This window comes from Canis lupus, chromosome 24 (assembly GCF_003254725.2).
Source record: "Canis lupus dingo isolate Sandy chromosome 24, ASM325472v2, whole genome shotgun sequence".
NCBI classification, from domain to species: Eukaryota; Metazoa; Chordata; class Mammalia; order Carnivora; family Canidae; genus Canis; species Canis lupus.
In genome coordinates this window covers 18,545,727-18,824,976 of record NC_064266.1, presented here as the reverse complement: position 1 = coordinate 18,824,976, position 279,250 = coordinate 18,545,727, and the positions used below count along the sequence as shown (strand labels likewise).

The 279,250-nt window shown below is 47.2% G+C and overlaps 11 protein-coding genes, 3 long non-coding RNA genes, 5 other non-coding genes and 2 pseudogenes across 43 annotated transcripts in view; 12 read left to right on the top strand and 9 right to left on the bottom strand.

Moving 5' to 3' along the window:
• SNRPB (small nuclear ribonucleoprotein polypeptides B and B1) overlaps positions 1 to 5,147 on the bottom strand; it is a 9,342-nt gene extending 4,195 nt beyond the window's left edge. The window contains exons 1-3 of the mRNA XM_025469519.3: positions 4,995 to 5,147; positions 2,418 to 2,569; positions 179 to 290 (exon numbers count right to left, since the gene is read on the bottom strand). Coding sequence (XP_025325304.1) covers positions 179 to 290; positions 2,418 to 2,569; positions 4,995 to 4,997 — 267 coding nt within the window. The 5' untranslated portion in view covers positions 4,998 to 5,147. The remainder of the gene's footprint in view (positions 1 to 178; positions 291 to 2,417; positions 2,570 to 4,994) is intronic.
• A 30-nt stretch (positions 5,148 to 5,177) lies between these two features.
• Positions 5,178 to 7,036, top strand: LOC112673695 (uncharacterized). Of its 3 annotated transcripts, none has more exons than XR_003144978.3 (3): positions 5,178 to 5,448; positions 6,035 to 6,231; positions 6,879 to 7,033. It is a non-coding gene; the product is annotated as an uncharacterized LOC112673695 (long non-coding RNA). The 3 variants fall into 3 exon arrangements; XR_003144979.3 differs by having other exon boundaries at positions 5,180 to 5,401; positions 6,928 to 7,036; XR_003144977.3 differs by having other exon boundaries at positions 5,183 to 5,401.
• Positions 7,037 to 13,160: 6,124 nt separating this feature from the next.
• On the bottom strand, positions 13,161 to 24,798 carry ZNF343 (zinc finger protein 343). Of its 2 annotated transcripts, none has more exons than XM_025469062.3 (3): positions 17,705 to 24,451; positions 17,481 to 17,539; positions 13,161 to 13,354 (listed from the first exon to the last, which is right to left on the bottom strand). In XM_025469062.3, the coding sequence occupies exons 1-3, from the start codon at positions 17,736 to 17,738 to the stop codon at positions 13,193 to 13,195; spliced, it is 255 nt and encodes an 84-aa protein (XP_025324847.3). In that variant the 5' UTR covers positions 17,739 to 24,451; the 3' UTR covers positions 13,161 to 13,192. The 2 variants fall into 2 exon arrangements, with proteins under 2 accessions (XP_025324847.3, XP_048956724.1); XM_049100767.1 differs by lacking the exon at positions 17,705 to 24,451 and adding an exon at positions 24,543 to 24,798 and having other exon boundaries at positions 13,277 to 13,354.
• An 11,785-nt stretch (positions 24,799 to 36,583) lies between these two features.
• On the top strand, positions 36,584 to 102,704 carry TMC2 (transmembrane channel like 2). Its single transcript, XM_025469061.3, has 19 exons — positions 36,584 to 36,623; positions 47,255 to 47,576; positions 50,989 to 51,141; positions 62,966 to 63,056; positions 66,289 to 66,370; positions 66,733 to 66,839; positions 68,219 to 68,317; positions 71,525 to 71,667; positions 73,384 to 73,531; positions 76,708 to 76,896; positions 79,639 to 79,818; positions 81,298 to 81,447; positions 83,483 to 83,611; positions 86,123 to 86,190; positions 87,028 to 87,267; positions 93,726 to 93,851; positions 95,708 to 95,786; positions 96,867 to 96,984; positions 100,477 to 102,704. The coding sequence occupies exons 1-19, from the start codon at positions 36,584 to 36,586 to the stop codon at positions 100,692 to 100,694; spliced, it is 2,682 nt and encodes an 893-aa protein (XP_025324846.1). The 3' UTR covers positions 100,695 to 102,704.
• An 8,836-nt stretch (positions 102,705 to 111,540) lies between these two features.
• On the top strand, positions 111,541 to 117,437 carry NOP56 (NOP56 ribonucleoprotein). Of its 4 annotated transcripts, none has more exons than XM_049100765.1 (12): positions 111,541 to 112,017; positions 112,308 to 112,397; positions 112,727 to 112,841; positions 113,534 to 113,695; positions 113,869 to 114,067; positions 114,415 to 114,602; positions 114,680 to 114,831; positions 115,002 to 115,102; positions 115,473 to 115,621; positions 115,851 to 115,972; positions 116,167 to 116,301; positions 116,980 to 117,437. In XM_049100765.1, exons 1-12 carry the CDS (start codon positions 111,556 to 111,558, stop codon positions 117,355 to 117,357), a joined length of 2,253 nt encoding a protein of 750 aa, XP_048956722.1. In that variant the 5' UTR covers positions 111,541 to 111,555; the 3' UTR covers positions 117,358 to 117,437. The 4 variants fall into 4 exon arrangements, with proteins under 4 accessions (XP_048956722.1, XP_048956720.1, XP_048956723.1 ...); XM_049100763.1 differs by having other exon boundaries at positions 111,541 to 112,133; positions 112,727 to 112,860; XM_049100766.1 differs by lacking the exon at positions 116,980 to 117,437 and adding an exon at positions 116,460 to 116,530.
• Positions 113,328 to 113,395, top strand: LOC112674347 (small nucleolar RNA SNORD110). Its single transcript, XR_003145394.1, has one exon. It is a non-coding gene; the product is annotated as a small nucleolar RNA SNORD110 (small nucleolar RNA).
• Positions 114,167 to 114,297, top strand: LOC112674339 (small nucleolar RNA SNORA51). The gene has a single exon (XR_003145387.1). It is a non-coding gene; the product is annotated as a small nucleolar RNA SNORA51 (small nucleolar RNA).
• On the top strand, positions 115,165 to 115,250 carry LOC112674345 (small nucleolar RNA SNORD86). The gene has a single exon (XR_003145392.1). It is a non-coding gene; the product is annotated as a small nucleolar RNA SNORD86 (small nucleolar RNA).
• Positions 115,688 to 115,758, top strand: LOC112674333 (small nucleolar RNA SNORD56). The gene has a single exon (XR_003145382.1). It is a non-coding gene; the product is annotated as a small nucleolar RNA SNORD56 (small nucleolar RNA).
• On the top strand, positions 116,026 to 116,096 carry LOC112674332 (small nucleolar RNA SNORD57). Its single transcript, XR_003145381.1, has one exon. It is a non-coding gene; the product is annotated as a small nucleolar RNA SNORD57 (small nucleolar RNA).
• A 9-nt stretch (positions 117,438 to 117,446) lies between the features above and the next one.
• On the bottom strand, positions 117,447 to 122,453 carry IDH3B (isocitrate dehydrogenase (NAD(+)) 3 non-catalytic subunit beta). Of its 4 annotated transcripts, none has more exons than XM_025469518.3 (12): positions 122,279 to 122,453; positions 122,072 to 122,152; positions 121,862 to 121,960; positions 121,640 to 121,760; positions 119,952 to 120,012; positions 119,743 to 119,875; positions 119,505 to 119,638; positions 119,310 to 119,412; positions 119,068 to 119,214; positions 118,768 to 118,862; positions 118,595 to 118,655; positions 117,447 to 117,588 (listed from the first exon to the last, which is right to left on the bottom strand). In XM_025469518.3, the coding sequence occupies exons 1-12, from the start codon at positions 122,312 to 122,314 to the stop codon at positions 117,508 to 117,510; spliced, it is 1,152 nt and encodes a 383-aa protein (XP_025325303.1). In that variant the 5' UTR covers positions 122,315 to 122,453; the 3' UTR covers positions 117,447 to 117,507. The 4 variants fall into 4 exon arrangements, with proteins under 4 accessions (XP_025325303.1, XP_025325302.1, XP_025325301.1 ...); XM_025469517.3 differs by having other exon boundaries at positions 117,447 to 117,904; positions 122,279 to 122,368; XM_025469516.3 differs by having other exon boundaries at positions 122,267 to 122,340.
• Positions 122,454 to 125,979: 3,526 nt separating this feature from the next.
• On the bottom strand, positions 125,980 to 131,825 carry LOC112673374 (isoleucine--tRNA ligase, cytoplasmic-like; annotated as a pseudogene).
• A 522-nt stretch (positions 131,826 to 132,347) lies between these two features.
• LOC125752096 (isoleucine--tRNA ligase, cytoplasmic-like) lies at positions 132,348 to 134,078 on the bottom strand (annotated as a pseudogene).
• Positions 134,079 to 149,885: 15,807 nt separating this feature from the next.
• Positions 149,886 to 209,350, top strand: EBF4 (EBF family member 4). Of its 3 annotated transcripts, XM_049100762.1 has the most exons (18): positions 149,886 to 149,937; positions 150,453 to 150,574; positions 161,284 to 161,440; positions 161,590 to 161,653; positions 161,822 to 161,877; positions 163,318 to 163,391; positions 164,795 to 164,863; positions 199,805 to 199,886; positions 200,949 to 201,066; positions 201,163 to 201,296; positions 201,394 to 201,520; positions 203,288 to 203,376; positions 203,523 to 203,588; positions 203,689 to 203,866; positions 203,940 to 204,128; positions 206,697 to 206,894; positions 208,184 to 208,259; positions 208,522 to 209,350. In XM_049100762.1, exons 1-17 carry the CDS (start codon positions 149,935 to 149,937, stop codon positions 208,252 to 208,254), a joined length of 1,797 nt encoding a protein of 598 aa, XP_048956719.1. In that variant the 5' UTR covers positions 149,886 to 149,934; the 3' UTR covers positions 208,255 to 208,259; positions 208,522 to 209,350. The 3 variants fall into 3 exon arrangements, 2 of the variants coding, with proteins under 2 accessions (XP_048956719.1, XP_025325295.1); XR_007405715.1 differs by lacking the exon at positions 149,886 to 149,937 and having other exon boundaries at positions 150,438 to 150,574; positions 206,813 to 206,894; XM_025469510.1 differs by lacking the exon at positions 149,886 to 149,937 and having other exon boundaries at positions 150,438 to 150,574.
• Positions 192,561 to 204,487, bottom strand: LOC112673691 (uncharacterized). The gene is made up of 3 exons (XR_003144976.2): positions 204,356 to 204,487; positions 194,091 to 194,161; positions 192,561 to 192,885 (listed from the first exon to the last, which is right to left on the bottom strand). It is a non-coding gene; the product is annotated as an uncharacterized LOC112673691 (long non-coding RNA).
• Positions 209,351 to 218,771: 9,421 nt separating the features above from the next.
• CPXM1 (carboxypeptidase X, M14 family member 1) lies at positions 218,772 to 233,468 on the bottom strand. Of its 6 annotated transcripts, none has more exons than XM_049100759.1 (16): positions 233,271 to 233,290; positions 232,556 to 232,664; positions 231,962 to 232,018; positions 223,329 to 223,490; positions 223,032 to 223,141; positions 222,767 to 222,906; positions 222,576 to 222,666; positions 221,855 to 222,005; positions 221,682 to 221,770; positions 221,240 to 221,363; positions 220,960 to 221,156; positions 220,700 to 220,879; positions 220,319 to 220,616; positions 220,006 to 220,145; positions 219,230 to 219,332; positions 218,773 to 219,123 (listed from the first exon to the last, which is right to left on the bottom strand). In XM_049100759.1, the coding sequence occupies exons 4-16, from the start codon at positions 223,435 to 223,437 to the stop codon at positions 218,882 to 218,884; spliced, it is 1,974 nt and encodes a 657-aa protein (XP_048956716.1). In that variant the 5' UTR covers positions 223,438 to 223,490; positions 231,962 to 232,018; positions 232,556 to 232,664; positions 233,271 to 233,290; the 3' UTR covers positions 218,773 to 218,881. The 6 variants fall into 6 exon arrangements, with proteins under 6 accessions (XP_025325291.1, XP_048956716.1, XP_048956714.1 ...); XM_049100757.1 differs by lacking the exon at positions 233,271 to 233,290 and adding an exon at positions 232,774 to 232,801; XM_049100758.1 differs by lacking the exon at positions 232,556 to 232,664 and having other exon boundaries at positions 232,959 to 233,468.
• On the top strand, positions 232,214 to 234,905 carry C24H20orf141 (chromosome 24 C20orf141 homolog). The gene is made up of 3 exons (XM_025469509.3): positions 232,214 to 232,648; positions 232,742 to 233,149; positions 234,619 to 234,905. Exons 1-2 carry the CDS (start codon positions 232,377 to 232,379, stop codon positions 232,974 to 232,976), a joined length of 507 nt encoding a protein of 168 aa, XP_025325294.1. The 5' UTR covers positions 232,214 to 232,376; the 3' UTR covers positions 232,977 to 233,149; positions 234,619 to 234,905.
• TMEM239 (transmembrane protein 239) lies at positions 233,013 to 234,215 on the top strand. Of its 3 annotated transcripts, none has more exons than XM_049100761.1 (2): positions 233,013 to 233,149; positions 233,733 to 234,215. In XM_049100761.1, the coding sequence occupies exon 2, from the start codon at positions 233,747 to 233,749 to the stop codon at positions 234,200 to 234,202; it is 456 nt and encodes a 151-aa protein (XP_048956718.1). In that variant the 5' UTR covers positions 233,013 to 233,149; positions 233,733 to 233,746; the 3' UTR covers positions 234,203 to 234,215. The 3 variants fall into 3 exon arrangements, with proteins under 3 accessions (XP_048956718.1, XP_025325292.1, XP_025325293.1); XM_025469507.3 differs by having other exon boundaries at positions 233,148 to 233,416; XM_025469508.3 differs by lacking the exon at positions 233,013 to 233,149 and adding an exon at positions 233,451 to 233,594.
• A 708-nt stretch (positions 234,906 to 235,613) lies between the features above and the next one.
• On the bottom strand, positions 235,614 to 236,340 carry LOC112673689 (uncharacterized). The gene is made up of 3 exons (XR_003144974.3): positions 236,215 to 236,340; positions 235,865 to 236,022; positions 235,614 to 235,761 (listed from the first exon to the last, which is right to left on the bottom strand). It is a non-coding gene; the product is annotated as an uncharacterized LOC112673689 (long non-coding RNA).
• A 13,411-nt stretch (positions 236,341 to 249,751) lies between these two features.
• Positions 249,752 to 255,288, bottom strand: PCED1A (PC-esterase domain containing 1A). 5 transcript variants are annotated; one of them, XM_049100753.1, is made up of 8 exons: positions 255,031 to 255,288; positions 253,925 to 254,069; positions 253,337 to 253,416; positions 252,989 to 253,227; positions 252,739 to 252,889; positions 252,375 to 252,642; positions 250,442 to 250,717; positions 249,752 to 250,120 (listed from the first exon to the last, which is right to left on the bottom strand). In XM_049100753.1, exons 2-8 carry the CDS (start codon positions 254,046 to 254,048, stop codon positions 249,873 to 249,875), a joined length of 1,386 nt encoding a protein of 461 aa, XP_048956710.1. In that variant the 5' UTR covers positions 254,049 to 254,069; positions 255,031 to 255,288; the 3' UTR covers positions 249,752 to 249,872. The 5 variants fall into 5 exon arrangements, with proteins under 5 accessions (XP_048956710.1, XP_048956709.1, XP_048956712.1 ...); XM_049100752.1 differs by lacking the exon at positions 255,031 to 255,288 and adding an exon at positions 254,364 to 254,801; XM_049100755.1 differs by lacking the exon at positions 255,031 to 255,288 and adding an exon at positions 254,364 to 254,801 and having other exon boundaries at positions 250,442 to 250,513.
• Positions 254,838 to 277,791, top strand: VPS16 (VPS16 core subunit of CORVET and HOPS complexes). 3 transcript variants are annotated; one of them, XM_049100751.1, is made up of 25 exons: positions 254,871 to 254,992; positions 257,760 to 257,814; positions 271,273 to 271,361; positions 271,589 to 271,686; positions 271,768 to 271,896; positions 271,974 to 272,118; positions 272,244 to 272,359; positions 272,455 to 272,577; positions 272,707 to 272,762; positions 273,108 to 273,197; positions 273,301 to 273,395; positions 273,500 to 273,576; positions 274,038 to 274,169; positions 274,291 to 274,418; positions 274,561 to 274,596; positions 274,786 to 274,894; positions 275,028 to 275,162; positions 275,256 to 275,364; positions 275,456 to 275,553; positions 275,639 to 275,746; positions 276,055 to 276,132; positions 276,244 to 276,413; positions 276,497 to 276,593; positions 277,283 to 277,386; positions 277,502 to 277,791. In XM_049100751.1, the coding sequence occupies exons 3-25, from the start codon at positions 271,292 to 271,294 to the stop codon at positions 277,644 to 277,646; spliced, it is 2,448 nt and encodes an 815-aa protein (XP_048956708.1). In that variant the 5' UTR covers positions 254,871 to 254,992; positions 257,760 to 257,814; positions 271,273 to 271,291; the 3' UTR covers positions 277,647 to 277,791. The 3 variants fall into 3 exon arrangements, with proteins under 3 accessions (XP_025325285.1, XP_048956708.1, XP_048956707.1); XM_025469500.3 differs by lacking the exon at positions 257,760 to 257,814 and having other exon boundaries at positions 254,838 to 254,992; XM_049100750.1 differs by lacking the exons at positions 254,871 to 254,992; positions 257,760 to 257,814 and adding an exon at positions 268,254 to 268,410.
• The last annotated feature ends 1,459 nt before the right edge of the window (positions 277,792 to 279,250 follow it).

Sequence of the window (279,250 nt, the reverse complement as noted above, 5' to 3'; positions counted from 1 at the left end):
CCATTTCTACTTCCTACTTGTGGGGTAACCTCTTTGAGACTGCATTATATGTAAAAGCAGGAGAAAAACCAGAGGATGCCTGTGAGTAATGCAGTGAAATAAATGCAGAGAATCTAACACAGAGTCTGGCTCACAGTAGGGCTTCCCCACCTTAAAGTGGCCCTCGAGGCAGACTTACATCTTTGGGAGGAGGTCCCTCTACCGTCATTGAGACCAGGTTCTCCCCTCGAAGCAGCACCAGACCAAGGACTCGCTTCTCTTCTCTTTCTGCTTGTTTTGAGTTCTTTGGCCTGAGAATGGGTTTAGGAAAACAAATAAAAAAGCAAGCATTAGGAAAAGGGTAAAGCTCCATTCACCTGTCTAGGGGCCTCCAAGATCTGTTTTACACTGTTATCTCCCAACAAATGGTACAAAAACTTTCTCTAAGACAGTCTTCACAGGCTGAACTCACCACCCCTTTAAGTGGCTGTCTCCTACGGCAAGGGGATGCACTGACCAAGAGACAGGATACGAGTTAAAGCCCAGCCCTGGCTCAAATGTTAGTCCATAACTATCAGGAAGGCCTTTCCGCAGTCCAACCTTCTTTGACATTACCCTACTCCCTCCCTCCAGCTTAAGGCCTTGTCAGTGTGAGGAGGCAGCCGGAACAACTCAAGTCCACTGAACCCCACTCAGCCCTTTGCACACAACACCCTTCCACTACCAAGTCAGCCCCACAGAATGAGTCACTACAGCCCTCATCTCACCTCAGAAATAGAAACAATAAAAGAATTAACTATATAGAAATTACACCTCTGTCCTCAAAGCACAAAAACAGACATTCCCAATGTAACTACCAGAGCAGGAGAACAAATTATATAGGTGACCCTTGAACAACATGGGTTTGAACTGTGTGGGGCCACTTGTATGTGAATTTTTTTTTGATACAGTACTGCAAATATATTTTCCTTATGATTTTAATAACTTTTCTCTATCTTACTTTATTGTAAGAAAACAGTATATAATACATATAACATACAAAATATACGTTAATCTGTTTAGGTCATTGGCAAGGCCTCTGGACAACAGGAGGCTATTAGTAGTTCAGTTTGGGGCAGGGAATCAAAAGTTATACGTGGATTTTCAACTGTATGGGGTCAGTGCCCCAACCCCTGGGTTGTTCAAGTGTCAACTGTAAATGTAAACTGAGAAATAAACTGTAGCAAGATAGGGGAAGTAAAGAAAAAGCCAAAACTAATATCCTAAAAATAAAGCAAAGACAAAATGCTCTGATCTTTAAAAACTTATAGGTTTCCTTTAATATTTTTTATATTAAATTAACAGCAGTTTTCTGTGGGTGAACATTTCTTCCTTTTTCCTTATCTAAATTTTCTTTTTAAATAAAAGCATGTATTTTTCTTCCATAAAAATCAAAACACCATATAAAACAAAAAAACTACAAAAAAAACCCCACCATTCTGGGTATTTAAATCTTCATACACTTTTATGTATTTTTAAAATATGTTTTCCAATAAACATTTTTTAATTATCAGAATAGTTTCATTAAAACAACAACAGGAGGGAACCATTTAGAATAGTTCTACGCTGACCTGCTGGCCCTTCTCTAATGTGTACCTGGCACTCAGCCATCCCTACCACACTGTCTCTTGTACTTCTTGACCTCTTGCCACAAAAAGAAAACAAGAGCCCTAAAGGGAATCAAAAGGAATTCATAGCTACCAACAACATAACATGGACCACTGCACGTGGCCAAAGAGAGCTGAATGATGACAGAAGTCACATAACCTCTTTGGGCCTCAGGATGCCTTGAATGTAATATGCACAAAAAGCTAGCCCACATTTTTTCATAGGCCAGAAGCTTAAAATCTGTGAGTCTTAAGACAAGGGAATTATCCAATTACATATAGAAGAGTAGAAAATATCTCTAATTGTGTCTATAAATGCCAACAAAAATCACTGGCCCCAAACCCACACGGGAAGCTGAGCACTTACCCTGAAGAGGGTCAGAGGCTTCTTAAAGCAGTTTCAGACCAGGCTGCATTGGGAGAGCCCTTTAGGCTACAGCTTTACAAATAGGCAATGAGGCCAGAAAATCAAGCTCTCCCCCCTTACACACCTGTGGGGAGAACATGAGAGCCCTTTACCCCAGTACCCAGGGGCACACAAAGTCAGAGAAACAAAAAGCCTAGCAGCCCTCCTTACAACTTTTATTCAGCTACGACTAGAGAGCAAGGCTTGCCGGGCTAATAACGAAGGAGATTTCTTAAGAGTCCAGCGTCCCCATTTAAATCTGCCCTCTAACACAGGAGAGCAAACCAAGGAACCAGCTGGCTACATCACTACCTGTTGCTTGGCCCACCCACCCAGTCCATTTCCCTCACAATTTAAATCCCACCCCCATGCAGCCCACTTCTCACTTGATTTTCCTGAACTCATCACAGTCACAGAGAATCAAATTCATATGCTTGTCAAAAGCCTTGAAGGTGCCAATGAAGATCCGGCCGTCTTGTAGGATGCACCTCATCCTATAGTCGATGTGCTGCAGCATCTTGCTGCTCTTGCCCACAGTCTGCAAGGAGAAATCAGCAGGATCAGAGTCAAGCTCTTTTGAACCTATATATCCCTGGTCCTTCCTAAAAACCAGCTCTGGCCTACTTTTCCACATGGCTATCTCTCTCAACAACTTCTCAGCTCTGTCTTCCTTTCCCGGGGAATTCTCCCACACCCAGTGTTCAGCCCAGACCTCTGCCCACAACTCTCTTACTCTCCCTTAAAATCAGTCTTTTTCATATCACAATTGCCTGTGTGTCTGCTGTGTCAGTTTCAGGGGTGAGGAGTAAGGTATCTCCAAACTAATCCAATCCCCCCATACCAGATTAGCCATCTGCCACTATGCAGGTTACAGGTGTGTGACTCCAGTGCTGTGGAACACCCACAGCCCAGTTAAAGGACCGAGTAAAACAGCTGGAATGATTGGCACTAAGGATCCAATCAGCAAGAATCTATTATCAGAAAGGAGCTGATGAGCTTGGAGGCAAGGCAAATGGAATCCCTAAACGAAAAATGTTTATGTGCCTCCAAAACTGTCTTTGGGAGGGAAACTTTCTGGTGGCCAGGGTGCTCATCAGTTTGAACACATAATGGTCTTTAAACTTCTTTATCAATCCAACAACCTTTTCTGGTTTGTAGCCTGGCTTCCAAGGTAGCTTTGGTAAAAGACAGACTAAATAGAACTCACAACGCAAATTGCCAGGTGCCTTTGGCAGTTATACCTCTCTAGAAATAACCTGGCATTTGATTTGTGTATCAGCCTTCCAAGTGTCGTCTTCTTGCCAGTTACTGTGCTTGCTGTTCATCTCTGTAAGCTTGGACAAGAACAGGTTTTTCAACCCACCAATGTGTGGATCAGAGCCTTGCCTAGAGACACAAGTTATGTGGCTCACTCTCCCTCAAATGACTGTTAACCAGCTACAAGCTGGTTAACTTGAGTCCAGTGTCCCCATTTAAATCTGCCCTCTAGATTCTAGCCACACAGATCTGAAGCCTTATGGCAACATTTACTGGTCTGTCCACCTTATAATAGGTAAGTCTTCCTGGTCGTTCACTGCGTACCAGGCACTGTGACAAGCACTAAATATCTTTTATTTTTTTAAACATTTTATTTATTTATTCATGAGAGACACAGAAAGGCAGAGACACAGGCAGAGGGAGAAGCAGGCTCCATGCAAGGAGCCTGATGTGGGACTAAATCCCGGGTCTCCAGGATCACACCTTGGGCCCAAGGCAGATGTTTAACTACTGAGCCACCCAGCAGTCTCTAAATATCTCATTTAATTCTAAAAACCAGGCTAATTATTATTCCTATTTTACAGATGCAGCCACTGAGGTCAGGAGAGGTTAAGTAGCTTGCCCCGTCTCACAGCCAGGAAGCTGGTCTGGAACCTAGACAGACTGAATCCAGTGCCTACTCTTCCAAACCAATCCTACAAACAATCCCCGGCTTTCGGTTCACCCAACACGCAACAGCCACAGAACAGAGCGCTCTTTCTAAACACAACTGCGTCCACGTCATTTCGCTGGCTACATCCTTCCACGGCATCCCTCATCACCAACGGGATCAGGCAGCATAGAAAGCCTTTAGTAGCCAGGTTCCTGCCAATTCCTCCCATCTCTTCTTCCATCCCTTCCCCCTCGACCCCTCCAGGAACCCTCAACAGTGCGGCCCTTCACGCCCTGCTCTTGGAGCCCTCCCAATCTACAATACTCCCTTCCATCGAGGCTGGGGAGACTCCTGTAACAACCTGTTAGGACTCTGCTCAGGAACCATCTACTCCAGGAAAACGTTCTTATCCCGCCCCCCCCCCCCGCCCCGTTACTTTTACGCAGCGCTTAATTACCACTCTGGATCATATTACCTGCGTCCGCAACTAGAAAGCGAAAGGAGTGGAGTAGCCCCAGTGCCTGAGAAGCCAGACACGCTCACACAGACCTGCCCCACAAAGGAGTTGAACCCTTCCTCCATCTTCGGTTTCCCTCCCATTCCCTCCTCCCATCTGCTAGACCCAAGCACGCTCTCTAGTTTCGGCCAGAAGTCCTCCCCGCTTTCCGCAAGTCCCCCTCAGACCCTCACCCCGTTTCACGAGTCCTCCTGAGGCTCTTATGTCTGCTCCGAAACCCCAAACGCGCATTTATTGCGCAAAAGTTTACTTCGTGCCTGCAGGATCCCAAGCACCGTGGCTACAGCGGCGTGGACAGCCGCGGGCCCATCCTCGCCACCACCTAGCGGCCCCGGCCTCCGTCCCTCGGCCCCAGCCCTCCCTTCCCCCAACCCGTCCAAAGGCCACGGTCCGAGTCTCCCCCGCCCAGACGCGGCGGCTGCGGCCCCGGCCTTCGCCGCCATGAGCCGCCAACCCACGACCTCCTCCCGACCGGCCGCGGTGCCCACTCCACGACAGACTCGGAAGTTCCCGCGCAGCCGGCCTGCCCGTCCTCACCATGGTGGCGGTTCTGATGGCTCCGATTCCCGCCGGATTGCCCTCAGCAGAGGCCTAGACGCCCGCTACTACACCGCTTCCCGCCGCCGCTACCGGAAGTGCGGCCGCGGATAAAATGGGGTCGGGTAAAAACTACTTCCGGCCCGGCGTCGGCTCTTGAGTTCCGGCCAAAACGCCGACCTGGGAGCCTAGACGCCCGCGGGAGTTTGGGGCGGGGCTAACGTCAAACAACATTTCCGGGGATGTTAGGTCACCTCCCTAGCTTCAATCGGTTCCGGAGCTGCCCGCACGCCCCTCCCCATTACCTCTGGGTCTCCAGGTCCCACCGCTCTTCCCTGGCCTGTCCTTTTCTGTGAACTTGCTGGACGAGCTCCTGCCTTAGCACCTTTGCAATGCTAGTCGTCCAGGTACCTGCACGACTCCTGCCCGAACATCCTTCAGGACTTCAGCTCAAGTAACATTTTCCCACTGAGGACTTCCCTGGCCATCCTTATTTAAACTGCAGCCTTCCCGCCCTTACCTGCTTTATCTTCCTCCTTAATGGTGATCCCTAATATACCGTGTTTCTGTTGTTATTCCTCCCCATTAGGATGGAAGTTCTGAGGGTATAGATTTTCCTTTGTGTATTTTTCGTTACCGCAATGCCTAGCTCTAAACATATTTCCATGAACAAATGAGTCAATCAACCAATCCCATCCAGTCCTATGACTTGTGAATACTACCTAAATGCTCAGGAATTTCAGATTTATTCCTCTAACCCTGGGTGCTTTATTTAACTAGTGGCCAAAATCTCCAGCCACCTGCTTGACCTGGAGGTCTAATATACTAAATATAACATGGTGAGGGACGCCTGGGTGGCTGACTGGTTGAGCATCTGCCTTTGGCTTAGGTCATGATCCTGGGATCCTGGGATCGAGTCCCGCATCACGATCCCCGCAGGGAACCTGCTTTTCCCTCTGCCTATGTCTCTGCCCCTTCCTCTCTCTCTCTCTCTCTCTCTCTCATGAATAAATAAAATCTTCTTTTTTTCTTTTTTTAAGATTTGCATGGGCCAGAGCTGGTCTACAGTCATCAGGCAAGCCAAAGATGGGAGCAGGGTCACCGAGGGACTTGGATGTGCATGGGGAGCCAGGGTGACATTGACACAAAGCATATACTGCATAGTGTCTGCACCTGAAGGGCTGCAGCAAACAGATATATCATGCATATTGGGAGAAAATAAAAACAGCATAGCATGGTATTATATTCCATTTCCACTGGGGAAAAGATTATGCTAGGAATCCCATTGCTGACAAACTAGGGCAGGTGTACAGCTAGGTTGTCTTCGAGGGATGATGGGGGGTGTCACTAGCAAGGTTGGACTCCAGGGATGAAGGGCTGAGGGGGCATGGTATCAGGGCTGTGTTTAGGGGTCTTTAGACCTATGAATTGACACAGGGAATAGCTAAGAAGCCTAAAGCAGTAATTTGGGGGCTAGAGAACAGTTGGGGGACAGTTAAAGGACCTGACCCTGGAATCTGGAAGACTGCAGTGGGAGTGTGGTTAAAGGGTCCCTGGATCCAGAGGACATGAACAGACCACTGAGGAACAGCAGTACTTCCAGAGGGTAGAGAAAGATTCAACAGAGACCTGAAGAGACAGGAAGGAAGGGAGGGAGGGACGCAGGGAGGGAGGGAGGGAGGGAGGACCCACCCTGGGAAAAGAGCTTTCCCAGAAGTCAAAGGGAGCTCGGTAGGAGAGGTGATAGCCCTCCAGTGCCCAGAGACTTGGGAAGGCCCTCCCTTCAGTTGGCATGTCTCCAGAACCTAGGTCATCCCGCCCATGCAGAGACTCAGATTCCCCTATAAACCTATTAGATTGATTTGGGACTTCTTGTTTCTCAAGGGTTGGATTCACATGGGAAATCCAGGCTGGGATTTGAATTCCTTTCCAGACAGGGGAGAGACTGAGGTACATAGCCTGAGCTGATCAAAGAGGATTTTACTGGAACAAAAGGCCAAGAGAAATGGGAAAGACTTTATGTATGAAAATTAAACAACTAGACCATTCCTAGATTACTTAAGTAAAGCCTTCTATGTTTTTACTCCATCTTATTACATAAAGGGGAAAGCCCATGTCTCCATTGGCCACACTCTCCACACAAGGAAGGCTTATTCCCCAAATGTGTCCAGTCATATATGCCGAGGGCTGCCCCCCCCCCCCAACGACCCCCTCCTCCAGCCCTTGCACCACTTCCCACCTAAGTGCATCTTTCTTGGGCAGTGAGGCTTGACTTAGGGCTACTGAGTGGCCCACATTCTGCACAAATGGGAAAACCCATCTTCCCTCTCCTCAAGACTTCTGAAAGCCCCTCAGAGGTGAATGAGGTAGTGGTCTACAGCCGGCAAGTCCTCTGTCCCCTGAAGTCTGTCACGAAGAGACAGCAGGCTAGGGGCACCTGGGTGGCTCAGTGGTTGAGCATCTGCCTTTGGCTCAGGTTGTGATCCTGGGGTGCTGGGATCAAGTCCCACATCAGGTTCCCCACGGGGAGCCTGCTTCTCCCTCTGCCTGTGTCTCTGCCTCTCTCCATGTGTCTCTCATGAGTAAATAAATAAAATCTTAGAGAGAGAGAGAGAGAGAGAGAGAGACAGCAGGCTAAAACTCCACCCACGGGCCCTCCCTGAGCATGTCCTCTGATACAAGATGAGGTTTCACATCCTGCTCCCAGCCTCCCTCCTGGCCCTTGGAAAGCTTCTCCCAAGAAAGCTATTTCCTGATGGATACTGAGGTGTACCTTTCCTAAGCCCTGGCCTATCCTCCCCGTACATGCAGAGCTTCTGTTCTGTATACTCTGGGCTTTGTTGAGGGGCAACTTCTGGCCAAAGTCCTGTTCACACTCCCTGCACACTTAAGGTGTCTCAGGATGGATTCCCCAGAGAGACAACAAAATGGAGGGTTGAGTGGTTTCTCAGAGAATGAGGGCAGAAGCAGACCTGCAATGTGTGGCCAAGAAGTCATTCTGTTTGATGGGGACCTCTGGATCTCGGGTGACCCTGTGGAGGTGTCCCAGCTGAGTCAGGCATGGAGGTGTTGTCTCCCCATATCAACTGGCCACAAGCCAGAGCTACCAGTGGGGAGGGCGCAGTTCCCTGTGGCTTCAAGCAAGTCCCAGCAAGGAACTCCTCTGCGCAGCCCCAGGAACAGTAATGTGGAGCGGCAGGGGTGCTGGCCCGAAGAGGTTATCTGGGCAGAGCTCCCCAGGGTGTCCACATACAGATTATCCTTACCCTATGTGACAAAGGCTGACCAAGTCTCGTCTCCACTCCCTATAAGCACACAGCTCCTCCCTGAGCACACCACCTTATCCTGTCTGTCTGCCTGCCTCTTCTTTTGCTGAGGTCTACCAGCACTCCCTGAACACATGACACTGCTTCCCAGGATGGCCACAGGATGTTGGGTGAATGTGGATTTACTGCTAAAGCCTCCCCTGCAGCCCCTGCACACACTTCCCACCTAAGTGCATCCTTCCCGGGTGGTGAGGCTTGACTTGGGGCTACCAAGTGGCCCACATTCCGCACAGATAGGCTCCTCTCCTGAATGTTCCTGAAGCCTGGTGAGGACCAGCATGTCTCTGAAGCTCTTCTCACACTCCATGCACAGATAGGGACTACTGCTCACCTGGCACTTGGGTCCCAGTCTGATAGATTGCCAAAGTCTTGCCCAAGATCCCTGCCCAAAGAAGGCTTCTCACCTTACTGCATCCCCTGGGTTCTGATAAGATTTGATTTACAGCTAAAGCCTCGCCCACACTCCCTGAAAATATCATGCTTCTCGCCTGAGTACATCTTCTGGTGAATGAGGAAGAGTCATTTTTGGCTAAAGCCTTGGCCACACTCACTGCACGAGGAAGGCTTCTCTCCCAAGTGTGTCCAGTCGTGTATGCTGAGACCTGGCATACTACAAAAGCCTTGGTCACACTCCCCACAAACAAGACTTCTCCCCTGACTGCATCCTCTGGGGTTTTCTGAGGGTTGACTTATCACTAAAACCTTGTCCACATTCCAGGAACACATAGGGTTTCTTCCCTGAATGTGTCCTCTGATGTCTGATGAAGGATGACTTCTCACTGAAGCCTCGGCCACACTCACCGCACATATAAGGCTTCTCCATTGAGTGTATCCAATGGCATCTGATGTGGGTCAACTTAACTTTAAAGCCTCGCCCATACTCCCTGCAATCATAGGGTTTCCCTTATAAGTGGGTCCTCTACCTTGTAATTAAGTATGATTTCAGGCTACAATCTGGTTCACAGTCCATACTGCTGACTGCTCCAGATTTTGAGGCTTCTTCCGCTCCTCAGTCTGTTTGGACAAGGTTTCACCTTTGAGCTGAGGTGGGCTCTATTTCTACCACCATTATGCCTTCTCTAGTTCTTGCTGACTGTCCCAGGGGCAGGCTAGGGAATACACCTAAGGTCTCTGTCTCCTCTGTCCTCGCACACAAGGGTTGGGAGCCACCTTCCCTCTGTTGACCTTCTGTATTTCCACTCCAGCAGTTCTGAGCAAGATACTGCTGCTCCTGATGCCAGGGAACAGAGTCTGCTGGATTGAACTGATTCTCTACATATAAGCCCAGAAAGATCTAGTGCACATGTTGGCTTAGGAATTGCTGACAGGAGAAGGCCAAAAGGCAGGAGGCAAATTATGGGTAGATTTCTGGCTTTGGTTGTGCTGGAGAGAGAGAGAGTTTTCAGTTAGAGAAGCCCTACATAGGGCCGCCGGGCAGCTCTGTCTTGTCCTAGGACAGAGCGTCTTATGCCACATCTGTAATTAATAATACATATACAACACAATTTGTTCCTCACCAATATTTCCTTTATATTCATTTCTGCACATTCCATTTTCTATTGCACTCCACAAAATCCATAACAAAACACGTGAGACAGGAACCTTTCAAGTAAGCACTGTATGCTGTAAACAGCTTCAGTTACCTTCACCTTCCCTTTCTACTAAATAATCTAAGCCATCGATACTGACATCAACACGTAACTGTCCATTACTCAGTTCTACTTGGGCCTAACCGTCTCTGTGACCTATATGAAATCACCTCCATGACTTTTCTTATTACAAAACAAGACTGATCCACGTAAAAAGTCACTTGGTCTGAAGAGCTTCCAAATGTAGGAAACGGTGTATGAATCAGTGGTTACAGAGATTATATATGAAACAAATTGTGGGGGTACCTGAGTGCTCAATCCATTAAGCATCCACCTTTGGCTTAGGTCATGATCTCAGGATCCTGGGATGTTAGGCTCCCTGCTCAGTGGGGAGTCTGCCTCTCCCTCTGCCCCTCTCCCCACCTTCTCCAATTGTGCTCTCTGCTCTCTCTCATGCTGACTCACTCTCAAATAAATAAATAAATTAATTAAATATTTTTAAAAAGAAATAAATCTGAATTTCAGGTTTCCCATCCCACACAAATACTTACTAGAAGTTTCTAAGTGCTAGGTTCTCTATTAAGCTCTGTAGATTCAGTATTAGACAAGAAAAACATGGCCCATGATTTCAGGATTCCAGCGCCTTATGTCCAAACCAATTCCATCACAAGCACATCAGACTTAGCTATGGGATTTGCTTTGGCCAATGATGACTGAATAGCTAGTGCCACTTCCAAACAAGTTTTAAGAGGTACTATGTGGGTGCCTGGGTGGCTAAGTTGGCTAACTGGCTGACTTCAGCTCAGGTCATGATCTCAGGGTAGTGGGATCAAGCCCTGCATCAGGCTCTGAACTCAACAGGGAGCCTGCTTCTCCCTCTTCCTCTCCCCCGCCTGTCCCCTGGCTTGTGCTCATTCAATCTCTCTCTCAAATAAATAAATAAAATCTTTAAAATAAAGAAAAGATGCACTATGTGATCCCATCATTGCTCCTTTCCCCTCTTTCTTAACAACCTCAGGACTCAGATGAGTCTGTTCTTTTTGTCTGAATTCCAGAACCAACAGAGCTGAACTACATCTGAACTTAGACAAAAGGCAATATAAGTGAGAAAGGAACATTTGCTATGACAAGCCACCAAAGTTTGAGGGGGTTTGTTATCACAGAATTATCTAGTCTAAGCTAACTCAAAAATTCCCTCTAGGAAAGCTTTAAAGATTATTTCAGTGGAAATTGGCCCACTTATTTCTAGCTGTAGAGAAGAAGAGACATCATAACATGAGTATGTAAAGAATTAGAGAAAAAAAGAAAAGCTTATTTTGGAAGAAAAACACTATGATCTCAATTTTTGACAAGTCTAAGAATAAACTTGTGCTGTCTTATAACCTAATAGAAATATAAAGGTAAAGCACAAGTGACAGAGAAAATGGGTTTATCGTAATATGTGATGGGCAAAATCATTAAAGTTCACAAATTCCTTAAGGATATGAATAGAGACACAGAAAAACAACAACAACAAAAAAGTATGTGACACTAGTCCTCTGGATCAGCCTAAGAAAAGAGAAAGAAATAAGAGAAAAGCCCAAAAGAGCCCATGAGAGACCGGAGAACTGTAGAATATTATGTGTTGAGCAAAATAAAGGAATCAAGGCTTCCAGTATCAAGAATAATATGAACTAGGTCATTTTAACATTTTCCTTTGAACCTATTAAACGTACTAACAGAAAAGAAGAGAATAATAGGACAAGAGAAAACTAAAAATAAAAACAAAATCTAGTTAGGCTGACCAGCTAAGGCTAAATCAAAATCCACAGAACCAGACCAAAATGGATGAACCCAAAATTGATGGATCAGATCAAAACACAAGGGACAAGATGGAAATGGAAGAAAATGTGATTAATTCATATCGGGGAAATAGCTATGCCATTTGAAGGAAACTGCTGAAGAAATTTCTGCCTGAAACTAGTTTGTGTCTCCAAAAATGTGACTCCTCTCTACATGTTTTATCTAGATAAAATATCTAGAACGGCATGATCTAATGTGGTAGCCATGAGTCACACGGGTTTACTGAGCACTTGAAAGGTGGCTAGTCTGAATTAAGATGTGCTCTCACTGGAAAATACACACCAGAGTTTGAAGGTTTAGTAACAAAAAAATCTAACTTTTCTATATTGATTACATGTTAAAATGGTAAGATTTTTAATATACTGGGTTAAAGAAAATGTTATTAAAATTAATTTCACTCATTTGTTTTTGCTTTTTAGAATGCAGTTACTAAGAAATTTAAAATAGCCCACCTGACTCATATATTTCTACTGGGCAGCACTAAGCTAGAACAAGCAGTGGGACAACTCAACTCACAAGCTAAACCTGGCTGTCTCCTTCTGTATAGTCCACAACCAAGAATTTTTAAATAGTTGGGAAAAAAAGTCAAAAGAATAATCATATTTCACGATACATAACAATTATATGGAATTCAAAATTCAGGGTTCACAAATCAAGTCTTATCGGAACATAGCCCCCACTCATTCGCTTACATGTTGTCTGTGGCAATTTTACTCTCCAAGGGCCAACCCCGGAGCAGTTACAGAGAGACCATATAGCCTACAAGCCTAAATTTATGTGGCCCTTTACAGAAAAAGCTGGCCACCTCTTGATCCAGAGTAATGTCCTAATTGAAAGTGTTTACCAATCCAGGTTTAAACAACCAATGTAAGTTTTTTTAAGTAAATGAAAAAAAATATGACTTACGAAACCCAAAAGCCATACAAACTCTGACATGTACCTGTGCCTTTTGCAGCAGAAGACATGTTCACTACTCTCTCCGTTGCCAACTGTCCCCCTCTCTCCCACCTCACTGGCCACCTTACAGTTCTTTATGCCCAACAGGTACATCCCTTCTGGAACATTTTAGCACAACAAGTCCCTGCACCAGAAATGCTCTTAACCCAGACACCCAGAGTTCCAACTCCCTTAGCACATTCTATCTTTGGTCACATGGTCCCTCCTCATTGATTTCAAATCCCCAGTTGAAAAATTTAGTCAGGCACCTCTCACACTCAATACTCCCTTATCCTGCTCTATTCTATCCTGATGTTATACTCTGTAGCGTTTATCACTTTCTAACATACCGTGTTATGAGATCCCTGCATCTAAAGCTTTTGGTTTGTCGTCTGTCACCACGTACTAGAAAGTAAGCCCTAATGGACAGGGGTTACTATTTTATTACTAATGTGTTCTAAGTGTCTAAAATGTTTTCTGGCACAAGTATATAGCCAATACATCTCTACTGAATTAATGAAGGAAAGAACACATCCTTACCCAACGAGAGCAGATTCCTATAATTCTCTAGCAACACTTCTTTGTAGAGGTTCCTCTGTTCAGAGCTTAGTCCCTTCCATTCTGCATCCGTGAAGACCACAGCCACATCCCGGAGTGTAACCGGTACCTAAAAACAAGCAGTAGGTTAATAGACAGCAAACCACCATCCATTTTCCCAGTGTGAGGAGTCGATCCTTTCTGATGGCCCTGGAGAGCCTGGATATGTGAGAAGTTGACCTAGTTCTTTTCAGAGTACACAGTTCTCTGTATCAAGTTCTTTGGGCCCCTACAGGCTTTGTGTTAAAATCTAAGGGGCACACAGCTGACACATAAAAACACATTCCTGGCCCTTGGGATTTCGCTGGCAAAGAGATCTGCGAATCAATCTGCAAGCCCCAAGCAATGCTCAGGAAAGTGACCTTGAGGATTCATTTTATTTATTTTAAACTCTGAGATGGAAGAGGAGAGGATGGGCTGGAGAAGGAGAGCACAGGTACATGGGGGCTTGTGCTGGGCATCAGGGGACGGTGAAGAGTTAGAGGAAAAAAATGGAACAATCTTCAACTGCAAAGAAAAGATGGGGTCAGTGATGTGCATCTGTAAGAGAGGCAGGTTACTAAAATCTGTCTTTGTAGGGACACCTGGGTGGCTCAGCGGTTGAACATCTGCGTTTGGCTCAGGGTGTAATCCCCGTCCTGGGATCGAGTCCCACATCGGGTTCCATGTGAGGAGCCTGTTTCTCTCTCTACCTGTGTCTCTGCCTCTCTGTGTATCTCTCATGAATGAATAAATAAAAAATCATTTAAAAAAATAAAATCTCTCTTCCCTGCCCTAATGCTAAAAATAAAGCCCCTAATGCTTCACTTGTCACATAGCGAAGAATGTCACGTGTGCAAAACAGTTGGCAGGGGAATGGCAGTAATGTTCAAGGGAAGGGGCATTTACAGATAATTTAATCTTCTTTTAAAACCTGACACTTTATCAAGGTATAATTTAAAATTCACTGCTTTAGAAGATTCACCCATTTTAAGTACAGGCATTCCTTGTGCAAATCTCAGTTGCCATAGTTTAGTTAAATAACACCAAACCCCGACCAAAATGGTTCAAATGTCAGTTACTGTGGCATATTAACTGCAAGTAACCGCCTCAAGCAGACTCTGAGGCCAGCTCTCCAGTCCGCCAATCACTATGTAAATGACAGGTGCACATCATGGCCAGTAACCAATTATGTCACTTCTTTTGAAGTCTACCTCCACACACTGCAGTCCTTTTACTATGAGTAAGGTCACTATTCTATGTATGGGCCTATTTCTGGACTCTTCTGCTCCACCGGCTCACCTGTCTATCCTTATACCAATATCCCTGTCTTAATGACCCTGGCATCATGAGAGATCCTGATAGCTGATAATCCAATTTTCCAACTTTGTTCTTCTTCAAGAATACCTTGCCTATTGGGGGGCATATAAAAACATATAAAACATATAAAAACAAACCATGAAGAAAAATGAAGCACAAATACTACCATAAATGAATCCCAGGTACAATGTTGAACAAACACAAAAAGGTACAGACTATGTGATGACATTCATTAAAAAACAACAACAAAAAAAAAACGCAAAAAGTAGGAAAGGAATCTGTGATGTTAGAAGGCAGGAGAGGACTATCCTCGGGGGAGTATCGTCTGGAAGATTAGAAGGCTTACAGGAGTGTAATGCTCACGAGTGGCAGTGTTCTGCGCCTTGATCTGGGCACTGGTTACATGGCTGTGTTCACTTCCTGAGAGTCTGGGTACATTTCTGAACTGCATACTTTGCTATATGTCTATTACAACTCAATCAAATATAAAACAAACAAAAACGTTAACCTGGTCGGGTTAAAGTGCTTCTTTTCCTCAGAAAACTGCTGATGATCTACAATGTCTGCCCATAGCAGTGGTGCACAATGAGGACACTTCTTAGCTTACACACCTGATCTTCAGAATTTGCGGCAGCAGGTGAAAGTGCCAAAAAAAAAAAAAGTGATGTGATCCACATACTTTTAATACTCTGTGAACTAAGTGCTCACAATTTAGATTTTTAAAAAAGATTTTATTTATTTATTCACGAGAGACACAGGAAGAGAGAGGCAGAGACATAGGCAGAGGGAGAAGCAGGCTCCCTGCAGGAGCCTGATTCAGGACTTGGTGATCCTGGACCCCAGGATCACAACCTGAGTCAAAGGCAGATGCTCAACCACTGAGCAACCCAGGTGCCCCTAGATTTTTTTTTAACAAGGAATTTAATAGGTATTTAACTTGAAAATACTGGAGACACATTTGATGATAATGCTTTTCACACCAAACGCTCCAGGCATAGGGTCTGATGGTGATAGCGACCCTTGAGGACCACACATAGCATATTACCCCTGACCACAGATATTACAGACGGAAGCAGGCATAAAAGGAATGAAAGGTTCGCAATGTGCATCCCTCCTGAAACTCAGAACAGTACAAAGACTCTACAACTCTAATTCTCTGATTCCTATGAAGTTACTTCTTATAACCTAAGCAGTGGTGCTTTGTGATCACACATTTACCTGGGCTCCCTCAACTGCAAGTGTACTTTAACTGTCATCACTAGGGCAACTGGCCTTTCTACTGGGTATTTTAATTTCCTGAAAAAGAGAAAGCATATAGCCTGTTGGCCTCATGGAACTGCAGCTTCCCCTTAACTGTTCACCACCCAAATCCCCATTGTTTTCAGCAGCACTGCTGAGACTTCAACCTCCTATGCTAGTTCCAAATAAAGCCAGTCACCTGAGGGAGCACACTGCTGGTTCAGTTCTTAGACCTGCCTCTCCCCCAGGGGAGGATGTTGGCGCCTCTTGGCAATTCTTGGGAGCTGGAGCAAGGAACAAGATCAGCTCTCAGTAACACTCCTGCTTGAAAAGAGGGCCACTAAACAGCATGTTTTTTTTCTCAGCTTGCCCCTCCTGGCTCAGGATCCTTGCCCTATGAGCAAACTGGAGAAAAGGCAACAGGTCTCTCGTGATTCGTATGATTTTACTCATATGTGGAATTTATGAAACAAAACAGATGAACATGGGGTGGGAGAAAGAAAAGAGAGAAACAAACCATGAGAGATTCTTAACTATATGGGGCACCTGGTGGCTCAGTCCATTAAGCAGCTGTCTTTGGCTCAGATCGTGATTCCAGGGTCCTGGGATGGAGCCCCTCTCTCTCTCAAATAAATATATAAATTAAATCTTTAAAAAAAGAAAGACTCAGGATGCCTGAATTGCTCAACGGTTAAGCTCTGCTTTTGGCTCAGGGTGTGATCCTGGAGTTCAGGAATCGAGTCCCACATTGGGCTCCCTGAGAGGAGTCTGCTTCTCCCTCTGCCTGTGTCTCTGCTTCTCTCTGTGTGTGTCTCTCATGAATAAATAAATAAAATCTTTAAAAAAGAGAGAGAAAGAGAGAGAGACTCTTTAACTATAGAGAACAGACTAAGGACTGATGGAGGAGAATGGGTGGGGGATGTGCTAAATGGGTGATGGGCATTAAGCAGGGCATTTGTATGTAACTGATGAATCACTGAATTCTACTACTGGAACCAATATTGCACTGTATGATAACTAGAATTTAGATAACAATTTTTTTTAAAATTCAGCAATACAAAAGTAAAAAGATGTCCAGTGTGCAGTTTTCTTAGGGCAGATATGGAGTAAAACTTAAAAGTACACTTAAAATTTTAATGATCTGTTTTTCAAAAATACCACTTACATTGAAACGCTTCCTGGACTCTTAATATATACTCTGGGTATATTTTGCAACAAAGAAAAACACACAAATGACTAAGACAGTCTCTGACACACAGGCATGAGCCAATGCCTTTCCTCTTTCCAAGAAATAAAACATTCGGCTCAGGTCGTGATCCCGAGATCCTAGGATCAAGTCCCACATCGGGCTTCTCGCAGGGAGCCTGCTTCTCCCTCTGCCTATGTCTCTGCCTCTCTCTCTGTCTCTCATGAATAAATAAATAAATAAATAAATGGAATCAGGGAGAAAGAAAAAGAACGAAAGAAAAAAAGAACAAAGAAAGAAAGAAAGAAAGAAAGAAAGAAAGAAAGAAAGAAAGAAAGAAAGAAAGAAAGAAAGAAAAAGAAAAAGGGAGAGAGAAAGAAAGAGAGAGAGAGAAAGAGAATATGCATTCATTCTCCGGGAAATAAGCCAGCATTTCAGGGGGAAAAAAAAAAAAAAAACTAACCCGACTCACCAGCATTTGGGGCTTGCCTTCCTTTTCTTGGAGCCCGTCAGTAGCTGGAGAAGGCAAACCTGGGGGAAGAAACAGCAGCTCTGAGGGGTCGGCGCCTATGACGCCCCCAGAGCAGCTCCTCTGGGCCGGAGGGGCAGGAAGGAGCCCCTGGCACTGAATCATCCTCCCCAAACCCCAGCTCGCTGTCCCCGCCCCGGTGCCTCTGCAGGCCCACCAGCTCTCACCTTCCACTGTGTGATTTTGAGTCCGTTCCTTCATGGTCTCTGTGTCGCCCCTCTCTTTCAGAGGCAACACCCATCCCCTGGCCCTGCTCTCAGTGGGCAGAAGGGCCAGGCAACATCATGGCCCCAGAGTCAGCCTGGCATCTGCCGTGAAATTCTGCCCAAGGGCCAGTGGAAGTTACCTCATCTCCAGATCAACTTGTGCTGCCTGTGCTGCCTGGGCTGACTTCTCGGTGTCTGACATGTAAAAGCCCATCCTGCTTCCATGAAGCCAGGACCTGTGCTACGGAGATGCCATTCGACAATGCAGTGAGCTTGACTGTGGGCCGGAGCCCAGGCCTCCTCCACAGGGGCCCTGTCCTCTCATACCTCCTCATTTGACGTGGCGCCTCAGGCTCCAGGGCTTCCTCGGACTTCACTTCTTCATCCCTTTCCAGCCTGTATACCCTCAAGTCTGGCCCCTGCCACTCTTCCTTATCTGTCAAAATGCACAATTCCAGGGCACCTGGGTGGCTCCATGGTTGAGCGTCTGGCTTTGGCTCAAGGGTATGATTCGGGGGTCCTGGGATCGAGTCCCACATCGGGCTCCCCACTGGGAGTCTGCTGCTCCCTTTGCCTAGGTCTCTGCCTCTCTCTCTCTGTATCTCTCATGAATAAATAAATAAAATCTTAAAAAAGAGAGAGAGAAAGAAAACCAGTAGTCAATTCTACTTATAAAACTAGATGCAAAAATCCTAAATAAAACATTAGGAAACTAAATCCAGCTGTACCTTAAAGAAATAATAAAACATCATCACCAAGTAGACTTTATCCCAGAAATGGCCAAGACAGTTTAATGTCAGAAAACCTACCATGAGAGGACAACTTCCAGTTGTCTTTTAGTAAACTGATTAGGTGTGTAAGTGTTTGGATATATATATGTGTGGATACGTGTGTATAAATCTAAGGTAAAATATTTCTACCTGAGAATCTCCTTGTTAACATGTGACCCAACTGTTCACATTTTTGCTGTACTGGCGTCGTCACATCTATCCATCCACACAGGTGGGTACACGGACATTCAGTGTAGCAAACCCTTCAGGTTTTCTGCATGCATGTAGATTGTCATAAGAAAATATAGGAAAGATGGGATCTAAGGGACTTAAATATTTACAAAATATATAAATGAGTGTAAAAAACCAACTTCAATCTGGATATTGTTATTTCCCAGAGAAATCAATTTAATTATCTTATTTTTAAAAAAAATATATCTTATTTTCACTGTCTCATCTTCCCAATGGTGAATAAATATCTCTCTTACTCCATTACAAGAGACCTCAGGAATGAGAATCTATCTATGGCTATACAGAAAGTATAATTCATATTATACATCTGCAGAAAACAAAAATTGTCAGCACACTGTGTCACAAAATTCCACATCTCAACAGTCCCTCATGGACAGGATCTTCTGGCAGTGCACTGACTGTAACAGGTGTCTCAGACACGGCAAGTTATACAATTTATATACAGTACATCCAGATTCATTTCACTGTCCTTTTCTGTTTGCCAAGTCCACTGTGACAAATCTATTTCCTTATAAAAATACAATCATTTGGAGGTATCAGTGGCTCAGTCGGTTAAGCATCTAACTCTTGGTTTCAACTCAAGTCATGATCTCAGGGTCCTAGGATGGAGCCCCATGTCAGGTTCCCTGCTCAGTGGGAAGTCTACTTCTCTCCCTCCACCCCTCTCCCTGCTGGTGCTCTCTCGCTTTCTCTCTCAAATAAATAAATAAAATATTTTAAAAAAATAAATAAAAGACACTTTGAAAAAAATCGTAATTAGGGGGCACCTGAGTGGCCCAGTCTGTTAAGCATCTGCCTTTAGCTCAGATCACTGATCCTGGGGTCCTAGGATCAAGCCCCAGGTTGGGCTCCCTGCTCAGTGGGGAGCCTGCTTCTCCCTCTCCCTCTGACTCTCTCCCCTGCTCATGCTCTCTTTCTCTCTCTCCCTCTCAAATAAATAAAGTCTTTTTAAAAAATCATAATTAGGTTTTTTAAGATAAAAAAGCTAAACTATAAAAAAAAAAGCTAATCTATAAGGTTTAGAGATGCATATTTAGGTGACTGGCCTTAGTGAAACTGAGGGAAAGGTTACTTTTGGAAGGGAGGGACGAAGTTGTGATCAGAATGAAACAAATGGAGGGACATCTAAGGGGAGACCAACAAAGTTCTCCTTTTTGACCTCGGTGTTCACTTCCTTCTCATTCTACATACCCCTTTTGTGTGGCTTTGTTTCCTGTGTTGTATTTTATCATAAAAGGGAAAATATATAATGACACAAAAAATAAAACTGTGGTGTTAGGGCAGGAACAGACAGTAAATGGAAGAGAATAGACTCCATGAATATTTGGGGTTTTAGTGTATGGTAGATACAGCATCTCAATACAGCCAGGAAGGATGGCCTCTTTTCATAAAGGATTGAGGCAAGCTGCTATCTGATTGGAAATGAGATTCTTAGCTCACATCTTACATAAAAATAAGTTCCAAGCAGTTTAAGAGTTAAAGATTAGAAACAAAAAAAATATAAACATTTTAGAAACATATAGAAGAATATATAGAGGACTGTGGGGAAAGACAGATCTCTAAAATAGAAAAAAAAAAAATAACACTATAAAATCCAGAACCCATTAAGGAAGAAGTGGATAAGTCTTACTACATATTGATTAAAGACTTCAGTTTAACCAAAGACATCTTTAGGAAAAGGTGGGGTGGCATAAACATGTATGTGTGTGTTTAATCTTTGTCTTTTCATAAAAACAAAATACTGGAAGGATACATAGAAAATTAGTAAAACTGATGATCTACGGGAAACAAACCTGTCTTTATTTACATTCACATTTATTTATATCAATGTGTCCTGGGATGCAAAATATCAAAACAAAATCTTAAGTAAATGAATTTAAATTTAGCAAAGTGGCAGGATATAAAGAGTCAATATGCAAACATTAACTGTGCTTATAAATATTGGTAGAAACAACTGGAAACTTACATTTATTTTATTTTTTTAAGATTTTTAAAATTTGAGAGTGTGTGTGCACACGAGTGGAGGGAACGACAAAGGGAAAGTGAGAGAAAAGTTATTTATTTGAGAGAGAGGGTGTGTGTGCGCGCATGAGTGGGGGGAACAGCAGAGGAAAAGTGAGAAAATCTCAAGCAGACTCTGGGCTAAGCGTTGGAACCTGATGCGGAGCTCAATCTTACGCCCCCAGGGATCATGACCTGAGCCAAAATCAAGAGTCAGATAAGCTTAACCAACTGAGCCATCCAGGTGCCCCTAGAAACTTACATTTATTTTTTTTATAAATTTTTATTTATTTATGATAGTCACACAGAGAGAGAGAGGCAGAGACACAGGCAGAGGGAGAAGCAGGCTCCATGCACCGGGAGCCCGACGTGGGATTTGATCCCCAGTCTCCAGGATCGCGCCCTGAGCCAAAGGCAGGCGCCAAACCGCTGCGCCACCCAGGGATCCCGAAACTTACATTTAAAAAAGCATTTCCAAAAGCATCAAGAACACAGATGTATAGGAATAAACTTATAGAGAAAAGTTGCTGGGGGAAGGATGGTGGCAACCTGGTCTGGAGTAATATTCTCTGTAAAGGCCCCTGACCTTAATCTGCCCTGGGATCCTAGAGAAATAAACAAGGTCTCTGTGTCTCAAATAGGACACAAGATGTCAGAAAAAGCAAAGGAACTTCGTCCATGGTTTGGAACTCAGAAAGCACTGTAGGAATGCACAAGGTCAGTGGTCCACACCCAAAAGTGGGCTCCAGGAGTCCAGAAGTCTTCTCTTTCTCCACCCACTCCTCTCTGGGCAAGCAGGGATATAAGCAGGTGGTGAGGATGAAAGAGGTACTGTGAGCTTCAGGACTATCTCCTGGCCCCCAGATACCAGGCTAGAAATCCCCAAGTTTAAAGGAGGGGTGCTCCCCTTCCTTTGAAGGAAAAAGAAAAAGAAAGCTTCAGATCCCTCAAAGAAGAATGTAGACAGCTTCTAACGGACAAAATCAGGTGTGGGCATTAGAGTACAACCTACCCTGACATGTTCCTATTAAATAGGGAATTGAGGGACACCTGGGTGGTTCAGCGGTTGCGCATCTGCGTTTGGCTCAGGGCGTGATCCTGGAGTCCTGGAATCAAGTCTCACGTCAGGCTCCCTGCATGGAACCTGCTTCTCTCTCTGCCTGTGTCTCTGCCTCTCTCTGTGTGTCTCTCATGAATAAATAAATAAAATCTAAAAAAAAAAAAATTAAATAGAGAATTGATCGTTTTTAATGCCTCTGGGCTTCAAGTTGTAATATTATTAGGAACAGTTAACATTTACTAAACTCTTACTGTATGCCAGACACAATTCCAGGCACTGTACAAATTTTACCTCTTGAAGACCCCATAGGCTAGGTCTTATGATAAACTGAGGCAGTTATAAATCTTGCTCAAGCTGACAAAGCTAGAAAGTTCCTAGATTTGAACTCTAGCTGTACAGTGCCAAGCCATTTGCAACAGTGGTAATGTCAGTAGTGGTCAAGCCCTGTAACAACTAAGTGTATCCACACATAGCATTGAGGGGATGTATATGGAACAAGATTGGCTGCCCATTTATTAATGTTGAATATAGGGGCTCCTGCGTGGCTCAGTGGTTGATCTTGGCTCAGGTCGTGATCCCAGGGTCCTGGGACTCTAGTCCTGCATTGGGCTCCCCACAGGGAGCCTGTTTCTCCCTCTGCCTAGGTCTCTGCCTCTCTGTGTCTCTCATGAATAAACAAAATCTTTAAAAATAAATAAATAAATGTTGAATATATGATAGGTCCATGGGGGTTCATTGTACTACTCTACTGGTAGGCTTACAATTTGTCCTTACAAAAAACTAAAACTAAAAGTAAAGCCCTGATTCCTGGACCCAATCAGATGCCAGAAATGAATCCAAGAGTCAGCAAAGTCAAAGTCAAAGGTCCCCGTCCTACTGAACTCCACTAAGTCCCAGGCCAGAGGTTTGACCCACAACACACAAAGGAAAATCAGAAAAGGGGGAATAAGCCAAACTGGCCACTCACATGACAACCAAACTCCAAAATCTTTGCCACAAAGCAAAATGCCAAGACAAACCTGAGACAACAGGTCCCAGAGAAGCAGACCTACCCCCACTCAAAAAACTGCTTAGATGCAAGCCCCACTAGTTCAGTCCACCATCACTATAGGATGTTTGTCCCAGGCCAAAACTTCTCCTACTCCCCCAAAACCCCCAGGGACTCCAAACACTGACCCCCAAACCAAGTATATTTCAAACACAGCAAGCTCATCTCCACCCACCCAACCCCAACAAATCAATGCGTGTTGGATGTTCCACATGTTGGGGCCAGGCGGGAAGGGAAACTCCTCAAGATGGCGGATACGCCAAAATGGCTGAGGTTCCTGTCACCACCTCCACTTGGGACGCCAATGGACCAATGACCTGCTGACAGCTTGAGCAGACCCTTACACCTCTCCTTTGGACTTCCCCAACCGAACCCAATGCCCTTCAAACCCCAGAGGAGGAAGTCACCTTTGACTGGTCGAATTGCAATCCTTCCTTTGCATAGTGAGGATCACTCTGACTGGTTGGATTGCAATCCTTCCTTTGCATATGAGCCAACCAATAGGAAACCGTTCTGCCTTACAACGTTATGTAAACCCCCTACCACCTTGTCTTGGCGCGACTTCCTCGACTCACTCTCTTTCCCCCGTGAGTCGTGGAACCTCGCCCGAGGGTGCCTGCAATAAAATCTGTTCTTGGACCCTCGCTTGCCTTGGCGGTCTCATTTCCACCTAGTTACTAAAAAACTTAACACCACACACTCCAAATGATGGGCCCCAAAGAGTAAGTCCCACCAAAAGCAACAACCCAAAACCTGACATTCACAATCAGTCCTGGGTTTCCACAACCAGGCCTAGTTGCAGGACCCAAGTAAATACCTCCTGAGCCAAATGTGGAGGTCGAGAAAGATTAAGGCCATCCCACCTAAAGTTTAGCATTAGCACAAGTACGGCCATCTTAGGTCCCTGTGAATAAGACTGAACTTTATGGGAAAAACTGCAGAATGTCCTCAATGTCCTCGGCAGGGCAGGTAATCCCATATCAGAAAGACAACAGAGCTCAGAATTGCCCTCGGCAGAGAATCCCATATCAGAAAGACAACAGAGCCCACCCCGGTAGAAAGTCCCATATTAGAATGAGAACAGAGCTCAATGCTCTTAAGCCCCATACCAGAATGTAAACAGAACTTGAGAAATTCCTCCACCCCTTCTGAAAATCCCCTAGACCAGCCTATAAAAAACCCAGCTGTAACCCACTTCGGGCTCCAAGTCTCTGCTCCGCTGTGTCGGGTACACTTGGACCCAAGCTCGAGCTTGTAAATAAACCCTCGTGTGTTTGCATCGGTGTCGGCTCCTTGGCGGTTTCTCAGATCCGCAATCTTGGGCACAACACCAAACGCACGAGGGCTCCACCGAACAGCGGGGGTGTTTGTTATTTGACCCTGGCTGAACTCAGCCCCACACTCAAACCCCGCGGACGCACACTGGAGCTGTCCCCATTCGGGGACTGTATGGCCCAGGATATGTCCACTCCCTTCAAAAATAAAAGTTATGCAGGCTCAAGTCACTCGGCCTAGCCAGGGAAGGGAGGTCGGCGCAGCACCCCCAGCTCAGGGATGCAGGGCGGGCTGAGTGTCACCCTGCTCCCCCGCCCGTGCGCGCCCCCTCCTCCCCACAGGTGACCCCTACCCCCCACTCCACTCGCCGGCCTGAGCCGCCGCACTCCCCACCTGCCGCACTCTAGCTGGGTCCCTGACCCCAGGCCGGCCCTCTGCCCACCCTTCTAGCCCCCCTGGAAAGACCCCGAGGGGCCGAGGACCGGAGGAGGACTCGCTCCTCGCCGCGGGCGGGATCCGGCCGGTCGGCCCTTGGCCCGGGCGGGTCCTCGCCAGAACTACACTTCCCAGAATCCCCGCGGGCACCGCCTCCCGCTGCGGCCAAGGCGGCCGCTCCTCGTTCGCGGGTCTCATTTACTAGGACGATGACTTTGGCGATGACAGCCGCCCCGTAAAACAAGTCGTGGTTTCTGTATAAAATCACAGCTCCCTCTGCGGGTTCTCCGGAAAGACTACACTCCCCAGAAGCCTCTGCGGCAGCTCCCTGCACAGCTTCGGGATCCAGATCCTCCCTGGGAGGCTGGGGTCTGGCGTCCCAAAGCATTTGTGGTTTGGCTTCTGGCCTGAGTTTTTGCATTTCAGCTTTGTTTGCTTTCCTCCCGTGACAGAGCTAAATTTCCATAGGCCTAGGCTCTATGATATACACACAGCCCTCTGCGTGTGCCATGTGTGCAACAAATGGTACGGCCAGTTTGGAAGACAGCTTGCCAGTTACAAAACTAAACATACTCTTACCAAGTGATGCAGCAGTTGTGGTCCTTGGTGATGTGATGTGGTCCAGGAGGGAATTGTCTAGAAAGATTTCTTGAGAGGTCTTCGGTGAAAAAAGGTGCTTTTATGATAGCACAGGGACAGGACCATGGGCAGAAAGACCTGCACTGTGAAATTGTGAGGAGTGATTGATTATATACCTTAAGTTGGGGGGAGGGTGATATTAGAGATAAAGTAAGTCTCTAAGGAGATTTCTCTCTCTCTTTTTTTTTTTAAATCTTCTTTATTTATTCATGAGAGACACACAGAGAGAGGCAGAGGCATAGGCAGAGGGAGAAGCAGGCTCCCTGCAGGAAGCCTGATACAGGAGTTGATCCCAGGACCCCAGGATCACAACCTGAGCCAAAGGCGGTTGTGCCAACTGCTGAGGCTCAACCACTGAGCCACCCAGGTGCCCCTCCAAGGAGATTTTCATATGTTAAAAGAGGTTTACAGAATCCTGGAGATCTGGATTTAGTCAAGCCAAGGTTGCTTTTTGCCTCTAGCAAAGCATTAACATTAAAGCAGCTGTGAATTCCTTGAGAAATACCGTCTTACTCTACCTGTCTCAGGTATTTATCAATGGGCTGCAAGTTGTAAGGAAATTTAATTTTATCTACATTTTTTTTGCCTTTGTTCTCCTCATCAGTTATGACACTGATAGAAATGAGCTCAGAATCACATATTGCTTTTAATGTTTTCAAATGTAGTCAAAAGCACTCAAAAGATTTCTTAATGTGACATGGAAGAACTACAATGAACCAAAGCAAGATTTGTATTAACAACTCCAAAATCACACACTATTTTTAAAAATCCTTTTTGTTGAGAGTAAAAGTGAACTAAGAATCTAAGAGTATCTGTGAAATCAGCTCAGAATCCCTTGTTATTCTCCAAAGAACATTCAAAAGTATTCCAAAACACCAAAGTATTCAAAAGCACTGAATTTTTTCTTGTTAAAATCACTACTGCTAACTATATAACTAGATAAAGAGGGATAACCTCAGACATGTGTATCTTCTGGAGCTTCTTTTACATTCTCTATTCTAATAATAGCTAATTATCTAGTTCTGGATTATCTTGTTATCTCTACTAGTATTACAAGTACAAGAGAGAATACAAGTTCTCACTAGTTATATTAACAAGGAATGAATTATACTTAAGAGGACTTTTTGATTCAGAGGTTCTGGGCTGAACCTTTGGCCTTGACTTTGACCATGGACATGGACATCAACTTTAGATTTGTGAGGGTCAATAAGAGAGTGAGAAATAGGGTCAGGGTGGTAGGATCAGGAGTGAACATTTCTCAGTCAGGAAGTCTATATAGGTCATGATGCGGATCAGTAAGGATAAGTGTCAGGGTCAGTGATTGTCAGGGGACAAGGGGAGTCAGACTTAGGGTGATTTGAGGATCAAGGTCAGAGTCAGAATGAGGGCAAGTATAGAAGTGTGAAGGTGATGGCGTGAGGATGTGGGTCAGGGTGAGAGTGAAGTTGAGAGTTACAGGGAGGGTCAGGGCTGGTGTTTGGGAAAGAGTCAGATTGAGTGTTTGGTTCAGGTCAGAATCAAGATGAGATGAAGGTCAGGGTCATGGAGAGGTTAAGAGTATGGTTTAGGGTAAAGGTTATCAAGATGAGGCCCATGGTCACTCTTAGAGTCAGGCAGTGTTTGACTTAAGATAGGGTAGATCACAAGGAGGGTCAGTGTCGGAGTGAGAACAGCAGCAGAGTGTGAGGGTCAGCATGAGAATGAGGTCAAGGTCAGTGTCAGGATAACTACCTGTTTGAGGAACAAGCTCAAAATGAGGATGAGTGAGAGGGGGAGGGGAGGGTCTGGTTTAGAGTCAAGGACAAAGCCAAGATGAAGCTGAGGGTCAGGGCGAAAATGAGTGTGACAGTGAAAGTCAAGTGTGATTCAACTGTGAGCTTTAGGGTCAGTTTCAGATGAGAGTCAGGATGGGGATCATAGTGATGATGTTTAGTCAAAGTGTTAGGGTAAAGTTGAATATGAGATTCAGGGTCAGGATGAATATCGTAGTGAGACTGAGCTTGAGGGTATCATTCATGGTCAGTGTCAGTGCCATGGTGAAGGTCATAGGGTGACAGAGTGATGTCAGGGTCAAAGTGAGAGTCAGGTTTAGTGTGCAAGTCAGGGTCAGGGTCAGGGTCAGGGTCTGGGTCTAAACATGCTCTCACCCACAATAAGACATTTTATTTGAAATGTTCCTGGACCTGAACCTGGACCTTAATTGAAAGTGTGGTTTTCTGCCTGTTTTCAATTATTCTGATTATTTTCATATGGATTGTATCTCAGTCACCATAGGAAGTTACCCTAGATATGAATGAACTCAAGTTCAGGAAGGGGGATGTAGCCTCTGGGGCAACGGGTAACCGCTAAAGTCAAAAGTGAGACTCAGACTCTGTAGGGGGAAGTGTGGATCTAGCCAGCAGGGCATACGGTAGGGACTTTGCTTCTGTTTGGAAAAGTATGGTCTTAACTTCTGATGTGGGAAGTAGAATCTTTGCTCTTCAAATAGGAGATGGGGACTTAGCTTCTGGAGCTGAAATCTAGACGTACTGGGGGTGGGGGTGGGGAGCAGGGACATAGGTCCTGGTGGTCTCACTCAAAACTACTTCTGTCTGGGGAAAAGAGGGGCCTTTATGCCAGACCTGAAAAGCTCCCCCTAAAGAGTAAGAGAAGCAGGAAATTTTGAGATGAAGCTTCTGAGCTTGTATGCACACGTAAAGTTTACAAAGCACTTATGATGCTTATGAGATTTGTTTGAAATGAATGAGTGGTTTTGAGCTTGATTTCTCATAAACTCTTAGATACACTCCAAGTTACTCTATGAATGTCCTTTCGAGAATGCTTGAGTGGGGCTTGTGTTACATATGAATTATCTTTAAGAGGCAATAAGAAGTTTCATTTGAAATGAATGAGTGGTTTGGAACTTGATTTCACCAAAAGTGCTTAGTATTGACTCTATTTACTCTAATTCCTCCATACAAGGTAGATTAAGGAATAATGACATCTTCTCTAATACTGCTTAGATTTATCTAAATTGGTTTTAACTCATTTTTATTTGCTTTCACCATTAGAAATTTCCTTAGAGGGGAATGTCTGATTCTTAGCTTGTTTACAGACATGTTGCTCATTTGTACACATAGTTTAGTTTCAGTTTATTTTCACTAACTCAACATATTACTTTTGATTTACTTTACATATGAAGGTGTGATTGATACTCTTTTTACTTAACCTACTTAATTTGCACTAAGAACTTTTAAGGGGACGGTGTGTTTCTGAGCTTATTTGCACATAAAGAAATTTCCACATAGCACTTTAAAGCTCATACATTTTATCGCAAATGTGTGCTTTCGAGCTTGATTTCACAGAGATGCAATTTGTTCTAATTTCCCATAGGAAGTTAGGTTTAGGAATACTACTTATATTTATTTTAATTTGCTCTAACTTGCAATGAGATATTTAGTTTGAGATGTGTCTTTCTGAGCTAATTTGTTAATTTGGGGATCCCTGGGTGGCTCAGTGGTTTAGTGCCTGCCTTTGGCCCAGGGCGTGATCCTGGAGTCCTGGGATCCAGTCCCACATCAGGCTCCTGGCATGGAGCCTGCTTCTCCCTCTGCCTGTGTCTCTGGCTCTCTCTCTGTCTATCATGAATAAATAAATAAAATATTTTTAAAAAAAATAATAATAATAATTTGTTAATTTGCCTTTCTGAGCTAATGTGCTATAGCCCTGACAAGAAATCAACATAGCTTAGTCTTCAGTTTAACATTAACTGCTTAATTACATTTATATTTGCCTTAACTAATAAGTCACTAATAAGAAGGGACTTTTACCACAAAACCAAAATGTAGTTCTGCCTCTCTGCATCAGACTTCCAACTTCCTAGTGAAAGCCTGTTCTGTGTCCTATGTCACAACCAAAGCTATAGTAAGATGTTGGTTTTATTTTATTTATTTTTTTAAGTAGGCTCCACTCCCAGCGTGGAGCCCAACATGGATCTTGAACTTACTTCCTTGAAACCAAGAGTCAGACACTTAACCACAATGAACCACACAGGTGCCCCTAGAGAGTTGATTTTAGTCATCCACATAATTTGTTACTGTTTTGGGTTCTTTTGTTTTCTTATGAATTGTAAGGAAAATACATTTGGGAAACTGGATTTCTTTGAGAATACCTATTAACCTAGCCCAGAAATCATCAGCTGAAATAAATAATCATTGACTACAGAGCCAACATTAATTTCAATCTCTACTAATGTCAGTTATCCTCTTGAGAAATTCTTTTTTTTTTTAAGATTTTATTTATTTATTCATGAGAGACACAGAGAGAAGCAGAAACATAGGCAGAGGGAGAAACAGGCTCCCTCCCAGGAGCCAATGCAGGTCTCGATCCCAGGACCCCAGAATCAAGACCTGAGCCAAAGGCAGACACTCAACCACTGAGCCACCAGGTGTCCCATCTTGAGAAATTCTAATGTTAAGAATAAAAAATAGGGATGCCTGGCTGTGACTAAAGATAAAGAGCATGCAACTCTTTATCTCAGGGTCATGAGTGTGAGCCCCACGTTGGGTATAGAGATTGATGTGGGAAACAAAGGCAGAAGAGAAATTATGAAATTTCCTTACTCCCTACCACCCATTGACAAGTCCTTAAAACAGGCAGAGTGACCTTCCTCTAGGGACTCTACTGCCTCCATGTTGATACTTTGCTAAAGGCAAAAGGCAGTCATAGTCCAATTCCCAGGATCCTCTAAGTCTACTTTAACATATAAAAATTCCTCTAGGGCAGCCCGGGTGCCTCAGCGGTTTAGCGCCGCCTTCAGCCCAGGGTGTGATCCTGGAGTCCCAGGATAGAGTCCCACCTCGGGCTTCCTGCATGGAGCCTGCTTCCCCCTCTGCCTGTGTCTCTGCCACTCTCTCTCTCTCCTCTCTGTGTATTCTCATGAATAAATAAATACAATCTTAAAAAAAAAATAAAAATAAAAATTCCTTTAGAAAAAAAAATCCTTTAGAAATTTCCTTTATCTCTAAACCACCCAAGACACGTGTTGGCAATCATCCCCCAAGCATACGGCCCACAGATACATATCGGAAGGGTCTCATATGACTCAGGTTTTATTAGGTGGTAATAAGTGACGTTTCCCAACAATAGCTAGCCCTCTCACTGTCCTGGAAACCTTGCTTCCAAAATTCTTTAGAGAGTTACGGTATCCCTAACCCTCGCCCATATTGAAAGTATATAATGGGTCATTCCTCATGACCCCTGGGCAGCTCTTTCTGCCTGTAGTCCTATCCCCAGGCTTTAATAAAATCACCTTTTTGCACCAAAGACATCTCAATAATTCTTTCCTGGCTGTTGGCTTCAAACTCTAATGTCTTTCCTACATCAGAGATTACTTAATAAAAACTTTAAAATAAATAAAAATAGAAAAATGAAAATATATTAAATAAAAAATGCTTTTGAGATCAAAGATCTGAGCCTCTTTTGAATCATACTGCTTAGATTCATCTCAAGTTGCTCTGACAAGAAAGGCTGACCTTGGCAAAGAATTGTGTGATTTTGAGACTTTTCACGTGTGTCGGTTAGGATCTGTATGACACGCGGTGCTGCGGCTCGCCCAGTGTCCCCTGGCCTCTGCGGAGGCCGGCTCTGCTCCTGGCTCCAGGGTCTGTCCCCCTGCGCGCTGGGTGGCCCAGCCCTCTGCTCGGCTCAATCGTCGCGGCCTGGCTTGGGCGACAGGGGGCGCCCGATGGACCAGCCAGGACTCAGGCTGGCAAAGAGCTCCCCGCCCATTTCTCTGGTCTGGGCGGCCGGGTGGGCGGGAGGCCCCAGGTACCCCGCTTCCCCAACTGCCCGCCACCTGGTCTTTCCCTGGCCCGAGGTTAAGGCGGGGAGGCTGGGGGTCTTATGGGGCATGGCGGAGCGCGGGGGCCTTTTAGGGGGGACCTTCCTTACAGCTGGCCCTGGAGGCCAGTTTCCAGAACATTGTCCGTTCAGAAGTTGAGTCCCTCGCTCCAAGTCTACCTGAATCCTTCGCGACCACTCCTGGTGCTTAGTCTCCCCTCTCCCTCCGGGGGCTAAGACCCCACTGTTTCCTCAAGAGTCCCTAATTGTTCACCCCAGGAGCTGAATCTGGATTTTATTTTATTTTTTTATTCATGAGAGATACAGAGAAAGGCAGAGACACAGGCAGATCCAGAAGCAGGCTCCCCACGGGGAGCCCCATAGGAGATTCCATCCCAGGACCCAGGGATCATAACCCGAGCCAAAGGAAGACACTCAACCATGGAGCCACCCAGGTGCCCCCTGAATCCAGAATTTTTGACTCAAGGTCAAAATCCCAACCTTCGGCTCCAGAGACTAAGATCGAGGACCTAGAGACAATAAAAGACAAACATCAGAAAAATGGGGACTTACACGAGCACTTACCCAAGTGACCAAAAGAGAGAAATAATGTCCCTGACAAACATGCATGCATCTCAAGTGAAGTGTCCCTGGGTCATTCCCAGCTTTCTTTGCCATGGTCCATGCTTACCAGGAGCATTTTAACCACTGGTCTAATGGCTTTCTAAAGACCTTAAAAGGGGGAATTTCCTGCCCACTGTAAGGACATTTTCTCCGCCCAGAACTGTGCATAATTACCCTGACCTTCTAGTTTATCGGATGAGCCCTGTCTCCCTAGGAAGAGGGGGCTCTGGAAACAAAGTGGCAGAAGAAAACATCTGCGGGATGGGGGGATTCCCATGGCGGAAGTGGCCAAGGATCTTCAAGCTGTTAAAAAGTCCTGATTTAAGGTTTCCTGCTCTGAGCTCTGCTATACCCTCAACCGGTGATCAGCAGGCTGTGGATGAAGAGGATGGCACACCACAGCCTGGGCTTAGTGCTGCTGTGTGGAATGGAGTAGAAACTGTTCCCCCACAGAGCCCAACAAGCTGGAGGGAACGCAGCGAGGGCCAGAGAGAGATGGGGGCAGTAATAGGGTGAGTTTGACCCTTCTGCCACTGTGGCCACACCTCTGTGAAGCGTAATGGGCTTTGCGGCAGGTGCACAGAGGAACAGAGGAAGAAGAGCTGGTCTCTGGGGCCCTCCATGCACAAGTCCACGCACTGCAGCTGTGAGCCAAGTGGTGGTGAGCAGGCGCTCCAGAGACCCCTCTGAACTCCTCAGGACTTCCAGGTGTTCTGTTTATAGCCATGCTGTCTCCCTCTATGCCCAAAGGACCCTTGCAGGAGTTGTAGCAGAATCACCTCTACCCAACAGATGAAGAAAAGGAGGGTATAGAAATCTTCAGTATCTTGCTTATGATCTCCACATAGTGGAGGGCTGAAGAAGGATCTGTCCCTGTCTGTAAATGGGGTTTGACTTTTCTCATTTAACGCATTTGCTTGTGAGAGTTTTCCAGTTGTTAATTGTTCTTACTCCTATAGGCAGAAATAACAGAGCCTTGGAATCCCAGCTCCAAGCTCTCTTTCCCTGACTCTGCCTCCTGGGATGGAGGCAGGAAGAAGCAAATACATAAAATCCATGGCCAGAGACACCACCTGGCTGCAGTTTTCCTCATGAGCTGTGTAGGACATGCCTATCTAGGTCCCTTACTCTGTCTGGCTTTAATCTGACAGGAATTGCCCCTGCTGTGGGACTAATATCCCTCAGGTTACAAACACCTGGGTGTGAATCTCCCTTCCAGACTAAGAGCCTGAAATAAGCAGAGACAACTCAGGTAGTTCCTTGCAAACAAGACCCCATCTTCATTCTAATTGAAAGAAGTCAAGAAACTAAGAAACCCTCTGTTTATAATACACATCCCCAAATCTTGTGGGGGGGACATATAGCCCCTGGCCAGATCCTCGATGGCTTCTCTGCTCCCTGGTGCCACGAGCAACCCCAGCAGTGGGTCTTTGCTTTGGGTTAGCAGGTGGAGGGCTGTGCCCGGCTGCAGTGTCCAGCTAGGGCATTACCACCCACCACTGGAACCTTTGCATTGTGCTGGTTTACAGCGTTCCATGAGCAACACTGGATATTTTGTAGGCAGATATATATATATATATATATATATATATATATATATATATATAATTAGAAATCAACAAGATGACACAAGAAGCTTCCCCAATAACAAAGGTTTTTGAGACAAAAGCACCACTGGATTTAGATGCCCTGCAACTTTTAGTTGAAATCATACATTATTTTTATTGTTGTCATCCTGGATTTTAGGGTTTTATTTCTCCGATCAAGCCACACCCAATGAAAGAGAACTACTATAGAGCTTACCATCCTTGACCCTAGCAAGAGAAATGTTCACCATCCTGGTGAAATATTAAGAGGACACCACTCCAATATTACTACTGTTCAGAACAATATTCATCTATGTTGAATGTCCAATAAATGTAACTCAAGTAGCTAACGCCAGAGAACTCTGTTGGAAAACGTCATTCCAAGCCATATGTGTTTTTTTTCCCAAATTATATTTTTAAATGTCGCATGGCCAGTGTGCCCAAGGCCCTGCCACCAGTCCTTAGAGCAACAGCTTTTGGAGTTGAGCCCCAGGCAGAAATGATAGTAGAAGCAAAAGCAAAGGAAAATCATAGTCCTGGATGGAGAGCAAGGTGCATTAGTAGGGTTGGAACGGGACTGAAATGCAAAGACAGAGGGGAGCTGGAGAGACCCCGAGTTCTCAGGGGCTTTAACTGGCACAATAGGGAATCTGGATTTTATCCTGAGGCCGTGAGGCTTCAGGACAGGTTTTAAAGCAGGGTCAAAGCCAGTCAGACTTCTGCATTAGGGGCTTCCCTGACTGCCATGCAGGAGAGAGACTGATAAGATAGGGCAGGACCAGAAGCCAGGTGCCCAGGGGGGAGGCAAATGCAGGGAAGGAAGGATATGGTATGATCCAGACTTTTCCTGAGAGGTGAAGCGTGTGGAGGTAAAAGTCTGGTCCAGGATCGAGAGCAGCCACCTGTGCTAGTCTCTGTTCCTGGGGACTGTGGGGACACATTATTTATCTTAACCTCAGGTTTCTCATCTATTAGAAGGAGGAGGAGGAGGAGGAGGAGGAGGAGGAGGAGAGAATGAGACTTATCTGCCACAGATGGTTGGGGCAATACATAAGTCATTTAAAGAGCCTGGCAAGTGGCTGGCAGAAAGGAAAAGAGAGATCTTTCAGAGAGCTCCCGGCCAGGACAGAGCACGCAGCACCATACAACACACGTGCAATGTGAGTACGTGTTATAAAATATTAATGTCATCTTTTTTGTAACTCCCTGAGCAAGTGGCTCAAACCCAGGTCCCTGTGCCTTACAAACCCTGTTGGCTTCCCCCGCCCCCTGCTCCAGCCCAGAAGCCCTGTGGGTGGGCCCATTGGAGATAAGGACAACCCCCCACCCCTTCTTCCCTTCCTCCCTTCCTCAGGGCAGGTGACACCTGAGGGTGAGTTTATCTCAAGAGTATTGATGTGAGTGGTGTGTAACCACCCAATGAAGCAAAAATACTCTGGTGCTCAGTTTGACTCCCAAACTTGGACTTGGAATTCTCCAGCAATAGTTGTCATACATAGGCTTTGTTGAAAGAAGACATTTCTAAACTTCCGGCTGTCCCCTTGAGACGCCGAGGCCTCACCCACCCACCTGGAATGGCAGAAACAGCCCCCAAAGGCGGGACCTCTGCCTTATTCACTGTGACTCACCCCCCACCACCACCACCCTGTGCCTAGAACTGGGTCTAGCCCTAGGGGGTGCTTGTCATTCTCTGTGAGAAGCAGAGAAGTGGTGTGTTCCCTGGTATACACAGGCCAGGTGCTGGCCTGTGAGGGGATTTCCCTCCAGTGACAAAGGCGATGTAGAAAGCCTTTCTCCTCAGGCAGCCCTTCCCCTGAGAAGGGCTGGGAGGTCCTCACCTCCCAGGGGAGGCAAGGGAGATGGGAGTGCCCTCTGCTGACGGCGGGTTGCTGCAGTGGGCACAGGGGTGGCCTTGGCTGCAGGCACACTGTCCCCCCCCACCACCAGAGTTATAACATGGAGGCCACAGAATGCAACAGAGCCCCCTCACTGCCCTGGAACCCTGGGCCTGGGGAAGTGCTGCAGGTACCTCCGGATCAGAGAGGCGAGGTGACAAAAAGAAAGTTTTAGAGCCTGGGCTGAACCATGTGCATTCAGACACTACCATGTGTGATGGTTCTTTTGCCCCTTCCCCTCAGCAAAGTGGCCAGGCGACAGGTCCTCTTGATAAGCAAATAACAAGATCGAGTAAGAGGTTTATAACTATCATACTTTCAAAGTAGCGGTGTAAGCATAAAGGATACTTTGAGATACCTCCAAAGCTTAATGTGCTGAGAAAATGTCTATGATTTCTACAGGCGACGACATCACACATTTTTGAGGGAAATGCTGAATTTCAGTTCAAAGACTAAGAAAAATGAAATTGGGGACAGCTGGGTGGCTCAGTGGTTGATCATCTGTCTGCCTTTGGCTCGGGCGCGTGATCCCTGGGATTGAGTCCCTCATGGGGCTCCCCGCAAGGAGCCTGCTTCTCCCTCTGCCTATGTCTCTGCCTCTCTCTGTGTCTCTCATGAATAAATAAAGAAAATCTTTTAAAAAAATAATGAAATTGTTACATCCTCCCTCCTTTTGCTTGCAAGGACCCCAAGTTAGGAACCCCATACCCTAGGGCCTGTGACTACCACCCAGAGAATCAACTCTGAACCTCTAGTTTCCAAAGCGGCCAAATTTGCTCTTTGGGAAGACAGGCAGCAGTGGGAAGAGCTGCAGAATAAGTGACAGGTGGCAGGAGGGGGAACAGCTCATCATCAGAGGGGACCCAGGACTCAGCATCAGGATTCCCAGTGCAGATTCCTCAGGCTCTGCCCAGACCTACTGATTCCAATGTCCGATGTTAGTCCTGGGGATCTGCATTTTAAACAAAACTCCTGGTGGCTGATTTTCTCAAACATCCTAGGACTTCACTGGTGCCTTGTCCCAGCCAGGGACCCAAGGTAGGGAGAAAGGGCCCTGGAATGCTCCCTACATCCCCCATGGCCAGAGAGCAGGTGGCATCATGGCTGGGAGGGGAGCTGACAGCTCCTGGCCCCTCTAGGGCCCCTCCGTGTGTAAGTGATGCCTGAAACGTGAGGCTACACCGCCTCTTTGCTGGGGAACCTGAGCGGAGGAGTGTGTGGCCGGATTGAAGGGCTGGGAGCTCCCACCTCCTTCCCACCTCTCTGCCAACCTTTCCCCACCTCCAGCTCAATCTCAAACAAGCCAAGGAGCCCTGGCTGCCGTCAGGGCTCAGAAAGAGATCCTGGGGGCCATGAGGGCAGGAGAGCATCCCCAGCTGAAGGTGTGTGTGGACCAGCAAGTGGTGTGAGTCAGCCCGGGCGCTGAGGAGCCCCGATGACCATGAGCTGCCAGCTAAAGGGCCGGGAGGAGAAAGGTGAGTGGTCCTTACCTCTGAGAGGTCCACCCACAGGGTTCCTGAGCAGCAGCAGGGGACCAGGCAGGCAGAGGGGTCTCAAGGCACAGGGACCAGGCTTGAGTCCAGGGCCTGCCACTTGCTCGCTTGGGTGACCCCAGTCTGCTTATCCAGCCTCCCCTGGCCTCTCCCAGGAGATGAAGGCACGTTGTTTCCTGGCAGGGCCATTAAAATGCCATGTACAGCCTCTGTGCTAGTGTTGAGTGGCAGAGGCCTTCAGAGTCCACCAGGGGCTTCAGACTCCTGCTATCTTGGTTAAAATCACCTTTCCTCAGCAATGGCCTCAGCAGACTTCTCTGTCTGTCTTTCTATCTGTCTGGGGGGTGTGGGATGTTCTGACCTCATGTCTGCTCCAGGGTGCCAGAGATATGTCAGGACTGGAGATGCTTGTTAGTAAAATAATCAGAGCCCAGTCCCAGTCTGAGACAGCAGTAACGAGCAGAGGGTTCCCACAGTGAGGTGGGAGTGGTCCAGGGAGGGGGACCCCCCAGAGGTCAGCCGTCCATCACCCTCTATCTCTTCCAGCAGGCAGTGGCGTGAGAGGGCGGGCGAGGAGCAGCTCTCCGGGCACAGGTGAGGTAGGGTATGCATGAGATGGGGCGATGTATTCCTGGTCTAACCACCATCCAGAGTTCTCTTCCATCCTCCTTCCTCTCTCTCTTCTTCTATCCTTCCCTCCCTCTCCTGTAAGGAGCCCTGGGGGTCGGGGGTTTAACTTGGGGAGGTGGGGAGACAGAGGGCTGCATAGAAAGGGCCTGCCTGCAGCCCAGAGTTAGCAGTTGAGCCTAGGAAGCAGTGAGCATTCATCAGCCTGCAAGGCAGGGGAGCACAGCCAGGCCACTGGACTCCAGATGGCACACTCGTAACAAAGTACCAGCAGTGGTGGGGCGAGGCTACCTTCCCAGTAGGAGTGGGGCCACAGCTTTTCTGTGAGCCTGGAAGGGCTTTACCTGGAGTGGGGTTCCCCCCCCCCCCATTCCCCTGAGGAGCCAGAGGAAGTCTTAGGCAGGAGAGAAGACCTTCCCTGGAGCCACACCCACAGGTCAGGCATCCTGCACTTCAGGTCATGAGACGCATTGGAAATATGATGACATTTTCTCCTTGAATCCCAGTAAGTGAGGAAGCAGAATCTCAGACTGTTCTTCTGGGGGTGGAGGTGGAAGAGATTCCCCTTGGCCAATTCCAAGGGGGAGAGACTTGTCTGGGCCCCCACCTAGGCACACTGTAGGTGCGCCAGGATCCACCTCACCTTTCTCCTCTGCCAAGCCCTTCCCTCCTGTCATCCACCTGCCCCCCCACTGCTGGGGGTCCCGAGTCCTTGCTGAAGCAGCTCCATGACACAGGGGGAGACCCAGGAGCAAGACTTGTGGAAAAGCCAGGATCCCAAGCAGAAGGGAGGGGCCGGGAAGGTAGCACTGGCATCTCAACACTCCTCCTGCCCTGAAAGCTGTCCCTTGGCCACTGTCTGTCCCCCCTACCCCACCCACCATCCTGTCATTACTTCCCTCCAGACATGGGGACAAGCATTAGCAGGTGTGCCCAAGTGTGGCTGGATGAGAAACCCCGTTCTCATGGGGGTGGAGGGGGTAGTGCTCTTGGTCACAGTTGTCTAGATGTCAGGATGCTGGGATCTGGTTCTCCACATTTCATTCTCCTTATAGTCCTCCAGATGTTGTCCTTCTGCATCCAACCTGGCTCCCTCTGCCCCAGCCGAAGGGATTGGTCTTGGGGTCACCTGCGGGCACATGGTCCTGAAGCATGATTGAAATGGAAAGTCATCTTGCCTAAAATGCAAACCTTTTCCTACTGAAAAATGCCATTCATACCCCACCCCTCTTGCCCTTTTTCCTTCCTCCATAAAAAAAAAAAAAAAGAAAGTTCAGAATTTTCATTTCAGGGGTCCAAATGGTCAAGAATACAGTGAAGTTAAATATTGAGAATCCATTAAATTAACTGAAACCCAAATACATCAAGAGCTTCATTTTAAATCTCCTCTGGAGTCACCTCTGAGGGGACCTGGTAGCCTATTCCTTTATCTTATAGTCTACAAGGAGAAAAAAAATGAGAACACAGTTATTTTCTCAAAATAATGACAATTTGTAATTTCACTAGTTGACAAGGAGGGTCAGAACTCTCCCTCCTTCCAGATCATTTTCTAAATGTACTTAACACTTAAAATCACCAAGTTGGAGGGTGAGCCAGACCCACTGGGCCTTCCAGAGTCTCCTCAGCCTCTTTTCACCTTGGGTCAGGTGCATACACACGAGGAGGCCTGTTATGGGTGAGGGAGTGCGTGCTGGGCTTGGAGGTCTTCCTAATGTAGCAGCTGCTCTTCAGACTCCTAAATTATTCATCATGTGGAGTCCATGGAAAGCTGGCTATAAAGAAAAACTAAAAGGGTATCTCATATTCTGTGTGGAAGAGGCTTGGGGAAGATTGAAGAGCAAATTCTGGCTTGCTTTCCACATTCCATATGAATTTCGTTCAGTTGGGAAATAAGATTACAACAGGAATTACAGCCTGTAAAAAAATGCGTGAAGCCCCGCAGCTTCTATCTAAGGTGTTTGAAAGAATGCTCGGTACAGCTCATTACCAAAAAGAAGACCATTTGGTAGCTGATTGAGGACACACGGAGCTCAGAAGAAGATGCAGACACATACTGACATTTTTACGCTGTTCTTTTAAACAATATGGAGCAAGTATTAGATGGGGGCTCAGGAGACCCTTCTCCTTCACCCTTTGTACACACTCTCTGCTCTTCTGTCCACTCTGAGAGCATAGCTCAGTTCTGGAACTCTCCTAGGAGTCCCAGCTGCAATGACACATACTTTCTCACACTCATTCCCAGGTCTTTGGAGGGAGTGGATTTGTTTCTGGCTCCAGCCCTCCTCCAAATGGGGGCTGAAGCCTTCTGGAGCCATGAGGAAGGACATCTCTCACTGGGACAGACGCATCTCTCACTGGCTGATACTAACCAGCTTCCTAACTTGGATGAGTTCTCATTACACTTAGACAATCTTGCTTTATATGGTTCTGACCGAAGCCTTTTTCCCATAGGAGGTAATATAGAGAAGAAAGATTAGGGCAGGGGGTGCCTTCGGGGTGTACGTTCAAGCCCCACATTGGATATAGAAACTACTTAAAAAGGGACACCTCGGGGGATCCCTGGGTGGCTCAGTGGTTTAGCGCCTGCCTTCAGCTCGTGGCATGATCCTGGAGTCCCGGGATCATGTCCCGCGCCGGGCTCCTTGCGTGGCGCCTGCTTCTCCCTCTGCCTGTGTCTCTGCCTCTGTCTCTCTCTCTCTCTCTGCATCTCACATCTTTTTTTTTTTTTAAAGGGATGCCTGGGTGACTCAGTGGTTGAGCGTCTGCCTTCTGCTCAGAATATGATCCTGGGGTCCCGGGATTGAGTCCCACATCGGGCTCCCCACAGGGAGCCTGCTTTTCCTTCTGCCTATGTCTCTGCCTCTCTCTGTGTATCTTTCATGAATAAATAAATAAAATCTAAAAAAAAAGATCAGGGCAGGAGTGGGCTGAGAAAACCTGTCCAGCCGTACATACAATCACTTATCTTTCCATCTGTAAACAGCACTCACCACCTTTCAGTATACTTATACGACTTAGCTCATGCAGTAATTGCCCCAATTAGAAGCCAAGTCCCAAAGAGTGTTAATATGGAGTCAGATCTTTGCTTGGTGCCTTTTCTTGCATTCACTGAGGGTGAAGCAGCCACAGCAAACATGCTCACGGGGCCTGCCCTGCGGTAATGGGAGCCCGTGTCCATATTTCACAAAAGCCTCTGCAGTGCTGCTAGCATGAACCTTGGATGCAGACTACATCCTGCAAAAAGACTCCAGTATCACACCCTTACCCTCAAGATTTCAACCCAGCTACTGTATGGATACAGCTCTCTCGGCAACCTCCTTTTAGCACACTCCCATCCCCAGCAACCAGACCCCACTCAAGACTCAGCTCTGCCTTGGTCACCTCTACCATCTCTTGTGTTTCCACTGGGGCCCCTCACCCCCTGTTTCCTCTGCCTAGAACCCCCTCACCTTGCTAGCACCATCCCCCTCCCCTTCTTCTCTTGGCAAATTCCCGTTCATCCTTCAAGACTCAGAGTAAACATCAGTCCTTTACGAAGCATTTCTAATCATCCCAATTATACTTTGTCACACTCTCTCTGTATTTCCATGGCGTTTTTTTTATCATCCACCATTTGTTCCTTCTCTTTAAAAGCAAAAATTTGTTTGAGTTATTGTCAAAAACTGGCTTCCTAAATATCACCAACTCAAACTATCCATAAGACAAAGCTGCTTTATTGCTTACAGCAGGCAAAGCTTTGGCAGTGTCTCAGAAAGGGAAAGGTACGGTCAGAATTTATTGAGAATTGAAAGTTTGGTTTAAGGCAGGATTTCCAAAGTGGAGAGCTTTATTGGAATTGGGTAAGAATTACGACTGTCCACAATAAGGGGCAAGGCCAGGATTTTGAGGCAAAGCATCCCAAGAAACTTCGGGTGCAAATTGTCTGTGATGCTTTCCATTGAAGAGTTGATGAGTCTTTGGGGAAATCTGCAAAGACCAATCAAGCCATTTGCCTGGGTGGGAGGCTCCTGGAAAAATAGTCATGCTGGGCAGCCTGCGTGGCTCAGCAGTTTAGCGCCACCTTCAGCCCAGGGCATGATCCTGGAGACCCGGAATCAAGTCCCACGTCGAGCTCCCTGCATGGAGCCTGCTTCTCCCTCTGCCTGTGTCTCTGCCTCTCTGCCTCTCTCTCTCTCTCTCTATCCCTCATGAATAAATAAATAAAATCTTTAAATAAATAAATAAAGTCATGCTAATGAAGACAGAGGTATAGCACAAAATCATCTTAGTGCAGACACTCAGGTGTAGTTTGGGTTCTCTGTGTCTGGGCTGAGTGTGGGGTAGATGGTTTCAGTTCTCAGTTGGCCTTTGTGATCAGTATCAGCCCAAACTGAAAAAAGTCAATTCAGATCTTCACCAGTGTTTGAGGAATCCTAATCGCATGTCAATTATCTGTGGATAGTTGTTTCAACTTCCAAATTTCTGGGGGTAATTGTTTCAACCTGTGTCAGGTGTTCTAGTTCTTTCTTCTGGATGACCCTTTGCTGAATCATCTGACACACAGCAGCTATACAACAGCGTTTAAAACTCTGGAGATGAGGGGCGCCTGGCTGGTTCAGTCAGTTAAGATCTGTCTTTGGCTCAAGTCATGATCTCAGGGTCCTGGGATGGAGCTCTGCATTGAGGCCAGCATTGGGCTCCCTGCTCAGCGGGGAGTCTGCTTCTCCCTTTCCCGTCTGCCCCTCCCCCCACTCATTTTTTTTTCTCTGTCTCAAATAAATAAATAAAATCTTAAAAAAAAAAACCCAACTCATCCATCTAAACACTGGTACACAGACAAATACAAAGAGAAGAATTGTGGCCAGAGTTTGTATAGTCCACTTTCCAGGCAGGAGCCAGGAATGCCCAGACTAAATAAAAGAACAAATCTCATGCGCAGTCGGAAAAGTCCATAGAACCAAATATAGGATCATTAATCCAAGTTCCCAGTCTCCTGATATCTTTGTTTACTTCCTGGATCCTTTTAGTAATATTAAAGATCTCTGAGAGGTCTTCAGGAATTCAGGAACACCAAGTACAAATCCCTCCCCTGAAACATTGCACATTACCCTAGAAAGCCCAAAATATATTTAAAGCAATTCTGTTCTAGGAATGCCTGGCTGGCTGAGTTTGTAGAGGAAGTGACTCTTGATCTTGGGGTCATGAGTTCAAGCCCCACACTGGGTGTAGAGATTAAATAAATAAAACTTAAAAAAATAAATAATTAGGCAGCTCTGTTCTAAATCATCAGCTGCCTCTTTTCATAAACCTCTCAAGAGGTATGTTCTTGGGCAGCCCGGGTGTTTCAGTGGTTTAGCGCTGCCTTCAGTCCAGGGCCTGATCCTGGGGACCCGGGATCGAGTCGCACGTTGGGCTCCCTGTATGGAGCCTGCTTCTCCCTCTGCCTGTGTCTCTGCCTCTCTCTCTGTGTGTGTCTCTCATGAATAAATAAATAAAATCTTTAAAAAAAAAAAAAAGGTATGTTCTTGGTGGCATTGTCTGATCACCTGTGATTCTCTCAATCATAACATGTAAGATTCACTTTACTCTCCAGACCTCTCATAAAATATGGAAATAAAAGTCCTGAATTTCACAATTTCCCTAGAGTAATTAGGGTTTGGTTCTTGAATCAGGGGCAAAATTTTCTCCTTCTTTAGTGAAACTGTCTACTACTCTTATTTTCCTAGAAGATAAACTAAACCCATAGAGCATACAATTGCTGAAATATTTAAACATTTGACCTATACCAATTTAGCCTAGAAAAGGCTAAGCACCTCTTCTGACTTGACAACTCTTCCCATGAAACTCCAACAGTAACATATAAAATAATCCTAGTTGTTTTTGGCACCTCTCTTTTTCATTACATGGAAGAATAAGTTTTTGTGATTTTCCAGGACTTTCTGGGAAATTGCAGAGATAGTTTTAGATACGAAAGATATTCTGAAAGTTATTTTACTTCACTTAGGAGTCAATCTTAGGGGAAAAAAAAGAAATCAAAACCTGTCAGATTTAAACACTTAAGATAGGATCGTGGGTGCCTTAGAAACAATATTTGGTTACTCATATATTTTACAGGTCAGAATGTAGTCTATCTTGGTGAATGTTCAATGTGGGCTCAAGAAGAATGTGTATTTTCCTGTTGTTGGAGTAAGTGTTCTATGAACATCAATTAGATCCACTTGATTGATGATTCTATTCAGTTTAACTATGTCCTTATTGATTTTGTGCCCCCTGGACCTCTTGATTACTGACAGAGGGGCTAGACTCTCCAAGTATAATAGTGGATTTGCCTATTTCTCCTTGGAGTTCTATGAGTTTTTGGTGATCTGTCGTTAGGTGCATACATATTAAGAATTATTATGACTTTTTGGAGTGCTGATTTCCTTAATGTTATGTAATGTAATGCCCTACTTTTTTCCCTGACAATTTTCCCTGCTCTAAGATCTGCTTTGTCTGAAATTAGTATGGTTACTCTAGCTTTGTTTTGGTTAGTGTTAGCATGGCATATTTTCCTCCATCCTTTTCTTTGTAATCTGTATTTGTTGTTATATTTAAAGTGGATTTCTTGTAGACAATTCCTTGGTGGGCCTTTTTTACTATCAACTCTGATGATCTCTTTCTTTAACTGATATATTTAAACCATTGCTTAAAGTGATTATTGATATAGTTGGATTAATATTTGCTATAGTTGTTGCTGTTCATCTATTCATTGCCCTTGTTCCTTTATTTTTGTTTTTGTCTTCCGCTTTTCTTCTACCTTTTGTGATTTTTGACTGAGCATTTTATATAATTCCAGTTTCTCTCCTTTTTAAAAAAGCATATTAGTTATATTTCCTTTTTTTCAGTTATACTTCCTTTTTTTTAACTTTCCTTAGTTGTTTCACTAGAGTTTGCAATATCCATTTATAATTAATACAAGTCCACTTCCAAATAACACCATACCACTTCCTGGGTAGTGCAGGCCCCTTATAACAGAGTTTCCAGTTCCTTCTTCCTGTCCCTTGAACTCTGCTGCCATTCATTTCACTTATCCAAAAGCTACAGTCATCCAACACATCATTGCTAGTATTATTTTAAACAAACTCTTATTATTGGATAAGTAAAGAATAAGATCTCAGATCTCAGCTTAGAAGTTTCTTCTTTCTGGGACACCTGGGTGGCTCAGTTGGTCAAACATCTGACTCTTGATTTCAGCTCAGATCATGGTCCCAGAGTCGTGGGATCAAGTCCTGCCACATTGGTCGTGGATCCTGCTTAAGATTTTCTCTCTCCTTCTCCCTCCCCTTCTGCTCCTCCCCCTGCCTTACAAGAGTTTGCTCTCTCACTCCCTCTCTCTCTCAAAAAAAAAAAGTTTATTCTTTCAGAAGCTCTTCCTGAAGTCTGGGTGAAGCCCACCCCCATGCTTCTTGAATCATAGAACCAATCACACTGTCTCTTCACTAACTCAAAACATGTTGAAGGACAGAATCTTGTGAGTCTCATTTGCTGCTGTAGCCTGTGTAGTATCTCGTCAATATTGATAAGTGTTTTGGTATGGGTGAATGAATTAGTGAATAAAAGGACAAATACATCTCCTTTGAGTTCTTGGCCCACCCAGTTGGCCAAACCGGCAGGCACCTTATCCATTTGAATATGCCACCAATATCCTAGTTTGAAACCCAGAGAGAGAACTTGGAGCAGTTTCTCTTTGAACCTCAATGCAAATTCCATTCACAAATATAGCATGCTCCAGCTTTCATCACACTTGTACAAATGTTTGTCTCAGTTGGATTTCCCTGCCACACTTTGAGATAGGTGCGTATAGATCATCGGTCATATTCCCTGGAAACAGAGCCTGAGATGGGGATTCCTGAGCATGCAATTTATCAAGGGTGGCTCTCAGGAGACAAGGAATGAGGGAAACAGGATAGGCAGGGCAAGAGAAGGAACTGAGCAAGGATGTGTGATCAGATGGAGTCTAACCAATGCCTGAACCTTGTAGGAAGCTCTGGAGTATGAATAAGCCACAGATTTGCCCAGGCCTGAAGCAGAGGACTGGACTTTTGTAACTCCATATAAGTTAGTAACTGGCTATGGGCTGATTCAAGGAGAGGAAAGGGATGTAAATTTCCAGGCATTTCCCAGCAACATGGTTCCCATCAACCAAGAAGGGAGAACCTGTGAGCTGTTAGAGTCACCATGCACAACAGCTAGGGATGATGCAGTGGTCATGTAATGCAGATCTGGGTAGAACACCACCGACGCTTACTGGAGTACCTACAAGAAAGCTGACTCAGAAAGCATAAGAAACTTGCCCAGAGTTACTCAGATAACAAGCCTAGTCCTCCAGACTCTGAATCCCCAGCTCAGTCTGCCCAAATCCAGCCCCACCTACCATGGACTGGTTCTGGTTGCTGTTTGACAGGGTGGCTTGCTTCTCAAGGGTCAGGGAAGCAGAGAGGAAAGCTCTCTGGGGCCACCACATCGCATGCCCAAACTTGAGAGGCTGGATGAGGAGGACGGTAGGGGTGAGAATTTGGGAACCTTAGACCCCACATCCCAGACTCTATCACAGTTGCTGGGAATGGCAAGTGGCGAACTTCTATTCTGCTTTGTCCAAAGCTGGGGCTTTTGCAGTGCAGCTGGGGAAATCTGCCTAGCCATGGCAGAAAAGTCTGGATTGGGGGCCCCTGTGGACAATGAGAACAGGTGCCCTACAGAAGATTGTTTCCAGGCACTTCTCGCTCAGATGTGGGGCCTCAGAGTGCAAAAGTGACAAGGCAAGCTGGAGACGAAAGGGGAAGGGGACTTTGTTGAGTACTTCCCACAGGCCAGAACATTTACTCCTGCTTTTAATTAACCCCCCAACCACGTAGATCCACGAGGATCTACTAGAGCCATTTTTACAGGCGAGGAAGCTGAGGTGCAGAAAAGTGAAGTAATTTATCTGTGGTCACAGAGATAAAAAGTGACAGAAATTGGGATGCTTGAGTGGCTCAGCGGTTTAGCATCTGCCTTTGGCTTGGGGCATGATCCTGGAGTCCCGGGATCGAGTCCCGCATCGGGCTCCCTGCATGGAGCCTGCTTCTCCCTCTGCCTGTGTCTCTGCCTCTCTCTCTCTGTGTCTCTCATGAATAAGTAAATAAAATCTTTAGAAAAAAAAAGTGACAGAAATGATCATTTCGTGCAAACCAGCTTAGCTAAGCAAAAGACATCTTATTTCTGGTTAAAAGTATCAGGGTAGCATCATTTATTCTCAGATGTCAGTCACTGTTCTGTGTTCATTAACAAGCTAATGGAGTAAGACTGAGCATCCCCATGTTAGAGATGAGCTGAGACTCAGAGTGGCCAAGTGACTTGCTCAAAGACACCCAGCTAGTAAGCTGTGGAGAGGTTGGTAATTAATATCAGAACTTCATGAAAATTTCCCTGCATTTAATTTGTAAATGCCTATATGAATAGTTGTACTTAGTGTAGCTGTTGGGCAAACTTTTGAGGGAATTTCATACCGTAGATTGTGTTCAACCAGGCCATTTGCCAATGCCACAAAGTCATGGTTCACACACACACACACACACACACACACACACACACACATACACACAAAGGTGGGGGCAGGTGAGGTAGCAGCTCCTGGAGAAAGAAGCCTGCCCAGCCCTTCCTATGTCAGGGTCCAGACTTGCCAGAGACCCATGCTTGGCCTGGCCCTGGAGGTCAGGAGAATGACTCAGCTCTGACCCCAAGGAACTGCACACCCAAGAAGCGAAAAGACATGTGCCTAGATTTCTACCTGAGGTTTTGGCAAGAGTGTGGGGATGCCGACCGGTCAGAGGAGGGGACATTAAATCTCATCCCAAACCAGAGGCTCCAGAGGAGGTGGCCTTTGAGCCAACAAGCTCCAGGAAGCATCGTGGACCTCTGATTCCCGGGGGCACTTTCCTGGGGTGGAGGCCAGTGAGGTCAGAACTGTCCATTTCCTGCCCCTGCAGGTGACAGGTCCAGGAGGAGACCCTCACGGAAGCAGCCTCCCAGAGCCGAGCGTGTGGCAGGCAGGCGTGGAGCTCAGCCTAGCCAGAAGGAGCGGGCCGAGGGGAGCCCAAGGCCAGGGTCCCCCCGGAGGAAGCAGGCAGAGCACCAGAGACTCAGAGAGGATCTGGGGAAGCCTGGGCGGAGCTCCACAAAGAGGACCTGTGAGGGGAGGAGGAAGAGAGATGGGAGGGCTTCCCTCAAGGAGCAGAGACAGAGAGCTCCCCCAAAGAAGGAAAAGGAGGCACTGAGGAAGGAGACACGGAAGCGACCAAAGAAACACAGGTATGTTGTAATTCTGATTCTGGTGCATCTTTTTTTAAAGATTTATTTATTTGAGAGAGAGAGGGAGGGAAAGATCGAGCACAAGCAGGGGGAGGGGCAGGGGAGAGGGAGAAGGAGACTCCCGCTGAGCAGGGAGCCAGATAGGAGCTCCATCCCAGGACCCTAGGATGGACCTGAGCTAAAGGCAGACGCTTAACCTACTGAGCCACCCAGGCACCCCCAAGTGCATTTTCTTGATTGCCAGTCTCCTCTCCTTCGGCCCTTCCGCCTCCCCTGATGAAGGGCTAAGGTCTCGTCCCCTGGTTTGGTGACCCCTGCTCTCATCTGCTTCTGTTTGTCCCTGCCTTTTCCACTGCCCTGCCCTCCCCATCTGGGGCAGAAATGGGAGGAGGATCTTGGCCATCCCAGGCAGACTGGCCACTCTCAAAGCCAATGCCTCCTGTCCAGCAAGTGCAAATGGGAGCACTGAGTGGGGGAGGTGACATGGCAGCAGGATGGGACAAGATCCCAAGTCTCCTGGATTTCAGCTGGTGACTCACCACAGCTCTGGAAGAGGTGCTGAGAGAAATGAGCAGAATTGGATTTAGCAGTCATCGTAGGACTTAAGCACACCACTTCCGCAGTCTGGACCTGTGTCCTCTTCTGTGAAATGTTGCATTGGTCTAGAGGACTTTCAGTGGTTCCACCAGCCCTGAAAATTAGGATATGGGGGGTTTTATTTGTTTTGTTTTCTCTGTTGCATGAGCACTGGCACTGTGGGTTCAGGGACAGAGCCAGATCATGGAATCAGCAAGTCGGGAGTTTAGTTCTTTGCTACTAGTTTTGAGGGGACATCTTCTCTTTGCCTCCCTTTTTGGCTTTACTCACTTCTTGGGATGTTTAAGAATCCCTGTTGAGGGATCCCTGGGTGGCGCAGCGGTTTAGCGCCTGCCTTTGGCCCAGGGCGCGATCCTGGAGGCCCGGGATCGAATCCCACGTCGGGCTCCCGGTGCATGGAGCCAGCTTCTCCCTCTCCCTATGTCTCTGCCTCTCTCTCTCTCTTTCTCTCTGTGACTATCATAAATAAATAAAAATTTAAAAAAAATAAAAAATAAAAAGAATCCCTGTTGATGGGGCACTTGGGTGGCTCAACAGTTGAGCATCTGCCTGGGGCTCAGGTCGTGATCCCTGGGTCAGGGATCAAGGCCCACATCTGGCTCCCTGCGAGGAGCCTGCTTCTCTCTCTGCCTCTCTCTGTGTGTCTCTCATGAATAAATAAATAAAGTCTTTTTAAAAATCCCAGTCGATGATGATGGCTAGGGAGGTTTTTGAAATAATTGAAGGAATCAGGGTTATGGTGAAGAATATGTTCCCTCCCATGGGGCTCTAGGGTGTTTAGAAAAGACAGTCCTGATCCCAAGATGCTGAGAGTCTAGCAGGGGAGATAGGATACAGGCAACAGTCTTTACAAGACAAGGCAGAAAGTAGTATGTGTCTGAGAAAGGATTTATTGAAATGCCTTCTTGGTGGGGCACTGGGGCATCAGGGTTCCTGCACAGGGCAGGTAAGCATTTCGGCCTGTCATTGAAGCACAGATGTCATTTGAACAAGCAATGACTGAATGCCACCCACACCCAGACTGAGGGATCCCCCATAGAAAGACTCAAGGCAACTATCACGGGGTGCCCATGAGGCATGCCAAGACACTCCTGTGCCCTAGGCTTTCCAGAGGTGAAGTGTTGGGGCCCCTCCTCTCACCTATGTCTCATCACTTCTCCTCTGCTCTTTGAGTTCTTCAGAAATTAAAACTCACCAAGGCTTGGGGATCCCTGGATGGCTCAGCGGTTTAGTGCCTGCTTTCGGCCCAGGGCAGGTCCTGGAGTCCCGGGATCGAGTCCCACATCGGGCTCCCTGTATGGAGCCTGCTTCTCCCTCTGCCTGTGTCTCTGCCTCTCTCTCTCTGTGTCTCTCATGAATAAATAAATAAAATTAAAAAAAAAAAAAAAAAACTTGCCGGGGCTGCTGTGAATTGTTCTCTAAAACCTGCAGTAACCCAAGCCCACATCCTGGTGTTTCTGTTTATGGAACTTGCTAAGAAGGCAGCTGGAGCGTGGTCTTCTCCACGCCTCCACCTCACCCCATTGGCTACTGCTCCACCTGGAGTCACTGTTTCCAAGAACTAGGATTTTGTGGCAGCCGAACACATGGTCAGTCTTGTGTGTGAGATGCTGAGGCTCCTCACATGGGGGAAGGGTTCCTGCTGGAAGTTCCCTCCCCCTGTGCTGTCCAGCACCATCACCGCAGCCACATGCTGAGTGAGCCCTTGACATGCAGCCAACATGACCAAGGAATTGAATTTTTAATCTCCTTTCTTTTTTTTAAATCTCCTTTCATTTTAATTCAAGGTGAATACTATTGAGTTGACACAAGAGTTAGTGAATTTACTTAACTTAGGACAGACAGCTGTATTTTTAAAATCAATTTAAATTTGAAGATGATGCATTTCTTCTTAAAAATAAAAGGCAAACTGCTTTTGTCAATGCAGATGCAAATGTCAAAGGAAAATGACATTCTGCTACTTGGTTAATTTGTTAGGAGACTTTTAAGTATGTTTAAAACAACTTGAGTGTGTGGATCTACCCTTTCAACTGTAAATTTTGTGAAATCCAGGTACAGATCAAATATGTTCAATGAAAATTTAATGTCTGAATTGACATGCACAGTGGTTGTGGGATGAACACCAGATTTTGAAGACAGCACAAGAAGAATATAAAATACTTCATTAAGGGCAGCCCCGGTAGCGCAGCTGTTTAGTGCCACCTACAGCCCAGGGTGTGATCCTGGAGTCCCGGGATCGAGTCCCACGTCAGGCTCTCTGCATGGAGCCTGCTTCTCCCTTTGCCTGTGTCTCTGCCTCTCTCTGTCTCTGTCTCTAATAAATAAATAAAAATCTTTTTTAAAAGTTTTAAAAATACCTCATTAATAATTTTTATATTGGTTACATGTTAAAATTACAATTTTTGACATGTTGGATTCAATAAAATGTATTATTAAAATTAACTAGGCAGACCAAAAAAATAATAATAAAATAAAATTACCCATCTCTTCTTGACATTTTAATATGGTTACTAGAAAATTTTAAATTACAACACATGGCTTGGGTTACAGTTCTATTGAGCAGCATTATGCTAGAACATGGTGGGTAGCGAGCACGCAGAGAAAGAGTTGGGGGAGGCAACTCTCCTGGTGTTTTGGGCTACAGGACAGAGTTGTGGCCTCTTCTGATGGGTGGTGGGAGTCACTGAGGGCTTCTGAGCAGGAGCGGACCTCTGAGGGGTGGTCAGGGTTGGGAGGGCCATGGGCTCCTATACATTCCACAGAGCACTTGCCAACCTTTCACTCTCCCCCTGCTCTGCCCTGGCTCTGCCTGCAGATCACCCTCCCTGGCCTCCAGCACCTCTGGTGGGGAATCTCTGTCAGAGGAGGAGCTGGCCCGGATCCTGGAGCAGTTAGAAGACAAGAAGAAGCTCATTGCCAACATGCGGAACAAGCCCTGGCCCATGGCAAAAAAGCTTAGGGAGCTCAGGTGAGCAGGGGGTGGTCCACCGGGGCCTCTTGATGTGCAAAAGGCTTGGGTCTTTCTGATGGACCCAGAACACCTTCCATCTTGACTTGGAGAGGACTTGACAGGAAGGCGGGATTGACCCTCCCACTCTGCTTTGGTCCCTCTCTCCCCAGCACAAGCACAGCACCTGAGTAGGGGGCTGTTAGAGCCAAGACAAGAGTGAGTGGTGACCGTTGACAGAGGCCCTGCTGTTGGCCAGCACAGAGCAGGTTCTGGTGGGAGAGACAGAGATCATGGTGCCCTGGCCTAGGGCCAACCCTTCTGCTGCCTGACAACCTTTCTGTCCCCCACCCCTTCCCCTTCTGTGCCTTCCTCACAATCCAACACAGACAAGCCTTCCTTGGAGGGCTTTTGGTGACAGCCCCCACCTCAACAAGTTCAGAACTCCCCTGTGTTCTTTAGGAACCAAGAACCTCTCCATGTGTATGTAGCACACCCACACTTGTGTGTGGGGAGCAGGGAGTGCGTCTGCCCGACCCAGGGCCAGGCTGCGATGGTGCTCCATGAATATAGTTCAGGCCTCCTCCTATTCAAGCCCCTGACTCCTGTTTCCAGCTCAGCCCTTCTCTGGCTTCCTTGGAAAGGCCAGCACTTTGAGCATTTTGTGAGTCTTCCCTCTCTGCCTCGGGAGAAAAGAGTGGGAGTCACATTTCTGGTTTTCTACTTTAAAAAAAGAAAGAAACTGTCAGTTGGCTAAGCATCTGCCTTCAGCTCAGGTCATGATCCCAGGGTCCTGGGGTTGAGCCCCAAGCCCCCCCAAGTAGGGTCAAGCTCCCTGCTCAGGGGGGAGCCTGCTTCTCCCTCTCCCTCTGCCCGTCACCCCAGCTTGTGAACCTGCAAATCATCTCTCTGTCAAATGAATAAATTAAATCTTAAAAAAAAAAAAAATCCAGCATTACCATTTCCCCCCAGGCTCCTCCTTGGCTTTTCTGCCACAGGGCTGCAGGGACACTCCTTTTCCCCTTCCCCCTTTATAAAGCCATTTCCCTGGCTCTGCTCACACATGAGTTTCCCATCCTCTCAAGCCAAGCGCCTCACCCTCTATTATGTAGAACAGTTTGGCAGCTGTTTTGACCTATTGAGCCTCACTGGTTACCCCCAAGAGACGCAGCAAAGATGCTGGGCTGCACAAACCCAAGGCGAACCCCAACAGGTTCTGGAAGACAGAGCTTACTCCATGCCAGGAAATTACCGCATTTGTATCCTACACAGCTACAGGAAAAAATGTGTCCCTCTGGCGCCGCCAGCCCAGTACTGACCAACAGAACTTTGGGGGATGATGGGAATGCTCTAAATCTGCACTAATAGTGCCCTATGTGGCTAGTAAGCACTCGAAAAGTGGTGAGTGTGACTAAGAAACTAAATTTTTTTGTTTTATTTTATTGTATTTAAATTAAATCATCGCTTGTGGCTGGTGGCTATAGTTTGGTGGCAGGTACAGCTTTAGGCAGTGGCTGTCTTCCTTCCTAGGCCCTTCTTCTGAAACTCCTATCTCCAGGCCAGGTTCTTCTTCCTGACAGGGGCGTGCAGAACAGCCACCTGTCACTCTAACAGAACCTCACCCCCCCACTCGGGTGTCACCTGAACACATCTTTTATTAACAGTGGAAAAAGAGCAACTGAGGTGCTTATGGAAATGAGATCTCCAGCCGGCTGGAAATCTCAAGGACTAGGAAGATTCCCCAGGGCTGTCTAGCTGTCCAGAGGAGAGAAGTCTGATATCTCCTCCAGCTGCAGGGGCAGGGGTCCTGCTCTTGGTGTGAGTGGGAAGCCTTAAAAGCCTGAGAAGTTGAACAGACCCACGTTTCTGTCCCTGGGTCCCTGGGGCAGAGCTCCTCAGCCAACACCGGCCTCTTCCCTCCAGGCCTCCCCCCTCCCTCCTCCCTCTCTGGAGCCTCCTTATCCCAGACTCCCGTCTTAGGCGGGAGAGCTTCAGCAGCTCCAAGCAAGCTGGTGCCTCTGCCTAGATCTCTGCTTTCTGCCAGCCCACCTGGCTGATTCCCACAGACCCTGTAAGACTCAGGCCAAGTGCTCCCCTGCAGGGAAGCCCCATGGCCCTCCTCACATTCAGACCGAGCTATTTACTGCCCCTCTGATCCCCCTGGCACTGAATGCTCCAATTGAGCATCCCCCTCGACTGGACACTCTTGTCTGCAGAGCTGTGTCTAATTCATCTTTTACTATTCTTTTTATTATTTCTCTTTTAGTATTGCCACCACTTACTGAGCACTCCCTGTGTGCCAGACACTGTTCTGAGTGCTGGTGTGTCACAGCCCATTTAATCCTACAGCCACTCTGTGATATAGGGACTATTACTGTTGTCCCAAATTTACTAAAGAGCAAATTGAGACACAGAGCAATTAAGTAATTTGCTCCAGGTTTGCAAGGTGAGTTAAGTGGCCTGGTTGGCATTTGGACTCAGGGATTCTGGCTCCAGTACCTGTGCTTTTCATTTGTAATTCTTTCTCTAGAGTTACTAAACATTCTAGAATGAATCCCTTTGCATCCTCTATGATTTCCCTCTCTGGCAGTGAGGTTTTTCATTGCAGATAGCATTCCCAGAGTACATCTTCCTTTTTTATTTTTAAGATTTTATTTATTTATTTTTCAGGGGTGGGTGGGTACAGAGGGAGAGAGAGAAAGAATCTCAAGCCAACTCACTGAGCTCGGTCGGAGCCTGATGTGGGGCTCAATCTCATGACCCTGAGAACATGACCTGAGCCAAAATTAAGAGTTGGACATTTAACCAACTGAGCCACCCAGGCACCGATAAATCCTTTTTCAGAATCAATAGTGTGGAGACCTCAGCCTCCGGCCCATTTGGGCAGCTGGCTGACCAGGGCATGGTTGTTGTGACAACCGAAGAAGGAATAGTAACGCATAAAGAACAAAACAGTGGTGAACTGACCCAAGCCTGTGCTCATGCCTCTGCCACCTCTGGGCAGCTTTGGCACTAGTCAGTCTCTGCCTTTTAGGACCCATGCATCAGGGATATTTGCTTTTATTTTTTTTTTAAGATTTTATTTATTTATTTATGAGAGACACACAGAGAGAGAGCCAGAGACACAGGCAGAAGGAGAAGCAGGCCCTATGCAGGGAGCCCGATGTAGGACTTGATCCTGGGACCATGGGATCATGCCTTGAGCCAAAAGCAGACACCCAACTGCTGAGCCACCAGGCGTCCCACGTTTGCTTCAACCATAGAATTAATCAGATGTGTCCCTCAGCTTTATCAGATGATATCTTAGAAAATTACCCAAATTGCCTGTTTTCTTCAGAGAAATCTGAAGAATTCCACTTCCAGAAAAAGGCAGTAGACCTGCTTCTGCCAATTCTTCCCACTAACTACAACTAAAACCCTGGACATTACCTGTAAAGCAAACATAAGAAGACTCAGAAAGGTGGAAAGAAGAAAATGGTCTGGTTAAAGACCTCATGACAGAGAATTGATAGGGCACTGAGTTATGGGGTTTTCTTCTTGCCCTATATTTCTGGCCACCCAGAAACATGGATAGAAACAGACTAAAAAATACCTCAAGAAAAATCAGCTCTCTCTAGCCAAAGGCCCAGGAAAGGGATAGTCTGTCGAGATGGCAAAGTCATAGGCAACAGCAATCTTACTCTAGCCAAGCCCCACAAACAGAAAGCAGTCCCATCCCCATCCCTGGCAGCAAAAGCAAAGTGAGGAAGCCTAGATTACCTCCCTTGCCAGGTTATAACTGGTGCCCCTGATGCCCCCACAAGGGTAGTATCAGAGGAGGCTGAGTGGGTAGTATGGACTTTCATCCCCACCAGGCAGTCATGAGCCCTCCCTCTCCTTTGGGTGTCTATGGAGGCCACATGGGGAGTCTAGACTTTCACCACCACCTGACAGAAGCAAGGCATCCCTCCTAGCCAGGAAGATATGAGAAGAACCTGGTTGGAAGCCTGAACTCCCATCCCTGCTCAGCAGTAAGGAAGAGTTCCTACCCAGCCTCAGGTGCCAAAGAGGGCCAAGTAAAGAACATGGACTTCCACCTGGAAGTAACCAGACAGCATCCCTTTCACCCACTGAAGCCATGTCAGAGGCGGCCTGCTAAAGCAGAAGATTTACACAAGATCCATTTAAACAAGATTTAAACAACCATTTAAATAATAATCCATTTAAACATAATACCCAAAGTGTCCAATATTCAACTGAAAGTCACTCATCCTACCAAGAACCAGGAAGATCTTAAGCTGAATGATAAAAGACAACTAAAGATGCTAACACCAAGATGACATAGAGGATAGAATTACCTGGCAAAGATTTTAAAGAAACTATCATAAAAGTGCTTCACTGAGCAATTATGAACACATGAAACTAATGAAGAAATAGAAAGTCCAGGGCAGCCCCGGTGGCTCAGCGGTTTAGTGCCGCCTTTGGTCCAGGGTGGGATCCTGGAGACCCAGGATCAAGTCCCACGTTGGGCTTCCTGCATGGAGCCTGCTTCTCCCTCTGCCTGTGTCTCTTCCTCTCTCTATATATATATGTATCTCATGAATAAATAAATAAAATCTTAAAAAAAAAGTCTAACAAAAGAAATAGAAGATCTAAAAAAAGAACAACTAGAAATTTTAGAAGTTGGAATCCCTGGGTGGCTCAGTGGTTTAGCGCCCGCCTTCAGCCCAGGGAGTGATCCTAGAGTCCTGGGATTGAATCCCACATCAGGCTCCCTTTATGGAGCCTGCTTCTTCCTCTGCCTGTGTCTCTACCTCTTCCTCTCTGTGTGTCCCTCAAGAATAAATACATAAAAATCTAGAAAGAAGAAAGAAAGAAAGAAAGAAAGAAAGAAAGAAAGAAAGAAAGAAAGAAAGAAAGAAAGAAGAAAGAAAGAAAGAAAGAAAGAAAGAAAGAAAGAAAGAAAGAAGAAAGAAAGAAAATTTAGAAGTAAAAAATACAACTAAAATTTAAAAAACTGAATGAGTGATCTCAACAGCAGCATGGAGAGAGCAAAGAATCAATGAAACTGAAAATAGACCAAGAGAAATTAACCAATTTGAACAAGAGAGAAAACAACCTGGGAGAAAAATGAATGGGACATGTGGGACTATAATAAATGCTCTAATGTTAATGTCTCTTCCACATCCCTTGCCCTGGATATGAGAGGATAGGGGGAAGAGTCCCAGAAAAGAGAAGAAAGCAGATGGGGCTGAAAAGGTCTTCCAAGAAATAATGCCTAATAATGAGCACCTGGGTGGCTCAGTGATTGAGTGTCTGCCCTTGGCTCGGTCATGATCTCAGGGTCCTGGGATCCCACACTAGGTTCCCCATGAGCTCTCCCTCTGCCTGTGTCTCTGCCTCTCTGTCTGTCTCTCATGAATAAATAAATAAAATCTTAGAAAATAAAAGAAAGAATGACTAAAAATTTCTCAAATTTGGCAAAACTTACAGATTTGAGAAAACTAAATAAACCCTATACAGGATGAACCAAAGTAATTCATGTCAAGACACCATAGTCACATTTCTTACCAGCAGTCAGAGAGAAACCTGTAAGGGAAAACAATTAGAATGACAGCAAATTTCTTGCTAGGAGCCCTGGAGGACAGAAGGTGGCACAACAATTTTTCAAGTGCTAAATAAGAGAATTGTCAGCCCAGAATTCTATAGCCCCAAAAATATCCTTTAAGAATAAGAAGAAATCAGGGAGCCTGAGTGGCTCCAATCATGATCTCAGGGTTCTGGGATCAAACCCCATGCAACCTGCTCCATGCTCAGTGAGGAGTCTGCTTGTCCCTCTGCCCCTCTCCCTATTCATGCTCTCTCTCTGTCTCTCTCTCAAATAAATAAATAAAATCTTTAAAAAGAAGAAGAAATCAAGACATTCTCAGATGAAGGAAACCTAAAAGAATTGTTACCAGCAAACCTACCCTAAAAGAATGACTAAGGTAAATTCTTTTAACAAAAAAGGAAATGATAAAAGAAAGACTCTTGGAACATCAGGAAGGAAGAACAGGGTAAGAGCAAAAATATTGGAAACTGTCATAGATTTTCCTTCTCCTCTTGAGTATTTAAAATTATGTTTGACAGTTGAAGAAGAAATTATAACACCATCTAATGTGGTTCTCAATGAGTGAAGGGAAAATATTTAAGACAATTATAAATGGGAGGTTAAAAGGATGTAAAAGGAGGTAACACTTCTACACTTTACCTAGTAAAATGTCAGCACCAGTAGACTTTGAATACACACACACATGCACACACACACACACATCTTACATTGCATATTTCATGATATGGTAATATATAGTAATACTTAGAGCAACTACTGAAAAGGTCATACAAAGAGATAACACTAAAAAGCATCATAGACAAACCAAAGTGGAATCCTAAAAAATATTCAAGTAACCTGTAGGAAAAAGGAAAACAGAAATGAAAAACATAGAGGACAAACATAAAACAAAAAAGATGAAATTGTAGGTTTAAATTGTAATATATTAATAATTACATTAAATGTAAATGGTCTAAATATACCAATTTTAAAAACAGACTGGCAAAGTAATTTTTTAAATGACTTAATTGCATATGGTCCACAAGAAATCCAATTTAAATATAATGATATATATAGGTTGGGAGTACAAAAATGACAAAAATACACATATATCATGCAAACATTAACCAAAATAACAGTAGAAGAGGCTACATAAATATCAGATAAAGTTGATTTCAGAGTAAAGGAAATTAACAGGGACAGAAAGGAACATTATAGAATGATAAAAGTATCAATCCATCAAGAGAAAGACATAATAAACCTAAATGTATAAGCACTGTTTTGGGTTCTACAGTATATTATCTTGGGATGTGTAATAAATTAACCCAAACTTAGTAATTTAAAACTGTAATGAAAATTTACTCTCTCCTATGGGTCAGAAAATCAGGAGCAACTTAGTTGGGCAGTTCTGACTTAGAGTCTCTGATAAGGTTGAGTCAAGATGTTGGACAGGGCTGCAGTCATCTGAAGGCTTGACTGGGGCTGGTGAATCCACTTCCAAGGTGCCTCACTCACATGGATGACAAGTTGATGTTGGTGGTTAGATAGCAGCCTCAGGGGGGATCCCTGGGTGGCTCAGTGGTTTGGCGCCTGCCTTTGGCCCAGGGCATGATCCTGGTGTCCCGGGATTGAGTCCCATGTCGGGCTCCCTGCATGGAGCCTGCTTCTCCCTCTGCCTGTGTCTCTGCCTCTCTCTCTCTCTGTCTCTCATGGATAAGTAAAATCTTTAAAAAAAACAAGGAGGCCTCAGTTTCTCTCCATTGGCTGCTTGAGTATCCTCACGACATAGCAGCTGGCTTAAGAGGATGTATTCAAGTAGAAAGTCACAATACCTTTTATGTCCTAGTCTCAGAAGTCATAAAATGTCCCTTCTACCACTTTCTATTCATTGGAAACAAGTCACTAAGTCTGGCCCACATGCAAGGGGAGGAGAATTTGGTTCTCCATTTTTTTTTTTAAGATTTTATTTATTTATTTATTTATTTATTTATTTGAGAAAGAGAGAGAGCAAGAGAGAAGTGGAGGGACAAGGACAAGCAAACTCCATGCTGAGCAAGGAGCCTGATGCAGTCAGGCTTTGACTCTGTCAAGAGTCAGACAGTTAACCAACTGAGCCACCCGAGTACCCAGTTCTCCATTTTAAAGGGAAGAATAATAATTTGCTAATGTATTTTAAACTACAACCTACGCTTGGTTAGCCTCCACTGCCCTTGGGTTGATTCAGTGAGGTCTCTAGAGCAGATGCCTCACCTGGCTGATCTGAATTTCTATTTAGTGTGAACTCAGCATTTATTTGGCCATTGTCTCCACAACTAAAAGTGGAAATTGCCTGGGGACAAAGGGAGATGCCAAACCAGCATGGCCCAGACCACCTTCAACCTCTGGCCACCTCCAGCCCCTAGCCACCTCCTTTTAGCAATCAATGCTTCCTTCCCCCTTCCATGTGTCTTCTAGATTTCAGGCTGGCTACGATTCTCTCTCAGTGTCCTGCATGGGACAGCAACATTCTGTGAGGATGCCATCACATACAGAGCTACCCTGTGTCTATTTTTACCTCAAATCTCTAAATTAAGTGTGATTTGAATCTGAATGCCTTCACCAGGGAGGAGTTTTTGGAAGCATATAATGTTTCTGAGAGATGCCACGGGCCAACTTCAGAGCATTCCTGTTGTGAAAGATCATGTTACCAAGCCCCTTGTCCAGGCACCTGGGGAGGCAGAGGCCTCCTCACACTAAGCCCCTGAACTAGCAGAGTCTTACCAGCTGCCCACGCTAAGAGCTACTGCTTCCTCAGAAGGGGAAGGGGTGACTGGCTGTCAAATGAAGTCGCTATACTCACGGTGCATGCATTCAGACACTTGATTCTCATATCACCCTCATTTCTAGATGAAAACTGCCACAGAATCCTGCTTGGGCTCTGGCACTAAAAGCCATACAATATACCTCCTTCCCTCCCAGCAGCCATAGCCACCCTGATTCGTGTTTTCCAAACTGGTTTGGGCCACTTTATTCACAAGAAGGATCTTCCAGGAAGCAAATGTGGGGGGATTCTGAAGTGCTGTCTGTGGTGTGCCTACACATGAAAGCCCTTTCTTCAATAACTTCTTCCTCTGCTGAGTGCTGGAGGGACCTAAGGGGTTAATCGTCACCTACCAAAAGGGAACTTGAGATCCACACCCCTAAAAGCTTCCTCAAAACAACAGATCCTTCCTCTTTTGCTATTTCACTGCATTTATCACACACCATCTGGTAGGAGGAAAAAAGAGAGGCAAGTTTACAGGAAGTTCCCTTTTCAAAGGACACTTGGTGACAAGGGGGGAACAGAAGCACCTGACAGAAGTAAGATTTACATCAGGAAATACAGGGCAGGGCAGCCCCAGTGGCTCAGCGGTTTTGCATCTCCTGCAGCCCCGGGGTGTGATCCTGGAGACCTGGGATCGAGTCCCACGTGGGACTTCCTGTATGGAGCCTGCTTCTCCCTCTGCCTGTGTCTCTGCCTCTCTCTCTCTCTCTTTCTCTCTCTCTCTCTCTGTGTCTCTATGAATAAATAAAATCTTAAAAAAAAAAAAAAAGAAAGTACAGGGCAGGAGCCAGGGTTTCCATAAACCAAATACTCTCTGGATTATAGGCAACATGTTTAAAAAGGAGCTTGCTGCAAGAATCACAACCTGAGGCAAAGGCAGACGTTCAACCACTGAGCCACCCAGGAGCCCCACCAAAATTCTTAAACCAGGGGGGATTTTCATAGTGAATGGTCCTCGAGATTTGCATCCAGTAGTGGGCACAGCACTCTGTTCTCCTGAGGGATCTGGGCATCTAGACACAGAATCTGGACATCAAGAAAAGAAGCATTTGCTGTCCAGCCCAATGGCTCAGAAACAAGAGCTGGCTCTTACTTTCAAGAATTCTCATTTGAAGTCCCCAAATCTTAAAAGCTGGCACATTTAAAGATTTGTTTCTTTATTCTAGAGAGAGAGACCGGGGTGAGGGACAGAGGAAGAGAATCTCCAAGCAGACTCCCCATTGAGCACAGAGCCCGATGAGGTGGGGTTCCATCTCTGAGATCACTGCCTGAGCCAAAACCAAGAGTCAGACTCTTAACTGACTGAGCCACTCAGGTGCCCCAAAACCTGGCACATTTACACCCACAAACTCTAAGTGCTTATGAGCCTCTGCTCACATGTAAAATACAGGAAAAGAACAAAAATACAAATTTCATGAAAACATTTTTTTGTGTGATGGCTAAGTTGGTAGCCACAGATAACTAACTGCCAGGACATGTCCTGCCTCGGGGGGAACAGGGAGCTGATCTCATTAAGGAGCCTTAATCCCATACAGACCAGTTTTTCACCCCAGGCTCAAGAGCTAGACAGTCAGCCTGATTAACCTGGAGACATCCGAATAAAACCAGCTTCAGACAGTCAGCCTTATTAATATGGAGATATCCGAATAAAACCAGCTTCAAGATTCACCTGAGGTTAGAATGTGACTTTGACTCTTGTCGTCTGCCTGCACTTGCACTTTGGAGGTGAGATAGGTATTGTACAGCAAATGGCGGGGCGCAGCAACATCAGCTAGACACACAACACAGCTCCACAACGCCGCCTTCCGGCCACGCTGAGATGGACTTCGTTCCTCATCCATTTGTGTGGCTCTATCCAGTGCTGAAAAACTGGCTGTCTGGGGGCTGGGATGGAAAGGCCCAGATTTGCAGCATTTGCTGATTTCCACGGTCTAAATACTCCCACCGTGGCCAATTTCAAGCTACCAACAGTTTAACAGCTGGATGGCCAAGTTCCTGAATATTTAACACTGGGTTCTCAGGAGCCAGTTCTCACCAGCCCCAGCACACTCCCCAGAATACTTAATAGACAAACTGATCCGTGGATTTCTCATCCAACCTTCCGTGGAGATTCACTCCCTCATTCAACATTCATGCAGTCCACAAATGTCTACTGAATGCTATATTCATTTTCTTTTTTTTTTTTTTTTTTACTGAAGTAGAGTTGACATACTATATTATATTCGTTTCAGGTGTACAACAGCATGATTCGATGTGTATATACATGACACAGTGCTCACCACGATAAGTCTAGCTACCATCTGTCACCATACAACGTTATTACAATATTATTGACTATATTCCCTAGACTGTACTTTACATCTCTGTGACTTATTTATTTTATAACTGAAATTTTTTACCACTTAATCCCCTTCATCTGTTTTGCTGTGTTTGTTTCTATTGCTGCTGCAACAAATTGCCACAAAGGTAACTATTTAAGGCGATACTTCTCGGGCCACCTGGGTGGCTCAGGGGTTAAGCATCTGCCTTCCACTCAGGGTGTGATCCTGGGGTCCTGGGATGGAGTCCCACATCCGGCTCCCCGCCAGGAGCCTGCTTCTCCCTCTGCCTCTCTCTCTCTCTCTCTATCATGAATAATAAATAAAATCTTAAAAAAAAAAAACAGATAATACTTCTCCGTTCACAGTGCTGCTGGTCAGAAGTCTGGGGTGGCCTGGCTGGATTCTCTGCTCAGGGTCTCACTCAGCTAAAATCAAGATATTCGCAAGGCTGAGGCTCCCATGTGGGGCTAGAGGTCTTCTTCCAAGTTTGCTGGATTTTGGCAGAATTCACTTCCTTCTGTTGGTTTCCTCCTGAGGGCCCCCAGCAACAGAGGGTCAAGAAATCTCTTGCTTTTAATTTCTCTGACTTCCCTTTCTGCCCTTTTTTCTTTCTTTCTTTCTTTCTTCCTTTTCTTTCTTTTCTTTTCTTCTTCTTCTTCTTCTTCTTCTTCTTTCTTCTTCTCCTTCTTTCTTCTTCTTCTTCTTCTTTTCTTCTTCTTCTTCTTCTTCTTCTTCTTCTTCTTCTTCTTCTTCTGTGTTTAAGGGCTCATGTGATCATGTGATTACTCTGGGCCCTTCCAGAAAATCCAGGATAATCTCCCTATTTTAAATTCTGGAATCTTAAAAAAAAAAAATTCTGGAATCTTAATTGTATCTGCAAAGTCCCTTTTGCCATTCAGGGGCATGTCACCAGAGGTGCCTGCCATGTACTAAGCACCATTCTTAGAATTTAGGAAACTTCAATGAACAAAACAGACAAAATGCCCTACCTTCTTGGAGCTTATATTCTAACTAGGGGTATGAAAACACTTAAGACTTTTAGAGAGAAAAAAAAGACTTTTAGCAACATATATGCTCTCATAGTTCAGATTTCTTTTGGTCTGGTGTTAATTGAAGTTCTCCCTCTAACTCTCTTTTTTTTTTCCTAACCAGGGAGGCCCAAGAATTTGTGGAGAAGTATGAAGGAGCCTTGGGAAAGGGGAAAGGCAAGCGACTCTATGCCTATAGGATGCTGGTGGCTAAGGTGGGTGGTAGAGAGGCAGCAATCCCTCAGGAGGGCTTGTTCACCCTCTGAACCCGGGTGACCATCACAGGCACCTGCCCAGCCTCTGCATCAGTGTCCAGCTCCCCCAGAATCCTCAGTGTGAGGTCTGGCTGAGCAACTGATTTGTCTAGGAATGCAAACCAACTGTCTCCTGTCAATTTCTCTACATTTATCTGTGAGAGCATCAGTGTATTTGAGACTCACTTCCTCTCTGGTGAAGAACTATAAACTAACAAAACTGATGAGATTAAAGCACTGAGATCTTATTTCCCAAGCCCTAAATCAGGACACATGGTTTGATAAATCATCCATTTTTTATATAACACTTGGAAGTTTTTTCATGGATTCCATGTTCATTGGTTCATTTGAGTTTTAACTTTTTCTTGGGGCCATTTGGATATTTCATATTCTTGCCAAAACTCAATCATTTCATTAAGATCATATGTATCATCAAAAAGTTGCAGATGGTGCTCCCATAATTTGAGGAATTACTTTCTGTACATGTTGGATTTGAGTCTTTTTTATTCCCAATACCTTTTTTTCAGGTTGACTTGCCTGACAGCAATCTATGTGTCATTTTATTAATTTTATCTAGAAACTACAACCGAACTGCACACTTAGGTTTTTTTTTTTTGTTTTTTTTTTTTTTGCTCCAAATGAGGAATGTGCTCTTCAAATATATCTTTAATAAATGATTCTGTTTAGCAAATAGTTCTAGCTTCTTCCTTAGGAGAAGGATGGCTGTCGATCCTCTTCTGAGTTTATCTTCCTTCATTATTTAAAATTCTTTGTTTTCTCTCTTTGCATTCTCAGAAATTTCTCAGGTTTATTCCCAATATCATTGAATCCATTCTCTTCTGTTTCAATTATAATCTTTATTACCTATAATGCTTATTTTCCTTTGATGTTGCTGAGTTTTTAGCTACCTTGAACCCTTCCATGCTCTACTTATATTCTTTTTAAAATCCCAAAATGTTATCTTTTACCTAGAAACCATATTTCTTGTATCCTATTAAGAATGCTGAATAATTTCTCAAAACATGAGTTATGAAGACCTAAATGCTTGTCAAAAATTTCAAAGAGTCATATCCCTTTTTCCTTGTTCTGTAATACTATTTCTCAGACCTCAGTGGCTGTCTTAGTCATTCAGATCTGGATTTCATCCACAGAATGTGTAGCTTGTCCATGTCTTGTTCATCCACTATTTGAAATTCTTTTTCTGTATCCAGCTGGAGAACAAGACAACATTCTCATATAATATCCCAGTCCTTGGACCACAGCTACCATCTCATGTGGCTCTGAGGAAGGGTTGTGGGAGGGGGTGTCTTCTCCTGGCCACATCCGATCCCAGTCTTCTGATTCTCTAAACTAATGAAATATAAGAGCTACAATATGGAGCTTCACCATGGCCTTCTTGTCCTCTGCCCCACCTCCAGGGCATCACTTTTCAGGCCAAGATGCCCACAGCCTTGAGGAGCTATCAGATGGTTGCCAAGTGATCGACTAAGTTAACTTGGAGACTGTCCCCGGGGGCCTCCCTTAGCAATGATCATTACCCGTCTTGCCCCTCAGCCTTGCAAGTGTATATTCTGTACTGATTTTATCAGCACCCTGACAGGGGATCCATCTCTCCGGGGATGATTCATATTAATAAAGCTTCTGGGACTGATAGGTAAAACCAGATGCTGGATTATTAATTTACAAGGAGAAATAACTGATAAGAGAACTGGAAATGTGAAGACTTCACATTAGCAGTGCCTTTTCCTTCTGATAGTAGAGTTACTTATGTGGGTAGCTAAACCACAATCCCATTTCCGATCTATCAACTTGCAACCACAAATCACTGTCATAGAAACCAAAATACTGACAGCCCAGGTGATGGGCAATGCTTTCCTTATAGACAGTCTTACACAGAAAGCCAAATATGCCAAAAATAAATTTTGAGCATGGGATCAGAGCTAGGGAAGGTAGACAAAGCAGTGGGACTGGAATGCCCAATGACCACCACCTGCTATTCTCCACATCCCTTCCTGTTTTAGGGATACCTTTGCCATTATTATCAACCAGGCATTGGCTTATGGGCTCCTCCTCTCTGTCGCATCTGTGACCACCACCCTCTTCAACAGCTAACTTCCTCTTTGTGCAGCAATCATCCCATCAGGATACATTCAAAGCCTGCAGGTCTGGAAACACATCAGATTCCTTCAGATAAATTTTCCTTTTGATTCTTTCGTGAATTTAAACATGGGAAAACTCCTTTCATGAATAAGTTCTTAGGTGATCTTTGTAATAATAGAAACTGACCTTAGTATCTCCTCTCTACTATCTCTTTGTCCACTGTTTTTATCCAACCAAATGAGTTTTTTATTTTTTAATTACAAATGGATTTATTTCTAGAGAGTGAGGTTGTTGGAGAGCAGCCCCTTAGGAATTGACAGATTTTCATCCAATCAGCAGGCAGACAGCTACTCAGGCTTCTGAATGATATAAACTCTAAGTGTTGGAGCTGGGAACAGACCATGGGAAGGAGCAAAATGCCTTCCTATTTACAGAAAAAAATAAAAACAACACAACAACTACAAAAAAAACAAGCTGTTGTTTCACTAGGAGAATGGAAACCATGGGTTGAGGTTCTTCCAATTCCACCATCACTGCGGTTGAATACAATTCCTATCAGATTTGGGCACTTGGCTGTATGCCAAACGTGGATGTAAAGTCGTGAGATTTCTTTTTCCCCTTGAATTTTTGGTTTTTTAAAGATTTTATTTATTTATTCATGAGAGACAGAGAGAGAGAGGCAGAGACCTAGGCAGAGAGAGAAGCAGACTCCCTGTGGGGAGCCCAGTGTAGGACTCGATCCCAAGACCCTGGGATCACGACCTTAGCCAAAGGCAGACGCTCAACCACTGAGCCACCCAGGTGCCTGAATTTTTGTTTTAAGATAAAAAAAAATGTTGTATCAGAGGTTGCTAACCTAATTTGATCCCCCAACATAAATTATATATACAATTCCTAAGTTCATATATAAACTATCTAAACGTGAATTTTTATCAGCACCGCAGACAAAGACAAGGCATTATGCTGCACTGGCTTCTCTCTCACTCTGCTCCTGACTTTGGTGTTGACAGCATTAACATGTTCCTCCAATGTGTTCCTCCAGGCCCCAAAGCAGGATGTTAATAAACTGAGTGTATTATCTGTTTAATTTCAGAAGTGGGTCAAGTTTAAGAGAGACTTTGATAATTTCAAGACTCAGTGTATACCCTGGGAAATGAAGATCAAGGACATTGAAAGTGAGTGTTTTGGTGTCACCATTTTTAACTGGTTTATAAAAGAGTTTCCAAGGGCTTGCATTGTGTTCCTGACCAACTGATCAGGTTATTTCATAGGTCCTGTTGTATTAGAAAACAGAATGGACTTTGAACTATTGAAATATTGCATTTAGTCAGACCAAGATTTAAATTGTGTTTCTTCATTTCCTGATTGTGAGAGCATAGATAGACTGGTTAACACCACAGAGCCTCAGGTTATTTATCTGAAATATCCATTCCACAGATTGTTGCGAAAACTGAATCCATCACATACATAAAGTAGTCAGTACTGCTACCTTCGTCTTTCCATAACGTTTAAATCCTGCCATCTTTTCTTATGCCAGGTCATTTTGGTTCTTCAGTGGCATCATATTTCATCTTTCTCCGATGGATGTATGGAGTTAACCTTGTCCTTTTTGGCTTAATATTTGGTCTAGTTATCATCCCAGAGGTAAGCCAAGAGCTTCCTATATCTTTAGATAGTGTTAAGGCTTATCATGACCACCATCCTCATTTATATTAATCAAATGCACTCCATTTTACAAAGAATCAGTCATTTATTTTAAATTCTATACTCCCATCCTTTGCCCAAATAGTTCAGGACAAAGAATGGAACCAATGGAACCAAAATACTTGTGTTTTTTTTTTTTTTTTCCTTTTTTCTGAGTGTTCGGCTTTACTGAGAGCATGGGAGGCCCAGGTGCCTGGGGATAAGGCCGGGAATCAGCCAGAAGGGCAGTGATCCAATGGGCAGCCAGGGATATTGTTTCCAGAACCTGGGTTTCCCTGAAAGTGTGACTCTCAACTCCACCCCAGCCAAAGCCTTTGGGTCAAACATGGTGGCAGAGCAGGGATGATTGCAGTAGGGCTTGCCTTCATGCTCAATATGGCTCCCTAAAGTCAGCATCTTTTCACATTTCTCACACTTCAGGCAAGGACAATGCCAATTCTTCCCCAGAGAGGTCATCTGCTCAGCCACACACACCTGGTGGTCCACCAGGATTTCAGCTAGCCCCTGCACCCCATGGGTGGGGAGGGGCATCTCCAGTCCCCTAGGCCAATCCAGCCAAACACACAGGACAGGGGCACTCAAAATACTTGTGTTTCTTTTTTCTTCTTCTTCTTCTTTTTTTTAATACTCGTGTTTCTAAATTAAGAAGTGAACCCTACATTTTTCTATCTTTTGTTTTACTTTAAGATCATTGGAGATTGGGGCTCCTGGATGGCTCAGTTGGTTAAAAATCTGCCTTCAGTTCAGGTCATGATCCCAGGGTCCTGAGATCAAACCCTACATTTGGCTCCTTGCTTAGTTAGAAGCCTGCTTCTCCTTCTCCTTCTGCCTGCTGCTTCTCGTTTGTGCTCTCTGTCCAATAAGTAAATAAAATCTTTTTAAAAATCAGTGGAGAATTAATATCTTAGTATGTTTTTTTTCTTTACCCTGAAAAAAAAGAGAGAATGCATTGTATCATAATATACTTTTTTTTTTAATCTTCCACTTAAATAGTACTCCTCACTATTCTCCCAGATATAATTTTATTACAGATGTAGGTGCATTCCTGTCTATAGATGATAATTGAGAGACAAAAGAGGAATAAGCAACTTGTGTGAAGTCACACAGTAAGTTTGTAGTGAATGAGATCCCAAGTCTCCAGAGTATTGGCCTGGGATATTTTCCAAGGAAAATATAACAAATTAGAAGATTTCTGTGAGGAACATCATAAGCATTACAGGAAAAAATACAACTGAATAAACAGCAGGACACGTTCTTCGAAGGAAAGAAGTGTTTGTATCTTCTCCACGCATCATCCTATCTTTCTGTCCCTACACAAGGTTCTGATGGGTGTGCCCTATGGGAGTATTCCCAGAAAGACGGTGCCTCGGGCTGAGGAAGAAAAAGCCATGGATTTTTCTGTCCTTTGGGATTTTGAGGTACCATCACCAATATGCCAATGCATTCCTATTATGTGATTGTAAGGCCCAACATTTGTGTGGATAAATGTGAAATATTGCATTTAGACATTGGAAAACCAGTGCTTAACTCACATTCCCCACTATGCAAAATGAGCTAGCCAACCATGTCCTCCTAAGTCCCTTTCATGGGTCCTTTCTGCAGCCACACACACTGCTCCCTTCTCTCTACCAGATCCATGTAAGTTATCCTACAGGATGGTTTTCTCTGCCATACCCACATTAAGACTCCAGGGCTATTGAGAGTTCAGCCATTCCCAAGCTTTGCATGGCATCCTCAACTGAATATCCTAACTGTTCCTCAAATTCAACATCTACCCAGCCAAATCCACATTGTTTTCTCCCATCTTCTTTATTGGAACCACCATTCACCCAATCATTCAAATGTGAAACCTGAAAGTCATTCTACACTTCTCCCTCTCCTCACTACCACCCTCCCTCCCACAACAACCAGTCAACCACTAACTCTGTCTTGACTAGGTGCCCATTTCTCTACCTCTCTTGCCTCTTCTTTGAATAATGTCCCCACCATGCCAGGACATGTTAGAATCTTCTGCTTTCTGCTTTGGCTTGGCTCCTAAAAAATCTCCATTCCTTCTGCTGCCAGAGTGATCTTTCTGAAATGCAAACTGGACCCTGTCACTTTCCTACTTTGGTATTCATTTATTCCCATTCCCAACAGAATAAAATTCAGTGTTTTGAGTCAGGTTTATGAAAGAACTGTTTGCCACGTGGTTGCTCCCTCCCTCTCCCACTCCATTTCTATCTCAGACTTTATGTTCTAATATTTATCAAGTTTGGGGGAAGTCCCTGAGTGAATCACATACCAGTGCCTTCCTGCTTTTGTTCAGAACACAGCCTGGGACACCCCTCCCTCTTTTGAGTCCCCTGACCCCCATGCCTTTATGGGGCTTGGTCCATAGCTCCAAGGAGTTCCTTTGGCTGGGAGGCCAGCCTGTGATGGTTCAGACAACAAATCATTGCTGCTGTCATCCATTACACTCATAGTCAAGTTCAAGACTTTTCAGGTATGTGTGGAAGTGAGTGGGAATATTTTTCCAAGTCATTTGGAATAAGGATGTTCCAAATAGCTACTACACTTCTAAGTAGTATATACTACTACTACTACTATGGACTACCTCTAAGGAATTTTTATTCTTTATTTTCGCTCAAGGGCCCCTTTGAAAATACATCCTACCTGCCCAAAGCAAACTGAATTTATTCAACAATAATCCTCTGTTTTGTTGTTGATGTTGTTGCTGCTGTCACCAATGATAAATATTTCTCTCTTTCTTTTTTTTACGTGTTTTTTAAGTCATCTCTACACCCAAAGAGGGCACGAACTCACAACTACGAGATCGAGAGTTGTGTGCTCCACCAACTGAACCAGCCAGGCACCCTTAGTGTTTGTTTTTTTTAAAGTAATCTCTACACTCAGTGTGGTGCTTGAACTCATGACCCCAAGATCAAGAGTCATATGCTACACTGACTGAGCCAACCTGGTGCCTCTAAAATTTAATTTTTTCAGCTAAAATAAAAGCTTTGGAAAACTTACATCCATCACGACAGTGGTAGTTTCTCAATGGTTAAATGCTTTTCTGATGAAATCAATGAAGATATTAACAAATGTGATTTTTAAATAATGGCATAAGAAGTGTATCAACATTTGGCAGATTTTTATAACTCACAGAACCATTATTTTCCACTTGACCAATACATGATGTTACAAAATTATGTGTGGCTAAAAGATCCTGTATCTTGATAGTAGAAGATAGAGCAATTATGCTTTAAAAACTTTAAATCCTGAGATAATTTTAGACTTACAGAAGAGTTGCATAAATAGTACATAGTTCCCATATTCCCTCACCCAGCTTCACTTTATGATAACATCTTATATACCCATGGAACAATTATCAAAACTAAGAAATTAACCTTGGTACAATATTATTAACTAAAATGTATTTATTTGGATTTCATCAATTTTTTTCACTGATAGTCCTTTCCTATTCCAAGACTCAGCTTAAAATCTCCTAATGCATTGGTCATGTCTCCTTAGTCTCCCCCAAATCTATGACAATTCTATTTTTTGGTGACTTTGACACTTTTGAGGAGTACTGGTCAGTTGTTTTGGAAAATGTCCCTTAATTTGGGTTTATCTGATGATCTGTCATAATCGTAGTGAGGTTATACATTATTGGGAAGGCTACCACAAAGATAACGTGCCCTTCTCAGGGTGTCAAGCTGGGGTCACATTATGTTGATACATGTTATTGCTGGCAATGTTAACAGTGACCACTTGGTTAAAGTAGTGTGTGCCAGAATTCTCTACTGTAAAGTTAATATTTTTCTCTGTTTAATTACCCAGTATTTTGGAGAGTACAGTGGATTTTAATGTAACAAGACATGAAAAGTTTATTATGTGATTCAGATTCCACATTACAACTAATATTTCACAGATGGCTATTTATTTATTGAGTTTAAGTATCATATCAAAAAAGCAACAGCCTTAAGTATATGAAAAAGCTATTAAGATTTGCCTACCCTTTCCAACTACATATCTGTGTGAGGCCAGAATAATCTTGTTTTCTCTTCAGCAAAGATGTGAAAGAAGTACTAAAATTCTAAGCTAATATTATACCTCAAAGTGTACTGATTATACTTCAAGCCAATTATGCCTAAAAACCAAAAAACGCCCAAAACTTGAGATTCAGATTGGATTGTGAGCCTTATAATGTATTGTTTTCTTTGTAAGTTTTGTACTGAGAAAGCTCATAGACTCCCACCTACTTTCAGAATGTTAAATTAAGACCCTGGAAGTGTGAGGGGAAAGAATTTGGAGTTCTTTATGCATGTGTGCACAGACAACACACACACACACACACACACACACACACCCTTATCCCTAATTGTATCCCAAATGTTATCTCCTCCCCGTCCTGTATCTTATATGTGTTCTGTATAATGGAGAATAAAGAGAATGAAGGAGAGATATAGAGACATGGAGAGACTCTGGAGCAACTGGGGAAAGTAAAAGGAAGAGCAAGAACCCCCAGAACTCTTCCTTTCTCCTATTAAACCTCTGAGAAAGAAATCCCCAGTAAAATAAAAGTATCAGATGACTATCTGTGCTCAGCATACAAACCCAGCACATTTGGACTTGTCCCACAGGGCTACATCAAGTATTCTGCTCTCTTCTATGGCTACTACAACAACCAGAGGACTATCGGGTGGCTGAGATACAGGTTGCCCATGGCTTACTTTATGGTGGGGGTCAGCGTGTTTGGCTACAGCCTGATGATTGTCATTAGATCGTAAGTATGACCATCTCTTCTACAAGCTTTTAATTTTCTTCACACAAACAGCCAACTCCTATGGCCACTGTGTGCCTCCTTACCTTCCTGTGGGGGTTTAGAGAGAAAGCAAAGAAATGTAGAAAGCAGATATGGATTGTCATATGTGGTACAAAAAAACATAAACAGGGTAATACAGAAAGTTTTGGGAAATGGAATAGAAACATCTTTACATGATGCTGAGAATGGCCAGTCCACTGAAAGTCTGGGGAACAGTAGTTTACACAAGGAAGAGCATATGCAAAGGCCCTGAGGCAGCAAATATCCTAGTGAATTCTAAAACCTATCAAAAAGCTAGTGTGGCTTGAGAGAGGGCATATAACTGGTAAAGTAAGGCTGGAGAAGTCTTCAAGGTCTTGTTTTTGCTTTCCCCAGAGCTCAGCTTCCTCAGAAAAACTCTCCTGCTCCTCTGTGACTCTAGCTTACATGTGTGTACTGAGCTCCCCACTTATAAAGATATCAATAAAAAATGCAAAGGAATGTATGTGGTGTGATTAACCTTGGTGTCCTCTCTGGCACTCAACTCTACACGTCTTCATGGTCTTTGGCCTTTTAATAGGTCTATGCGTCTTCATTTATATTCTCTGAAGAAAAACTCTGCCCCATGAATTGCCTTTTTCTAAGCCAGGGGACCCCAATCAGCAAAGGCTGGTGCAGGGTGGGGGGCACAGTCTCCTGCACAAACCTGATCACTAGCGCCCACCCACCCTTCGCAAGGCCACATGAGGTCACTCCTCCCAGAAGAGCACAGGTAGCCATGTCTGCAGAAGAGTAGAGCAGAAGTTAGAACCTCTGGAAGGGCAGTGCGCAGGCCTAGCATGGCTTTCTATCACATCATCTGAAGAGGAAATGCTGCTGTTCACAAGAGCCTGCCCAGCACATGATAGTGACCCCTGGGTGATAGGTGGCTACCCAGTCAGATCTATCAGCAGAGATAGGCTTGGTTTTATTCCTAGCCTTCATGTTGTTACAATTTTCCCTGTTATTATTCCAGATAAGTATAGGGATACAGGAGGTTTCCCTGATGAACCAAAAAGATAACTGAGTCAACTAATCCCACGGGATAGCAAATCCCAAAAGCCAACATATAAGCTAGAAAGGCACGAACTCTCCCATGCACTCATTGTATCTGATAGAGGACCTGCTTGGAATTCTGATTCCCACTGGGCTGAATTCCAGGGGCACAAAGCAAGAATGAAGATAGGTAGGATAAAATGGGTGGGTAACAAGGCAGGCTCAAGGTACTTTCAACCAAGTTTGCTAAGAGAAGGATGTACATGTTACCTGGTTGCAGTAACAACTATCTCTATTTATATCAGAAAATAAATATCTCTTCTGTTCAAGAAAATAGGTTAATTAGAAGAAGACATTCCTATTTGAGAATAGAGTCCCATAAGGAGTTCTCAAACAACATTGGCAAATGAGTCAAGCCACAGGAAATCAAATGTCAGGGTAGAAAACAGGGTTAAGTGTCCTCTATCCTGCAGGTTCATTGTCCAGATAATACCATGTGTACTTGCTGTGGACTCTGAATCTGGGGGGAAGGCACCCTGGCTATCATTAGCCCAGTTCAAATCATTTTGGCTCTTTCCTCTCATTGGATGTCTGCTACCTGTGCCCCAGACCAGCTGAGGCCAAGGTTCCCTTGGGCTAACAACAGTGGTATGCACCCAACAGGATGGCCAGCAATACCCAGGGCAGTGCAAGTGAGGGGGAGAATGCTAACTTCACATTCAGCTTCAAGATGTTCACCAGCTGGGATTACCTGATTGGGAATTCAGAGACGGCTGACAACAAATATGCCTCCATCACCACCAGCTTCAAGGTAGGCACCCCAGGGTAGTTCCACTTCCTGGGGAAACTCTGGGTCACTCTGCTCATTACAAGACTTCACACAGCCTAGACACGGTAGATAAGGTCCACAAGTAATTTGTGGTAAGAGCTTTACCAGAGGTGTGAGCCCAGCTTTCAAGCCTTCAAGAAAGAATACTCATGACTTGTACCCACCATCCATTTCCTGATATGGCGGAGAATCATGGATGCTGGGACCCAGTCCTGAGTATTTCCTTGTGGATCTCTTTTCTGCCAGAGAAACTGGAAGGACTCATTTGGGGCTGCACTTCTCAACCTTTTATGCATGCTTGAATCACCTAAGCAGCTTTCAAAGTCTTTTAGCCCCAACCCTCCAGAGATTCTGGTATAATTGGTCAGGGGCTGGGGGATTCCTGGCATTGAATTCTTTAAAAGCTCCCTGAGTGATTAGAAACCCCAGAAAGAGTTGAGAACCCTGGTTTGGGTGGGGTTGGGGGAATCAATTAAATGTGCAACAACTCCATGCTTAATTAAGCTAGTATGCCAAAGCCCTGCACATCTTATTTTTTTCCTCCATGACTATAAAAACTATTCACAGTTCTTGATAGTTCAATATTTCTCCCATCAAAAAAAAAAAAAAATATTTCTCCCATCTGATCAGTCAGACTTTCTTTCTGCCAGGACCTGCCAAAGGTCAGATTGTTGTAAATCTGTGCTTAATTGTCTTGTCTTCTTCCCTCTCCTCTCTCCTAGCCCTTCCTGGCAGCTACCCACTCACCAATGCCTACAAATGGCAGGTACACCCACCAGGGGCAGAACTTGGGCTCAGCAGCTCATTGCATGGGTTTCATGAGGTCACAGTCCTGACAGCTTGGCAGTGGGTAGCTCAGGGAGCTTCTCCCTGTGATGGGGGCCACTGGCAGATCATCCAAGGGCAGGAGAGAGGTCATCGTGTGCTTTGCCTCTTCCTCCAGGCCTACCCAAGAGAGACCAAGAAAGTCAAAGCCTATGAAAACACTCTGAGCATCTGGGAAGGTGAAGGCTTTTACTCTGAGTCTATTAAAACCAGAGATAAAAAAAAAAAAAAAAAAAAAAAAAAATGGGCAGCCCCGGAGGCGCAGCGGTTTGGCGCCGCCTGCAGCCCGGGGTGTGATCCTGGAGACCCGGGATGGAGTCCCACATCGGGCTTTCTGCATGGAGCCTGCTTCTCCCTCTGCCTGTGCCTCTGCCTCTCTCTCGTTCTCTCTGAATGAATAAATAAATAAATCTTTTAAAAAATTTAAAAAACAGAGATAAATACTTTACAAAACAGGGCACATGTGAAAACTGCATGAACTAATGTATATTAACTGCTTGATAAATTAGTTAAATTTGAATCCAAATACAGTAATTGTTCATTGATTAGAAAAGTCTCCTTCTAGGCACTTTGGTAATCAGAAGACCTCATTTACTATCTTGGGTCTGCTACATACTATTGCTGTCTTCATAGAGAGTTACTGACACAGAATGCAAAGTTTGTAATAAAATATCTAGGGGTGCCTGGGTGGCTCAGTCAATTAAGTGTGTGACAGTTGATCTCAGCTCAGGTCTTGATCTCAAGGTCATGAGTTCAAACCCCACATTGGGCGTGGAGCCTACTTAAGCAAACAAACAAACAAATAAATAAATAAAATCTATTGTATTTTTATATATAACGGCAAACAATTAGAAAATAATTTTAATCCCATTTACAATAAAATTACATAAATTACATCAAATTTTTAGGGATAGAGTTAAAAACAAATGTACAAGACTGTTACATCAAAAAATATAAGACATTTCTGAAAGAAATTAAGAAGCCCTAAGTAAATGGAGAAATAAACCATGTTCATAGATTAAAACAGGAAGCAACAAACTATGGCCCAGGGGTAAACCCAGGACTGCTGCCTATTTTTGTAAATAAGATTTTCTTGAAATAAATCCATGCCTACTTATTTCCATATTGTCAGTGGTTGCTTTCATGCTACTATGGCATAGCTGAGTAGTTGTGAAAGAGACCACATGGCTTGCAAGCCAAAACTATTTACTATATGGCTCTTTTTATAAAGAAAAGATCTTATTTATTTATTTATTTATTTATTTATTTGAGAGATGGTACAAGTTGGGGGAGGGAGGGACAAGTAGACTCTGTACTGAGCACAGAGCCCTATGCGGGGCTCCATTGCACTCCCCTGAGATCATGACCAGAGCTGTAATCAAGAATCTGACACTCAACCAACTAAGCTATCCAGGCACCCGTACTATATGACTCTTAATAGAAAATGTTTGTAGACCCCTGGATTAGAAGACTCAGGATTATTAACATTTCATTTTAATCTATTTGATCTATATATTTTTTAAAGATTTATTTTTATTTATTTGAGAGAGAGAGAGAGAGAGGACCAAGCTGGGAGAGGGGCAAAGGGAGAAGCAGACTCCCTGCTAAGCAGGGAGCCCAATGTGGGGCTCAATTCTAGGACCTCGAGATCATGACCTGAGCCAAAGGCAGGTGTTTAACCAACTGAGCCACCCAGGCGCCCCAATCTATAGTTTTAAAATAATCCCAAACTGTTGCTAAGATCTCTCTGGGCTTTAGTATCTATGACATGAGTAATAATAGAAACTATTCCACTGGCTTGTTTTTGGAATTAGGAGGAATAATGCAAAGCAAGTGTTTAGCACCACATCTGGCATACAGTAAGTGTTCAATAAATCTAAGCTTTTGTTATCACATGTATCAAAATGGCAATAACAACAAGACATATCTTCTTGAAGAAAATAATTCTCAGAGTGCCTGGGTGGCTCAGTCGGTTGAGCCTCAGACTCTTGATTTTGATTCAGGTCATGATCTCAGGGTTATGGGATTGGGTCCCTTCTTGGGCCCTCCATGGGACTCCACATTGAGTGCAGAATCTGTTTGAGATTTACTCTCCCCCCCTCTCTCTGTCCCTTCCCCCTACTCATTTGGTCTCTCTCTCTCTCTCTCTCAATAGAGAAATAAATATTTTTTAAAAAGAAAATAAGAAAATAATTCTCCATAGGACAATAGTGCCCTGCACCACCTCCTTTGCATTATTTCACTTACAAAAATATAGTCAGTAGTCATTTCAGGAGCCCAACAATGATAGTTCCTGGCTTGTTATTATTCACATCTTATTTCTACACATTAAGGAATCGATAGTGGATGAACAAGAAAGTAACAAAGAAGAAAATATCCATCTGACAAGATTTCTCCGGGTTCTAGCCAACTTTCTTATCATCTGCTGTTTGTGTGGAAGTGGGTACCTCATTTACTTTGTGGTGAAACGATCCCAAGAATTCTCCAAAATGCAGAATGTCAGCTGGTATGAAAGAAATGAGGTAAAACACACATCTCTATAGAAGTGAATATTGAGGGAAAACATGGAAATTATCCTGGTCCCTATGCAATTTAGCTAAACTATTGAAAATCTGGATTATAGGACATGTTTTAAAAAGTGAAATTACATCCCTTTTCAGTCCAGTTGCATGAACAAAGAGTAACCTCTTATTACATCCCTTTTCAGTCCAGTTGCATGAACAAAGAGTAACCTCTTATTAGGCTTTTGTAGGTTGTTAAAGCTGGGTTATAATTAACAGGTCAGTCAACTAAATAGTAAGTTGTCTTGGCACCAATTATTAAAAAGGTGACCCTTTCTTCACAGCTCTATAGTGCCATACATCATAAATCAAGTATCTGTTAATGTATGGGCTCTCTATTATATTCCATTGGTTTATCTATCTGTTCCTGCACTAAAAAACACAGTGATAAACTATGACTTTAAAGTATGTCTTGATGATCTCTCATCAAGCTCCACAATAAAACTCATCAAAGTTTCATTGTGATTATATTGAATGCATAAATCTGTTTTGGGAATTTAACATCTTAGTGGTTGGCAAAATGGCCACAAGTTCTTCCCCTTCTTATATTCCTATAATTCTTTGCAGTATGATTTTCTAGCTCCTCTCATGAAGTGGTAGAGACTGCTTCCCCATCCTTTGAATACAGCTAGGGTTGGCCATGTGAGTTGCTTTAGCAAGGAGACAGTAGCGACCATGACATAAGCAGACTTGAAAAGTGCTTGTGTATTGGAACTTGGTCTCTTGGAAACCCTGAGACCTCCATGTGAACAGTTCCAGACTAGCCTGTTGAATGATGAGAGACAGACACATGGCCAGTGCGATAGCCAGTCAACCACCAGACATATGAATGAAGCCATCAACCATCAGCTGACCATAGATACATGTATGAATCCACGTGAGGCCAGCAAAAGAACCACCTACTTAAACCCAGGGAAAATAATACTGACCCATAGATAAATAAATAATAAGAAAGAATCTCTCTCTTCCCATAAAGCAAAAAAAGGATAGAAAAAGAAACGTGCAATTGGTAGGACAAATATAAAGCATAAAATCAGATAGAATTAACATCAGTGATTACAATAAATGTAAGTGGATTAAAGCTACAAGGCAATAAAAGGGGTGCCCATGTGGCTCAGTTGGTTAAGCATCTTCCTTTGACTCAGGTCATGATCCCAGGGTCCTGGGATCAAGTCCCACATTGGGATCCCCACGCAGCGAGGGTCCACTTCTCCCTCTCCCTCTGGGCTTGCACTCTCTCAAATGAATAAAATCTTTTTTTAATATTTTATTTATTTATTCATTCATGAGAGACACAGAGAGAACGAGAGGCAGAGACACAGGCAGAGGGAGAAGCAGGCTCCATGCAGGGAGCCCAACATGGGACTCGATCTCGGATCTCCAGGATCAGGCCCTGGGCTGAAGGCAGCGCTAAACTGCTGAGCCATCCAGGCTACCCTAAAATCTTTTTTTTTTTTTTAAATAAAGGCTATAATAATCAGAATGAATTTTTTTTAAAGCTACATGCTATTTACAATGAATTCATCTAAAACTCAGGTCGCTAAGCTATAAGATGCCTGAGATGGATTCTGCCCTTACATCTTCTTAGGACGTGGACTTGACAAGAATAAATCAAAGCACAAATAGTGGGCAGGAATAGGTATCAAATAAGACATTTCGGGTTACAGATGTATGGCAGGTGGAGAAGTCTATGTGAGCTGGAGAAGCAGGGGGATTTTGTGGCAAAGGCAGGAATTGGGCTGTGCATTAATCAAATATGTGAAGAAAGGCAGTGATGGATGTGGTGCAGGGTGGCTCTCCAGGTGGGAAGCACTGCATGAACTGGGATGAAAGTGTGAAGGTAATGAGAAGCCAAGCCAACAGTCAGTGTGATAGAGTATGAGGGAATCAGAACCAGCCCAGAAGAGTTGACCCACCTGCACTCTGGTCAGCAGTTCAAAGATTTACTCTCCACTAGATGAGCAGTTTTAGTTATACACACACACACACACACACACACACACACACATACACACACACATTCTACAATGGTCAGGTTCAGCTATATGAGTCAAAATTCTACCAAAATTGGAGCCAGTATTTAGTGCTTACCAGGCTCTGGGCTGGGAGACTTATGTCCAAGATCTCTTCTGACTCCCACAACAAGAATTGTCATTCCTACTTTACATATGAAGAAACAAGAAACTCAGAGAAGTTATGTGACTTTTCCTAAGTTACAAAGCCATCAAGTGATAGAGCTGGGGCTCAAACCCAGAGAACTGACTCCAAATGCCATACTCTTAACTATATCCTTCTGCTTTTAGCTCCCTTTTGTGATCTTAGCTTCCTGTCTTCAATGCTCCTGAGATAAGAGCTACCATGGTGACTCTTGTCCAGTTCATGACTTTTACAGAACACAAACCACTGTTCTACATGTTAACTCATTTATTTCTCAAAGGAAGTTTATCAATACTAATAGCAACAATCATGATGACAAGCAATCACAGAGCAGTTATGATGTATGGGACAATACACTGAATGCTCCAGGCATGATGGCGCCTTAGCCAAGGTCACACAGTAAGTTGTGATGACCTAAGGACATTTCCAGAGGCAGAGGAGGGGGCAACAAGGAGATGGAAATGTATGGCCCTGGGTAGTATAGAGATGGTGGCCAAGCAAGTGATGTTGATGACACAAGTAATACAGGCTTTCCTGATTTCTTAGGTAGAAATTGTGATGTCCCTGCTTGGTATGTTTTGTCCCCCTTTGTTTGAAACCATTGCTACCCTGGAGAATTATCACCCACGCATTGGACTGAAGTGGCAGCTAGGACGCATTTTTGCACTCTTCCTGGGGAACCTCTACACGTTTCTCTTGGCCCTGATGGATGATGTTCACCTCAAGGTAAAGACCATAAACTCCCCCGATCCCTGGTGTCTACCAAATTTCTTCTTCAACTATAATTTCCTTATGCATGATTCCTATTAATTAAAGAAATTTTGGAAAGTTGTGAAGAGTAAAATGGAGAAAAAAATATCCCCAAAATCCTATGACCCAAAGACCACCATTGTTAATATTTTGCTGCAGGTCTTTACTGTCTTTTTCTTAGGTAGTCTTTTTTACATCGTATACATGTCATTTGGTACCCTTAATATTTTATCTGCAGCCTTTCCTATATTGTATCATAGCTGCCATAAATGTTTATCAGCCAAGTAAGTGTCCATTGACATATGTCAGCTTTACCCAACTTTCCATCACTCCTCACTAGACGGTTATGGACCACCCACTATGTCAGGCCTTGTGGGTAGAGCAGACAGCAAGACACTAGTCCTGTTCCAAGCATATTCACATCTAGGCTGGGAGACAGACTTATTCATTACAGCACACTGTGGCATGTGCTTCAGTTGGGGGCAAGCCCAGGGAATCATGGCAGGCCATAAGAGGGGCTCTAGATCTCTCCCGCCCCAACTGGAGTGTCTTACCAGACATTGGAAAAAGCAGAGGGAACAGCTGGTGCAAACAAGGAACTACAGGATGGCACGAATGTAGTGGAGGGAAGAAGGGGAAAATGAACCTAAGGGAAGGGTCAGATGACGATAGTCCTCTTCCCCACCACCCCTCCTCATTATTGAGCTGCATGAACTTTTGCCTGAGGTTACCAGAAAACTATTGGAAGGTTCTAAGCATGGAAGTAACTGGATCTGGCCCTTACCTACCCCTCCACCTTCACCTCTGACTTTCTTCCTACTCCAGTGAACTATTTCACTCTCCTGAGCCTCACATTTCCTCCACAGGACAGAATTTTCTCTTGCCTGTCTTTCCACCCTTCTCTCCATGTATGGCTAGTTGACTAATCTTCCCTGAGTTTTTGTCTCAGATGTCTCTACCTCCAGGAAGTTCTCTGTGGCCCCCATGGTCTGAGGTGGATTTCCCTGATTCCTGGAGAATATTTCCCATAGATCTTATCACTCTATTCTATAATTGTCTGCTCATCTCTGTCACCTACTAGACTGTGAACTTTCTGAGGGAAGCCTGTCTCTCTTTTTCACTCTTGTGTCACCATTGCCTTACATGCCCAGAATAGACCCTGAAAAAAATTACTCTCAAAAGAAGAATGAATGACTAGATGGATGGATGAACAGACAGATGGATAATAACTTAGAAAAGATAACTTCATGGAAAAGACCCAAGGACTTCAGCCAAATGTCCCCCTTTCCTATATAGACTGAAAGGCTGGGGAGGACACATCTGTAGAGACTGCTGAGGGGTAGGGTAGAGGGTAGGTGGTAGAGTGGTGCCATATTCTGGCTTTAATTATTCCCATGGAAACAGTTGGACCACTCCTGGCTCCTTCCAACCCCACATCTCCATCTTCCATTCTAGCTTTCTAATGAAGAGACAATAAAGAACATCACTCACTGGACTCTGTTTAACTATTACAACTCCTCTGGTTGGAATGAGAGTGTCCCCCGGCCACCCCTACACCCTGCAGATGTGCCCCGGGGTTCTTGCTGGGAGACAGCCGTGGGCATTGTGAGTAGTTATGCTCTCCTGCAAAAGTGATCCCTGTTCTCAGATCTTTGTTATTCCTTCCTTGATATTTCTTTTTTTTTAAGCCATCAAAATGTCAAGCCAGTATTTCTTAGGAAAGTTCTACCTTTTCTCTTTCCCAATTTTTTCAGCATCCCACATATTTTTCTCCCTGCTCCATTCATCAATCTAATACCATTTGGATTCATTTAGAATCTTACTACAGATTTCACTGACAACCTGAGGTTCTACACCCTGAAATAAGGAATAAATTCTCCTAAAACTTGGATGCAGAATTCGTGTGTATATATGCATCTATGCATTTTTGTAAAGAAAATAAATGGTTTTCATTAATCTCAAAAATTGAAAACTACCATTTTTCTTTATTCACTGTCACCACCATTCCTGTAGCTTACACAGTATGGACTTCAAAGGCTAATGTTCTTTGCCTTCTTTCTTTGAAGAAATACTTCACGTTTCTGCCTAGGGATCAGCTGCCCTCTTTTCCTCAACTCCACCTCCTGCACAGGGTTTTCTTTTATATGTCACCACACTGAGATGCAGTTTATTACTTCTTTATGGGTTCCCTGAAGAATCCAACCTCATAGAGCACTAGACAACAGTGTTTTTAACTGAGGATAATGAAGTACAATGAAGAAAGGGATTATATCACATCAACACTGCCTCTAAATCCACCAGCAGATATTTTCCTGCGACAGGGTGTCCTTCCCACGGGGCCCTGGGGGCCCTTTCTCCCCAGTTCCTCCCTGGAGGGCTCAGACTCACCATTTCTTACTCCTCCAATCCAGATTCCCCCATACTCTTTAAATCCTCCCCACCATTAATGTACAAAGCAATCCAACTTCCCTAGTTCCTGCATTTCTAAAGCCATAACAGGGTGTAACAGAGAATGCGTCTTCAAGTCAATAAAACCCACTCTCCTCAGAAGACAAAAGAGAGTTCATTACCTACATGGTTCTTTTGGAACATTCTGCAATAGAATTTCTCATTTCCTATGTCACACCCTTGGAAGGCGTCTCCTTTGCCCTCCTCCTTGAATGCCCATCACTGTTCCCAACACTGATTAAAGCTCTTTCTGAACTTGTCAATAATGATGGGTTTGAGCTGTCAGTAATGATGGGTTTGAGCTGCTATGTCCTGCTCACCTGTATCCTCCACCACCTCCACCCCAGGCCCCAGAGCATCAACTTGTACATAAGAGACCTGATACATGTTGATTTGTCTTTTACTTAGGAGCATTAACTTGAATTCTTATTGAGGAATAAACCTGAAAACTCATCAGCTGTTTATCGAGAAAATATTCATTAATCATCTTGAAGGATACAAAAATGAATAAAGCAGACTCTGTGTTCCCCAGGAACTTCAAGGCTATGAGATGTCTTAAAGGTTGTGATGATGCCTGGTAGATCTTTTCCATTTTTTTAATTAATAAATTATATACACTCTATAAAGCAGAGAAAAGCTTTGCTATTGGCCTTTCCACTATGTGCCTCATGAAAAACCTGCATTATTATCTTTGTATAACAAGGCAAAAATCCAATTAGCAGGAGATGAAGAAGGCTAGCTCTTGTCCCCAGGGACGATGGTCAGATTCAGTCTTAGCTGGGGGCAGCTACATTTCAGAGGAAGTGGAGGAAGCAAGGAGGGAGCCTTCGGATCCTCTCTCTGTAATAATATTGATAACTACCATACATTGGGCATTGCCAATGTGCCAGGCAATTTGCATGCATAATCATTAAGCTTCCCAATAACCCTGTAAGGTTGATATCATTATCAGCTTTGAGAAGCTCAGAGATTATTCCAAAGCAATATGAATGGTAACTTGTAGAGCTGGGACCTAAAAGTAAGCATTTTCCAAAGCCTGGGGTCCTTTTTCTGCACTACTTCTCTGCCACCAAGAGGAGGTCACAGAGAAGATTCAGGTGGGTGGGGAAGACTTTGCATGACTCCAGTCAATTGGGAGAAGTGGGCAAGGTTTGACCCTGACTATGCCCTTTTCCTGTGCTCCCCCTTGCAGGAATTCATGAGGCTGACAGTGTCTGACATGCTGGTAACGTACATCACCATCCTGCTGGGGGACTTCCTGCGGGCTTGTTTTGTCCGGTTCATGAACTACTGCTGGTGCTGGGACCTGGAGGCTGGATTTGTAGGTCACTGTTTCATGAACTTCCCGCAGAGAGGCGTCTCAACCATCCTATCTGATATAGTCGGATGCATTCATAGACATTTGTTTAGATAATTGATGCCAATTTCTGCTCTGTGAAATAGTGAAGCATTTTATCTGTATTTCCCTTAAGTGTCATATTTGCCTTCCTAGAGGAAATTCACTTTTTCCCCCATGTAATTAACAAAATGACCTTCTATCTGGGAAATGGAGGCATTTGGCCTTGGGAAAGGTAGATCACATGCTTCAGTGTCAAGCAGATGTTCATTAGGAAAGGCAAGGAACACCATACTTGAAGTCCACCCTGGTTAAGAGATAGGAATGGTAATCGAAGTGGATAAGGGGAAATGGTAGTTCTTTTTCTTTTTTCTTTTTTTTTAAGATTTTATTTATTTATTTGAGAGAGAGAGAGAGAGCAAGCCTGAAGGGTAGGGAGAGAGAGAGGGATTGCTGAACAGGAAGCCTAATTCGGGGCTCGATCCCAGGACACTGAGATCATGACCTAAACTGAAGGCAGACCCCTAGCCAACTGATCCACCTAGGCAGCCTGGAAATGATAGCTCTTAATTTTTGAGACTCTAATGAAATCCTGGGGTGGGAGAGGGCAGATGTGAACATGAATGTTTCACAAAGTCTTGGAACAAATCAAGAACACAGCAACCATCGGTGCTGTCTTTTGGATTATGCTTTGAGAAACCTCTTTGTCCTCATTCCCTCCACCTGGGATATTCTTCTTCCCCACCTACCTGGGAAACTGCTCATTCTAAATGAGTGCCATTTCCTCTCTGTGGTGGCCTTCTGTGATATGGTGGAATGTCTGGCCTCATCTGTCCTGTGCATGTCTCTTCCTCAATGCCTCATTCACTGACCTTATTAGTCACTGTTGTTGGTGGGTGGGAGACACTTCCCCTTCACTGAGCTCCAAATCTTGTTTACCTGTGTCATCTTCATTGTGGCCTACAGTATGTACCTGGCCTCGGTCAGTTTTTTTTTTTCTTTTAGTCACCAGACACAATTTTACTTAGGCCTACTCAACTCCTCCTCACAGTGAGGAAAACTTCATAATCTCATCTGAGAACAGGGATAAATGAACCTTATACTCAAAGAGGGCACCATCTTTAATAGGACAACATGAGACTGCTAAAATGTCATTGCCCTCAAATTAATTTATAAGTTCAACAAAATCCCCAAATAATACTCAAGTTTATTCTAAAAATAAATATGTGGAAGTAGCCAGGAAAAAATTTTAATATAACAAAATGAAAGGGACTAGACCTACCATTATTTTAAAGCATATTATGAAGCTATAATAATTCCAACTGGTACTAGGGAATAGGCAAAGTTACCAATGGAACAGAATAGAAAATCCAGAAATACAATCTAAATGAAATAATGTATGTGGAAATTTAATTTAAGATAAAGACAGTCTTTTAACCCAGTGGGAGAGGGGGGATTATATGATAAAGGGTAGAGACAACTGGTTAATTGGGGGAGAGACTGTACCTCTCATTCATTTTACCTAAACACATAAATTGTAGGTAAATCAAAGTTTTAAACATCAAAAAATGAAATCATAAATTTCTGAAAGAAAGCATATATAAAGTTACAATCTTGACGTGAGGACAATTTTCCTAACCAGGACACAAAGCCCAGAAGATGAGAAGTTTTAAAAAATATTTTTAAATGTTAAATTTTAAATTCCCAAGGTTTAACCTTCACATATTTGGAATATGTACATTTCCTCCTTTGATCCATACCTGACTCTCCTTTCTCTCTCTCCTAACTTCCTCCTCTTCATCCCTGTCACCCTTGACCTCCATTTCTGGAGGACAAATGGGAAAGTTAGTTTAGGCATGCTGCATGAGGACCCCCAACTCCCCAGTGCTCACACACTTTGCATTCTTTCAAATAGTTGACATATCTCCAAAATTCTGAAAATCAGAGTCATTCTGAAAACCTGAATCTGGCTGAGCTCTTTCCTTTCAATGAACTGCACTCAGACTAGAAGAAAACTAGAAGGAGAAAAGACAACTGGAGGAGTGGTTTAGTTATTTTGTTTGCTTGCTTCCTTTTAAAGCTATTATTGTATTTGACTCCTCGTTTAGATGTTTGCATTTGGTTATTAGATTTATTCCTTTATTATAATTTCAAGGTAAATTTCTGATTAGAGCAATGATAAAATGTTCTCTGAGGGGCCAGGGTCCTCCCAAGAACACACTGTCAGCCCACAGGCTCTAAAAAGTAAAAATTCTCATTTTTTTTTTAATTCTCACTTTTTTAATTGAAAAAGTCATTGGAAAAATTTTCAACTTTGAGAACTTCAAAACTTTTCTCAAAAAGTAGAAATGTGTTAAAGAAACAGAAGCATGAATCCCTCCTATCTGGTCACTAGACCAAGCTCTTTGGAGAGGCCTCGACTTAGCCAGTTGGCTGGTAACAGGGACTGGCAGATGCCTAACAACTTCCTTTCTCTCCGTCTGCCTCCCTCTGCAGCCCTCTTATGCTGAGTTTGATATTAGTGGAAATGTACTCGGCTTGATCTTCAACCAAGGAATGATCTGGTGAGCTATGCTTTTTGTCTGGGGACCACTGATTCGGGGAAGTCAGAAAACTGGAATCCCAAGCTTGGCCTCCCACCTAGCTAGGTAGAGGCTGGAAAAATCCTCAGTCCTCTCTGAACTGCCTCCGTTCAGATGACAAAAAGAAGGAAGATGAGATGAGAACCAGGACAGTATCTGGCCCACCCATGTGTTAGCATGGACAGAGAGGGAAGGAGGGGGATGTAGAAAGATAGGAGGGGGAATGAGAAGGAGGAAGAAAAAAAGGAAGTAGAGAGGGGAGAAAGGAGGAGGGAAAAGGGAGAGAGGGAGGAGAAACAGAGGAGGAAAGGCAAGAAAGAGGAGGAGGGAGAAAACAGAAAGGAGAGGAGGAGGAGAGGAGCCAAAGGGTTCCCTCCTCTGAGATGGGAGATGAAGAAAAGGCTGTGTAATTTCACCCAAAGACTTTTAAGAGGCCAAGGGCTCACTGCAAGCCAGCATCCAATTCTCTTCATTTAAGAACTTCAGATCCATTTCTGAACAGCAATGCTGTTTTAGGGGGATCACAGAGAAACAGGCAGGAGGCCAAATAATTTGCTAGGTCCCTCGTGGTGAGGCAGTGGTTAAATCCCAGCCAGAAGCCAGGCCAGTAGAGCTTGGAGGTCTCCTTCTCCTGAGGAATGGGTGGCTGGGGCTTGGTGGTAAGCATCCTGCTGCAATGGGAGGCCCATGCCCTTGGGATGTGCAGGGAAAGCAGCTAGGCCTCATACTCCTAACCCATCAATCCCATTTCCCCCTGTCATCCTTCCCTGGCATCTCCTGCTATGGGGCCAACCAGGTGTGTGGTTTCTACCCTTCCAGGATGGGCTCCTTCTATGCTCCAGGACTGGTAGGCATCAATGTGCTACGTCTGCTGACCTCCATGTACTTCCAGTGCTGGGCAGTGATGAGCAGCAACGTTCCCCATGAACGTGTGTTCAAAGCCTCCCGATCCAGCAACTTCTACATGGGCCTCCTGCTGCTGGTGCTCTTCCTCAGCCTCCTGCCAGTGGCCTACACCATTATGTCCCTCCCGCCCTCCTTTGACTGTGGGCCATTCAGGTGCACAGTCTTGGTTGCATGGGAGCAGCTCCTTTCCCAGTCTGCTCAGAGGTCCAGTTCTAGTGTCACACCAGCCTGCAAAAGGCCATGCAGCTCTGAGCAAATCATCAGAGCTGTTCAATAGCATTTTCTGCAAGGATGGAAATGTATTTCTACGTGATCCAATATGGTAGCCACCAGCCATGTGTGGCTTTTGAGCACTTGAAATGAGGACAAAGAAACTGAATTTCTTTATATCATTATAATTCGTTTTTTTTTAAAGATTTTATTTATTTATTCATGAGAAACAGAGAGAGACAGAGTCAAAGACAGAGGCAGAGGAGAAGCAGGCTCCATGCAGGTCTCCAGGATCACACCCCGGGCCAAAGGCGGTGCTAAACCGATAAGCTGGGGCTGCCCTCATTATAATTCATTTGAATTTAAATCACCACACATGGCTGATGGTTACCATATTGGACAGCGCAGCTCTGACCTTTTAATATGTGGATAATCTACTGCTCTGGATTCCCTTTACCATGGGATAAGTAACGGGGGATATTCTGAAGATGAAATACCCATACATTTATAAGTGCCATTCAAATGTGAAGCAGGAATTGAGACTTTTGACTGCACCACCCCCCCCCCCCCCCCGGCCCCATGCTCTGCAGAGCATTTGTCAGCACTGCTGGTTTCAATATAAGTCAGACTAGTTCAGGACACTGGGTGTTGTATAAAGAAATAAGTAATTATGTAAGGAGGTACATTGAGAGACAATATACACCTGCTGCTCTCTTTCCAAACATGAGACCCTCTGGACACAAAGCCATCTCTCTACTCCATAACAAGGAGTTGATTCTGTGGTTCAAGCAGTTTGGAACATGCTGCCCCTTTTATCTGCCACCTTCTCTCTTAGAAATGCTCGAGGCACACTCTTTATTAATGGATCAGAAGAATCAGGCAACAAGATAATATGTACGAGCCATAAGTTTCCATCCTTATCGAGCACAGACTCTTTCTTTATGTAATATCCATGTGAGGCCGGGAGTAAGGTGAGGCTGGTGATGTGGCGATGCTGCACTTGCACAATCCTCCGAGTGAGTAGTGCCTTCAGCTGTGCATCCCAGGGCCTCACCCACCTCACTCTAGTCCTGGCTCCATGCTCACCAATGTGGATCAACACATGGGGAAATGCTGATCCAGCACCTTTCTGTTTACAAGGGACGTAGCTAGAGAAAGCCCTATGCTCGGTGTCCCCCAGCAAGTGCGGTGGTGCTCAGAGACGTTAGTGGAGTGCTCACGGCGGAGTGAGATCCGGCTGCACAGGGGTTCAGAGGGCAGGAAAGGAAGGCTAGGTTTAGAATAGGAGAATGGACTGAGCGGTAGAAGGCCTGGGATACCAGGCTGAAGGGAGAACTACATGAGAGAAGTGATAGAAGCTTCTTTTGACTTCCTAAGCAAGGTTTGGATGGCTAAGCTCTGGATGCAAATGCCAGTGCCACTTTGCTCTGGCTGCCTACCTGCCCCCAGACAGGAGGCCCATGAATGGGTTGCCTGGCCCTCATCATCTGCCCCACCCTTGCTTCATGGCTACCGTGAGAGGTCCCGACAGCCTACAGCCAGGGAGCACGGAAAGGAACGTAAAAACAGGACCCAGAAGGAATCATGGCTGCCACCACCCTCCTGTCACCCTTCTGATCAAAACTTACCAACAACTAGAAGTTCATTCCTCAGATGTTTCTACAGCTGTTCTCTCTCTTGCTTGCTCCAGGTGTTTTCCAAAGGTCACCTCGTCAGTGAGCCTTTCCCAGGAGAGCCTAACTAAAATATCACACACACACATACACACATTTTTTTAAAGATTTTATTTATTTATTCATGATAGACACAGAGAGAGAGGCAGAGACACAGGCAGAGGGAGAAGCAGGCTCCACGCAGGGAGCCGGATGTGGGACTCGATCCGGGTCTCCAGGATCGCCCTGGGCTGAAGGCGAGCGCTAAACCGCTGGGCCACCGGGGCTGCCCAACACACACACTTCTTATCATTGTTTCTGCTTATTGCATCCCTTTATCAACAGCTAGCATCCCAGTCCTTTTGTTTATTTACTGTGTTTGTTGTCTGTCTCCTTCATCAGGACGTAAGGTCCACAAGGATGTGATTTTTCTTCCTTTCTCACTGTCTAGAAGTGAACATCTGGTTTATGGTCAGTGTTCAGACTAGACCTCTCGGGTCACAAAAATTTACTTTTGCAGGGAGGGACTTAGGGTTTCAACCGGATCCAGGCAGACAACATAAATGGATGAGATGGGCAATGTTGAGTCCTGTAAATTTTTTGTAAATAAAGTTTAATTGGAGCACAGTCACATCCACTTGCTTACATATAATCTATGGCTGCTTTCTCACTACAACAGTACAATGGAGTCACTCCAACAGAGATATCTGGTTCGCAAAGCCTAGAATCTTTATTATCCAGCTCTTTCCAGGAAAAAGAAAATTCTCAGCCCCCTGACTCAGAGTGTAGACTCTGGAGTAAGCTTGGATCATCGTGAGAGGTTCCTTAGCTCCCTACACCACAAGTTAATTGCCTATCACATGGAAATAATTGTAGTGCCTCCCTCCTAGGATTGTTATGAGCATTTACTAAATTATTTGCAAAGTGCTTAAAGGAGGGTGCTAATTTCTGTAATAAGGCATATATACGAGTTTATTAAGCCTGGGCCCTGCCCAAGCTGGGGATGGCTGGTACTCATAACAAGACTATGAGGGGGAAAGCATTATCTACACCAGGGCTCAGCTAACTTTTTCTGGAAAGAGCCTGAAGGTAAATATTTTCGGCTTTGGGAATCAAGAGTCAAAATCAAGGATATCATGTAAGTACTTGTATAATAAGAGAAACAGGGATCCCTGGGTGGCACAGCGGTTTGGTGCCTGCCTTTGGCCCAGGGTGTGATCCTGGAGACCTGGGATCAAATCCCACATTGGGCTCCCGGTGCATGGAGCCTGCTTCTCCCTCTGCCTATGTCTCTGCCTCTCTTTCTCTCTGTGTGACTATCATAAATCAATAAAAAAAATTTAAAAAAATAAGAGAAACAAATGGGCACAAAGTTTTTAGTGACAAAATTCAAGATATGATAATAATAGAGTATAATTTTTTGTAAGATACATCCACCATTGAAAAGGATGGAGTACTTTTTATATGATAATATCTCACATAACAGAATCTCAAAGTCATCAAACATCAGTTATACAGCTCAGATTGCCGCCTTTGCTGCCTGGATCCATCATTGTACCAGACATGACATCACATCTCCCACCATAGAAGAAAACTTGCCATAGTACTTAACTACTGCTAAGCCACTGAATTGCTGTGCAGTAGGGCGAGTTAGAATACTCGGCTTCTATTTTTGACAAAAAAAAATGTACAGAAAGGAAAATGATTATGAGTTAAGGATTTTTTTAAGCTTGTGGCTGGAATCCTCTCAACCATCTCAGCAGAAGGCAAACACAGAGACAGAATTCTCCAGGAAAGATCAGTGTGGGTCCCTCTTGTCTAATGGACTGAATTCCCATGACATTTGCGGAAAACCCATCAGGTATTTAAGAATGTCACATGAGCAGTAACACTGCCAGCTTTTGCTGTTATCTTAGGGCTGACCCACCATTGTACTTTGGGAGTAAATAACTTGTTTTCTAGTTTCATGGGTCCACAGACAGGGAAGAATTTTGCCCCAATATCGATCATACCTAGAGTCTTATCAATCTATACGTGATTTAGCTGGTGAGATTTGGGACTTCAGTGCTGATGATATTTAGATGAGATTTTGGACTGTGGGTTGATACTCTAATGAGTTGCAAAACTTTGGGGGATGTAGGAATGACAGTGAATGTATTTTGCTGGTGGGACAAATGTGAATCTTCAAGGACCAGAGAGCATATGGTGATGGGTTGAATAATGGCTCCCAATGATGTTAATATCCTAATCCCTGGAACCTGTGAATGTTATTTTATATAGCAGAAAGGTCTTTGCCAATGTGATTAAGTTAAGGATCTTGAGATGGAGAAATTATCCTGGATTATCCAGGTGAGCCCTAAATGATGAATGTCCTTACAAGAGGGAGGCACAGGGAGATTTGACTACAGAAGGACAGAAAGTGATGTGACCATGGAAGCAGAGAGAGATATGAAGATTCAATGTTGCCAGGCTTGAAGATGAAGAAAGGGGCCGTGAGCCAAGGAGTGCAAGGAATAAAGTTCTAGATGCTGAAAAAAAGCAAGGAAATAGATTCTCCCTCTGAAGGGAGTGCAGCCCTGCCAACACCTTGATTTCAGCCCAGTGAAACATGTCAGACTTTTGGCCTCCAGAACTATAAGAGAACAAATGTGTATTGTTTGAAGTCACCTGTGTGGCAATTTGTTATAGCACCCATTGGAAACTAATACACCATCTAATACATCATGATGCAAGGACAAAATAACCCACATTTAACTGTGACTTCATAACATGTGAAATTCACTTTTCTTGTTTTTACATGACAGACGGCCACTAATAATAATAAAAAATTAATTAATTAAATGTCATAATATGGTGATATGCATGGCACTTAAAAGTGCTAAGCATTGGGATGCCTGGGTGGCTTGGTGGTTGAGTATCTGCCTTTGGCTCAGGGCGTGATCCCGGGGTCCTGGGATCGAGTCCCACATCGGGTTCCCCTTGGGGAGCCTGCTTCTCCCTCTGCCTGTGTCTCTGCCTCTCTCTTTGTGACTCTTATGAATAAATAAATAAAATCTTTTTTTAAAAAATAGTGCTAAGCATTGAGATGGCCACAAATGATCTCTGACACAACAATTCCGTGTCTGCCACTAGAACACCAAAACAACCATAGACCCTATTTAAGTGAATAAGCATGGCTGTGTTCCAGTAATGTTTTACTTACCAACACTGAAGTTTAAATTACCTACTCCAATTGTTATATATCACAGAATATTCTTCTTCTTTTTTTCCCAATCATTTAAATACAGAAAAACCATGCTTCATTTTCAGGCCATGTGAAAACAAGTAGCAAGCCAAATCTGGCCCATGGGCCATTTTTTGCCAATCCTTGCTCAATACTTTACAGAAGAGAAAAATGAAGCTTCTGGTTGCAACATTTTGGAGGGCACTTATAATTTGATGGCCTCATACACATGATTTTTAAAAGATTTTATTTATTTGTTTGTTTGTTTGTTTGTTTGTTTGTGAGAGAGCATGAGCAGGAGGAGGGGTAGAGGGAGAAGCAGACTCCCTGCTGAGCTGCGAGCTCAACCTGGGGCTCAATCCCAGGACCTGAGCCGAAGGCAGATGCTTAACAGACTGAGCCTCTCAGACACCCCCACAATATTTTATATAAATTTGTATCTATGCCGTCTAAACAATCTTCTGAGGAAAATACTATTATTATACTTACAATACCATATTCTGCTATATTATTGTTATATTATATTATATAGTTGAGGAAACTAGGGCAGAGAAATGTTCAGTATCTTGGCTGAAGATATGAAACCTCTGCAGCACTGTCTAATAAAATTTTCTATGTGATAAAAAATTCCATATCTACTCTTCAAAAATAGTACCTACTAGTCCCATGACTACTGAGCACTTGAAATGTGAGACTAAAAAACTGAATTTTTTGTTCTATTTAATTTTAATTAATTTTTAAAATTATTATTCTATTTTAATAGCTCCACTGGACAGTACAGCTCTAATGGGGAGAGTCAGGGAACTGATAAAAATAGGCAGAAAGAGAATAAGTAAATTATCCAGGGTGTCCCACAGCTAATAGATGAAGGAGCAAGGTTTTGAACATGAAATTTCAAGCCCTGAAGTCCATTTCTTGACACTGAAAGGACTCACCAAAGCCAAGCAGAGGACCCTAGTCTCTGGGAGGTCAGTCTTCATAATGGTTCTTAGGTATTAGAAGAAAATCAAGATTACTGCTGTGACCTCTCCAGGAGCCTGTCCTAGGAAGTCCAGTCTCCTGAAACTGTAATCTGAAGACAATTGTAGGTATTTTTGAGCGGCCCCATAAGGTTATCTCTTACAGAAGCCTCTAGGGAACTCTTTCCATGCCCTGGGGACCCAGAGGGAGCTCCATGTCGATTTTACAGCCATATGGTAGGCAATTTTCTCCCATGAGAGTATAGTAGAAACTCCATTTTCATCCTGCTGAAAAAGGTGTCAGACACAGGAGACCAATGTAGTCTGAGTTCTCAGGTGCCAAGGACATGATGCTGATGAGCCTGGGCATTGACCCGGCTATAAGATACAGCCAAATGGCAGCCCCTTATGGGGCATTTTTATGTGCAGTTCCTATGGAGCAGAGCTCTGGTTCTTCCAGGAAAGCAGTGGGAGGTGGCAGCTTTGGATTCACAGGGGCGTGGGCCACAGGTGTTTGTGCCACATGAGTTGCGTACTGTGCTGTCATGTGTTCTCTCCTCTTTACAGTGGGAAAAACAGAATGTATGATGTCATCCAAGAGACGATTGAAAACGATTTTCCAACCTTCCTGGGCAAGATCTTTGCTTTCCTTGCCAACCCTGGCCTGATCATCCCCGCCATCCTGCTGATGTTGTAAGTTAGTGAGGGCCCACGGCTCTGCGTCGTGGCAACCTCCCCTTACACCTGAGCCTTCCCTGGCAGATCTTTCTTTCCCCACTCTCTTAATTAATCTACATTTCTTAGAAACAGATCTGGAGACAAAGATTCAAATGCAGATAGTTAATTGGGGAGGGAGAGAGGGCAGTGAGATGGGGGAGGAACAAGAAGGTCATGACCACTGGGATGACTTTAATCCTGCTGGGAAACTCTGGGAATCGGTGTGCCTCAGAGTTATCCTGTTCAAGGGTGGGGGACTGGGCATTTGTAGACCGGCGCCCAGGGCTCACTGGTTGGGTAGGACTGGGAAACATAAAAGGAGAGAGAGGTTGGTTTATTGCAGTTTGGGTCAGCTACCTTCGTGGGTAGAATGGTTTCTGCACGAGTTGGAAGGGAAGCTCCAGGCCAGAAGGAAAGGAACTGGCAGCTTTAAGTCTTACAGGGAGCACACCGAAAGCGGGATCCAAGGAATACGGATGGGCACTGCCAGTATCTGCAACACTCTCCTAAACACTCACTAAAAATGTTAAAGACCTCTGGGCACTGGGTCTCTACGAAAACAGAGGGGCTGGTTCAGCCTGTCCTTGGGTGTGCTAGGTGCATTTGGTTCGTTCACCACTCTCCCTCCCACCAAAGACTGAAAAACCCTGGAGGATGGTTGGGTGGGTTTCATGATCTCTGTATTGCCAACACCAGCCCCAGGCCTAGAGCAGAGGAGGGAAACAACAGATGTTCAAGGAAGGAACAGGGGAAGAAAGAAAAGAAGGTGGGAAGCGAGAGTCCTGAATTGGAATTACCACCAACGAAAATGTACTAATGAAAATATGAGGTTGTTTTTCTTTTTTTAAGATTTTATTTATTTATTCATGAGAGACACAGAGAGTGGCAGAGAAACAGGCAGTGGGAGAAGCAGGCTCCATGCAGGAAGCCTGATGCAGGACTTGATCCCAGGACCCTGGGATCACACCCTGAGCCGAAGGCAGATGTTCAACCATTGAGCCACCCAGGTGCCCTGAGGGTGTCTTTCTTTATAAAATCCTGTTTTGGCATGCTTTTTTAAATTGGGAAATATTCCTAACATACAGAAAAGTACAGACAACTGTGAATGCAATCACAAGAGTAAACAAATGTTGATATTCTGCATTATGTGCTTCAGATCTGTCTTTTTCCAAGTAACAAATGTTAGGCATACATTTCAAGTGCCCTCCCAATCCTGCTGTCTTCCTTCCTCTCTAAAGGTAACCACTGTTAGAATTCATCGTAATCATTTCCACCCATAGTTTGGTGTTTTCGTCATGTGCATGTGCACTATCCTTCTCTGGGCTTTACGTGCACTCTACATAGCTTTCCTCACTCAACATTGTGTTTGGGGAATTTATCCATGTGGATACATGAGCCCACACTTTAACAGCTCTAGTCTGCTCTGCAGTATGATTAAATCACAGTTTATCCAGGGAGTGGGATGCACATAGCACAGAGCCTGACCAGAGCAGTTACCCAGGATGCATAATCAGCTTCTTCTGCTTTCAAGAACCCCTGCCACTCCCTACGTCTCAGATTTCCAAGAAAGACGACTCTTTTAGCCAACCTTTACTGAGCACTCTGAGAGCTAGAAATGTGTGTGTCATTTCCACATTTAATAAGATAGAAAGCAAGGTGCCCAGGACCTTCTCTAAATTAAGAAGGGAACTTAGGATAGTAGTAGGATATCTCTTTACCCTGCCCAGAGGCAACCTACTCCAGGAAGCCTGCTTTGATTCCTCCAGAAGGAGTCCAGCTCTTGTCATTTTCCAAGACTGCAGGATCACAGGAGGCTCCCTTTTCTCTTGCAGCCTGGCCATCTACTACCTGAACTCGGTTTCCAAAAGCCTTTCCCGAGCTAATGCCCAGCTGAGAAAGAAAATCCAAGCGGTGAGTCTGTCGGAAGCTTTTGTTCAAAAAGATGTCATGTTTTTGGTTTTTGCTAATTTGCTCTGTGAGTCCAGTTATATTATCTAAATGGCTTCCTTCTAAACCAGATCCCAAACCATCTGTATTATAGGAAGCCTTATAAGACTAAATGACATGCATTTATATTCTGAGGCTATTGGGGGCACACAATAATGATGACTTCAATTTGGAGAGGTTGCCAAAGAACAGGAGAAATTCAATGGACTCAAGCAATGTTCATACATAGTAAAGCCAGTATCCCCAATAATACCTATAGGTTAAAACTAATACTAAAATACTAAAGAAAATAATGTCAGAATGACACAGAGCTGTGCCCATGGTGTAAGGGTCTCTTGAGCCCCCGCCCCACGCAGGCAGCCTCTCTCCACACCACCTGACTTCTGACAGCTCTCTTCTGTTCTCCCAGCGCCCACCAGCCTCCTTCATGCGGTAAAGGGCAGACCCCACCCCGCTCTAAACCCTGTCCTCCTTGCTCCTCACTCCCTCCCCCTGAACTAATCTCATTTGCCTCACAGCCAGCTCTCCATCTACATCCTCCTCTGCTAATCTCACCATCCTCCTGCCCAGATACAGAAAACCTTGAAAGGCAGGACTGGCATGGTTTCCGTCCTCCCCTGGCCAGATGCTCCTTCAAATGTTGTGCGAATCTGAGTCTCAAGCTGCCCTCTCTAACCATTGACAGTGTGGACCAAGAACTGGCCATGTGGGGATCCCTGGGTGGCTCAGTGGTTTAGCGCCTGGCCTTGGCCTGGGGCATGATCCTGGAGTCCCGGGATCGAGTTGGGATCGAGTCCCACGTCGAGATCCCTGTGTGGAGCCTGCTTCTCCCTCTGCCTGTGTCTCTGCCTCTCTCTCCTCTGTGTGTGTGTGTCTCTCTCTCATGAATAAATAAAATCTTTAAAAAAAAAAAAAAAAAGAACTGGCCATGTAAGGTAGTGACCAAGAACCAAAGACAGAGTTCTTGTACCCTAGATCTCACCATCCAGGGCTCTGAGCCTCAAACACCCATTCCCCTGAGAACCATTCATCCTTTTCCTGCAGCTCCGCGAAGTTGAGAAGAGCCACAAATCTGTCACGGGCAGAACTACAGGCAGAGATTCAGAGGACACAGCTCAAGGCACCTCCCAAAATGCTACCCAGCTCCCACTCACCAAAGAAGGTAAATACTATTTCATGATGATTACTTTTTACAAGCCCACATGGAAAGGTGGAAAGAGCATATGCTGAGAAATCAGGTGTGGCTGGGATGAAGTCAGAATTCTGACAATTAGCTGTGTGAAGTTAGGCACATTAAGCTAAGAATCAGTCATAGGTCCTACCTCATGGGGAGGGAAGAATGAGGCAGGATTATGCAAGAGGTGAGCTTCAGGGTCCTGGCACAGGGAGAGAACCCATGACTCTGAACTGGGAGGAATATCTGTGAAACAGGGGAGCACCACCACTTCTCCCACGAGGCCATCTCCCTCACCTCTACCCACCAAATCTCTCGCTGCGTTGTCTATGGTGACTCTGGACATTGGCCACAATTCAGCCTTCTTTTCTGAAATGATTTCATCTTCTTCGCTTTCTCTCCTGAGTCTGAGAGTCCCCTGTTATATCTTCTTTATATCTATTTAACCTAATATAGGAGCGCTGCTGGTGTCCTCACCCAGATGCCTCTGGGATGCTCGGAGGGGTTGGCTGACATGGGTCACAGCCACCTGAGGATGGAGGAAGCATTTGTTCTGTGTCATTTTGAATGTTTTCTTCAGGAGGAGAAATAGATTTGAATCTGGCAGCTGCTACTTCTAACAGAACCAGTTTGTATTCTCTTTTAAAAAAGAGAAACACTGGAGTATCTGGAATAAAAGGATGAGAAGTGGCCACATATGTTCCAAAGAAAGTGTCACAGGGTGGGTCACCTGGGTGGCTCAGTGGTTGAGCGTCTGCCTTTGGCTCAGGTCATGATCCCGGGGTCCTAAGATCAAGTCCCCACAGGGAGCCTGTTTCTCCCTCTGCCTATGTCTCTGCCTCTCTCTGTATGTCTCTTATTAATACATCAATAAAATCTTTAAGAAAAAGAAAAGGGAAGTGTCACAGGCTTCAAAGGGGAGTGATCACAGACCCTCTCCACCTTGAAAGAGGAAACGTTGAATCAAAACAGACCATCTCTGAGGTGACCCCGTGTTTTAAAGGTTGGCCCTACTGTAAAATTAAACCACATCGATTTGCTGTGATTTTGACCTCTGATGCAGGAAATGAACAAGACACACAAGAAATGGCCGATAGTTCAGGAGTTTGAATTTTTAGTGCAGAAATTGTATTATTTATTTGATGCCTTTATGACATATAGGCAAGACCACACACACTCACACACACAAAGCACACAGAAATAGATAATTTAGCTGTATGGCAGCATTTCCCTGCAAGATGAACATCCTCCATTGGCTTATTTTTAATTCTTGAGGTCCAAAAGTGGCAGAAATGGCTGTGAAAGCAGGCCAGAAGGACAAAGGGACACGGTGTGCAGCCCTGGCAAATGCCGTGTTGGTATTGGAATACTTGTCAGTGTCAGTATTGCTCCTGGAATAGTAACAAATGACTAGTGAATCATTAGTAGCAAGAAAACAAGTGGATGTCGCAAAAAGAGGACAAGGAGTCTGTGTCAAAATAAGACCTGTCCCTAGTGAGTCTCCCAAAATATATGGAACACATTTCGAAGCCACAGACGTTTTGTTGGTCAAACTGGCTGGCGGCCCGTTGATGCCCTCCAAGACTGGCTCAGGGATAAAATGCAGAAGAGCCGCTGGCTGGCAGCTTACCGTGAGGCTGAAGAAAATATTTGAAATCGGGATCCCTGGGTGGCTCAGCGATTGGGTGCCTGCCTTCGGCCCAGGGCGTGGAGCCTGCTTCTCCCTCTGCCTGTGTCTCTGCCTCTCTCTCTCTCTCTCAATGTCTCTGCATTTCATGAATAAATAAGTTAAAAAAAAAAAAAAAAAGAAAAAAAATATTTGAAATCACCTAATTTTCCCACATAGGGCAGGAAATGGAGTGAATGCAATGTTTGTTGTAGTATCACCAACAAAAATGAGAAAAGGGAATGGACGTATTTGGACACCAACAGACTTAAGTAGGGAAGGAAAAAAAAGTAGGTGCACAAAATGTTTTCTGTGAGAAACCAGGGGACTGGGATCCCTGGGTGGCTCAGCAGTTTAGGGCCTGCCTTCGGCCCAGGGCGTGATCCCGGAGATCCGGGATCGAGTCCCTCATCTGGCTCCCTGCACGGAGCCTGCTCCTCCCTCTGCCTGTGTCTCTGCCTCTCTCTCTCTCTGTCACTCATGAATAAACGAATAAAATCTTAAAAAAAAAAAAAAAAAAAAAAGAGAGAGAGAGAGAGAGAAACCAGGGGACTTACCCTGGTTTGACAGTGGTCATCTCGTGTCCATACAGTCCCCATGTGCCTGTCCCTCTGACCCACCCCATCCCCGCCCAGCTCGACTCCCTGCTGCTTTAAAGTTTGCCCTTCCCCAAATTCAAGTTTTTAGTACAGATCTAAAGCACTTTGAGTTTTCTACTGCTTAACTCAGCACTGCAGCGTTTGATTTTTTTAAAAAAGTAGTGTGACCTGGAGTGCCTAGGTGACTCAGTCAGCTGAGCATCTGCCTTTGGCTCAGGTCATGATCCTGAGGTCCTAAGATCCAATCCTGCATGGGGCTCTATGCTCTATGCTACTGCTTCCCCCTCTTCTTCTGCCCCTCTCCCCTGCTTGTGCTCTCTCTTTCTCTCTCTCAAATAAATAAATAATTTTTTTAAAAAAATTAGTGTGATCTGAACACATCAGTGGGAGTAGGCCATGGGAGAGAGCCTAGGAAGACAGCCAGCATTTCATCTGAAAAACTCCAATGGCCTCCATGGCTGCCCTCACTTAGCTTCTCTTCTTGAAGTGGTCGCTAGAATGATACCAGTTACTGTAACAAACAGGCCCAAACAACTAATGACTCAAACACAATGAAGGTTTACTTCTCCCTCAACCTAAAGTCTATATTGGGTGTTTCCACTTGACAGTCACTTCCTTCCCTGGTGACGCCGCAGGGACACAGGCTCCTTCCACCCTGTGCCTCCGCCTGCTCCAGGACTGGTCTGAGGGGAAGAGCCCAGAGGACACACATGGAAGTGGGCACATCAGTCACATGCCACATTCACCCCTCATGGAAACCTAGTCCATTTCTGTGTCTCAGGAACTGGGTTTGGTAAGGAGCAAGTCAGTAATCACCCTGAGGTCAGAGTTAGGGGAAGGGAAGGAAACTATTAACGAAAGCCCTAGAAGTTAGATGTGATTCCGTGTAGATTACATGGCCCCTTCCAGCATCATATATGACCCTGGAAGCCATCTAGGAGACTCGTACTGTTGTCCCAACTTTAATACTCCAGAAAGCCAGGCTCGCAGAGTCCAGTTTAAGGGCAGCATTCTAAAATCTAGCTCTCCAGCCAGTAGAGTATGTTCCTCCAGCAGATGTGTTTAGGCCTGAGGACCATCTAACCATTCTCACATTTCCACATGGGACTGGAATCCACACACCAAGTGGGCTGGCTCCGGAGGGCTCCAGTTCCATACTAGGCAACCGAGACAAGTTCTCCCGCATCCTCATTCTTATCTTGCTTCCTTTTCCAGGAATGACGCCTCACTCTGCCAGCCAAACCCAGACCCCAGACAAGAAGGCCGAGGATCCTGGGACCTTTGGTTCTGCCAGTGGGACCACGCTGCCTGCCTCCCAGGGCCTGTCTGTAGCTCGGCCTACTGGCTTCAGACCAGATTCTGGCCACGCTCGGCCTCAGACTCATCCTTGGAGGTCAGCCTCTGGAAAGAGTGCTCAGAGATCTCCCCACTGACAGCTGGGACTCACACAAACACCATCCTGGGGCTGATCCTTCGGCCCCACCAGATCATACACCCAAAACAATATTCTCTCTTCCTCTCTTTTCTCCCACACATGCATATTCTCTCTCTTCTCATTGAATGCGAAAAGTTTGATTACTTAGTCTCAGGCACTTGTTGGCTACCACAACATTCAGACAATGGTTTCATCCACTCTTTAGGGGGGCTGAGTCTCCCCACTCCCTATACACTGCCCTCTTCCCAGTACCTTGGTTCAGGCAGCTCTGGACCTTGGACTCACCATGGTTCCCTCAGCTCCAGACTTTGGGAGGAAGGAGAAGGCCATGACCACCACCATAGACTTTTCTCATGGCACCCATTCAGGACACTGGTTTCTGTTCATCTTATTAACTGGGAAGAAGATACAGAGGAGTCCACGTTCCTAACTATGGCCTCTATCCAAAGGAGATGAAGTAGTTTAAATAAAAGGTACAAGAAGCCACTGAAAATAAAGGTAGTGAACCAAAGTCCAGCCATTGTGAGTAGGAAGATGATTATCCCCCGGAACCCAGCCTGAGGGGAGCTGATGCCATTAAGCAGCAAAAAAACGCACTGGTGTCTTCTAGCAGCAAGGCAAGGAGCAAGTGTTTCTTCTAATTGAAGACAATTTAGATTGCTCAGGGCAGAAAAATCCTTCTCAAATACCAGATCAAAAAGGAATTTAATAGTCTGCTTCTTGTGTAAGGAATGTTGAAGACGATTTCTCTGAGGGGTTTGCAAAGGGTGCAATGCAGAGCCTTGTCTCCAGCAATTCTATGTTCAACTAGTGTCATGGCATGGGTCGATGCAGAACGTCTCCTGGGGGGCAAAAGCCAGGGAGGCCAGACATTGCGAGGGCCTTGGCTATAAGGACAAAGGCTCAGCAGTGTGTGAGTCACTGTCTAGGACTCTGACGGTGCAGGTGTCCTATAGGTGGTGTCCTCCTCTCCTCTGCCCCGTGTTCCCAGATTCCAGGGAGCATATAACTTTAGAATCATCTCGTGCCATGTCTCTGAGTGTCCTAAAGGGAGTCTTCTCCCCCATCCACCTCCCAACCATGGCCCCTGGGGTTCTCAGGAAAATCCCCTACACCCTGAAAGTCAGACAAAGTCCTGGTGGGGAGATGGATATTTTATAGAAATTTCATAAGCTATGAATTAAAATAATTCCCAGGTTCCCCTTCAATTCCTTCCCCTTCTCACCCCAGCACCAGCACTTCACACATGACCTAGAATGGATTGGGAATGGGAACACGTGACCAGGAGAAACAGACCGGTTCTTTTGCCCCCTGTCCATCTCCAGGCGAGGCTAAAGAAAATGCTGCAGGTGCCTCCTGTGCGTGGAACTCAGGTCTGACCCCCAATACAGAACTCTTGTGGGTCATGTCTTCTTCTGGGAGGACACACCTTGGCCCTGAGCTTACCTGCCTGATGCCCTGACATGGGGATCCAGATAACCTATCCAACCAAGAGGCCCAAAAATGGTCACCATGTGACATGTGGCCTTCAAGACCACCTGCCTGGGTAATGCCAGTCCCTGGGGTGGGGAACAAGAGAGGCCTGAGTCATCAGCCTCCTTGTGATCACTATCAGCCTTCTGATGGCTACCAAAATGCCTCAACACCCACCAGAGACACAAACACATTATCCTGTTCTGTTGATGCACAATTTTATGTGAGGGAATGTCTTTGTTGTCTATTTCTGCACAACAGATTATTCTCAAAATTTAACAGCTTAAAGAAATAAACACTGAGGAGCGCCTGGGTGGCTCAGTGGTTCAGTGACTGCCTTCAGCTCAGGGGATGATCCCAGGAGCCTGGGATCAAGCCCCATGCATCAGGCTCCCTGCTCAGTGGGGAGCCTGCTTCTCCCTCTCTGCCTGCTGCTCCCCCTGCTTGTGCTCTCTCACTCTGTCAAATAAATAAATAAATAAAATGAAAGAAAGAGAGAGAGAGGAGAGAGAGAGGAAGGAAAGAGAAAGAAAGAAAGAAAGAAAGAAAGAAAGAAAGAAAGAAAGAAAGAAGAAAGAAAGAAAGAAAGAAAGAAAGAAAGAAAGAAAGAAAGAAAGAAAGAAAGAGAAAGAAAGAAAAAGAGAGAGGGGGGGGGGAGGGAGGGAGGGAGGGAGGAAAGAAAGAAGAAAAGAAAAGAAAAGAAAAGAAAAGAAAAGAAAAGAAAAGAAAAGAAAGAAAGAAAAGAAAAGAAAAGAAAAAAGAAAGGAAAAGAAAAGAAAAAAGAAAGGAAAAGAAAAGAAAAGAAAAGAAAAGAAAGAAAAGAAAAGAAAAGATTATCTCACACAGTTTCTGTGGGCCAACAATTTGGTAGTGGCTTTGCTGGTTCTCGGTATTGCTCTAGATCTCAGGTGGGGCTACAGGCACTGGAGGATTAGACTGGGACTAAAAGATCTGTTTTCAAGATGATTCATACATATTGCTATTGGCGGGAGGCTTCATTCCTTGCTGGCTATTAACAGAAGACTTTGAGTACTCCCCACATGGACCTCTCCATAGGGCTGCGGGGGTGTCCTCACAACTCAGCACTTGGTCTCCCCCACAGCAAGTGATGAGAGAGACAGAGAGAGAGAGAGAGAAAGAGAGAGAGAACACAAAGGGAAAGCCACATACCTTTTATTACCTAGTCTCAGAAGTTACACCATCAATCTTACCACTTTCTATCCACTAGAACTCAGTCACTAAGTCTAGCTCACACTCACAGGAAGGAGAACTAGGCTCCATCTCTTGAAGGGGGTTATCAAGGAATTTGTGGACATATTTTAACAGGACATTTCCCAATTCAAATAGTTGTGAGAACTCTCTCAAGACAACTCTAAAGATTTTTCAAGAAACGTCCATCGGAGAATTAGTTTATGGTGGCTCCCAGGACCCTTATGCAACAGAAAACTTCCAGTGAACCAGAGAGACAGGTAGAGGAAGAACGCATGGATAAGAGGGGAAGGGTGTTGCTGTGGTGTGGCTTTAGAGCTGGGACATGTTATTAGAAAGCAGTCCCATCATATCTGCATTCTTGGGTTTGACCCACCAGCTCATGCCACCTCACCACTTAGCTATTCAGCCTATCCAGGAGCCATCAGGCATGAGGATCACACTTTCTTCTTTTCTCTCTCCTGCCTTCCTTTTCTCTCCCTCCCTCTCTCTCTCTCTCCTTCTTTCTTTCCTCAGCTCACCTAAAAGTGATTTGAAATAGAAAGTCTATTTAACAATTTATCCAGAGAACTACCCAATGTCTTTACTGATATTACCCTAGTTTGTGCATTTCTCATTGGGAGAAAATGATACAGACCCTGGATTTTCTCTGTCAAAGGCTATTTTTGCAGTCAGATCTTTCCGTTTGTAATAATCAACACACTCAATGTCCATAAAGAACTCCACTGTTGGGGTGCCTGGGTGGCTCAGTGGTTGAATGTCTGCCTTCAGCTCAAATCATGATCCCCAGGGTCTTGGAATCGAGTCCTGCATCAGGCTCCTTGCAACGAGCTTGCTTCTTCCTCTGCCTATGTCTCTCCTCTGTGTGTGTGTATCTCATGAATAAATAAATAAAATCTTTTTTTTTTTTTTTTTATGATAGTCACAGAGAGAGAGAGAGAGGCAGAGGGAGAAGCAGGCTCCATGCACCGGGAGCCTGACGTGGGATTCGATCCCGGGTCTCCAGGATCGCACCCTGGGCCAAAGGCAGGCGCCAAACCGCTGCGCCACCCAGGGATCCCAATAAATAAAATCTTAAAAAAAAAAAAAGAACTCCACTGTACACAGACTCAGATAAGTAGGAACACAACTTTGGTGAGGATCAAGGGCGACTTGCATACTCCTTCACCTGACTTGCATACTCACAGAAACTGGGGAGTGATGCACTAGCCAGTAGGGAGAGCTAGGCCAGGTAAGCACAGGGTCCACCATGCTGGTGACCCTCAACCCAGTAAACTCTGTAGAGCTCCACCCAAAGCTGGGACATCAGAGTTCCTGTAAGGGATAATAGGAAACAAACCCACATTGCAGAAAGGGACATTTGTCTCTTTGGATCTTGGCAGAAAGTGGGGAGAAAAAATCTCCCCTGAGAATTTATATCCACCAGGCAACCCTCACACAGAGGACCTAAATTCCCACACCAATTGTGCATTCCAGAAATCTCAAATGGAAAATTTTAATTTAAAGTAATCTTCGGTTAATAGTACCTCCAAGAAAGAGGAGGAAGAAAGCAAAGCAACAAAAAACAACACAATGAATAGAAAGTGTGTGAGATGATAGAAAAAGAATATAGTAGGGGGTACCTGGGCAGCTCAGTGGCTGAGCATCTGTCTTCGGCTCAGATCATGATCCCAGGGTTCTGGGATCAAGTGCCACATTGAGTCCCACACTGAGTCCCACATTGGGCTCCCTGCTCAGCGAAAAGTCTGCTTGTACCTCTGCTCCCCACCCCAACTTGTATTCTTGCTCACACCCTAACTCTTTCTCTATCATAAATAAATAAATAATCTTTTAAAAAAATAATGTATCAGGAATCAAAATAAATGCAAATGGACTAAGCCTTGCAGATAGAAGACAGAGATTGTCAGATGAATATTTTATAATCCCAAGTGCTGTTTCCAGGATAGTTTTAGAACCTAAGGATAGAGTCCCTTAGGGCTCTTTTTGTTCCTCGGGAAGAAAACCAAAATACAATCTTCAAGGGCAAAGGCAGCAGGTGTGTGAGTGCCATCCAATTTTGTAAGTTTGGCTTGTTTTTGAGTGTTGAGGATTGCTAATTCTAAACAGCTCTCTACAGCATTGTGCCAGATAATTTATTCTTCAATGCAGTATTAGTTTGGAAAACATGAATAAAGTCCCAAGATCATGGATGGGGCAGATGAGGGATATAGAGCATACAGACATCTCTATCACTGAACCATGTCTGCAAAATGAGCCATACAAACCTCACCTCCAAATTCTGTTATGAAGGTTCTACAAGTTGACACATGTAAGACTAAGCAAGCACCATGCTATTCGCTCATAAATAACAGATATGATCACAGGCATAGGTAAGATCAAACATCCCTCAGGCTCAGATTCCGAACTCAAACGGCACTGGCTGAACAAAATGTTTACCCTATAATCCTAATTACTGTGGGCTTCACAAACTGCAACCAAAATGACAAGTAATGCTGAGCTCGAGGATCTTCCTTGGATGCTTTTTATTCTTCTGAGTCTGTGTTAATAAATATTGCATATATGTGTAACTTGTTACCAAAGGCTGTTGCAAGGGTTCTTTCCACGATTGAGAAGAGGGCCAAGGAATTCCTGGAAGTCTTTCAAATTCCACAGGAGGCATTTCCATTCTAGAAATGAGTGTACAGTGCCGCCATCTTGTGGTTGTTTCACACAATTTCCTTTCACGAAGCTCTCCCAACTACTCAGAACTTAAAAAATCCATTCAAATTCCATAGTTCCCCTTTAGTGTTGCCAGCAGTAAAAACTCTCGGTTAATTTAAAGCAAAATGACACAGTGAGCCCCAGGCTGGGCCACATAAAAAAGGAGTAGGTGCTATAGAGTTTGATCCTTCCCGGTGAATGCACAGTTTAGCTTCACAAAGAAAGGAATGGCCCCAGGTGCCACATGGCTTTCAAGCTTGAACCTGGAACATGCCCAGGGAAACCCACAACTCCCTTTCCGACCTGCTGCCCCTGCAGGACACTTTCTCAGCTGGAACTTTCGGGGGAAACCTGTCTTGCATATCTCTTACAAACTCATCTCCAATCGGGACGCCTAGGTGGCTCAGCGGTTCAACGCCTGCGTTTGGCCCAGAGAGTGATCCTGGAGTCCCCGGATATAGTCATATAGTCATAGTCGCATCCGGCTCCCAGCAGGGAGCCTGCTTCTCCCTCTGCCTGTGTCTCTGGCTTTCTGTCCATGTCTCTCATGGATGAATAAAAATAAAAAAATAAAAACTCATCTCCAATCAAACTTTGCACAATGGAGAGAATAACACTCTCATCTGACCCAAGCCACTCATCCTGGCTTTCATTCAAGGCTTCTTAGGTTCTAGATCTTACATATTAGATTCTTCAGTCTTGTGTCCAACTACTGACCTGGATGAATCTTACACTTCTAGAAGTTCCTTCTTTCGTTGCTGGCTTTTGCTTCCATGCTCGTTCTATCCTATATTTCTAAATGACCTACACATTCTTCTGTGACTACCTAGAACCCCTTCTAACTGTGATGTCTTCCGCAGGAACACTGGCCCAAGTGGTCTTCCGGGCAGCCTCCCACACTACTTCACCTCAGCACTCGACTACGTTCAGTCTCCCAGGATTAGAAAGTCCCTGAAGTCAGAGGTCACTGGTTAGTATCATCATTGTGCATATTACTCTCCCAAAGCTCTGAATTGCTGACTCAACTTGCTTCAGACCTCTGCTCGATGTTGCCTCTTCACTGAGGAGGGCCTGTGTAAATCCATCATCAGTACTTGATGCGCTACCTATTATTTGATTTTTTTATCTCCTCCTAGAACATGAACTCTGTGATGGCAGTCACTTGGTTTTTTTACTACTGTATCCCCAGCACCTAGAAAGATACCTAGCATGTTACAGGCATACAAAAACCCTTCTTTTTTTTTTTTTAACAAATGGAAGAATTAATTGATTCTGTAGCTTCTTGACTACCCCGATTCCTCACCCTGACACCTGAACATCCTTTCTCCCCTTCCATAAAGGATGTTGATCACAGAGTGTCCAAGGTGCTTGCTGGTTTAAAACTTACCTATGATCTCAGGGGCCCAAAGAAGACTAGCTGAATTCAGTTGTTTAGTTTGGGTTCCAGGAAGATGAGTGGATGTAGCATTGGGCTCATTTCTCTGCTCCTTCCTCCCAGCACCTGCCACCACTCCATCTTCACATCTGTGAGGTGTTTGCAGACTAAAAAGAGTGCCCTGGGCCTAATGCACATATAATGATGCCAGTTGTCAGGGCCACACCAGCACCTATAAGACTGAGCTGTAATGATATAATCAGGGCAGTAAATCTGAGATTAGGAAGATCACCAGCTTGGGGCACCCCAAACTTTTTCATCAATAGCCTCTTGCCTCCTTATCCAAAAGGTCCTTCACAGTGCAAAATTGGACGCTACCAGGCAGTGATGGGTGGCCGAGGCTTTTCAAAGAAAAGGAGAAGGAAATAAGGCTAGAAAGCAGCAATAGGAAGCAAGGAGGACATCAACCTTTATCACCAATCCAAATAACGTGTGGGTCATAACAACATTCATAACAGAAACCAGAATAAATGTGGAATTGAATTAAAATGAAAATACTGGGCAGCTCCGGTAGCGCAGCGGTTTAGTGCCACCTGCAGTCCAGGGCGTGATCCTGGAGACCCTGGATCAAGTCCCACGTCAGGCTCTCTGCATGGTGCCTGTTTCTCCCTCTGCCTGTGTCTCTGCCTCCTTCTCTCTCTCTCTCTCTCTTTATGTGTGTCTCTATGAATAAATAAATAAAGTCTTTAAAAAAAATGAAAATACTGTGGGTGCCCAGGTGGCTCAGCTGGTTAAACATCTGCCTTCGGGTCAGGTCATGATCCCAGTGTCCTGGGATCAAGTCCTGCATTGGGTTCCCTGCTCAGCGGGGAGCCTGCTTCTCCCTCTGCCTCTCTCTGTCTCTCACGAATAAGTAAATAAAATTTCAAAAAAAATGAAAATATTGCATACTGAATTTTGCAGACTACAACTAAAGCAGTACTTTGAAGGCAATGCATATTTAAGAAGAAAAGTTTAAATTAATGAGCCAAATGAGGTACCAATAATTGGCAAACTTGTAGGCTTTCCAGGTTCCAGCAGTGTTTAATCAGGGTGACTGACAATGAACTGTCCATCTACTACAACTGGCAGTTGAAAAATGGAATGCATAACTCTTTTTACATGGTAAAACTAAACTGTGCTATAGGTGATCTGTCTGCATGGATAAGTTAGGGGCTGAAGTGATAGGATTAAATGATGGCAGTGGAGTGTATAAAAAAAATGGGTTTGCTGGGGATCCCTGGGTAGCTCAGCAGTTTAGCACTGCCTTCTGCCCAGGGCCTGATCCTGGAGTCCTGGGATCGAGTCCCACATCGGGCTCCCTGCATGGAGCCTGCTTCTCCCTCTTCCTGTGTCTCTGCCCCTCTCTCTCTGTCTATCATAAATAAATAAATCTTTTTTAAAAAATAGGTTTCCTGTAGATTCTACAGGAAAGGCAATGGGAGAAGTGGGACTAAGAACAGGTGCAAGAGAATTGTGCTCTTTATCATTTGTCATTGTGCTATTTATCATAAAGGGACAAAAAAAGAAGACAAAAGACCACTAGTATTTGTTGAGTTCCTAGTACATACCAGGAGTAGGCCCCTAGGAGACATTCAATGTTTGTTGAAGGGATAAATGAATCCTCAATCTTCATTCTGCAGAAGAAATGAGAGCTCAGTAAGGTGAGTGATTAACTGAAGTCACATTGTAAGTAGTAGAACTGAGGTCTGGATCCAGGTTTACTGACTGATTCATATTGCTGCTTAAAAATTATCCCAAAATTTAGTGGCTTAAAACGACGATATATTATTTCTCACAATTCTGTGGGTAGGTGGGGCTCAACTAGGTAGTTCTTCTACTGGTCTTGTTTGGGGCTACTCATGTGGCTGCAGTCAGATGGTGGCTGGGGGCTGGAACACACAAAATGGCTTTACCTACATGTCTACTTTTTTGATAAGGACAGTTGGAGGGCTGGGCTCAGTTGAGCAGCTGGGAAAGCTGGACAGGTCCCTGAAGTATCAGGGCCTTTCCTTCTCTATGCGGTCTGTCCAGCAGAGCAATTGAATTTCTCATAAGGTAACTCAAGGTTCCCAGGAATGCAAAAGGCTGCAGCTTGGCATGGGCATGGAATCACTTCTGCCACATTCTATTGGCTAGAATGACTCACAGACCCAGACTGGTTCCTTGTGGGAGGACTACACGAGGACCTAATGCCAGGAGCCATGGATCATTGGGGTCATCTTTGAAGACTAGCTACCACAGGTGATCCTGAGACACCAAGCCCTTAATCTTCCTATTACCGCATGCCACAATGAACAACTACAATTGGATACTCTGCCCTTAGGAAGATCATTCTAGCAATGGAGAGGAAGGTGGCTTAGGGAAGAAGAAACCAAAAGTTTTGCAAATTTCCACTTTGGTGGTGAAGAACTGAACCTTATAGGAATGAATCTAGCCCAAAGGGAAGGAAGATGTGGTCTCTAATATCACATGCTGCAGAGATGCCCATGATGGTCAGGATCATGAAGCGTCAGGGAGATAGCTTAGTACAAGAGGTGGAGGTGAGGAAGCCAAAAGAATATGTTTAGTGTTTATACCATGTCCCACCTAATCATGAACATCTGTAACTCACTAGTGGAAGTGCAGTTTTCTCCTACCAGTTCTGAGTTAGCATACTGCTCTAGCACAGCTCCTGTATAACCAGAGGACTCCACTCTGTCCCAGGTATGGCTGTGATTAACTTTCAGCTCAGTGACTTTCAGCCTTCTTGTATTTAATCCACAGAAATGTATGTTTATGTAACTTATATATACATACTATTAAATTTATGTGTACACATGTATTTTACACACAGCTAAAGTGACTATGTGACATACTATTATTCCCATTTTTCATCCTATTTTTTTATTTTTTTACTTTTCTTAAAGATTTTATTTATTTGAGAGAGCACCCATGTGACAAGGGGGTGGTGGTGGCACAGAGGGAGTGAGAGAAGTAGACTCCTGGCTGAGCAGGAAGCCAGACAAAGGAATTAATTCCAGGACCTCCAAATCATGACCTGAGTCCAAGTCAGAACTTAATCAACTGAGCCATGGAAGCACCCTTTTCATCCTATTTTTTCAATGCTGGCAAAGAATGGCTAAATTAATTCTGCAATCCATTAATGGATTCTGACTTCTCCTTTAAAAACTTATTTTAGAGACGCCTGGGTGGCTCATTGGTTGAGCATCTGCCGTCAGCCCAGAGCACCAGGTCTCTCTCTCTCTGTCTTCATGAAGAAGGAAAGCAAGCAAGCAAGCAAGCAAAAGCAAGCAAACAAGCTCCTACTTTAGTAGATAAGCACCTGTAACCCCAGGATTATTTAGGGTTAAGTACAGAAATAATGAAAAAATCAGTCATAGCATTACTATTTTCCATTATATTTTGGAATCATCTGCTTAACTTGGTATCTATAATTTAAAAGAACTTAACACACTGATGTATGTAACATTAGTTTTGCAATTCCACCTTAAAATGAGACAGTAATGAAAAAAAAGAGAGACAGTAATGGATTCAGACTCATGATCATATGTAAATGTATGTAGCAGAATTCAATCACGTTTTAAGCAATACTGAGATTTTTAAGATTCACTGCATCTTTGAGGGAGCTCACTATTTGGATTTTGTTTACCAAGGAAATGAATTGCTTAAGAAGAAAATGCATTAAGTGTGTAAATGCGCTTTAAGTTATGGGAATATAGGGAATAAAAATCCCCTCAAAAAAATTTTTTAATTTACCACTTTAGGATAAACAAGTGTGGGGTTTATCATTCTTATATTACTTACTAAAGTAAAGGTAATTTCAAATTAGTCGCCAGAATGCCCAAACCCCGCCCTCAAGGACCTGGAAGCACCTGAGAGCGCTTGGAGCTACTGCGGGTTCCGCGGGCGGGCGGGCGGGCGGGGCGAGCAACACGTGGCCCTTCCCAAGGGACCGGTCCTGCTTCCGTGGGGGACCTAGAAACCGACCTGGGAGCAGGTGAGATGGTCACCCTTTTCTATTTTATCGCCTGTAATAAGCATTTTTGAAATAATAAACAAAATGCACCCGAAAGGCAAGAGGCGGGACACGAGGAGCCGTGGGTCTCCTTTCACCGGGTCTGCGCACACGCGCCACAGGCCCCGCTTCCGCCCGCGGGAACAGCGTGGCCCCCGAGCGGGAAGCGGAGACGGCGGGGCCCCGGGGTGGGGGGGAGGCCCCGGACCCCCGGACCCCCGGCCACCGGCGCCGCGCAAGGGGGAACGGCCTCCCGCCCGGCTCCTCCTAAGGGAGCTCCGCCACCCGGATCCCCGCGAGGCGGACCCGAGGGGCCGGGGCGTTCTCCGGAGAAGCGCCTTCCCGACCCGCTTTGCGGCCTCGCGGGGCCGGGCCCAGGCCGCGCGTCCCCGGCAACCGCGCGGAGCGGCGCCGCGGCAGAAGGCGGAAGACGCCCGCGCGCCCGCGCTGGCCCTCCCGCCCTCCGGGCGACACCACCGCCGCGGACCCCTCCGAAGTCCCGCAAAGGTATCGTCCCCGGCCTCTGATTGGCCGGCGGCTCGGGGGCGTGGCCTCCGGAGCCCGGGTCCGCGCGCCAGACCCCGCTCGCCGCATTGCGAGCCGGGCCGGGAGCGGGCGCCATGGTGAGGAGTGGTTGTGGGCGCGGGGGAGACGAAGGCCGAGGTTGGGGCCGAGTCGGGGCGGGGGCCGGGGCCGGGGCCGGGGCCGGGGCCGGGGCCGGGGCCGGGGCCTGCGCTGGGAGCCGGGGCGGGCGAACGCGGAGACCGTGCTGACGCTCGCGCCCGGCTCCGTTCCAGGTTCTCCTGCACGTGCTGTTCGAGCACGCGGTCGGCTACGCGCTGCTGGCGCTCAAGGAGGTGGAGGAGATCAGCCTGCTGCTGCCGCAGGTGGGTGGAAGCGGTGGGCTCGCCGCCGCGCCGCAGCCCCCCGGGCCGCCGGGCCCCAGCATGCACCGCGCGCTCCCACGTGGCCGGCCGCGCTTTGGGGGGTGCGCTGGGCCGGAAAGCCCGGGAGCCGGGGGTCCTCCGCTGCATCCGTGCCTACAGTCGCGTTGGGAGCATGTAGAAGCCAGCACCCCGGGATTTAGGGCCTGTAATCGGCTCCTTTACGGAGCGTGCGGATCTGACATGCGGTCAGGGCTGAGAACCGCTGCTTTACTGCGCCCTAGAGGCAAGAGCGAGGGAGGAAAGCCATTCACGCTCTCTTCTCCCCGAAGGTGGAGGAGTGCGTGCTCAACTTGGGCAAGTTCCACAACATCGTTCGCCTCGTGGCCTTTTGTCCCTTCGCCTCGTCCCAGGTTGCCTTGGAAAATGCCAACGCTGTGTCCGAAGGTGAGTCGACCACCACCAGGTAGGTATTTGAGGGAGATGACCGCAGGGTTAGTAGCTGCTGCTCTTATTCTCATAGGGAGTTCATGATCCCGTTTTCCTTTCCTCAGCTGATTTCTTACAAATCTGATACGTGTTGGGCAGTATTTGATGTGTACAGGATGTAGTTTAAAACAGAACCCAAGGTCTGGGGAATATGGTATGCTAAAAGTTTAAAGTGTATATTCCAGGATAGAGGCTTTCTTTGTGGTCCTGACAGCGATAAATGATTCAGTGAAATCTGGTAGGTGTGCTTTAATGTTAAAGGTGGTTCTTTGGTTATTATTGAAGTGATTGGAAAAGGCAAGAAAAATAAGTTCAGTTCCAAAAGGCGAATCAAATACTAAATACTTAACCTCTATAGTTTCTCCGGGTTTAAGGTTTCAATTCTGTATTTCACACTCATGCTATCAGACCTGAGTCCTATTCCTCCCATAGTTGATGCAGGCTTTGCAGTGATGACTTGAGTCTGTCAATCCCCTGAGTGCAATCACTGATGTCTCCATGTCTCTGAGCAAAGCCTAAAGCAAAGAAGGAACTCAGCATGCTCTGTGGGACAAATGTAGGATCAGTCTGTCATTTAATTAGCAGTTAAGGGGACAGGATCCCTTTTATGATTTCAGCATGTTAGTGGGAGCTCTATTCTTTGCCTTGAGGTGTCGTTCATGAGGACCTCCGCCTGCTCTTGGAGACTCACCTGCCATCCAAAAAGAAGAAAGTACTCCTGGGGGTTGGAGACCCCAAGATCGGTGCTGCTATACAAGAAGAGTTAGGGTACAACTGCCAGACTGGAGGCGTGATAGCTGAGATCCTGCGAGGTGGGACCACCTATTAACATTCACAACATTCTTGACATCTCTGAGGGGGGATCTAGTCACTTAACCAGGGTGCATAAGGTTGCTTCTAGGAAGCCCTTCTGCTTGGCTTGGTGCCCATGGGCGCCGTAACTGGCTTAGAGCCTTCCCTTGCTCACTGACTTGTCCTCTTCCAGGGGTTCGTCTGCACTTCCACAACCTGGTGAAAGGTCTGACAGATCTGTCTGCTTGTAAAGCCCAGTTGGGGCTGGGACACAGCTATTCTCGTGCCAAAGTTAAGTTTAATGTGAACCGGGTGGACAATATGATTATCCAGTCCATCAGCCTCCTGGACCAGCTGGATAAGGACATTAATACTTTTTCCATGCGTGTCAGGTAAAGTGCCCAAGTGACCCTTGAAAATAGGGTCTTTGGCCTGTGGTGTAGCTAATTTCACATGCTGAAATCAGGACCACTTCCTGTGGGGTGGGGCTGAGCCTCCCAGTGCTTACCACAGGCTGTGTTCTTACACTGGCTGTACAGAAAGAGGAGGTAGAGTAAATCCACCCATATACACCCCAGCCCAGGCTCTTTGCCTGGTCTGTATTGTGAATGGGAGGACACGGAGTTGAGGTTTTGAATTGTACTTGATTCCTTTTCTCTGGGTAAAGAATAGATAGAGGGCTGAGGTTGTAGCTTTGAGATCTAGTTGCTGAGCAAGGAGTGATTGTGGCTCTCTGCAGGGAGTGGTATGGGTATCACTTTCCTGAGCTGGTGAAGATCATCAATGATAATGCTACATACTGCCGCCTTGCTCAGTTCATTGGAAACCGAAGGGAGCTGAATGAGGAGAAGCTTGAGAAGCTGGAAGAGCTGACAATGGATGGGGCCAAGGCTAAGGCTATTCTGGATGCCTCGCGATCCTCCATGGGTCAGTATAGCCTGGTGACCAAAATAAATTTGGGGCTGTGGATATCTGGTCCTGCATTCACACTAGGTGTCCCTTAGGCATGGACATATCGGCCATCGACCTGATAAACATCGAGAGCTTCTCCAGTCGTGTGGTGTCTTTGTCAGAGTACCGCCAGAGCCTGCATACTTACCTGCGGTCCAAGATGAGCCAAGTAGCCCCCAGCCTCTCAGCCCTAATTGGGGAAGCGGTGCGTTGTGGGGAACATAAAATGGGGTTAAGGAGTGTTAACAGTGTAGGTCCACACTGCTGTATTTCTTGACCCATGTTCTCTTCCCTGGTCGCATTTAATGGGCTGAAGCAGAATTGTGCAGTTGAGATAGACAATTCCAGCCTCTAATTCCTTGAATCCTTCTCCAGGTAGGTGCACGTCTCATTGCTCATGCTGGCAGCCTCACCAACTTGGCCAAGTATCCAGCGTCCACAGTGCAGATCCTTGGGGCTGAAAAGGCCCTGTTCAGGTACCAGTGAGGGCACCTGCCCACACTCAGGTGCCACTTCCGGTGCCCACTGCTTGTTTGGGGATCACAGTGATGGCTGACCAGGGCTCCCTGACCTATACAGACCTCTGCTATGGGGGTGATGGCCAGCCCTGGTGTCTGAGTGATTCCTAGGGCCCAGCAAAAGGGACCAGATTTCCAGGTCAGCGACATTGGATGCCTTCCCTCTGCCTCCGGGAGCTGTGGGTTGGCATGAGGTGGGGTAGAGACCCAGTCTAGCCTGAGGCTCACTGGATAGAGACTGGGGATACAGGGGAGGGGAGGAGCTACCTTGGCTAGTAGAGTTGAAATTTCTGATCTTAAAACTCCCCACTAAATATTCTTCTCCCAGAGCCCTGAAGACCAGGGGTAACACTCCAAAATATGGACTCATTTTCCACTCCACCTTCATTGGCCGAGCAGCTGCCAAGAACAAAGGCCGCATCTCCCGATACCTGGCAAACAAATGCAGTATTGCCTCACGAATTGATTGCTTCTCTGGTATGGGTGGAGGGGGTTGGAGGAGAAGGGGCTGGGAGGGAGGGAAGGCTGACTACCTAGCAGCTTCTACAATGATGGCAGTATTTTTCGTCAACAGCAGTTCACTTAGTGAGTGTTGAGACTTTGGGTCTGAGTGAAGCTGAGGGTAGAGGGAAGACAGGGTGGGAAATAGCTGGTCCTTTAGGGGCTGACAGGTTTTGTTTACCCACACACACACGCACACATCCAGAGGTACCCACAAGTGTATTTGGGGAGAAGCTTCGAGAGCAAGTTGAGGAGCGGCTATCCTTCTATGAGACAGGAGAGATTCCACGAAAGAATCTGGATGTCATGAAGGAGGCAATGGTTCAGGTCAGTTTGGACTTGCTGGGGTGAGAGAGGGGATGGGGACCAAAGCTGGCTGTTGGAGGTGATGAACAGGCTTAGCCTGACTTTGTAGAGTGGAGGCAAAAAACTGATTTAATGAGCCTGATCCAATGAAGCCAGAAGGGAGGTCTGGAGATACTGCAGTCTTTGGGGCCTTTTCATTACCTTTCTTTGGCCAGGCAGAAGAAGCGGCTGCTGAGATGGCTAGAAAGTTGGAGAAGCAGGAGAAGAAACGCTTGAAGAAGGAGAAGAAACGGCTAGCCGCCCTTGCCCTTGCATCTTCAGAAAACAGTAGTACCCCAGAGGAGTATGAGGTCAGTAGGCAGGACAGCCCTCAGCCCAGGGTGAAGGCCCTGGATGTAGGGTTCTCCACAGCAGAACAGAGGATATGCTACTTCAAACCATGGTCTTGAGTCCAGACTTGGACTGAAATAAGGACCTGAAACATCTCAACTACCTCTTGATTCTATAGGAAGGAGATAGGTGCTGAGAGAACTGGCTCACGAGCCCAGAGAGCTGGTTGTAGCACACCCGGTCCCTGGGCAAGTGTTCTGTCCTCGGCTGCCTCCCAGGAGTCCTCAACCGGGGGTAGTATAAATTCCTGCTCTGCGTGTCCTCGGCCATATGTCCGGAGGTGGTAGCATTTCATAGTTGGGCTTGGGGCAGGGAGGTATCCATAATGCTACATCAGGATCCACCCTGGGATTTTCTTGAGGTACCCAGTTTGTGAAGTAGTTTTTCAGTGTCCCCTTTGCAACCTGGCATGATGGTTTGTGGGTTTTTCTATAAGCTGATTCATGGGCTTAGAGAACACATTTTTCCTTTCTAAGTGGGAGTCATCTTTGGGGTGGATGTCTAGTGTCCATTAAAAACCATCCCAGAAACACTGGGCAGTTTTCACATCATTCACACCAGTCTTTGCCCTAGCTACTTTTAATATGTGTGTGTGTGTCCATATAATGGATGATCGTTTCATGCCCATTTCTCTTTAGGAGACCCAAAGTGAAAGACCCAAAAAGAAGAAAAAGCAAAAGCCCCAGGAGACTCCACAGGAGAATGGAATGGAAGACCCATCTGTCTCCATCTCCAAACCCAAGAAAAAGAGATCTTTTTCCAAGGAGGAGCTGGTTAGTAGTGATGTTGAAGAGACAGCTGGCAATGTAAGTCTTCCCAAGAGGAAGAAATCTTTTCCCAAAGAGGAACCAGTTAGCGATGCTGAAGAGGCAGTAAACAGGAGCGTCCCCAAGAAAAAGAGGAAATTCTCTTCTAAGGAGGAGCCACTTAGCAGTGGACCTGAAGAGGCTGCTGGCAACAAGAGCGGCAGCTCCAAGAAAAAGAAAAAGCTCCAGAAGCTATCCCAGGAAGATTAGAATGGACATTTTACCAGGTGGGGCAAACCCACATGATTCCAAACCCACCCTTATATCCCAATAAAAACAAATTCACAGGAGTCGATGTGTTTTGTTTTTTTTTTTAGGAGTCCATGTTTTATTGAACACCTTACATGGGTATGGGTGGACCTATGGGTGAGGCAGAGCACCAATGACCGCCTCAGTGAAGTCTTGGCAGGTGGCATAGCCACCCATGTCAGAAGTTCGAACCTGTAGGGGAGAATTGTCATCATCCCTGTGGCCTAGGCCCCATCCCTAACCTACCCCCCACCCACCCCCTTCCAATAACACAGTTCCCTAAGGAAGCCAGCCCCAGGACAACCTAGGCTCTGCCCAGATTATGGTCTAAAGATTTATTTAAGAACTCTTCTCTGGTCCACTGTACTGAAGGGAGGTGTAGGTAGTATGGTCCTTGTGAGGTTGGAGGGAATAAAGGGGTCTAGCCCCCATGGGGGTGCAGGTGGCCGATGACAGACTTGATGAAGTCGGTTGTGGTGCTGTAGCCGCCCATGTCTCGAGTCCGCACCTACAGCCACCACCGGCAACAGCCGTGGGGAAGAAGAGAAGAGAGCCCATGAAGGGGGGATAGGGCAATGTGATGGAAATGGAATCCAAGAAAGGATGGCAAGGCCAGGAAGAAGATGCAATGCAGCAGAGTTGCAAGGAGGTGGCCAGGTTTGGAAGAGCATGGACCCATCCACTCCCAGCTGAGGGCCAGAGCCACTCTCAGAGCTATGCTGCAGCCTGGGCAGGATGGGAGGGAGGCTGAGCATGAAGTGAGATGGGAAATGCACATCAGACAGGATGAGGATGCCTTAAAGGAAATCAGACCAGGTGGGAGGAAAGGAAGCCAGAGGATGGGCTTCCAAGTGTGGAGAAGGGGACACCTGTGCCTCATCCTGCCTGCTTGCTATCTCCCTCTGCTCCTCCATCCCCAATGCTCTCTCCCCAGGCAGAGAGCTGCAAGCGCTGCATTAAGATGGCCATAAAAGAGCCAATGGATGGAGCAGGAAAGGGAATAGCAGACGGTAACCAAGAGGCAAAGGAGACCCAGAGGATGAAACAGCCAGGAGAAGGGAGGTGAAGAACAGCCCTGAGAGCCATAGGGGAAGATCAGAGAGCAGATGTTCTGGGGACCTGGCGGGAAAGGAGGCCCCAATTCAGGTTCCCCAAAGAGGAGTGCCAAGACCCTGGAACCCACCACAGTCTAACTCACCTTGCCAACTTTGATCACCTTCTTCACTGCATCTGCAATCATGTTGGAGTGATACTCGAGACTGTCAATGTGGACAGGAAGAAACTGAGATTCTCCCCACATCATCCCCAATTTCCTTGTCTGTACTCCCCCTTAAAACACCCAGCCTCCTGCCCCAGTCCACCATGACCTACTTGAGATGCCGCAGCATGTTGGAAGCTGATAGTAGCATGGCTGTGGGGTTGGCTATGTTCCTGCCCACCGCCTGGGCAAATGGGTGTCGGGCGCCCTGTGGAAAGAGGACCGACCAGAGTCACTGGGGGCAGACGTTCTGCATGGCTAAGGTCAGGGAAGGGCATTAAGGAAGAGGGATCAGGCCAGGGACACTGGAAAGAGGCATGGGGGAAGAGGACGCCTTGGGAAGTAGCTATCAAGGAACTTCAAGTCAGAAGATAGGCACGCAAAGGGCTGGGGGAAGAGGGGACTTCACTCACCGTCTCAAAGACGGCATATTCTGCACTGTAGCTCTCACCAGGGACCACACCAGCTCCCCCAACCAAGCCAGCAGCCAGATTGTCAATAATGTTCCCATAGAGATTGGGCATCACCAACACATCAAACTGGTAAGGATTCTGCACCAGCTAGGGGGCAAAATGTGGGCATGGAGAAGAGAAATAAGTTCTGCTCCCTGCCTATCCCTGGTACCTTGAGAGCAGAGACATGGGGAGGACATTACCTGCATGCAGCAGTTGTCTATGATCATTGTCTCAAACTTGATTTTGGGGTACAGTTCAGCAACTTCCTCACAGCATTGCAGGAACAACCCATCTCCAAGTTTCCTGTCCATGGGCCAAAGGGAACAGCTTCAGTCACAAGAGTGCAAGGGGCTACCTTCCCAGGAACCTACCCCATGCAAAGCCATGTCCCTCACATGATGTTGGCCTTGTGGACAGCCGTGACCTTGCCCCGCCCCTTCTTAGTGGCATAGTCAAAGGCAAATTTTGCAATCCGCTGAGATTTGGTTCGAGTGACAATCTTCAAGCATTCAATCACACCCCTCGCACTCTGGGTAAGAAGAGAGAAGCAGCCAGGTGACGCTGGAAAGAAGAGAAGGAGCTATGCCGCTCTCCCACCTTCACACCTGGCTTCCCCAATTTCTATGGCCTCACCTCGTGTTCCAATGAGCTGTATTCCCCTTCTGTTTGCTCTCGAATGATCACTAGATCTAGATTGTTGTGTCGAGTCTTGTACCCAGGAAGTGATTTCACGTGGACTACGTTGGCAAACAAGTCCAACTTACGCCTGAGGGTGGGGCAGAGCCATTAGTACCATGCCTGGTGCTCCAGGACTCCTCTGCCCCGTAGCCCCCAACACCTACCTCAGCCGCATATCGTAGGAGGCTAGCTCCCCCTTATACTCCATCGGGGTATGGATCTTTCCTGTGTAAACAAAGGGGAAGGGGTCAGGCACAAGCCAAGCCCAAGGGAATCCAGATCAGTGTCCAATCCTAGGGACATGATGCAACCCAGACTCTCATCTCCCATTCCCAAAACTGTGACTCTTAAATGCTTCTGGAGGCAAAGAATAATGTAGTTAAAACCAGAAACATCTTGTCCAATGCTTTTTTTTTCCCAATGCTTTATTTTTAGTCACCATATTTATGTTGAAACTTCAAAATGATCTAAAAGGAGGGCAGAAAATTTTTTCATGTTATCAAAGAGCCTAAGTTTAATAGGCTGAGAAATAATGCCAAGAGATCTATACCTTTCTTTATGTTTGCATGTCTACCTACTTGACATTTTTTCAACCAAAACTTATTACCACATGTCAGTCACTGGAAATATCAACCAAAAAAACACAATACACAATTCCTGTTGTCAAGAGCCAAACAGTAGATCAAGGAAGACAAATAATATGAAACACATGATAAACACCATGGGAGAGGTATTAACATCATGCACAGGAACCCACAGTAAAAATTCTTCTGGTAATATCAAGAAATGTAATAAAATAGCTGGCACTTCAGCCAAACCTCGGGTTAAGTGAGTACAGTAGGTTGAATAGTGACCTCAAAACGTTATGTCCAGGTTCTAGCCTGCAGAACCTGTAAATGTGACCTTATTTGGGAAATAGTGTTTGTAGACATAATTAAGGATGTTGAAATCATTGAATTAGGGTGGGCCCTAAATCCAATGATAAGTCCTCCTGCAGGAAAAGAAACAGATACACAGACATAGAGGGGGTAAAGCCATATGAAGACTGAGCCAAAGATTGTAAGGATGCATCTACATGTCAAGAAACACCAAGGAACACCAAAAGTCACCAGTACCTGAAGGCTTCTCTCCTAAACCTTCAGAGGAAGCCCTTCCAACACCTTAATTTTGGGATTCTGGCCTTCAGAACTGTGAGAGCAGAACTGTTATTGTAGGCCACTAGCTTTGAGGTAATTTGTACAGCAGCCCTAGGAAACTATAAAACCGTAAGTGAGAACCATTCTAACAGGTAGCATCAAAGGAAGAACATTCTGGGCAGAAGTAATGACGAAAGTTAAGATAGTCCTGTATTTGGAAATTAACAGCCCCATGTGACCAAAGCACAGAACAAATGTTAAGGAAATAAAGGCAGAAGACCTGAGAGCCAGCTTACGAAGAATTTACTTTCCTACGCTAAGGCTGGGCCTGACAAACTCATGTTGGCCTTTCCAAAAGAAGAGATGAAGAAGATGGATTGTAGAGGCAAAACTAGAGACCAAAAAAAAAAAAAAAACCTAACGAGATTAAAGCAGACAAGCAGAGGGGAAGACAGAAGAGGCAGCTAGAAGCACTATTCTAGAAACAGAATTAACAAGATTTGATGACCCATGATGTACCCCCTTGAAGCCTTCCTACAAGGACAACTAACGATCTCTCAACTCCTGCATTCCCAGAAATAAGAAACAAATAACTACAAAATAGTGATGAGCTTAGAGGACTTAATGTGCTAGTATGTGCCCAAAGAAGCTTAAAAAACATTTGCTCATGTGATTTTAAACGGCACATGGGTGGAGGAGCAAGGGGGCACACATACCGATGATGGCCACCTTGTTCTCCTTCATAGAGCTCAACACCTGCTCCAGCTTCTCCTCAGATGCCATATTCTGCACCTCGCTCAGGTGATGCTCCTGGAACTCCACCGGCACAGAGGCAGCCTTCAAGGACACGACCCAAAAACCTCTGGGTCACGATCGAGCAAGTCCTTTCCAACCCACCTCACGGTCCCTGCTGGCTGACTCCCCCAGGCCACACTCACCTTGAACACCTCCTTGACAGCGTGCATCAGTTCAGGCCCCACACCGTCTCCAGGCAACATAGTCACGGGAAAGGCGCCCTCCACCCTCATGTCCTCAGCCTGCAAGCGGAGGAGCCATCACAGCTAGAGCTGGGGCGGGAGCAGAGGTTCCCGGGGAGAGGGAATGAGGGGACAGGGGCGCGGGTAGACCGATGACCAACTTGCCCTTACCTGGCTCCGCGAGGCGGCGTGAGCCACGGCCGAGGTACCCAGGTTCCTCCATGCCCCGGGGTTCGGGGCAGCGACCAGCGCCTGCGACACAGACGCACACGCTATGAGGTCGGGCGTGGGGGTCCCGGACCCCGAATACTGCATGAACCCGGTACAAACCCGCCGCTCCCCCGCCCGCCCCCGGCCCGACCTGACCCCGGGCCTCACTCGGGTCAGCCAGCGGACACCACTGAGAGCCGCCATGTTCGCTGCAGGAAGTCACGTGGGAAACGGTGCCGGAAGCGGGCGTGGCCCGGCCCCGCGACTTCCGGTCCGCGGAGTACAAGGGCGTGGGGCCGCGGGCTGCTCTGTTTTCCTCCGACCGACGGCCGCGGTGCTTTCCTGTGTGTCCTGCTCTCTCCTGGTCTTCTGCGTGTCCCTTGCCCTGGAGCCTCATGGGACACGCGGCCACTTTGTGTGTTGCTTTGCTTTCAGTCTCCACATCTAATTTATGTTGAAACTAGCACTAAAGGAGAAAATGAGATTTCATGCGAGTGTCTTGAGTTTAACGGGTTGAGAAACAATCCTGAGGGATCTGTCTTTTCTTAATATTTTTGTGTCACGTCTTTGTGACTCTTTTAACCAGTACTCGTTGAACATTCGTACATCAGGCACTAAAAGAGAACACGAACACGAACACGAACTTCCATGGGGAACGTGTGTGTCTGGCCTCCTCGCGAGCTCCAGCCTGCCCAGAGACTGTTCATCAGATTTCCTCCTTGTCTCTTCCTATGTGGTCTTGTTCTTTCTTCTGACAGTTGTTTCCCTAACAGTGTGTCCCAGGCTTCAACTACCCTGGGCAGGACTATTAGAGACAAAAATTATTTCAAGCGTGTCAATGTGACCAAAGGGGAATTTTAAACTTTTTTTTCTTTAAGATTTTATTTTTAAGCAATCTCTACACCCAGTACTGGACTTGAACTCACAACCCTGAGATCAAGAGTCAAATGCTCTACTGAGCCAGCCAGGTGCCCCCAGACTAATTTTTAAAATACCATTCATTGGGGATCCCTGGGTGGCTCAGTGGTTTGGCGCCTGCCTTGGCCCAGGGTGTGATCCTGGAGACCCGGGATCAAGTCCCACATCCGGCTGCCTGCATGGAGCCTGCTTCTCCCTCTGCCTGTGTCTCTGCCTCTCTCTGTCTCTCACGAATAAATAAATAAAATCTTAAAAAAAAAAATACCATTCACATGCTGTTTCCAGGTGACCTGCCTAAAAACAAAATGGCACAGAAGGATTTTCCTAAGCCAGTATTCTAGAAGTGTGTGGTTTGGATCACCTATCCAAGTGGACCAGGGGCACTTGCTAAAAATGCAGTCTTAAGAATTCTACCCCAGACTTGCAGAATCTGAATCTCAAGATTAGGGCCCCAGAAGATACATTTTTAACAGGCATCTCCAGATGATACGCACTGAAAGTCAAGCACTAGTTAGGTTCTCTGTCACTTATATACCTCATCCATCTGAAAAAGGTGCCAGGCATTCTGGCAGCCCAAGGGAGGGAATGTAGTCATTCTAATCTTAGGGACAAAATACAGGCTTTATGCCTCCTTCTCTGCATTCCTTTAGACAGAACATTCTCTACAGCAGTGGGATGAAAAGATTTATAGATCTAAAGATTAGATAATGTGTAAGAGTCTTGAAAAAATTAAAAGTAGTGTGTAAATATAAGGCTGCTATAAATATAGTTAATATAATTTATTAATGTATTTAATAAATTAATGTGTAATTTATTAATGTATTAATATAATCTGCTCCTCAAGCTCCATTCATTTATTCCATGAAACAAATCAAAACTAGAGAGCATGAGGGGCACCTGGGTGGCTCAGTCAGTTGAGCGACCAACTCTTGATCTCAGCTCAGGTGATTTGATCTCAGGGTCATGAGTTCAAGCCTCATGTTGCACTCCATGCTGGGTGTGGAGTCTACTTAAAAACAAACATACAAAACCTAGAGATCATCACCATCTTGTTCCCGTACACTCCCTAGTCCCAACTTCCACACTGCTATTGCCATCCACCACTATTTTTCTCCTCCAAATATCACTCTTTAAGATTTAAAAAAAAAAAAAAGTGAGAGATTTACTCTTTTAAAAATCTATATTTTTGGCATCCCTGGGTGGCGCAGCGGTTTGGCACCTGCCTTTGGCCCAGGGCGCAATCCTGGAGACCCAGGATCGAATCCCACGTCGGGCTCCCAGTGCATGGAGCCTGCTTCTCCCTCTGCCTATGTCTCTGCCTCTCTCTCTCTCTCTCTCTCTGTGTGTGTGTGTGTGTGTGACTATCATAAATAAATAAAAAAAATTTTTAAAATCTATATTTTGGGGCAGCCCTGGTGGCCCAGCGGTTTAGCGCCGCCTTCGGCGTAGGGCGGGATCCTGGAGACCTGGGATCAAGTCCCGTGTCGGGCTCCCTGCATGGAGCCTGCTTCTCCCTCTGCCTGTGTCTCTGCCTTTCTCTCTCTCTATGCCTCTCATGAATAAATAAATAAAATCTTTTTAAAAATCTGTATTTTCTATTATTTTAGGAAATTCAAGGTGGGAAAGAAGAGAGATGTGCTGTCTTGATCCAATCTGGTGATAATCTAATTTTCATCCCAGGAAATATTAGTTTTCTTAAGGATAACTACAACATTATTTTCATCTTTAAATTCTGCACAGCATGACATCCAATCAATATGTAAGACATTCTACCCTTAATTAAGCCCAGTCTGACATTCAAACAATATCTGCTAACTGATATGACACCACATGGCTGTCCACATGGTGAAAAGGACTGATGAAGGGTTAACCAATTGACTCAAGCTGAGAAGATGAGACTATTATTGTCTGAAAGCCATTGTATCTTCCCTATGAGCTTGGTGAGCTTTCCTGGCCTTCCAAGTATCCTGGAAGACATCTCTCACTGATACTGCCTGAGAATGGGGAAGTTTAGTCAGAACCCTTGAAAAGTTCCAACAGTGTCTTTTGCACAGGGGAGGAACTCTTTAGCTGTTAAATAGTCTGCATAGCTGTTACAGAGCATATAGTGTGAGGCTGAATTAATTCAATGTCAGTTTCCAAGGCCTACATCCGCTAGTACAGGGGGCCTAACCTTGGGTCCACAGAGCCCACAGGTATGCATGAATACAAATCAGTATCATGAACTTGGATGGGGAAAATGCAAAAATCACATCTTTGTTCTTACTAACCTCCAACTGAAATTTAGCATTTCCTTTCATTGTGAAAGTAGAATGAAATTGTAGTGTTAGCAGTAGTACCTTTGACTTTGTCACTAATAGAAATTACATTTCATTCCACATTTCACTTAGGCCCCGCACAGCCTAACCTTTCTGGCATCTCTCTGGCTCTTGGAGGCTCCATTTGTCCAAAGCAACCCAACAGAGAAGGAGGTATCTGTGAGCAGTTAACAACTAACACCTGAAACTGGTGGGGAATGGATGCACCAGCTAGCCGAGGCTCTGAACAAGGCAGCTGCTACCCTGCGGAGGTGAGAATGAACATAGTTCTCTGGGACACCATGAGGAGAGCAGGCATGGTTGAGGAGACGATGTACAGTGAAGAGTAGTGGGTAAAATTGGTATAAGTCTCAGGGCTGAGAGAACTAAAGGGGAATTTATAAGCAATACCAATGACCCTATTGGGATGGTGATGTGAATTTATCATGGTATGGCACAACTATGTGTGGTGTCATGGAGAAAGCTAACTCTTGGGTTCATCCAAAAATATTATTTTTGCCAGAGAGAAGTACAACAGAGACTGGTGACAAAATGGAACCCAGAGGGAAGTAAAGACAGAAGAGATCTGATAGATAGGCAGATGAAAAAAGGACCAAAGAGCCCAAAATATTCCAAGACCAGTGCTCATGGGAGTCACTGAGCAGTGAGCTGGAAGGCAAGGAGGGTGCCTCCACCAGCAGTTTTGGAAGTGGAGCAGATGCTGGTGGCAGTGAAGTCCCAGATGGAGCTGTGGGAATGGGTACCAAAGAGACTCAAGAAGACCCCCACAGAAGAGAATTCAGACCCTCAATATTGGCTGGGTCATCTGTATCCCCATGGGAGGCATCCATGATTGTGTCGTGGGGGAAAGGCAAGGATCCAGGTGCCAGGATCACCTCTTGATGAACAGGAGAGACCAGGAGGCCAGAGACATCAGAGAATAAGAAATGTCAGTGACTGGAAAGAGGCACCAAAAAGTGGAGCTGCTTTTTTCTGTTAGTTTTAATATAAGATTTTGCTTGGATATTTATAATTAGTATATTAGTAATGAGTAAATGATTACATTCCTTTTTAAAAAAAAATATTACAGGGCATCTAGGTGGCTCTATTGTTGAGCGTCTGCCTTTGGCTCAGGTCGTGATTCCGGGGTCCTGGGATTGAATCCTGCATCAGGCTCCCTGGAGCCTGCTTCTATCCTCTGCCTATGTCTCTGACTCTCTCTGTGTGTCTCTCATGAATAAATAAATAAAATATTTTAAAAATAGATTATAAATCATAGGGAAGTCTAAAGTTTCTTAGTACCCTAGCCACAGCCCCCAATTTATTTGCCCCATCTCCAGAGGCAGCTAGTCATCTCCCTCAAAACCTTTTTCCTATGCACATACACCACCCACTACACACAGAATATATAGTATTGTTTTTAGTGTAGGGGTGTGCACTTTATTTCTTTAAGATTTTTATTTATTTATTCATTATAGACCTAGAGAGAGAGAGAGGCCGAGACACAGGCAGAGGAGAAGCAGGCTCCATGCAGGGAGCCCGACGTGGGACTCGATCCCGGGTCTCCAGGATCACACCCTGGGCCGAAGGCAAGCTCTAAACCGCTGAGCCACCCAGGGATCCCCGGGGTGTGCACTTTAAAAGAAATTGTTTTATGCTCTATATACTTACTGTCCTATAATTTACTTTTTCACTCAATACTAGAAATCTACGATACCATGTTTTAGAAAAGGAGCAGACTAGTTTCGTTTTGCTGCATAAGTATTCCATCATGAGAATTTACTAAATTTAATGAGCCTTTCTCAAGTTGATGGATATTTAGGTGGTTTCTAGTTTGGACCATTACCTGTAATATTGCTGTGTACATCTGATTTTCTTTGTACACATGATGCACATTACAAAGTGCCCCAAAGCACCTGTATTCATGCATATGTTTCAGTTATGAATATGTTCTGGCACAATGAACAGAAAACTCATTAAACAAATTAGGGTCTAGGATTTTTCTGAAGATAAGAAATTAGTGGGGTTGGCTTAACTGTTTGGTGACTCCCCCTGAGATCCCAGATCTCTACTTTCCACCCTGCCAGCCTTAGTGTGTTGTCTGACATCCTCATCTTTGGTGCCTCATCATCACCATATGGCTGCTGCAGCTCTAGACATCACTTCTGCATTCCGCTGGAAAGGAGGAAAAAGAATAGTCCCAGCCATATCTGTTCCTTCTTTTTTTTTTAAGATTTTATTTATTTAAAAAAAAAAAGATTTTATTTATTTATTCATGAGAGACACGGGGGGGTGGGGCAGAGACACAGGCAGAGGGAGAAGCAGGCTCCATGCAGGGAGCCTGACTGGAACTCGATCCCGGGTCTCCAGGATCAGGCCCTGGGTTGAAGGCAGCGCTAAACTGCTGAGCCACCAGGGCTGCCCATATCTGTTCCTTCTTACCAGGTATATAAGTTTTCCCAGGAACACTCTCGGCAGATTTCCACTTAGGTATCACAGGCCAAAACTAGGTCTGTGACCACTCCTACTGCAAAGGAGACTAGGAAAGAGAAGAGAGTTTTCCTGATTGGCTTAAACTAATTCACACCTGGCTGCATTTCAGACTCACCTGGGAGCTTCTAAAAAAACACCTGTGTTTTGGGGCACCTGGGTGGCTCACTTGGTAAAGCATCTGCCTTCAGCTGAGGTCATGATCTTGGGGTCCTGAGATCAAGCCACATCAGGCTCCTTGCTCAGTAGGGAGTCTGCTTCTCCCTCTCCTCTGCCCCTCCTCCTAACCCATGCTCTCTCTCTCTCTCTGCTATCTCTCTTTCTCAAATAGATAAAATCTTTTTTAAAAAAGAAAAACACCTGTGTTTGGACCCCACTGCCAGAGCTTTGATGTAACAGTCTAGGATGGGGCCCAGATACTTATGTTCTTCAAAAGCTCCCTGGATGATTCTAAAAGTTGACCAGAGTTGAGAACCAGTGGCTTACATTAATCATGACCCTTCACCTGGGCCTGAACAGGTGTCTCTGTTAGGATTAGATTCAGGTGCAGGGAACAATGCACAACATAACCACAGCCCAAATAAGGAATGGGTTTATTTCTGGCTCACATAAAATTTCTGTGATAGTTGGTTCAGGGCAGGGTCAGCCCCCTGTAGTGTCAGAGGCTCAGATGCCTTATGTGGTTGCCCTTCCTTGTAAGGCCTCCATTCCCAAGTTCACTCAAGATCTAAGACTGTTATTTCAGCTTTAGCCATCATGTCTGTATTCCAACCAGCAAGAAAGAGAAGAGCAGAGGCCCCCAGCCCATTTATGACACTTACTGAAATGTCACAGAGCATTTCTGCTTATATCCTGTGTGATACAGAAACATGTCGGCCTTTGTCTTCGAAGCTCTGGCTTTTGTTTCAGAAGGCCTCCTCTAAAGATAATAAGGATATTCTCCAATTTTTTTTATCTGAAAGTTTATTGTTCTGGTTTACTGAAACTTAAAATATTCCATCAAGAAAATCCAGGTAGGGATCCCTGGGTGGCGCAGCGGTTTGGCGCCTGCCTTTGGCCCAGGGCGCGATCCTGGAGACCCGGGATCGAATCCCACGTCGGGCTCCCGGTGCATGGAGCCTGCTTCTCCTTCTGCCTATGTCTCTGCCTCTCTCTCTCTCTCTCTGTGTGACTATCATAAATAAAGAAAAAAAGAAAAAAAAAAAAAAAAGAAAATCCAGGTAGCAGAAATATCTCAGGGCCCCCGACTAGCTCAGTCAGTAGAGCATGTGACTCTTGATCTCAGGGTTGTGAGTTCAAGCCCCACACCGGGTGTAGAGATTACTTAAGACTAAAATCTTAAAAAAATAAATATTTAACACTGCCCCTTCCTTCAAGAGGTCTCAAATAAGTTTTTTTTTAATTTTTATTTTTTATTTATGATAGGCACACAGTGAGAGAGAGAGGCAGAGACATAGGCAGAGGGAGAAGCAGGCTCCATGCACCGGGAGCTCGATGTGGGATTCGATCCTGGGTCTCCAGGATCGCGCCCTGGGCCAAAGGCAGGCGCCAAACCGCTGCGCCACCCAGGGATCCCTCAGATAAGTTTTAAAAGGCCACAGAATGTATATGCACACACTATGCCACTTAAATCACTTCTGCCTTCTACACTTGAAGAATTCAAGTATAAACATCAACCCTGTAATGCTGCGAAAACATTATAGCTTTCCCCCATGACTGGGTAGGTATTTAGGGTTAAGTGTGAATATTACTGTGAGGTTCCAAGTCGCTTGATGAATCAACCCCATTTCAATTTTAGACCAAAGCAGCACATTATACATGTACCTGAAGGGACTATATAGTCTTCAGTGTGTGTGTAGAGGACAGGTATGTGCCAGCATAAGGCTGCCTGAATCACGTTGATTATAAATGTTAGAAGTCTGCTAGTGTCAGGAATACAGAAATATATACAATCTTTTTTTTTAAGATCTTATTTATTCATGAGAGACACACACAGAGAGACAGAGACACAGGCAGAGGGAGAAGCAAGTTCACTGCAGGGAGCCCAAAACAGGACTCGATCCCAGGACCCCAGGATCTTGCCCTGAGCCAAAGGCAGATGCTTAACCACTGAGCCACCCAGGTGTCCCAGAAACATACACAGTCTTCATGTTCACAGTCTTCATGGGGATTTCGTCATAATTTCATCTGAGAGTCTCATTCAGCTTTAGTTTCTCCAAAGGCCAAATACCTTGGCTGCTTCATACAGAAGACCTTGGTGGGCGAGTCCACTCTGCTCCAGGGGGGTTTCCAGTAGGAGAGTGCCCACTGTTCCAGGCCGGTTTGGGAGCTGTAGGTTGATGTACTGGCAGAGAACAGTGCCTGGGCTGTCCACACATTGCAGGAAGACCCTGCTGCCACCCTGTTTTTCCAGTGAGACTCAATAAGTTGGTTTGATTTCACATTTCTGTTTCACCGCAGAAGACAGCAAAAAAAAAAAAAAAAAAAACTAGTAATAACACTTCATCTTTAAAAGGTGCAATCTACTACTATTGCCTTTTGGGTTTTCTGGAAGCCATCCTCCACCTGTTTGCTGCCATTTATACAGATGTTAAGGTTGACATATGCACAAGCAGGGCCAAAAAGAGATGATCCTCTATTGAGTAATTTCCAGATCAGACCCCTTTAACTTGTTTGTTTGCTTGCTTAAGATTTTGTTTGTTTGTTTGTTTGTTTGTTTGTGAGAAAAAGAAAAAATGCAAGCCGGGGGAGGAGCAGAGGGAGAGGGGTGAGCAGACTCCGCCCTTAGCCTGGAGCCCAAAGAGGTGCTTGATCCCACGACCCTGAGATCATGACCTGAGCCAAAATCAAGAGTGGGATGCTCACTGACTGAGCCACTCAGGCACTCCAACTGTTTTTTCTTGAATAAGGACTTTATCTGATGTTGGAACTAGATATGGATTCAAGGGAGACTTTATGGTATGAACTCCATGCGGCTTTCAATAACATTGATACTTCTCTTCAGACTTTGCTTCCTAATAAACTATTATTTCATCTGTTACAGCCAGACTGCACTTTTCATGAAGTTTCTGGATATGAGCTACTCCTTTATCCATCTAAGAGAACCAAAGCCTGAGCATCTGAGTGTCCTTCAAACTGCATCATTCCTCCTTTGCCTGGTCAAAGATGTACATGAGATGAATGTCCTCTTCATGCAGTTCATGCCTTCTGCAACAGTGGTCCCCCTTCTCTTGGAAGCACTCCAGCTCCTTATCCCTCAGCTACTTGATGGACCCATCAAGGTTCCCTTCAGGGACGCCTCAGTGGCTCAGCAGTTGGGTGCCTACCTTCAGCCCAGGGCATGATCCTTGAGTCTCGGGATCGGGTCCCACATCGGGCTTCCTGCATGGGGCCTGCTTCTCCCTCTGCCTCTCTCTCTCTCTCTCTCTCTGTCTCATGAATAAATAAATATATATATATTTTTAAAAAGGTTCCCTTCAGAGGCTTCCCCAGGACCATGGGATCAGGATCTGCCCTTAGGTGAAAGTCGTATGCGTATTTCGTCTGCAGATAATGACTTTTCAAACATTCAGTGATACACTTCTCCAAACCACATTTCTTTCAAAGGATATTTTATCAGAATGGTTTTGGGGTCTCAAATGACTCATCCACATTCAATCACAGACCATATCCAAGACACTGCACCCTCCATTTTCTTGTCAATCAGCTCCTCTCAAACATTGGGCAGTATGAGATAGTGGATGCTGAGTGTGTCCATGTCCTGGACAGAAGTAGGGTCAATCAGCATTTTTAGATTCTGGTACATCAATTCAGTAAGAAAAAGTATATAGGGGGCCATAAGTCTGCATGGGGAACAGGACACTACACAAGGTCTCCAGGGCCATAACACAGTCCTCCACCCCTTTTGCATCCTTTAGTCTTCTGTGGTTCATCCTGACATACCAGTTGGTCAAGACATCCATGAACTTGATCAGGCAAAGCACTACAGTATAGAGCCTATAAGCTGCCATTTCATCTCAAAGAACCCGACAAGCGACTATACAAAGCACAGGACCCACAGGTCTGTGATGTTGGCACTTTCTTTAACCATATTCTTGTTGTGAAAAAATTCCATTTCTTTGGGTGGCTCAGTGGTTGAGCATCTGCCTTTGGCTCAGGTCATGCTCCTGGGGTCCTGGGATCAAGCACCTGTGGGGAGCCTATTTCTCCCTCTGTGTATGTCTCTGCCTCACTCTCTGTGTTTCTCATGCATAAATAAATAAAATCTTTTTTTTGTTTGTTTTAAAGATTTTATTTATTTATTCATAGAGGCACACAGAGAGAGAGAGAGGCAGAGGGAGAAGCAGGGTCCATGTAGGGAGCCTGATATGGGACTCCATCCAGGGTCCCCAGGATCACACCCTGGGCTGCAGGCGGCGCTAAACCGCTGCGCCACCAGGGCAGCCCAATAAATAAAATCTTAAAAGAAGTCCATTTCTTCCTTCTTCTGCAGCTTTAGGACATTCTGGATGAAGAAGCAATAGGCATTGTGCCTATTGGAGCAGCACATCCTTCAAGACATCACAGGCACCCTCCTCCTTAAAGCAGAGGTTTTTTTCTGCTCTCACCACAGGGGTGTTAATCAGATGTAATCTGAAGGCATCAGCACCATATTCATGGGTGATTGGAAGTGGATCCAGATAATTCTTATTTCGTTTGCTCATTTTTTGGCTATCACTTGCCAGGATAAGCCTGTTCACAATCATATTCTTAAAAGGCAGCTGTCCAAAGAGACCAGTGGCCAGCACCACCAGAGTATAAAACCATCCTCTAGTTCGGTCAATGCCTTCAGCAATGAAGTCTGCAGGAAATGCATCCTCAAACTTCCTCTTGTTTTAAAATGCATAATGAACTTGAGCATAGGGCATGCCACCACTCTTGAAGCAACAGTCAAACACTTCAGAGATGCAGCACAACACTTTTCACAGCAGGAAGGGATGGTCAGATGGTCAATGCTCTCTATCTGGAGATCAGAGATCTTTGCTCCCAACAGTTTTTCAAGTTCTGCCATTGACCCAAGGCATACTGCCCCCTTGAAGTCATCACTGACCCACTGTGGGATAGGAATGCCCCAGTATGTTTCTGGAAATCACCCAGTCACATACATCCTTTTGCCAATTTCCTAAACACTTTTCTCATACAAACCCTGGGACCCAGTAACGCTGGCTATTGTTCCTCAGCAGCCACTCTACCATGTGCTCCACCCACAAGAACCAGCTAGGCACTGCTTTGTAAATGAGGGGAGTGTCTGGCTTCCAGCAGAAAGGGTAGCTGTGAGGAAGGGCGCTGGCAACAAGTTGGCCTTCTTCTTTCAAGGTCCTGATGATGTTTTTGTCAGCATCCTTCACATACTGTCCTGTGAAATCTGTCACTTCTGCTGTGTAACAACCTGAAGCATCCACTGGATGATATTGAAGTCCATACAGACCTGATAGTCATCAGCACCAAAAAGTGAGGAGCCTGTACCACTCCATGGCCCTCCTCCTCCTGCATGCGACCATCAGCAAGCACAGTAAAAGCACCGTTCTCCTTACACTGCACAAAATAGTCAAACAGGGGCCTCTGCTTCTTGCCCTTTGATATAGATACCAGGAAATCTTTCAAGGATCTCATAGTCACTCTCCAGCTTATGGAGGGCTCATAATCTGGCTTCCATTAAAATGAGTAATTTTCCTCTGAAAATACCTTTAATCTTCGTATACTGCATATCTGGATTAATGCACAGGACAAAGTTACTAGGTAACATCCAGGGAATGGTTGTCTAAGCAACCAAAGATATATTCTAATCTTCCTCCAAAGGAAAAGTTACAAATATTAAAGGATCTTGTATTTCCTTGTATTTCTGGTGAGATTCAAATCTGGAAAGTAGAGTGTTGCGTGCAGTAGAGAAAGGCACAGCTTTCACACTTCTATCCACAAGACCTTTATTGTAGAGTTGTTTGAAGACCCACTAAACAGATACCATGAATTGTGGATACAGAGTGTTACGGTCATTGCAAAGGTAAGTCCATCAGCTGAGTCTTGTTACAGTGGACTTCCACTCAGTAGAATATCTCATCACAAATTGCTTGGCACTGATTTTCATGCTCTATAATCCCCATTTTGGCTACATCCTCTGGTCCTCTGATTCCCAGTGTCTTATCAACTTCATGTTCCACATGTAAGCCAAGACAACTCCATCCACACCTTCTGTCAACATGAAACCCACTCTGATGAGCATACCTGGTAACTATATCTTTAATTGTCCTTGCAAGGGATGCCTGAGTGGCTCAGTGGTTGAGCATCTGCTTTTAGCTCACGTCGTGATCGCGGGGTCCTGGGATCAAGTCCTGCATCAGGCTCCCTGCAGAGAGCCTGCTTCTCCCTCTGCCTATGTCTCTGTCTCTCTGTGTCTCAAATAAATAAATAAATAAATAAATAAATAAATAAATAAATAAATAAAATCTTTAAAAAATTGTCCCTGCAAGTATATGTCCATAGTGAGGCAGTCCATTTGCAAAAGGAGGCCTATAATAAAATGTAAATTTTGGCCTTTGTTTTGATTGCTTTAAGCATTTTTGAAAACAATTAAATTTGGACCAGAATTGAAAGATTTTCTCTTCTTCAGCAGGAAAATTCATGTTTTCTGCTTGCTGAACCATTTTGTTGCTGAAGGGTCCCCACACCAGATCACCACAGAAAGAGTCGTGTCCATGCCGCTGCCAGGTGTCTCGAGGTGATATATTCTCCAGTATTTCTGCTAATGCTGTTATGGTTTTGTGGGTTATATGGTCTAGGTCATTAATTTATCTGTAATGTAGTTTTGTAAAAGATGAAAGATAAATATCTAACTTTATTTTTTCAAAAAATGTTAGCTAATTGCCACAGTGTCATTTACGTTCTTTTCTGCCAGATAAGAAATTCTACTTCTTTCAAATGCTAAATTTGCACTTACATATTAGACTAAACCATGTGAAATTGGTTTTTTTTTTTTTCTTTTTGTTTTTTGTTTTTTTTTTTTATGATAGTCACACAGAGAGAGAGAGAGGCAGAGACATAGGCAGAGGGAGAAGCAGGCTCCATGCACCGGGGAGCCCGACGTGGGATTCGATCCCGGGTCTCCAGGATCGCGCCCTGGGCCAAAGGCAGGCACTAAACCGCTGTGCCACCCAGGGATCCCTCATGTGAAATTGTTGATCTCTATCACCCCCTTCAGCTTTAGTTTCTCAACTATCCCAATCACTACTAAATGTCATATTATGTATTTGTTCATTCGTTTGTCTGTCTCTTGCTTAAATGTAAGTTCAATGAAGGCTAGAATGTTGTTATTTTTGTCGACTTTTGCCCCATAGGGATCTGCTAATTGAAATAATGAAATTTATCCTTGAGTCTGTTAATACATATTGATGAGCTTTTTAATGCTGGGGTATCTTTGTATGCTAGAAAAGCAGGCTTGATCATGATATATTATTTTTTAAGGATACCACTCTATTTGCTCTGCTAACCTCTATTTAAGTCTTTTGCATCTGTGATCCTAAAAGAGCTTGGATTTCTCTTTTTCTTGCTTTGCTTCCATCATCCAGGCTGAGCATTGGGACTGAGAAGCAGGGCTTTTAAAAAAGAGACAGATGGGGTGCCTGAGTAGCTCAGTCAGGTAAGCATCCGACTCTTGATTTTGGATTGGGTCATGATCTCAGGGTGGTGGGATCAAGCCTAAGTCAGGCTGCATGCTCTACAGGGAGTCTGCATGGGGTTCTCTCTGTCCCTCTCCTCATGCGCCTCCTCCCTGCACATGCGTGTGCATGCTCACTCTTGCTCTCTCTCAAATAAGTAAATAAATCTTTTTTAAAAAATAAAAAAGAGGGACACCTGGGTGGCTTGATCAGTTAAGTATCTGCCTTTGTTTTTTGTTTTTTTTTTTAAGATTTTATTTATTTATCCATGAGAGACACAGAGAGAGAGAGGCAGAGACACAGGCAGAGGGAGAAGCAGGCTCCATGCAGGGAGCCCGACATGGGACTCGGTCCAGGGTCTCTGGGATCACGCCCTGGACTCAAGGTGGCGCTAAACTGCTGAGTCACCGAGGCTGCTCAAGCATCTGCCTTTGGTTCAAATTGTGATCCTGGGGTCCTGGGATCAAGCCCCATGTCCGGCTCCCTGTTCAGAGGGAAATCTGCTTCTCCCTCTACCCTTTCCCCTTCCTTGTGTTCTCTCTCTCTTTTTCTGTCTCTCAAATAAATAATTTTTTTTTTTTAATAAATTTAAGGGACCCCCGGGTGGCTCAGCGGTTGAGCATCTGCCTTTGGCTCAGGGCATGATCCTGGAGTCCTGAAATCGAGTCCCATATCGGGCTCCCTGCATGACGCCTGTTTGTCCCTCTGCCTATGTCTGTGCCTCTCTGTGTGTGTCTCTCATGAATAAATAAATAAATAAAATATTTTTAAAAATAATAATAAATTTTTAAGAAGAGACAGGCATGGCCTGGAAGTGGACACAGGGGTTGGAGCTATCGGGAGAGCTTGGAGTGTCCCTGCACATTCTTTCAGGACCAAGAATGCAAGGTCCTAACTGCTCTTCCTGCCATTTCTCAGGCTTGTGTTTGCAGAGCAACTTTGAGGAATGTAGAAATATCTCCCTCCAGGACAAAGAGCAAACTTGCTTCTTTCCTTCTATAAAAGAAGTGCATTCTCCAAGCTCAATGTTCTCAGATGTAACACAAACCTATTGCATGCACAGCATCCACTGAGGCCCCCCACATTGTCCCTGTGGGACTTGGGGGGAAAGGGAGGCAATGTAAACATTATGCTTATGCTGCTTGCTGTGCCATGAGTGATAAAGTCCTTAGTCTCTGGCCAGGAGTCTCATCTTGGCCAGCATCCATGAAACAGCAGGAGGCCAATTAATCACTTATCAGCAGGATAAATTCAAATGCCAGACCCTGATGGTTTTGGCATAAGGATGGGATGCTAACAGAGACATGGCTTTCTGGAAGAGGAAAGACCCTGTGGACCAGGTGAGGGGTTATAAAGAGACTCCCTGCCATATGTTAGTGAATCCTCTCCTCCAAATGGTGGGCAGCAGGGTGAGGGCAGTTCAGTAAGGGTTTCACAGTGGCCTACCTGTTAATGAGATGAAGCAGTGAGACATAGGATTGAAACAAGACCCTAGAACGGCGCTTTGGTTCCCACTTACTCTCCTCCATGCAGGAGGTGGAAGGGATGTTATGACAGTGGAGCAATAATATTGATGTGTCTGCTGAATCAAAGGACTCCAAAAGCTGAAATAAATGGTATCAGCCAGTATGTTTGAAATAGAACTTTAGATGAACCCAAAGCATTACAGACGTATTTGGGTGAGCCCCAAAGGTGGCCATTCAAACCCAAAGTGACAAAAAACTTGGCTTACTGGCACAGGGCTGCTCTGTCCCTCTGTGCACCCCAAGCCCTATCTTCTGATTCCTGTCTCCCCTCAGCTGCTTTAATGAAAAAATGGAGTGTGCTGGGAACTTCATGGAGGTGACAGCCTCAGACATTTGTAGCTCTATATGACCCAAGCGCTCATGTCACCTCCTTACCACGTCCTGTGGATCAATGCAGCAGGGGTGGTTGAAGGCACCAAAGAATGCAGTGTGGAACAGGGGCAAAATGACCCTGGGCTGAGATGCTCCCTGGACTGACACTAGAGGTACACGAGGGTCGAGGCAGTGGTATGTCAACTCTAAAACCAGAAGCCAAGAGAAAATAAAAGCCTACCAGCTGCCCTCGGTACTGCCCCATGGGCTAGCCTCCCCCAGCCTTCAGCACTCTCTGCTCTCCTTCTCTCCCCAGCAACCCCCTCCAGCACCCACCCCCAGCATCCCCCAATCTTCCCAACTCCCCAACCCCCACCCCAATCCCACCCTCCACCTTGGAATAGCATGATCGCCTATCTCCTGCAGCTGTTGCCACAGCTCCCGATTGGCACACACTAAACTCCTTGGTCTGTTTTCCCATAAGGTAAAAAAAACAAAAAAAGTCACCCAATTTCAACTGCTGGGATCTGAGCAACGTTTGCAGTAGGGAAATTAAAGCAGTCCTATATCTAGGCCCTTTGGGCTGATGGAATGTTCTGCATTAGGGCTGCCACCGCTGAAAATATAATTGCTATTGGTACTTGTTCCGGCTTGTGCTGGGAGTGCCCCGAAGTGTCAGCGCATTTGCCCATTCGGAGCCTGCTGCAGATCCACAAGTGATTCCTGAGCTCTCAGAATGGCCTGGAACAAACAATAGGTTTCCAAGAGGACAAAGGTGGACGGGAGAAAGAGCCTCTAGGGCTGCAATAATGCAGAGGCCATTTTCCAGCACGACAGCGCCACCAGCCGGACACAGTCATGAAGTACATCGCTTTAAAAACAGCAATGAGCCCACTACCTCGTTAGTGACCCATACAGGTCCTGTTACTTTCAACCTGACGTCCCCCATTCTGAGATAAGTCAACTTGGATTTGGTGGCTATCAAAAGAAGAGCAAAAAGGCCTTAACAGTCCAATGGAAATGCTTTATTCAAGAGCACAGCTGGCCTATCCCTAACACAATCTGAATTGTACGTGAGAGGGTGGTGGCGATCCCTTTGGGGAGAACTCCCTTCCTCACTCCATCACCTGAAGCAAGACTGCTGGCTCTATGGGGCCCTCAACTCACAGAGGGCCTCCCAAGTGCCTGCCTGGCTCGCTGGTGGTTTGGCTATGCTGACTGCTGATCATGTCCACACTCAACCTCAGCACCTGCAAGGCAGAGTCAAGGCATCTGTGTTGATTCTACTCAACGTGCAGAACTCAAGGCAGTGCCGAGAGCCCTGGCCGATACTTCCCCCTGATGAAACGTGGTACATTTTTACTGCCTTTTATGTTGTTGTCAATGGCCTAGCTATCCTGTCGGCAAGACTGGCAGATCAAAGACATTTGTCTTGGGAGCTGCAAACTGTGGAAACAAATCTATCTGCCAGTCAGACACCCTGGCTCATTCATGGGGATGCCCATGGTAAGGACCCTTCTCTGGTTTGACCTACTGGAATGAGGCTGCCGACCCAGCCCGCACTGGCCATACAACTGCCACCACTGCCTAGGTCCATTGTTACATCAGACGCGGCAACACATCCACCATCCCACATACAGGGTGCAAAGTAAAGAACTGCATGCTTCTGATGCAAAAGGCACCAAACTTGTGATGCCTCCCAAAAATTAGACTGTTTGCCTCTCTAACTTTTTAGAGAGGCCACATTGCTCCGGCCATTGCTCTTCCTGTTCCTAGATGATTGAACACCTCAGACCCTTGAGCCCCTCTCTGGACTATCATTGGTGTCTCACTGCCGTGGGTACATTTTCAGATTAGAGTGTCCCTATTCCAGTCTGATCAGGAGACTGGCCACACCACTGTGGCCCTTGTAACTAAGCCATGTCAAGTTTTGGCTTTTCGCACCATCTATAGTCTGACAATGGTGTACCCTTTGTTGTAAAAATCACCCAACCATGAGCGAATAGTCATGGCCCTCGATGGCCATGCCATGCTCCCTACCATCTGCAGGCATTCCATATTATCAGGCACTGGAATGGCTGCCTCAAAAATTAACTCAAAAGCTTCTGATTACCTTCCTCATCTGCTTTTGGCCCACACACCTCAGGGGGACAGTGTGGCCACTGAACACAGTTGTCTCCAGACAAGAATCATCTCTCAGCCATTTCTTAGGTAACGATTGGGACAAAGGGATGGCTTATATAGGCCTTTCTGAAAATTTAGGATTCTAACTATTCCTAGGCATAGAGCTTCCGTTTCTCCCTCAAAGTATCAGCCAAGCTGGTCCAGCCTCTAGTTGTCGGCATGGCAGAGGGGGTCTAGGGGATTCAAACTTCACTCTGGTTTAGTGGATTCTCCTGATAGATTTACATGATCCTAGGTCATAAGGGTAATGACCACTTGGTTGAGTACACTGCTTCCCAAGTCCCCCTGTGCTGGTCCACAGAGGCCAAGGTGGGAGATATAATGGGTCTCTGGACATTTTGTCCCATTCACACCTGGCCCCTCCAGATAAAAGGTCAGGGCATGTGTGGGGAAAGACTAGAGAGAAGGTGAAGTGATAGCTACTGGAATGGACACATAGCTTCCACAGTTGGGGAGGCCCAATGGCACCTCAGATGCCAGGAGGTGCAGGGAGGGAGGGATGATTGGCATTCTCTTTGTCCCCTAGTCTGCATTGCAGCCTAGCAAAACCATCACCTAGTTTATATGGGTTAAGCTTCAGCTGGCAACCTGACCCCATCTGGGTTTGTCATCCTGTCCACATGCTACAGAAATAGGAAACTCGCATAGGTAAGGCTGGTCCTAGACTATTTGGTTATGCCCTTTGCCACCAAAGGCACCTCCAGAATATGAAACCTCCCCTCCCCTGACCTTGTACAGACAGACCATCCAGCACAACCTTGTTGCAATCTGACTGATACAAATAAATGCATATACTTTTCCTGTCACCCAAGTGGTCTTGGTTCATGTATTGCAACCAGGGCTGCACCTATTTGGTGACATTGCCCACGTGGTTTAACCAAATCTGTGTAATGGTGATACAAATCAGAATTCACCAGAAATCTTTTTTTTCCCCTAATATTTTATGTATTTGAAAGAGAGAGAGGGAGCATGAGCAGGGGGAGGAGCAGAGAGACAGGGAGAGGCAGACTCCCTGCTTAGCAGGGAGCCTGATGTGGGGCTTGATACCAATACCAGGACTCTGGGATCATGACCCGAGCCAAAGGCAGAAGCATAACAGACTGAGCCACCCAGTCACCCCCTAGAATTCACCACAAATCTTGAACTGGAGTGACATATGACTCATCAAAGCATATGTTTATATGTGGGCCATGGAATGTCTCTCCATTAGGGATAGAGATTACTTTTTGGCGCATATAGTGCCTCCTATAATTATTGGCAGTGACATGAAAAATCAGCCGATTAGTCTAAAACTCACGTGTGAGAATTGTAATGGATAATAACCTGGGTTTAGACGATACCCTGACTGTCTGAAATTAGACCTCCTGATCCCCTTGGACTCATTCACTGGTGACTGAATCTGGGACCCTAGGTGGCAAGGTTGAAGCGAATACTTTAGGTTGGCCTCATCTTGATGCTTGCAGTTCTATAGATAGTAGATTTAATTAAATTCTGCATGAGACAGATTGAGCACAATTGATCCCAGTCTCTGTTGATCAGATTAATCAGAGTGGCGGATGGAGTGGCATATTCATACGAATATTCAAGGCAGCCAAGAATGTGCAGGGCCCATTGTTGGGAAAGGCAAACCACCTCAGCCCTGTGCATCCCTGTACATCTTACTGGGCATGCCAAGAATATAAGGCCCTGACCTCTCTGCCCAGGCTCTTTCTCAGGGTTGTGTGTGCAGCAAGCAACCTTGAGGATTGAAGCACTAGCTTCAGGACAAAGAGCTTGCTTATTGCCTTCTACAAAAGAGGTGGCTTCTCCATTCTCATGTTGATGCAACACAGACCCACTGCATTCACAGCACCCAGAGGATTCCTCCCTGTGCCCTTGTAGGACTCAAAGGGAAGGGAACTGATGCAAACTGCTTTCACTACTAGCCATACTAGAATCAAGTTCTTAGTCTCTGATCCAGGAATCATATGTCTTCTGCCACCATCTGTTAACAGGTTAACATTAACATCTAGTGACAGGTTAATTTATTAGCTTGAAAGTAGAGCAAAGTCGAGACACCTGTGTGGCTCAGTGGTTCAGCATCTGCCTTTGGCTCAGGTCATGATCCCAAGGTCCTGGGATCAAGTCTTGCATCAGGCTCCCCACAGGGAGCCTGCTTCTCCCTCTGCCTATGTCTCTGCCTCTCTCTCTCTCTCTCTCTCTCATGAATAAACAAATAAAATTTTTTTAATTAAAAAACAAAAGAAAGTGGGGCAAAATCAAATTCCAAATATTTACATGTAGAGTGGTGAAAAAGAATAAATGATCACTGCTAGAAAGGGCCTTAGGAGAAGGGCTGTCCCTCGGTGTTCGAACTATCTGCTCCGGCTGCCAGGACAAAATACCATAGACTAAGGGCTTATGTAACAGACAGTTATTATCTTATGTGCTGGAGGCTGGGAAGTCCAAGATCAAGGGGCTTGCTGATTCATTTCCTGGTGAGGACTCTCTCCCTGGCTTGCAACTGGCCACCTTCTCACTGTGTCCCCACATGGTAGGGAGAGAGCTCTCCCTCTTCCCACAAGGGCACCAACCCTGGGGGATTAGTGCCTCATCCTCATGATGTCATTTAACCTTTACTACCTCCTCACAGGCCCTATCTCCAAATACAGTCACACTGAGGATTAGGGCTTCAGCATAGGAATTTCAGAGGAACATAAATATTCAGTCTATAATCAGTGTCATTAGGTGTCAATTAAGACTAGAGGTGAGAGAAGCCTTTATTTTTTTTTTATAAATTTTTATTTATTTATGATAGTCACAGAGAGAGAGAGAGAGAGAGAGAGAGAGAGAGAGAGGCAGAGACACAGGCAGAGGGATAAGCAGGCTCCATGCACCGGGAGCCCGACGTGGGATTCGATCCCGGGTCTCCAGGATCGTGCCCTGGGCCAAAGGCAGGCGCCAAACCACTGCGCCACCCAGGGATCCCGAGAGAAGCCTTTAAAGAAATGTTGAGGGATGCCTGGGTGGCTCAGTTGGTTCAGGTCATAATCCCAGGGTCCTGGGATTGAGCCCTGCATCAGGCTGCTTGCTCTGTAGGAAGCTTGTTTCTCCCTCTCCCTCTTCCCCACCCCACCCCACTTGTGCTGTCTATCACACACACACCCTTTCTCTCAAATAAATAAAATCTTAAAAAAAAAAAAAAAAAGAAAAGAAAAGAAATGTTGAGAATATGAGGAAGTTGACTAATTATGGAGAAGGGATTCTGAGGGATACGGCCGATGTTTTGGGAGGTGAAGAAGTGGTAGAGGAGGAATCAGGGCCAAGGAGAAGCATAGCATCATGGGACTAAGTATGTGGCCAGGAGGGCCAAGCTGTGGAATCCACAGTTTCATAGTTGAGTGACAAAAACAGGCATGAGAAGCTTCAAAATAAACAAGAGCTTTTATTAAGTTAAAGTTATTAAGAGTCAGCACTAGGACGACTACATAGAAATGGGAAAACTTTTCCCCATGAAAACATGGATACAATCTCACAGATCTAGGGGCACCTGTGTGTCTCAGTGGTTAAGCATCTGCTTTCAGCTCAGGTTGTGATCCTGGGGTCCTGGGATGGAGTCCCACATCAGGCTCCCCACAGGGAGCCTGCTTCTCCCTCTGCCTGCGTCTCTGCCTCTCTGTGTTGCTCATGAATAATAAATAAATAAATAAATTTTAAAAATCTCACAGATCTAACAGGGAGTAAAAACCAGATATAAAAAACTACATAGCACATGATAGCATTTAGATAAACTCCCAAGTTGTAGAAAATTCATTTACAGTGCTAGAAGTCAGGAGAGGGGCATGCCCTGACAGGGAGGAGGTACCAGAGAGGCTGCTATGGTGTGGCAAAGGGCTTGTATCTTAATCCAGGCAGAGGTTATATGGGTATATATGTGCCAAAAATTTATTGAGGTATACATGTAAAATAACTGAATTATATTGTAATTTTTAAAAAAATCAATGCTTTTTGAAAAACTAAGAAAAAGAAAAAGTTGAGCATTGGGCCAAACTAATTCTCCACATACATTTCACCCAACCTGAAGTGATCTCGCCAGTAAAAAGAACGGCTCACATACAGCCTGACCCAGAATATGGGGCCCCTTGGTCCATCACTCTTGTTCAAGTAGGGGGAGACTTCTCTAGCTGGACCCACACCAGGTGTGCTGGGTTCAGCTTTTAGGGGCTCTGGAGAACCTACTGTGCACATCTCTTCCCAACACATTCAGTTGTATAGCATTACTGGTTTGAAATTGCTCAGGAAAATCAGCAAATACTACAAATCAGGTTTCTTTTCTGAGAGGCAGTTGTTAAATACTCAACCATCACACCAATGGACCCTCGGCACCTCAGGCTTACCCGGAAGTCAATGAAGCTGAGGACAATTAGGCAAGAATATTTAATCATATTAACTATAATAACCAGGCAATAATATTGCCTACTTAAGTCTCCAAATCCCAAGTCTTTTTCACCAAGTGTGCATTCCAAGGGCCTGGCTCTACTGGGCCAAATGGCCACTAATGGTTAAAAGGGAGAGGCTGTGATGCTTTCGACCCCAGTAGTGGGTCTGGTAGATAGGGCAGAGCAGGGCTGGGTGACAGGTGGTAGGTGTGTGAAGCTCATCTATTTGGGGCACCTTGTAGACCCCCACATACTAATTACTCATGACTTCCTGATGTCTACCTCCCAAACAAATATTCATTACACAAGTATTTGTGTGCCAGGCACTGTTCTGAATAATGACACCAGAGAAGATACAAAAATCCCCCTCAGTAAGAGCTACAGGTCAGTAGGTGACAGCCCTTGTCCATTAAAACATATCTCTTCTGTTTCTCTCATTCCCCCTTGTCCTGCCTTAGTTTTTGTTTTTAATTTATTCATGAGAGATACACACAGAGAGGCAGAGACATAAGCAGAGGGAGAAGCAGGCTCCCTGAGGGGATCCTGCCGAGGAACTCGATCCCAGCACCCTGGGATCATGACCTGAGCCAAAGGCAGATGCTCAACCACTAAGCCACCCAGGCACCCCTGCCTTAGTTTAGTATCTCTTACCTAAATGGTTCCTACCCAACTTAGGTCCTGTGGGAAGATGGAGGTTCAGGGGAGCCTGAAGCTCATACAACCAGAGGGGGTATGGCCCTTTCAGAAGAAAAATATAGACTTTCACATACATCATTATCTATAACCATGGGAACACATTGCAAGGAGCTTTCAAAGGGCCTTGCAAGCGGTCTGTGTGGATGAAGGTCCCTGATGCTTAAGTCTCCTGGAGAACTGGCCTGTGCCAGGCCCTCTCCCCACTTCATCCAGAACAAGGTGAAAAACAGCCCCATCCCACCCTCCTCCACTCCCCTCACCCTACCCTGCTTTATTCAGACATGAGGGCTTCCTTTCCTGCTGACCCCATGGCCATCAGAAAAGGAGGCCGATGTAGCCCCACAAAGAAATATACATATTATCATACTTCCATACTTTTCTTTCCAATTTTCCACCATGGCCTGTGAATAGCTAAGGGACTGCCCTCCAGGGACAGTGTTGGATGCTTCTACTGCATGGGCTTGGAAATCTGCAGGTCCTGGGCCCTCTCTGAAAGCTACTAGGTGAACAGAGGGGCCGGCCTTGTGCACATACTGCCACATCAGGTAAAACAGTTCTGTTTCTCTTCCTTGGTGAGGATGAGACTGGTTGTCTTCTAGGTGGTCTTTTGATTGGTAGGGGCATGGACAACCAGGAGAACTGAGGGGACATGCAGTCTTTCTTCCAGCCCAGAAATGGGAGATAGGAGCTCAACTCTTCTGCCAAAGTGTTGACTTCTGTTGTGTATTATTCAAGGTTGATAATTCAGTCTACATTCAGGAATGGGAGGGACTGCAAGGAAAACTACCATCTGTAGTGTGGGTCTTTCCCCCAACAACAGGTTAAGTCGACGAGGAGGAAGGCTGAGAGCTGGGACATACCCACCGGGAAACCTTCTGGGATGGCCCCAGGCATTTTCGCTTCCTTCATGGAACATGTGAACAACCATATTTAGTGGATGCTTTAATATTTTTATTCTGTCTACATATTAATAATACCTATCAAGAGAACTTGACCTTGAAGTGGATCCAAGTACCTGACACTCTGGTACCTCCAGGGGGCGCTATGGCTCAACACACAGCCTGGCCAGGAGCCTGCCTAATGCACCACCTTAGATTTGTTTTCCGTGGTGTTGCACCCCCTTTTGAAGAAAGAGAGACTAGGGAGGGAAGGTGGGAGGGTGTTCTGCTGGTTTTTAAAATACTGTTTTAAGGCCCAGGCCTACAGGAAAAAAGCCATGCTCCTCCACATCACCTGTGATGCTCCAGGTGCTAAAAGGTTCCACCTTGAAGCAAGTACAGCAAACCCAGGCATTCAGTTCCACTCGCCTTTACACATACGTATCGTCTTGGTCTCAGGTTCAGGCGCTCCTGTACTGGCTCTAGTACTTGCCCCTGCATCTCTAACAGCCCAGGTCACTCACTCTGGAATGACACTGAGTGTTCGTTCACAGGTCTCTCACCCCCACACTGTGGTACCCACAAAGCACAAAACATAAAAACACAACTGGAGTTCCAAGAAACAAACTTGCTGGATCTAAAGCAGAGATACCTACCTCCAACCACGAGGACTGATTCAGAATTTGCTCACTGGCCTTCTACCTGCTGGCCCAACTGATACCCTCATCACCCAAAGGCTTCACCCCTTGGTTCAGTGGCTCTAGCCCAGAAGCCTTTCTCAGGGCCTCAGTCCCTAGGAAGCCACGAACACCATCCTGGTTGGTTTCTTTCTAGTCTGTGTGGTTAATATAGCATATAAACCCATACAAGTCCGGAGCGCATCCAAGCTGGCCTTACTAGCTCAGTGCCGTTAACTCCCCTTTCTGCCCCAGGTTAACCCTGATCACCTAGACCCCAAGTCTACTTTGGGAAGAGTCTTTTCAAACCATGAAAATCTGCAATAGCAAAGCCCTTCAACCCCATAATGAAAAGATCCCTGTTGCCTCCCATAGAAGAAAGATGAGGCAATAGTGAGGGCAATACCCTCCCCCACCCCCACTCCACCACCGAGGAACCATAGAAGAAAGGCCTGGTGTTGGCAGTGGCAATCTGTGTTTGGGAAAGAGTCAGATCTTCTGTGTCAGGCAAGCCAGGGACTCTCACAGAAAGGGAATGGAGGAAAGACTGGCAAAAGACATGTGGATCAGGCATCAAAGGGGCTTAGACTGTTCCTAAACTAGTCCCTAAATGTCTACTTGGGGAGCCACTTGAGTCATTTGGAAGTTTCTAAGCAAGTGATGGTAGGAGGATGGAGTGTGATTGGTGCGTGCAGCTGGGGGCAGGGAGATAGCCAGGAAGGCCAGCATTAGACAAGGGCAGATTTCTCCTCCAAGCCAAAGTGGAGTCCAGTCGAGGACAAGTGAGTTTCACTGTTAGAGATAATTCACCGTGGGTACCGAGGCAGGGACGTGGACCTACAGGGTGAACCCTTACAATCCAACCAGGAGGTAGCTGTGGTCAGGGTGAGGAAAGTATCAGAGATGAACTCCTGGCCCCAAGCCTGATGGGCACTAGGAGAAGGTGCCATGGACAGACACAGGGAAGGGGGTGGGAGGAAGGGCTGGTTTGCAGAGACAAAGCACCCTCATTCTTGGCCCAGGGACAGAGCATTCGTGCTAGGGACCCTCCGTGGAGGCAGGTGCTCCCCTCGTCCGCGAGTCAAACCCAGCTCACCATCTGCTGTTCAGGACTGGCAGACTCAAGGTGGAGGCCCCCACTAGAAGATCAAGCCCCCAAGACGGCCTCTGAGGCTGGGGAAGGAAGAGCAGGGCTCTCTGAGGAAAGAAGGGAGAAAGAAGGGAGGCACGGCAGGCTGGGGCGCTTGCAGGGGCAAGAGAGGCAAAGAGCTCTGGTCATCAGGATGGCTCTCCCTGGGGTGTGTGCAGGAGGCGGGGGGCTGGAGAGCCTAGTGCCGCAGGGAATCAGGGGGCCTGCGGCCTGAGAGGAGAGCAAACAGCGGCAGAGCTGGAAGGGAGCCAGACCACTAGGGCTTCGGGAGTGGCTTGCTGGGGGCAGGCGAGGCATCCTTGGTGGAGTGCTCCCAGAGACTCTCAGAAACAGGAGGGGCACATGTTGGAGGAGGAGGCGGGGACAAGGGGAGGGTTCTTTTAAGAATGGGGAGGTCTGAGCAGAGGAAAGGAAAGGAGGTCCAAGACACAAACCAAACCGATCAGATGGGGCAACACCAGGAGGTGCAGAAGACGGGACTTAGAAAAGAGGCCCCAGAGCCCACATGTTACTGGGGGTGCAAGGAGAGAACAGAATGGTTGACAAGACTGAGAATGGGTGGAAACCACAAACGGCTGAGAGAGACAGCAGGACCCTGCCACCATTCCTCGGATCCTCTCCATTAAGTAAGAGGTAGGCTGCTTGCTGGAAATTCAGAGAGCCAGAGGTAGGGTTGAAGGTTGTAGAGAGGGGTGAAGCAAGTATGGAACACTTTGGGGGAGGAGGATTCTCTAAAGCAACACTTCTCAAACGTAACATGTACATAAATGGCCTGGGATCTTGTTAAAATGTAGGTTCTGCTTCAGCAGGCCTGGGCAGAGCCTGAGACTCTGCATTTCTAACAAGCTCTCGGGAAGTGCTGCTGCCGCTGCCCCGCTGCTGCTGATCCAGGACCACGCTGGGAAGAACAAAGAGTAGAGTCAGATAAGGAGATGGAGAAAGGGCCTGGCAGAAGAATTCACCTTAAAGAGAGACCTACCTTTGATCATCTCACCTGGGGTAAAAGCTGACACTTGGAGAAGTCTGAGTGGGAGCCACAGGCCCTGCAGGTGCAGATGCATGGAGAGAGAGGGATGGTAAAGAGGAAAGAAGTCAGAGAGAAGGTAGGGGAGCCCGGCAGTGCCCCTGGGACCCCTCATCTAGGTCAACGTGGGGTGCACCACCGACTGCACACATGGGGGCTCCCCAACAGAGGATGGGAGTCAGCTGGGGGCAGGAAAGTGATATGCCAGGGGTACCTGAGAGGGCAAACAGCAGGCAGGGCAGGCCCCCCCTGCCCCCCATGCTGTTCTGCAGGGCAGTACTGGACTCATTCCAGGTGTGTTCAAAGCTCAGCCAGGACACATCAAGCCAGAGTGTGAGGCATGGGGCAGAAATGGCTCTGCCCCTAGAAACAAGGCTGAGAGGATTTCTGTGCCAGAAACTAATTTTAAAAAAGGAATGAAATCTGCGAAGGAAGATGCTGGGGGAGAGAGGAGGAGATGCGCTGGGCTCTGAGTCCTAACTCTGAGCCCTACGTGTCCAACTTGAGTCAGAAATCAAGAGGCTTCAGAAAGGCACGGGCTGGAAACTAAACGCTTTGGGTTTAGGAACCCAGGGAAGGGGGTGAGCAGGGACCCGCTCGGCCGGCCGTCTGCGGCCCAGTCTAGGACAGAGCGGGAGCTTGGAGTCCCGGGCTGGGGGTAACCCGAGGTCTGGTTCGCCGGGAGAGACGCCGGGAGGGCAGCGGGGGCGAGCGAAGAGCATCAAGAGTAAAAGCCCGGAGGCGTCGAAATGAGCAGCAAGTGCAGGAAATTACGGCGGGCGCTCGGGGAGGGCGGCGAGGCCAGAAGCCCGGGCTCCGTCCCGCGGCGACCCGGGCGCGGCACAGGTTTCCGAGCTCGGCGTGGCGCGCTCCTCCGGCTTCGGCTCGGCTCCCGCGCCGCGCAGCCCGGCCGCCCCCTGCCCGGGCCTCCCAGGGCGCGCCGGTGCCCCCGTTCCTCCCCGCGGCCTCGGGCAGGCCGCAGCCCCCGGCCCCCGCGCCCGACTCGCCAGGATCCGCCCCGCCGCGGCGGCCCGGGCCCAGCCGCTCCTCCCCCGATGATGTCACGTCCCCGGCCGCCCCTCGGCCGGCCGCGCCGCCCCGCCCCCGCCTCCCCCGGCCCCCGTCCCCTGGGCCCGCCCGCTCCCGCCATCCCTCCTCCCGCCCGCGCTCCCTCCCTTCGACTCCCGCTCCCCCGGGAGCGGCGGCGGCGGCGGCGGCGGCGGGATGGCCCGGGCCCGCGGCCAGGCCCCGGGGAGCGGCGGCCGGCGGCGGCCGCGGCGGGGCGGCGCGGGAACCGGGCCCCGGGGGGAGTCGGCCGGGCTGCTGCTGCTGCTGCTGCTCCAGGTGCTGCCGCCCGGGGCTGCGGCAGGGCCGGGGCGCCGGGGCACGCGGGGCTCCGGCGGCGGCGGCGTCTGCTGGCCCGGCGCTGCCCCTGCCTTTCCCCGGGACGCGCGGCTGCTGCTGCTCCTGCCGCCGCCGCCGCCGCTGTCGCCGCCGCCGCCGCCGCCGCCGCCGCCGCCGCCGCCGCCGCCGAGCTCCGCGCCCGCAGCCTCCGCCTCCCGGATGGTAATCAGCGCCCCGCGCCGGCGCCGCGGGCGGGCGGGAGGTGGGGGGGCGCGAGGGGGAAAGGGCGGGCGGCCCCGCGCCCCCGCCTCGCCGGAGGCAGCTCCCGGGGCGCTCGGGCCCCCCCTCCGACGACCGCGGCCCTGGGCAGCCGCCAGAGCGCGCCTCTGGGGCGCCTCGGCGCGGACCCGGTGCCGGCTCCGCTCCCGCCCTCCCCGCCCCGCTCGCAGTCCGCCCGCCGGCGCTCAGGCCGCGGGGGAATCCCTGCATCTCCCCGCCCCGCGCCCCGGGAGGGAGGGGACGGCGCCGGCGCTGGCGCTCGCGGACCCGCTTTCTCCGAGGGAGCGCCCGAGAGGCGAGCGCGCACCGAGACGCGGGGACCGGGCGCTGCGCTGCGCTCCCGGAGGCGCCCGCTGCCGTCGGGTCGGGCTGAGCCGAGCCGCCCGAAGCCTCGGCTGCACCGCGTTCCCGGCGGCGGGGGCGCCCACCGACTGCGCGCCCTGATGTTCCCCGCGCAGGACACTCTGCCCCGCGGCGGGCTGAACCTGAAGGAGGAGCCGCTGCTGCCCGCCGGCTTGGGCTCGGTGCGCTCCTGGATGCAGGGCGCGGGCATCCTGGACGCCAGCACCGCGGCGCAGAGGTAAGCGCTCGGACGCGACCCGGCGCGCTCGGGGTTGGACGGCTGCGCGCCGCCCTCGCTCGGCCTGCGGGGCCGCTGGGGCGAGCGGTGGGGAGCCCTAACTCTGGACCGCGCGGCCAGCTCGCCCGCCCGCCCGCCCGGCCCGGGCGCCTCTGCTTCCTCCTGAGGATGCGGGGCGGGCCGGGGCGGGGCTTCCGCCACCGCTGCCGCGATCCCAGCTCCGATTTCTGATTTCTGACTGTGCTCGGGGGCCGGGCGATCTACGGCTCTGGAGCAGAAGGGATCCCCGCTGCCCGCAGTCCCTGAACCGTGACCCCCGCCACCGGCCGTCGAGTAACCGACAACCGCTCCTTCGCGGGCAGTCTCAGCGCCTCTCCTGGTCCAATTCCGAGGCTCTCTGCCGCGAAAGGCACAAAACCCAGCCCCCTTTTTGCTTTCCCACGCCCCTCAGAGTTGAAGGAGGGGTGGGTGGGGAGCCAGAGAAGCGGCTAGGGGGCTGAAGAGTGGGGAAGAGCCGAGCTGGACAGTCGCCCTGGCTGGAATGATTGGGGCTGGGGCCGGGCAATCAGGTCCCACCTCTCGGCAAAGTGGTTTCCTGGCGGGCCCTGGGGGAGGCAGAGGGCCCCTGGGAACCCAGCACCCATGCCCATCCCCTCTGCCGCCTTTGCAGGAGTCTGGGCACGGAGCCTGGGTACGGAATGAACTCCGGGGTTTGGAAAGGAAGTGTAAAGGATTTGTTGACCTGCACACACACAGACACACACACCCGGCAACAACTGACCGCAAACTTTTTGTGCCCCTCTTTGTGAGCGTCAGGATGTGTGTGTGTTGAGAGGGGGTGTTCGATATCCTGTGGGAGTTCTCCGTGGTTAGGAGTAGAGATACTGCCTCTGCAGACCTCTGGGGCACGTCGGAGCTGGGCTTCCCTGAGGTCTGAGCAGCTGCTTGTCCAGCAGCCTGAAGGGATTGGATAGGAGGGTTGCCAGGCAGACCAGGCCTGGCACACTGGCCCAACATTCCCCTCCCCTGGCCTGTTTCAGGGACACCACTCCTAGCCCAAGCCCAGCCTCCTCCCTTAACAGACACACACACCTTGTCTCCTCTGCGAAGGGCCCCTGTGTCCTGTGTTTCTGCACTCCTGTCCTTGGTTGACTGTCAGCAGGGAGTGCTTGGGGGCCGAGGTGGGGGGGGGGGGGAAGAGGCGCTGACCCTGTACCTCATCTCTTCAAGAGGAGAAGGTCTTGCCTGTGAATTAAGTACATAGTTTTGCTCATGTTATAACTATATTCCAGAACAATTGGTAAGTAGAAACCAAAATTCTACCTTTTTAATACAACCACCATCAACATGTTAGTGTTTTTCCTTCTGGTCTTTTTTCCCCATTCACGTGTTTTTTGTTTTTTGTTTTTTCTCTCGGACTGTGCATACAGTTCTGTATCCTGCCTGGTTTTCTGTTGGTTCTGACTTAATTTGAGATGGTCGGTTCCTTAATGGGGGTTCCATCTTTTTCTCCACCACCAGCTGTGGTAAGAGCTCCTTGTAAGAGTGGGTGAAGAGTTTCGGGGGGCTCCTGGGGTTTAGGGTTCCTATTTCTCTCTGACCCGAACTTCTGTCCCTGTGTCAAGCCAGGAGGTTTGATGAGGGGGAAGCAGATGTGAAGGATGTGGAAGCAGATGTGGGGTTCTTGTAGCCTATGTGGGTACAGAAATGTGGGGATGGATCCTCTCCTTTCCCAGAAGATCTGACCATCAGCAGTACTGTCTGCACATGGAGCAGTGGGGGGAGGGGGGAGTGTCTTGAGTGGCACTGAGGTGTCCAATCTAAGTCCTGGGGGCCACATCACTGGGACCCCAAAAGCTTCCTCAGTTTGAAGAGGGGCATTTCTTCAGGCCTGGGCTCCTTATTTGCAAGTCCAGAGACACAGATTAGGAGCAAACCCCGGCCCCCATTTGGTTGACTCTGGACCACCTCCTTCCATGAGGGAGCAGGCTAATCCTTTCTCCTCATTCCTCTCAAAGTGGCCCATCATCTCTCCCATTTGTGTCTCAGTCCCCCCCCCCCACACACACACACATCCCCAGTTCTTGGCTCAGATCTTTCCACCCTGAAACAGCAGCAACAAACATTCCTTTCCCCTTCCCTACCTCCCTCTTCAACCTCTCCCTGCCTTCTCTCAAGTTTCCCAGGAACACTGTTCCCCAAGCCTGCTTGGGATCTGCCAGTTGTCTTTGATGCCTTGCTTCACAGCCTCCTGACTGTCAAGGCTTCTAGATATCTCTTCATGCCCGAGGTCAACTTTTAATAATAGCCACCCCTTGCCCTGCACCTCTTTCCTCCATGGCTTGAAGGTTAATCTACCTCTGGTTACCACCTCAGCCTCCTAGCCCACTGCCCCAGCCCCAGCTTCTCACATCTCCCCGAAAACTATGCCATGTCCTGCAGCAGGGGGGTGGAGGGTGGGCAGCAGAGCAATTTTTCCAAAGAACTTTTATTCTTTTATCCTGCCCTTCTCAGATTAAAAACTTCAGTCACCCCCACTTCCTCCCAGGTATTCAGCATTCAGGGCTCACCACTGTCTGACCCCAAACCCCCTTCCAGCCCTGTCATGATGCTTGGCATCCAATGATGCTTCTTGAAACAGTTCCCCTGGCCCCAGCACCCACATGTGCACTGAATAAAGTCTTTGGGTCTGGGGGGGGACCCACCCCAGCCCCTCTTCTATCAGCACCCTCCCACCCAGACCTCAGGAAGAGTTCTCAGGGCTAACCAAGGATGCTGGCCACAGGCCAGAGTCAGCTGTGCCCCACCAGCCCATGCCTCCCTTTAGGTCAAGGATGGTGGCTTATTTGTCCTTGTGTCCACAACACCCAGGGTGGCAATAGTATCTGCCAAAGGAGACAGGAGTGCATGCTAGAAAGTTTCCAGAACCCTTTCTGTTGGGCTCCCCTCCCCGTGTTGGTGGCCTCCAGCATCTACCTGGCTCCAAGAGCCAGATACTGGGCAGCTGCTGCTTCCCAGGTTTATGACGCCAAGTTTTACAGAAGGTGGAGATGGAGAAGGCCCAGAACCTGCCAAGATCAGTGAGGGAGGCTCTCCCAACAGGAAGGAAAGTTCTGAGCAAAAGAGAGGTAGGGAAAAAAGAGAGGCCCTGTGCCCTTGCTCTGGAAGCGATAGGGGAGGGAAGGGAAGTCTGGCTCAGTGGGGCCTGGCAGGATCTTCCCAGTGGTGAGCTCTGCACAAGGACCCCTGGCCAGTGCTGCCACTTTATCTCCAAGTCTGCAGACGGCCAGCCACAACCCGTGTTTCCCAGACTGCAACGCATCCTCTTGCTTGGGTGCTCACCCCTCCCCTCCTGATGTGGTTCCCAGCCCAGGAAGACCCCTGCAGGACCCAAGCCCGCCCTCCCCCTCAAGCGGATCCCAGCACACAAGCAGGCCCTGAGAAAGCCAGCTGGGCTGCCTTTCCTGTAAGCAGCTGCGCGCTAGCCTCCCTGCTAGGAAATGCTTTTGTTTGCTTTAATAATTAATAGCCGCTCCTCAGCCTGGGACCTGGCAGGCAGGCCTGTGGGTGGGCGGTGAGGGGGGTGGGCAGAGAGAAGCACGGTGGGCAGCCTTTAGGTGGAATGGATGGCAAGAGGAGGGGTGGGGGAGCTGGCTCTAGTGAGATCCTTCCCCTCCCCCCACCTCCCTGGGGGGACATTGGTGGCTGAGACAACTTCCTGTGGCAGGTGAGCCCACCCGCCGCCGCCGCCGCCGCCGCCGCTGCTGCTGCTGCTGCTGCTGCTGCTGCTGCTACCTCCCTGGCCCCATGGGCAGTGGGAGTAAGGAATATGAAGCAGCCCCAAAGCCTCCCCTCCCTCTGGACACAGCTTCAGAGCCTCCAGGTCCCCCCTCTGCCCACTTCATCAAGGTGGGCATGCCCCAGTGGGCTGCTTTTATCTTCCTGGTCTGTGGCTCGGCTAACCTCTGTAGTTGGGTTTGGCAGGGCTAGGCCAACAGATCTAGGCTGGAGCCAGGAATGCCAGGCCCAGCGCAATGGCTATCAGTTAGGAGGGAGCAGGGCCAGTGGGACACTTAGAGGAAGAGAGCACACAGAGAAAAGAGAGAACTAGGTAGTGGGCCAGGATGGGGAGAAGAAAGGTTGCAATTAGCCAAGACTTCAGGGAAAGCTGAGACTAGATGAGACACAGGAGACATATACTTTTTGTTCCTTCTACCCTGTGGGGGAGGACAGGTTGAAAGGAGCTTCCCCCTATTGCAGATGACCTTGGGGCTTATCCCCATTTCTCCAGCATCCCAGATTCTGAGGCAGATCAGGCCGAAGCCAAGGCACTGCTCAGAACCTTGGGCTATCAGGGCGAGCAAGAGTTCGGATTTGGTGGGGGATGGGGGGATGGCCAGAAGGTCCAAGGATACCCCTGTGGGAGGCCAAACTCCAGCCTGGGACACTTGTCCTCTGAGGGGTTTGGGATACCTGTTTTAAATTGCTCATAATTATTATAAGCATGCAGTCAGGGTTGTGGGGAGCCCCAAGTGACCTCCTGAGGACATAGCTGAGATGGCGCAGTGCTCTCTGAACTAGAATGCTGTGGCAGGGTCCAGCAGCTACCCGGAGAAGGGCCCTGGTGGATCCTGCCCCACCTTGCGAAGGAGCATCTCCAGGGAGCGCTGAGACCCCAGTAATAGCAGCCAGATAGCTCTGCAGCCCCCACACACGTCCCCCAAGCACAGGCCACCTGAATGGCCTCAGCTGTGAAGGTCGGGTTGTCCTTGGTGTCAACTTTAACCTGGGTTCCCCGCATAGTACTCAGGAAGCCCATGCACATCCATGCTTGCTACAAAGCAGGTGTCCGCAGACCATAAAGTAGCTGCGCAAACCAAAGCTCTTCTGTCACTGTCGCCTTCAACTTATGGGCTATTCCAGAACAGAAGATGGGAAGGGGGGTAGCAGTCCATGGTAGAGATATGAAAATGAGCACTTTCTCCTCCCATGTCTGGGTTCTTTAGTATGAGAGCAAATGCCCCCCCACCCCTCAGCACACTCCAGAGTTGATAGGAAACTCTTTTGGACATTTTGTCGAAAACAATCTTTTTAAGTAAGCCAAGAGATATGTAATTCTTTTTGGAGTCTCACAAAAGTGATTAATGTGGCTGTTTTCGTCATTCAGCTGCATTTATCTGGAAAAGGCACCCATGTGGCATACTTTGTGCGCTAATGATGCTAAGTGAATGAGATTTTTCAGAATTACAGGCTCCAGCAACACATGTACCAGGTGAGGCAGTTCTTATGCCTATCTGCCAGGCTGCAGTCAGTCCTTGGGGCTGTAATTTTACCAGCTTCTAACACACTGCTGGCCTCTGGATGGCTGGTATTTGGTACCCTACCCCACCCATATCCCCTACCCCCCCGCCCCCGGGCCATTGGTAAAGGGTCTGCTTCTCCCATCGTCTGCTTCCTGAGACTTTCTTAGGCTGCCAGAGCCAGCTCTGCCCACTTGCACGCCAGAAATGACGCCCCAGGAGCCACGTTGGTGGATAACTATCCCAGGTCCCTCCTCCAGCCCTCTGGCAGATAACTCTGAAGCACCTGTTCTGGACTGTTTCCCGAGCTCCCACCAGGACCGAGCTGCAGTGGCCCACAGTGGTAACTCATAGATAATACACCCTTAAAGGAGTGCCTTTCCTTCTCTTTCTTATTCCCCAGCCCAGCCAAGTGTTTGCTGGAATCACCTCCCACGTAAGCGGTTGGCATTTGAATCGTAGCCTCTCCAGACTTCAGGGACTCTACTCCTGCTTCCCTTTTTTCTTTTTAGATAAGGGATTCATAACAGTAGACATCCTGGCAGTTACTCCCCTCACCCCAGTGGTGGTATAGGGCAACCCCACCTGGGAGACCACAGATTCAGAGACATTGGCCTTCATCCACATCCGTCTCTAAGCTAGTATGAGAGCAGACAGTAGTCCTACCTCCCACACTTCTGCACCCAGGCTGCACCCAGCAGGAGCACTCCCACCTCTCTGCCAACCCCTGTGTCCATTTTCTGAACTGTCTGAGCCAATCTCTCTTTCTTTCTTTCTGTTCTTTAATTTTGATATGTTTTCTCATTACAAGGGCATCAGTTCTTCCCAAGGGGGGGAAAGCTAAAGTCTCTCCCCTCCCCAACCCTCTCCCTTTGGGGTTTGCACTTTCATTTAGGCATGTGGATTGGTCACCTACTGCCCTTTGGGAGTGGAGGTGCACAGAGGAACCAGGAGAAGGAAGAGATAGCCCAGATCCACCTCATGTTCTTGCTGATGCACTGAGCCTTCTGTGATTATCTGTCTCTTGTTCATAGGAAGTAAGAGAATGGCTTTTTGAAGCAAAACTTTTTCTATTTCACCTTGAGCCTCTCACATGTCCAGCAGGGGTATGAACAGGGTAAACCAGAGACATTCACAGAGCAGGAGTAGCCCTGGGTGTGCCCAGCAGGGGTCTTGCCCACTCTGGAGTTCTGTGGGGGGAGGCGAGGAGATGGGGGGCTGGAGCTGTTACTCATACTGTTCTGTCCCTTTTTTTTTTTTAAAGATGATTTATTTATTTATTCATGAGAGACATACACACACACACACACACACACAGAGAGGCAGAGACACAGGCAGAGGGAGAAGCAGGCTCCATGCAGGGAACCCATCGTGGGACTCGATCCCGGGTCTCCAGGATCACACCCTGGGCTGAAGGCAGCACTAAACCGCTGAGCCACCTGGGCTGACCCTTCTTTTTTTTTTTTTTTTTTTAAGATTTTATTTGTTTATTCATGAGAGACACAGAAAGAGGCAGAGACATAGGCAGAGGGAGAAACAGGCTCCCTGCAGGGACCCCAATGTGGGACTCAATCCCAGGACCCCAGGATCACAACCTGAGCCAAATGCAGACGCTCAACCAGCCACCCAGGTGCCCCTCTGTCCCTGTTCTTAATATTAATCCTCTCTAGGAACTGCAAACTAGCCACTTGTCCCATTGTTTTACCTGGGTGGGTGTGACCCCTGGAGGATGAGGGTGCCTCAGACCCACTCAGCAAGGTGGGGAAGGGAGGATGATACTGGTCTGCCTCATGAGAAGTGGAACAGAGCCTCACCCCACTTCGGGGTCAGGCATAGGCATGTGAGGCAGTGCAACCCCCTCTGCGTCCCCTCCCCCTCCCCATTGGCAGCACTGGATAGTGGTCCACAGGCCCTGGGCAGGGGGCAGGGTACCTGCTTTCTTTCCTTTCCCTTGGTTTCCTGACCTCTCTCCCCAGGAATCCCCTCTTATATGGAGGGCAGCCCCATGAAGGGAGTTTGGCTTGGGACTTAGGCCAGACTTCTCAGGTCTGGTCCTTAGAAGACTGGCAGGAGCTGGCAGCCCAGGACTGACTGATATTGCCAAGAGAGATAGATGAGAAAGGAAACTCATGCCAGCATCACTGATTACTCTTGGCCTGGTCGTGCAGGGGTGTCTGTGAAGAACGGGAATATTGAATGGTGCAGGGGATTGGGTCATTGCTCAGCATCCACCCCTTCTCTATTAAGTAAGGCCCCTTTTCTGAGCCCTCCAGCCCTTCTGTCTGAGAGCCTTCCAGGCACCTTTCTGGTCTAGCTGACGGAATAAGGGGCATAGTGATATGGGAGGATTCCACAAGCCCACTCCTTTCCACCTTTTCTCCCCTCAGGTGGTCCTGGAACCTGACCTGGGGCCAGAAGGAGGAGTCAGTGTTGCTGCCTCATTAGCATATTCATCAGCAGTAATCAGGGACCTGCTGTGATCAAAGCTCTTTGGGCTTCCCTGCCTCTGGGCAAATGGGGAGCTGGACCATCAAGTCCCTGGAAAGGACTTGGTCACCTGAGAGGGACAGGAGGAGAGGGCAGAGGAGGTGGAAAGCTGGAGGGAGGAGGACTCCCCAAGAAAGGGACACGTGTAGAAAGAACCTTTGGTGGGGAAGAGTAGGTATGGGTGGTGCCCTCCAACCCCCCTTGATCAGAAACTAGCAAGACCCATCACTTCTGCCCCTAAAATCAGCACTTCACAAGGACCAGCGAGGCTCCCACACAGGCTTAAGGAGGTGGAACAATTGTCCTTCTATTGTTTATGTATTTATTATAGTATGTACGAGTAAAAACAGGATATCCCAGATATGGTTTTGCATGAAGCAGAGTAAGTAAGTTGATTTAAAATTATGTGAAGAACAGCATTAAGGAGTGATGAATATGGCAGATATTTTCTCAGTGGCACATCCATGATGGACGGACTCTGTTCTGAATGGTTCAAGGCAGCACTCCCTCCTCCCTCATGCTCTCCTCTGCATCCCTGTGGCACCTTCTCAGGCAGCTTCTCTTTTCCCACCACACTGCACCCTCCCCACCCACAGCAGCTTCTAAGCCCCGCCTGGCTTCAGAACCTTCTGCTGGCCCTTCATTGTATTTCTCAAACCCTAGTCCCTTAACAAAATTGACATATTAGTTATCTATTGATACATAAAGTTAGCCCAAAACTCAGCAAGGTCAAACAACAAACATCCATTACCTCACACAGTTCTTTGGGCTTCTCCTGAGGCTGCAGTCCTTTGAAGGCTTCACTGGGACTGTAGATCTTCTTCCAAGGTGGCTCATTCACACAACTGGCAAGCTAAGTGCTGGCTGTAAGAAAGAGACCTTGGTTCTTCTCCATGTAGACCTTCCATACAGCTGTTCGAGTGTCCTCACAACATGACAGCCAGCTTTGCCCCGGGTCACTGATCCAACAGAACAAGGCAGAAGCCACCATGTCTTTTATAACCTAACCTTGGAAATCATATGTCATCACTTGTGCCATATTCTATTGGCCACACAGACCAACCCAGATACAGTCTGGGAGGGTACTACACAAAGGCATAAATCCCCAGGAAGTGGGGATCATGCCAAAATGGCACCCACACATGGGGGGCACTAGCCTCAGCCAAGTCCAGCAAGGTCTATTCCTGGAGGGTGTCCCAGGGACCCCTACATACACTTGTGTGTGCTATAAAGCCTCATTTCCCAGCAACTGTGGCTGTAGCAGCTTTTCTAGAGGGAGGATCTGAACCCATGAGAGACCCAAGGAACACACTTTTCAAAACCTTGGCCCAGAGAAGAAAGTCTAAACTCATGGCCTGGTTTTTGTGACTCTCCAGACTTGGCACTTCCAATGCAACTTTTTCTTCTCTTCACTGCACTTTCTAAAATCTGTGGTCCAGCGACACCAACCCTCACACTCACAGCCATTTCTCATGCTGTTTGTTCTGCCCCATTGCCTGCTACAACTGTTGGACTCCTATTCATTCCTCAAGAACCGGGGGGGAAAGCCACCATCTCCATGAAGGCTTCCTCTCAACTCTTGCAGAAATAATTCCTTTTTTTCTTCCTTTGCTTCTATGGGTTTGTTTTTTGTATAGTAACATCTTTTAGGGAACACTCACCACTTTGTCTTGTGTTATAGCTCTCTGTATCTGTCTTCCCTCTCTCCCAGGCATTTAATTCTGGCCCCACTCAGTGCCGTGTGTCCTGGGCTTGGTACATCTCTGGGGCTGAAGAAATACTTGGTGAACAGAGCCTTTGTTTTTCTCCTCTTCCTCTTGCCCAGCCAGGCCTTGCTTCTGGAAATCATTTCTTTTTCTTCTCTCTCTCTCTCTTTTTTTTTTAAGATTTTACTTTATTTTTTTTATTTTTTTTTAAGATTTTACTTTAAAGTAATCTCTCTCTACACCCAACATGGGGCTTGAGCCCACAACCCCGAGATCAAGAGATCAAGAACATGTCCACCAACTGAGCCAGCTGGGGGTGCCCCTTTTTGGAATCATTTCTTTTTTTTCTTTTCTTTTTGTAAAGACTTTATTTATTGATGCATGAGAGACACAGAGAGAGAGGCAGAGACACAGGCAGAGGGAGAAGCAGGCTCCATGCAGGAAGCCCAAAGTGGGACGCGATCTTGGGACTCCGGGATCACACCCTGAGCCAAAGGCAGACGCTCAACCACTGAGCCACCCAAGCGTCCCTTGGACTCATTTCTGATGAGCCAGGAGAAAGCCCTTGGCGTGGCTAGAGCAGAAGATCCTCCTGTCCAAGGGAGCCAGTATGTAGCTTTCCCAAAGTGTGAAGGCAAGTCCCTGTACACCTGAGGGGTGCACCCCCTGCCTTCAGACATAGCCTAGGGTCCCGGCTGGGGACAGTTCAATGTCTCTGAGAATCTGAAGGACATCACCATCACCATCATCTTCCAGATGATGCCACAGGCTCATGAACCCAATGGTGGGCTGGGGGACAGGGGGCTATTTGCTCCAGAAGCTCCTAGCTGCCCTCTGACGCTCTCAGGGGCAGTCACAGGACTGTTAGATGGGCAATGCCTACCTCTGGTTTTAGAGATCTGCCTTTCAAAATGTGGGGCCCAGGGAAAAGCCTGGGAGGTGGCCTGGCAAGGGTGCCTCCGCTACCACCTGCTGTGTTTCTTGTCCCCAGGAGAGCAGGCTGGGGTCACCGCCGTCCGCGGAGGCGTGTCCGGGACGAGATCCCTGGCAGGGGTGGTGGAATGGGCCCGTCCCGTCTGACTTGTTGCCCAGGCCCTGGCCGCGGCCGCGCGCCCTGAGCAGCCCGCCTGCCGGGTCAGAGGCGCCCCCGAGGCGCCGGGGTCCTTCTCTCCCCGGCCCGCCTCCGGTGGTTTGCAACCCCCTTTCCTCCTCGCAGCGGCGTGGGCCTGGCACGCGCGCATTTTGAGAAGCAGCCCCCGTCCAACCTCAGGAAATCCAACTTCTTCCACTTCGTGCTGGCCATGTATGACCGGCAGGGGCAGCCCGTGGAGGTGGAGCGCACGGCCTTCATCGACTTCGTGGAAAAGGACCGAGTGAGAGGCTCGAGGGCTCCTGGGGCGGGGGGGCGGGGCTTCAGGGACCCCCCCACCCCGCGCGGCAGCCCAACGGGGGGCGGGGAGGCGGAGGGTGCGTGGGAACACCGAGCGTCCGAGCGTCCGTCCTCCCCATCTTCCGGTTGCAGGAACCCGGGGCTGAAAAGACCAACAACGGAATCCACTACCGCCTGCGGCTGGTGTATAACAATGGTGAGCGAGTCCTGCCACTGCCCCAGGAGGTCTGGGTTCCCGCACCTTGGGTGACATGTGCTGTCCCATTCCTCGGGGCTGAGGAGGGGCTGGCTCCAGGGGGCAGGGGGTGGAGTGTAGCTGAGTCACTAGAGGTCACAGCAAGCCCTCTCCGCCTCCCCACCCTAGGACTTCGGACAGAGCAGGACCTCTATGTGCGCCTCATTGACTCCATGTCCAAGCAGGTGAGCCAGCCCAGGGCATGCTCGCGCCCACCTTACCATCCTCTTGGAACCCCATCTGAGTGAGCCTCCTTAGCCCTGCCCCAGCCTCTCCTGTGCTCCTCATCTGCACTGGTCCAGCTCCTATGGCAGGAGGATGTGTGGCTTTGCCCTCCAATCTAGGAAAAGACAGTATTTGTACAAAGGCCCTGTCTTAGGTTGCATCTGCTAGAAGACCAGTCTAGATGGGCATTCAGGTGCCTGTGCTTTACAGGAAAGCAGGGGTAAAGCTCTCAAGAGACAGGGAGGAAGGGAAGCAGGACAGAGAAGGCTGAGCAGGGCTCAGCAAGGATGTGGTCTAGCCTCAGACTGATCCCCAGGGAGTTCTAGAGAAGGAATGGCACCAAAGTCGTCCCCCTTGAGACAGGAGGCCCGATGTGGGACGCGATCCTGGGACTCCGGGATCACTGTACCCTGTATCAGTCAGTTGTTGGCTGGGGACCACTTCCAAGGGGAGAGTGTAACCTTCCAGATGTTTCCAAGCTAGGCAGCTCCTATCTGCTGAGAGTAGTTCTCAAGAGAAAGCCCTTATAGCAGCCTACACTAACCACAGCTGGGGGGATAGGCACACTGGTCCAGTAAAGGGGACTAGGTGGGGCCCCAGAGCTTCTATTGCAGATCCTTAGTTCCTTGCTGAGATGGAAGGTCACAGGAGGCTCGGGGGCCAGCGTTAGGAGCTTGGAAAAATTGAAACCTGAGTAAATCCTGATGGATCCTGCCCGAGGCAGGGCCCCAGAGTGTCAGGGCTTTTCAGAGACCTCAAGCATGCTGGTAAGGAACAGGGCTGAGTCACAAATGAGCCTATCCGCGGCCTGGAATGCAAGGTGGAGACAGGCTTTCCCACAGTCTTCCAGCAGCCTCTACCCAATCCTAGCATAGAGGAAGAAATGGTTTGTTTCTAGAAAGCCTGTGGTCACTGTGGTATGGGAGGCAGACCAGACAGTGGCCAGTGGGACTGTGTGGGGACAAGTGTAGAAGGGGTTGGAAGAGGTCCAGGGAGAGAGGAATCAAACCAATGAGGAAAGCCCAGAGGGACAATACTTGTGAGCAGGAGGCAGAGGTCCACTAGGGGCGTGGGAACAGCGGACACGGAGTGTGTCTACCCCACCCAGCCTGACCTTGTGGTCTGGGGACTTCCCTGGCCCCAAACAAAGCTGGCTCTGGAAAGAGCTGCCTGTGGACAAACAGAATCTGTAGACCTACCTGATGCCACTCCTGCCCACTGCAGCCCTCTGGTGGTGGTCCTGGTTTGGGGAGCCCAGATCCCAGCTCTGGCTTCTTGGGCACCCCAGAGCGAGTTGGAGGGCATGATCTTCCCTGGGGGCAGGACCCATCTCTCCCCTACACCTGGATTTAAGAGGAGCCTCCTTCCCCTTGAGCCTGTGCACACCCCCTCTCCCCCAGGCCATCATCTATGAGGGGCAGGACAAGAACCCCGAAATGTGCCGAGTGCTGCTCACCCATGAGATCATGTGCAGGTGAGGAGGTTTGGGTCACCTGCACGTTGCCCCTTGGTCCCCCTCAGGCCCTGCCCCTGACCACTGCCATCACGCCCCTCACAGCTCCCTGAGGAAGCCGGGTTGGGGGAGGCGAGGAGGGAGGAGGGAGGCCCTTGAGCACAGTGCTGGCTGAAGAGAGGGTCCTTGAGGCCCCATTAGCCTGGCCTGTTTATGTGGCTTCTCCAAGTGTTTTTGTAAAAGAGGCCTCCTGCCACCACTGGAAAGCTTAACTAATAAAGCTCAGGGGAGGCTTGCAGGGGAGGTGGGGGCAGGGCTAGGCCTCCTGGATTAGCTCTGGAGCTAGAGAGAGGAAACTTTGCTGCCTCCTAGGTGAGCCTCAGGGTTTGCTGCCTTCCCAGGGGAGGTGGGGGTGGGGCGGACAGAGCTCTTGGCTCTTCTTCCCTGTTACCCCAGAGCTTGGCATTTCTAGGCAAGGTCTCCCCATGAGATGCCCATCATACAGGGTCTTAAGAGGCAGTCCCTTATACATGGAAAAGAAAATCATGTTCAAAAATCTGTTTGGGACATTGGTTGCCTTTGGAAATAGTAGTGACAAGGAAGAAGTGGGGCGGAGGGGGGCGATTTCTGAGGTGCTGATCATGTGGCCTTTCGTGGTCTGGGTACTGGTTACCTGAGTGGGCTCACTTTTTGGTAATTCCTGAGCTGCATGCTTACAATCTGAGTTCTTTGCTATATATATAAAAAGTGTCCAGAGACAAAGAGAGACCTTGGAGGTGGCCTGCAGTCTGCCTTTCCTGAATCCTCCGGGAGCAACATGCCTTTGGGGCAAGGGTTTCTTGGCCAGTCTTACACTCAGGACTGGGCTCTCCAGGTCCCTGCGAAGGACCTTTCTCATCCCAGGCTCCTGAGACCAGGCCTTCTGGACCAGGGATGCCATACTCAGAGACAGGACACAACATTCTCTCTCTCTCTAAAAATTTATTTATTCATTCAGAGAGAGAGAGAGGCAGAGGAAGAAGCAGGCTCCATGCAGGAAGCCCGATGTGGGACTCGATCCAGGGTCTCCAGGATCACACCCTGGGCTGCAGGTGGCGCTAAACCGCTGAGCCACCGGGGCTGCCCTCTCTCTCTTTTTTAAGATTTTATTTATGAGAGACACACAGAGAGAGACGCAGAGACACAGGCAGAGGGAGAAGCAGGCGCCCCTTAGGGAGCCCCATGTAGGACTCGATTCCTGAACTCCAGGATCTCGCCCTGAGCCGAAAGCAGAGCTGAACCGCTGAGCCATCCAGGTGTCCCAGGACACAGCATTCTCAACCTGAAGCATGTGTGTGCACGCTCACACACACACACACACACACACACACACACACACCTCCTTCATTCCCTTCCTCCTCCTTCCTCTCTTTATCTTCCCCCAGCCGGTGCTGTGACCGCAAGAGCTGCGGCAACCGGAATGAGACACCCTCTGACCCGGTCATCATTGACAGGTACAGCTTGGGGAGGAGGCCGTGGGAGGCCAGGGTGGGCTGGGTTCAGTCGCATAACAGGGTGGCACACCCACGCCCCCTATTGGTGGCTGTAAGCAGAGCGAAACTGTCAAGACACCAGGGAGCTGCCATCCCTGGCCTCGGAGTGAAGCCCCGGTGCGGACTTCTTGGGCTGGGCTTAGGAGATCTGTTCCCTGGGGAAGAACCCAGAGAGCCAGGGCAGAGGGTGGGGGCGGGACGGGGAAGAAGCGAACCAGAGCCCAGAGAGTGGCTGGGGGGACCAAGGGGCCGGCGTGGGAAGGCAGGTCCACTTCCACCTCTGCCTGCTTGGCTTGGCTTCTCTGTTCTTCCATTTCCTTCATTGGAAAAATGGGGACATACTTGGTGGATGTCAGTCACAGGACTGTTGAGGTGATGCATGTAAAAATGCGTTCTCCCATCATGATCTTTTAAAATTATTTTATTTCATTTTGAATAGCAAATGCATGTATAAGGTACAAAATTCAAAAGGTACAAAAGAGTACCCTACCCATCCGTACAGCATACGGTGCACACTCTTTTTTACCATATTTTTAAAAAATTTGTGACAATATATCTTACGGATTGTTCCATATTGGAAGATAAACCCTGCCTTATCCTCCTTTTAATAGATAAAACATTTACAGAAGCAAAAAATCAAGTTTAAAAGAGTTTATAGTGAAAAGATTTCCACTTCTGCTCCTGACCCATCCATTCCCCTCTAGTTAAGCAACCACTGTTAGCAGTTTCTTGGACATCTTGAAATTGTCTGCCCATAGACAAGAAAATTCAGATATATATTCTTTTTGTACCTTTCCTGGCATACTAAGTGTACTTTACAGCACCTTTTCTTTTCTCTAAAAAACATGCATATCTGGGAGGTTATAACAGAACACAAGAAGTCTCTTTCCTCTTTTTTGCTACTGCAAAATATTCCATGGTATGGATAAACTATAATTTCTTTAAATAGTCTGCCATTGCTGGACATTTGGAGCATTTTCATTCCTTTTTGGGAATAAAATATGCTGCAGTGACTTCTTTGTCCATGTGTCACTTTGCACATATATGCATTCATATGAACGATATTAAAGAAGCAGAATTGCTGGGTCAGAGGAGATGTGCAGTTGTAATTTTAATAGTTATTGTCAATTTGCCCTCTGTGGAGATTACACCAATTGGTATTCGTATCAGCACTTTTGAGAACGCCTGTTGCCCACACTCTGGCCAATTAAATACGTTGTTTATTCATTCAACAATTTTTTTTTAATATTCACTCTGTGCCAGGGTCTCTTCTATATTCTGTGGATTAAGCAGTGACCAAAACAGACAAAAGGCTTGTGTTTATGGCTTACAATCTAGTTGGGGGGATGGACGTGAACTGAATGAATGAAACATATATTATGTCAGATGGTGGTAACAGCTAAGGAGAAAAAGCCAGCATCAGGAAAGATCAGAGTGCCCAGGAAGGGGGTATCGCAATTTTAGAGTATTTAAGGAAAGCCTCCTTAAAAAGATGACATTTGAGCCAAGACTGGAAGGAAGGAAGGATGGAAGCCATGTTTGAATCCAGAGGAAAAGTGGACCTGGTATGTTTGAGGAACAGCAAGAAAGCGCAAGTGACTAGAATGAGGGACCAGAGGAAAAGATGGTGTTGGAGAACCAACAGTGTGGTCAGAGGAAGGCAAAACCATGCAGACAGGGCCTTGTAAGTTGCATGTAGACCATTACAAGGACTTTGGTTTTTCTTTTTTGTTTTGTTTTTTGTTTTTTGTTTTTAATTTTTATTTATTTATGATAGTCACACACAGAGAGAGAGAGAGAGAGAGAGAGAGAGAGGCAGAGACACAGGCAGAGGGAGAAGCAGGCCCAATGCACCGGGAGCCCGACGTGGGACTAGATCCCAGGTCTCCAGGATCGCGCCCTGGGCCAAAGGTAGGCGCCAAACCGCTGCGCCACCCAGGGATCCCAGGACTTTGGTTTTTATTCTGTGTGGCATGGAAGCCAGGGGCGGTAGGGAGGTTTTTGAGCAGAATGAGATGATTTACATTTTAGCAAAATCACTCTAGCTTGTGTGTTGTAGATGACCTGTAGGAGGCAAGGGTGGAAGCATGAGGTGAGTTAGCAAGCCAATACAGTTATCCAGGTGAGAGAAAGTAGAGGCTCTTATAGAGGGGGTGTTAGGAGGTGGTGGCAGGAAGTAGTTGAATATATTTCATAGGCAGAACTGACAGGATTTGTCATGGAAGGAGAGACAAATTGACAGAGGGGGGGCAGTCAAATACATATCCCAGATGTCTGACCTCATCAACCTAGAAGGACAGAGTTCCTATTTACTGAGGAGGAAAATATTTCAGGACAAGCAGGTTTGGGAGGAGGCAGATCAGATCAGGATGCTTACCAAACATCTGGGGAAGGGGATTGGAAGCAGTAGAAAACATGAGTACAGATCTTGAGGGAAAGGTCCAGGCTGCAGATATAAATCTGAATTAATGAAATCATCAAGCGAATGAATGCTGAAAGAAAACATGAAGTCCAAGAACTGAATCCTGGGGTGTGTACAGTGTTTAGAGGCCATGGAGATGTGGAGCCAGTGAAGGAGAATGAGAAGGAGCAGCCAGGGAAGCAAGAGGGAAATCAGAGAATTGGAATACTCTAGAAGTCTAGGTAAGAAACTATTCCAAAAAAGGAGGCAACAGTCAACTGCACCAAATGGTGTTCAGGGTTTGATAAAAAGACTAAGAATTCACCATTACATTTAGCAATGAGGACATTGGTGACCTCAGCAACAGCTGTTTCAGGAGAGTGGAAGGTCAGTAGTCTGGTAGGAGGGTGTCTGAGAACAGGAGAAGAAAGACCAGAGAAAATGAACAGAGGAGCTCTGGAGTTTAAAGGGATCAGAGAAATGAAGTGGTGGCAGGAACACAGAAAAAAATAGAGGCTCAGGGGAAAATACAGCTTCTTCATATGCCAATGAGAAAACCCAGCAGGTAAGGAGGGAAATGATGATGCAGGAGACAGGGGAAATTGCTGGAGCCATGTCCTGTGTCAGCGACGGGCATAAGATCCCATGCACAGGTGGAGGAGTGGTTTAGCTGGGAACATAGGCAGCTATCCACAGACAGAGCAAGGAAGCCGGCAAATCGGGACATCCAATGTGGGAGCTTGCAGATACATGTTCTTTCCTGATTGCTTTGTTTGCTCGGTGAATTGGGAAGATCAACAGTTGAGCATGAGGATGGAGAATGATACACTGGGGCATAAAATAGTTGTCCAGGAGAGTGAGTGGACCGTTGAAATGTCATGTGATTGCCAAGCAGCACCAAGGGCCTGCCGGAGGTTTGTGGTCATAAATTTAAAGTGAGAAACTTCAGGGCACCTGGGTGGCTCAGTCGGTTAAGCGTCTGCCTTCAGCTCAGGTCAGGATACCGGGATCCTGGGATGGAGCCCCACATTGGGCTCCTTGCCCAACAGGGCAGGGGGGTGTGGGTGCTGCTTCTACCTTTCCCTCTGCCCCTCCCCCACTCCCTTCTCATGCTCTCTCTCTCAAATGAATAAATAAAATCTTTAAGAAAATAAATAAAAAATAAAGTGAGAAATTTCTCCAGCCATGCTGAACTACAGGAATGTGCAGGTGCAGAATAGGTGAGTGCTCGTGTAAGCAGAGTTAAGGGTTTGCCAAGTGAATACAAGGAAACACAAGAAGGCAGGAGAGTGAAAAGTGTATGCAAAGGGTGTTCACGAAAATGGAACAAAGAATTTAAGGAGTAGGGAGAGGAATATGGAGGGTAAAGAGAAGGCAGGATGAATGGAATGTAGGTTCTGATGGGGCCAAACAATTGTTGGAATTGAGGTACCAGAAAGGGGTTGAGCTGGAGGTTAGAAGATGATTAGACCATGAGTTGTCTGTAGGTAGGATTATTTGGAGATTGCATTTATCAATAAGATGTGGCTAAGGGAAGGTAGAGACAAGGTCGTTGAAGGAGAGATGCTCGCGGAATGCAGAGGAGAATGTTTTGGAAGAATTCTCTATCTATACTGATACTGAAATCACCAAGAATTATGACAAGGTCATAGGTCAAGAGTATGTGTGGTGATCCAGTAGTAAAATCTTCAAGGAATGAAGGTAAGCAATCTTGGGGTTGAGAAATGACTGCAGCAAGCCGTGGTCACCATACTTTGTCTTTCTGTATCATCACATGAACTGTGGTATCTTGGTCAATTTCATCTCTCTTACTCTGAGGTTGAGCACACTTTCGGGTATCTCAACTATTTGTATTTCATTTTCTGTGAGTTATCTCTTCATTTCTTTTGCTTCTTTTTCAATGAAGGATGAGCTTTTGTTATTGATTTGTAGGAGTATGTATTAAGGAAATTAGCCCTTTGCATTAGTTGCACAGATTTTTTTTTTCTAGTTGATTGTTATCTTGGAACTTTTCTTAGGGTGAAACTTGTCCAACCCCTCAATCTTTTAAGTACTCTGGATTTTTATCATATTTAGAAAGGCCTTTCTCACACCAAAACGATTTTTAAAAATTTATCCTGTGGTTTTTCTGATATTTTTATGGTTTCATTGTTTACAATTAAATATTTGGTCAACAGGGCGCATGGGTGGCTCAGTCAGTTCAGTGTCAGTTGGTTCAGCTCAGGTCCTGATCCCAGAGTCCTGGGATCGAGGCCCTGTTGGACTCTGCTTGACAGGGAGCCGCAGTGATGAAGTTCATATTGCTCCACATCCTCACCAACCCTTACTAATGTCAGTCTTAATGTTTGCCAGTCTAATGGGCACACAGGGAATTTTGTGGGGGGCTTTAATTTGCATTTTCCTGATTACTAATGAAGTTGAGCGTCTTTTTTATTTATTAGTATTTGCATTACTTCTATTAAGTATATGCTAAAGTTTTTTGCCCATTTTTCTTTTTGAATGGTTTGGGTTTTTTATCCCCAAAATTTTTAAAGATTTTATTTATTTATTCATGAGAGACACAGAGAGGCAGAGACATAGGCAGAGGGAGAAGCAGACTCCTTGCAGGGAGCCCAGTGTGGGACTCTATCCCAGGACCCCAGGATCACAATCTAAGCCAAAGGCAGACGCTCAACCACTAAGCCACCCAGGTGCCTCTTTTACTCTGTTTTATTTAAGAAATCCTTCCCTATGCTGAGTCATAAACATATTCTTCTGTATTTTCTTCTAAAGGTTTTATAGTTTTTCATCTTACATTTAGGTTTATAATCCATGTGGAACTAATTTGGGGGCATGGTATGAATTAAGGGATCAATGTAATTATTTTTTTATTTATGAATCACTAACTATTCTAGTGTCATTTATTAAATAGCTCATCCTTTCCTATTGAGCTGCAGTACCATCTATGTCCTAAGTCAGGTTTCCTTCTATTTATGGGTATGGTTCTAGACTCTTTATTATAGTCCTTTGATTTATTTGATAATTCCTGTGCTAACATCACATTGTTTTAATCACTATAGCTTTATAATAATGATATAAATAAGTGTGTAGGGCAAGTCTTTCCTCTCTTGTTCTTGAGGAGAGTATTGCATTTTTTGGCCTTTTGTGTTTCCATATAAGTTTGGAATCCACCTGTAAAATTACAAACACACACACATTTTGGGGGGCTTTGATTAATATTACAGTTAACTTGTACTTTAATTTGGAAGGGAATTCACATCTTTATGCTACTGAGTCTTCCTATCCATGAATATGGTTTATCTATTTATGTGTATTTTCTCTAATGCCTTTCAATAAAGTTTTATAATTTTCTTAATAAAGGCCACATACACTTTTTTTCATGCAATTCACTCATTCAATAAATATTTATTGAGCATCTACTGTGTATAAGGCAGTGTTCTAGGCTCTAAGATTACCAGAGTAAACAAAGCAGACAAAAATATCTGTTCTCATGGAAGGAGAAGACACAGGGGAGATAGTCAAAAACAATCATTCTATGTACATTAGAATGTGATATATGGAAAAACTAGATAACAATAAAACTAATCAGGAATTTAGGGGTCAGGGAAATGTGATTTTTACATGGAGTGATCCCAGTAGGCCACATTGAAGGTGGAGTTTGAGGAAAGATTTTTTTAAAGATTATTTATTTATTTGTGAGAGACACAGAGAGGCAGAGACATAATCAGAGGGAGAAGCAGGCTGTCTGAGGGTAGCCCCATATGGGACTCGATCTCAGGACCCTGGGACCATGACCTGAGCCAAAGGCAGATGCTCAACCACTGAGCCACCAGGTGCCCCATTTAGGAAAGATCTGAAAAGAGAATGATGGACGCCTGGGTGGCTCAGTGGTTGAACGTCTGCTTTTGGCTCAGGGTGTGATCCCAGGGTCCTGGGACCATGTCCCACATCAGGCTCCCCACAGGGAGCCTGCTTCTCCCTCTGCCTATGTTTCTGCCTCTCTTTCTGTGTATCTCTCATGAATAAATAAATAAATAGTAACATCTAAAAAAAAAAAAGAACTATTTGAAGAGGGAATGAGCCATTCAAGCATATGGCCAGCTTATTTTTAATACAATTTATATTTTGTTGCTATTGCAAATTATATCCTTTGTTATATTTTCTAATTCTTTGTTGATAGTATAGAGAAATACAATTGATATTTGCATGTGGATCTTTGTCTTTATATTTGTTTTGCTTTTTCTGTATAGACAGCCATCTTATGCAAACCATGACTGTTGGGTTTTTTTTTTTTTTTATCCAATCCTTACATATTTGATTTAAAGATTTTATTTATTTATTTATTTATTTATTTATTTGAGAGAGAGAGAGAGAGAAAGTGAGCATGAGTGGGGTGGGGGGTGAGGGGTAGAAGGATAGGGGTGGCAGAATGCCCACTGAGCAGGGAGCCAGATGCTAGGCTCAATGTGGGCGTCCATGTGGGGCTCCATGCCAGGACCCTGAGATCAAGACCTGGGCTGAAGGCAGATGCTTAACAGACTGAGCCACCCAGGTGCCCCTCCTCCCCTTTTTTTCTTATTTTATTGCTCTGACTAGAATCTCAAGTACAACATTGAATATAAACAATGGCAATGCCATTCTTGTCTTGTTTTTGGTTTTAAAGAAAATGTTTTTGATGTTTTACCATTAAAAACATGTTTAACTATAGATATTTGGTAGCTATCCTCTATCGGGTTAAAAAGGTTTGGTAAGTGATTTTTGTTGGGGATTTTTTAAAATCATGAATGGATGTTGAATTTCACATGTTGCTTTTCTCTACATGTATTGAGTTGATGAGATAGCCTTTCTCCTTCAAACTGTTAATGCACTGAATTTCATTAATGGTTTTCCTAAACTTGAATTACCTGGTATAAACCTAACTTGGTTAATGGTTTACTGTCTTCTCTATATGCTGCAGGATTTGCATTGCTAATAATATTTTTAGAGTTTTTGCATTTATGTTCAACAGTGACTGACTTATAATTATCTTATGATGTCAAGGTATGATTTTGACAGTGGTATATCAGACTCAAGTAATTAAAAAGGGTATGTTCTTTCTTTTACTATTTGCTGGATGAATTTGTGTGAGTTTGGAATGATTTGTTCCTTGAAAATTCGTTGTAATTTGTCTTGAGTTTGTGGGGATGAGGAGAGAATTTTTAAATCATTGACTCATTTCTTTTTAATGGTAATGGATTGTTCAGGCCTTCTGTTTCTTGTATATTCTCTTTTGGTGAGTTATATTCTTTAAGGAATTTGTACTTTGTACCCAAGTTTTCAAATTTGTTTCCATAAAGTTGTTCATAATGTTCTCATCTTTTTGATCTCTGCTATATTTTTCCATCCTGATATTGTTTGTAGCATATCTTTCTCCTTGATACGTTTTGCCAGCAATATTTTAGTACTTTCTAAAAACTAACTTTTCTTTTTTTTTAAGATTTTATTCATTTATTCATGAGAGACAGAGAGAGAGAGGCAGACACAGGTAGAGGGAGAAGCAGGCTCCATGCAGGGAGCCCGATGTGGAACTCAATTCCGGGATCCAGGATCATACCCTGGGCTGAAGGCAGGCGTTAAACCGCTAAGCCACCCAGGCTGCCCTAAAAACTAACTTTTAGAGGCACCTAGGTGGCACAGTTGATCAAATATCCAACTCTTGGTTTCAGCTCAGGTCATGATCTCAGGATCATGAGATCGAGCCCCTCACATTGGATTCCATGCTCCATGTGGAGTCTGCTTGAGATTCTTTGTCCCTCTCCTTCTGCCCTTCCTGCTCATGTTCTGACTCTTTCTCTCTCTCTCTCTCAAATAAATGAATAAATAAATCTCTTAAAAATATATATAAAAACTAACTTTTAGCTTTATCAATCTTTCAAATGTGTGTTTGCTTTGCATTACATTAATTCTCCATTTATTTTCACCCTTCTTTCATTGGGTTTATTTTGTTCTTTCCTAATTTCACGAGTTGGATACTTAGCTCATTAATCACTGACCTTCTTTCTTTTAATACAATTACTTAATTTCCTTAAAATACTACTTTTCCTGTATCTCCCATTTTCATATCTCATATTTTTATTACCACTCAGTTTCAAGGATTGTTAAATTTCTGGTTACAACTTATTTTTCAATGCATGGGATATTTAGAGATAAGTTTCCTTATTCTTTTTTTTTTATTTTTATTCTATTTATTTATTTATTTATTTATTTATTTATTTATGATGTCACACACACAGAGAGAGAGAGGCAGAGACACAGGCAGAGGGAGAAGCAGGCTCCATGCACCGGGAGCCCGACGTGGGATTCGATCCTGGATCTCCAGGATCGCACCCTGGACCAAAGGCAGGCGCTAAACCGCTGCGCCACCCAGGGATCCCTTATTCTTTATTTTTAAGTTAACTTTATGAGGCATACTCAATATGCAATAAAATGCACATAAAGTAAACAATATGAAAAGGTTTGACATATGTACATACTGATGAAACCATCACCACTATTGAAATAATGAACATATCCTTCAACCCTAAAAATTTCCTCATCACTCTTGGAATCTCTCCCTCTCTCCCCTGACCTCTATCCTCAAACAACCATTGCTCTGCTTTCTGTCATTATAGATTGGTTTCCATTTTGTAGATTTTTATATAAATGAAATTATACAGTGTGTGCTTTTTTTTTTTGGTGTAGGTTTTTTCACTAAGCATAATCTTTTTTGTGTGTTTCATCCATGTTGTTGGATGTATCAATACCTCATTTATTTTTATTGCTGAGTGGTTTTTCCATTGTATGAATATAGTAAAAACTTTGTGCCATCGTCTCTTGATAGACGATTGGGTTGCTTCCAGTTTATAGCTATTACAAATAAAGCTTTATAAACATTCATATACAAGTCCTTTTACAGACAATGCTTTCATTTCTCTCGGGTAAAATCCTAGGAATGGAATGGTTAGATCCTATGATAAGAGTATGTTTAACTTTATAAGTAATTACCTAACTGATTTCCAACGTGGTTGTACCATTTTACACTCCCATTAGCAGTGTATGAGAGTTGTAGTTCCTCTGCATTCTTGTTAGCATAAGAATAGTCTATCTTTTTAATATTAGCCATTCTAATAGGTGTGTGATGGTATGTCATTGTGGTTTTAATTTATACATCCTTAATGACTAATGATGTTGAACATCTTTTCATGTGCTTATTTTCTATCCATATATTTTCTTTGAAGAAGTGTCTGTTCAGATATTCCACCATTATCCTCCTTTTTATTGGGTTATTTTATTATTATTGAGTTGTAGAAGTTCTTTATATATTGTGGATAAAAGTAAGATATCTATTTTACAAAAAAAATTTCCCAGTGACTTGTCTTTTCATTCTCTTAACAGTGTTATTTGAAGAATACAATTTTTTAAATTCATGAAGTCTAATTTACAAATTTTGTAAATTTTTTATTTTTCTTTTATGTATTATGCTTTTTTAAAAAATATTTTATTTACTTATTCATGAGAGACACAGAGAGAGAGAGAGAGAAGCAGAGACACAAGCAGAGGGAGAAGCAGGCTCCATGCAGGGAACCTGATGTGGGACTTGATCCCGGGACTCCAGGATCAGGCCCTGGGCCAAAGGCAGGCACTAAACTGCTGAGCTGCCCAGGGATCCCCTATGTATTATGCTTTTGATGTCATAGCTAAAAAAATCTTAAACCAATGACCTCAGGTTTCATTCTAGGAAACCAGAAAAAGGAGGTGAAATTAAATCCAAAGTGAGCAGAAGAAAGGAACTAATAAATATCAAAATAGGAAACAGATAAACAATAGAGAAAAATCAATGAAACCAAAACCTGATTCTTTTAGAAGATCAATAAAATGGGTAAACCTATACTCAGACTGATCAGAAAAAAAAAAAAAGAACACACATTTTGCCAATATCATAAATGAGAGTGGTGACATCACTATAGATTCTAGAGATATTAATTATATTGAGAATATTATGAACAATTTTATGCCAACAAATTCAACAATTTAGACCATTTATATTTAATGTGATTATTGATATGGTTATGAGTCTATCATCTCAACATTTTCTTTAAGCTTGTTCTTCTGTTCTCTTCTTTGTTCTTTTCTTTTTTTTTTCCAGTCTTTTAGATTATTTGGATAATTTTATTATTATTTCATTTTATTTCCTTCGTTGGCTTATTAGCAAAACTATTTTTGTTATTTTAGTAATTGCTTTAGGACTCATATCTTTAGGTTATTGCAGTCCACTTTCAATTATACCACTTTATCTGTAGTATACTATTGTCATTAATTCTATTTTTTAAGTTATAAAATCCATAATACATGGATATTTTTGCTTAAACAATTATTTCTAAAGAGATTTGAAAAATATGAAAAATATGTTATACATTTACCCAGCCATCTAGTTACCATTTCTAGTGTTCTTCATTCTTTTCTGTAGACCCAGACTTCCATTTTTCTTATGTCTGAAGGGCATCCTTTAATATTTGTTTGTATTTTAACTGGGTATAGAATTCTAGGTTGACTTTTATTGTTAAGATGTTGTTCCACTGTCTTCTCTCTTGTATTTCTGATGAGAAATCTGATACTATTACTATCTTTGTTCCTCTGTACATAAACATATCTTTTATTTCTGGCTGCTTTTAAGATTTTTCTCTTTATTCTTTATTTTTTTGAAGATTGTATTTACTTATTTTAGAGATAGAGATAGAGATGGGAGGGGGGAGCAGAGGGAGAGGGACAAGCAGACTCCCTGCTGAGCACAGAGCCTGATGTGGGCCCAATCCCATGACCCTGAGCTCATGACCCAAGCCAAAATCAAGAGTCAGATGCCAAACCGGCTGAGCCACTCAGGTGCCTCTCTTTATTATTCATTTTAAACAACTTGATTATGATTGCATTGGTGTGGTTTTTCTTCATATTTCATGTGCTTGGAGCTCATTGATCTTTTTGGATCTATGAGGTTATAGTTTTCATTACATTTGGAATGTTTTTTTAAACATTTTTATTTATTTGGCAGACAGCGTGAGTAGGGGGAGTGGCAGAGAGGGAGGAAGAAGGGGAGAGGGAAGAAGACTCCCTGCTGAGCAGGGACCTTAATGTGGGTTTTGATCCCAGGACCCTGGAATCATGACCTGAGCCAAAGGCAGATGGTAAACCAACTAAGCTACCCAGCCGCCCCTTTCTGGAAAGTTTTTTATCATTATTTTCTCAAGTATTTTTCTGCACACCATCCCCACAGTCCCACTACTTTGCAGATTCTAATTACTCCAATTACAAATACTAAACTGCTTGAGGTTGTCGTGCAGCTCACTCACATTTCATTTTAGGAGATTTTTGTTTTGAAATGAAAAACATTTCATTTTGGATAGTTTTACTGCCATGCTTCAAGTTCACTAATCCTTTCTTCAGCACTGTTTCATCTGTTGTTAATCCCCTCCAATATATTTTTTATCTTAAATATTGTAGTTTTCATCTCTGCAAGTTTGATTTGTTTCTTTTTTATATCTTCCATGACTCTACTTAAATTTTTGAATATAACAAATACTGTTATAATTACTCTTTTCTTTTAAGATTTCTTTATTTATTCATGAGAGACACAGAGAGAGAGAGAGAGAGAGGCAGAGACACAGGCAGAGGGAGAAGCAGGCTCCATACAGGGAGCCCAATGCAGGACTTGATCCCGGGATCACGACCTGGGCTGAAGGCAGGCGCTAAACCACTGAGCCACCCAGGGATCCCCCTATAGTTACCCTTTTAATGACTTTTTCTGCTACTTCTAACATCTGTGTCTATTCTATTTCAATTGATTGATTATTCTCATTATGGATCATATTTATTTTGCATCTTGGCATGCCTGGTATTCTGTAATTAGATGTCAGACATTATGAATTTTTCCTTGTTTGGTGTTGGATATTTTTGTATTCCTATAAATCTTCTTGAGCTTTGTTCTGGGGTGCAGCTAGGTTACTTGGAAACAGTTTCATCTTTTTGAGTCTTGATTTGATGATTTTTTAGATGGTTCCACACCAATACTCAAACTAGGACTAATTATTTCCCACTACTAAAGTAAGACCTTCTTAAGTACTCTAACCAATATCCCATAAATTATTAGTTTTTCAAGCTTAGCTAGTAGAAACAGGCACTATTCCCATCTCTATGTGAGCACCAGGACTGTTCTCTTTATTCCTTTTGGGTAGTTCTTTGTCTGGCCTTGGGTAATTTCTTCGTATGCACACACTGACCAGTCTTATACTAAATAGTCAAGAGAGACTCTTAAAATTTTCTGGTTTCTCTTTCTATGTATCTCTCTCTTCTATGAGGCTCTGTCCCATGAAGTCTAGCTACCTTGGTTTCTATGGACTCTCAGTGCATCTTTTCAATTCTGGGATCAGCTGGGCTCTGCCTCAGCTCCGCCTCCTATGTTGTAGTATGGAAACTCTCAAATCAATATAATGAGGCATTTGTCATGTTCACCTCATTTATTTCCCATCTTTTAGGGATCACTGTTTCTTTGTTATGTGATCCCCATTACCTTGAAAAAATGTTTTGTGCATTTTGTCTGGTTTATTTATTTATTTATTTATTTTTCAATTTTTTTTTTTTTTTTTTTTTTTTTTTTTTTTGTCTTATTTGGTTTTCAGGCCACACGTTTCTATTACTCCATCTTGGTTAGAAGCAGAAGTGTGTTTTTTAATTCCCAAACATGTGGTTTTTTCCTATTTATATTTGTTACCAATTTATAACTTAATTGTGTGTCTAATAGATCTACCACTTTATATATTTGTCCATTTAACCAAGATTTTTTAAAAAGATTTTATTCATTTATTTGAGAGAGAGAAAGAGAGAGCACAAGTGAGAGGAAAGGCAGAGGGAGTGGGAGAAGCAGGCCCCATTGAAGAGTGAGCCCAATGCAGGACTTGATCCCAGAACCCTGGGATAATGTCCTGAGCCAAAGGCAGTTGCTTAACTGACTGAGCCACCCAGGTGCCCAAGATTGTTTTTTTAAAAGATTTTATTTATTGGGGATCCCTGGGTGGCTCAGCGGTTTGGCCCAGGGCGTGGTCCTGGAGTCCTGGGATCGAGTCCCGCGTCGGGCTCCCGGCATGGAGCCTGCTTCTCCCTCCTCCTGTGTCTCTGTCTCTCTCTCTCTCTATGTCTGCAATAAATAAATAAATAAATAAATAAATAAATAAATAAATCTTAAAAAAAAAGATTTTATTAATTTGAGAGAGCACGAGCATGAGCAGGAGAGAGGGAAAGGAAGAAGACTCCCCATTGAGCAGGCAGCCCAACATGGGGCTCAATCCCAGGACCCTGGGATCACGACCTGACTGAGGGCAGATGCTTAACTGACTGAGCCACCCAGGCACCCCTAAATCAAGATTGTTAACTGTGCTGTTCGGATCTGTCTTTATTTATCTTTGTCTGCTTGACCTATTAAAAATTGAGAGATGGAGTTCACATGAACTTTCAGTTGATCTTTGTGGGTTTCAACTTTTTTTGATATATACATATCAAAATTTTTACACATTAATATATATTTACTTTTATCAGCATTTGTTGGTCCTTTATTTCTAATATATATTTTGCTTGAAAGTCCATTTTATCTGATATAATTTGCAGACTCTCTTAACTTACTTTTGGTTATATTTGCACCGTATACCTTTATTCATCCTTTATTTTCAATGATTATGTGTCCTTTTGTTTCAAGTATTTCTCTTTTAATAGCATATTGCTGGAATTATTTTTTTCATTCTTTTTTTTAATGTTTTATTTACTTATTCATGAGAGAGACAGAGAGAGAAAGGTAAAGACATAGGCAGAGGGAGAAGCAGGCTCCATGCAGGGAGCCCGATGTGGGACTCAATCCTGGGACTCCGGGATCATGCCCTGGGCCAAAGGCAGGCGCTAAACTGCTGAGCCACCCAGGCATCCCTGGATTTATTTTTTAAATCCAGTCTATTTTTAACTGAAAATTTAGTCCATTTTCTTTATTGAGATTATTAATTTATTTCAAAACTTTTTTTAATTTTTATTTATTTATGATAGTCACAGAGAGAGAGAGAGAGAGGCAGAGACACAGGCAGGGGGAGAAGCAGGCTCCATGCACCGGGAGCCCGACGTGGGACTCGATCCCGGGTCTCCAGGATCACACCCGGGCCAAAGGCAGGCGCTAAACCGCTGCGCCACCCAGGGATCCCTATTAATTTATTTCAATTATTTTCTACCATCTCACTTTGTGCTCTTTATTTGTTCCACCTCTTCTCTGTTTCTTTGTTTTCCTTTCTTGATATATTAAAAAAAAATGAGAATTTTGTTTGATGTAGTGTATGTGTTTCTTACTGCACTTTTGCCTCTACTGGTTTAGAAGTTTAATCACTTAATTTCTATTCTTTTAGCTATTAACCTTGAAATTTACTGTGTATTCATAACAAAGTCATAGTTTCTTTCCTAACTAATTAGAATTTCGAATGGTGGTGTGCTGGAGCTGCCTCATACCAGTTCACAAGAGCTAATTGTTAGTATCTCTTCTCAACTCCATATTCAGTGACATCATACTGGTAGCTTGGAATCAGCCATGGGGGGAACATATATAATCATGGAAGTCAACAAACATTATAAATCATGGGTTTTCCCCTGCTGGAGATGATTGTTAAATATTTACCAGCTCACTACTGATCTTAGACCATTCTATTACCACCCCTGCCCCATTTATAAGATCTTTGGTCCAGAATTTTAATTCTTCTAAAATTCCACATACTGTTAATATTTTTAATTATGTATGAAATTTTTCTTTAGCTTTATCAAGGGCTTTTTGGCTTATCTTTTTTTTTTTTTCTTGCATCTTACAACTTCCTCTTTGTTCCTTTGGGGTCATTTTCTCTCTTCTGAAGGTCATTTTCTCTCTTTCTGAAGTACATCTTTTAGAAGTTTCTAAAGGTCTATGGTGGTAAACAGCACACTCGCTTTTGTTTTTCTATCAATGTCTTTATATACCACTGTCTTTCTTGAAAGATGATTTTCCTGAAAACATACTTCTAGACTTACAGCTTTTTACTTAACACTTTGAAAATGCTTCCATTGTTGCTGCTGAAAAGTGCAGTATAACTGTCATTCTTTTGCAAGTAAACTTTCTTTCCTCTCTATATAAGAACTTCTCTTGTCTTTGGAGTTCTTCAGTTTACTCTAATGTGTCTGTGAAATTTTTTTAAGATTTTATTTATTTATTCATGAGAGACACAGAAAGAGAGAGGCAGAGACATAGGCAGAGGGAGAAGCAAGCCTCCGTGCAGGGAGCAGATGTGGGACGTGATCCCGGGACTCCAGGATCATGGCCTGGGCCAAAGGCAGGCACTCAACCGCTGAACCACCCAGGCGTCCCTGCTTGTGAATTTTTTTATCCTTCTTAGAATTTGTTGATCTTTTTGTATCTATGGATTTATATCTTTCATCACTTCTGTAACTTGCTCAGCCTTTGCCTGATGTTACATCTCAGTTATATTCTCTCCTTTCCCCTTATGGCACTTCAAATGACACTCCAATTTAGACCTTTAATTCTGTTCTCCATATATCCTAAACAATTATATATGTCTGACCTATTTTTCTCTTTGTACTGCATTCTGGGTAATTCTTTTTTATTCATCTCCCCAGTCACTAGTTAGTTGCACCTAAACTATTGTTTAATTTATCCAGTGAGCTATTAATTTCAGGGATTTTATTTTCCATTTCTAAAAGTTTTATTTAAAAAATAAATAAATAGGGATCCCTGGGTGGCGCAGCGGTTTGGCGCCTGCCTTTGGCCCAGGGCGCGATCCTGGAGACCCGGGATCGAATCCCACATCGGGCTCCCGGTGCATGGAGCCTGCTTCTCCCTCTCCCTGTGTCTCTGCCTGTCTCTCTCTCTCTCTCTGTGACTATCATAAATAAATAAATAAACAAACAAACAAATAAATAAAATAAAAAAATAAAAATAATAAATAAATAAATAAATAAATAAATAAATAAATAAATAAATAAATAAAATAAAAAATAAAAGTTTTATTTAGTTCATTTTCAAATATGTCTTAGGGGGATATCTTGGTGCTTATTAATTTTTTAATTATCTTTTTATTTCTTTAAAATGTTTGTGGTTATTTTTACATTCAGTACTTGATAATTCCAACATGAGAAGTCCTTGGTTCCTATATCTGTTGTTCATTACTTCCGCTGACTCTTATTCATGATGGCTTGTCTCTTTGTCTCGTGTTTTTGTTGTTATTATTGTGGTAGTGATTATTTTATCTCATATATGGTTGAATCACATCAGGGCCAGAATAGGGTATGTTTTCCTCTGGAAGGATTTGTGTGTGATTCCACCAGGAATAGGCAATGCTACCAAACTGGGATCTCTCTAGGTTCCTCAGAGGATTCAGCGCTCTCGTCTGAAGTGATCCCTATTCTCCATCTCAATGTGTTTATATTGGCATTTGACACCAGTACAACCCTAATATTTGTGCTAGCTCATAGTTAATTGTTCCCACTTAGGTTTCAACCTCTTGTTTTTGTCTTTTTTTTTTTTTTAATCCTTGGAGATTTTCCTTACCTTTTATTTTATTTTATTTTATTTTTTTAATTTTTATTTATTTATGATAGTCACACAGAGAGAAAGAGAGAGAGGCAGAGACACAGGCAGAGGGAGAAGCAGGCTCCACGCACTAGGAGCCCGATGTGGGATTCGATCCCGGGTCTCCAGAATCGCGCCCTGGGCCAAAGGCAGGCGCCAAACCGCTGCGCCACCCAGGGATCCCATTACCTTTTATTTTTTAAAAAGATTTTATTTATTTATGAGAGACAGAGAGAGAGAGAGAGAGGCAGAGACACAGGCAGAGGGAGAAGCAGGCTCCATGCAGGGAGCCCGACATGGGACTTGATCCCAGTCCCCAGGATCATGCCCTGGGCTGAAGGCGGCGCTAAACCACTGAGCCACCTGGGCTGCCCTCCTTACCTTTTAGATAAAACTTCAGGATATGGTCATAACGGGAAAGCTATTTATTTATTTATTTATTTATTTATTTATTTATTTATTTATGTAGGCTCCGTGCCCAGCATGGAGCTCAACTCAGGGCTTGAACTCATGACCCTGACATCAAGACCTAAGCTGAGATCAAGAGTCAGACACACTTACCTAACTGAACCACCCAGGTACCCCAGGATGGCACTTTAAAGATATGTAATCTACCATAATACTTGAAGAAGAAATCATCTATTTGGAATTTACCCTGGTTAATTAAAGTTAGGAAATATGGGTTCACCTATATTTTTTCTTATGGCTCCAGTTGTCCCAACAGTGATTATTGAATAATCCATCTTTCCCTACCAATAGTAAATATCACTCATGCTGTATTCTAAATGAGTTATTTGTATTTCTGGACTTTCCATCCTATGTCATTATTTCATCTATTTATTCATGTGGGAATGTGATGCTGTTTTAATTTTTGAAGATTTCTAAGATTTTAAGATTTTATTTATTTTTTCATGAGAGACAGAGAGAGAGAGAGGCAGAGACATAGGCAGAGGGAGAAGCAGGCTCCATGCAGGAAGCCCGAAGTGAGACTTGATCCTGGGACTCCAGGGTCATGCCCTGGGCCAAAGGTAGATGCTCAACTGCTGAGCCACCCAGGCATCCCAGATTTCTAATATTTTTTTAGTGACAAGTTGATCTACTACTCCTCTGCATTACTCATATTTTAGAATTTTTCTAACTATTCTTCTATTCCTTTTTTTTTTTTTTTTTTGAGAGAGCCCAAGTGAGGGGAGGAGCAGAGGGAGAGGGAGAGAATCAAACAGACTCCATGCTGAGTGTGAACTCGATATACTGATATGGGACTTGATCTCACAACTCTGAGATCATCACCTGAGCTGAAACCAAGAATTGAATGCTTAATTGACTGAGCCACCCAATCGCCCCCCAACTATTCTTAATTATTTTTTTAAGATTTATTTTATTTATTTATTTGAGAAAGAGAGTATGTGGCAGGGAGGGGCAGAAAAAGGGAGAGAAGCTTTAGGAGACTTCTGCACTGAGTGCAGAGCCCAATGTGGGGCTCGAATCCAGGACCTGAAATCACGACCTGAGCTGAAACCAAGAGTTAGATGCACAACAGACTGCACCACCCAGGCACCCCTCTTAATTATTTTCCATATTAACTTTACAGTTAAATTATAGAGCAGCCCGGGGCGCTCAGAAGTTTAGCACCACCTTCAGCCCAGGGCCTGATCCTGGAGACCCAGGATCAAGTCCCACGCTAGGCTCCCTGCATGGAACCTGCTTCTCCCTCTGCCTGTGTCTCTGCCTCTCTCTCTCTCTCCCTGTGTCATAAATAAATAAATAAATAAATAAATAAATAAATAAATAAAATCTTTTAAAAAAATTATATAGGTCACAAAAAATTACTGGTCATTTTTTAAACTGTGGTTTAAAAAAACACATAATATAAAATTTACTATCGTTATCATTTTAAAACATACAGTTCTGTAGTGTTAAATATATTCACATTGTTGGGCAACAGATCTCCAGAACTTTTTCTTCCTGCAAAACTGAAACTCTGTACTCATTAAATAACAACTCCCCATTTTCCCCTCTCTCCAGTTCTTATAGCCACCATTCTGCTTTCTGTTTCTCTAAATTTGGCTACTTTAGATACTTCATTTAAGTGGAATCATACAATATTTGTCTTTTTGCAACTGGCTTATTTCACTTAACATATTCTCCTCAAGGTTCATCCATGTTGCATATAATAGGATTTCCTTCCTTTTTAGGGCTGAATATAGTATTCTCTTTTACATATATACCACATTCATCCATCAATGAACATTTGAGTGCTTTCATCTTTTGACTATAGTAAATAATGCTGCTATAAATATAAGTGTGAAAATATCTCTTTGAGACCCTACTCTTTGGATACATAACCATAAGTGGGATTGTTGGATCATATGATAATTTGTTTTTGTTTAATTTTTAAAGAAAGCTCCGTACTGTTTTCCATAGCAGTTGCACCATTCTACAATTTCACCAACAGTGGACAAGGGTTTTAATTTCTCCTCTTCCTCACCAATACTTTTTTTTTTAATAGTAGCCATCCTAATTGGTGTGAGATGATATCTCGTCGTCTTTTTTTTTAAGTTTTGACAGAATATATACACCCATGAAACCACTGTTGCAATTAGGAACAGACAACTTTCATCACCCCAATGTTTTCTCTCTTTTTTTTTAAGATTTTATTTTTTTTTTTTCATTTATTTATGATAGTGACACACACAGAGAGAGAGAGAGGCAGAGACACAGGCAGAGGGAGAAGCAGGCTCCATGCACCGGGAGCCTGACGTGGGATTCGATCCCGGGTCTCCAGGATCGCGCCCCGGGCCAAAGGCAGGCGCCAAACCGCTGCGCCACCCAGGGATCCCAAGATTTTATTTATTTATTCATGAGAGACACACAGAGAGGCAGAGACATAGGCAGAGGGAGAAGCAGACTCCTTGCAGGGAGCCCAATGCGGGACTTGATCCTGGGACCCTGGGATCACACCCTGAGCCAAAGGCAGATGCTCCACCACTGAGCCAGCCACTCATTGTCTCTTTTTAGAAGATTTTTTTATTTTAAGTGATCTCTATACCAAGTGTGGGGCTCCAGCTCACAACCCCGAGATCAAGTCACATGCTTTACCAAATGAGCCACCAGGTGTCTCAATATCTCATTGTTTTGAGATAATTGTCTCCAATTTTTGTTAAATTATTTATGTATTTGCAATTTTATTTTTTTTGTTTGTTTCTGGTATTTTGGAGTTCTATTATAGGTGCATATGTGTTTATAATTATTATTTCTTTCCGGTAGATTAACATTTTAACATAAAATATCTTTCTTTATCTCTTGTAACAATTTTATTTTAAAGTCTATTTAATATGATATCAACAAAGATGCTCTAGCTCTCTTTTAGTTAGTTTTTTTTTAAGATTTATTTATTTATTTATGATAGACAGAGAGAGAGAGAGAGAGAGAGAGAGAGGCAGACACAGGAGGAGGGAGAAGCAGGCTCCATACCGGGAGCCTGACACAGGACTCGATCCGGGGACTCCAGGATCTCGCCCTGGGCCAAAGGCAGACACTAAACTGCTGAGCCACCCAGGGATCCCCCAAAACAATACTCTTAATAGAGCTTCATTGCCTCCTTTCTCCTTTGTTATATCCCTATCAATCCCATTGTATCTTTATGCATTATAAACCCATCAACACAGTTTTATAATTACCGCTTTATGCAATTTTCTTTGATAGATTTTCTTTTTTAGAGCAGTTTTAGATTTACAGCAACAGTGAATGGAAAGTACAGGGAGTTCTCATATATTCCTTGCCCCCAAATATGTATAGTTGCTTTTTTTTTTAAGATTTTATTTACTTGTTTACTTTATTTTTTTTTTATTTATTTTTTTTTTATTTATGATAGTCACAGAGAGAGAGAGAGAGGCAGAGACATAGGCAGAGGGAGAAGCAGGCTCCATGCACCAGGAGCCCGACGTGGGATTCGATCCCAGGTCTCCAGGATCGCGCCCTGGGCCAAAGGCAGGCGCCAAACCGCTGCGCCACCCAGGGTTCCCTACTTGTTTACTTTAGAAAGAGAGAGAGAGCACATGCACATGTGCGAGAACCGGGGGAGGGGCAGAGGAAGAGAATCTCAAGCAGAATCCCCACTGAGCACAGAGCCTGACTCGGGGCTCTGTCTCACAAGCCTGAGATCATGACCTGAGCTGAAACCAAGAGTCAGAAACTTAACTGACTGAGCCACTCTGGTGCCCCTGTAGTTGCCTTTTATTTTTTTTAATTTTTTTTTTTGTAGTTACCTTTTAAATTATGTAGGAAGACAAAATAGTTACAAACAAAAATATATTTATAATGGCCTTTATGTTTACCTGTGTAGTTGCTTTTACCAGTACTCTTTTTTCTCCATGTGGATTTGAATTACTCTCTCATGTCCTTTCATTTCGGGTTGAAGCATTGCCATAAATATTTCCTATAAGAAAGATCTAACTAACTTCAAGAAAGATCACCACCAAGTGATGAATTCCCTTAGTTTTTGTTTATCTGAAAATTTTGTAATTCATCTTTCATATTTATTTAATTTTTCAAAAAGTTATGCTTCATGTTTGAAGGATACTTTTGTTGGATATAGAATTTTTGGTTGACAGTCATTTTCTTTCACTACTTTGAATGTCATCCCATAACTGTGTGACCTCCATAGTTTCTGATGAGAAGTCAGCTGTTAATCTTATTGAGGCTCCCTGTAGGTAATGAGTTGCTTTCTGTTGCTTCCCAGATTCTTTGTCTTCAGCTTTTGACAGTTTGAGTAGGATGTGTCTACATTGTGGGCCTCTTTGAATTATTACTACTTGGTTTTCTTTCTTTCTTTCCTTCTTTCTTTCTTTCTTTCTTTCTTTTACTACTTGGTTTTCATTTAGCTTCTTGGATGCACAGAATAGGATTTTTCACCAACTTTAGGAAGTTTTTGACAATTATTTCTTCAAACATTCTTTCTGCCCATTCTCTTTCTTCTCTCCTGTTGAGGTATCCATTATGAATATATTAGTATACTTCATGGTTTCCCACAACATCTTAGACTTTGTTCATTCTTTGTTCTTTTTCCTCTCCTCCAGAACTAGATAATCTCAACTGACTTACTTCAAATTCATTGACTTTTTTTCTTCTGTCAACTCAGATGTGCTGTTGAGTTTGTCTATAATTTTTTCATTTCAGTTGTCCTTCTCAGCTCCTGAATTTATTTTTTAAAGATTTTTAAATCTTTATTTAGGGGCACCTGGGTGGTTCAGTGTTGGGCACCTGCCTTCGTCTCAGCTCATGATCCCACGGTCCTGAGATCAAGTCCCGCATCAGGCTCCCTGCTGGGAGCTTGCTTCTCCCTCTGCCTATGTCCCTGCCTCTCTGTGTGTATGTCTCTCATGAATAAATAAAATCTTTTAAAAAATATATTCTGTTTATTTGAGAGAGACAGAGGGAATACAAGTGGGGAGAGGGGCAAAGGGAGGGAGTAAGCGACTTCCCACTGAGTGGGGAGCCCAATGTGGGCCTAGATCCCAGGATTCTGAGATCATGACCTGAGCCAAAGTCAGACACTTACCTGACTGAACCACCAGGTGCCCCACAGTTCCAGAATTTAAGTGTTCTTTTTTTAATAATTTTTATCTATTAATATTCTCTATATGGTGAAGTATTCTCATACTTCAATTTTTTGAACATGGTTTCCTTTAATTCTTTAAACATTTATAATGGCTGATTTAAAGTCTTTGTATAGTAAATCTAGTATGTGGGCTTCTTCAGGGACAATTCCTATTGATGTTTTATTTCTCGTGTATGGGCCATACTTTCCTGTTTCTTTGCATATCTCATAATTATTCATTGAAGGGGCAGCCCAGGTGGCTCAGTGGTTTAGTGCCATCTTCAGCCCAGGGCCTGATCCTGGAGACCCGGGATCAAGTTCCACATCAGGCTCCTTGCATGGAGCCTGCTTCTTCTGCCTGTCTCTATCTATCATCTATCTATCTATCTATCTATCTATCTATCTATCTATCTATCTCTATCTCTGTGTGTGTGTGTGTGTCTATCATGAATAAGTAAATAAAACCTTTAAAAAATAATTATTCATTGAAAACTGGGTATTTTTATAATATGGTGTAATAACTGGAAATCACATCCCCCTTCCCAATGTTTGTTGCTGTTAATGTCTGTTTACTTAGTGACTTTTATGGACTAATTCTATAAAGTCTTGGCATGTGTGGCCACTAAAGTTTTGGTTCAATTAGCTTAGTGGTCAGCTTATGATTGGACAGGCATTCCTAAATGCCTTACCAATTTGTCTTCAATCATTTGCCAAATCATTTGCTGCATATATGTTGGGGCATGCCTTCAATGTTCCAGCAATTTACAACTCTGACTTAACCTCTACTTCCTACTTGTGCAGGTTTTAGGATCAGCCAGAGATGAGAGACTAGGGCCTTCTAAGATCTTTCCTGGACATGTGCTCTTTCCTGCACATTTACATGGCTTCCTAGATCTCCAGGAATATATGAAAGGTTCTCAGAGCCACCGTATGAACATGTCATTCCCAGTTTTTCCTTTAAAGTTTTTGACCAGAGTCTTGTTTGCCCCAACTAGTGTCATTGCCTCCAGCAACAGCAATGTTAAACAATTGCCAAAGGTTGTTCTCAACAAACACTCCAAGGATAGGGATTTTCCCACTAAGCAAGCTCTGGTTCAGATCAAATGACTATTCCAGTGAATGGGGTTGTCAGGGAGCTGCCAGAGAGATCAAATTTGACAGTTGTCTGGGAGTACATATTGAGAAGCTCCAAACAGTCTTCTCCTTCCAGTGGCTACTAGGCAGCTAGTTTTCCCAGCTACCATGGTTGCAGTGCTGCTGGTTTTCAAATCTACTGCACAGCTAAAAAGAAGGGGATGGGGAATAGGGTAAATAAAAATATTGCAAAGCTCTCTGTTAGTAAAATTCAGCCATTTCTTTTGAATAAATACTCCTTGCATTGTGCAAAACTTTTGTTAATTTCCAAGTTCTGAAAACGTTTATTTCAACAGTTTTTGCCTGTGTTCCTCTTGCATTATCAAGGAATGGGTTTTCATAGGTCATTTCTCTGCAATTCTCAAAGTCCTATCTCTGCAATTGATATATGTTTAAAGATTTTATTTATTTATTCATGAGAGACACAGAGAGAGAGAGAGAGAGAGGAAGAGACATAGGCAGAGGGAGAAGCAGGCTCCATGCAGGGAGCCCAACATGGGACTAATGCAAAGCCTTTGCATAATAATAGAAGGAAATAAAGATCAGTGTAAAGCTTTAAGACAACACTCAGTAGAAATCTCTACAAGGATAGAAATGTTCTGCACTGACCAATGTGGTAGCTAACAGCCACATGTAGCTACAGGGCACTTGACATGTAGTTACTATGACCGAAGAACTGGATTTTTAATTTTATTTCATTTTAATTAATTCAAGCTTTGCCACATGCAGCTACCATATTGGGCACCATAGTCCTAAGACTAAATATTTTCTTGATTGGCCTGGTGTAGGAGTGGGTGGGGAAGACTCCCTCCGGTGGGAAGTCTACAGCTCTTCTCTTCTGGCTCGCAGGGGTGGACTGGAGCTGTGGGATACACATGCACTCTGGCATGTAGTTGTGCCTGGTACACAGCGGATATTGTAGTGATACTGTTGAAACAGGTTGTGTCTGAGCTACCTGACAGAGGTAAGTTTTATTCTACCCTGTTGTGGGCAAGCTTAAAAATAGTCTCTAGGTCAGGTACAATCTAACAAATGCAATGATAAGAAGGGAGCTGCTAGAGAATCAATTTTCCTTCTTAACAGTCAATGCAATAGTCACTGTTTTTCTGCATAGCCACAAAACAAGCTCACGGTACTGTCCACCTCCTTCCACTCTTTCCAGTGGGGTCTCTGCTTCCACACTGCTGCTGTTGCGAACACAGGCTTCTGTCTGGGGCCCATTCTGGCAATTTTCCTTGGTGTCCTAGAACCTCACTACTGGGTCAGTACTGTGGTAAGACTGAGGTTCCCTCTTGCCTGCAGAATGAATCACGCTTCCTTCCCTACTCCACTCCTTTCAGAGCTGAGAGCATTTGGGAGAGAGATTGAGAACCAGATGGGGTTCGTGTGAGATTTCCTCATGACTTCCATGGCTCCCCAAGCCGCCCCTAGCGGGACCACCCAAAGACAAGAGTCCTCAAGCCACCCCTAATTCAGAAGAAATTTAAGGGAAAATCTCTGGGCAACTGAACCGGGCCCCTACACTGGGAATAGAGCTACGGACAATGACCCCAGAGGATATTGGAGGAGAGAAGAAGTGCAGGATGAGGAAGTCTGGGAGACCATAATAGGTGGAATGGGAGATGGGTGGCAAATCACTGTCTGCAATTTGAATGATAAATTCTCTCCATAAAGTTAAGAGTTATTCAGAGTTGGGAGACTCAAGCCAATGTAGACTGTCTGGCCAGACGACTTGGAGCAAGGCCCCTACCTCACTCAGCTCCAGTTGCCTCATAACAGGGAGCTGACTCTTAACCCACCTGAAAGGAATGTTGCGAAGTAAGGTGTCCTTATGCAGGTTCTGCACAATATCATTTCTTACCCCACCCCGCCCTCAGCCTGATTGCCCATCTCAGAGAAGTAGCCTCAACAGCACCAAGACAGTCAGTTAGAGCTAGGGGAAAGCTTCCTGACTGATATGGTCACAGATGAGCAGGAGAGGAGTGGGAGCCTCTGCCAAGGGTCCTGGGATGTCTGGGCTAGGAATGGAACTGTCTCTGAATGGGAAGGGGGCAACTCTCAGCCTTCTGTCCTCTCTGCTCTGGGTCACGGGCACGTTAAGGGAAGAGCCAGGCCTTGCTAACCCCCAACCTCTGCCTCTCACATGATTCATAAGTAGGAGGTGCCAAGGTTTCTGCTTGGGAGCCTGGCTCACCCACCCAGAGCCAGAAGAACACACACCTTCCCTTCAGTCTTGGGACCCCTCCATTCCCCTTCATATCACCAAATTCGTTACCAGCACATCTCCCATCTCTGTGGAGTCCACCTGCCCATCCATCCCCTCAGTTCCGCATCCCCTCCTGCCTTTTCTCCATCCCTGCTCCTCTTCTGTTCTTCCCTTGGAACCCAGCATCCTGCATCCACAGAGGACTCTCAAGGCTAAGGGGACACATGGGGGATGTGTGTGTATGTCTGTGTCCACATGGGCACAAAATGGGCTTCGTGCTCAGGGACCCACCGTAACTGTGCTCCAGCCTGGCCCTGCTGCTCCACGTGGGTTGCCCAGAGGACTCCCACTAGCAGCCCCTCTATGCCTCTGAGAAGTGGAGTCACCACTGCTCTTCATGGGCAGCTGGGGGCCCCTGTAGCAGTCTCTTTACCACCTCTCCCCCTCTCCTCAGGCCCCATGCCCAGCCCTGAGGTTTGGAGAGCCTAGTAAGTGCCCTATCAACATGTTAATCAAATTACTTAGGAGCTAAAATTGACGCTGTTCATTAATTATACAAGATTATGCTAATTGTGCATGCAAATGCATGCAGGGGAACAGAAGGTGTTCAGGCGCATGGTGGGCCATTAGCATAGAGGATGGGGTGCGGGTGCATTGGCATGCTAATGTATGCGCCCCAGCTATTTATAGGCCCCCAGCCCATCTGCACTGTAGCCACCTCTGCCCCAAGTAGGGATCATGGTGGGGAGGCCAGGTCCAGGCCTGGCAGGTGGCTATGGCCCTGGAGACACTTGGCTTTGGCTGCTGCCCCAGGCTGAGATCAGGAAATAGCGTGCCACCCCATCTGGGCCACTCCAACCTGGACCTGGATTATCACACCAACCGTCCTGCTTCCATCCCTTTTTCTAGCCTAGGCCTTTTGGAGGCAAAATGCTTCCAAACGACATAGCCGATATGGCACCCTCTACTGACTCCCCATCACCCAGAGGATCCAAATCCTGTAAGATTTGGTGCAAACCCCCAGGCCCTGGTCCAGCTCTCCTCCTCCATCTTGTCAGGTAGCACGCATGGGAAAGTGTGCCATGCATGCCCCCAGTCCTCAGCAGGGCTATTCCCTCTGCATGAAGGGCCCCCCTGCCTCTTACTCCTCTTTGAGGGAAAATGCCCCTGGTCTTTCAAGGTCCCAAATGCCTGAGATAAAATGTGACCTCTGGGAGCCCTTCCATCTCTGCCAGGCAGAGTGGCTGCTGCAGTTCCCCTGGGCAGGTCATCCTGCTGTGTCCACCACTCTATCGTACTGACTGTACTTTAGGTTTCTCTGTTTCCTGCTAGACTGTAATTTTCTCAAGACCTTGTTTGCCTCTTGATTGCGCTGCCTGACACACATAAGGTGTTTAATACATCTTTTTAAATGGGTGTGTCAAATAAATGAGGGGATGAATGGTCCACCGCCATATCCTTGCCTGTCCTTGAGCTGGGGGCAGGGAGCAGCAGCAGACAGTGAAAATAGGGCACAGACCTTGCCCCCAGAAATTGTTCTGTTTCTTCTGAGACTCATGAGCTCAAAGGCAAGCCATTTCCAGTCAAAATTAGCAGAGGACTCCCCTGGCCCCAATTCCCCATCCCAGGCTGTAATGCCAGCTGTGCACTTAGAAATAAAAATCCAGTTTTATTTTACACCTTGCTCCCCATCTGTTTTCTTTCCCAAGGCAGTCACAGGACACTTGTTTGGAACACTCTGCCCCAACTCATGTATCCATTCACATCACTTCCTCTTTCTTGATCTGTACTATCCAATATGGTTGGTAGCCATAAACCACATGTGAGTATCTCAGTTCAAATTAAAATGAAACCATGGGGGCAGCCCCGGTGGTGCAGCGGTTTAGCGCCGCCTACAGCCTGGAGTGTGATCCTGCAGATCCGGGGATGGAGTCCCATGTCAGGTTCCCTGTATGGAGCCTGCTTCTCCCTCTGCCTGTGTCCCAGCCATTCTCTCTAAATAAATAAATAAATACATAAATAAATAAATACATACATAAATAAATAAATAAATAAATAAATAAATAAATAAATAAATAAATAAATAAAATTTTTAAAAAAAGTTTTAAAATGAAACCATGGGGCGCCTGGCTGGCTCTGTCAGTGGAATGTGAGACTCTTGACCTCAGGGTTGGGAGTTCAAGTCCCATGTCAGGTGTAGAGATTACTCAAAAATAAATTTAAAAATAAATAAGTAAAAGCAAATAAATTAAAATGAGACAAAATTGCAAACAGTTTCTCAGTCACACTGGCCACGTGTCAAGTGCTCAAGAGCTACATGTGGCTAGTGAACATCATATTGGGAAAGGCTCTCTTGGCCAGCACTTGCAATCTAGACCTCCGTAGCCTGGCTCCTGATGGTCCTGTAGCTGTAAGCATCCTTGGACTTGAGTCCTGCTCTTTTGATTACTAACAGCTTTGCCTCTGGAAGTGGGAACGTGGTTTCTGCTCAAAGTGAGTCTCTCATGGGATGTCAGGAGGGCAAAGATGGTGCAAAGGTGTGCAACCTGGTATCTTATAGGATGAGATTCCTAGAAGCAAAGCTGAAGATGGGGGTGCTTGTGAAAGGGATTTTTACAGGGCAGCCCGGGTGGCTCAGCGGTTTAGCGCCGCCTTCAGCCCAGGGCCTGATCCTGGAGACCTGGGATCGAGTCCCATGTCAGGCTCCCTGCATGGATCCTGCTTCTCCCTCTGCCTGTGTCTCTGCCTCTCTCTCTCTCCCTGTGTCTCTCATGAATGGATAAATAAATAAAAAATCTTTTAAAAAAGGGGGGGGGTATTTTTCTTGGAGGAGAGCCCTGGGAAGAAAAAGAGAGGAACAACATCTGGAGGATAAGATTAGCAAGGAGACAGTCTCAACTGGAGTCTAACACCATCCTGAGCCCTTGGGGGAGTTCTGGAACCTGAAAAGCACAGGGAGTTGGTCCTCCATGTGATGTCAGTCTGTCTTTGGCTGGGGGCTGCTTGTGAGGAGCATCTGCTTCTAGCTGAAGATAATTTGTAGTGGGGGCAGCTGTGAGCCCTTTAACAGCCAATGCTCACAACGGCCGGGAGTTGGGGAATCCAGCAGGCACCCACCCACGCTGTGGCACCTGGACACTGCTTTCTACCCCCCACTCCCAGGAACCTAGGGTTTGCGAGTGGACTCACATCACTCACCTCCACATTTTCCTTCCTCTTCTGAGTAAAGTGCTGTGCTGGGGAGCTTTCCTTATGCAGTGGTGTCACCCCTGAGAAGTTATATATACATCAGATGTTTGCACCAGAGTCACATTCCACCCAACATTTGCTTCCATTGACAAGGAAGGTTCATTTTCATTTCATCTCGAGTTGTTTTTACAGGGAGAAATAAAACGCATTTATAGGAACAACGGGGAAGGCTAAGCTATGTTCAGGATGTGGTAAGGCAGGTGTGCGAGCAAACTGCTCTTACCTTTCACTTAAATCATAGGCGCCCGAGTCATGATGCAGAACTAACCACCCTTGAATTGCCTTATTAGCTGGATGACCACCGTCCACAGCTCTTCATCTGGTCTCTCTCTTTTTATTTATTTATTCATGAGAGACACAGAGAGAGGCAGAGACATAAGCAGAGACAGAAGTAGTTTCTCTCTGGGGAGCCTGATGCGGGAATCAATCCCAGGACCCTGGGATCACGAACTGAGCCAAAGACAGACACTCAACCACTGAGCTACGCAGGCGCCCCTTTTCATCTGTCTTTTATTAACCTTTTTATAATGGGGAATGTTGAACATCTAGGCCAGAATAGAATAATGAACCACCAGTATCCTTCCCTGAATTTCAACAGTGACCAGCTCTTGGCTCATCTTGTGCAACGGGTCTTTAATCCCGAACGCCTTCTCAGGCTGACAGCAACAGCCACAACAGCCAAAGACTCCCAGATAGGAGCAAGGGGACCTGAGTCTCTTTGCATCCTTGCTGGATTTGTGACCTTGAGAAAAATGCCATGAAATGGCTAAACGTGTCCCTGTACCGCCTGCCTCTCAGGGCTGCTTTGGAAGGAGGCTCATGGCTGGGGCAGGTTGGATGGACTCTGAGAGCCCCAATTATTTTTTTTTAAGATTTTATTTATTAAAAAAAAAGATTTTATTTATTCATTCATGAGAGACACACACACAGAGAGAGAGGCAGAGACACAGGCAGAGAAAGAAGCAGGCTCCATGCAGGGAACCCGATGTGGGACTCCATCCCAGGTCTCCAGGATCACACCCTGGGCCGAAGGCAGGGGCTCAACCGCTGAGCCACCCAGGTGTCCCTGAGAGCCCCAATTAGAGAGAATTTTCCATGACTCCTGTCAATATCAGGGTCAGAGAGTCCCAGGCCTGTGTCCAGACTTCTTTACTATGACTTTGTCATGTATTCTCACTTATCCTTGGTTTCCTCATCTGTGAAGTGGGAATGATTGCAGACCTATACCACCTCTGGGTTATGAGAGGATTTAACAAGGTAATGCCAATGATGAGCTCAAGAGAGTTGTAGGCTCCTGCTAAGTGCTTGAGAGATTAGACCTGGATCACTTTTTATTTTGGGGGGTTGGGACAGGAGGGGGTACTTTTGTATTTCATTTGTAATTCATGCTCGTGTTTTTTTGGTATGTTTCTTACAGTAAATCTGATGGACTAATGGCAGGTCCTGGGACTTTTTCACCTTTCTCTCGCTCCTCTTCCTGTGAGGCCTAGATGAGGAGACATGCCCTCTTAGAGCCTCATGGCCACAGCAGGGATGGCTCTGGGCACAAGTCCTGCCCTGGCCCAGGGAGCCTCCTAAAATGCTCACTTCCTTGGGGAGACTCAGGTCAGCCAGGGCTGTGCACTTAGCCTGGTTTTGCTTCCCCAGAGCCCAAACTAGGCATGGACATGGGGCACTGGAGGCTCACTTCCAAACTCATGCTGAGGGCTGCTCAGAAAATGCCCCCCCCCCCGCCCCCGCCAGGCTTACCCAAGTTTGGCTGGTGGCTGCTTCCCAGCTGACCAGCAAGGCTTCACAGCCTTTCAACAAAGTATCCCATCTCCTGCCTCTGGTTCCTGTGGGATGTCCCAGAACTTGGTCCTCACTTACCCAGACCCCACCAGGCTCTTTCCAGGGAAGGGGAAGAGAGAAGAAATGGGGTATGTAACAACACTGGAATACAGTTACCAAATTAGCTACAAAACTAGTTAATGTCTGTGGGATGATACAATTACAAACTTTAGGGCTAATTTCCCTACCAAACAAATTATTTACTTCTCCCAATAAAAATCATTTGCATCTTAGCAATTTCCTGCCAATTAACACCACCTTTACAGAGTCTAGGCCCTGATCAGTAGCAAATACAAGTCCAAGTTACTTTCCCCTAGAGAATTAGATAACACTTGGGTGACTTTGCTAACAAGTCTCTAGAGCAGCAGTGTCCAGTATAAATCTAACACAAGCCACAAATATAATTTTATATTTTATAGTAGCCTCATTTTCAAAATAAAAAGAAACTGGTAACATTATGACAATATAGTGTATTTAATCCAATATATCTGAAATATTATTTTAACATGTAGTCAATACAAAAATATTACTAGTCAGCTATTTTACATTCTGTGCTTTTTATTCTAAGTAAATCATTGAAATTCAGTGTGAATTTGATACTTACATCTCAATTCAAACCACATTTCAAGGGCTCAGTGCCACATGGGGCTAGCGGCTGCCTGCTGTACTGGACAGTGTTGTAGAGCAGTGCCTCTCAAATTTTAGGAGGCATCAGAATCACCTGAAGGCTTATGAAAACACAGATGCCTGGGCCCCACCTGAAGCATCTCAGGCGGGGGTGGGGGGGCGGTCTGAAATTCTGCATTTTCAGCAAGTTCCCAGGTGAATCTCCTGCTGCTGCTGCTGCTGGTCTAGGTGGCACACAGAAAACCACTGTCCCAGGATGACTTCGAAAGGACTCATAGTCATCATTTTGCCTCATTTTCAAGTTGTGGGTCATTTTTCTTAATGCCCCCTGAGACGGGAGCGGGAGTCAGGAGGTGCACCGTGGTAGCAGCCGATGCTCTGGAGACTTGTTTGCATTGGCTCTGCCCCTGACTGGCTGAGAGCAGCCTCACAGACTACCAGTTGGCAGCTGTAACATCACTGCCGCTGACTGCCTGCAGCTCTGAGCTAGAAGTTCAGGGGGCATGGAAAGGCGACTGACGCCCACGGAGCACCCATGCCTTGTGTGGCTGCTCCTTGCACCCTGCAGGTAATGCCACCGAGGCTTAAAAATGGAGATGTTCTGGGCGCGGGTCCCCAGAGATGGAGGTGCAGGCAAGGCCCTGGGGCTCTGAGGGAGGGGCCGTCCCTGAAGTCTAGAATGGCCAGAAAAGCCTGGCCAGACAGGGAGTGGGGAGTGGTGTAGACCCAAAACAAATACTACCATGATTTATTTCTGGAAGTGAGTTATACTGGAGGGAAGAAGGATGGGGAGACGTGCTGAGGAAGGGCTGCGGGGGCTCCCAGGGGTGCAGGTGGGGGACAGGCCACTGCAGGAAGCAGCAGTGAGGCCATGGGAGGTTGGAAATAAAAGATATCCCAGAGGCTGTCCTTAGAAGGTGCCTCAGCAGCCAGCAGTTGCTGCTGTCCCGGTTCTCCTGGTGGCTGGAGATGGATGCTTAGAGACGCAGGATTCACCCCAGGCCACAGAGTGAGTCGACACCTGGGCTAGAGCCCATATCTCAGGAAACATTTCCTCTGGATTCTGTATGTTTGGGAGTGGGGTTGGGTGTAGTGGGCATGTGTGTAGATGCAAGAGAAGCATGTCACCTTTGGGACAACTCCCATGCTTGCATCATCAGCTATACCTATGAGCTAGCATTAATCCCCTTCAGGACATGGACTGTTCCTGTCCCGATGTCTGGATGTCTGCCCTCCTCCTTCTAGCACCTCATAAAGGACTGAGCACATGAATATGGAATTGAAATGAGGTGGACTGTACCACGTGTAATGATTGTGTCTACACTTTATGTCATGTAAATGTGGGGCATACATAAGGTGACTACTATGGCCATAAGGGTGTTGACACCATGACATGTCTCATAGGGATATAGGAAATCATTATTATGGCAGATAATGTGAGATAAATGGAGTGTCTATACTGTTTGGGAGCATTTCAGGTGACTGCACTTTGGGATAACCTACTGATGCCCCTAACCCAGGGCATCTGTACTGGGGTGACTACTGTTTGGGAGCATATAAGCTATCTGCACTGCAGTGTACCCAGTAGGGGTGAATTTGGGGTGTCTACATGGTGGGTGTGTACCATTTGAGGTCATATGAGGTACCTGCATTTTGGAATGCTCCTCTTCAGGGCCGTATAGAAGGTCTACACAACATGAAAGTATTTTGAGGGGACGTTCATTGTGGATGGAAATGTGTGCGGATATAATGTCCCTATGGAAAAGAAAATGAAAGGAGTTCCCAGAAGGGTATTCACTGGGTGGAGGAATATGACAGGTGGTAAGATGTCAGCAATGTGGACAGAGGCCAGGCCTGGGTAGAGGTAAATCTCCAGGAAAATGACTGGTTCCAGTGCCTAATGAGAGGCTGCCCCTTGGGACACCTCATTCCAGGGGTGGTACCCATCCCTACCAGCACTTAGGGACCTCCTCTTTGGGAAGTAACTTTTAGAATCTGTGACAAATCTTCCTCTGAATGTGAAGTTCATGCTTGCAGGCTTTGGAGACAACTCTAGGGAGTTAAATTAGATATTCCAATTACTGTAAGTGAAAAGGAGGTATTCATTGTGTACAGATGTACAGCGTGTCTGACAGGTACACCATGTGTGTGTGATGGGCATAGGCTCTGTCTGATGAGGTTTTTGCTATGAGAATAGTGAATGTGGAACATGTACAAAAGAGATCTGAGTGAGATGTGCTGTGGCAGGGAGTCTGCTACATGTGAGTGAGATCTGTGTGCAAGAGGGATTTGTTGGTGGGAGCTACTGTGAAGGAGGAAGGGTGATCTGCTTGCTCTGTGTGATGACTATACAGCATTTGCAATGACTGTATTTTGGGTAATCATATACTACATAAAGTGGTATATTAATAGATATACTCTCGTATTCCTTCTGTGCATATATAAGATGGGCATACACTGCACATGATGGGTGTAGACTCTGTGAGTGGTGCACCATATGTGTATGATGACTACGGGCTGTATGTAGAATATGTGTCGTATATGTACTGTGAAGGGTATACCCTGAGCATAGGGGGTATATACTGTGTGTGATGGCTCTATCTTGTGAGTAACAGTGTATAAGGCATATACTATACATAATAGATGTATCATTATGAGTATACATTGCATGGGTGATATAGTATACTTGGGAGGAGGGATATGCCCTGTGATGTGGATGCACTGTTTGTGTGATGCACATATACTATGACAAATATACATGTGGGATGAGTTCACAGGTAAGCGTGAGTACATACTACATATGGCATATACATCATGCGGTGAGTATAATTCATGAGTAGTAGATGTGTATATATATATATGTATACACACATATTATTTATGGTGAATATCCTTTGCGTGGATGTGATGAGTATATACTTTGTGGGATAAATAAGCACTGTGTGATCCTACACTGGGCACAGGGGTGGATATTCTGTGTTGTGAATGAATTGTTGGGAAGGGTCTACTTGGTGTATATCAGGCAATCTGTATATATGCACTATATATATATGGTGGTGGGAACATGGGATGTGTGCCTTGTGTAAGCGGGCAGAGGGGAGTTGCCCCGCTGGGAAGGGGCATGGAAGGGGAGGGAGCAGTTGGCTCTTCTTCCATTCCCAGACCCCTTAGCCCAGCCCTTGAGCCCACCTACCACACTGTTTCAGGTTCTTTCTCAAGTTCTTCCTCAAGTGCAACCAGAACTGCCTAAAGAATGCAGGGAATCCCCGAGACATGCGCCGCTTCCAGGTGGGTCTGGGAGAGGGGTCCCCTTGCGCACCCACCCAGGATGCACAGCCATCCTGATGGGGTGGGTGGGAAAGGCTGTGGTCTTGCCACCCTGGGAGAAGCCTCAAGGCAGATCTCTGCCCAGCCCCGTGCTTCAGGGCCTGGTGCCTGCTGGGGGTGGGGCAGCTCCATCTCAACTTATGCTGGCTGCCAAGGGAGGCTTCATTAGAGTCCCACTTAAGGAGATGCTAATTGTGACATTTTTACATGATTAACGACCCAGCTAATTTGCATAGCGTGAAGCAGAGAGCAGCTGCCCTTACCACATCCCCAAGCTGCATACCCCTCCCAGTGAAGGGTGGGAGGGAGGGAAGGAGGCAGCCCCAATTTCCTCCCAAGGGGGGCGGGGAGCTCCTGCTGATGGCTTCTCTGGCTGATGCCATCTCCCCACCTTAGTCAAAAATCTCACTCCCAGGGATCCCTGGGTGGCGCAGCGGTTTGGCGCCTGCCTTTGGCCCAGGGCGCGATCCTGGAGACCCAGGATCGAATCCCACATCAGGCTCCCGGTGCATGGAGCCTGCTTCTCCCTCTGCCTATGTCTCTGCCTCTCTCTCTCTCTCTGTGACTATCATAAATAAATAAAAATTAAAAAAAAAAAAAAAAATTTAAAAATCTCACTCCCACTTGCCTCAGACACATTCCTGCCTGGGAGCTTCAGGGATACAGCCCAGGGGGCGTGCGTGCTACGTGCGTGCGTGCGCAAAAACCGTAGCCGCTCTGCTCAAGGAGCCAGAGTCTTTTTCGGGCCTCTTGATTTTTCTAGTTCCCGCGGGGTCACTTCCCCTGGGCAGCCAGAGGTAGCGCATCTGTGCTATGGATTGATGGAGCTGCTGCCCCCCACCCCCCAGTTCAGCCCCTGGGGGAATCTCTTTCCCATGCCACTGACTTTGAGTTCCAGCACCCAGCCCCCCTCCCGGAGCTGCTGGAGCTGCTGGAGCTGCTGGAGCTGCTGATGCCCCGCATCAGTCCTCTCCAGGGAGCCCCTGAGGGCCCCAGCCAGGCTGGCCTCCGCTCTCCTTGCAGGTGGTGGTGTCCACGACCGTGAGCGTTGACGGACACGTGTTGGCGGTGTCCGATAACATGTTTGTGCACAACAACTCCAAGCACGGTCGCAGGGCGCGCCGCCTGGACCCCTCTGAAGGTCAGGACTCCCGTCCCAGCCCCGGCTGCCCTGGGCCCAGCCAGCCTCCAGTCCCCGGGGAGCAGGCCCTGATCTGGCTCCTCTCCTGCCTCCCAGCTGCCACCCCCTGTATCAAGGCCATCAGCCCCGGGGAGGGCTGGACCACCGGAGGCGCCACCGTCATTGTCATCGGCGACAATTTTTTCGACGGATTGCAGGTCGTGTTTGGGAACGTGCTCGTGTGGAGCGAGGTGGGCCACCCCCCCGCCAGTCTCCCTCGGGGCCTCGTGGCTGGGCCCTCCCCTCGCCCCGGGCTGGAACCCGCAGGCCTCCCCTCTCCCCTCGCAGCTCATCACGCCCCACGCCATACGGGTTCAGACGCCCCCGCGGCACATTCCCGGGGTGGTGGAGGTGACCCTGTCCTACAAGTCCAAGCAATTTTGCAAGGGAGCCCCCGGCCGTTTTGTCTACACAGGTAAGGAGTCAGGCGGGGGACAGGGGGTGGGGGCAGAGAGGCCTCGGGTTGCTGGAAGGAGCCCCACCCTGTGCACCTGGAGCCCGGGTCTCCGGGTCAGCCAATATCTAAGGTGCGGCCACGCCCCCTCAGCGGCTGCTCCGTCTCTTCCCCACCGAAACCCCTGGACCCCTCCTGGACCCCTCCTCGCGGGACCTCCTTTCGCTGAGCTTCTCAGTTTCCCTCTTTGTTTTGTTTTGCTTTGTTTTTTTAAGATTTTATTTATTCATGAGACAGAAAGACAGAGGCAGAGACACAGGCAGAGACACAGGCAGAGGGAGAAGCAGGCTTCATGCAGGGAGCCCAATGTGGGACTTGATCCCAGATCTCCAGGATCATGCCCTGGGCTGAAGGCGGTGCTAACCCCCGCCACCCCCGGCTGCCCCTCAGTTTCCCTCTTTGGCCTGACTCCTCAATCATCTCCCCGGCTGGGAGTCTTAGCCCTACCGGGACTTCCTCCCTCCCTAGGGTCTCCTTGCCAGGGCACTCCCCCCACTCCAGCCTACCCCCACACACACTCCCCAGGGTCTAGAGTATTTCCAGTGGCACATCTATTTCAAAGGTTCCCCAAAATAGGCTTGATGTTCTCTAATCTATCCTGGGTTTCTTGGTTTCCCAAGCCACCCCAGTCTTCCCTCTGTGTGAGCATAAAGCGGTATGTGCATGTGCACGCACAGGCACACACACACACACACACACACACACAGCCTTTGCAGGAAGCCAGGGCATCAAAGTTTACACAAGACAGAAGTGTAGAATCCCCCATCCTGGCTCTATTTGACCACTGGCCAGGACCCTCTCCACCTTCCTCCAGCTGCCCTGCCCCAGCCACCACCACCCCCCCACCCCACACCCCCGCAGAGAATCACTTAGCCCTTCTAGGAACCGGACACTCCCTAGGGATCCTACTTAACTATCCTGTCAGGGTTAGGGGGTGAGTGAAGCTACGGTGGAGGGGTGGGAGGGACCTCTAGGGGGAGTGTGGGCTTCGCTGAGCTAAGCTGAGACTGCAGGGATGAAGAGGGAGGTAGAGATGGGGAAGGATAGACAGGCCTGGAGAAGGAATGGCCAATGTAAAGACCTGGGAATGAGTGCTTTACATGTTAAGGGGAACTGAAGGAAATTCACGGAATCTGGAGTTGGAAGTGAAGAAAGTGGATAGGGCTTTGAGGCTGGTGAGTTGGTCCAGGCCGGGCTGGAGGAGGAGGAGAGGTGGGGGTCCTGGGGAGCCTAGTCAGGAGTCTGCCACTTGGTAGTCTGCAAACTTCTACGGTCAGATGCTGCTGGGAGTCCATCTGAGCTGTGATAAATGGAGGCTGTTGAGGTTTTTAATTTTTGTAATGAATATGTTGCTCCTCATAATGCAGACAAAAATGCAGACAGAAAACTCCCTCCAGCCCTGCCCCTAGGAATGTAGAAGCTAATTCGGATATACAGTTGCCTTTTTTCGAATCACAGATGGATGGTATAGTGCTTGTGGGTTAATGCCAAGCACCTGGCACAGGGCCCGGCTCAGTAAATATTTGTTGAATGAATGAGCAAAGAAAGGAACTGAGGAAACTCCGCGAACCGAACCTCGCTGACCCGTGTGCCCGGGAGTTTTCTGAGAGGTTTGGGCTGGGCTTGGTGGAGGGGGTCTGCGGCGAGGCTCCCGGCCCGGTCGCTGGCGGGCTCGGCCCTGCGGCGGGCACTGGGAGGGGGTCCTCCAAACGCCGCCCTTCTCCCCAGCCCTGAATGAGCCCACCATTGACTACGGATTCCAGAGGCTACAGAAAGCCATCCCCAGACACCCCGGAGATCCGGAGAGGCTGCCCAAGGTACCGAGAGGCGCGGGGGCCCGGGCCCGCGGATGAGGGTGACCGGCGGCCTGGGGGCGGGGCGGGGCGGGGCGGGGAGGGGACGCCCGGGCCCCGCCGCCCCGCGGCCCGTCCCTCCGTCCCGCTGTCTCCTCGCCCGCCCGCAGGAAGTGCTGTTGAAGCGGGCGGCCGACTTGGCGGAGGCCCTGTACGGAGTGCCCAGCAGCAACCAGGTAGGGCGCCTCGGCCCGCCTCCTCGCGCCGCCTGGCGGGGGCCGCCCCGCTCCCGGCGCCCGCGGCTGCCCCGGCCGTGCCCCGCTCTTGTCTTCGCAGGAGCTCCTCCTGAAGCGCGCGGCGGACGTGGCCGAGGCCCTGTACAGCGCCCCCCGCGCGCCCGCGCCGCTCGGACCCCTGGCCCCGAGCCACCCTCACCCCGCCGTCGTGGGCATCAACGCCTTCAGCAGCCCGCTGGCCATCGCCGTCGGGGACGCCACGCCGGGCCCGGAGCCGGGTGCGTCCCGCCGCCCCCGCGCGCAGCCCCGGGCGCCCGCGAGCGCCGCGCGCCTGACCGCCCTCTCCCGCAGGCTATGCGCGCAGCTGCGGCAGCGCGTCCCCGCGCGGGTTCGCGCCCAGCCCCGGCTCGCAGCAGAGCGGCTACGGCAGCGGCCTCGGCGCGGGCCTCGGCGGCTACGGGGCGCCGGGCGTGGCCGGCCTCGGCGTGCCCGGGTCCCCTAGCTTCCTCAACGGCTCCACGGCCACCTCGCCCTTCGCCAGTGAGTGTCCCCTGCCCGGGGAGCGGCCTGGGGGCTCAGCCCTGCCCGGTCCCGGCCCGGGGGAGGGGGTGGGGGGCTCCCCGCGACTCTCTCGCCGCGGTAGCCCCGGGCCGCGCCCTCTCTGCGTGGGACCCCTGCCCCTCGCCCTCGCCCTCGCCCTCGCCCTCGCCCTCGCCCTCGCCCCTGGCTGCACATCCCGGGCCCCGGGGCCGGGGCAGTTCTCGCACCTTTAGTCTCGGCGGATTTCGGTTGCACGCCTTCTTCTAGCCCTCTCCTCCTCCTGAAGGGGGCTTTAACCGGGGAATGTCCGGCTGAAACCTGGCGGACCGCCACCTTTCCGTCTTGTGCCAGGACTTTGGGAGGAGGCTGGCGCCCCCTGCCGGAGGCCCTAGGGAACTAATGGCTCCATCAAACTGGGCTTCGAAACCTGTCCCCCTTGGTCTGAAAAAAAAGCATCCGAGGAGGGAAGATGTGGCTCCCTGCGATCTGGTCACGAAGAGCAGGCGAAGTCTGTGTGGTCGGACAGCTGGATTCAGGGTTTGAAAGTCCAGATCAGGATCTGTCTGACGTTCAGCAAACTACTTTATTTCTTTCAACTGCAGTTTCCTCTCTCTAAAATGGGATCAGTGTCACCCCTGCCTAGGGTTGTTCTCAGATCTGAATGTGCCGCCGTGCACGTTTAGAAAGAGTATAGATTCCCCATCCTGGGTCCTGCTCTTCCTAGCTGTGGGTTTGAACCTGACTCTCTCCTGGTGCCGTGGGCTCAGCTTCTGGGACACATGTCCATGTTAACGTAGGCCATAAACCTCTGCTCTCCCTACCAAAACCCCTATCCCTCCTGGGGTTCTCTCACATCCTTCAGATTTGGGATAGCATTCTTAAAAACTCTATGGTTGCCCCTTAAATTTTAAACTGGTGGGATCTGGAATACCAGTCCTTCTCCTCCACCACACACACAGTGCATTCAGCAGTGGGGAACACACTGCCCCAGGGGACAGAAGCCATCCCATCTGGGGTTTCCCCATTGAGCCAGAGGATCAAGAATTCTAGCCCTGCTTCCAGCATCAGCTGGAAACACCCTGGACTTGCCTAAGGGCCAGTCCCATCTCATGACCAGTTCTTACCCAGGTACCCATCCATTCCCTGTGGCATGTGGCACAGCTCCAGGGGTGTTGTTTTCATTGAGTTTGTCAGGACATGCCAGAAATGACATCCAGAACTGCCCTAGCCAGATGGTCTGGGGCTGTCTGCTTGGGCCTCCCCTTGGTCTTTTGCTTTGGCCACAAGCATCTCCCAGTATGACTCACAGATCCCGGTACTACCCAAGCTACAATATGTGGCTGCAAGCTCCCAGCCTTGAGAGATACAGTACATTTTCTGGCATTTGTCTCAAGCGCTCCACAGAGCTCCATGGACCTCATAATCTATCAGTGAGCACTGTTTTAAGGTGATGGTGCTCCATGAGGCTGGGGACATTTGGAACAGGGGCAGCTGTTGAAGACATCACTTAATCCAAGGGGTGTGGAGGTGTGCTCTAATGCCAAAGGCAGCCTTCTCAAGCTATTGGGTTCTTTCAGGAAGTTCCCATCCCCACCCCATGCCAGCTGCTTGGACAACACTCGAATCACAGCCTTATTGGTATTCAGAAGAGAGAGGCAGGGAATCAGGTTCAGATGAGGAAGTAGAAAGGAGGACCCGGAGATACCCGAAACCCACAGGAGAGGAGGCTGCAGTAAGGGCAGACAGAGCCGTATGCAGGAGACTCTCTGGCTGTTCCCAAGAGAGCAATCCATCGCCCTGGATGGCCAGGAAGTTTCAAACGGGAAGATCCAAGGATATGGATCTCTGTGTCTTTGTTTTAAAAGGCTGGAGGGAGGAGATATAGAAGGCCTCCAGGCCCCAAGCTAGAGGTGATAAGGGCCTATATTAAGGTGGAAGAGAACAAAATGCCCAGTGCCGGAGGGGAGGTGGTTGTTGATAAGGGAAATATATGTGTAGACAAAGTTAGGGTGCTTATTGTGTGAGTTGAGATCCTGGGCAGAGAGGCCTTATGATAGGAATCTACCCCCAAACATCTCTGTCCCCTTGCCCCAGCTCTGCTATGAACCCTGGCCTTTGACTCTAACCTTGGTACCCCAAGGCCCACTGAATGTTCCTTAGCATCTCAGAATCCCAGTGACTTTCAGCAGGAACTGTGACCTCTTCTGTTCTTCATGTCTTTCATCTTTGGGGTTTTGTTGCGTTCTGGTTTTGCTTTTATTTTGACTTAGTCTGGCCCTGTCGTTTCCAGCCCCAAGAAAGGGTCTTTAGAGCCCCCCAAAAGGCAAGTGCTTTTGGACCCCAGAGACTCCCAGCTTGCCTCCAGGTCCTGCCCTATATTGGTGTCACCTCAGGACCCTCACCCCCCTAGTGAGGTCTAACTAAGCCTGATACCTGGGTCAGCAGCCCACTTGGGGCCCACTGCCCATGCCAGGGCCCCAGCCGAGCTGCTCACTCTGGTGCTGTCTCCCTGTTGTGTTTCCCACCACCTTCCCTGCTGCGCCTGCCCCTCCCTGCCCCGCCCCGGAGTCATGCCCTCTAGCCCCCCGCTGGCCGCTGCCTCCTCCATGTCCCTCCCGGCCGCTGCCCCCACCACCAGCGTCTTCTCCTTCTCGCCTGTCAACATGATCTCCGCTGTCAAACAGAGGAGCGCCTTCGCCCCTGTGCTGCGCCCACCCAGCTCCCCACCCCAGGCCTGCCCAAGAGCCCACGGAGAGGGACTTCCAGGTGGGTGATCCATGCTGCCCCACTATGGCCTGTGGAGGAGCTGGGCTATAGGGACCCTCTCCATCCAGATCTCACCAGAGCCTCATTCTGGTTAGCCAGTTATCCGTGGAGGGTGTAGAGCAGGGAGCTCTGCAGGGGTCCCAGGAGATCCATCTGGATCCTACTTCCCGGCACCCCTATAGCTTGGCGTGGTCACCACCCTGAATACTGTCAGTTGACCACTTGACCAAGGAAAAGATTCGAATCCTAGTTGGGGAAGGTCTGGAAACTACTCCAAGGTCCCATCCCTACCTGGTTGACAGAACAAAGACCCAACACTCAGAGCTGGAGAAACCCCACACAGACTGCACACCTTTGACCGTGCCTCCTGGTGTCCCCCGGAGGGTAGTGCACACCACTGTGAGAGTTGGGGGTCACTCATCGGTTGGAAGGGGACTGACTTTGGATAAGGTTTAGTCCGGCTTCCCCTCCCCCATTTTATGGATGTAAAATTGAGATGATGTCACCCCTACCACATGCCATTAGTGAAATGGTTGTCGTTTGTCATTTATCAATCTCCTTCAAGCCAACATCCAACTTAACAAAGCCTGGGCCCTAACTAGCAGTGTATAGTGAGTTAGAGAGTCACATCCCCTCGAATAAGATGACCCTTAGGATAGCCTCATTAGATAATGCTCTAGGATGATCTCAAAGGGCACACAGTCATGCTTTTTGCCTTGTTTCCAAGTTTTGGATAATTGTCTCTAACCTAAGTATGTCTGGAGCTTAACGTGTGAATTTGGGGGAGCAAAAGGCCACTGATTTCTCCTACCAGCAGAGAGAACCAATGCGGGGTGGGGGTTTAGGCAGGGGAGAGGATGATGGAAGTGATGAATTCTGTGGACCTATGGGAGGGAGGAGACATGCTGCTGCTGCATGAGGAGTCAGTACTCCAAGAGGCCGAGCTCCTTTCTGAGCTGGCACTAGGTTTCCTCGCCTTGACATGGGCCTTCTGGAGGAAGCGGGACTGGGAAGAAGACTCCAGAGTTGACTCTTGCGATTGAGGAAGTTAGGCAAGCAAGGGCCTGGGGCTGCCCCTCCTAAGAGGTGTGAGGGACGCACCTCACCTAACTGGCTGCAGTGCTGACCAGGCCAGGACTAGGAATGGCTGAGTACCTGCAAGGCTCTCCAGAGCACTGCCCTCAGAAACTGCCCTGTGCCCTGCATGCTGTCGTCAGCCCAGAGGCAGACAGGCAGATAAAGTCCCCAGGCTACACATAGCTTATGCTTCCTCTCTTTGCTTACCTCAGACCAGCCTTTTGAGGATTCCGACAAGTTCCACTCTTCAGCCCGGGGGCTTCAGGGCCTGGCCTACTCCTAAACATGGTAGGTCTCTGGCTGGGTCTTGCTTCCTCCCCTGGCCCTGGATAGACTCTCCAAAAGACTTTTAACAAGGGTGGGGACCTAGGGTCTGAGTCTCCCTTTCCAGGGACTTTCAGCTCCCTAGACAGCTGTCAGGGCCACCCAACCCCTCCCATCCCCACCCCACCACCAAGTGGCCCAAGCTGAACACATGGAGAAAAGTGGTTTCCTGTCCCCTTGCAACCAGCCTTTTTCCAGAACCTTCTTCTCTCCCTTTCCCCACCAGGTCTGCAGGTGTTGCCCCCACTGAGCCTGGACTGGAGGTCCCTCTGGGATACACACTCATGTCCTGGACGGCAGCACAGATGCGGAGCCAGGGCTTCGGGCAGACATCAATCCAAAAGCCTAAACAGCCCTCATTGTGCTTGAGGCCTCCAGCCCCACAGGCTCCTCTCAGTCTCACCTCCCTTTCTCGGGGCTGGTTGGAAGCCCTACTAGCACTGTGCTGATGCTCTCGGCAGGAGAGCATCCTGGGGAGGTCCTGGGATGCTGGGCTTTACTCACTGGGTCATTTCCTCTGGAAGAGATGGACCTTGTGCAGATCAGACCGTCAGGTGACAGGAGCAGGGCATGGGGACTGTGGGAAAGAGGACAGCTCAGGGAGGAGTGGCCTGGGGAGGTCCTGTTTGTGTCTGACCTGTCTCAACTGGCCCAGCATCCCGACTTCTCTCCAGGGTAAAGGGTGGTGCCTAGCAGCCTCAGGAGGCCTGCCCAGGCTCCCATGGAGCTTCCAATGGCTGCTTGACCCCTGAGGCTGCCCCCCCCTTGAGGACTGCACAATCATGCTTGCCACATTATGAATCCCACTGGGGGCTTTCGGCATGGAGGGTGCAGAAAAGGGAGTGCCAGGCCCCCTGAATTGTGGGTCTTCCTCCCAATGGCTATCTCATGGACTCTTGGCCCCACACACACACATGACTCTGGCTGGCCCCATAGCACCACGGAATGGGCCTAGCTGCCACTGGCCTCATATTCTGCTCTGCTGAGGTTGGAGAAAACAGAACAATAAATGCAGCTGCAAGTGGCCACCCGGCCTCTCTTGCCTGCTTCCTTGGCGTGGGTCTGCTTTTCTCAGCGGTTCTGCAGCTCTCCTGGGGCCCCTCCCAGCCATTCCCCTGTGCAGCCTTCTTGTACCTTGGGCTTTTTCAACAGCCCCAGTGTTCAGTTGAGTAAGTATTACCTGCCCATATCTGCCATAGGCACTGTTGGGAGTGGTGGGCAGGCTAGCAGGCCTGAGGACCTAGGACATGGGCTTTGCTCCCAAAGCTTAGACTGGGAACACGGTCTGCCCACTGAGGACTCAGTCCCCCAGCTGTCTGGCCAGGATGTAGGTAGAGGTTGTCACGGGACTTCCTGGGAACCAGAACAGTGCAAATGAAACACTGCTCAGTTGTACAGAGGCTCCGAGGTGAGACCCATTCTGAATGGAGGTTGCAGGGCCTCCCCTGGGCAGGGCAAGGGAGGGCAGCTTTTGGTCCTGGGTTGCCTATTTGAGCAAGTCCCAGCTACTCCCCCCCACCGCAGACCTAGGCACCTTGGCTCTTCTGTCTCAGAGTTTGGAAGATTCCCAGGCTCACTTCCCTCTCTCCTGGGATGAACCCTTGCCGTCCCCTAAGATGTGTCCCCTAGATCCCCAAGGTCTGGATGGCTGACTCTGGAAGCCACTTCTTTGACCCTCTTCTGGGGAACCCAGGGCCTAGCTCCAGGCCTCAGGTTTTATAAGCTCTCTTCCTGGTGGTGATACTCCTTGCCTCTGGCCTCTGGAAACTGCAACCCATGGGCCCATGCCCTGTGGTCCTCTGGACAAATATAGATGGGCCACTCTATCCTTTGGAGGCTTTCACTTCCTTCTTGTGTTCTTGGCCAATACCTGGGATTCATCTCACCTGAGGCCCACGACCTGGCTAGCCTTCCATTCATCTCACTGCTCACTTGGCCTCCCACTCCATTCCTGCCTCCAGCCTATGTTGCAGAGCCCCAAAGCCTGCCAGCCCACGCCCTGCTCCAACCAGGCTGCCCAGGTTCATCCAGCCTGAACACCTGCAGAACTGAAATTGGCACTGGACGCAGGTGGTAGCTAGATGGTGGTCACAGTCTGGTTCCTGGGATGGGTCAGGTGCTGTGACCAATATAAATGAGATGTGAGATCTGTTCTCAAAGATCTCAAGACTTGTGCTCAGGCTACCATCCAAGTCAACACTGCCCAACCCCTCGTCCGCAGAAGGCAGGACTAAATCAGCGATGCTTGCTTTGGACTGAATTGTGTCCTCCCAAAATTCATACATTGAAGCCCTGACCTCTCCCTCCATGTGATGTATTTGGAGGTAGGGTCTCTTAGGAGGTGATTAAAGCTGAATATGGTCAGAGGAGTGGGTTTCTAGTCTCATAGAACCAGCATCCTTGTATGAAGAGGAAGACTCCAGAATTCTCTCCACTCTGAAGATATAGTGAGGTGACCATCTATAAGCCAGAAGGAGAGTCCTCACCAGAAACTAAATCAGGTGACATCTTGATCTGGGACTTCCAACTTCCAGAACTATGAGAAAATAGATCTCTGTTGTTTAAGCCCGCAGTCTATGGTATTTTGTTATGATGGCCCAGGCTGACTAATCCAATGTTCTTTCCCATGTGTCTTACTTTTGGTTCCCCTAGAAGCAGAACCTGAGACAAGTTCCCTGCTGGAGTCTAAGGCACAGTGTAGAACATACCTCAGAGCTTTCCCAACCCAAGTGGCCAAGAATCTGGGATATTGATCCTCCAGCCCTCATCTGTAATTGCCTGAGGACTGCTCCCAGGGGATTACCCTTCTGGCACTCCTGGCTTGCCTTCCTACCTGCAGAGAAAAAGCCACCAGTTAGGCTGCTGTTACAGGATGTTGCGACAAGTACTGGAAGCGAAGTGTAAATCCAAAGGGATATGGGCAAGGCACCAAGAGCCTCTACTGCTAGCCTTCTAGCGAGAGAGCATCTCTAGAAAGTTCTCTGCCTTCCTCCCACATAGGTTTCCCAGCAGAAGCAGGCTGCTGTGTTCTGGGGATCTGGCAGCCTTTGGGACTGCATTTAGCTCAGACAGGACTCACTGTGGACAGGCTTCACGGACTCAAGGGAAGGTGGGCAGCAGCTTTGACAAGCCCTCTTGCTGGCTATTCTGCAAAATGCCCTTCTCCCCATATTGGTGGGGGCCTTCTTCCAAAAAAGAAAAATCTCCCAGAAAAATGGGAAGTGCCATGCACTGGAAGAAGGATGGCCTTTTCAATAAATGACTTTGAGTCCATTGGGTATTTATATGAAAAAATTAAACTTGACCTCTACCTCACAGTGTACACAAAAATGAATTCTAGGTGGATTGTGGATCCAAAGCTAAAAGCTAAAACAATAAACTTCGTGCCTTTGAAGACAGACTAGAAGTTTTTTGCCCGAAGAAACTCCAAGGTCTGTTTTCCCACTGCATGATCAATTTTAGAGTTGAGGCAAGCATTGAACATGTTTGAGTGAGGTAGTTCAGATGGACCCCCAAATATCTTTTTTTTTTTTTTTTACCCCCAAATACCTTTTCTCTTTCCTGGGAAAGCTTCTCTATATAGGAAGAAGTTCATACATCATGGTGTCTTTCTCCCCTAGAAGAGACGGGCTCTTCACAGTGATTCTCTGAAGCTCTAGCTCCTGAGCCAAGGGTAGTCCCTCCCGCCTTTTTACCCACACCTATACCCTTGAGCTCCCTTCCTCTGCTACCGTTCACTGGCAGTAACACCACCTGTTGGCTGATGGAAGGTAATGAACCACCCCTCTTGAGGCTACCAGGCTTGAAGACTGGTGTTCACAAGAAGACGCCCTCTGATGGATGTGCAGCATTGACCATCCCAGGGACTCATCCTTCTATTACTTCCTGAACATTCTCCTCTTTGCTCTCATTGTGAGATTTAAAAACAATTTTTTTTACTTTAATCTCTACCCCCAATGGGGGACTTGAACTCACAACCCCAAGATCAAAGAGTCACATGCTCTTCCAGCTGAGTCAGCCAGGTACCCCGCATTATGAGATTTTTACCAGAATTTCTTAACTGAATGTAGTCTCTAAGTTGTCAATTTTTTCTTTATGGTTAGTGCTTCTTGTATGTTTTTAAGAAATCTTTACCTACCCCCAAATCCAGAAGATATTTTTGAGTATGGTATGAGCTAGGAATCAAGCTTTAACTATTTTTGTATGGATAGTCAGTTGGCTCAGATCCATTTACCAAAATGATATCAAAATGACCAACTTTTACCCACTGCACTGCAGTGGTACCTTTATCATGAATCAAGTGTCCATGCATGTATGGGTCTGTTCTGGATTCTCTCTTCTGATCCATTGGTCTTTTTATCTTTGCACCAATACCACACTATCTTAATTACTTTAGATTTGTAGTAAGTTATGATATCCAGCACGACAAGTTGTCCAACTTAGATTTTCATGATTATCTTGGCTATACTTGGTCCTTTGCAGTTCCATATAAATGTAATAATCAGTATATTAAGTTCTACTTTTCAAAAACCTGCTGAATTTTCCTTGGCATTGCATCTGTGAATTTATAGATCAGTTAATGGAGAATTGACACCTTTAGTATATTGAGAATTTCATTTTATGGATATTGTATATCCCTTCATTTATTTCCATCTTTTAAAATTTCTCTTAATAGTATTTTATAGGCCTCTGTCTTATACATCTTTCATTTATTCCTCAATACTTGATTACTTTATGCTGTTATAAATGACATTTTCTTGATTTCACTGTCATGTGTATACAATTGATTATTGAACAGCAACCTTATACCTAGCAACTTTGCTTAACTCAATTCTAGTAATACTTTATCTGTAGATTATCTTGGATTTTCTTAACTACAAAGGACAGTTTTATTTATTTATTTCCAGTCCTTGTTTCTTTTTCTTGCCTAAATCCACTGGTTGGATCCTTAATTCATTGTTGAATAAAAGGAGTAATAGTGGACTTCTTTGTTTTGTTCCTGACCACAAAAGGCAAGCTTTTACTTTTCCCCATTAAGTACCATGTTTGGTTTTACAGATATCCTTTTATTCCTAATTTTCTTTAAGAATTTTAAAATTATGAATAGATGTTCAAATTTTTATAAAATGCTTTTCTCCATCTATTGAGATAATCACATGACTTTCTCCATTATTTTGTTAACATGCTGAATTACACTCATTATGTGTCTAATGTTAAACCATCACATTAACTGTCTAATTATGTGTTTAATGATAAACTCCTATCATTTGCCCAGGAGATACCATTTGTTAACAGGTAATCCATGCCCCCTTTCTCTCAATATCTCTCTCCCTCAGTCTCTCTCCCTCTCTCTCCTACTCTCCAAGAAGGCACACATTGGCCTTCACCCTCCCCACTTCTCAGGAAGTTAGGCTTCTGGGAAACAAAATGCAGAGACCCCGCAGACCACCCTGGGTAAGCCACCTTGCCATGTTGCAAACACAATAACAAATATAAAGCAATGTCTCACTAAGTCATTCTATCTCAACTCTAAATCCTGTCTCTCCTCAGCTGGACTCTTGGCTCTGGGTCCCCTGTATTGGAGTTCCAGAAGCGTACTATGGGCTGTCTGTCCAGAACTTGCCTCCACTTACTTCCCAAAGGGAAAGGTGTCCAAACCTCCCTGCCTTGCCAGAAGCCTTAACAGGGAAGCGGAATATCACCCCTGGGGGGTTGAGGGTTTTTCTGGGTTTGGAGATGCAAGGACTGCCCAGGGGAATGATGGGAGGGTTCTGAGTGCACAGACCCCCTACTGGACACAGAATGGAAAAGGTTTCCTGACTAAAGATGTAGAAGAGGCTTCTCAGCAGGACAATAACAGAAACTAGACTCCTTTTTTTTTTTTTCTCTCACATTCTTTAGGTAATTTTATTCCTAAATGTTCATGTTTAAAAGGGGAAGCAAAAATGAGGAGGAGTCATGTTTAAAAGGGGAAGCAAAAATGTCTTACCAGGTCTGTTGTTCTTTGGGGCCTAGCATCCTGACATCTTGTTTCTTTTAAGCCTTTCCTTCCCCATCTCCTGCCAGCCTGGGAACGAAAGCTGCTCCTGATGCATCCCTGGCTGTGCAGTGGGCCCCTCAGCCTGGGCTGCCAGGGCTCCCGGGGAGCTGGGGGAAGTTCCTGAGTCCCCGGGAGAGGGGAAGCATGGATGCATCCCATTGGCAAAGTTGTAAAGTGCTGCCCGGCACTGTGGCCAAGGGACACTCCGCAGTCAGGCAACCATCCCGTGAATCCAGGGAAGCCCTCTGGCCCGGGTCCCTGTCCCTGTTGCCACTCTTGGGGTTCCATTCACCTGGGAGCCTGGCTCCCCTCCACACATCCACCATTTGCCCAGAGTCTGAGTTTACCTTCAGGTGGGTGGAGGAGGGTCAGGCCACTTTGGGGCTGGCATGGACTCAAGCCCAGCCAGCTTTGGCTTCTGTGGTAAAAGCTGGTTTGTCTGGGGCTGCTCCCTAGGCCGTCCTTGGAGCCTAGCCCAGAGGGCCACCTTGCCAAGACAAACTGTGGCTGCCGGGTGGAATGTGGTGGAGTGGCTGCTGGGCAGGCCCAAGCTTGGCAGGCGTGTCAATGGTGCCCTGGCCCGGTCCACAGCGCGAAGTCCTCCAAGGTCCCAGGGTCAGGCCAGGCCAGGAGCAGGTACTGAGATGCTGCTTGCTGGGCATCTCTCAAACCTCTTGTTGAGTGAGGCAGGGACATCCCCTCTCTTGATCTCACCCAAAAGCTCATAATGAAGCCTCAAGGTTGACAGAATTCCTTCAAACCTGCTTCCTTGGGGGAGCCGCTCAGTGGGAGACAGGGGAGGGGGGGCTGCGGGTAGCTGTATGAGCCTGCGTGCGTGCCTGTGGGTATGGATGTGCGGAGTGGGGGCTGCCAGAGCAGGAGGAAGAACCCCCCAGCGAGGCCTCTTCTGCTACAATGTGAGGGGGCTACGCTGCCGTTAGATCCCGCCCTTACTCAGCACTTGCCATGAGCCCCTTCTCTTAGGCAGGATTCCCTGGAACAGAGCTAGAATGGGGATTTGGGTGCATGTGCAAGTCTTCTCTAGAAGAAAAGCAGTGAAGGAGGCAGAACAGGGCAGGGGAAGGGGCAGAGAATGATCCCAGCATGGAGCTCTGGAGCTTGGGCCACCACCCTTGGACTCTCTCAATGGCAAGGAGAAAGTTCTAATACCTCCATGCCAGTCAGTCCTTGGTCACAGGCTACCAAAGAGGGATGGAACACGTAACCCCTGTCAGACAGCTCGCATTTAGCCAAGAACAGTACATGGGGGGAGTTGCAAGCTGTTAGCAGCCAATGCTCCCCTCAGTCAGGGGATGGGTGCACTGGTTGTTGAGAAGGTTCTGGGTGAGACAGTATGGGCCTCCACCATCCCCATTTCTAATACTTCCAGAATGGAGGCTAGTCCTTTTTTTTTTTTTTTTTTAAGATTTTATTTATTTATTTATTTATTTATTTATTTATTTATTTATTTATGAGAGACACACAGAGGGAGAGGCAGAGACATAGGCAGGCTTCCCGCAAGAAGCCCAATGTGGGGGGATCCCTGGGTGGCTCAGCAGTTTAGCGCCTGCCTTTGGCCCAGGGCGCGATCCTGGAGTCCCGGGATCAAGTCCCACATCAGACTCCTGGCATGGAGCCTGCTTCTCCTTCCTCCTGTGTCTCTGCCTCTCTCTCTCTCTCTATGTCTATCATAAATAAATAAATATTAAAAAAAAAAAAGAAGCCCGATGTGGGACTCAAACCCGGATCCCAGGATCACGCCCTAAGCCGAAGACAGATGCTCAACCACTGAGCCACTCAGGCATCCCTTTTCTTTTGGGCGGGGGGGGGGGGGGGGCGGGGGCGGGGGGGGGGGCTAGGCCTTTATGGCATTACTACTTCTTGATCCCTTCTGCTTCAAGCGAGTATTATTGGGAGTGTCCTGGACTGTTGACAAAGAGAGCAGGGATCTGCCCCGAGAGATCACTCAAGAGTAGTCCCGGTCACTTGCTGGGAGGGTATTGGATGGTTGTCTGCACTGGCTCTGCTGATCTAGGCCCCCAGGTTGTCAGAGATGCCTCTGAAAGCTGCCCACCCTCTTGTGCCTGTTCTCTCCCTCCCCACCCAGCTTCTCCACCTCCCAGATCAGGTGACCCTCCACCGGTCCCAGGAGAGGGGGGGGCTGGCAGTCTTACTGTCCCTCTAGTCTCCTTCCAAGACATCATCTTGGCATCACTGCCTGCTTACCTTGGGCCTTCCCTTTTCATACTCAAGAGCCAATTTCCAAAACAAAACAAAAAATACTGAGCCTGCTCTGTTTCTCCCTCTGAACTGCTAAATCTAAAATGTATATAGAAAGACAACTTTCTTTGCCCTGAAGTCAACTTTAGCTGATATTAAGATTGCCACTCCTGCAGCACCTGGCTGGCTCAGTTGGTGGAGCATGCAGCTCTGGATCGCACGGCTGTGGGTTCCAGCCCCACATTAGGTGTAGAGATTCCTTAAAAAAATAAAATCTTTAGGAAAAAAAGAAAAAGCCTCTTCTACTTATTTTTTTAAATATTTATTTATTTGACAGAGAAAAAGGGAGAGCCCATAAGCAATAGGGTGAGAGAGAAGCAGACACCCTGCTGAGCAGGGAGCCTCCTGTTGGAGTCGATCCCAGGACCCTGGGATCAGGACCTGAGTCAAAAACAGACACTTAGCAGACTGAGCCCCCCTCTCTTACTTTCTTTTGATTAATGTTTGCATAATGTATCTTTTTTCTTCATCCCTTTTACTTTCAGGGTGCCTCTTTCTTTACATTGGAAGTGAGTTTATTATAGTCTATAGTTTTGTTTTTTAAGATTTTATTTATTTATTTATGAGAGAAACAGAGAGAAGCAGAGACACAGGCAGAGGGAGAAGCAGGCTCCACACAGGGAGCCCGATATGGGACTCGATCCTGGACCCTGGGATCACGCCCTGGGCCAAAGGCTGATGCTCAACCGCTGAGCCACCCAGGCACCCCTATTATGGTCTATAGTTGAGTCCCATCTTGTAATCCACTTGGCCAATAAGCTGAGCACTTAAGTGCACTTTTTATTAGGTCTCCTTAACTTCGGTGAATAAAAACAATCTTTTTTGTTTGGAAAAAGGTGATGCTGTACAAGAAGAGCTAGAGGTAGGAAGCAGGGAGATGGGAGATGTGGCATTGAATTCCTCCTGATGATCTGAGATTGAAAATATGAGAGGGAGGAGAGCCAGAGAAAGCTCAAGAGACAGAGACGATATAACAGCCCAGCACGAGGAGGCTTATGTAACAGAAAACTATCTGGATGTCTTTATGCTGAATTTACATGTTAGTAATTGCTTCCCCACCCTTACAAGCTCTCCTCTGAATTTCAGGGGGCTGGGTGCCTGATAATTACATATTGCAGGCTTCTTTGTGACCTAGGGTACAGTTAAGATTTTTTTTTTTTTAACAATTTCTCTCAGTAGTCTCTACACCCAAGGTGGGGCTTGAACTCATGACCCTGAAATCAAGAATTGCATGCTCTGCCAACTGAGCCAGGCAGGAGCTCCAGTTACAGTTAGATTTTGCCAATGGATTTCATAGGTTGGAGATTACAAAGTGGCAAGAAGGGAGAAATTATTCTGTTTCAGGCCCTGGCCATGGCAGGTGACCACAAATGATTATAGGTGGCTGCAGGTGGCCTGTAGCCCCATTTCTAGGTAAAACTCCCTTTTCTCTTTTTAATCATCCAGCTCTTCCAAAACCTTTACATCCAATGTCCAGCATTAAATTTTCCTCTGCTTGACATACCTGAGTGGGCTATTTCCCTGGCAAGACACATTATTTGCCCTTCAGTCTAAAAGAAACGAATCAAACCTTGTCATTTACCAACACTCCAAATTGGCTGGCGAAGCAAATTCAGACATCCCCAACTGTTCTGTCTTCCTTTTTTGGTCTCTCCTACTTGGGGCTCTCTATCCATACACCCAAGGTACTTGGTCCACCCCCCATCTACCCTCTGAGAACCTTCATGTATGCCTGTTGAGTCCTTGACATCTGAGTCCCTGCTCAACTGCCATGCTGTATTTCACACAAACGTATGGAATCCCACCTGCACTCCCACAGCAACAGGGCTCCACCTTAGCATCCCTCACACTGCACTGAACTGTCCCCCGTCTTCACTGAGAGTCCCAGGAGGCTGGAAGGGCGCAGTTCGTCCTGGACTCCCTGCATGCTTGGCCCTGAGCACTGCCATGGTGCCTGAGATTGGTTGATGAGTTGCTCAGGTAAGCCCTAGGTTCAAGAAGAACCCGGGCAGGTACACCTTTCCATACCATCTCTCCAGAAGTTAATTGATGAAGGCAAGCATGTGCAGAATAGGATGGGGGAGAAGAGGAAGCTGGGGCCTGGCCCCGGGGCAGGAGCTGGGACACAGAGACCACAGGAAGGCCAGGTGAGGTGCCAAGTAGCTTTAATGAGCCTGAGCACCTCTTCCCCTACTGTGTCCCTCCCCCCTTCAGTTCTGGACAGGTCCAGCCTGCCCGCCGCTCCTGGGCTCTCCACCCAGACATGTCAATGCTTCTGTCCCCGCAGCCGCTCCAGCCGCCTCCGGAGGTCTGGGGGCACCTTGGCCCCAGCTGCAAGCAGCTCTCGAAGTCTCTGTTTGGGAGTCTTCGTGAGGTGGAAATTGCAGGGTACTGGGCCCTCTTCAAAGGGGACCCGGCAGCTCCGGGTGGCAGTATGGTAGCCCTCAGCACTGGCTGTCACCATGTAGTCCCCAGGGGTCAGCAGGCGCCAGTAATCCCCACCCCATGCTGAGAGGAGTGAAGGCCAAGATAAGGATATGGTGATCCTCTGCTTCTGACCCTGACTCAAAGCCCCACCCCCACCCCCCAGCTCCATCATACCCTCACAGCACACCTGTTGTCACATCATGGTTAATCCCATCCACAGCGATGACGGCATCAGCAATCCCCAGCTCTGTGTCTTTGTCTCGCACGACTCCCGTGATGCCCATTCTCACCTATATGGGGATAGGGAAGGGTGGGGTGCTATCAAAACCCTTTCCCCACTGTGTGAGAATGGCACCTGCCCTTCATTCCCTGGCTCTGTTTGGGGCAAACCTGGTGATGGTTATGTCTAGGTTCCTAGGTGGCAATACTCAGGTAAAAATAACTCTCGACCAATAAATTGGATCTGGACTGGGAGAGCTACAAACACCCAGGAGGAAGACCTGTCTTTGGGTTTCCCAAGCTCAGTGACCCTTGATATCAAGTTTGTCATTTTGGAACCCTTGGAAAGTATACTTATGAAGCCATCACAAGACATACAGCTCCTGTGGAAAAGGAGGCATCTATGCCAGCACCCCCTGCCCCTGCACTAGCATTCTGGGTTTCTTCTGGAAACAGCCCTCCCGAGACAGCTCGGGGATAGCTCTATGGACTGGGTTTAGCGGGCTGTGAGTGTGTGGGGTCTACTCCTCCTGGCTCATGATGTCTGAGGCCACCCTGTTGGCGGACTATGCTCTCCATGCTCTAACCCTCCAAGTCCGTCTGATGCCAAGTGTGAGCCAAGGCACATATGAGTCAGATGTTGGGAGGCCCCCCTGATGGGAGCTGCAACCCACAGGGACAGCAGACCACAGCAGTGACACAGATGGGCCTGGGGGGAGGAGGTGGTAGGGATTCAGATCCAACCTGTTCCAGGTAGGTGAGGAGGGCATCTTTGTTGTTCTCCCACTCTTGGGGCAGCTCGTTCTCGTGAGGAAACTTGTCACAGGACAGCTCCACGGTGATTTCAAAGCAGTTGGTATGGAGGTAGCTGAAGTCATTCATACCTAGGGTTATCACAGATACTAGAGCCTGGTGGGGAGGGGCGGGTAGCCCAGCCCTCCGGGTGCCCTCCTCTGTGAGACTCTTCCTGGGGGGAATCCACACCACCAGACTGAGTGGGCTGTCTCACAGGGGCAGCGTTACAGGGACGGGGCTAACTCTATCCTGAGGCACATACTCCCCGGGACTGTGTGCCAGTCAGCGCCGTTGATGATGTTGCCATGCAAGGAGAAGTCCTGGTTGTGGCAGGGTCGGCGGTCCGGGTCCTGCATGGCTCGGTTGGTGCCAGCATAGACGGTGCTAAGCCAGCGGAATACGGAATCATCCGGAGTGGGTGTGAGTTCACGGGCAGCCCACGGGGTCCGAGTCATGTCAAATGGGTAGGACACCACGAGCTCACCCCCATGGAGGTTGGCACTCAGCACAAAGGGAATCCGCTTCATCCACTCAATCACAGCCCGCGTTTCAGGGGCCACCTAGAGAGAGAAAGGTCAGGTAGGGGGGAGACAGAGATGAGTGCCCCTGGGTGGCCCTCCACCACTGCCCCCAGAATACTCACAGTGGCATTGGGCAGGGTGTAGTAGGCGGGCAGTGGCAGGTGGTGGTTGGGGACAGTGTCAGGCACTAGCCCATCATCCTCTGCTTCCCACAGTGGTGTGTTGAGGTCAGCAAAATTATGGTTAAGATCAATGCCCTGGTGGTTCCAGCGGCCCTCTGCCCAGCCCACCAGCTCCGAGCCCTGCCAGGGAAGGGGCTCGTTCAAGCCAAGCAGGCACCAGGGCAGAAGGAGCAGGGTGGCCCTCATGCCAGGTGGCCTACCCGGCGAAACGCAGTCTCATAGCCATCAGGGTTCATGGAGGGCAGCAGGTGAATACGTGTCTCAGTGAGCAGCCGGGTCACTCGTGGGTCCCCTCGCAGGAACTCATGACACAGGAACTGCATCAGGAGCAGGACAAGCTCCCGCCCCAGGGCCTCATTCCCATGCATGCCAGCCACATAGCGCACCTCAGGCTCTCCTGGGAACACAGGGACTCGGCGCTGGCGCATGCCCCCCACCCTTCTCTGTGCCTACCTCTCCCCGCCCAGAACCTGCCAGTACCCAGCTCATGCTCCCCAGGCTGGTCCGACATTTCCATCACATACAGCTTCAGGCCCTGGTGGCTCTTCCCGATGCTGTAGATGCGGGTGATGTTGGGGCACTTCTCGTTCACCTCCTTCATCAGCTGGGTGGTGAAGTGTAGCATAGCATGGGGCATGGGAGGATGGGACCCAAGGGTCAGACCACACGTGGCCGTGGAAGGATTTACACAGATGGGGGCACCACAGCACCATATAGCAGAGCAGAGCAGACCAGAAGGAAGGGTTAGGACAAGGGAGGCACCAAAACCAGGGAAATTAGGGCAGAGTTCAGGGGTCAACAGAAGGGTGAGACAGTGGGGGATGTGGAGACATGAAGACAGTTGTAGTAGATTATGCCCCAGTGGGAAGAGGAGCTAAGATTGGCAGTTCCTCCCTCCTGGCTCATAGGGCTTATGTCTGACCTTCCTCATGGCCTTGTAATTGTGATGCCGGAAGTCCAAAGGATCAGAGGATTCCAATTCGGGGGCCTTAGGGAATAGGTCGTTAGGATCTGGTGGAGAATGAATTCTCCATCAAAGAGGAGTCCATGCTAGAAGTTTTACCCTGCTCATCCAGCCCGTGGCCCACTGTTCACCTGAGATCGGGCAGGCTAGGATCTCTGCCCGGAGGCAAGATGTGCCTCCCTGGAGCCATTTCTGGGGCAGCAGGCGAATGAAGCGGGCTACCTGGGGCTCAGGCAGGAGGTTCAGCACTGGTGTCTCTGGGTCTGAGTTGGCAGGAAACACCTGCGGGCATCAAGTCTTTTGGTGGGACTGCTAAAAACCCAGCAGCCTGTCCAGACCAGAGAAAGAACTCCGGCCTCTAAGCTCATCACCAAACCTATCCTGATGGGCTCAGCCAGAGACTTGCACTGTACGTCAACCCCAGACCCCCTGCCCATGGGCAGCCTAGGCAGCTTGGTCACAGCTTATTAGACCAATCTGGCCACAGGACTCAGGAGCAGCCAGTCCTAAAGCTGGCCAGGCCCTGCATTGTAGCCTGGTATAAAAAGGAGTCCATGAGATGGGAAAGCCAGAGCCACGAGGAGGTGAGAAGGGATACAAGGTGGTGAGGCCCATCACCAGAAAGGGGGTTCCAGCAGGAAGTTGGGGCATAAGTGGGACCCTCCCGATGGAGAAAGGGAGATGCGGTTATGTTCTAAAGCAGCTTAGCCCTCAAGGCTGCCTGGTGAGTGCTACCCATTCTGACAACCCCTTCTCCTGGAATGCCAAGCAGACATCTATTCCTTGACGTCGGAGCAGCCCCAGTCCAGTCAGGATCCTATAGTGGGCCCCAACCACCATGGCACCACTCACCGCATCCGTCCCACTGCTACGGTTCCTACTCCCCCACCACGTCTGACTGTCATTGCTGAACTGGACCTTGTATGATGTGACCCAGTCGTACCTGGCAGGGAGCAAGGTAGAGATTATCAGTGACCCCAGGACTCCCACCGCAACCCTTCTCATTCTGTCCATACTTCCTGGACTGGGCTGGCCTGCCTCACCTCCAGACAGAGTTCCTGCCCTGTGTGATAATGCCTGAGAAGCGGGTGGGGTGCCTAGCATCCACCTGAAACCACGGCTCAGTATCCTGCTCCTCAGCACACCAGGCCCCGTCATACAGATCGCCGTCCTCCAGGCCTGACTGTGAGCACAGGACATGGTGATCAGATCCAAGTGAACAGTATAGAGTGGTCTGGGCTGGGGGCTGGGGGCTGGGGAGGGAGGAAGTTCCTAGGAGGCGCCCTGCTCAGAGCCAGGGCTGCTGACCTGGATGTTGAGCCGTCCCCGGTGTGGTCCAAGACCAAAGGACTGGCTGCTGGATGCCTCGAGCTGGCTATCCGAAACTCGCAGGGACTCCAGGCCCAAGGGGGGGCAGCCTGGGGCAGGGGCAGAGCAGTGAGACAGGACCAGAGAGAGAGTGGTCAGGGCAGGTAAGAAGCCGAGTCCATGCCTGCCCAAGTGCTGGGCAAGCTGGGGGCATGCCTATGCCCATGAGGCCGAAAGTGATGTTAGTATGTGGCCCAGGGGCTGCAAGTCTGGGAAGGGTCCCTGGAGTAGCAGTACCTGGTTCCTGCTCCTCTAGGGGGTCAAGGGCTCCTGCAGGGGTGGTGGTCACCGGAGGCTTGGCAGTCACCAGGGGTCCAGGACGAGTTAGCTTCTTTCGTTTCTTCATAATGATCTTCTTCTTCTTGACAATGCGAATCCGAACATGCTGTTCTGAGGTCCCTGGGGACCAGGGAGGCAGAGCACCAGGGGAGGGAAGAATGCCAGAGGGAATCATCTGCCAGCCTAAGAAAGCATGCCAGTCCTTGGCAGCACCCCCATACCCGGTATCCAAAGACCTTAGCATGGACTTAACATCTGACTCCCACCTGCCTCTCCCACCACTTCCCTGGCTCCTTCTTGACATGACTACATGTTTGGCCAGCCTGGTCTCTGAACCTCTCCAGTGGAGAGCTACACCCAGTCACTAACAGAGAACTAACTATTTGGTTCCTCCAAAGAGCTGAGTTTGGGTTTTTCTTTTTTAAGATTTTATTTATTTATTAGAAACACACACAGAAGCAGACATAGGCAGAGGGAGAAGCAGGCTCCCCTCAGGGAGCCCAATGTGGGACTCGATCCCCAAACCCCAGGATCATGCCCTGAGACGAAAGCAGAGCTTAACCGCTGAGCCATCCAGGCATCCCTGAGTTTGTTTCTTTATCTGCAGGCCTTGGCCTTGGCTGACCCTCTCCATCATCCCCCGGATCTTATTGCCTAATTCCCATTCTTTGAATTTCAGCCCAGGAATCTTCCTTAGCCCTAGACCCAATCTCATGTTCCAAAGCCCTGATCTGCCTCTATTGCTGCATCTGCCCTCTGGGCTGAGATGTCCCATCCTCAGACTGTCTGCCTAGGTGCCCAGACTTTCCACGGCTGGGCCTGTGTCCTGCTTGCCCTGCAGTACAGGGCCTTGAACAGGGCGGAAGTCACTGGTTCCCCACCAGAGTTCCCCACGCTCTGCAGATACCTCCAGAAAGCGCTGCACATTTACCTACCTGGAGACCCATGCCTTTCCCCATACTGTGTCCTTCTTGTTTGCCCTCCCTCTTTAGCTCCTCCTGACTCAGAGATACCCGCTTTTCAGGACCCAGTTTCACTCGCCTCCTCTGAGAAGCCCTCCTTGATTGCCAGCCCTTTGCCTTCCTCATCTCTGTACTTGCATCTGAAGTCAGAAAGTGAGGCAGCCGGCCTCTCTCCCACCCCTCACAGTGCCCCATTCCTCCAGGCAGCGCTAGCAAAGACCACTCTCCCCACCTTGCTCTCCATCTTTCCTTCCCGCCCCTGCCCTCAGGCTCTGTCCTTAGGTCTAGTTCTGCACCTTCTACCCTCAGGGCTTTTGTCTGTCCCTCTTTCTCCCCTTCTCCTGGCTCTGGTCTCAGTTTCCTCATCCGTGAAAAGGGAAGGTTTGGGGCTGGAAGAGGCAGCCTCCTACTGGCTCCCTCCCAGGACTGCTGACTTGCTCTGGCCGGGAACTGGGGCTGCTGAGTCAGCAGCCGTAGCAAGGGACGGGGAGGGAGGGTGGGAGGGAGGAGTGTGTGTGTGTCGGGGAAGGGTGGGCACACAGGCTCCGGGCAGGGAGTGTGTGAGCGTGTGTGCGCGTGTGTGAGCGTGTGTGTCGGGGAAGGGTGGGCACACAGCGGCCAGGGGAGGAGGGTAGCCCGAGAAGCGGGCCCTCGGTCGGGGCGCTCACCGTTACTCTTCCCCGCGGGCGGCTGTACCGGGCTGCTCTGCGGGGCCAGGGTCGAGCCCCGGGCCTCGGTGGCAGCGGGAGGCGCAAGTCCCAGCACCGAGGTGCCAGGCGCCCCCAGACCCGGACCGACGGCAGGCGCGAAGGCGGCCAAGGCGAGCAGGAGACCCCACATGGCGGGGTCCGAAGGTGGGGACGCGCTGGGTCCGCGGCGGCCGGTGGGTTCGTCTCTTCCTGCCCGGTGCTCTGGAGCCCCCCGCCCCTTCCTGCCGCCGCCACACGCCCCCTGCGGCTCCGCCCGCCCACAGCCCTCTAGCTGGCCCGGGACCCGGGAGGGGAGGGGAGGGGAGGGGAGGGGAGGGCCCGGGCGGAGCGCGGGAGGCGGACCCCCGAGCGGCCACCCCCGGTCCCCGCACCCACCGCCCCCGCCCCGCCCCTCCGGCGTCCCCAGCTCGCCCGCCCCTCTCGTGCGCTGCGCTCTGCAGTCCGCGCAGCCCCTCGGCACCCCTGCCTGGTTTCACCAAACCCTGTGAGGCGCCTGGCCCACAGTGGGCGCCTGCTTCGCACCGCGCGCCGTGCCAGGCGCTTTGCACGTGGCCTCTCAGTCCAACCTCATTTTGCAAACCGGTAAACTGAGGCGCAGAGCGCCCAACGGAGGTGGCCGCGGTAGCAACGCTGAGAATTTTGGGGGAGGAAACAACTCCAGAGGGAAATCCATCCAGAGCCAGAAGTCCCCTCCCAGGGCGGATGGGACAAAAGGAAGAGGGGAAACTGAGGCGCGGGATGGGGCGGGCTGCGGGGAGGAGGGAGGACTACCCCTCCAGGGATTCTTCTGAAAGACGACCCTAGGGGCCCAGCCCGAGGCGGCCCTTCCCACCGCCAACCCCATCCCCCCGGCCCCGCCTCTCTTCTCTCCTCCTTCCCGTCCCCTCCCCTACTCCTTTGCTCGCTGGGCTGCCACGTTCCGGGCTTACATAACTTGAGGAAAGAAGCCGGAGCAGATACCCGGCCCGCTGGGCCCGGAGGTGGAGGGACCGAGGCCCGTTGTTCGCCAGTCCCGCCCTCCCCGCAGCCTCCCCGACCCGTCTCAGTCTCCTCCGGTGGCAGGCAGCCGGGGGGCTCCGCTGGCGGGGTGCCCCACATCGAGGATTCCGGAGCGCAGGTCCCTTCCCCATCCGGCTGCCTAGCCCCCTTTGATTCCCCGACGCCAGGTCGCCTCCCAGAGGGAAGGAAATGCGTCCACTGCGCCCCTCTGGCCTGTGCTTTGTCCTTGCAAAGAGCCCGCGGCCAAGAGAAGCGATGCCAGGTGGCCAGGAATCCTCTGGAGTGTGTGCCCCCCTTAGCAAATACTTTTTTGCGGGGCCTCTATATCAACTATTTGAATCACCCCAGGTCACCGTTCTGGCGGCCCAATCTCATATGATTTTTCGAAAGATCCCACTTTGTACCCCTGGAACTAGATCCCACCACCAGCAGGGGCAACCTCAGAGACGTGAGTCCCAGAGCCCCTGGAGGCATCTGGCCCTACCCAGGCACTCTGTATAGAGAGCCCCAAAAGGGAGTGACAGGTCAGGGGCAGAAAGAGTACTGTACACTGAGGCTTCACGGGAGTAGGAGGGCAGGACAGGCTCCAGGAGAGCTGGAAGTGGGTCTGAACAGGTCCTGAGGGCTGCTCCCCCTTCCTCCAAAGCCCAGTCTGGCCACTTCTCTGTCTCTGGCCTCAACCTCACCAAAGTTTGACAGACAGTGTGAGGAGGGGAGGGGGCACCTGGCCAGGACATTTCAGCCTCCTGAGGCTCTCACCCACAGCACCTAAATCAGGTCAGATTCCTCCTAGCTGAAGTCCCTGGAGGCTCACATGCAAGGTCCTTCGTGATAAAGTTCTTCTCCACCCACATCTTTCCCACCTCATGGACCCTGGCTCATATGCCTCCAGCCAGCCACACTGGCCTTCTAGCAATCCCTCTGATGCACCAGACCCTTCCAGCCTCATGGCCTTTGCACTAGTTCACTAAGTTTGCATCCTTATCATACAGATTGCTTTTTGGTGTCACCTGACACTGCCTTTGCTGGCCATTCTGATGAAAGTAAGCCCCATCCTCTACACACACTATCCTTTCACCCTGTTTTATTATTGTTTTCAAAGGCACTCAAGATTGAGATTATCTTGTTTTGTTATGTGTTCATTGTCTGGGTCCTCATCCCCAGCAAAGGTAAGCAACACTCCAGAAGAGCTTTTTGTACCCAAAAGTTCACAGCTCATGGCCAGTCCCTACTTAGTGCCCAAAAAGTATCTGTGTGGGGGTACCTGGGTGGCTCACTAGGTTAAGCATCTAGCTCTTGGTCTTGGCTCAGGTCATGATCTCATGCATCATGAGATCAAGCCCCAGGTCAGGCTCTGCACTTAGTGGGTAGTCTGCTTGAGATTCTTTCCCTCTAGACCTCCCCATACTTGCTCACTTGTGCGCATGCACGTTCTCTCTCTCTAATAAATAAATAAATCTTTTTTTTTTTTTTTTTTTAAATATCTAACAGGGGTGCCTGGGTAGCTCAGCAGTTACCTGGGTGGCTCAGCAGTTGATCATTTGCCTTCTGCTCAGGTCCTGATCTCGAGGTCCTGGGATCAAGTCCCACATCGGGCTCCCCCGAGAGAGCCTGCTTCTCTCTCTTCCAATGTCTCTGCCTCTCCCTGTGTCTCTCATGAATAAATAAATAAAATCTTTTTTTAAAAAAGTATCTATGTAATATATTCAAGGTTAGAGAGGACCAAGCAGACCTGAGGGAAGCTGACTCTCCCCAACAGTGCCAGGTTCTGTGGGAGAGATGATAGGCCATAAACAGGGAGACCTGCCCCCCAAGGGACTGGCAGGATGGAGCATGCTGGCCATCCCCTGCCAAGCTCTCAGGGGCTCAGATCTGTGGGATGCTAGTACCTCTCTGTCCCCTGTGCCCCCTCACCCTTCTTCTCACCTCTCTTAATCCCTTGCCTCTCTGCCCTATTACAACTTTCAGGGCCCCTTCATATCCCTCTATGTCCCCTGAGTGCCTCAGAGCCTCCCTATACTCCTTCATTACTTCCTTATCCCCTCAGGTACGTTCCCACCTCTGTTGCTGTCTTTGGTCCTTTCGACTTGGTTCCTTGAGCTGCAAAGCTGCCAGGCCAGGAGGCAGGCTCTAGAGGCGGCAGCTCCAAGGCTCCAGTGGCAGGTCTACACTCAGATACTGGTGCAGTCAGATCTCTAGTCTCAGGAGCCAGGTAGAGAATCTGTCGTGGCCTCATGTGGGTGAGAATATGGTGCAAAGCACATGTGAGCAGGACTGAGCTGGACTGGGTGGAGATAGCAGCCCAAAAGGGATTTGGGTTTAAGGGATGGCCAGGAACTCTCCTGCCAGCTCTCCAGGGTGGTGGGGTGGCTCAAGGTGGAGAGGAGAGCCAACTTTGGCATCGCCTAGGCTCCATTTCACACCTGCTTCTGCTGTTTGTTTTGTGTGGGTATCCTTAGACAGTAATTTGCTCTCTGAGCCTCTGTTTCCTCATCTGTAAAATGGGGATGATAATATCTTAGCCCCAGGGTTTTGGTGGTGATGAAGTGAGAAAATATGTGGTTCCTCGGGGGCGCAGAGGCTAACCAGATGAATTAAAGGTGGGAAAACAGCTTCATACTGTCCTCTTTTTTTTTTTTCTTTTTTAAGATTTTATTTATTTATTTGAGAGAGTGACAGAGCAAGCATGAACAAGGTGGTGGGGGGATGGGCAGAGGGAGAGGGAGAAGCAGACTCCCCTCTGAGCAGGGAGCTGATGCGGGGCTTGATCCCAGCATCCTGGGATCCTAACCTGAGCCGAAGGCAGATGCTTAACCACCTGAGCCACCCAGGCGCCCCATTTTTTTAAATTTTTTTAATTCATGAGAGACACACAGAGAGAGGCAGAGACATAGGCAGAGGGAGAACCAGGCTTCCCTTTGGGGACCCCGATGCGGAACTCCATCCGCAGGACTCTGGGATCATCACCTGAGCCAAAGGCAGATGCTTAACACCACTGAGCCACCCAGGTGTCCCTCATACTGTCCTCTTATTCCCACATATATGGATGGAATAAAACAATATCAAGAAAAGAAAGGAGGTTATGTGTCTGGCTGTACAAAGAGAGAGGTAGTGAAATCTACTGCCTGCTGGATCTGCCAGTCTTCTGTCCCTGGTGCTGGGCCAGAACTCACTCTGCACTAGGGGCTCTCCCTATGATGCAAGTGAGCATTGATGGGGACTCCCTCCCATGGACCTACATGCACTGGGAGGCATCTCCCCACATGACCATCCTCTGCTCACTACCTCCCCCAGCTATCTCTCTTTTGTGCATCAAAGTCCATGAGAGCCCTGCTTCTCAAAGTGTGGCCAAGGACCAACAGCACCGCATCCCCTGGGCGCTTGTTAGAAATGCAGAATCCCACCCCAGACCTACTGAATCAGAATCTGCATTTTAACAAGATCTCCAGAGAATTCAACCCCAGGAGATTCGTGTGCACATTAAAGGCTGAGCAGCACTAGGTGGAGATTTAGAACACCTCCATCTAAAATGCATGAGATTCACAGCTTTCAAGTTTGATGGTGTTTGATGTTGTCACTGCAAATTTTATCTGAAGCTACAGAGCACATCCACATAACATTTGGAAATTGGTATTTCATTCATCCTGGGAGAGTATATTCCTGATCTCTACAATATGACCCTATATTAATTTTCTTTCTTTTTAACTAAATCATTTAACCAAAATACTACAGAACACAGTTTTAAAGGTAAACCACATTTAAGCTTGCAATAGAAGATTCTTTTCTATGCTTCTCCATTCCCAGATCAACCACTTTTAATTCTGTTATTTCTCCTTGTATTTATCTTTATACTTCTATTGCTACTTCTTTAATTTTTCTATGTCTAAATGTTATCTGTAGGTTTCCTGCTATGGAATTAAATATTTCACTTTCCTACCACCCTCCTCCACACATATATTCAAGTACACAAGCACAGTCTTTCCATCTTCCCGAAGAGCTAAGTCATTGAAGTCCATATTCAGTGCTTATATTATGACCATGTAAATACTATTGTTCAACTTTTTGTGTTCCCTGTAGTTAGCAATTTTTTTTTAAGATTTTATTTATTTGGGGCAGCCCCGGTGGCCCAGCGGTTTAGCGCCGCCTTCAGTCCGGGGTGTGATTCTGGAGACCTGGGATTGAGTCCCACGTCAGGCTCCCTGTATGGAGCCTGCTTCTTCCTCTCTCTCTCTCTCTCTCTCTCTCTTTCTCTCTCTCTCTCTCTCTCTCTCCCTGTCATGAATCTGTCATGAATAAATAAATAAAATCTTAAAAAAAAAGATTTTGTTATTTGTTCATGAGAGAGAGAGAGAGAGAGAGAGGCAGAGACACAGGCAGAGGGAGAAGCAGGCTCCACGCAAGGAGCCCGATGTAGGACTCGATCCCAGGGCTCCAGGATCACGACCTGGGCCGATGGCAAGCACCCAACTGCTGAGCCACCTAGGCATCCCGGGAGTTAGCAATTACTTTGTTTTAGCATTTGCTTGGTTTTCTACACATCAATTACTAATTTAATCCCAAAGCAACCAACAGAACTGAACATTTATTTTGAACATATCTAAAAACTGCAGACAATCTCATTTTCTTCTGGAGACATCCCTCCTGGAGCATCTTGCTTTTGATTCCAGGTTAGGTTGTTTTCTTTCTTCACTTGGAAGCACAGCTGACATCTTGAGCCTTTCTCATCATTGCTTTCCTGTGTTTAGCCTCATTTCTTTCTTTCTTTTTTTTTTTTAAAGATTTTATTTATTCATGAGAGACACACACACAGAGAGAGGCAGAGACACAGGCAGAGGGAGAAGCAGGCTCTATGCAGGGAGCCTGACATGGGACTCCATCCTAGGTCTCCAGGATCATGCCCTGGGCTGAAGGCGGTGCTAAATCGCTGAGCCACCCGGGCTGCCCTAGCCTCATTTCTTGACTCCCATATTGTCCTCTTAGTTTAATGCCTTGTTTTGCTGAAGCACATCCTCCAGTAGCTTTCTAGGAAAGAGTGTATGTGAGGTCAAATTTTTAAGAACTTGCATGGCTTAAAATGTCTTTCTTCTACTTTCATACTTGATCATCATGTGGACAAATACATGTTCTTAGGTTGGAAATAATTTTCTCAGAATTATGCAGGCATTGCTTTTTACTCTGGCAAGAGCCAGAGCAAAAGCAATCAATGAATGATCCCAAGGGCCAGGGGTATGGGTTCTATGCCAGTGATGTCAAGTCCACCAGCCTTGAGTCTTTGGACAGTGCCTACTAGAGACAGATATGCTGCCTAATTCTTGCTGTCTCCTCTCTTTGGGGCTGTATGACCACAGTTCCCTTCCCCCACCCCCATTAGTTTTCCTTCAAAGTATGATAAGTGGACAAGGACTCTTGTTAGTTATGATCCATTTCCATTCTTGCCTCTCAAGTCACTAAAGTGAGATGTGCTGGAACCTCCGTAGGTTCAGATTACCATGGAGATAGGTTTCCTTTTCAGATGATCAATCCCTTCCTTTTATGTTCATTTTCCTTACTTTCATCCTCAGAGTTACTTTAACTTCCAGATTGTGAGTTATTATGTCACCGCTCTTCATATTCACATTATATATGCCATTTCTGGAATTCCAGTATCTGGAACACTTCCCACAAACCACAGGCTTAGAAACAGCCCCCTCCTGCCCCACCCTGTAGCAGTCCCCTGGGAGTCCAGCTCCAGAAAGTCTCAGGGTACTTCCTGGCAGAGCCTATCTCTGCATTTCAGGGCTGCAGTCCTGAAAATTCCCCCACAAGGCATCAGCCAGCTCTCAGGGGAGAGACAGCTGCCGACAGGAAGATTGAATAATTGTCCCTGGACACAGAGCTCTGGGAACCCGCAGGAGAAAGAGAGCGGCCCTTCCTCTCTTACCCACGTGGTGATGGGGTTAGAATGCCTTCCTGGTAACTCAGATCCTCTTGGGGAGTCCTGGGGGCAGAGAATTCACCAAGGCAAGAGGATGAGTCTTAGTTCTCAGAAATCATGACTCCCTTCTGGCTAAGCCTCACCTAAGATACCAGCTGCTTAGGAGGTCAAAACCAGCCACAGCTCCCTCTGTACCCCAGAGCCCCACCTGGCAATAGGTCACAATGTCCCAGCTGCCCAGTCCCATAACAGCTGACTGAAGTAGCAGGTGAGGAGGGTGTGGTGAGTGAGTGTGTGGGGAGGCGGAGATTCCCACGCAGTTTACTCTCGAGTGTCTGTCAGGGCCCCACCCGGTCCCACATACCTACCCACCCCAACTCCCTCCCAGCACTAGTCCTTCCTGTCATCTCCACCTCCCTCTATGACCCAGCTTTGCTTGCCCAGGCCCAAAGGCCCTGCTTATCCTATCCCAGTCCCTCCCAGGGGCCTGAGTGCTGGGGAGGGGTCGAATAGTCCAGTAAGTCCATGTATGTCTCCCCGGGGCCTTAGCCCGGCCCAGCTCTGGGACAGTGTCCTAGGGCTGGGGGCACTGGGACTGACAGTTCGGGCAGTCTTTTCCACGGCTGGCCCAGTCTTGCTGCTGCTGCTGCTGCTGCTACTGGTCAGCTTCCTGACCTTCGACCTGTTCCACTGGTAAGTGTGCAGCAGCCTGGCAGGTGGCAGGAGTAAGCAGGGAAACAAATAGTCAATTTCCGGAAGCCCAGCTGTCACCCTGTCTCTCCACAGCCCCGCAGGCCCCGTCCAACCACAGCACATACTTCTCACAGGCCAGAGTCAGGGGGCCGGTGAGGGCCCAGGACTGCAGGAGGCTGTACTCCTGCCTACGGTGGCAGTCACGGGACAACTCAGCCCCCAGGAGGCTCTGCTACTGCTGCTCCTGAGCCTGGGGCTACTCCTGGGAGCCTGCAGCGTGCCCTTGGCCCTGCTTGGCCTGGCTTTCTACCTCCATCCTTGGATCTGAGTGCCCTCCAGAAATACACTGGCAGTGTTGCTTCCCCAGATCGCCTTTCCTCTGTTGTGGGTGGAGCAGGCAGGAGGGTACCCCTTTATCTCCAGTCTGAACCACAGGGGACCTTCAGCTCCACAATGTGGACAGTGGATACCCGGGTCTGAGTCTGAGGACAGCAACAGAAGGTGAGCTAAGGGACGGGGGTCCAGGGCAGGATGTGGCAGCCATCTCCGAGTTTGTGGGTTGGGAGGTGGCCATTCTGGCCTCCTCTGTGGTTCTAGAGTATCAGTGTCCAGAAAGACTCACAGGAGAGCAGAGTAGGACTGGATATCAGTTAGTAGGGTAGGAACCAGGATCTGGAGGGGGCTTCCCACAAGAAAGCATGACAATCTGCATCAGTGGGCTCACCAGCACCCCCTGGCAGCCTGGAGGGTCCGTGGAAAGGGATTCAGGTGAGTCTTACATCCTGCAGTGACTCCTCTCTTGGTTGGACCCCACCCCTACCCGGGTCACAATAGGGATCTGGTGGGGGGGAAGGGGGGACAGAGGGACAGCAGGGGCTCCACTCTGGCCGCTAGGCCGTCCTAGGTGCTGCAGGAAGCAACATGACTTAGGTGGTTCTGCCCAGAGGTAAGCCCCAGGCCCTGGCTCAAAGCCTCACCCCACCCGTGCTGGTTACCCTCCTGCCCCTGCCTCCTGCCCCCCACCTGCCCTGAGGTCCCAGGCATCTCGGGGCTGCTCCTGCAGCTGGCCTGGCCCTCTCCCCAGGTGTACCAGCCAGGATGCAGCAGCCCCAAGTGGAGACAGGTGCCATCGGGGCCGGCGAGGGGCCGCAGCAGGCAGTGCCCTGGTCAGCCTGGGTCATGCGGCAGGCCTGGGTGCGCTGGTGCATGTGCCACATGCCTCGGAGCTGGGCCCAGTGGTGGACCACATCGGGCTGGCGGCAGCCACTCCAGCGTGTGCTGTGGGGGCTGGAGGGGATCCTCTACCTGCTGCTGGCGCTGATGCTATGCCACGCGCTCTTCACCACCGGCTCCTACCTGCTGAGCTCCTTGTGGCCTGTCGTGACTGCAGCGTGGCGCCATCTGCTGCCAGCTGTCCTGCTGCTGGTGCTCAGCGCCCTCCCTGCCCTGCTCTTCACGGCCTCCTTCCTGCTGCTTTTCTCCACGCTGTTGAGCCTCGTGGGCCTCCTCACCTCCATGTCTCACCCAGACTACACTCAGGACTTGGACCAATAGAAGGGCAACCCCATCCCGCTGCCTGTGTCTGTTGAGCCCTGGGGAGGGGGAGGCCCCAGACCTCCCATCCCTAGCACTGCTCGGGCCATGTGTGATGTTGCTAAAGCTGGCAGGGTAGACTAGCCTGACCTCTGGGCACCTTCCCCAAGCCAATGCTACAGGTACTTGGTGTGGGGCATTGGGGGCTTTGAGAAGGGACAGGGCAGAAGGGTTAGCCAGGGGCAGAGCTCGGCCAAGCCACTGAGAGTTCCCACAAGGCTGTAGTGACACCACTAGGGCTCCCTTAGCAACTGGCAGCAGCTTTTTCTTGCAGCTGCTCAGCTGTCTCAGCTGCGGACTCAGTTGAGAATTTCTAGTTCGGTAGCCCTGACTGGCCATTCCTTTCACTAACCCCCCAACCCCCGCTCTTTCCCCAGGCTCTAGAAAGAGCCCACTGACAGAAACCTACCTGGGAGAAGGCCGTCCAGAAGTCCCATGAGACCTCAACTAACACCTCTCGCTCCTTTCTGCTCAGGCATCCCCCACTCCCTAGACTTCTTCCCTTCTGCCTTGGTGAGCATCCCTGAGTCTGGGAGGTGGGCCACTACTAGGGTAGTGAGGATCCCAGAAGAGACCTACTCTAAGTTTCCTAAGGTCTGTTATGGAAAAATGAACAAGAAGTCCCATTTCCTCACTTAAACAATGTGCGGCCATGGCCAACCAATTCTTTTGAATCTCCATGATAAGTGAGTCTCAACCCTGTCATGGGGTCATTGTGAGTCAAAGGCAATACCTATGTGTGAAGTACTTCGTAAAGACCAGAGAGCTGTAAGATATTATACTGAAGCCTAAGAATTAATGTGTAGGCTCAAAAGGCCTTTTGACCCTGAAGGTGGTTGGAAGAGCAGGAAGCTTCCCCAGGCCTTCAGAGAAATGCTCTGTCATGCATACAGTTTCAGCCCTCCGATGGCAAACAGGGGCGGGCGGGTGTGGACGAGATGTAAGAGGTCATGTGACATGAAATCTCAAAACGTGCACATGTTGAGCTCTTCTGATTGTGAAATGCTTGGGGCTGGGGCCTGGCACCTGGAAACGCCTGGACAGATGTGCGTGTGGAGAAAGCAGAGCCCATGGGTTTCTGAAGCTGACCTGATTAGCCGCTCACAGCTCAGGAAGGTCTTAGAAGGTGGCATCCCTTCATGTCCAGCATCCTGGCTCTTCACATACCCGCTAACTCTCCAAACAAAACCTGTTATTACTGAGTAAGGCACATGGTAGATAGCTTTACCCACAGCTGAGACCCACCTAACAGACCCCACCCAGATCCTGACCCCTCTGGATATATCTAACCGTAAAACTTCTGCTCCTGAAGCCCTAGAACTAAAGTTTCTTTTTTCTGCTAAACATTCAGGCCATGAGGACCAACTCCTAGAACCGAAGTTTATTTTTGCTAAAACCCACTTGCTGTGGAGCTGCACAAGTATTCAGGCCACTGGTCAGATGCCTTCAGCATCGGTGCCTGAAAACCCCAGGCCCGGTCCTTCCATCCCGTTTTCTTGTGGTTCTCCCTCAGATGTGGCCTAGTAATAAAGGTAAGGCAGGACATGGAGATGGTGGAGCCTCATGGTTAGCATGGGCTCTGGTGTATTGGCTGAGGATGGGCTTGAATCCCAGCACTGTTACCTTTTAGCTCCATGGCCTTGGTCTTGAACTTCATGTTCCTCAAGGATAAAACCAAGGCAAGAACACCTGTTTAAAGCCAGGATGCCAATCTTGGGTCTCTCATTGACTTGGCTGGGCATTGCGAGCCAGGGACATCACTTCAGAGTCTTGGGGCCACTCTGATTAAGGGAGACAGGAGGTTTGGCCCAGACCAGGCACACTGTAGGGGTCAGGGGAGGAAGCAAGGAGAAGGCCTTCTTCCCATCCCCACATAAATATAGGCCTTCCAACCTCCTGATCTGCTGGTAGAGGTTGTACAGCCAGACTGGAGAGGTGATGGGCAATATTAATCAAATTAGATCAATACATACTCTGTGACCCAGAAATCCAGAATGAATTCTCATAGAAGCCCATAAGGGCCTTGTTCCCCAGAGTGGTTCCACCAGGACCAGAAGTATAGGTATCACCTGGGAGCTGGCTAGAAATGCAGTCTCAGGCCCCACCCAGGCCTGTTGAATCAGAGCCCACATTTTAACAATATCCCAGGTAACACACATGCACACAAATGTTTGAGAAGCACTGCATAAAGGGATATATTCGAGAGTGATGATTGTACTCTTGGTGGTGGCAGGAGATGGGAGAGGTAAAATAAGGTGGATGAGCACAGCGGTTAGAAGGAGAGGAAGATATTAATATTGATTTTGAAATCCTAGCACTGAGTGAAAAGAAACTTGAATGAGAAATAATCCAATTCCTTTTACACAAATTTAAAATGCATGCCAGCAAAACATTTTTTTGTTTTGTTTTTCCAATAACACGTGAAAACAAAAGATAACAATGAAATGACCAACTCTAGGGGCGAGGCAAGAGGGAGTGGAGTATGCAGATCAAAGGGAAGTGAGGGGCCTCGGTATCAGGAACGGAATTCCCGAAATTCCTTTAAATGTAGATAAAGTTACTCATTCAGAGTTAAAAGTCTTAAAAATGCAAGCCTGGGGCAAATGAACTGGCCGGAATGAAGGAGTTCTAAACCTTTACGATGTGGGCCTAGAAGGCAGAGCTGCCCCTCCGGCCTGAGTGACCCGGACGGGGACGGCTGAGTTGCCTTTGCCTGGCCTCCCCGCCGCTGCGCGCGGCCTGCTCTGCTGGGGTGGGGGTGGGACCCAGTTACCCGCGTGACCCGACCAGAAAGATAATCAGATCAGGCGGGACGGGAGGGACAGAGCAGAGGCGGCGTCACCCGCGAGGGCTGCGGCGTCTGAGAGCAGAGCGGGAGCCCCGGGGCGTCCGCACCTGCTGGGGGGCGCCTGGGAGCGGGAGCGCGGGGCGGGACTCTCGGCCTCGCGTACGGAGCGCCCAGGAGGAGCGGCCGGGCCGAGGGTCCGAGAGGGCGGCGACCAGGGCGCTCGGGAGCAGGGGCAGCACTTGAGCCCGCCCGGGGAAGGTGAGGGGTCCCTGGAAGTAGGAGAGCCAGCGGCGCGAAGCCGAGAGGGGGCGCGCGCTCTCGGACTCGCGTGTGCCGGGGAAGCGGGTCCCGCTCCGGCGCGTGGGGAGCCGCTGTCCTCCGCGCGAGGCCCCGGAGCGGGAGCGGGAGCGGGAGGGGGAGGGGGAGGCCCGCTCCCGCCCGGAGGAGTCGTTCGCTCGGGGGTGCGGGAGAGCGGCCACGGCCACGGCCACGGCCACGGCTGGAGGGCATCGAATGGGGCGCGTTGACTGTGGCGGCAGAGCGAGGCGGGCTGAGAAGGAAATGATACGCCAAGCCGGGGACCGGAGGGCTGTGGGCACCCACAAAAGGGAGGTGCTAGCCACCCCCGGAAAGTCGACACCCCAGGGAATCGCAGCGGGCTGAGCCGGCGACCGACGAGGCAAGGCGCGCCCCCTGGCGGCGATCTCCCGCCCTGGCGATGAAGAGTCCAGGGGCCCGGTGTGGGGAGGCAGGGAAGGGAGGCTCTCTCAGCGGCGGGCACGCTAGCCCCGAGGGCGAGGGTAGATCCTGGCGCCACTGCCGTCAGGGTAGGGGCCTCGTTGGTGCCTCACCCCCTTCCTTAATCTCCAACCTGGGTCCCCCAACCAGAAACCCCGAGGCATCCAGGGCAGAGCTCGTGGGAAGCCTGGAGAAAGAAGGGTCCAATCTAGCCGTCTTCACTGTGTCACCAACTCCTGGCGCACCCCTAGTCTATGATCCTATTCCTCCTGGGGTAAAAGAGCGGTCTTTGGGCAGCCCCGGTGGCGCAGCGGTTTAGCGCCGCCTGCAGCCCGGGGCGTGATCCTGGAGACCCTGGATCGAGTCCCACGTCGGGCTCCCGGAATGGAGCCTGCTTCTCCCTCTGCCTGTCTCTGCCTCTCTCTGTCTCTCTCTGTGTGTGTGTGTGTGTGTGTGTGTGTGTGTGTGTGTGTGCCTCTCATGAATAAATAAATGAAATCTTAAAAAAAAAAAAAGAACTTGGGGCATCGGGGTGGCTCAGTGTTTGAGCATCTGCCTTTGGCTCAGGTCGTGATCAGGTCCCACATCGGACTCTCCACAGGGAGGGAGCCTGCTTCTCCTTCTGCCTCTCTCTCTGTCTCTCGTGAACAAATAAAAAATAAATAACTAAAATAAATAAAAAAATAAAAGAACTTGATTTAAGACCATATTTTCTGGCTCATGTCTTTAAATGCCTAACAAAAAACCCTACAATAGTTAAAATTGATATGTGATACTGCATACATGCAAAATATTTGTTGTAACATATGAAAGTCATAAAGTTCTCTAAACTGAAGGATGCTACATCCATCTAAGAGCCAGATGTTATCAGGCCTCTCCCTGTGCATTCAACACCTAACTGGATGAGCTGGGACTCCCAGACAATGGCTTATGGAAATGCTATTCATAGGCACCTTTGACTTGATCTTGATTTAAAAGGAACTTCTAAAAAAAACAAAACAAAAACAAAATAAATAAATAAAAGGAACTTCTAAGGTGCCACCATTAAGAATTGCGTAGATTACTGTAGAATTTTGATAGTTAACCTTTATCCTGTTAAGGAAATTCCTTTCCCTTCCTGATTGTGAATGGATATTGAATGATAAAATTGTTTTTTTTTTCCTGCATCTATTACAAGGACGACTTGGTTATTTTCCTTTATTTTTTATATGGTGAATTAAATTTTTAAGGTGCCTTAATATTAAACTATTCCTAGAAAAAAAAACCCATCCTAGTTCCTCTTTAACTGATATATAATTCACACACACATTTTACGTGCAAGTAAAATGCACAAATCTTGGAGGTACAGCTCAATGAATTTTTACATACTTGTACATGTGTTCATGTAACTACCATCCAGATCAAGATACAGAACTTTTCTATCATCCCAGAAAGTTCCATTACGCCCTATCCCAATCAATACCTCCCCCCCCAAGGTAACCTGTATTGTGACTTCTACCACAGATTAGCCTATTCTTGAAATCATACAGAACAAAATCATTCAAAATTTGGTGGTGTCTGGATTCTTTCAATGTTACAGCTGTGAGATGCATCCATGTTGTTGCATCTCTCAGTAGTTTGCTCTCCTTTATTAGTGTGTACTATCCCACTGTAAGGGAAGAAACAATTCATCTACTCTCTTGTTAAAGGACATTTGGCTTGTTTCCAAGTTTTGGCTACTATGAATAAAACATAGGAATATCTTTGTACGGAGTCTTTTTTTAAAAAAGATTTTATTTATTTATTCATGAGACACACACACAGAGTCAGATACAGGCAGAGGGAGGGGCCGGCTCCACGCCGGAACCCGATGCGGGACTCAATCCCGGGTCTCCAGGATCAGGCCCCGGGCTGAAGGTGGCGCTAAACCGCTGAGCCACCCAGGCTGCCCCTTGTACAAGTCTTTTGGTAGTTGTTGGATTGCAGAGTATGTAAATGTTCAACTTTAGTAAATGCTGCCCAATAATTTTCTTTTCTTTTTTTTTTTTTTTCCCAATAATTTTCAAAGTGATTTGTACCAAGCAGTGATTCCACTGCTTTTTTTCAGTCTATCCACCTAATTTATTGTGTGGGGTTTTTGTTCCCTCAGATGGTATTGTCATTTGTTTCTCATTTTCACTTTCGCTTGGGTAATTTCTAAGAAGGAAATACCACCTTTATTCTATCACTGTCAAACTGCACAACCTCTTTCCTTTTTATTTTTTTCAAAGATTCATTTATTTTAGGGGGGAGGGGTAGGAGAGAGAGAGAATCTCAAGCAGACTCCCTGCTGAGCAGGGAGCCTGGATACGGGGCCTGATCCCATGACCTTGAGATTGTGACCTGAGCTGAAGCCAAGAGTCAGACACTCAACTGACTGTGCCACCCAGGTGCCCTGAATTGCTTTCCCTTTTATTTTATTTCTAAAGATTTTATTTATTTGTTCACAAGAGACACACACACAGAGAGGCAGAGACAAGCAGGCTCCATACAGGGAGCCCAACATGGGACTTGATCCCAGGACTTCAGGATCATGCCCTGGGCCAAAGGCGGTGCTAAACCGCTGAGCCACCTGGGCTGCCCACTGCTTTCCCTCTTATTTTATTTTTAAAGATTTTATTTATTTATTCATGAGAGACACAGAGAGAGGCAGAGACACAAGCAGAGGAAGGAGAAACAGGCTCCATGCAGGAAGCCCGATGTGGGACTTGATCCCAGGACCCTGGGATCACTCCCTGAGCCAAAGGCAGATGCTCACCTGCTGAGCCACCCAGGGATTCCCCCCTGCTTTCCCTTTTATTTTAATTAATTAATTAATTTATATATATTTTTAAGATTTTATTTATTCATAGAGACAGAGAGAGAGAGAAAGAGAGAGGCAGAGACACAGGCAGAGGGAGAAGCAGGCTCCATGCAGAGAGCCTGACATGGGACTCAATCCAGGGTCTCCAGGATCACGCCCTGGGCTGCAGGTGGCACTAAACTGCTGTGCCACCAGGGCTGCCCTATAAAAAATTTTTAAAATATCTTATTTATTTATGAGACACACAGAGAGAGAGAGAGATTGGCAGAGACACAGGCAGAGGGAGAAGCAGGCTCCATGCGGGGAGCCCAATGTGGGACTCCATCTGGGCACCCCAGGACCACGCCCTGGGCTGAAGACAGATGCCAAACTGCTGAGCCACCCAGGGATCCCCCCTGCTTTCCCTTTTAAAACTTTTTTTTTTAAATATTTTATTTATTTATGATAGTCACACAGAGAGAGAGAGAGAGAGGCAGAGACACAGGCAGAGGGAGAAGCAGGCCCCATGCACCGGGAGCCCGACATGGGATTCGATCCAGGGTCTCCCGGATCGCGCCCTGGGCCAAAGGCAGGCGCCAAACCGCTGCGCCACCCAGGGATCCCTGCTTTCCCTTTTAAATGCAAGGGAGGTTTAACATTAAAACACACAAACACACACACACATAATAATTAACGTAATTCACCATATTATCAAACTAATAACTAAAAACTATGTGTGATCATTTCAACAGATGCAGAAAAGGCATTTCACAAAATCCAACATTCATTCCTGATTAAAAATAGGACACAACTCTTAGCAACCTAGAAATAGAAGGAAACGTCAACTGTATAGAGGGCATCTGTGACAAATAGGAGCACCTTGCTGGCTTCGTTAGTGGAGCATATAACTCTTGATCTCAGCGTTGTCAGTTTGAGCCCCACATTGGGTATAGAGATTACTTAAAAATCAGATCTTAATAAAGAAAAATAGCTAATCTCACACTTGGTGAAAAAAACTGAATATTTTCCCCTTAAGATTAGGAAAAAAGTATGTCTGTTCTTACCACTTCAATTCAACATTGTATTAGATGTCTTAGCCAGTGCAATAAGGCAAGAAATATAAATAGAAAGCATACCGATTGAAAAGCAAGAAGCGAAGCTATCTTTATTTGTAAACAAGACTGCCTATGTATAGAATCCAATGGAACCTGTAAAAAAGCTACTAGAATAAGAGAATTTAGCAAAGTAACTAATAAGTACGTGATCACCATTATAATACACGATCCATACAAATAAATCAACTGGATTTCTCTGTATTAGCAATGAATGATCAGAAATAGAAATTTTAAAAAGCAGCATCATTTAAAAAAATAGCACTTCGAGGTAAATCTGGCAAAAGATGTGAAAGATTTATACATTGGTAACTACAAAATGTTGCTCTTGAGAGATATTAAGAAGACCTAAATAATGGAGAGATATATCTTGTTCATGAGATGGATGACTCAGTATTGCTAAGATGTTAATTTTTCCCAAAATTTAATCTATGTATTCAATACAATCACAATAAAAATCCAAGCATTTCTGTAGAAATAAGCTGATTTAAAAGTTCATACAGAAGGGGTGGCTGGGTGGGACAGTCAGTTAAGTGTCCAGCTCTTGGAATCCCTGGGTGGCTCAGTGGTTTAGCACCTGCCTTTAGCCCAGGGTGTGATCCTGAGTCCCAGGATCGAGTCCCACATTAGGCTCCCTGCATAGAGCCTGCTTCTCCCTCTGCCTGTGTCTTTGCCTCTCTCTGTGTGTGTCTCTCATGAATAAATAGATAAAATCTTAAAAAAAAAAAAAAAGTGTCCAGCTCTAGGCTTCAGCTCAGACTGTGATCTCAGGGTAGTAGGATCTAGCCCTGTGTCAGGCTCCATGCTCAGGGTGGAGTCTGCTTAAGACTCTCTCTGCCTGAAAAGAGAAAAAAGGTGGGGAGGGCAGCCCTGGTGGCTCAGCGATTTAGCGCCACCTTCAGCCCAGGGTGTGATCCTGGAGACCTGGGATTGAGTCCCAAGTCGGGCTCCCTGCAGGGAGCCTGCTTCTCCCTCTGCCTGTGTCTGTGCCTCTCTCTGTCTCTCATGAATAAATAAATAAAATATTTTTAAAAAGACTCTCTCTGCCTGTGCCCCCTGCTCATGTGCTCTTTCTCCCAAATAAATAAATAACCTTAAAAAATACAGAAATGTAAAGGATCTAGAATAGCCAAAATAATTTTGATAAAGAAGAACAAAGAAGACAAACACTACATGATTTCCAGACTTATAAAGCTGTAATAATCAAAAGAGTGATACTGGCATAAAGATAGACAAATAGCTCAATGGAACAGAATATGGAGACCAGAAATAGATCTATATATATATGTACAAGAGATTTTCAACAAAGGTACAAACACAATTTAGTGAAGAAATGATAGTCTTCAACAAATAGTGTTGGAATCATTGGATGTCCATATGCAAAAAAAAAATTTAATCACCTTGAACTATATATAAAAATTAATTCAAAATAGATCACAGGGGATCCCTGGGTGGCGCAGCGGTTTAGCGCCTGCCTTTGGCCCAGGGCGTGATCCTGGAGACCTGGGATTGAATCCCACATCGGGCTCCCGGTGCATGGAGCCTGCTTCTCCCTCCTCCTGTGTCTCTGCCTCTCTCTCATCTCTCTCTGTGTGACTATCATAAAAATATATATATATATGTATATATATATATATTTAAAAAAAAAACAAAACAAAAAACAAAATAGATCACAGACCTAAACGTAAAACCCCAAACCATAAACCTTCTAGAAGAAAACATACAGGAAAATACTTGTGACTCTGAGTTAGGCAGAGTCCATTAAAGAAAAAGTAAACTACCCCTGATCAAAATTAAATTGTCTATTCTTCAAAAGACACTGCTAAGAAAAAGACAAGCCATGGAAGGAAAAAGTATTGGCAAACTATACACCTCATAAAGTATTTGAGTCCAGAATAAAAAGTTCTCAAAGCCCAATAATAAGGGTTTTTTGTTTTTGTTTTTTTTATAAAAGGGATGGGGAGAGAGGAAAAACAAACAATTTGAAAAGAAACAAAACAAAGAAGATAAATAGATCACTAATTAGCACAGAGGAAAAGATGTTCAACTTCATTGGTCATTATGCAAATGCAAAGTAAACTACCCACCTATTGTAATAGCTAGTATTAGAGTAGTATCAAGTGTTGATGAGGACATGGAGGAACAGATCCCTCATACCCTGCTAGCATGAATATAAAATGGGACAACCATTGTGGAAGAATGCTTGTCAGTTTCTTTAAAAGTTAAATATACATCCAACATATGATCTAGCCATTTTTTCTAAATATGGGAAATGAAAACATATGTCCATACAAAGATTTATAAATAAATGTTCATACCAATTTTATTTGCAATGGGCAAAAACTAAAAATACCTCAAATTCCATCAACAGGTGGACAAATATTGGTACGGCCACACAATAGACTACTACTTAGCTGTTAAAAAGAACGAGCTATGATACACATGACATGCATTTCCACATTCTATCCCACTAATTAGGTTGCGTGAAAGAAGCCAGGTTAAAAAAAAAAAAAAAAGTACCTATTGAGGGGCACCTGAGAGGCTCAGTCAGCTAAGCATCAGCCTTTGGCTCATGCATGATCTCAGAGTCCTGGGATCAAGCCCTATGTTGGGCTCTCTGCTCAATGGGGAGCCTGCTTCTGCTTCGCCCTCTTGCTCTTTCTCTGTGCTCTCTCTCAAATAAATTAAAAAAAAAAAGAGGACCTATCAAATGGTTCTATGTAGAATTCTGGAAAATGCAAACTGGTCTATAGTAACAGAAAGCAGACCAGTATCAATGGTTCCTTAATGTTGGAAGTAGAGAGATGTGAGGAAGTTGTGGGGAGAGAACAAGGGGGAGGGTCTACAAGGAGGTAGAAAAATAAATTTCATTGTCTTGACTGTGATGGTTTCATGAATGTATATATGTCAACATTTATTAAATTGTACATTTGAAATAAATGCAGTTTATTGAGTTACATCTCAATAAAGCAGGTTTTTTTTTTTGTTTTTTTTTGTTTGTTTGTTTGTTTTTTTTAAAGCATAGGTCCATGGGATCCCTGGGTGGCGCAGCGGTTTGGCACCTGCCTTTGGCCCAGGGCGCGATCCTGGAGACCCGGGATCGAGTCCCACGTCGGGCTGCCGGTGCATGGAGCCTGCTTCTCCCTCTGCCTGTGTCTCTGCCTCTGTGTGTGTGTGTGTGTGTGTGTGTGTGTGTGTGTGTGACTATCATAAATAAAAAAAAAATAAAATTTAAAATAAAAAAAATAAAGCATAGGTCCACTTTCTTGTAGTCAGTTTCTTTCACCAACATACATGGTGGAGGTACTTAAACACTAAAACGAACTCAACAGAATCTATGCAAGAAGCTGGACAATGTAACAGAAGGCAAGTTATCTGCTTTTGTTGGGAAACTTCCAGTTTGGTTAAAATGTTTTGAAAATTTTTTCCACTAATTTTCTCTTCTCAAAAGACTTATTTTCCTTGGAAAATAAAGGCTGGCATTACACCTGAAGTGCTCATGCATCTTTTCATACTTTCAGGACTATCTTGGTATGGCAAAGGAAAAGATATGGGACCAAGATTCCAGGGGTTCCTGCGTGGAACCCCTGGAATCAGTCAGCTGATCAAGCATCTGACTTTTTTTTTTTTTTAAGATTTATTTATTTATTCATGAGAGACACAGACTGAGAGAGAGAGAGGCAGGGACACAGGCAGAGAGAGAAGGAGGCTCCTCGCAGGGAGCCTGATTCAGGACTCAATCCCTGATCCTAGGATCATGACCTGAGCTGACAGCAAGCGCCCAACCGCTGAGCCACCCAGGCATCCTAAGCATCTGACTCCTTTTTTTTTTTTTTTTTTTTTTTTAAGATTTACTTATTTATTCAGTCAGAGAGAGCGAGAGAGAGGCAGAGACACAGGCAGAGGGAGAAGCAGGCTCCATGCAGGAAGCCCGATGCGGCACTCCATCCCGGGTCTCCAGGACCACACCCCGTGCTGCAGGCGGCGCTAAACCACTGCGCCACCAGGGCTGCCCCCAAGCATCTGACTCTTGATGTTAGCTTGGGTCATAATCTCAGGGTGGTGGGATCCAGCACTGTTGGGCTCTGCGCTCAGCAGAGATTCTCTCCCTCTCCCTCTGCCCCTCCCCCTGCTCTCTTTCTAAATATATAAAAGCTTTACAAAACAAAACAAAACAAAAGATCCCATAAAAAACACACACCAAGATTCCATGAATGAGAGAGAGTCTAGGGGTGCCTGGGTGGCTCAGCTGTTGAGGGTCTGCCTTTGGCTCAGGGCATCATCCTGGCTTCCCGGGATTGGGTCCCACATCGGGGTCCTTGCATGGAGCCTTTTTTTCCTCCCTCTGCCTGTGTCTCTGACTTTTTCTGTGTCTCTCATAAATAAATAAATAAATAAATAAATAAATAAATAAATAAATAAATAAATAAGATCTTTAAAAAAAAAGGAGGGAGTCTATGTAGATTGTCTTATTAAACGATTTGTCACTGGTCTAATATGAATGGTTTTTGAGACAATAAGGTTTGAGTTCTGTCATGCTTAACTAGCAAGTAGTGTAACTGGAGGGTATTATGCTGAGTGAAGTAAGTCAGTCGGAGAAGGACAAACATTATATGTTCTCATTCATTTGGGGAATATAAATAATAGTGAAAGGGAAAATAAGGGAAGGGAGAAGAAATGTGTGGGAAATATCAGAAAGGGAGACAGAACGTAAAGACTGCTAACTCTGGGAAACGAACTAGGGGTGGTAGAAGGGGAGGAGGGCGGGGGGTGGGAGTGAATGGGTGACGGGCACTGGGTGTTATTCTGTATGTTAGTAAATTGAACACCAATTAAAAAAAAAAAAAACTAGCAAGTAGTGTGACTTCATACTGGGGAAACGTAAGATTCTTACCATTTTTTTTTTTTTTGCTTCACTTTTTTTTTTAATTAATTAATTAATTTTTTATTGGTGTTCAATTTACTAACATACAGAATAACCCCCAGTGCCCGTCACCCATTCACTCCCACCCCCCGCCCTCCTCCCCTTCCAACACCCCTAGTTCGTTTCCCAGAGTTAGCAGTCTTTACGTTCTGTGATTCTTACCATTTTTATTTTTTATTTTATTATTTTTTAAAATTTTTTTTAAATTTTTATTTATTTATGATAGTCACAGAGAGACAGAGAGAGAGGCAGAGACATAGGCAGAGGGAGAAGCAGGCTCCATGCACCAGGAGCCCGATGTGGGACTCGATCCCGGGTCTCCAGGATCACGCCCTGGGCCAAAGGCAGGCGCCAAACCCTGCGCCACCCAGGGATCCCTTTTTAAAATTTTTTTTTAAATTTTTATTTATTTATGATAGTCACAGAGAGAGAGAGAGAGAGAGAGGTAGAGACATAGGCAGACGGAGAAGCAGGCTCCATGCACCAGGAGCCCGTATTTTATTATTTTTTAAAAAGATTTTATTTATTTATTCATGAGAGACACACAGAGAGAGGCAGAGACACAGGCAGAGGGAGAAGCAGGCTCCATGAAGGGAGCCCAATGTGGGACTTGATCCCAGGACTCCAGGATCATGCCCTGGGCTGAAGGCAGGCGCTAAACTGCTGAGCCACCCAGGGATCCCCGATTCTTACCATTTTTACATTTCAAAACAAAGACCAGAGAACAATGTAAATGTATATAACGATATGTATGGCTATTTATTTTTCCCAGTCATAACCAAATAAAATCTATGAGAGAGAAGTGTCTTGTACTATACGCTTATATGACCAAGTGAAAAGAAAATAACTTGGGGTGCTTGGGTGGCTTGGTTGGTTAAGTGTCTGCCTTTGGCTCAGGTCAGGATCCTGGAGTCCCAGGACTGAGCTGCACACTGGGCTCCCTGCTCAGTGGGGAGTCTGCTTCTCCCTCTGCCCCTTACCCCACTCATGCCTGCTCACTCTCTCACTTGTTCTTTCTCTGTCAAATAGATAAACAAAACCTTTTTTAAAAAAAGAAAAAAGAAAATTTATCTCCATTCTGCTCTTGTAATAGATTTCAAATCTATGTTGGGAAACTGGAAAAAAAGTTAGGAAACCCCCCATGGGCAATAGGAGCCACATAGCAAAATGTGGTGCTGGCAAGTGCAGAAGTAGAATGATGAGGATATGGAGCACACTCAACAGTCTCAAGGCTTCTTACAGACTGAGAGTTCCAGAACTAGGATGGGTCTTGAAGCGGGTAGAAAAGACTAAGGAAAGGCTGGTAGAGGAGGTAAGAGGAGTTTTTACAGAGCATGATGGTCAGCAACGGAGAGGGCTGGGTGAGGTCGGGTAACTCATATTACTTTCTTCTGTCAATCAGTCCAGGTGGACAGTTTTCTCCAGCAACAACGAGAAGCTCCAGTCAGAGATGCAAAAGTGTTCAGACAGAAAAGGGTTTTGAGGAAAGGTAGAAAAGAGTGAACAAGGGGTGGGCAAACTGATGCGCTGAAGAGGGCTGGTCCAAGGCTGGGTTTTTGCTAACAAAAAGAAATAGTTATTTGCAACAACAAATCTAAAGTCTTAACTCCTTAACAAAAGGCTTTTATTTTTTTTCCATTTTTGTATGTTCCCTTTCACTTTTTGTCTATATGAAAGAAAACAAGCTTGTCTCTTGATTTTCAACTACTCTGTCAAGGTTGCTCTCTAAAGGGTTTTATTAACTCATAATGTCTGTACCAGTTTCCCCAGCACTAGTGTGTCAATTTAATAGCTTCCTTTCATTTACACTTGGTTGATTGCTAACAACGATCAACACTTTTCTGATCTGCTATTTCACCTCCTTTTGCATGAGACATGATATCCCTTGCCAAGTTAAAATTTTAGTAACAATTATGGAAACTCAATACAAGAAATCTGCATCCCTCTTTTCCCTCCAATTCTACTTCAAGATGATTTATTGAGTCTCACGTTCCCCCATTTTTCTGCCCCACACCTACCAGCCTACTGCCATGTTCCATCCCCCACTCCATGGTCAGGCCCACACTCTACCTGAGGCTGAATAAGTAGAGTCACAAACCTACGGCCAACACCCTTTGCCAAAGCTGAAACCTTGTACTCTCTTAACAGAGTTTGGCACAGCCTCTTACCACCCCCACCTTAGAATTCTCCCTCAGCTCCCCCTCTACTCCCACCCCACGCCCTAACCAAAGTTGGTCTATGTTCAGTTTGCTCTCATTGCACATTACGTCTGTTAAATAATGGATTTCTTTTTTTTTTTTTTTAAGATTTTATTTATTTATTCATGATAGAGAGAGAGAGAGAGGCAGAGACACAGGCAGAGGGAGAAGCAGGCTCCATGCACCGGAAGCCCGATGTGGGATTCGATCCCGGGTCTCCAGGATCGCGCCCTGGGCCAAAGGCAGGCGCCAAACCGCTGCGCTACTCAGGGGTCCCAAATAATGGATTTCTAATCAGTCTTCCACTTGAGTTTGGAAGCTTGTTTACTTCCAACCACTTAATGACTGTCCATCATGTGCTAAGAGTTGTGCAAATAACTAAAGTACATGTATATGTCCAGAAATACATGGATGTTGAGTGTATACCTACATGCAGGGGGCTGGGAAACAGAAATGAGAAATAGCCAGATCCAAAACTCCAAATGAAATACTAACAGTTTCGGGATCCCTGGGTGGCTCAGCGGTTTAGCGCTGCACCTTCTGCTCAGGGTGTGATCCTGGAGTCCTGAAATTGAGTCCTGCATCGGGCTCTCTGCATGGAGCCTGCTTCTCCTTCTGCCTATGTCTCTGCCCCTCTCTGTGTGTGTGTGTGTCTCTCATGAATAAATAAATAAATCTTAAAAAAAAAAAAGAAAAAAAGAAATACTAACAGTTTCAACTCAGCCCCTGCTATTTTCCAATCCCAAAGAGCAGTAGACAACATGGGACACACCTGTGTTCTGTCTGGTAAGGGTGGAAATGAGGGTGTGAGACAGCAAAAGGACAAATTCAATGATTTTTAAATAGTGTGAGGTGAAAGGGTCAAGGCTGGAGAGGGCCCAGAGGCAGCTCCCCAGCTCTTCAGATCATGGTTTGGGATACCCATCCCCGCACACAGGAAGATGCCACTCTGTTCTTCCATGCCTTTATTAGTGACAGCAATGGACAAGAACAATGCCAGGCCCAGTGCTGGGGGTGACAAGCAGGCCCTGTAGGGCCAATGGCACATCTAGCCCCAGTCCAAGATCCAGTCTACCCAGGCCAGGTCCCCGAATGGGCAGGAGGCTGTCTGTCCAGTTTGTTTGTGTGGATCAGTCTGTCTGAGTGTCTAAGCCGCTGCCTGCAGGGCCCCCCCATCCTCGGCACGTGGTACGGGCTGTTGGGAGCACAGCGTGGCATCCCCCGGTGGACCACTGGGCCCCGGTGCTGACCGTGGGGGATAGGGCCAGGGACTGGAGGTGGCAGGGGGCCAGGCACAAAGTTCACTCCAGGGCCACATCCTACAAAAGAACCAGCCATTATCAGAAAGTGGGCTTGTGGACAGGTGGGCCCAGTTCTGTTTCTGGGCAGATTTAGTCTTCCAGGGTGAGCTTTTCTGGGCTTGTTTTCCCATCTACAAAATGGCAATACCACCTCCCCTGCCTCCAAACCAGCAGACTGGGACAGTGAGTTGACTAACAAGTCTACAGATGCTGTTCTACATCCAGTGGCAACTGAACCCAATCATGAGGGCACAGGGAGCTATCCAACTCCTCTCAGTTCACCTGGGCACAGGAGGGTAGGCTGGGAGAGGTGGGAGAAGGGGCTGCGGAGGCACCTACCTAAGTGAGATGACATCGAGAAGTCTTCTGTTGAATTATAATTGAAGAATTCGTGGGGTGGGAAGGGCTGGCCTGGGAAAAAAGGGGTGTCCTGGGGCAGGGGTGGAAACAGGGGAGGTGGCGAGGGCTGAGGAATGGGGTAGGGGAAAGGCATGGGAGGGGGCAAAGGAGAGGGCTGGGGTGGGGGCAAGGCCAGCTGCTCCCCGAAGTCTGGGGGCTGCCCATGGTTCCCCTGGAACGGATGATCCAGCTCTGGCCAGTCCTCAATCCAGGGGTCTAAGAATGGGATGGTTGGTTGTTTTAGGACTGAGAGCCAGGCTGCCCATAATCCTGGTTGTCCAACTCCTAAACCTCTCTTCCCTCCTCTCAGAGAAGAGGGCCACTGGGCAGGGGCACCCTCTGTTTCCTACCGTCTTCCTCATTCGCTCATTGCAGGCCAAGCCCAGGGTACATTCCTTCTTCCTTGCCTTTCTCAAAGTCACAGATTTGTCTTTGCTCTGACCTCATTCTCCCCTCCAGAGCCTTCTTCCTTTGTATGCCCAGCTCCTGTATCTGTAGCTCTTTTCCTCTCCCTGCTCCTCCCCACAGACCAACAAATGAGCCTAAGAAGTCTTCTCTCTGGACAACATGAGACCCTGCCACTCTCTTCTCCCAGCAGTTCATGCCTTCTAAGCTTCCACAAGAAATAGTTCTCATTCCCTCATCAACTGCTCCTGCCTCTAAACCTTAATCCGATTCTTCAGTACTTTTTCGATTAAATGTAACCACTTCCTCTCTTCCTGACAGTCTCGTGAAATGGCCAATAACCTCTGCCCTCCCTGAAAGTGCCTCTGCCCTAAAGTCCTTTTGTTTCCTCCATCAGCCCCTCTTCCCTTCCAGCTCCACCGCACAGCCCGGGTTCTGCTCTCTCCTTCACAGTTCACACTCCTACCTTCAGTGGGGCCCTGCGGACTCCAAATCCATTGCACATTTCCACACCTTAGAGGTCTGCTTGGACCTAATTCACCAGTCACGTCCTCCTACCCAACTCTTCCTTTTCACATTCCTATTTCTGGACCTCCAAACTAGGTTCAGAAGACCTAAGCTATCCTTATAACCATTAACCCACAAACTATCCTTATAACCATTAGAGCATCCCTCCCTTTGCTGGAGACTGGTTCTCATCTAAAAAACAAGGAAACTGAATCATTACATAACCAAAGACCTAAAGCACCTTCCCAATGCTCCAACTCTTGGCTACCAAATCCTAGTTTACCTCTATAGCATTCCTGGCCTTTCTGTGCCCTTATACCCTCTACTGCTGTTACAAACAGCCTTCTAATACGACTTGTGTCCCCAACTCAACAAACACTATACTGGAGGTACGATGGACACGGCAATTGTGCTAGACACCAGGGCCGAAAGAGATGAGCTGGGAACAAGGTAAGAACCTTGCCCTATGAGGACATGATCCAGGGGGAAAGCAGACATGGAGACAATCAGCTACCATGTTCCTTTTGAGAGCAGGCAGAAACTGAGAGGCTTGACAGCACCAGCTGAGGGGCTTCTTTGCTTCTGCAACATGCATGATTGTCTGTCCTCCATTTCTGTCTTTCCACTCCCCACCTCCATCCCTAGCTAGAAGTCCCCCTATTTCTTTCCTATTCATCTGTGGGATAAGGATCTTTTGACACACTGCCTTATATGCTCAAAACTTACATAAATTCATTCACATACAAAAACAACCACATGCCAGACCATATAGAACCAGAACCTGGATAAAAATGTTGCTCCTATGATCTCACTCTCCCCAGGCGATGAGAAAGGCACACTCAGGGGTCACAGGCATCCTTCAAGAGGCCTCTACTCCCCGAGTACCTCTGTCCTATTCTGAGTCCTATGCTCTAAGAACCCCCTCTGCATCATTAGCCTACACCCTTGTGGGAGGGCTTACCAGAGGGATAGTCACGCTTGGGCAACTCCACGCCCCAGGCATCGGCCACGTGAGTCAGAAGCAAGTGTGAGAGGTGGCGGTGGGCATGCTGGTCCCAGTGGACACCGTCCCGGTGACGGTGCTGTACCGCATGCCGAAAATGAAAGTGGAGGTCCAGGACATCAAAGCAGTGGTCTCCGGCCAGCGTTGCACTGTAGAAGTTCCCTTCAACCACATCCCGGCGCAGAGACCCTGCCAGGGGCTGGAGCTGAGTAAGAAAGTGCAACATCTAAGAGCCACAAAATGAAGCATGGTCCGGAGGAAAGGCCCTCTATCTACCAGTCAGCTGCCTCCTCCCCCATCCTCAACCACCTCAGTCACTTGCCTCTGGCAGAAGGAAACCCCCAGTGACGCGCTCCCCCAAGGGCATGGCCATGTTCCACACCAGCAGGCAAGAGTCTGGCAACACCTGGTCCATGCGCACAAACACCCGCTCCAGGTTCTCTCGGTAACTCTCCATTGAGCAGCGGCCATACCTATTGGACGGTACACAAGGTGGGCAAAAGCACAGGGCGGATAGCCTTTGAGCCACACCTCCACCCCCAACCAGTATTTCCCTCTCCCCCCGCCCCAACCTGGAGAGATCCCAGAGGCAGGAGTTGATGATCACCAGGTCCGGGGCAGGCCCATATGTCAGCTCCTCCAGGACGCCCTCGAGGTACTCGGAGTAAACGCGGGTGAGGAAGTAGAAGCGCACAAGGTGGTGGCCAGAACCCGAGCAGAACTGCCGGACCTCCCGGTACTGCGTCCCGTTGTGTAGCTCGCCCAGCTGACCCCCAGCCACCAGCTGGTCCTGTTCAAAGCTCAGCTCCCCCTGCCCACCCCCCCACCCAGCTGGTCAGACCCATGCCAGGGAGGAAGACCCTGCCAGGACAGGGTCTTTGCCCCACCCACCACTGGCATGACTACCAAACTTCCCTCACCTTGGCTTTCAGCTGGGCAGCCGTGAGCAGTGAGTCCCTTTGGAGCAAGAGCACCAGGTCCTTGTACACAGCCCGCTGGACTGCAGGGAGATAGAGATCCTGAGGCTAAAACAGACCTCAACCCTCGCCCACCCCAGCTCCTCCCAAGTCCAGGCCTCCCATCTTCCCAAAGCTAGGGCTGCTCAACACCACCTCTGTGGAAGCTCATCACAGAGGCTGGAAAAAAAGGTGAGCTAAAAAATACCCCAGGACTACCTCTGCTTCTGGCCCTGCACCACCAACTGGTACAAAGTGGCCCAAGATCACCTGGCAGAGTAAGTCGCCCAAGTCACCCAGGAGACAGACAACAGAATCCATTGCTCCCATGAAGGAAAGCATGGGAGACTGTCAGGGAGAAAAATGCTGAGCAAGGATGGGGTGAAAAATGTGACAGACTACATCTGCCAAGACACCTGTGGAAGGTGCATGGGGAAATAAACAGAAAACCTACTGGACTGGAACAGACTAGGGGTGAGAAAGGAAATTTGGGATGGTGAAAACAGACTGAAGGTGCGGGGCCAGGTACTGCGATCCTAGAGGAGCACTCACTTGAGTCCCCTAAGATGACCACGAACTTGTTGTGTAGCAGCTGCTGGACTTCTGAGGCCTGGAAGTGGACCATGGCGCTTCGCAGGCGGAGGCGCGGCTCCTCGTTCTCCAGACAGAAGACCATGCCTCCGCCGCCAAAGACAGGCTGCGGGAAAAGGCTACTAAGCCGCGCGCGGGCGGGGACTCAGGACAGGTCGGCCCCAGGGCCCGCCCCGGGATAAATGAGAGGTGCACCGGCCCCTCCGTGGCTGCTCAGGGCTACGGAGGCGAGGTGGCGGCGGCACAGTACGACCCATGGTGGCGCCTGCCTCGGTCCCATTTGGTGCCGGAGGCGGGGGGTCGCCGGCCCCGAGGCACTTCCCGCGCGGCACCGCCCTGCGTCCCGCCACGTGCCCGCCGCCGCCCCGCGCATGCGCGCCCGCCCGCTCGCGCCAATTACCGAGTCCCGGGGCTCCGCGCGGTTCACTCGTGCCCGGGGCAGGCCCGCGCAGCGCGCGCCTCGCCCGCGGAGGGCTTCAGGCCTAGCCTCATGTTCCCGCGCCCCGGGAGGCCACTCGGTTCTGCGCAGCCCGCGCCCGGCAGAACCCGTGCGTCCCGGTTAGCCGTCGGTGCGCAGCCCAGAGCCCAACGCTCTCCATGCGTGCGTCGCAGCGGCCCCGACGGCGCCTCGAGCCTCGGCGCCCCGGGCGGCGACGCTCACAGCTTCCACTTCCGGTCACCCATGTCCCGCCCTGCGCGACCCCCGGCGCCGGAGGCGACAGGAAGGCGGCGGGGGAGGCCGCGGCGGGGGGCCGGAGCCGGGGGGCCGGAGCCGGGGCCCGGCCCACCCCGGCGGGCACCGGGCCCGGGTGTGGGCGGGGGGGCGGCGACGGCCGAGTACAGTTGCCCACAGTGGTGATGGCCGTGGCGGCAGCCTCGCCACGTGACCCGGACGGGCGGAAGCGGAAGTGCCGGCCCGGAGCCCGTGCTAGGCGGGTGTCCCCTCGGCGCTGCTCAGCCGCCGCCTGCACCAGCCATGGACTGCTACACGGCAAACTGGAACCCGCTCGGGGACTCTGCCTTTTACCGGTGAGCTGCCCCCGCCTCCCGCCCACGGCCCGTCTTACCTCGCTGGCCCACCGGCTCGAGTCTCCGGGCGGAGCCGGCGGCGCGCGCCCCCGACACTGTGGGCGCTGGGGTCCGCCCCTCGCCGGCTCTTCCCCGGCGTCTACCACTTAACGTACAGCCGCCTAATGTCCAGGGGCCGGGCCTTCCCCGGCTCCAGGAAGGAAACTGAGGCAAGCACCGAGGTCACACGAGTAGGGGCAGAGCGCGAGACTGAAACCCAGATCTGTCAGCCTCCGAAAGGCTCAGATCACGTTGAAGGAGAAGGCCTGCGGGTGACAGCGAGTGTCCAGTCTTCTGTGGGGAAGTGCTGCCAAAGTTGGACTACAGGGGCGCTCCGCGGGGGGCGGGATCGCGCGGCGGGCGGGGTAACAGCAAACCAAGGCTGAGAGAAGGGGAGCGAATCCAGGGGCAGCGCAAGTGAAGACCCTCCGCCAGGGGTAGGCCTCTCACGGGAGTCGTAGGGTCCTAGCCTGTTGATCCGAAGTGTAAACCGATCACGTCATTAGCCTGATAAGGATTTTTCAGTGGCGTCGCTTCTTTGTAGGATAAAATACAAATTCCTTCTGTTGGAACACCTGAAAGTCAGCCTCTATTTGCACCTCCGTCTGCCCCCTCCTACCGAAGTTTTGTATTCCAGTTGCACAGAATTACAGGACCTCAATCAATACACCATGGTATTTCATGGCTCCTCGTGTTTGCAACCAGTCTTGCCCACTTTTTCTCACTGGGGAATTTTTTGTTCCTCTTTCAGGGCTTAGTTCAAGAGTTCTTTCTGAAACCTTCCCTGATTCAATCGCAGTAGAGTCGGCTGGCTTTGGGCCTCACATGGCCCAGTATTACCGTCTGTTATGAATGGCACAGTAGATCAGTATTTGCATAGGTTTCTTCTGCTAAACTAAGTTCCTCGAGGGCCAAGATTGTGTTTATCTCTCTATGTCCAATGCATCTTTAGAACAGTGCCTGTTCCATAGTAGTTGCCCAGTAAAGTTTGGACACACTAGGTACTTTAGGAACATCCCTTATAAAAAATAAAAAAGAAAAAAAGAAAAGAAACATCCCTTATAAGAGAAAGGAGACAAGATATATTATGTATTTCTTAAACTCTTCTTAGAAAAGAGATTGACTTTTTTTTTTTTTAAGATTTTTATTTATTCATGAGAGACACAGAGAGCGAGACAGAGACACAGGCAGAAGGAGAAGCAGGCCCCATGCAGGGAGCCCAATGTGGGACTCGATCCTGGGACCCTGGGATCATGCCCTGGGCTGAAGGCAGATGCTCAACTGCTGAGCTACCCAGGCATTCTGAGATTGACTATTTTAGTAGGGGTTGGGCCAGGTAACATATAAACACAAACATTTTTTTTAAGATTTATTTTTAAGTAATTTTTAAAAAAGATTTTATTTATTTATTCATGAGAAACATACAGAGAGAGAGAGAGAGAGAGGCAGAGACACAGGCAGAAGGAGAAGCAGGCCCCATGCAGGGAGGCCGACGTGGGACTCAATCCCGGGACTCCAGGATCATGCCCTGGGCCAAAGGCAGGCGCTCAACCACTCACTGAGCCATTCCTTTTTAAGTAGTTTCTGTACTCAATGTGGAGCTTGAACTTAACACCCCTGAAGGCAAGAGTTGCATGTTCTACCAACTGAGCCAGTCAGGTGTCCCTAAACATGAACATTTTATTATTATTATTATTATTATTACTATTTATTATTTATCGTGAACATTTTATTTTATTTTTTTATTTTTTAAAGGTTTATTTATTTGTTTATTTATTCAGAGAGAGCGAAAGAGAGGCAGAGACACAGGCAGAGAGAGAAGCTTGCTCCATGCAGGGAGCAGGTCGTGGGACTCCATCCCGGGTCTCCAGGATCACACCCCGGGCTGCAGGGGGCGCTAAACCGCTGCGCCACCGGGGCTGCCCTATCATGAACATTTTAAAATACTGTGATGAGAGGCGCCTGGATGGCTCAGTCCGTTGGGCATCTGACTTTTGGTTTCAGCTCAGGTCGTGATCTTAGGGTTGTGAGGCCAAGCCCTGAGTTGGGCTCCCCACTCAGTGGGACATCTGCCTGAGATTCTCTCCCTCTGCCCCTCTCCTAAAATAAAACTAAAATAAAAACTAAATAAAACTAAATACATCCTTAAAAAATTGTGGTTAAGAAAAATTGTGGTTAAATATATGTAACATAAAATTTACTACCTTAATCATTCTAACAGTTCAGTAGTGTTAAGTATATTCATGTTGTGCAATGAAATCTCCAGAATTTTTTCATCTCACAAAATTGAAACTCTATATCCATTAAATAATAGACTCCCCACTTTCCCCCCTCCTCTAGACCTGGTAGCTACCATCCTGTTTTCTGTTTCTATGAGTCTGACTACTATAGATAGCCCATGTAAGTGGAATCATTCAGTATTTGCCTTTTTGTGACTGGTTTATTTCACTTAGCATACTGTCCTCAAGGCTTGTCCATATTGTAGCCTGTGTCAAAATTTCATTCCTTCTTAAGGCTGAATAATATTTTATTGTATGTATATAACACTATTTATGCATTCATCTATCAGTGGATACTTGGGTTACTTTTATTTCATGACTGTTGTGAATAATGCTGCTCTGAACATGGGTGTACAAATGTCCCTTTGAGACTATTTTCAGTCCTTTTGGATATATACCCTGAATAGAATTGCTGGATCACATGTAATTCTGTGTTTATTTTTTTGAAGAACCATCAGGCTATTTTCCATGGCAGCTACACCATTCTACGTTTCTAGCAACAAGGTACAGAAGTTCGTCAGTAGTACTTATTTTTATTTTTTAAAGATTTTATTTTTAAGTAATGTCTACATCCAATGTGGGGCTCAAACTCACAACTCTGAGATCAAGAGTTGCATGTTTCGGGCAGCCCAGGTGGCTTGGCGGTTTAGCGCTGCCTTCAGCCCAGGGCCGGATCCTGGAGATTCGGGATCAAGTCCCACGTCGGGCTCCCTGCGTGGAGCCTGCTTCTCCCTCAGCCTGTGTCTCTGCCTCTCTCTCTCCCTCTTTGTGTATCTGTCATGAATAAATAAATAAAACCTTTAAAAAAAAAAAGAAGAGTTACATGTTTCACCAGCTGAGCCAGCAGGAGCCCCAGGAGTACTTATTTTTGAGGCAAATTGGGAGTCAGTTTCAGGGGTGAATTGATTTCAGGGGATTTCAGGGGTGACCATGGGCTTTCCTGGGCCTGAGGATATTGGAATAGATTATTTCCCAAGGCTAGATCTGATGTGCCTCTTCCTCCCCAGTGGTCCAGTAGTTCAGCCTGGACCATAGAGGCAAAGGCTGGAGATCATCAATTTTCACACAGGTGTTCTGACACTGTGGTGGGGCATACTGTTCCACAAGCTCAGCTGCATAGCCACAGGGATTTCTTTATTGTTTCCTGGAGGGGGCTGGAACTGAGGCTATGAGAGGTGCAAGGTTTAGTTGCAAGTGGTTTCCTGGTATTAGAATCCAGGGTTGTTTACTGCTGCTGAGATTTCCACTTCTCAGTCCTGGGTGTAGAGGAGAAAGGTGTAACTGGCCTTCTCATTGAAGGTATGACTGTCCTTACAAAAGTCCAGACCCCTAGGCTCTTCTGAGAAGCTTCCCTCCCTGCTGCCCTTCACTCTGCCTATCCGTATGCCACACCACCCTCTAGCCACAGCTTGAGTCCCCCAACTGTCCCTGAGACACTTTCTTTACTTCAAAGACCTTGGGAGGCAGTCTGTGCTTTGTTGCTCTTCACTCCCTGACCCTTACTCCTATCCCCCTTAGAGGGACTCTGCCTCCTTCCCAGCCAGGTCTGTGTTGCTGCCAACCTCCTCAACCACATCCCTCACTGGCTATTTGATTGGACAGCCTTCTGGGCATCCCAGCTCTTGCCGCTTTCCATACTGACTTAAGTGGCAACCTGGTTTCATGGTTCTATGAGCTCTCTTCAAGTGATTTTATCTACATCAGCCACCCTTCACTCTGCACTTGTGCTCTTTCAGAACTGCTTTGCCTCTGAAAAATTGAATTCAGGCAGCCCCCTATCTGACCATAAGCTACTGTCCTCACTGATACTCTGATACCTCTGGATATACCTGTCCTTCAACCTCGGTGGGATCCCCACCCCTGGAATGCTTTGTTCTCTCATATATGTGTGCAGAGTCCCCTTCTATTTTTTTTTTTTTTTTTTAGAGTCCCCTTCTATAAATGTGTCCTTTCCTGTCCAGCTTGGAATACAGGCATAGTCCTTTCAGTTTTTTGCCTTTTCCCTGACAACCTTGTTCCTTTGTCTTTGGTTTCCCTGCCTGGCACAGAGCCACCTCCCAGTGTACCAACCACTCATCATCTCTACCTGTGCCTAGGCTACTGTTAAGTGCTGCCAGGCAGGTTGGGCCTGCAGCAAATCGATGCCCACCAGCCTCAACTGGGCCCTCCTAGTCCTCTTATGGCGGGGTCGGGGGGTCAGCCTACATGTATCACAAGGACTCTTCTTTTCCTTTTAAAAGATTACACAAAGAAACAATTAAAATAATCATAATCTCCTTGGCTCCTCCTCCTAACAGCTGACATCATCTTGTGCTCCTGTGAGAACTGGAAGTCTTTGAGGGCCTAGGCTCCCCCCTACCAAACCTGGCCTGATGAGAGATATCCCCCTGTTTCCCTGTCCTCCCAGAAGCTATATGCCACCCACCCATATCCTTCCTCAGCCACAGTGTTTCTCCAGCTGCTGTTCAGGACCCCTTGCATCAGGATCACCTGAGATGCTGGCTAAGTCATGGTCGTCCTGGTCTTAGCATCCTGCTGGAGCGTCCATGGTCAGACCTACTACTGCATTATCTCTGGGATGGGTCCTAGAAATTTGATCTGTATCTCCCCATCCTAACAAAAAAATAAACTTCCCCCATTCCACAGGTCCCTTCTTCTCACCATATCTTTCTCCTCTACGCTCTAGCCAAAGGTCCAAAGGCCACCATCTATATTTGCTTCTGTTTTCTCTCTTCCTGAAGACCATTTACTCTGGTCTGACAACCCTATTTTTCATGACAATCTGACACTTCAGTGGACAGATCTTAGGCCTCATCTGAGGCCTTCCTAGAACACTTGATAGAGATGAGTCCTCACTTCTTTCTTGGGAATTGAATTTAACCTTTTACCAGGAACATTTTCAGGTATACAACAAAGTAGAAGAGTAGAGTGAATACACAGCATCATCACTTGGGCTTAAAAATTGTTGTTATATTGGAATATTTGCTTCAACACTCTGGAAGTTAAAATATTTTATTAAGAAAAAGTTCAACTATACATAAGCAGTAAGAGCAATTTAATGGACACCCACGTACTCCTCACCTAGTTGCAATAAAGAGCAACACTAATTTTCTTTTCATCTTTCTCTTCCCTCTCTTATACACGCTTTTTTGGGACTATTTAAAAACCGACTCCGGACACATCTTTTTATTTATTTTTTTCGGACACATCTTTTGAATTAAATACTTTTTCTGTTGTATTTTGCTTTTTTAAAAGATTTTATTTATTTGAGAGAGAGCCAAGGGCGGGGGGAGGGGGGGCGCAGGCAAAAGAGGAAGGAGAGAGACAAGCAGACTCTGCATTGACTATGACACGGGGCTGATCCCAAGATTCTGAAATCATGACCTGAGCCAAAACCAAGAGTTGGACGCCCAAGAGAGCCACCCAGGGGTCCCTTTCTGTTGTATTTTAAAGTAAATTATAGGGGTGCCTGGCTGGTTCAGTCTATAGAGCATGCAGCTCTTGATCTCAGGGTCCTAAGTTCCAGCCCCATGTTGTGTGTGGAAATTACTTAAAAGAAAAAGGTATGTTACAGGTATAATGTCAATGTGTATCACTTTTAAAAAATGACATTTTTTCCTATAAAAAGGTAGTCTTGGGCAGCCCGGGTGACTCAATGGTTTAGCACCGTCTTTAGCCCAGGACATGATCCTGGAGACCCGGGATCAAGTCCCATGTCAGGCTCCCTACATGGAGCATGTTTCTCCCTCTGCCTGTGTCTCTGCCTCTCTCTCTCTCTCTGTCACTTATGAAGAAATAAAATCTTTTAAAAAATAAAATGAATAAAAAGGTAGTCTTTCCTATAAAACTACAATACTATTTCTTTCTTTCTTCCTTTCTTCCTTTCTTTCTTTCTTTTTTACAGTACTATTTCATACCTAATAAAATTAACATTTAAAATCGTCTAACAACCAGTCCTTATTCAGCCTTCTCCAGTTGTCTTCAAAGGGTCTTTTTATAACCAGTTTGTTCAAACCAAGACCCAAACTAGAATTACTCGTTTGCTTACCTCTCTTAATTCTTTTGTAAACTTTTTTTTTTTAAGATTTTTATTTATTTGTTCATGAGAGACAGAGAGAGATGCAGAGACATAGGCAGAGGGAGAAGCAGGTTTCCGCAGAGAGCCTGCCTGTGGGACTCAATCTCAGGATCCTGGGAACACAACCTGAGCCAAAGACAGATGGCCAATCACTGAGCCACCCAGGTGCCCTGAGTGTTTTGTAAATTTGAATGTTATTATCCCCACTCCCACCCTTATCTTTTATTTTCATGACATTGACTTGTGTGGTTTGTTGTGTTGTTTTTTGTTTTGTTTTCTGTTTTTTTTTTAGATTTTATTTATTTATTCATGAGAGACACAGAGAGGCAGAGACGTAGGCAGAGGGATAGGCAGGCTTCATGCAGGGAGCCCGATACAGGACTTGATCCCGGGACCCCGGGATCATACCCTGAGCCAAAGGCATGCTCAACCGCTGAGCCACCCAGGCGTTCCAACATTGACTTGTTTAAGAGACCAAATCACTTTCTGGATTTGTCCCATTGTTTCCCTGTGGTGCCTTTGAACTTTATTCTCTGTCATATCCTGTATTTCCTGAAACTGTGTTTTAGATCTAGAGGCTTGAATAGATTCAGGGTTGAACTTTTTGGCAGAACCGTTTCATAGGTGATGCTGTGGTATTTATGCAGCATCATATCTTGAAGCATCTTTTTTTTTTTAAAAAAGATTTTATTTATGCATGAGACACACACACAGAGAGGCAGAGACACAGACAGAGGGAGAAGCAGGCTTCCTGTGGGAGTCCAATGTGGGACTCGATCCCAGGGCCCCAGAATCATGACCTGAGCCAAAGGCAAGACGCTCAACCACTGAGACACCCAGGTGCCCACATCATGAAGCATCTTATATCAGATTGTCCACTATGAGCAAAGTTGAGATTGACCAGTGGGTTTGAATGCTAATGGCCACATTCTTCCTTGTCAAGTTATATATAATCAGCTTGCAGGCTGGTACCCCCAGGAATGGTGCCATATTGGGACCAGATACTAGTCTTTACTGTTGCCAGATTAGCTATTCAGCAGTAGTGTTAGCCAGGCCAGCCTCCCCAGAAGGGAGGCTCCCAAGACATGAGATTATCACAGGGTTTTCAAGCAGTGGAAGGCTAGTTTCCGTGGACACAGCAAGGCAAGCTACTTCCACTGTTGCCAATTTTCAGGTTCCAATTCTTTTCCTGATCAATGCTGTTAACTTTTTTTTTTTTTTTTTTTTATTTATTTATGATAGTCACAGAGAGAGAGAGAGAGGCAGAGACACAGGCAGAGGGAGAAGCAGGCTCCATGCACCGGGAGCCCGACGTGGGATTCGATCCCAGGTCTCTAGGATCGCGCCCTGGGCCAAAGGCAGGCGCCAAACCGCTGCGCCACCCAGGGATCCCTGCTGTTAACTTTCACATGAAAAATCGTGTGTTGGTGAATTCAACTATTATAATTTAACAACCCATGCAATTACATTTTGTGTTTGATTTTTAGCAGTAGCAGCTGTGTGGCTATAAGAACTAAGAGATTCTCTTAGGGCTGTTATGGAAGCTTTCTACTTCTCAGAGCCATGTCTTGAGCTGAAAGTTAATGGACCCAAGCTTGTCATTTTCTCTTTGTCCAAGTGCACTCACAATAACCAAGCCCATCCCCCAGCCCTTATAATCATCATTACTACCATATGGTCAGGCACAGAAGTCACTCCAAAGGTGCATGTTTGACTTGGCATTTCACCACAGTAAACTGCAGGCTTGATTAACTGTGATGCCATTGCATGCAGTAGGTGACTAGCATTTGTTTCCCATGACAGGAAGCTCAGTACTGCACTCAGGCCCAAACACACAATCAAACCAATCCCCAAATCACATCTTTAGGGGGCTGTCTTCTGGACCACTCCCTGCCCCCAATTTATATCAGTTTGGGTTCAGTCGGGAGACTTAACCTGAGAAAGTTTGGTAAATATAAAGAATTATTAAACTGTGATAAGAGAATAGCTAGGGATGCCTGGGTGGCTCAGTGGTTGAGTGTCTGCCTTTGGATCAGGTTGGGATCCTGGGATTGAGTCCCACATCAGGCTGCTCACAGGGAGCCTGCTACTCCCTTTGCCTATGTCTCTGCCCCTCTCTCTGTGTCTCTCATGAATAAATAAATAAATATTTTTAAAAGAGTAAGACATATGAAAATTTTGTATAATCACCTAGGGCTGAGGGAGTGTGCCCAAGGAATGACAAACTTGGAAGGGAAGCCCCCTCCCCACATTGGGGTTCAGATCTTGATGGAGAAAATAAAATTGTAGCTCACTAGAAAGCAAGTTTTGTGCCAGAGCTGTCCATAGTTGCTGGGCAAGCAAGAAGTAACTCTCTCGAGTTCAGAGGTAGGGGGACACAGGTGAGCTGCAGCTGGTAGCCAAGCATATGGGCAAAGGACAGAATGGGGCCGCTGGTGCAGACAGGTACCCTAGAGCATGTGGTGTCTGTAGCCTGAGTCCCACAGACAAAAACTGGATGCCCAAGTGTGCCAGGGGGGTCAGTGGAAATGCAAGGGCTCAGGCAGGGTGGCCAGCGGACAGGCATCTTGGCAGCCCAAGAAGTAGTGTGGGCAGGAGACTAGGAGTGTGGTGTCTGTCCAGGGAGCGGTGGGAAGGTGATCTCCATTCCGGGAGAACCTCTGAGGTTGCTGCTGCGTAACTGAGGCGGAGCACCATGAGATGTCCTCATACCCTGGCTACTGGCCGGCTCTGCCTGGACTGGAAGCAGTCAGAGAGCTCCTTCCTCAGGCAGGATTCCTCCAAGTGCCCTCTACTGAGGAAGATTAAGATCACACAGTGAAGGAGAAAGGCCTAAAGAAATGCTGTCTGCTATCACGGAAAGGTCAAAAACTACATATGTGTTATCAAAAATTCAAGTAATGCAAAAATCTGAAAATTGACAGTCTTCCAACATCCCTGCATTCACCACTTTCCCCACAGGTAACCACTGTCTCTGGCTCAGTGCAGCTTCCTGTCTCTCTTTTTCTATGTATGTACATACATACGTGTAGTTATATGTAAATATGCTGGTCAAAAATACGTGCTCGGTTTTTGTATAAAATAAATGCGTTCATATGGTTCCTATTGAGCTGCAGCTTACTTTTTTTTTTTTCTTACTTAACGGGACATCTAGAGATCATTTCATGTCAGTACACAGGCTCACCTTACTAGTGGCCACATAATATTCCCCCAGAACAGGCATCCCATAGTTTATTTAACCAGCCCCACTTTTTTTTTTTTAAGATTTTATTTATTTATTCATGAGAGACACAGAGAGGGAGAGGCAGAGACATACGCAGAGGGAGAAGCAGGCTCCATGCAGGGAGTCCAATGTGGGAATCAATCCCGGGCCTCCAGGGTCATGCCGTGAGTCACGGGCAGACACCAACCGCTGAGCCACCCAGGCATCCCTAACTAGCCCCATTTTGAGGAAGCCTTTCTATGATTTGGAGGAGAACTTCTTAAATTCTAAATAGTGCTGCAATCAATTCATATGTTTGTATGCTCGTGCAAGTACTTTTGTAAGTTAGAATCTTAGAAGGAAGTTGCTAAGTCAGAGGGTGTGCACATTTAAAATTTGGAGAGATAGCCCTTCATTTTTCTTCCATAAGGCCTGAACCAGTTTATATACCCACTTAATATGTGGGAAAATGTGCATTTTCCCACATCTTCAGCAATATTGGATGCTCCTATCCCCTTATTTTTTTTGGCATTCAGATGGCCAAACCATAAAAAATAATTTTTAAAAAGAGATATTTATTTATTTGAAAGAGAGAGTGAGCAAGAGAGAGAGAGGAGCAGGAGGCGAGGCAAAGGGAGAAGGAGAAGCAGGGCCCCGCTGAGCAGGGAACCTGATGCAGGGCTTAATCCCAGGACCTTGAGATCATGACCCAAGCCAAAGGTGACGCCTAACCAACTGAGCCACCCAGGCACCCCATAAAAAATAATCTTAAATTCATATTTACATACTCCGTAGATATGTCTTCATATTCTTTGACTACTTTTCCATTGTGTTGTTTCCATTGGTGTGTAAAGGAGCTCTTTACATGGTCTTCATATTAATCCTTTGTTAGAAGCATTATAAATATCTTCTCACATAGGTTGGTTGACTCTTGTGTATTCACTTTTTTTTTTTTTAAGATTTATTTATTTATTCATCATAGACAGAGAGAGAGAGAGAGGCAGAGACACAGGAGGAGGGAGAAGCAGGCTCCATGCCGGGAGCCTGATGTGGGACTCAATCCCGGGACTCCAGGATCGCGCCCTGGGCCAAAGGCAGGTGCTAAACCGCTAAGCCACCCAGGGATCCCTGTATTCACTTTTAATGTACAGAGTTTTAATTTTTTTTTAAAGATTTTTTATTTATTTATAGACACAGGCAGAGACATAGAGGGAGAAGCAAGCTCCATGCAGGAAGCCCGATGTGGGATTCAATCCCGGGTCTCCAGGATCACACCCCGGGCTGCAGGCGGCACCAAACCGTTGCACCACCGGGGCTGCCCCAGAGTTTTAATTTTTATGTAATAAAATCTATCATTTGATAATTTTGTGTCTTGCTCTGAAAGACTTTCCTAGTTTATATTATAAAAACATTAGCTTATATTTTCTCAAGGGCTTTCTGTTTTTTGTTTTTTAAAGATTTTATTTATTAATTTTTTAAAAAGATTTTATTTATTTATTCATAGAGACACAGAGAGAGAGAGAGGCAGAGATACAGACAGAGGGAGAAGCAGGCTCCACGCAGGGAACCCGACGCGGGACACGATCCCAGGTCTCCAGGATCACACCCCAGGCTGCAGGCAGCGCCAAACCGCTGTGCCACCAGGGCTGCCCTTATTTATTTATTCATGAGACACACACACACACACACACACACACACACAGAGGCAGAGACCTAGACAAAGAGAGAAGCAGGCTCCATGCAGGGAGCCTGATGCGGGACTGGATCCTGGGACTCCAGGATCACGCCCTGGGCGGAAGGCAGACGTTCAACTGCTGAGCCACCCAGAGATCCCTTGCTGTTGTTGTGGTTGTTGTGCCACCCAGGGATCCCTTGTTGTTTTTGTTGTTGTTTTAAAGACTTTATTTATTTGAGATCCAGTGAGCAAGAGAGAGAACATGAGCAGGGGCAGAGGGAGAGGGAGAGGCAGACTCCCTATCTAACAAGGGGCTTTGGGATCCCTGGGTGGCGCAGCGGTTTGGCGCCTGCCTTTGGCCCAGGGCGCGATCCTGGAGACCCGGGATCGGGTCCCACGTCGGGCTCCCGGTGCATGGAGCCTGCTTCTCCCTCTGCCTGTGTCTCTGCCTCTCTCGCTCTCTCTGTGTGACTATCATAAATTAAAAAAAAAAAAAAAAAAAATTTAATAAAAAAAAAAACAAGGGGCTTTATCCCCGTACCCCAGGATCATGACCCCAACAGAAGGCAGACGCTTAACCAACTGAGCCACCCAGGTGCCCCTATTTAGTTCTTAAATATTTTAATGTAAAATAATATGATTATAGACTTTGACCATTTTTCTTTTGGTTTTATATTTATTTTATTTTATTTTTTTTAATTTTTTTAAAATTTATTTATGATAGTCACACACAGAGAGAGAGAGAGAGAGAGAGAGGCAGAGACACAGGCAGAGGGAGAAGCAGGCTCCATGCACGGGGAGCCCGACGTGGGATTTGATCCCGGGTCTCCAGGATCGCGCCCTGGGCCAAAGGCAGGCGCCAAACCGCTGCGCCACCCAGGGATCCCTGGTTTTATATTTATTTTCAAAAATTAATTAGAGTTGGGGCACCTGGTGGCTCAGTTGGTTAAACGTCTACCTTCAGCTCAGGTTATGGTTTCAGGGTCCTGGGATCGAGCCCTGAGTCTGGCTCCCTGTTCAGTGGGGTGTCTGCTTCTCCCTCTGCTTCTCCTCCCTGCTCTTGCTCTCTCTCAAATGAATAAATAAAATCTTAAAAAAAAAAAAAATTAGAGCCTTTTGTGTTTTTAAGAAAAGTACCTTTTCTCCATATATATCACAAACATTTTTTCCCTTTTCATTTGTCTTCCTAGTTTGTTTTCCATGAATTTTTTTAGTGTATAACAGTTTTTTAACATTACTCATTCTAATAATCATTAATATGATTTAAAAACTCAAAGTCTTATTCCTATCCGTCCCTGTCTTTATTCAGCTGATTCCACCCCTCACCTACCAATAACCAGTTACTAGATTCTTAGAAATCTTTTCAGAACTTCTTGTTTTTCAAATAGAGGCAAATATAAAACATGTATTGTTTTTGCCCTTTTATATAGAGAAGTATACAGAAGTTCTTTTTATTTAGACTTGTTCTTTTTCTGTGACTTCTGGGTTATATAGTGTGCTTACAAATTGTTTCTATTTTGAGAGTGTAAAAATAGCCAAGATTTCTTCTGAGATGGCTTTATATATTTCTTTAACACTTAAATCTTAAATTCTATCTGGAAAATATTTTATTGTAGAGATTAAGTAATGAAATAGTGTTTATTGCAATTCTTCCCATATGGCCCATTGTCTCATTTCAAGGATCAATTTGCAACAATTTGAAATGCCATCTTTATTACATGCTCAGTTCCCAGTTCTTTTTCTGGACTCTTTTTCTCTTCCATCAATCTATTTGCTTCTTCCTGTGCCAAGACAACAGTTTTAAATGACTTTATTTTTACATAGTGTATTTGATATCTGATATAGATCTGTTCACTTATTTTCAAAATATTTAAAAATATTTTCCAGCATTTTATGTTTAAGATGATACTTGTTTTTTCTGAGTTTATTTATTTATTTATTTATTTATTTATTTATTTAAAGATTATTTATTTATTTATTCATGAGAGACACAGAGAGAGAGAGAGGCAGAGACACAGATAGAGGGAGAAGCAAGCTCCATGCAGGAAGCCTGATGTGGGACTCGATCCCGATCCCAGGTCTCCAGGATCACACCCTGGGCTGAAGGCGGCGCTGAACCACTGAACCACCTAGGCTGCCCTGCAAGTGAGTTTTAGAATCAGTCTGTGCTGGGGCGCCTGGGTGGTTCAGTCAGTTAAGCCTCTGACTCTTGATCTCAGCCCAGGTCTCTCTCGATCTCAGGGTCATGACTTCAAGCCCTTCCTTGGCCCCATGCTGGGTATGGAGCCTACATAAAAAGAAAAGAATCAATTTGTGCTTCCACCTCCCTAAAAAATGTTATTGGAATTCTTATGCATTCATAGATCATTTTGGGATGTTTCTCCATGTCTTCCATATCCTTGAGTAAACTTTGATTTGATTTGATTTTTTAAATTTTTTTTAACTATATTTTTCTTTCACTTTTTTTTAAAGAGTTTATTCATTTGAAAGAGAGAGAGGGATGCCTCGGTGACTCAGTGGTTGAGCATTGTCTGCCTTTGGCTCAGAGCGTGATCCCGGGATTCAGGATCGAGTCCCGCATCAGGCTCCCTGCAAGGAGCCTGCTTCTCCCTCTGGCTTTGTCTCTGCCTCTCTCTCTGTGTATCTCTCATGAATAAATAAATAAAATGTTTTTTTAAAAAAAGAGAGAGCAGGGGGGAAGGGCAGAAGCAGAGGGAAAAGCAGACTTCCCGCTGAGCCGGGAGCCCGACACAGGGCTTGATTCCAGAACCCTGGGATGAGGATCTGAGCCAAAGGCAGACACCCAACTGATTGAGCCACTCAGGCGCCCCTTCTTTTAAGTTTTTTTTTTTTAAACATTTTTATTTATTTATGATAGTCACAGAGAGAGAGAGAGGCAGAGACATAGGCAGATGGAGAAGCAGGCTCCATGCACCGAGAGCCCGACGTGGAATTCGATCCCGGGTCTCCAGGATCGTGCCCTGGGCCAAAGGCAGGTGCCAAACTGCTGCGCCACCCAGGGATCCCGTTTTTTTTTTTTTTAATTTTATTTATTTATTCATGAGAGACACAGTGAGAGAGAGAGAGACAGAGACACAGGCAGACAGAAGGTGAAGCAGGCTCCTTGCAGGGAGCCCAGTGTGGGACTAGATCCTGGGACTCTGGAGTCATGCCCTGAGCCAAAGGCAGATAGATGCTCAACTGCTGAGCCACCCAGGCATCCCTCAAGTTTTTATTTAAATTCCAGTTCATTGACATAGAGTGTAATGTTAGTTTCAAGTGTAGAGTTTACACCTGGTACCCATCACAGCAGTGTACTCCTTAATCCCCATCACCTATTTAACCCTTTCTCCTCACCTGCTCCCCTCTAGTCACCCTTAGTTTATTCTCTATAGTTAAGTTTCCTGGTTCACCTCTCTTTTCTCCCCCCCATGAATTTATTTTTTAAAAAGATTTTATTTATTTATTCATAGAGACACAGAGAGAGAAGCAGAGACACAGGCACAGGGAGAAGCAGGCTCCTTGAGGGGAGCCCGATGTGGGATTTGATCCTGGAACCTTGGGATCATGACCTGAACTGAAGGCAGACGCTCAACCCCTGAGCCACCCAGGCATCCCTCACCCATGATTTTGTTTTGTAAAAAATTTTTTTAGGTTTGTTCTTACATATCATAATTTTGTTGCTATCATGATTTTAGGATCTTTTAAAGTTATATTCTAATTGATTTTTGTTATGATATAGAAAATTTATCATTATAGAAAATATGTAGGTTTTTGTTGACTACCCTCCTGAGCTCTCTTGTTCATTACTCATCCCCTGCTTTGGATTTTCTAAGTAGACAATCACGTTATTTGTGAATAGCAGCAAACTCCAAAATATAAACCTCTATTTTTTTTTCTTAAATTATTTTGCTAGAACCCTAAGAAGAATGTCAATAGAAGATAATGGTAGGCATCTGTCTGACTTTTTTTTTTTTATCAGGAAGGCTTCCGAAATGATACTAGAGGAAACACTCCCCTTCCCCTTAAATACTGGTTTCTCTTGGCTTCCTGGGATAATGCCCACTCCTTTTCCATCCCCTTTTCCCTACCTCCAGCCATCCAATGATGGCATGCCTCAGGCCTCCTACTTCATCTTCATGATGCACACACTCTTGGTGAGCCAAGGCCATCTCAGATTGCAGTCATCTCATGCCAGCTTGTGATTTCTGTTACTTCACATAAGCTGAACATTCAGATATTGACATTCCAGCCCAGGACTCTGTCCCCGCAGCTCTGGACTCACTGATGAGCTCCTCTGGGATTTCTTTCAAGCACTGCTAACTCAGTACCTCTAAAACTGAGTTCAGGGGATCCCTGGGTGGCTCAGCGGTTTGGCGCCTGCCTTTGGCCAAGGGTGTGATCCTGGAGTCCCAGAATCGAGTCCCACGTCAGGCTCCTGGCATGGAGCCTGCTTCTCCCTCTGCCTGTGTCTCTGGCTCTCTCTCTCTCTACGTCTATCGTGAACAAATAAATAAAATTTAAGAAAATAAATAAATAAATAAATAAAACTGAGTTCATGATCAGCAAGTGTTGAGGTCTATAAAGCCTACGACCCGCTTTGGTGTTAAGAACCAGAAATAGAAGAAAAGCTGACTGCCCTGAGAGACCCTGAATGCAGGCCCAAGCCAACCACCCAACCCTAGTCCTACCTTAGTTTGTGCCCTGGATATTGGCCCCACAGCCTATCTTTTGTGCCAGAAGCTCCTGCCATCCATGGACCCTTGCCCTAAGAACCACAGCCTGGCCTGCTAACACCCTCTGCTCTGTCGTCTGCCATTCCTAAGCATGCATGTGGTCCGTTGCCCGAGCTGTTTCCAATCATCACCCTCTCCCACCTGTGGGAGGCCTGTTTCACAGACTGTTCTGTGAAGGACAAATAGAGGCTGTAGGGGTTCCTCTGGGCTCACTCCCATGTGGATGCAGGGTCATTTGAAGGCTAATTTCTGCTTGCCTCTATATGGGCAGGAAATATGAGTTGTACAGCATGGACTGGGACCTGAAGGAGGAACTCAGGGACTGCTTGGTAGCTGCTGCGCCCTATGGAGGCCCTATTGGTATGTCACGCCTCTACCACTGTGTGTTCTGGGACAATGGGGTGAACTCAATGTCCGTGATTCCTGGGGGCCTTGCTATTGGGTTGTTCTTGCTAATGTGTGCCAGCCCTCTTTCCTTCCCACCTCTCACCCCCTGCCAAGATGATTTAAATTTTGGTTCTCATGAAGCTTGCTTCCTTTGGGGTGGACCTGGGGAGCTAGACAGAAAATCTCTGCTTAAATTACAGCTCTATTGAGGAACCCATGGCGGAAGGAGAAGGCTACAAGCATACGGCCAGTGCTTGAGATCTACTCTGCTTCTGGCCTGCCTCTGGCCAGTCTGCTGGTGAGCACTCCTGACCCATCTTGGGGCTGGGCTGCATCTATGTCCTAAGGACAGCCTCAGGAACCTCCCTCTCCTCTACAGTGGAAGAGTGGGCCCGTGGTGTCCCTCGGCTGGTCAGCTGAGGAGGAGCTGCTCTGCGTGCAGGAAGATGGTGTAGTACTGGTTTACGGACTTCATGGTGACTTCCGGAGACACTTCAGCATGGGCAATGTAGGGGCCTCAGGGGGCTGGGGAAAGGGGTGGAATTTGTGACTCTGGCTCCCTCAACCCACAGCCCCTCTTCCCAGGAGGTGCTCCAGAACCGAGTTCTAGATGCCCGGATCTTCCATACTGAGTTTGGTTCAGGGTTGGCCATCCTCACCGGGGCCCACCGCTTCACCCTCAGTGCCAACGTGGGAGATCTTAAGCTTCGCCGGATGCCAGAGGTGCCAGGTAAGCCCTGACATCCCTAAGATAGCCTTTCAGTGCCCACAGAAGGGCATCCAGTCTGTGGGGCCAACAGAGGCAGAAGCTGTGGGCTTTGGTCATTTGGAAGTTGTCCGCCTCCCTGGCCACAGGTCTGCAGAGTGCACCCTCATGCTGGACCACACTGTGCCAGGACCGAGTTGCACACATTCTTCTGGCTGTGGGGCCTGATCTTTACCTCCTCGACCACGCAGCCTGCTCCGCAGTGGTGAGGGCCCTGAGTGGGAGTGAAATGGAAGGGTTGGGGGAGGCGATGGGGGAAGCTCTGAAAAAAGATCTTGTGTTCTCCCTGGCCTGTCTCAGACGCTCCCTGGCCTGGCCCCAGGAGTGAGCAGCTTCCTGCAGATGGCTGTCTCCTTCACCTACCGACATCTGGCACTCTTCACAGACACAGGCTACATCTGGATGGGGACATCATCACTCAAGGTGTGATCCTTGGACAACATGGGGCACCCTGCCTTATCCAGGAAAGATCTGTTAGTGGTGGGGGAAGAGCTTTTTAACTAGATTGGTGACTCCTGGGACAGGGCCGTGATATTCCCTGCACCTTTTCAGGAGAAGCTGTGTGAGTTCAACTGCAACATCCGGGCCCCCCCGAAGCAGATGGTCTGGTGAGCATGGGGGTCATGCTGGGAGTGGGTGCAGCCTTGTTTCCTAAAACACTTTGATTCATCCTGTCTACTGGTCAAGCCAGGTGGAGCTTGCATCTTATCATCTCTGCCAGGGCTTACTTGAGGGAAACCCTGGCCCCTCTGTGGGCCCCAGATGCCCCTGGGAGCTGACAGCACAGGGGGAGAAGGAAGCCAATGTCAGAGGAACGGGTTAGGGAGCAGCATGCATGTGCAGGGCTATCTCAAGGTAAAGCAACATAAGCAGTGAAAGGGGACAGCAGGAGACGTGGCCATGGGCCCAATATCCTGTGTGTGTCATAGATGTGTGTGTGATGCTGTCCACAGGTGCAGCCGTCCTCGCAGCAAAGAGAGGGCTGTCGTGGTGGCATGGGAGAGGCGTCTAATGGTGGTGGGTGATGCACCCGAGAGCATCCAGTATCCTTGGAGGGCTTCTGTGGGGGTGGGAGGGAAAAGGAGAGGAAGGGTCACCTGCCCTGCCCCGTTTCTGCGTGCTCTTGGGAACCTTGACCAAGCTCAGATTTGTGCTGGATGAAGACTCCTACCTGGTGCCTGAGCTGGATGGGGTCCGCATCTTCTCTCGTAGCACCCACGAGTTCCTGCATGAGGTTCCAGGTGAGGCCCTCCCAGAACACAGTGTGACTTGAGGCGGGATCAGGGCCTTGAGGCAGTGCTGAGGTTTCCCTGCCCTCCCGACACTCACCAACTTCCTCCCCTAGTGGCCAGCGAGGAGATCTTCAAAATTGCCTCAATGGCCCCCGGGGCACTGTTGTTGGAGGCCCAGAAAGAGTATGAGGTAAAGCCCTGGTCTTCTTCCTTGGCCCCAGGATGTTCTCCTTTCCCTTCCTAATTGGCTCGCCCCGTGCCTCTGCCTGGGCATGGTAGACTCAGCCAGGAGCTGCTTGTCAAAAGAGGACTCCAGGCAGGACATTGGGCTGGGGAAAGCCAGCTCAGGTAGACAGGAGTGATATGATGTCCTCCATGTGGTAATGGGGACGTGCAGGGAACCCCTGCTATCCCCAACCCAGGCACCATTCAGGGCTCCTGTCAAGGTCCCTTCCTGCAATTGTGGGCTGATATGGGTTGGGAGTATATGGGTACCTCAGGTGGACTGTGGGCTGAGGGGGTTTGAGCTTTGGCCTCTGCAGTCCCTCCATACCAGCCCATTTGAACCACAGTCAAGGATGGGGGAACCAAACATGGGGGTTGTTCTCTATCATGGCACCCCATCCCTGGCACACTTTCTCTGTCCCCCAGAAAGAGAGCCAAAAGGCAGATGAGTACCTACGGGAGATCCAGGAGCTGGGCCAGCTGACCCAGGCCGTGCAGCAGTGCATTGAGGCTGCGGGACATGAGCACCGGCCAGACATGCAGAAGAGTCTGCTCAGGGTTGGCCTGGACAGCAGGGCTGGGGGGAGGGGCTGCTGGGCAGGGAGTGTGCTGGTAGGAGGGATGGGGAGGTGGGGGGTGGTGGTAAAGATCTCCTCTGTCATCCTCTGACTCTTCTTAGGCGGCCTCCTTTGGAAAGTGTTTCCTCGACAAATTTCCACCTGACAGCTTCGTGCGCATGTGTCAGGACCTGCGTGTGCTAAATGCCATTCGGGACTATCACATCGGAATCCCCCTCACTTATAGCCAGTATCCTCAAGCAAGCTTCAAGGATGTTTATAGCCAGTGGTGGCTGGGGAAGAGGCAGGGATGGGGGCTGAAAATGCTGCCTGAAAGTCCTGGGCAAATAGGGCTCACCCCTCAGCTGGATCCTTAACCAAGTAAAATGCAGATATAAGCAGCTCACCATCCAGGTGCTGCTGGACAGGTACAGCAAGCCCCAGGGTTCTGGGAGGAGGGCTATGTGTGGGTAGGCATTACAGCCTCTGGTGGTTTCTTGTGGTCACGGCTCCTCATCCATTTCTTTGGGGGCTGGGAGGCCTGAGGGCAGGCTGGGGCCGCTCTGCCCTCTCCTATCCCACCTCATCCCTGTACCCTTCATCCCCTTGCCTACCAGGCTTGTGTTGCGGAGGCTTTACCCACTGGCGATTCAGATTTGCGAGTACCTGCGCCTTCCTGAAGTGCAGGGTGTCAGCAGGATCCTGGCCCACTGGGCCTGCTATAAGGTGAGGATGTGGGTTCAAGGCATTTAGAGGATTCCAGGCCCTGATGAGATGTAGGAAACACGAAGTGCAGAGCTGAAGGGGGAGGGTGAAAGGTGAGATCCAGGTGTGTGTGACAATCCCCCTCCATCTGCAGGTGCAACAGAAAGACGTGTCTGACGAGGATGTTGCTCGGGCCATTAACCAGAAACTGGGGGACACACCAGGCGTCTCTTACTCTGACATTGCTGCACGGGCCTATGGATGTGGCCGCACAGAGCTGGCCATCAAGGTGTGGGCGCCCAGTCCTCCCCAGATGCCCTGACATTGGTATGAGGCCCCCCGGGCCAGCTCCTTCTCTCTGTGCCTTTCTCCCTGCCCACAGCTGCTGGAGTATGAGCCACGCTCTGGGGAGCAGGTACCCCTTCTCCTAAAGATGAAGAGGAGCAAACTGGCACTGAGCAAGGCTATCGAGAGTGGGGACACTGATCTGGGTGAGCAGGGTTTGGGGGAAACCAAGGCTGAGGCCTCTGAACTAACCAAGGGACCAGGCTGGAGTCTCCACACCGTCTTATCGTTCCTTAGTGTTCACGGTATTGCTGCACCTGAAGAATGAGCTCAACCGAGGAGATTTTTTCATGACTCTTCGGAACCAGCCCATGGCCCTGAGTTTGTACCGACAAGTATGTGCCCTGGGTAGGGGTGGGGATGGAGCCTCACGAGCCCCTAAATTGGCCTTGCTGACTGACTGCCTGTCCATGGCCCCAGTTCTGCAAACATCAGGAGCTAGAGACACTGAAGGACCTTTACAATCAGGATGACAACCACCAGGAGCTGGGCAGCTTCCACATCCGAGCCAGCTATGCTGCAGAGGAGGTCTGAGGTCCACAGAGTGGGTGGGGCCTGTGGGCTGAGCTTCGGGTTGGGCTCCTGATCTGGGCCTCCTATTTGGTACACACCCCTATCTGGTCCTCACTGTTGTGGAAGAGTCTAAGAAGATATGTGACCAGGATGGTGGTTGGTCCCAGAGGAGCTAGCCTCCCCACTAGGGACACTGCAGTGGTACACCCAGTGGGGAAGGCTGGCCCTGGTTGCCCGGGGACTGGGGAGAGCAGTGTAGCCTGAACAGGAAAGGCTAATATCTTTGGTGCCATGAGCTCAGGCTTCCCTTCTTGCCCCTGTAGCGTATTGAGGGGCGAGTCGCAGCTCTGCAGACAGCAGCCGATGCCTTCTACAAGGCCAAGAATGAGTTTGCAGCCAAGGTTTGCCTCATTCTTTTCTGAGAACCTCCTCTGCGCCTCGTCTTGCTTCCTTGTCCCTGTTGGCCCCATCCAGCCCCATCTGGCCTCATCTCTGCTCCATCTCCGCCCCAGGCCACGGAGGATCAAATGCGGCTCCTGCGGCTGCAGCGGCGCCTGGAAGATGAGCTGGGGGGCCACTTCGTGGACTTGTCTCTGCACGACACAGTCACCACCCTCATCCTGGGCGGCCACAGCAAGCGTGCAGAGCAGCTGGCACGTGACTTCCGCATTCCGGACAAGAGGTAGATGAGGGCTGGGCCCAGAAGGTTTAATCCTGGGACCACCTGCCTGTCCCACAATACTTGCAAACCCAGCTTCTTTGCAGGCTCTGGTGGCTGAAGCTGACCGCCCTGGCAGATCTGGAAGATTGGGAGGAGCTAGAAAAATTTTCTAAGAGCAAGAAATCGCCCATTGGCTACCTGGTGAGGCAGGGGCCCTGCATCCAGCCCACCTCCAGAGAGAGTAGTCCTGGGGAGGGGACCAGGCTCTGGGATAGGCAGATGTCCCATTCCTTCATCTATTCAGCTGTCCCACATAGTTAGCAGGTATTTCCCATGTCCACATATTTATGGGCCAGGTCTGTGGGCAAGTGGGCCCGAGTTAGCCTGTAGATGTTGGCCGGAGAGGGAATGAGCTGCTTTCTCCAAGGAGGCCCATAGCAGGCACTATGTGCCTAAGGGAAAGTCTTGTGTGAGTGGTGGGTGGAGGAGCACTGGGAGGGCATGTCCAGGAGGCAGTGGAGACCGAAGGGGTTTGTTTTCTGTGGCAGGTGATTCAGTGGTATGGCAGGTGGGTGGGGTAAGGACAGCTGTGGGAGAAAACACAGGCCCTGAGAAGGCAAGAGACTCCTATTGCGAGAGGATAGCAGTGTATCATGGAGTGGCCACATGGACATAAACTGGTCTCAAGGCTCTAACAAACCTGTGGTGTAGGTGGTTCCTGCCCTGAGACTGTTGAGATCACAACTATCCTACGTGTGTCAGGGCAGGGCTGGAATAGGATTACGGAGGAGTATATGAAATACACAGAGACCATGCATCCATTGGGCTTTTGTTCATAAGAGAGGACAGGAAGGCTCTGCCTTATCTTCTTCTCCCCACCTTCTCCTAAGCCCTTTGTCGAGATCTGCATGAAGCAGCACAACAAGTATGAGGCCAAGAAGTATGCCTCCCGAGTGGGTCCCGAGCAGAAGGTCAAGGCCTTGCTTCTCGTTGGGTACGTCAGCTGAGAACCCTGTGGGTGCTGGGTGGTCAAGCCAGTGGGCTGATGAGGAGCACAGTTTGTGCCCTCGGGCAGCCTGACACCCTCTCCCCTCCTGCTCAAACCACAGGGATGTGGCTCAGGCTGCAGATGTGGCCATTGAGCACCGGAACGAAGCAGAGCTGAGCCTCGTATTGTCCCACTGCACTGGAGCCACAGATGGGGCTACAGCCGACAAAATTCAGCGGGCTAGGGCACAAGCCCAGAAGAAGTGAGGGACTCCCCCTGCACATCTCCTTGAGCCCTAGGCTTGGCAGAAGCATCACTGCTCATCCAGCTTCTTCAGAGCCGAGCTGAGCTGAGAAGTTGGGGTGGGGTGGGAGCCAAGGGTCTGGTTGTAAATAAAGTTGGGACATTTTAGAGTGCTTATCTCATGCAGTCCGGCCTAAGCAAAAGTATGCCAGAGGCAGAACCAATCAGATACCTCAGCAGAACTCTGTGTGTTTGATTGCGTTGGGGCTAGAGGGGGAGTTCCTCAGCAATATTTACAGGAGACCTGCCCCTCTCCACAGTTACCAAAGAAAGCCGCATCAGACTCACAGCCCCTGGGAAGATTACGGGGGAGGTATGCAAAACTCAAGCAGCAGCTCATCAAGAGTCAGTCTGAAAAGCATTACACACGTACACATAAGAACCACGCTAAATGCCTCACCATTGCAATGTCATTTATCCCACAAGACAGCCCTGTGAGATAGGTTACATCACCTCATTTTACAGTAGAGGAGATTGAAGATAGAGGAGATTTAGTAACAGTATATGGCAGAACTGAGATTTGAAACCTGATTGCACTTTTGGGGGTCTTAGAGCTTCTCCTCAGTTGCTGTGGTGACAAAAGAGGGATGACTGAACTCAGGCCCTCTGAGCAGGGGAGCCTGAGTCAAGGCCCTTGTTCACACTACAGTAAGTAATGATTGGAGGAGCGATGTGTACATGGCCAGCATGTTGGAGGGTTAGAGGAGAAGCCTTCACAAACCATGACCACCTAACCATGGTGAGCAACTCCCATGTGGTCTTGGGGCTGAAGAGGAAAGGAAGATGGAACATCTCAATTCTGCTAAGGAAGAACTACAAGCTAGAGACCCCTGGTTCAACCTTACCCCGAACAGAGGTTCCATACCCTGTCAGGAGCAGTGCCGCCTTGGCCCTGCAGACCCCATCTCTGGCCTTCAGTATATACTCCTGTTATGTGAGCTTCATGCCCCAGTGCCCCCACCTACCCTGAGGACATTTCCTTTTCCTCTTATTGAGCCCTTAGTCTAGAAAGAAGACGGGAGGAAACCAAAGCCAGAGGGTGCCAGGCCTCTCTGGAGCTTCTGGCTTACCCCCTTGATGCCTCTAGAGTTAACTTGAAGAGTGAGTGCTTGAAGAATGAGAGGTTCAGGGCCTGGTAAGGTGTTTCTTTTTCTTCTTCCACCTGGTTTGTAACTGTGACTTTGAATATCTTCCAAGGGGATATACATCACATTAAAAAAGAGCTATTTATTATGCTCATCTCTTACTACATGGGTCAAGAATCTGACAGGACAAAATGGTGGTTTGTTTCTGCTCCACAATATTTGGCACATCAGCTAGAAGACTCAAAGGTGAGGGGTGGACTTGACAGCTGGGGGCCAAAGTCATCTGAAGGAATGGCAACTCTGGCCGCTGAAGCTTGTTGACTGGAACCTTAGCTGGGGCTGTTGGTCAGGACACCTGCAACCCAGTAGTGTCACAACATGGTGGCTGGGTTCCAAGGACAGCATCCCAAGAGAGCTGGGCAGAGCTGTATTGCCTTTCCCTAACCTGGCTTTGGAAGTCACACAGGGCTTCTCAATATCTG

Excerpts from the sequence above, each read along its gene's own strand:
- ZNF343 (XM_049100767.1), bottom strand. The coding sequence starts at position 24,782 with ATGAGACCCGCGAACGAGGAGCGGCCGCCTTGGCCGCAGCGGGAGGCG. Across the intron at positions 17,540-24,542 it reads ACCCAGCTAGAGTGCGGCAG|GTTTGCCTTCTCCAGCTACT; the intron begins GTGGGGAGTGCG and ends TTCTTCCCCCAG. Across the intron at positions 13,355-17,480 it reads AAGGCAAGCCCCAAATGCTG|GTACCGGTTACACTCCGGGA; the intron begins GTGAGTCGGGTT and ends GCTTGTTTTTAG.
- TMC2 (XM_025469061.3), top strand. The coding sequence starts at position 36,584 with ATGACCATGAGCTGCCAGCTAAAGGGCCGGGAGGAGAAAG. Across the intron at positions 47,577-50,988 it reads AAGCGACCAAAGAAACACAG|ATCACCCTCCCTGGCCTCCA; the intron begins GTATGTTGTAAT and ends CTCTGCCTGCAG. Across the intron at positions 87,268-93,725 it reads TTTGACTGTGGGCCATTCAG|TGGGAAAAACAGAATGTATG; the intron begins GTGCACAGTCTT and ends TCCTCTTTACAG.
- NOP56 (XM_049100763.1), top strand. The coding sequence starts at position 111,556 with ATGCACCCGAAAGGCAAGAGGCGGGACACGAGGAGCCGTGGGTCTCCT. Across the intron at positions 113,696-113,868 it reads GATAGCTGAGATCCTGCGAG|GGGTTCGTCTGCACTTCCAC; the intron begins GTGGGACCACCT and ends GTCCTCTTCCAG. Across the intron at positions 115,103-115,472 it reads GCTGAAAAGGCCCTGTTCAG|AGCCCTGAAGACCAGGGGTA; the intron begins GTACCAGTGAGG and ends TTCTTCTCCCAG.
- IDH3B (XM_025469515.3), bottom strand. The coding sequence starts at position 122,314 with ATGGCGGCTCTCAGTGGTGTCCGCTGGCTGACCCGAGTGAGGCCCGGG. Across the intron at positions 118,656-118,767 it reads AACATGCTGCGGCATCTCAA|TCTCGAGTATCACTCCAACA; the intron begins GTAGGTCATGGT and ends CCACATTGACAG. Across the intron at positions 117,905-118,594 it reads AGGTGATCAAAGTTGGCAAG|GTGCGGACTCGAGACATGGG; the intron begins GTGAGTTAGACT and ends TGGTGGCTGTAG.
- EBF4 (XM_025469510.1), top strand. The coding sequence starts at position 150,438 with ATGTTCCCCGCGCAGGACACTCTGCCCCGCGGCGGGCTGAACCTGAAG. Across the intron at positions 201,297-201,393 it reads ACGTGCTCGTGTGGAGCGAG|CTCATCACGCCCCACGCCAT; the intron begins GTGGGCCACCCC and ends CTCCCCTCGCAG. Across the intron at positions 206,895-208,183 it reads CCACGGAGAGGGACTTCCAG|ACCAGCCTTTTGAGGATTCC; the intron begins GTGGGTGATCCA and ends TGCTTACCTCAG.
- CPXM1 (XM_025469506.3), bottom strand. The coding sequence starts at position 225,172 with ATGTGGGGTCTCCTGCTCGCCTTGGCCGCCTTCGCGCCTGCCGTCGGT. Across the intron at positions 223,142-223,328 it reads CCTAGAGGAGCAGGAACCAG|GCTGCCCCCCCTTGGGCCTG; the intron begins GTACTGCTACTC and ends CCCCTGCCCCAG. Across the intron at positions 222,006-222,575 it reads GTAGCAGTGGGACGGATGCG|GTGTTTCCTGCCAACTCAGA; the intron begins GTGAGTGGTGCC and ends TGATGCCCGCAG.
- C24H20orf141 (XM_025469509.3), top strand. The coding sequence starts at position 232,377 with ATGACCCAGCTTTGCTTGCCCAGGCCCAAAGGCCCTGCTTATCCTATC. Across the intron at positions 232,649-232,741 it reads ACCTTCGACCTGTTCCACTG|CCCCGCAGGCCCCGTCCAAC; the intron begins GTAAGTGTGCAG and ends GTCTCTCCACAG.
- TMEM239 (XM_025469507.3), top strand. The coding sequence starts at position 233,347 with ATGACAATCTGCATCAGTGGGCTCACCAGCACCCCCTGGCAGCCTGGA. Across the intron at positions 233,417-233,732 it reads GTCCGTGGAAAGGGATTCAG|GTGTACCAGCCAGGATGCAG; the intron begins GTGAGTCTTACA and ends CCCTCTCCCCAG.
- PCED1A (XM_049100753.1), bottom strand. The coding sequence starts at position 254,048 with ATGGTCTTCTGTCTGGAGAACGAGGAGCCGCGCCTCCGCCTGCGAAGC. Across the intron at positions 253,417-253,924 it reads GGTCATCTTAGGGGACTCAA|TCCAGCGGGCTGTGTACAAG; the intron begins GTGAGTGCTCCT and ends ATCTCCCTGCAG. Across the intron at positions 252,890-252,988 it reads TGCCTCTGGGATCTCTCCAG|GTATGGCCGCTGCTCAATGG; the intron begins GTTGGGGCGGGG and ends ACCGTCCAATAG.
- VPS16 (XM_025469500.3), top strand. The coding sequence starts at position 254,940 with ATGGACTGCTACACGGCAAACTGGAACCCGCTCGGGGACTCTGCCTTT. Across the intron at positions 272,119-272,243 it reads CCGGATGCCAGAGGTGCCAG|GTCTGCAGAGTGCACCCTCA; the intron begins GTAAGCCCTGAC and ends CCCTGGCCACAG. Across the intron at positions 273,396-273,499 it reads GTTCCTGCATGAGGTTCCAG|TGGCCAGCGAGGAGATCTTC; the intron begins GTGAGGCCCTCC and ends TTCCTCCCCTAG.